At 41.0% G+C, this 288,358-nt stretch overlaps 4 protein-coding genes, 1 non-coding gene and 1 pseudogene across 10 annotated transcripts; 3 read left to right on the top strand and 3 right to left on the bottom strand.

Moving 5' to 3' along the window:
* Window positions 1-1,082: 1,082 nt before the first annotated feature.
* OGDHL (oxoglutarate dehydrogenase L) lies at window positions 1,083-27,400 on the bottom strand. 3 transcript variants are annotated; one of them, XM_069459817.1, is made up of 23 exons: window positions 27,281-27,400; window positions 23,347-23,551; window positions 21,743-21,913; window positions 18,108-18,210; window positions 17,620-17,735; window positions 17,320-17,474; window positions 16,411-16,557; window positions 14,672-14,762; window positions 12,612-12,791; window positions 12,323-12,451; window positions 11,448-11,627; window positions 10,991-11,143; window positions 10,367-10,469; window positions 9,708-9,836; window positions 8,528-8,678; window positions 7,283-7,410; window positions 6,216-6,394; window positions 4,665-4,736; window positions 4,430-4,555; window positions 4,272-4,344; window positions 2,889-3,052; window positions 2,546-2,700; window positions 1,083-1,789 (listed from the first exon to the last, which is right to left on the bottom strand). In XM_069459817.1, the coding sequence occupies exons 2-23, from the start codon at window positions 23,548-23,550 to the stop codon at window positions 1,666-1,668; spliced, it is 3,033 nt and encodes a 1,010-aa protein (XP_069315918.1). In that variant the 5' UTR covers window position 23,551; window positions 27,281-27,400; the 3' UTR covers window positions 1,083-1,665. The 3 variants fall into 3 exon arrangements, 1 of the variants encoding a protein (XP_069315918.1); XR_011231634.1 differs by lacking the exons at window positions 1,083-1,789; window positions 4,272-4,344 and having other exon boundaries at window positions 2,543-2,700; XR_011231635.1 differs by lacking the exons at window positions 1,083-1,789; window positions 4,272-4,344; window positions 21,743-21,913 and having other exon boundaries at window positions 2,543-2,700.
* A 35,655-nt stretch (window positions 27,401-63,055) lies between these two features.
* On the bottom strand, window positions 63,056-187,312 carry PARG (poly(ADP-ribose) glycohydrolase). The gene is made up of 18 exons (XM_069461174.1): window positions 186,857-187,312; window positions 181,032-181,098; window positions 179,460-180,446; window positions 178,016-178,199; window positions 172,719-172,841; window positions 172,513-172,596; window positions 168,519-168,593; window positions 135,060-135,152; window positions 127,473-127,630; window positions 116,337-116,416; window positions 112,552-112,612; window positions 108,899-108,974; window positions 104,473-104,620; window positions 91,212-91,290; window positions 89,033-89,141; window positions 76,155-76,260; window positions 64,726-64,854; window positions 63,056-64,055 (listed from the first exon to the last, which is right to left on the bottom strand). The coding sequence occupies exons 1-18, from the start codon at window positions 187,074-187,076 to the stop codon at window positions 63,901-63,903; spliced, it is 2,934 nt and encodes a 977-aa protein (XP_069317275.1). The 5' UTR covers window positions 187,077-187,312; the 3' UTR covers window positions 63,056-63,900.
* On the top strand, window positions 150,953-151,860 carry LOC138376335 (small ribosomal subunit protein uS5 pseudogene; annotated as a pseudogene).
* A 98-nt stretch (window positions 187,313-187,410) lies between the features above and the next one.
* On the top strand, window positions 187,411-213,271 carry LOC138375963 (mitochondrial import inner membrane translocase subunit Tim23). The gene is made up of 7 exons (XM_069459820.1): window positions 187,411-187,647; window positions 190,414-190,472; window positions 195,823-195,916; window positions 196,134-196,218; window positions 198,729-198,787; window positions 201,791-201,901; window positions 212,711-213,271. Exons 1-7 carry the CDS (start codon window positions 187,542-187,544, stop codon window positions 212,824-212,826), a joined length of 630 nt encoding a protein of 209 aa, XP_069315921.1. The 5' UTR covers window positions 187,411-187,541; the 3' UTR covers window positions 212,827-213,271.
* On the top strand, window positions 197,562-197,765 carry LOC138376739 (small nucleolar RNA SNORA74). Its single transcript, XR_011231715.1, has one exon. It is a non-coding gene; the product is annotated as a small nucleolar RNA SNORA74 (small nucleolar RNA).
* Window positions 213,272-215,136: 1,865 nt separating the features above from the next.
* On the bottom strand, window positions 215,137-237,053 carry NCOA4 (nuclear receptor coactivator 4). Of its 4 annotated transcripts, none has more exons than XM_069459975.1 (10): window positions 236,972-237,053; window positions 224,631-224,785; window positions 223,260-223,400; window positions 222,988-223,076; window positions 222,575-222,683; window positions 221,940-222,029; window positions 221,216-221,359; window positions 219,128-220,132; window positions 218,508-218,648; window positions 215,137-215,492 (listed from the first exon to the last, which is right to left on the bottom strand). In XM_069459975.1, the coding sequence occupies exons 2-10, from the start codon at window positions 224,778-224,780 to the stop codon at window positions 215,487-215,489; spliced, it is 1,875 nt and encodes a 624-aa protein (XP_069316076.1). In that variant the 5' UTR covers window positions 224,781-224,785; window positions 236,972-237,053; the 3' UTR covers window positions 215,137-215,486. The 4 variants fall into 4 exon arrangements, with proteins under 4 accessions (XP_069316076.1, XP_069316080.1, XP_069316078.1 ...); XM_069459979.1 differs by having other exon boundaries at window positions 219,128-219,967; XM_069459977.1 differs by lacking the exon at window positions 236,972-237,053 and adding an exon at window positions 231,059-231,134.
* Window positions 237,054-288,358: the final 51,305 nt, after the last annotated feature.

Raw genomic sequence — 288,358 nt, 5'->3', positions numbered from 1 at the left:
TCCATGAGCTCATTTTATTTCCCAGTGTCGGTGCTAACAAGTGTAGGGTTTGGAGCCCCTTTTGATGTGGTTGGCTTCCCTCAGTTTGGTGATGGGGGGCTGCTCCCCTCCCTGCAGGTCCCTCACGGCCTGTCTGCAGCCTTCCTGCGCCAACAGTGAGGCTGCACTGGATCTCCACGGGGCCAGGAATGCACGACACGGGAAGAGCTCTTTCCCAAGGGAGGCCATGTGGTCTTGTGGACAGAGGCCAAGGCCAAAACCACCACTTCCTCAGCAAGCGACCTTGGGCAAATAACTTTACATGAAGCTCGATTTCTTCATCTGTCAAATGGGCACATTCCCGACATGCAAAGCCATGGTGAAGGTTATATATGCATAATGTCCAGCAGAAGGCCCAGGGTGGAGCAGACTCACTGGGAATAGGGCATGTAAATATCTTTTCTTTCTGCCACTTAGAATGCTCCTGAGGCAGGATTTGATGTCTATGCCAACAAATTGTTTTGGAGGCCGATGAGACTTAACATTCCCCTGTTCAAACTCAAGCCAACTGTTCCTTTAGGTTGCCCCCGAGCCAACCCCATGGTCAGTATTTCTGCATCTGCTCCACCAAGGCTCATCTCTGTTTCGTTCCTCCTTCCTTCAAGTCAGCCTTCCCTGACGCCCACAGCACTCTGCAGCCCCACTCCCAACTCCAGAACTGCCAACACAACTCCTGACCCGGCGAACAAACCGTGTGCACGTCGCCCCAGCTTGACTCCTGCACGTAGACACATGCCTTTCACCCTGGCCCCGACATCTAGCATGGAGGAAGTGCTCCAAGAAGGGCATAAATGAACAAATGATGCACTGAAAGCCAGACGCCCTCCTCTGCTGCAGCTTTCCCAGCATCTTCCCAGGGCACAAAACCAACGAAAGGCTCAAGAGTGGAGAAGCCAGGAGATCTGCAAACACTCCCTGGTGCTCAAAGGCAAACTCTCCCAACGGGGGTGGTTACTTTATCCCCGCCATGACTTCCCTCCCCTCTCTCAAGCATCTGCCTCTCCCAGGATTTTACAATATGAAATGAAAACAGCAAATTTCTCTTAAGCACTTTTTTTTATTTCTGTTATTTGGTTTCCTACTTTGGTACACATGAGCTGTTGGCTGCATTTCACACAGAAGCTGACATATCTCATAGGACACGCCCCATAAAACAGAGCACATGTAAATCACCCAGCGTGGTTCTGCTTCATCTGGTTGCTAGCGCTGCAACGCCTATTTCTAAGAGCACAGAAGACAACATCCTTTTGCATCTTCAGAGCAACAAGGATGGGGGGTGTGGTGGCCAGACCTGCCAGGAGGGGAGAGACCGAGGACGCAGGGCTCCCGGGCGTGTGTCCTGAGACACAAACACAGATGGAGACGCCACACAAGAAATTCCAGAAAGATCAGGGCAGCTGGGGGAACAGTCCAGAACTGCATCCTCTCTATCAGACCCCTCGGCTTCTTCAGCCCTGACAGGTTCTGAGGCAAATGCGACGGCCGAGGTTGGCACAACACCCAAGCCAGCAGGGCCTGCTCTTTGGCCTCACCGGTTGCGAGAGCCTGTTTCATCCCTGGGCCCCACAGCCCCTGTCCCTCCCCACCTGGGTCCCCAGCTGACCCCACAGCTGGCCTTGCCCAGCTCTAAAATGTCTTGCCCTCAAAGGCCTGGAGGTTGAAGGCAGTATCCAGAAACTTCTTCAGTGACACCAGGTGAGTGTTCCGGTTTCCTGTGGCCGGTGCCGCTGCTGGGTCGCGGCCGACATACCTGGAGGAGGAGAGACGGCTAAGGGCAGGGCCGGGCCGGGCCGGGTCCACACCCACCCAGGGCTGCAGGGGCAGCATCTGAGGAAGGTCGACGGCAAAGCCGAGGCCGGCACCACTCCCAGAGAGCTGCAGGGCCTGGGCCAGGCTGTTACCCAGCCACAGAACGGGAGGAGAAACTGTCACCACCGTGTCAATGGACTTGTCCACGAGGACAACAAATGAGGCCACAACTCTAAGGCTTTGGGGGCAAATGCTCCTCAGAGCTCCTCATGAGTTTCTCATGCCCCTCCCTGCCTTCCCAGGGACAACCCATGCCAACACTGAGCACCCACTCTGTGCCAAGCACCTCCCGGGACTATACCCGCACTGGGTCTAAGCTCAGCATCACCCTGTCGTAGAGCTGAAGAGCCTAAGGCTCCCGGGGCCACAGAGCTGTCCTAAGGGCCACGGCAGGAGGTCTGGGCCGTGCAGCAGGTTCTCTGATTCAGTTCTGGCTACAGAACAGGCACAAAGGCTTGCTCTCTGTAAAGTGGTATTGGCGATGCTCTGTCCCCGATGGGGAAGTCGTCCCGCCAAGGACAGAACACACACAGTTGGCAGGGACTATGGGCTCCAACTCCTCAGTTTTCAAATGCGGCTCAGAGAAGGACAGTGGCCAGTTCTGGGCGGCACAGCCCATGGGGCGGGCAGAGCCAAGACAGGGCCTCTGGGCCTGAGAGCCCCGGGCAGGCCCAGCAGAGGCGCCCCAGGCTGGTACCAGATGGGCCGGGCGCGGCTCAGGATGGTCATGAAGCGCGGGCTGATGTAGTCATAGTAGCCCATGTTCTTATGCTCCTCCTGACACCATGCCAGCTCCGCGCCTGGGTACTTCTCTGCCTCCTGCTTGATCAGGTCGAAGGGGAAGGGAGAGATCTGGGGAGGCAGGAACAAAGCAGAACATAGCCAGGGAGGGCGGTGTGCCCAGGGCCCCAGGACGGGAGCCACAGGGCCTGCCCACCCCTCACCGGCCCCCACCCTGGCCTGCCTGGCACGCTGCCCGGGCTGGGGCTGGCGATGGGACCTTGCCCACCACGCTGACTGTGCGAGGGGCTCGGGCACACCTGCTCCAGGCGCGTGATGGCCACCTGCTCCTCCAGGCCCTGGCTGCTCCGCTCCCTCACCAGGTCGTAGTACACCTTGCCCGTGCAGAAGATGAGCCGCCGCACCTGCTCGGGAGCCTGCGCCGCGGCCCCATCTTCAGGAATCACCCGCTGGAAGTTGGTCCCTGGAGGGGCAATGGGGCATCAGTACCCAGAGGGGCTTAGCAGCTCAGGAAACAGGCCCGACTGCCCAGGCTCTCCCTGGCCACTCAGACTAACCCCAGGTCTGAACCTGTGGCTGCAGTGGGCATCTCTGGATCAAAAGGTGGAGCGGGGCAGAAGACACCCTGAGATGTCACAGCGAGCGGGCTGGAGACAGGGAAGTAGCCACGGGCAGAGCCCTGGGAGCAGCACCGTTTAAGGGGGATGGGTAGTGGGGTGCCAGGGGGACGGCCCCAAAGGAAACAGAGAAGGTGACATGATGGACCCATCTGATAACATCACCCTTTGCCCCAAACCTGCAGGGCACTCTGTCCCCATCACCAAGCAGCTGTCACAGGAGGCCACTGCACAGTCCTCCTCCCTCAACTCTGCAGCCGAGCCTCCATCCCCAAGCCTGTCCACTTGTCCTTCCTAAGTTCGCACCACGTGCCAGGCACCGGGTCAAGCATGCTGCAAAACCTCTTAGGAGGCCACTGTAGAGTCCCCACATCCCTGTGTCCCCACGCTGAGGCAGAGAGGGCAAACAGCAGCCAGGGCCCAGGAGGAAAGCCAGGTCCAGTCCTGGGGCCAGAGCTCTGAATTGCCACTTCAGCTGCCCGCCCATGCCAGAGGGGACAGCCAAACACACACAGACGCAAAACCAATGCCTGTCCATGCCGAGGCCCTCCCTGGCCAGCTGCTGGCCCTCCCCTACAGCCCAGGACCATTTTCCAAGACGTTCTGCTCTGCCAGGCTCACACCTGTCCCTCTCTGGTTCTCCTCTGAGTCACATCTCAATTTCAGCACCTTCAGGTGTTTTATCTGACCCCTGACTCCCAAGCAAATGAGGCTGAGGGCTACTGGAGGGGACACCAGGTCCCCGGGGCCAATAATGTCTGAATGAATGACACTGGGCAAGCTTGGCAGATCTCCGCCAGCCCTCAGCCAGCCCTGCTCAGGTCTAACGGGGCCCCAGTGCTCTCCTCTGGCCCTGGAGCTCAGCCCAAGTGACCCGAACTGGCCTGCCTCAGCTGGCCACCACGCCAACCTCCCAACCCCTGGCTGGTGGGGACTGTGCCAGGAGCAGCTATGGGGCCAGCAGAGCCACAGGCAGAGGGGAGGACGGAGCCCCAGGAGCACAAGCCACTCCATGGGCCACCACCCCAAGGCGGGCTGCCCCACACGCCCAGGCCAGGCACGTACCGGATACCATTTGGTCAAAGCTGGACTTGGCCTCTGGGTGCCTCAGCAGAGACTTGGGTGTGAAGATGATCAGCTGGAAGGGAAACACACGCCCAGCTGCCAGCTGCCCCCAGCCGGCCAAGGTCCCGCATCTGTGCCACACGGGGACGGAGACTCACCGGCTTGCGAAAGGGCAGCAGGATCTGCCGGCGCAGCACGTGGAAGTAGTTGGCCGGCGTGGAGCAGTTGACCACAATCCAGTTGCAGTCATAGAGCTGCCTCACCTCGAAGTCCTCGGTGAACGCCTGTGGGGACGGGATGGGGGTGGCTGCCTGCTGCACCATGCCCGGGACCCCTGCCCCTGTGGGCACAGCAGGGCGCACCCCTGTCCTGGGCACGGAGGGCAGCACTCACAGGGTAGGCGTCTGAGTCGTCATTGCTCATCTGTAGGAACCTCTCAGGCCGCGCTGAGGAGTGCTCTGGCCCCTGGAAGCACATGCCATGGCCCCAGCTGGTCCCCATGGGACAGACACAGGGGCCCCAGGCTCAGGGCACAGTCTGGAGGGCTTCTCGGGGGAGGTGCCCTCACTCTGGAGTCTGAACCACAGGAAAGTACCAAGACCGCGGGGGAAGAGCAGGGTGGGCACCCTCGCAGCGAGGTCTGCCAGGCCCAGCGAGTGGCGTGTGAATGTGCAGAGCAGGAGGAAAAGCAAAAGGCCCACGCTGAGACACTCTTTCCCTGGAACATTCTGGAACAGCGGCTGCCATGATTGAACACGTGCTGCGCACAGGCACAGTTCTAGGGACCCCACTTGCATCACTCACTAATCTTGACAGCAGCCCCGTCGGGAGACACCCTTTCCCTCCCTTCACGGATGAGACGGGGAGGGCACAGGGAGACAAGGAACGACCCCGCAGCCGGGGCCGGCAGACCTGGCCCGCCTGGGCCTCACCACGGGGCCTCTCTGCTGTGAGGGCAGGACGAGCCCACGCGGGTTTGCAGGCTGGCTTCCCGAGGGACGGAGTGGCCTGTCCCACGGCCACCACCCACCCCCTTGGTGGGGGCAGCCCGAGGACCCAGCACCACAGGCACCGGCCGGCCCCGCCCTCGGCACCCAGCCTGGCCCGCGCGCCACCTCCTGAGAAGCCGCCTTCACAGCAGGGCAACCTCGGGCAGGTGGCTTCTCTCCCCTCGGAGCTCCCAGTCTCCTCAGGACTCCACAGCACGAGGGGCACAGAGTGCATAGAACTGAACGTGCCACTTGGGGACACGGTGCTGCTGAGTCCCAGCCAGACGACCAGTCCCTGCTGAGTGGGACCTTTGGGACAGGCACTGCAGCCTGACCATCCAGGGGCACAGAAGGCCTTGCCCTGGGTCACAGACCAGGCATAGCCGAGCCCACGCTGCTCCCTGCTGCCCTGCACCAGCACAGCCAGCTCCTCCTGTCCCCTGCCTGTCTCCCACCCCGTTCAGGCCACATGCCTAGGAGGTGGCATCACATGACACTCTGCTCCTTCCTCCCTACCCCAGGGTACACCCAGCCTGCACACCTTCCCTTTACCCCGAGTGTGGCTGTACAGGCAGGTCACAGAGGACGGGGGCCAGAGGACAGGCAGCATGTACAGCACAGGTTCAAATCCCAGCTACTGGCTGTGTGACCCTGGCAAGCTACTCCACCTTTCTGTGGCGGTTTTCCTCCTCTGGAAAGTGGGAACAGGACCTACTTCGTTAAGTTGTACCGACTGCAAGAGTTAACGCTCAGAGAAGGTGTTCACAGTGCCTGGCGCACAATAAGCTCTCTCACGTGGCAGCTAATTCTGCTGCCAGTATCGTCGTCATCTCAGCGGCTGCCACACACAGGTGTGCAGGCCCAGGTGCTCCAGGGCTCTGGACGGCACCTACCACCCAACCTAGCAAGGGGCCAGTGTCCATCCCACCAATCCCAGGCCTGCCGCGGCCCTCACCATGCCCTCCATGCCGTGGGGCAGCAGGAGCACGATGCCGTTGTGCCGCACCCACTTGGCCTGGCCGGTGCTGATAAACTGGTCGATGATGCACTGGGCTGTGTTGTGGAAGTCGCCGAACTGCGCCTCCCAGAGGACCAGGGCGTTGGGGCTGGCCATGGCGTAGCCCAGCTCAAAGCCTAATCAGAAGACAACAAGACAGAGCTCGCTGTACACTGTCACCAAGTGGCAGTGGCTCCAGTCAAACCCAGCCCCGTCTCAGCACACCCTCCCTGCCCCCACCCATCCTTCCCAACAGGCCAGGAAGAGCCCAGGCATTCCCCGGGACTCAAAGAGCAGTGTGTCCCTTCCCAGGAGCTAGCAACATGCTAGAGATGCCACCCTCAGCCCTGACATCACACGTGGCCAGGTCCAGCCTTATCTAAATCAGGGTATCTAAAGATATCCTGGGGAGCAGCAGGGACCACCTGCCAAGAGGAACCCCCCAAAACACGTGCAAAGCTGCTGAGGAGACGGGGCAGGGACAGCCCAGCTGCGTCTCCCGGAGGGGCTGGCTGTCCTCCGGGGGAGGCAGCGAGGGAGGAAGCGAGCCCGCTAATGAGCCGCAGGAGAGGGTGTACAGGGAACACCGTCAGGACAGCCGAGCCAGGACGGGCCCGCAGTGCAGGGCTGCTGGGATGCAGGGCAGAGGCGGCGAGATGGGGCTCAGGAGTGTGGGGACGGCCAGGCCAGGATCGGGGACAGTTGGCAGCTGTGGCCGTGGTGGACTCTGCTGCTCCCCATCTGCGCTCAGTGTGGCTGGTGTCAGAGAAGGGGCTCTGGTACACACAGAGTCCCCCTCAAGGCAAGCAGGGCCCCCCAGCAGGGATCCCTGCGAGGTCCAGATCTCATCATCCACATGGCCTCAGGTGGGGGCAGCCCAGCCACAAGCCTCAGGGCCATCCCTGGACCTGGCCCCCCAGGGGACTCTGAGCCTCTCCAGCCCCTCCCGGGCCCTGACCTTGGCCCATCTCTGGTCCCCAGGTGTCCCAGGGCCCACCTGACCCACAGGCAGAGCTCTGACCCACCCAGGACTCCGTACTCTGAGAGGGAGCTGTTGCACACGGTATAGGGGGCCTGGTCAGGCCAGAGATGGTTCATAGGGACGCACGTCCTCCGGTCAACCTCCTGGTCGTGGAGAACATGGTGCCGGTGACTGGAGAGAGACAGACCGGGCAGGTGGGCTGGCACCTGCTCACCCGCAGCAGGCAGCTGGCAGCAGGAGGCAGGCAAGCCTTCGTCACTGTCCCAGGAAACCTGCAGGGTCCCACAGGACGGCACCCAAGAAGGCCGTGGAAAGCCTCCAGGCTGCCCGGCTGAGCATCCCCAGCCCTGCCCCTGCCTGCTGAGCCCACATGCAGTGCACCGGCGGGTCTTGGGGCAGGACTTATGAGCTGCGGCACCTCCCTGAGTCTCAGCTTCTTACTCACAGAGGGGACACGATGAGACCTCCCGGGTGCTGGGTGGAGCCTGAGACCCTAGGAGGTCACACCCCGGGGCACTGTCCCCCTGTGCATCCTGCTGGCCCCTTCACCATCTCACTTGCCCCGTCCCAGCTCAGGAGGCAGGAGCGCTGTGCAGCACCGGAGGCTGGCGCAGTGAGGAGGCCGCCTAGCTGAAACCCACGCCTGGCAAGGATGACGTGCAGCTCAGCCTGCGTCAGCGCAGCCACCTGGGCCCCCGGCTGGAGCAAGGCCCGCGGGGTTGAGCAACCAGGACATGAGAAAGCCGGCTTGTTGCGTCCTGGAAGCCACACCACCCTGGCTCAGCAACATACGTGGATCTGACCGAGTCAGGATCCAAAACACTTAGGGTCCCACACCAAAGGAGATGTGACGTGGACAACTGGCAAGTATAAGTCCCCATCTGGATTCAAAAACTCAACTGCAAACAAACAAAACAGGGAAGGCTGGCTTGATAGCAGTTCACACACATGCATAAAAAGAGATCTTGAGGACCAGAGATGACCACAAGCTTGATACCAGTTGACAGCTTGGACCTAGCAGTCAGCTCTGCATACTTGCCCCCGTGGAGGTCAGAGAGGTGGCCCGGTGGCCCTCTGTGACTTGGCCTGAGGGCAGAGGCTGGGGCTGCTGCTGGCATTACCAGTGAAGACCTCAGCCAGACAAGGGCCTTTTTTGCGGGCCCCCAGGTCCAGGAATAGGAGGAAGGGCCGGCTCCCACTTCAGATCCCCCATGCTGACTCCGAACTCCTGAATGGGCTCGATGCAGACAGGGCCAATGCCCTGGGCCAGGAGACCCCCTGCCCTCACCTGAACGTGCCCCTCTCCACGTCCTGCCCGCTGAGCCGCACGTGGGTGCCCTCCTTAAGCAGGGAGCCGAAGGCCATGTACTCTGCCAAGGCCCAGTCGACCGCCCGATTCCTGGTCATGTCTGCGCGGCCCCGCAGGATGCGAGAGAGGCCTGTGGGAGGGGAGGGCTGGCCTGAGGACTACAGGGGCCTGGCAACACACCTGGGACAGTCGTGGGACCCGGGGAGGGTACGTATGTGCCCAGCGCACACCTCCCACAGAGCAGGGCCCCAGCCCAGCACCAGGCACCCCCCACAGCCAGTACGAGGGGCCGGCCTCCCTGCGCCACACACGGCCTGACACAAAGCCACCCCACGGAGGAGGCAGACTCCCCGCTCTCCAGCAGAGGAGACTGAGGCTCGGAAGAGGGAAGTCATTTATTCGAGACCACACGACTGCCATGGTGCTCGGGTCTGAACCGGGTCCACCGGCCGATGCTGTCAGGCCGTGTTCCTGTCGGCCCCACACCTGCACAGAACCAGCTGTGACACAGGCACAGAGCAGGTGCTCAGCCCAGACGCCATCGGCGGGTGCCTCAGGACACCTGGGCTTCCATGCACGTTGTGAAGGAACCCCCTTGGGAACTGTGATGTGCTGGTCAGAGGGTACACGGGTGCCCCAGCACAGCCATGGGGGCCTCCAGACTTCCCAAGCAAAGGCCACAGTGGCCACAGCCTATGGGGACGAGGGGGGGACAGTCAATGAGCACCCAGAGCCCAGGAGCGCCAGGGTGGTGGGATTGCCCCCGTCACCCAGGCAGCAGCAAGCCTGTGTCCTTCCTGCCTGCAGAGTCCTGCCCACAGCCTAGACCCACCGCCCCCTACGGGAAGCTCTTGCCTTCCTGCTCTACGCCTGCACAAGCCATGCCCTGGCAGAGGCATCTGGAAAATCCCAGGTGATGACCTAAGACCAGTCGCTGGCACCCAGCTGCGCGTGGCACCCGTACCTGCCCGTCCTGAGAGGAGCTCTTGCCACAGGCACCTCACTGGGGCACAGACGAGGCTCCAAGAGCTGCGCTGACCTGCTGAGAGGCCGGGCAGGGACACGCCACGCCCCTCCCCTGGCATCCCAACTGCCCTCCCTGCCGGGCACAGTGTTGGCACTGGGACAGTGGCCCATGCTGGAGCCTGCACAGCCTCACCTGTGTGGATCTTAAAGTCCTCCAGGGGCACAGAGCTGGCCACGTTGCCAATGTGGGTCAGCACATCCTCAGGGATGCCTGTGGCCGGGCACGTCATGCTCTTGGGCTCCCCGTCCACGTTGAAGAAGCCTGAGAGGGAGAGAAGCTCCATCCAAGTCCCTGCAGCGGTGGCTCTGGTCCCCAGGTCAGCCTGTCCCCCGGGCCTAAGGGGCCCTCGGCTTCACAGCACCACTGGCACCTGTACTCACCCTGAGCCCACCTTGGGACCCACGGCAGCTGGACAGCCACACCTGCAGCTCCCACCCGGGCCCCTGGGCCCTGGGGTCACAGCTGACCTAGCCTGCCCCACAGGGAGGCCCTCTGAGCGTGGCACGGAGCACAGAGATGTAGCTGCACGTCTGGCCTGAGCATCTGCTTCCACGGCTTCCTCCCCAACCCTGCCCGGCCTCCCTTTCCAGGAGGCACTGGCCACACGTGCTCCGAGGCAATGCCATCCTCGACCTGCAGAATTCGTCCCCACGCAGCCTGGGAGCCTCAGGGACACAGGTCTTAGCCCCTGCCCTGGGCAGTGGCTGCTCTCACCAGGGCCATTCCAGTCCTGGTCCCAGCGCCAGACCCTGAGGCCCAGGGGCGCCCCAGAGGCACACGCGCCAGCTCACCGGGCCAGGGGGAGTCCAGCCAGTGCTTTATGTGCAGGATCTTCTTGTCCTTGGACCTCCCGTAGGCCTCCTCGCAGATGCGGTCATACTTGGCAATTTCTTCCTGCAATCAGGATGAAGAAGGTCTGAACAGAGGCAGGGACCCTGGAACTCTCTGTCTGCTGCCTTGGGGGCTGTCCTTGGCTAGAGACCAAAGTCTCAGAGTTCAGGGGGATCTCGGACAGGTACCCCAAGCCAGGTGGGCCTGCTGTATGCTCAGCAAGGGGTTGGGGGAGACCCAGGGAGGACATGCAGTCCTTGCTCTCAGAGCTCCCTGAAGGCAGGAGGACCAACACGTCACAGATAATTGTGGGGACAATCCCAGCTCAGGGCCACCTCCTATAGGAAGCCTTCCTGGATTCCTGCCCGGGGCTGGGCTTCCCCCACATCGCAGTGCTCACTGTGTTTCACCCGGCTATAATCACGTCCTTAGTTTTCTGTCCCCTTTGGTAACCGGGGGCTCTTGGGGACAAAGACCATATTCACTACACCTTTAAATCCTGAGTCCCCAGCCCTGGGCTGGCAACATCTGCAACTCCCCCACACGCAGCTTGTCCTGGGTGGCCACGCAGCCTGCCTGCCCACCTCGAACTCCTGCAGGGTGACCGTGCCCTCGGCGATGAGCTTGTCTGCGTACTTCTTCAGCACAGGCACCTGTCTGTGGATCTGCTTGTACATGAGCGGCTGCGTGAACATGGGCTCGTCCATCTCGTTGTGGCCACGCCGGCGGTAACAGACCTGCAGGGGCAGCCAGAGGGGCTCGGTTCCCGCCCCCACGCCAGGTGGTCAATGCTGTCCCTGCAAAACTGGGGCACATCGGGCAGGGCACACCCTTTGAGGCCCCTGAGAGCTCCACTATCACCTGTCACTGAATGAAGGTCCCACCCCCAGGGCTTTGCACAGATTGCTCTTGGTGGCACTAAATCTCCCACCCAAGCAGGGCTCCCAGCCCTGAATGCCGACGATGCTGGAGACCTGGCCAGTCAGCACAGCAGGGACGCGCCACCTACCCCTGCCCTGGCCTCAGCACCCCCAGACCCACCAGGTCCACAACGACGTCTTTGTTGAAGGTGTTCCTCCACTCGGCTGCCACGCTGCACACGTAGATCACAGCCTCTGGGTCATCTGCGTTCACATGGAAAATGGGCGCGTTGACCACCCGGGCCACGTCGGTGGGGTATGGTGACGAGCGGGCCATCCGGGGGTCCGTGGTGAAGCCAATCTGCGGAGGCAGGAAGAACCGGCGGCACCGCTCTGTTTATCAGAGACTGGGAGGGTCATGGAGCTGGGGAGGGTCGTGGGACATTATGGGGTGTCGGGGAAGAGCCCTGCAGTCAGACATGGCAGCAGCTCCCAGGCACAGCAGCCACACCGGGGGAGTCACGCCTGCCCCCTTTGCCAGTCACCTTACACACCGGTAGTGAGGGACATGGGCCTGGGGAATCCCAGTCCCACCAGTTACTAAGCGCACGACCTTGGGCGAGGTACTTACATTCCCAAAGCCGCAGTTTCCTCATCTATAGAAAGGGCTCATTAAATTCCTGCCTCACGGGATTATTCAAGGAAGATTAAATAACTTAATGCAAGTAAGACAGTTAACACGGGATTTTCTAGGATCAAAAGATAAGCTGCTGTGACCACAGCTGCCTTAGAGCAAGGGCGCCGCGATCCCTGTGTCCTGAGACCAACTGGCCCGTGCAGAGCTAAAGGGAACACCTTGTCCCACAGCACCTGTTAGCACCTGCCACCCGCGGACTCCTTTCGCCCTCACAACCTCCTCCAGTGTGCACGGGTACCCGCGCGTGTGCCGGTGTACGTGGGCACGGTGCATCACCGAGGCGGCAATTCAGCTCCCTGAATGGATTTCCTGGGATGGGGGCGATGCTCTCAAAGCCCCGGTGTGGCCCATACCCTCACCTGGTTGTTGACGACGACGTGCACGGTGCCATTGGTGGTGTAGGACGGCAGGTCGCTCAGGTGGAAGGTCTCATACACCACACCCTGGCCAGCGAAGGCAGCGTCCCCGTGCACCAGGATGGACATGACCTGCAGGGCAGGGTGTGAGCCAGGAGGGACCCTGCCCCAGCCTGTGTGCCCAGACCTGCCACCTGCACTGTGAAGACCTGGGACCCAGCCCTCAGAGCTCCTCCCCCCAACGCCCAGGTCCCCAGGGCCGACGCCGCCACCAGAGCCCAGGCAAGCTCGCCTTCTTGCCCTGGGTGTCCCCACGGTAGAACTGCTCTGCCTTCGTCTTGCCCTGCACCACAGGGTCCACGGCTTCCAGGTGGGAGGGGTTGGCCACAAGTGACAGGGTGATGTTCCTGTTGGTGACGCGGTTGATCCTCTCGTGGTACATGCCCAGGTGGTATTTGACGTCCCCGGAGCCCTGAAGGGGGCGGTGGGCATGTGACAATCCCACCCCCTCCCACACCAGACAGGCAGATGCTCAAGCCCACAGGCCGGCACACTCCTCGTCACATGCCCCTTCCTGCCGGCCTGCGGGAGGAAGGCAGCTTGCCCCGGGCCTGGCTCAGAGGCCACGACGAGCCACCCCTCATCAGAGCCCCCTCTGCACCTTCAACTTGCGTCCTCCCGGCACACTGCTCACAGTGCAGGACAGGAGTAAAGCGCCCGGAAGACGGGCCACCCAGCATGCAGCAGCAGTGACAGCAGGGGATGCAGGACAACTCCTAAGTGCCAGGGCCGAGGCCACCGGCCAGGCCTCCGGGGAAATGCTGGAGTGGAATCCCTGCCCCACTCCTCACAGCACGCAACACGCACACGCAGACGGAGCCAGCGCAGCACTGGGAGAAAGCATCACATGTTTTACGATCTTGGAGTAGGGAAGGCTGACTTTCTAAACAATAACCAAAGCCTAGAAAACATAAAAGATAAAACAGCTAAAATCTAATAAATTTGTCTCGGGGGAGCAAATCCATGCATGGTGTTAGGGAAAAAAACTCAAGCTGAGAAAAATGTTAATAAGACACATGCAGGCAAGAACCTAATTCCCTCAATATGCAAAACACTTTCCAAATCAGCTAAGACAAAGCCCCAAAACCCTAGAGAAAAATGAGCAGAAGCCATGAATGAAAACTACAGAAAAAGACATGCAAATGGCTCAAAAACATGTGAAAAGACACTTCATCGAATTCATAACAAAGAAATACATGACAACAAAATCCTTTTTTGCGCCGGCCACACTGGCAAAGGGGAAAGGCTTGGCCAGAGTAAGGGAGGACGTGGGAGGCCCTGTGGCCCCTGCACACGCCGCGGGGCCTCACCGGCGTCTGCAAGCTCTTGGAGGGCCATTTAGCCCCATCTCAGCTCCAGCCACTGCGTTTCTCAGACAAATCTAACAGATGTCCTCGCCCACGCGTGAGCAAGGACCTCCTCACACCCTAACGCCCAGAAGACTCTGCGGCTGTGAGAAGCCCAGGGCAGCTGCACAAGCGCTGGTGGGAACAGTGACAACGTGTTAAGTGAAAACAGTAAGGTGCCACACAGCGTCACAGCTGCTCCTGCGGCCTCTTACACGTAAGGATGTACTAGACAAATTCGTGTCTGCGCCTGTGTGGGATGTTTCTGGATGCACACGCCTGCACACAACACACAACACACACCGGGCGAGCCAGAGCCAGCCGGAGGAGAGACAGTCCTGAGAGCAAAGGGACACAGAGGAGGGAGTGACGGGCTCACTGCCCAGAGGACCAGGAAAATCACCAGAAGGGGAGGCAGGTCGGACCTGGAAAGAGGCCGCGAGTGAAGGAGAGGGGACAGCAGTGTGGGCTCAGGGCCTGGCCTGGCCAAGGCCCGGGTGTGCGGCGCACGTGTGTGCCAGGAAAGGGGTGGGAGCAGGAGCAGCGTCTCCTCGGCTGATTGACGGGCGCAGGGAGCCCTCGCGCCCCCCCCCAAGGCTCTCCTGGGTTAACAAATGAGTGAGGGGGCCCTCCCGGGGCCCACAAGCTGAAGTGAATAACTTCTGGCAACCCCCTGCCCCTCTCTGGGCCTCAGTTTCCCTAGCTAGAACCTGAGAAGTTGGCCCAGATCATCCGAAGGCCCTCCCAGCTATCACAAACTGCAGCCCTTGCTCCAAAGAGCCCTAAGGGTCTCACGCAAGCATCCAGCCCCTCTCCCACGCTCTTCCCCACGGCCGTGCATCGCAAGGCCTGTCTCAGCCTCGAAACTCCTGGCCCAGCCCCTCCTCAGTCCACCTCCCAAATACCAGGTTCCCCAGGGGCGCCGGGACCTGGGCGTGGCACCCACCTCGTCTGCTGCCTCTAGCTTGGGGTCAAACTGGCAGAAGATCTGCTCCAGGTCCTTGCGGATCACGTTGGCCAGCACGTTCAATCTGCCCCTGGAGCCAAGGGGGCCGGGCTCTCATCTGGCACAAAGGCCGCCTCCCCCCCCAGCCCAGCATCACCACGCCGCCTGCCCACCTGGGACCCACCCGAGTCAGCATGTGGGGGCAGGGCCCCCCCGGTGGAGCCCAGGTGAGGCCCAGCCCTCCCATCCTGCCTCAGTCTACAAGGCTGGTGAGTGGGCCCGGCCAGCCAGCTCCCTCCAGGCAGATAGCCCAGCAGGTCCCAGTCAGAAGGCCCTCAGGAGCAGGGGCCACCCGGCCACACGGCAGCCACGCATTCACCCCCCACCCAAAAGCTGAGCCCAACCCAGTGCCTTGGTACCTCCCTGCCCCCAACTTAATCTGCTGATGTGTCAGAGTCGCTGACACGCAGCCCTCCGTGATGCCAGTGGCAGGACGGGGGGAGGGGACTTGACTGACCCTCAGATCAGGAGTCACCAAGGGACCTGCCCAGGGTAGCTGAGGTGGGGTGTGAGGGTAGGAGGGCAGCCAGGGGATTCTTCAACCCAGCCTGAACTTCCCATGGGGGGCTGTTAATTGGGGGTGGGCACCAGCCTGATGGGGACGCAAGAGGTGGCTCAGAACTCACCCACACAGCCCACCAGCCCCAGGCCCAACCTCCAGCCCTGGGTGGCCCCGCGATGCGAGGACAGCCCTCTTCCAGGTCAGCCTCTCCCCTGTTCCGTGGGGCCACAAGAGTCCCCTCCCCCACTATGGGGGCCTGGTCTGGCTTACAACAGCCCCCTGTTCCCACAGCCCTCCTCAGGCCACCCCTGGCCACCAAGCACCATCCTCTCCTGTTGTTCTACCAGCCCAAGACCTGAAGCCCCGAGTATCCCAGCCAGCCCAGGCCGCGGGGCCAGCTCTGCCTGCCCCTCTGACCAGACCTGGGCATTTCCAGACCCCTCAGAGCACAGAGCCTGTGACAGACAAACCCTGCCCCTGGCAGCCCAACCACCATGGCAGCACCATGCACCTCAATGTCCCCACCTCGTGCTGATGCAGCCCGGGGCTGGCCTGACCACGAGTAGCTCCCTGGGTCACAAGGGAGGCTGAGGACATTGTCCTAAGACCGCTCAGCACATCCCCACGTGCCCCATTCAGCAGAACCCCTGGCCACCATGGTCCCCATCCCCCAGGCTGCATTCCCCAGTAGCCCTCGGGCTTGGGCTCAGAGGTAAACCCAGCTGCTGGGCAAACCATCCAAGTCTTCGTCAGGGTCAAGGGAAACAGGCAGGCAGCCTGCAGATAGGGCAGAGACCCTCGGCTCACCTCCAGAGACCTCTGTCCAGGGGGGCCAGCCCGGGCCACCTGCCCAGGTCCTGCCCTCACTTCCCTGGGAGAAGCCTCCCCACAACTCCTTGTCCATAGGAGGCTCAGGAAGCACAGTGCACCTCTTTCTGAAATCCCAGCCTTCCAAGGAACAGTGGCGACACAGCCAGAGGGGAAGGGAGCCTCAGAGAACCAGTTAGTCCCTGGCCCAGCGTGGCTCTGGGAGGAGCAGGCCAGGCCCAGGGACTCTGGGCACTTTCCAGGCCAGCCCCACTGCTGGCAGCTCCCACCAAGCCCCTGCTCGGATTGCCGTCCCCTCCCTCCCTCCCCGGGCTGGAGGAGAGTGGGCAGGCTGGGGGCGGAGGCCCACCTGTGTGGCATCCCCAGGATGACATTCTCAATGCCCATCTCGCTGGATTTGTCGATGATGGTCTTGAGGGCCGGAATCATCACCTCACAGCCCTCCAGGCCAAACCGCTTCTCCGAGGACCACTTCCGGGCCAGGAAGTCTTCAAACCTGCTTGCGGGGAAGCTCATGAATGCTTAGAGCCCAACACCCAGGACAGAGGAAACTTTGAGGCCACCGCCGCCACCGTCTGCGTGGTGCAGGACCCACTGCACACACTATGGCTGTCCCACCAACAAGGAGCACAGGGTCAGGGGAGGCTGGGCCCTCCCAGGTGAACCAGAGGCCTCTGCCTGAACCCGGAACCCCTTCCGGCTGCCACCCTCCTCCTCTTCACAGCCAGACCACTGTCCTCCAGCCACACTGCTAAGGGCTCCCTTGCCAGGCCCCAAAGACCTCCACTGGCTGAATATAGGCTCCGGCCCACACCCCACTGCTCAGGAATCCACTTTGCACACGGCAGCTGGGCCAGGTGTTACTCCAAGCGCCTCAACCCTGGGCAGACCCAGCTTGAGGGAGCCCAGCAGGCCGGTGCTGCTACACTCACTCCACCTTTCGCCCAACTCCCACAGCCACTTCCTGTGACTTCTGCCCTTGCTCAGAGCGCCCTGCTGTCATGTTCTGGAGCCCCATCCCTGCCCACCTGACCAGCTCTTGGCCAAACTGCCTGAGCACCTGGTCCCAACACTCCTCCTAAGGGCCTTTCCACAGCGAGGGGTGGGGGGGTTGGGGGGGCGGGGAGGGAGGGAGGCCAATCCAGTCCTGCCTTCCCTGGCCAGGTACCCGCCTAGTTTCTTAGCCAGGGCCTGGGACATCTGGTAGAGCCCTGGAGCAGGCCCTGCAGCCACTCGGGTGGTCCGGGGCGGTGCCGACCTCATGGAGCGCACCAGGCGGGCCAGCAGGGTCCGCTTCTCCTCACTGGAGAACCGCATCACACCAGGGGTCTCGAACTTCTGCCGGATCCACTGGCACTGCTCCACGTCGTTGATGAACATGAACTCCAGGCCAATGTGCTGGCAGTAGGTGCTCTGGGGGGACAGGTGGGGACTCCACCAGGAGCCGGGAAGAGGGACGACAGCCCTGGCGTCTGGGGCTCTCCGGAGTGCACCCACGCTCCCTCTAGCTCACCCCAGAGAACTCCATCAGCTGTGGCTGACACCTGCCTGTGCTCACCTCCAGGCGCCGAATGATCTCCCGCAGAGAGAGGGTGCTTTCAGAGCCCCCGATGAAGGTGGTCGTGGGCAGCTGGAACTCCTTATCCAGGTCAGCCTCCTGCAGGTCGTAGAAGGCTGCAGGCGGCGGCGCAGCAGAGCCCAGGCAGCAGAGAGTGGGGAGGGAGGTCAGGCCCAGGTGGGGTCCCTCAGTCTCCCCAGTGCCCTCCCTCCAGGTCCAGCTTGGGGAGCGGGGCCGAGAGCTAGAGCATGGCTCTGCTGCCACAAAGGTGGGCTCAGACGAGGCTCCCAAGCTTGCTGAGCACAGGGCTCTGGCTGGGAAAGAGTGGGCGTCCCTCTTGGAGACACGTACATAGGCAAGGTCAGAGGGAAGCCTTGTGGCTGCTGTCTGGGCTACATGGACCCCGAGGCACCGCAGGGCCCAAGAGCCCCTTACTGAGCCACCTGATCAGCATTGCCATGACAACAGGAAAGCGTCCCGACTCTCACCCAATTTATCGATGGTTGTGATCAAGTCTGAAGGCACAAAGGAGTCCAGGTCTGCATCCAGAATGCCCAGGGGGTCCAGCTGGGCCACATGGTGGCCCCGGATCTGGGGGAAGGGAAAAGGGCAGGCAGAGCTGGGGCCGGCTGGACAGACCTTCGCCAAGGCCAAGGTTCTGGGCCCCTCACTTCCCACTTCGATTTTCAAGTTTCCACGCCTCCACCCCACAGCCACTGAGCTGTTGCCTACAAGACCCCAGCCACAGCCACTAAGGTGGCAGGAGCTCAACCCAGTTTAAAAGTACAATGTGCATCCGGTGAAAACCAGACCAGACCCATACCCACTGCAGTACTAGTAGTAATAGTCAAATTCTAGAAATGTCCCCATTGTCCATCAACAGGAGACTGGTTTGTGGACACGGGCAATCCACAACGGGGGACGACAGAGCTGTTAAAAGGAAGCAGGAAAATCTCCATCTGATACTGCAAGGTCATCTCCACAAAATACTGTTAAGCAGAAAAGTAAATTCCAGAAAAGTGCATGTGGTGAACTACCCATTATCTAAGAAAGGGGATATGCAAGAAAATACATGCATTTGCACATATTTGTACACATAGAAGTAAATATATGCACTAGAAGAATAAATCATAAAATAAGAAAACCATAAAATAAGAAAAATTATCATCTATGGGGATGGGGCACAACAGGTTAGAGAGGCAAGACTAGAAGTCAGACTTTTAAGAATAAATCTTACTTTGAAGATTTGACTTTGGAACCTTATAAATACTTTATATTATTGTAAAAAATAAGTTTTAAAAATTTAAAGTAAAATGAAACAAATGAGTAAGTATGTCTATTTAGTGGTATAACTACACAGAGAGGAACTATTCCAGCTGACTAATAGAATATTCCCTAAAGAGAAACAGAACTTCAAGAAAAAAATTCATAAACTCTTTTCTGTTACCGGTCAGTAGTGACAGTGCTACAATTGTTATTCTAACACTGTTACATGGAGCGTGTGGGAAAATCAAATAAGCCCTTGTACTGACATCTTTGAGAACCTCTATTTTTGACATCTCTAAAAAGAGATGGTACCATAAGACTGATGAGGTCAAGAGCAAACCCTGAGTCCTGCATTTGAAGTATGCAGAAGCAGCAGTAGGAATACATAATGTAGGCTAGCTTTTTAAAAAATACACAAGTCCTGGCTCTGATGACTAAGAGGGCTCAGAAGTAATGACCAAAACAAAAGCAGTGAACATCGCCATCTGGAGACCTGGATGGTTCTGGGGCTGGGCAGAAATGTACGAGCTGAACTTGGCACATCTTGTTATGCCAGACATCAAGGGAGTGCTCAAACGCCACTAGGGCTGGGAATAAGGATGCATTTTGAGCAAAAACAAGGACAGTATATTTACAACAGACTGAAACCGATCAAGTATGTTTAAATTCATGCATTCAAACGAATCTGAAAAAGGAAGGAAAAACTTCACTGGTCACCTTTAGAGGATGCTAGGGGACCACCTCATAATTGTGAAAATCAGTCAATAAAAGGAAAACTCAAGCAGTGATCCTGTCTTTCCGATAAAATGTGTGATAAGCAGAGCTGACAAAGAGAAGTTTCTCCTGCTAGCAGGACTTCAGGTAATAAACAAAGAAGGAAAAGTGGAGTTGGAATATCACCATTCTTGCAAGCCCCAATGAGTTAACGGAGCTAGGAAATGACTGTCCGCGGCTGCTAACTGCCGAAGCGCCATCACCATCACCACCAGGAAGCTGATTTTGAAAAAAAAAACAACCAAATTCATTGGTGATCAAGCCTCTCCATCTACTTGCCAATGAACAGAAATTACACAGGACAATGGGACAGGTGAAATGACACCATGGGGGTGCAATCAGCAGAATCCAGACTCAGGAAAACTCCACAGGACAAACAACCTGGTTTTTCCATAAAAAATGGCAAGGCACACAGAAAGAGAGAGAAACGGGCAGAGTACGAGAGACTTACGAGCCATATCATCGACCTATGGCAACCTGTGGATTTATTTCAATCCTGCTTCAAACAAGCAATTAAAAAATCCTAAGACAAAAGGCCAACATCAATATCAACTGCATATTTAGTATTATTACTACCATTATTTTTAGATATGAGAATATCATGGCATATTTGTTAAGGAGCCCTTACCTCTAGAAATACATACTGAAATGTCCGATAAATGAAATGGTGACATCTGGGATTTGCCCTCAAAATGATCCAGCAGGGGGTGGGGATCGAGGGGGAAGGGAAAACAGATGACCCAAGACTGGCAGTGTGTTGACTGGGGGTGGGGGGGGTCACCACCCTATTCTTCTACCTTTAAATGGTTGAAAATGCCCGGAACAATACAGTGGTGTTTTCCAGCACAGTGTGCAGGTGAGTCAAACCAGAACTCTGTGCCTCGCCTGGCCTGTGAGGGACCGCAGCCCTCCTGGTGGGAGCTCGCCCACACCAGGCACAAGACAGCAACACGCCTGCATCCAGGGACCACCCTGCTGGGAGGACTCTCTAGTGCCTGGTCTTGTCTAATTAAAGAAGGAAGAGCTGCTGAAGAGCTGAGGACTGTGCCTAGAATACAAGGCCCTCAGGCAGCACCCCGAGTGCTACTCTGGATTTAGTATACAGCTTCCATGCCGCGTTCTTCACTATCAAAGTCAGTGGTTAGATAACTTTCTGCGTCTTTAAGCCAGCCAAGAAAAACACAATGCAACTAGCTGCCGTTTGCTCCGGGGTTGCCTGCATCAACAGGTGTAAGGCCAGCGAGGGAGCCCAGGCCTGCTCACCTTCCCTCCTCCATGCCGGGACCACTGCTGCGCAGGGAGCTCCTTCCACCCCACGCAGAGGGCGCCTCGCTCAGAGGCCAGGCGTCCTTTCCATTTGCTAATGCCCCTGCACCCTGGGCCCCCGCAGCGTGCTGCTCCCTCCCATGGAGCCTCTGCCAAGGGCCCCAGGATCCCCTGGCATTCCCTCTGCACATCGGCTTTGCCGTTCCCAGAGATCCCACACGACTGTGCTTGTTATGGAGTGCACACCTGGAGCAGGCCTCCAATTAGTCCTGTTCAGTCAAGACCAAGAACACAGAACGTCAGCGGGGCTCTTTGACAGGGCAGGGGCCCAGCCTGGGAGAGCCTAAGTCTCCAAAAGGAGCTGCTTTTTACAGAACTATTCATTCATTCCATAAATACTAAGTAAGCACCTGCTGTATACCAGTCCCTGTTGTCTTGGAATGCCCAGTCTAAAGGAGAAAACAGACACTGATGAGGGTCAATCTACTCACCCTTCATTCGACATGTCTGGAATTGGTTATTTGCCAAGTAATCCTCCAGGTACTTGGGGCGCGGTATGTACAAGACAGACAACATTCCAGGAGACAGACCCCAAGCAAACAAATCAATACGCACAAAAAATACCCGGGGTTGGTAAGTGCTCTAAAAGACAATGTGACAAAGACCAGCCAGAGAGGTGGGCGCCACTGGTAGGAGCCTGGAAGAAGAGCTCTCTGGAGAGATGCCGCTGGAGCTGAGCGAGACCCCTCTCCCCCAGCGCCTGGCCATGACCCAGGAGCCAGTGCAGCCTCCCAGCCTGGCCTCAGCTGCCTCTCACCTGGTAGGCCCGGATCAGGGACTGCACTGCCAGGTGGTCCTCCACCAGCTTGCTGGTCTTGGTCCGGCTCGACACCACAGGCCTGCTCTCATGGACAACGGACAGTGGCTGTGGCTGAGCAGACCCAGAAGAGGCTTCCTCACTGGCTTTCTGGAAGAAGCTGTCCCAGGACTAGGCAGGGCAGAAGCAAGAATGCAGCCAGGTCAGGGCCTGGGAGGAGTCAGGGGTGGCCCAGGCTGGGCGTTGGGTATTTCCTAGAGACCACAGCTCCCAGGGCCTTCCCAAGGTGCCTAGATGTACACACGTGGAAGGTCCCTGCAGGACTGTTTATAAAAATGACAATGTAAAAACAACCTAAGTGACTATCAGTAGGGAAACTGGTTAAGTAATGATTGTACATTTAGAATCTGGAAGATTACACAGTCTTAAAAAAAAGGTGTAAAAAAGTTTGTAACTCCTTAATATGCTGAAATTTAAAAAAAGTAAGGTGCATTCAGTATTGTGGCTATGGAATATCACCAAGATATGCTGTAAAGTGAACAAAGAAGAGGCTGTGTGGCTTGCTACTCTGTGCAGACACAAAAAGCAGATGTGCACTGCACAGTAGGAGCTTCGTGTGCTGGCCTCCACGCGCGCCCATGCCGCACTGGTAGAAGCAGCAGTTGGTACAATCCCTGTGGAAAGCAATTTGGCAACACCCATCAAAATTACACACACACAGATCCTCTTGGACGCAGGCATCGCTGATGGGGAATTTACCCCACAGACAGCTGTGCACGTGCAAGATGACAAATGTACAAGGTTATCCACTGCAGCACCGTCCGTGACAGCCACACTGGGAATAAACCGGTACTCGGGGTGACCACACAGCTGGACAAAGAGAACAAGGCTCCATATGTGCCGACACGGAAAGATCCTGGAGATGTGCCACCAAGTGAAAAAAGCAAGGGGCAAAACGGTGCCTGGTACATGTTATTCTGTGTGAAAGGGGTAAGTCCAGATCTATGTCTGCAATAAGTTTACCTAAACACAGTCTTGGAAGGGACACAGAAGAAACTAAGAACAAATTGGGGATGGTGGGACTGAACAGATGGGATGGGCTGGGAGGGAGCCTTCTGACTGTAACCTGTCATACTTTCTGGTTGGGGTCACGTGACTGTGGCGTGTGAGTGAAGGGGAGACAAAGCCACTCCACTTTGCACATTTCACTCTCTCATCTGATTTAATTTTTTATTACCATCAGCAAATATTTATTTTCTCAGATCACTGCATACATAAATATGTATGCCCCTAATCACATAGAAGGGGCCATCTGGAGACAGCACAGCGAAAGCAGCAGGGCAGGTCCCAGGTGTGGCTGAGCAGGGCACTGCCAGGGCCTCTCAAGAGAGACCACCACCCCCCGGCTGGTTCAGCAACAGGAAAGCAACGGGCTTCCCTCACCCAACATGAGGACAGGCTCTTTCACAAACAGGGACAGCTGAGGACTGAGAGGCAAAGAAACCTGCCCTGGGTCACACAGCAGGCAAGCTGCTCTGCCCCACCACCCCAGCGCAGCCTGGCCCCAGGGGCTTCCCTCCCATGCAGTGGTGGGGGGTGCTGACCTTGTGGACACTCTGGGGGTTTTCCAACCAGGCGAAGTACATCTCCTCCATGTAACTGGCACCACCTCCACCTCTGCTGCTTGGGAAGGTGGCTGGTGGTCCAGAGGACCTGTTGCGCCAGCTGAGCCCCAGGACGTCATGTGCAGACAGGAGCCTGGTGGCCTGTGCCCCAAGCCGGGATGGCAGCAGCCTCAGCTGACTCATCCTGGACACAGGCAAGGAGGGACAGGCATAAAGGACAGGACCAGGGCAGAAGGAGGCTCTGACGGCCATTCATTCACTCAATCTGCAATTGTCGGTCCTACCGATGGCCCTGGGCTGGGCAGTGACGAGACAGGTGAATGAGACACTCTCCCAGCTCTCCTGGGCTTACTGCCTAGTGGGAGATCCAGGCCCGATGACCTCCATCAGTGGATTCTGAGCAGCCCTGAGCCCCGGCCCTGCGAAGCCCCACTCAGCCCAGCCTGCACCCTCTCCCTGCAGGTGCCCAGAGGCTGATGCAGAGGCATGCCACCCAGGCTCTGCCTCGGGGAACATCCAGCCTATGTCCTAGAGCCCACTCAGAGGGTCATAGGGCATCTACAGGCAGTGGCCCCAAGAAGGAGTGGGCCACATGGCCCACCACCCTGGAGCCCAGGCAGGGAGTCTTACAGGGGCTGTGCCGTGCATGGTCAAGAAACAGCAGGGAGAAAGGTTTGGCAACCAAAGGTGCGGGGGGGGGGGGGGGGGGATGAGGGATGACAGGAACACACTCTCAGGAGGCCCACGGCCCTGCTGGGTCTCCAGTCATCATGACCAAAAGTGACCAGTGATTCCCTCTAACTGCAATACTGGTCCAAACTGTGTCCCCTCTCCCAGGCACAGCCCAGAGGCCCGTGACACAGACCTCAACAATGGCCCTACTTCCCAGCAGGGAGGACTAAGGTGCAGAGGAGTGGAAGAGGGCAGAAGGGAAGGCAGCCCCATGTCCGGCCCGGTTCTCGGGCCAGAGCCACCCTCCCTGCTCCCACACCCTCCCCAGAGCTCACACTCAGGACCAGTGCCACTCAGGACCGATAACAGGCACGTACGTACAGGCCGAAGCCCACCCAGGCTGGGAGGAACCAGAACCTGGAGCTCATCTCATCCCATCATGTCACCTGCCTTTCCCAAGGAAACTTCCTAAGTGATGAACTTTCAGTCGGGGGGACTTTCTCTTCCCCCCCACAGGAAAGGAGTTCTAAGACCCTCCTCCAATCCTGGAGATCCCCCGGGACTCCCTATGCAGGCAGGCTGGGGGTTGACAGTGATGCCCTGTCCTACACAGGATGTGTAAAGTAGGACCTCTGTTCCCCCACCCCTACGACTGTGAGCAGAACCCCCTCCTCTGCCCCAGCCCAGCCAATGCCTGGACACAGGACAGCTCCCGTTGAATGCTAACTAATGCCCTCCTGCCCAGACACCCAGTCTGTGAGTGGACGCAGGGGCAGAACCCCCCTACCAGGGTCGAGCATGCAGAAGCAGCCTCTGCCCCCTGTACAGCTCAGTCCCCAGAAAATGTGCATCCTGGGGCACAGCTAGCTCCCAGGTCCTGCCTGGGCCAATGTTCCCAGCCAGGTGTGCTCAGCCAACAGGTCACCTCCCCCAACCCCCGCCCCCAACCTCTGCCCTCAGCTCAGCCAAGGCCCCAGGAACCCACTGGCTGGACTTTCCACAAAAGGTCAAGCCCCGTGGGAGGGCAGAACACAGCCCTCCCAGCCTGCCTCCCTCCTCCCGGCCTCCCTCTCTCCCTCCAAACTGATGAGAGCCAGGGCAGTGGGAAGAGGGGCAGCCCTCAGGGCAACCAGCACTAAGTCTGAACAGGGAGGAAAGAGGCGGGTTTAGCAGGACTCTGAGCCCCAAGAGCCCCAAGCTTCCCTCCCACCTGCTCAGCCTCTGAAGCTTCGGGCTGTGTGTCCAGCCCCACTGCCAGCGATGCAGGCCCTATAGTGAGGACCGCTCGGGCCCCCCAGAGCACACCTCCGAGAGCCAGGCACGGGTTCTGCAGGCAGACAGCCAGAGCCCCAACCCCTGCTCTGCCTGACCCCGGAAGCCCAGCTGGCCACCAGGCCCAGGAGCTCCTGAAGGACAGCAGGAGTCTTCTGGGACATGAAAAGAACCCAAACGAGCACTCATCCCCATTCCACCACCAAGGAAACTAGGCCCCGAGACCATCACGGTGGGAACAGAAGCAAGCATGCAGCCAGGGAGGACTGATTCTGGAGCAGCCACTGTGCTCGTTTAATCTTCTCAACAGTCCATGAGTGGGGCACCTGTATAAGCCCATCCTTATAAGCAGGGAAACTGAGGTACAGGAAACTAAGCTGGCGAGTGAGAGGGCTCTGTGTGGTCCCAGGGCCTGTCCCCTCCTCACGGGTCATCAAGACGCAAGCCTAGATTCCTCCCAGGAGCAATTACTTCCCATCAGCTGCAGCCAGAGCTGCTCCATTTGCCACCCCCACCCCCACCGGGGAAGGGGGCAGTTCAGGCCAGGCAGGGACGAAGTCCGGCTGAGTCCAGCCTAGCCCAGTGTGGGAACACTGTGTTTTACAAACACTGAACTGTCTAGGGCAGCCACAGGACACTGCTGTGGCCTTCAACTGGCCTTGCAGGAGGGCAGCCAGCCAGCCTCCCCCGGCCCTACCCCAGCAGGCCCTGAGGACCCAGGAGCCCTGGAGGGCTCAGCATTGTCAAGGGCAGCAGCAAGGAGCCAGAGTCAGGAGCCCTGTGCAACCCCCTGCCCAGCACAGCAGAGTTGCCCTGGGTAGTTCTTGAGGGGGTCTTTCTGGGGACACACAGCTTGCCCAGCCCAGCCTAACCCCAGAACGAAAACAACCGCAGAAACTCATGGCCAGTGAGACTCCCACACACAGGGCCCTGTCGGTGGTGCCCTGGTGAGGACTGCTCCCTAATGTGCCCACTGTAGAGGTCTGCTAACAGAGGGCAGGGGAGGGGCTAGGGAGGGGGCTCTCCCCAAGACCTCTAAGCTGGGCAGCAGCAGAGCCTGGATTCTCACTGCCTCAGGCCTACCCTGGCCCCACGTTCTGAGAACTGGATGAGGTTCGCTCAGGAATAAACCCCAACTCCAGTTTGCTGAACCCAAAAGAAGGCAGGCCTCGGTCAAGGCAGAGGGCAGGGCAGGGAGGAGGTATGTGTATTTCCCGGGCAGAGGAGAAGGGCCCGGGCCCAGAAGTGGGGAAAGTACAGAAGGAGATGGGGCCTGATGGGGCCTGTTCCAAAGCAGCGTGGGGAGGGGCTGCGAGAGCGGCAGAGGAGGCCCTCGGTCGCTTAATGCCTACGGCAACCTGAGGGGCCTCAGAGTTACCCCGTCCCTCTCCCTGGGGGTGGGAGGGGCACTTCCCACTCTAGCTGCGACCTCAGGCCAGGCCAGCCTGTCTCAGGGCCTCAGTCTCCTCATCTGTGAGTGGAGATCGCGGCTAAGACCGTCCATAAGGAGCCTTCGAAGACCCCAGACGTGGAAGATGCTTGCAGTCCCGCCAGGTGCACACCACAGGAACCTCCCCATCCCCCGTGCGGTCCCGTGACCCCTCCCGAGAGAGGGCGACGAGCAGCAGGCCCCTGCCCAGGCCACGGAAGGCAGTGGGGGCAGTCTCAGTCTCCCGGGGGAAAGCCGCGGGGAAGCCGGGCCCCCACCGTTAGCGCCTCGCTCCAGCGCGCAAAACACTGCACTCGTGGGGACGGACGCGCGCCGGGGGCTGGGGGTCCTGGGACAGGCCGGCCAGCCAAGGGCGGGGCCAAGGTCAAGTTCTCTTCCCCCTCCTCCCACCCAGGCCCGGCCAGGCTCAGGACTGCGGGCAGCGGCGCCCCAGAACCCGGGAGCGAGGAGCCGAGGGGCCGCCCCAAGACGGCAGGAGAGGCAGAGCGGGGACGGGAGGGGACGGGCCGCCGCGCTCACCGGGAGGGCGGGGGTCGGCGCGGCGGCGAGGTCCGGAGGCCGCAGGTCAGGGGGCTGCGCAGAGGGGTGCGCGGCGCGCCGTGCCAATTATCGGGGTCACGTGACGCGGCCGCCCGCGAGCGCGCGCCCCCGAGACTGCGCGCGGTGACGTCCCCGCGGTCGCCCCGCCCAGCGGCCGGCGCTGTCCGCGGTGCCGACGGCCCTGGCCCGCCGCGGCCCGAGCCTTGCAGATCTCTGAGGCTGCAGGCGGGGCTGAGCCCCTGAACCCCGGGGTCCTCGTCCTGAAACTAAAGAGAATGTACCAGAAAATAAGCAGCCGTTTGTGTGTAGGGGAGGAGAGTTTTTGTTTTATCATCTGTAAATAGGGATGCTATTAAAAGTTTTACTGTCTTAGGGACCTTTTGAAGAAAAGATGATGAAATAATGCATGAAAGTCCTTATCACAATGCACATTTTACCCATCCATTCTCCCAGTGATCTAGGCTGCCCTGGCCGCCCTGTTGCCACACTGCTGCAATGAACACCTTTGTACACATTCCCTTAGGATCCTGTGTGAAAATTTCTCTGGGAGAAAAAAAAATTATACACACGCACACATATATATATCACTAGGAGATGAATTGCTGTGTCGTGGGTATATGTACACTTAACGCAGCAGAGTCAGATTGCTGCTGGATTCTATACTCCCATTAACAAGGCAAGAGGATTCTTAAGTCCTCACATCTCAGCCAACACTTGGCAATATTGGCTTTCTAATTATTGCCAGAATAACAGATACAATGTCCTGTCATTGTTTTAACATGCATTTCTCTGATTATCAGCGACTTGCATCTCACGTTCTTTGTTAGATTGGGGGTTTCCTGTTGTATTTTTTGCCAGTTTTCTATTGGGTTTGTTCTCATTTATATGCAGAAGTTTCTTGCATAGCATAGCACATCTGTACTTCAGATCACCTTCAATTCTCCCCTGGATTATTGCAACACCCCCTGACTGGCCTCCCTACTTTCACATTTGTGCCTCTGAATCTGAGTATCAACACAGCAGCCAGAGTTTTCTTGTAAAATACCAATTCAAATCATTCACCCCTCTGCTCAAAACCCTCAAATGGCTTCCAGTTTCACTCAGACTAAAACCCAAAATTCTGGTTTTTTTTTGTTTTTTTTTTTTTGTTTTTTGAGACAGAGTCTCACTGTTGCTCAGGCTGGTCTCGAACTCCTGAGCTCAAGTGATCCTCCTGCCTTGGCCTCCCAGAAAAACCCAAAATTCTTACATTTATTTTGAAGGCCCATGACCTCATTTCAAATACGTCGGGCATGCTGTTAATACCATGCTGCTACAGTTTGAATGACGGTGTCCACTCCAAAATTCATGTTAAAATGTAACCCCCAATGCAACACTATTAAGAAGTGTAGCCTTTGAGTGGTAATTAAATCGTGAGGGTTCTATCATGAATGGCATTAGCACCATTATAAAAGGGCTCAAGCTTGAAGGGAGCATGCCCTTGCCCTTCTGCTCCTTCTGCCATGTGAGGGCACAGTTTCTCCCCTCCAGAGAGCAGCCCTCACCAGACACCAATTCTGTCAGCACCTTGATCTTGGACTTGCCAGCTTCCAGAATTCTGAGAAATAAATTTCTGTTATTTATAAATTACCCAATTTTGTTATAGTAGCACAAATAGGCTAAGACAAAGGCTTAATGAAGAAAAATAGGAAACCAAAAGAAATATGTAATGTAATACTATTTGTAAAAGGCAAAAGATTTATTTGATCTAAAGATAAACCAGAGTATGTAATATTATTTGTGTTAATTAAAAGCACATGGCCACAAAACTAAAGTATGAATTTCACAAGAATACATTCAGATATCTATCAAACGTATTAATATGGTTACCTGTGGGGGAGGAAGGAGGACGGGGAATATGGACATGAAGTAATTAATCAATTACCCAGACCAATGCTGATAGGGTACCATGAAGAAAGGAATATAATTAACTCTACCTCTGCACCTGAGGCCCCCCAAAAGTTGTTTACTTGGAAATATTTCAAGGTTCAATATGGCCAGGACCATACCTGTTTCATTTATCATCAACATGTAGCACAGTGCCCAGGTCATAGAATTTTTTCCATAAATATTTGTTGAGTGAATGAGTAAATGGACACTTGGCTTAGATTCTGAAGTATGAGTATGAATTTCTCTGGTGTAGAAAGGCAGGGTTCATTGGGAATTCTTTGGTTACAAGCATTAGAAATGACCCATTGGCTTAAGCCAAAAAAAGAGTTAGTATGAAGGTTTTATACAAGGCAACTCACCGAATCAGAAGAAAGCTAAAACATTGGTCTCAGGAAGCAAGGCTGGGCCAGAGAGGAACTGTCTCTTTGAGGCTCTTCCAATGTTCAAAATTCAAATTCTAGGAAGAGAGAAGCTAAATGATTGGGTTTGGGCTGAAGTGGGGGAAAGGAAGCCTGGAGTCACTCATCTGAACCATGCATGGATTGGGAGGCAAGGCCAATGGTTCCTTGGGTGCTGGTACCACAAGAAATAGGAGTGGAAGGAAAAATCAACAGAGATACTGAGGACCTGCAGCAGGAGAGAACACCATAGGCAAAGGCAAAGGTGTGTGAATGTCCAGGGGAGTGGGAACGACCGGGATGCCTGCAGTGGGCTGATGGGCTGGCCCCTGGAGCTGGACTTTGTGTACCATGTTAAGGGGTTTGGGCTCTATCCAATAGGCCATGGGGCACCAGCAATGTTTTAAGCTATAAATGACATGGTCAGATTTGCTTTATAAAAAGCTTTCTCTGGAAGCTGTAAGGAGGATGGAGTGATAAAAGGTGAGAACGGAAATCTATCTGGATGGGAGGCAATAATGTACTTGCAGTAGAGACGGAATAAGGGGCCTGAGTTTAAGAGTCAGCTCTATGGGGTTTAGTGGTTGGCAGGGTTTGAGGGTGGGGCGATGATGACACACAGATTTCTGGCTTTCGTGACTGGGGACACAGTGGTACTTCTCACTGGGAAACACGACAAGATGCAGTTTGGGAGAACAGCAGAAAAGTTTGCAAGTCAGAACCACCAATGAACCACTTAAGGAAGATAAGGAGTGTGACAAAGAGCAGCAAAGGGGAACAGAGCCCTAGCAAATCAAAAGATTTCAGAGCCTTCAGCCTTCTAGCCTGATTGACGCTTTGCTAATTACACTGATTAAAGCAAACATTTGTGGCAATCAAGGCTCCCATGAGGGTGGCTGCCTGAGAGGACCTGAGGCTCTGGACAGGTCGGCAGAAACAGACGCCTTTCTTTTCTTCCTTGCCTCTGTGTGTGTTTGGGGTGGGGAGAGGGTGAAACAGAACGTCCCAGTTTTTATTTATTCAGGTTGCACAGAAATTAAATCATACAGAAGGATACAGAGCAAAATGTGAAAAGTCCCCTTGCATCTGCCCCAAACACACCTTCGTTCACCTCCAGAGATAACTACTGGGCTGTTTGGCAAATATCTTTACAAAACTGTTTACATACTTACAAATATACATATATATATTTGTACAAATATACATTTATAAAAACATACAATGGACCACACCAGAACATAGTTCTGCAAACTGGCTTCTTTTTTCCCTTGAAAATTTTTATTTTAATCTCAGCACATGAAGGCCCATCTCATTCTTTTTAATGGGTATGTTGCATTCATTGTAGAGGTGTATAATAACCATATTTCATTTCTCTCCCATTGAATGGACATTACATGCTTTTTGACATTTACAGCAAAATAAAAATAGAGAGGGAAAGAGAGAGAGAAAAGTCCTGTATATATACTCTTTAGCACAAGTGCAGCTATTCTGATAACATTGATTGCTAAAAGATTTTAACACTGGGTCAAAAGACGTACATGTTTTAGAATTTAATATATGTGGTCTTCAGGAAAGATATTCCAATTTATGTTTCTTGTTAGTGTTTTTGAGTTCCCACTTCCTTACATCCTTGCTGAGACTTATTGCTACCAGGTTTTTTTAGTTTGTGCTAATCTGATAGGTGAAAAAAGATCTCATTTTGCTTTAGTTTGCATAAAACTGATAAATGAAGGTGAAAATCCTTTTACATGTTTATTATTTTGTATTCTTTTTCTGTGAATTGCCTATTGATAGTCTTTGCCCAATTTTCTATTGGGTTACGTTTTTCTTATGAATTTATATAAACTCGGTATGTATTCTGGATAAGAAGACTTTGTATGTTACACATGTTGCAAACATTTCTCCCAGTCTGTCCCTTGTCTTTAACTTTGTTTATGGACACTTTGGCCATATAGTATTTATGCTTGTGATGGGCTGAATTGTGCCCCTCCAAATTTCATATGTTGAAGTCCTAACACCCAGTACTTCAGAATGTAACTGTACTTGGAGATAAGGTCTTTAAAGAAGAACTTAAGTTAAAATGAGGTCTTTCGGGTGACTCTAACCTATTATGACTGGTGTCTTTATAAGAAGAGGAAGTTTGAACAGAGACATGCACAAGGGAATGAGCCTGTGTAGACACAGCAGGGAAGATGGTTATCTGGGTAACCAAGGAGAGAAGCCTCCGAAGAAACAACCCTACAGACACTTTGATCTCAAACTTCTAGACTGTGAGAAAATAAACCTTTGTTGTTTAAGCAACTCGGACTGTGGTACTTTGTTATGGCAATCTGAGCAAACTAGTACAGTGCTCTCATTCGAGGTTCCATTCCTTGATTTGAGAACCACTTAGAACTCCCACTTTCCCCTCAATTCTGGCTTCTCTTTTCTCCTGGGTTAAGGCTTCTACATGGCTTGTCCTCGGGGGCGGGGGGTAGGGGTGGTCCAATTTTACCTTCTTGGAAAGCTTCCCACAAAAGTCTGCTTAGCAGTCTACGTGTGCATTTCTTTTGTTCTTTTCCTCCACTATCTCACTATATTATTATTTTGAAGGGAGATATCAAAGGACAGGTCACCAACCAGAGACAAATACTGTTAACTCTGGGACAGATTTCATCCTCACTTTTTAAAAAATATATCTTTTACATGCAGAATTGAGATAATTATTTATTTACTTTAATAATAATAATAAATGCAGATGATAATAAATACTTTATTTATTATCTCAATATCCTGTTACTTTCCATAACAGGATAACTTAAGCCATTTTCCAAGTTATTAAATATTTCTAAGCCTGATTTAATGACTGCAAGTATATCACTGTATGTGTTTCCTCCAGTACATTTTTCTTCAGTCCCAACACGAGCCATTCTGTCTGTGGCGTCCAGCCAGCCCTCACGCTGTGTCTGCCTTGCTACCACCACGACTCCCCTCCCACCCGCGTGCCAGGTCATGTGACACGCATGTTACGGGTGTCATCTCATTTTATCTTTACCACATGTAAGAGATGAAGAAACTGCCACTTGCAGAGGTCACTTATATACAACTAGAGGCAGAGCGATGTTCTACGAATCAATGAAGAAATACCAGAGTTGAACCCTGAGACTTCCGGCTCTGGTCCCAACAGCCGTTAATGGAGCTGCAAGCAGAACACCCATCAATGCTCTGATGTTTGCGCAGGGTCACAGAACATAGCCAGGTGCAGATGCAGTAGTTCCCCCATCTGTGGTTTCACTTTCCTCAGTTTCAGTTACCCGTGTCAACCAGAAACTGAAGCAGAACCAACAATGTAGACTTTACTGAAATTTCCCAAAATGTCTCAAATTGCACACTCATTAAAGGGCAAAATTATGCAATACAATCCTCAAATGGAATGCAGTATTAAGGCACTCGTATGATCACCAAAGGATTACAACCTCTGCAGCAACACTTTGACAAGTTAAAAAGAGACAACTACTTCTGAATACAGTGTTCAAAAAAAAAAAAAAACCTCCAACTATTGAAGATCGTCTGCTCCTGATATCCAGCCATCAACATTATCATGGCTCAACCACCCAGGATCACCCGAAGTAGATGATCCTCCTTCTGATGGGTCGTCAGAAGGTCAGTGGCAGCCTAACACTGTGTCCTGGTGGCCTGCATCATTCACCTCGCTTCATTCATATCATCACGTGGGCATTGTATCTTTCCACATCATCACAAGAAGAAAAGAGAGTACAGTTTGATATTTTGAGAGAGAGACCACATTCATATAACTTCTATTACAGCACATTCTTGTAATTATTCCATTTTATTATTGCCATTTTTAATCTCTTACTGTGCTTAATTTGTAAATTAAACTTTATCATAGGTAATTATGCATAAGAAAAAACGTGGCTGGGTGTGGTGGCTCATGCATGTAATCCTAGCACTTTGGGAGGCCTAGGTGGGAGGATTGCTTGAGGCCAGGAGTTCCAGACCAGCCTGGACAACATGGTAGGACTCTGTCTCTACAAAAAATTATTTAAAAATTAGCTGGGCTTGGTGGTGCATACCTGTAGTCCTAGGTATTTAGGAGGCTGATGCAGGAGGATTCCTTGAGCCCAGGAATTTGAGGTTGCAGTGAGCTATGATGATGTCACTGCACTCCAGCCTGGGTGACAGAGTGAGATCCTGTCTCAAAAAAAAAAAAAAAAAAAAAGAGAGAGAGAGAGAGAGAAAGAAAAGAAAAAGCATAGTGTATCTAGGATTTGTTATTAATACTATGCACAGTTTCAGGTGTTCACTGGGGGTCTTGGAACATACCCCTCAAGGATAATGGGGGACTGCCACATAAAACAGTTCCGTCACCACCATAGTCCCTCATGCTGCCCTTTTATTGCCAAACCTTCTTCCCTCCCACCTCACCTCCTCCTTAACCCCTGCAAACCGTTAGTCAGTTCTCCAGTTCTACCATTTAGTCATGCAAGAATGTTATATATAAATGGCACCACACAGTAGGCAACCTTTCAGGGCTGGCTTTTGTTTCCACTCAGCATACTTCTCTGGAGGTCCATGCAGGTTAGTGTGTCTCGAGTGCCCATCCCTGTTTATTGCTGAGTAGTATTCCATGGTATACATGGAACATGTGATAAACATGGAACACCACAGTTCCTTTAACATTCACTCAGCAAAGGACATCTGGATCGTGTTCAGTTTTTGGCTATCATAGATAAATTGCTATGAACATTTATGTACAGATTTTTGTGTGAACACAAGTCTTCATTTCTCTGGAATAAATGCCTAGGAGTGCAACTGCTGGGTCGTATGGTAGTTGCATGTTTAGTTTTTTTTTAAAAAACTGCCAAATTGTTTTCCAGAGTGGCTGTATCATTTTACATTCCCACCAACAATGATGATCAAGTTTCTCTGCGTCCTCACCAGCATTTGGTGTTGTCACCATTTGGCAGGGGTATCTGTTACCTGTCCTGATAGGTGTGTAGTGGTATCCCCTTGAGGTTTTAATTTGCATTTACCTGATAGCTAATCAGCATCTTTTCATGTGCTTTTTGTAATCTGAATATCCTCTTTGGAGAAATGTCTCTTCGTGTCTTTCAGCCCTTTCCTAATTGGCTCGCTTTTTTTACCATTGAATCTGAGAGTTCTTTACATAGTCTAGATGCTAGTCCTTGGCAGATATATGGTTTGCAAATATTTTCTCACTCTGTGGCCTGTTCATCCTCCTAACAAGGTCTCTCACTGAGCAGAAGTTTGTAATTCTGATGGAGTCCAGCTTCCCAATTCTCATCTCATGGCTCCTGTTCTGGGCGTGCAGTCTCAGTGATTTCATGTTGCCCTAGGCCCTGAGGATTTAGGTTCATTCTTTCACCTACAGATGGTCAGTTGCTCCTGCACCAGTCGCTGAAAAGGCTCTTCCTCCTCCGTCGAATTGCTTTTGAACCTTTAAGACATCAGTTGGGCATATTTGTGTGCGTCTGTTTCTAGGTTGAGCTTTATTGAGGTATCATTCACATACCGTACAAGTCACCCGTTTAAATGTATTGTTCAGTGGTTTTTAGTATATTCACAGAGTTGTGCAACCATCAGCACATTCGGTTTTAAAACATTTCATCCCTGAAAAGGAAACTGAAAGGGGAATTTTTACCACCTTAAGAAAAACAAGTTGTTCCAAGCCCCATGGAGTGTTAAGGATCATCTGTGGGTGCCCCAGAGTGAAGAAGGGGCCTCGTGGATAGGCCCGATGTAACACGGAGTCCCCCACCGGCCCAGAGCGGCCCGCTGCCCCGCCGCGCTCTCCACAGGTGGACCGCCCCCCACCAGCTGCTCCGCCCAGCCTTGGACTTTGCCCGCGACCTCCAGGGCAGCCAGGGCCGCGGCCAGCCCTCTGCATCCTCCACCTCCGGTGCAGACAGCCGACTTTCCACGAGCCCACGGCCAGGCGCAGCGTGGAGACTTGGGCCAGGGACTTGGGTTGCCTTTTGCAAGCAGCAGGATGCAGATGCGAATTCAGCCCCTAGACCCCTGAGGCAACTGAGGCCTCCCAGCTCCCAGAGCAAAGAGGCCCCCAGGAAGATCACAGCCAGGTTTGGGGACTGAAGGAAACGAGGCCGGCATCTCTCTCTCAGGCCCCGGCATCCCTCCTGTCCCCGCCGCCCCAGCCCTACCGGCCCGGCCGCCTTCAAAGGAAGTGTCCGTCTGAGGCGGCCCCGTGCGGGTCGGGGCAGCCCCTCCTGGGGAGTCCCGGGACCGGGGTGCCGGGGGCCGGCCGGGCTCTTAGCGGGCTCTCCCGTCACCACCACGGTCGGCGTTTCCCTTGCTGCCACGCCGCGGTTGGACTCCGCGTGGCCAGGCATCCGGGGGTGACCTCTGTGGTCCCCGGACGCGCTCACGGTCGCCGTCTGCTTGCGGGCCCGGGGCCGGGGGCGGAGGGAGCCGACTTCAGCTGGAAAGGCGGCGCTCCGGAGCTGGCGGCGGGGCGGCCGCCGAGGGACACAGGACACGTCCAGACGGTGTGTGGCCCAGCGCAGGTAGAGGCCGCGCGAGGGCAGCCACCTTGCTCCGGGCTCGGGACGCGGGGTCGTGTCCTGAGAGCGGGTTCTGGAGGAGGCACCCCCGGCCTCCCCTCCCAGCTCCCCCTGCCCCGCCGGCCCGGGCGAGAGCACCGCACTGGGGGGCTCCCAACCCCACGCCGAGACCGCCAGCTGGAGACGGGGGCGGGGGCGCCTACGGTTGGTCTCCGTGGCGCCCGGGAGGCACGAACAGCCTCGGGGAGTGTCCCGGGAAGATCTGATCCAGACCCGGGAGGCAGGGAGACGAGGCCCGCACCGGCCCCCCGGAGTGCCCCGTACAATGGAGACAGCAGCCTCGATCCCGCACACCGTGGGAGCACGTGGGGATGGGCCCGCCCCCGGGCAAGGCCAGGCAGCCCGACCCGCACCTGCCCTTCTGAGGCGGCTGTCTGGGGAGGGCTTCCTGGACTGGAGGCTGTTGGAGGGAGGAGGCGTGTTGCGGGCAAAGGCCTGCGGGCAAGCAAGGGTCTGGGGCGTCTGGGACATTTCCGGGAGGGGAGGGAGTTCTCGGTGGTGGCATCGTACACTCCGGGGCAGAGCTTGGCGTCAGCCAGGCCAGCCAAGGGCCTCAAACGTTCTACGTGACATTTCAGTCCTCAAAACTCTGTAGAGCCTCTTCGGGGTTGAAGTAGGGGACGCGGTAAGATTTCGTGTTAGAAAAGACATTCTGGAAGCTGATGGAAGACTAGTAAGAAACAAGACAAAGCAAGGGGGGAGAGGGTACCGGCGTTACGGAGGTGAGGTGGGCAGGGGCTGGGGCAGGCCGGCCATGGATAGTAAAGGAGGGAGAGCCCAGGGTGCCTTGTGGGCCGGAGGAGTGCCACAGACCCTTCCTGACTCGGGGGGGGGGGGGGGGGCAGCTGCCACCCCCAGCAGGCCCTGCCTCCATGGTGCTTTCAGAACACAGATCACCTCCAGCAGGTTCGGGGAGAGCCCTCAGCCCGGACTGGCAGAGAGGACAGAGACCAAAAGAATAGAACAAAAGCAAAGAACACCGAAGTGGCTAACAAATCAGACAGAAGGTGGGGACTCTTAATTGAGTCTTTTTTTTTTTTTAAGTCAAGATTTTCTTTTTAATTGCCATGTCAATACATGCTCATTACTTAAAAAGTTAAAAGACACAAAACAATTATAAAGGGAAAAATATTCATATCCTCCACTCACACTTAACCAGTTAGTTGAGTTTATCATTCAGTGTTTCCTTCCAGTCTTTCTTCCTTACGTGGTGTTCGAGCATTTAGCAACGTTGCGGTTGTATTGTCTTCACAATTTGCAGACCCTTTTCACTTCAGATTATCTCAGAAGAATTTTTCCATCATGTAATAAACCCCCGGGTCAACTTAAACATTGTGGTGTTGAACAGGTCACCCCAATCCTGCCCTGCCAGGCTCAGCATAATTCCTGAACTCCAAATTCCAGGGAACCTACAAATTTTGAATGCAAATGCCACTTGGTTTACTTGCCTTTTGCATTATAACAGAAGTTCAGAAAGCTGGCTTCCTGACACTTATTACTCCTATACTTTTCTTTCTTTTTTTTTTTTTTTTGAGACAGAGTGTCGCTTTGTTGCCCTGGCTAGAATGAGTGCCGTGGCGTCAGCCTAGCTCACAGCAACCTCAAACTCCTGGGTTTAAGCAATCCTACTGCCTCAGCCTTCCGAGTAGCTGGGACTACAGGCATGCGCCACCATGCCAGGCTAATTTTTTCTATATATATTTTTAGTTGGCCATATAATTTCTTTCTATTTTTAGTAGAGACGGGGTCTCGCTCTTGCTCAGGCTGGTCTTGAACTCCTGACCTCAAGCGATCCACCCGCCTCAGCCTCCCAGAGTGCTAGGATTACAGGCGTGAGCCACTGCGCCCGGCCTCCTATACTTTTCTGAAAAACCTTTAGGCAACTATAAGCACAGTGAAGCACCAGCAGTATAATTAACTTCCAGTGGAAGCAAAGAGGCAGTGTGGGCTGAGGTTAGTTAATAAGATTGAGACAGTCTCTTGTAGTATATGAAGCATGTGGACTAGAGATGATGGCCTTAGGGAATAATCAATGCCATCGTTGATTGGATTCAGATTGATTTCATAAGGAAGAACTGAGCTATTGAAACATTGGCAGACATTGCGTCATTATTTAAACTCCACCAAAAAAGAGTTTGCAACATATTCTGAGTGGTTGATGTAGGAGAAGGAAGGAGATATTTGCCACTATTCACATGGTGAATCACAGCTAGAAAGAGGGTCTCTGTTGACCCCTCAGGAAACTTCAGGAACAACAAGCCTTACGTTTTGAGCTCAGAGACCCAATAGCAGAATGCTCAACATCTTCCAGAAATTGGGCTCCATCATCTGCTGTGTCCTCACTGCTCACATTGCAGTCCACAAACCAGAAGCACTGGCATCCCCTGGGAGCTTGTTAGCAACACAGAATCTCAGGCCCCATCCCAGACCTACTGCATCAAAATCCATATCTAAACAATATCCCCACATGAGTTGCACATTAAATTTAAAAGACACTGCTCTTGGTAACATAAAAAATCCTTTAGCCCTTTGGAGAAAAATTATGCCCTAGGTAAGGCTTAATGGTAACCGGACTTTGTGGCTTAACTTTTAGTGAGTTCATCTTTAAATATGCTAAATAAAAACTCCATCATGTCTATTTATATGTTAAAGAATTTCAATCTTTGGAAATATCTTTTCTTTTTTCCCTTCCCAGGAGGCAACTATTTCTCTTCCATGTGCCACTAGTTTTCTACTTGGAAGTAGAAAACACTCCTTAGTGTTTTCTAGGGAGAGTCTATGACTTCTATGGAAGACCACAGAAATATGAAATATGAGGGCTTTGCCTGTGTGTGATTCGCAAACAAACATTTCTTCTTAGGAAGGTTTGCATTGCATTAATATATACATGTTTTAAGTTTTTATTTTTGTTAATCATATATGCCTATCTCCACTTCTCCTTGGCTTCTCATCCTTCCAAGGTCATGTCATGGACCAGACCTCAACTCGAAGAACAGGGCCAGGTCAGGATTGGAGATGTACAATCCCCTCTTTGAGGACATAGCCAAAGAAATGAATGTCTGCGGAGGTTGATTTATTGTGCTTTTAGTTCTTAAAGCTAGCAATTTCAGCATCATCACTAAAGGAAATGGAATCTGGATGCACCATGGAAGGAAGGTTTATGGTCTTATCCCACCAAAAACTGTGGGCAGGCCGGGCGCGGTGGCTCACGCCTGTAATCCTAGCACTCTGGGAGGCCGAGGTGGGCAGATCGTTTGAGCTCAGGAGTTCGAGACCAGCCTGAGCAAGAGCGAGACCCCACCTCTACTAAAAATAGAAAGAAATTATATGGACAGCTAAAAATATATATAGAAAAAATTAGCCGGGCATGGTGGCGCATGCCTGTAGTCCCAGCTACTCGGGAGGCTGAGACAGGAAGATCACTTGAGCTCAGGAGTTTGAGGTTGCTGTGAGCTAGGCTGATGCCACGGCACTCACTCTAGCCTGGGCAACAGAGTGAGACTCTGTCTCAAAAAAAAAAAAAAAAAAAAAAAAAAACTGTGGGCAGCCAGAAAACATCCAAACTGTCAAGACCAGGACAGCACCCGGACCTCCGCTCTGTAGCCAGCTGGTGACTCGGAGCCCAGACAGGGCAGTTTCTTCCACTGTGGGCACAATTCCCAGCTTGGATTTACAGCACCTCAGGGTGCCACAGAATTCTCAGAAGCTGCTCGACATCAGGATTAATTCATTAAAAAGAAATTTACCAATGTGTAACAGTTTATAGTCAGGGGAGTAGAATGTTGTAAAAGCCAAATAAACATTACACTACAAAGCCCAAAATTCTGAAAGTGACAAGACTGTATTTAACCATGGTGGCCCAGCCAAGACCAGTGTGGCAATACCCTCCTTTGCCAAACCTTCCACACTCCTATACACCTCCTCTGCCAGCATCTCTTTCTTCCTCTTCTGCCCAGAGTTGTGGGCTCTGAGGGGATCAATTACTGAGTGGCCTGGCGGGGACTGGAGGTCCCTCTTTGTGGCATTTGCATCATAGCAGCGTCCATAAGAGACAGTTGTAAACACATGTGAGAAGCCTCAGCATTTCCATTGTGATCCAGAATACTCTGTTGGGAAATCTATCACAAAGAAACAAGTTGAAAAGGAGCAAAGTTTTACACACAGGGATGTTTATTGCACCATTGTTTAGAATAGCCCTAAGTCGGAAACAACCTAAAAGTCTAATTGTAGGAAAATGGCTAAATAAATTAAGATATGGCCATATGGCCATATGGCAGCTTATGTTTTAGCCTTTAAGAAATATGTTCATGGCCGGGCACGGTGGCTCACGCCTGTAATCTCAGCACTCTGGGAGGCAGAGGTGGGAGGATGGCTCGAGGTCAGGAGTTTGAGACCATCCTGAGCAAGAGTGAGACCCTCTCTCTACTAAAAAATAGAAAGAAATTAACCAGACAACTAAAAATATATAGAAAAAGTTAGCCAGGCATGGTGGCGCATGCCTGTAGTCCCAGCTACTCAGGAGGCTGAGGCAGTAGGATTGCTTGAGCCCAGGAGTTTGAGGTTGCTGTGAGCTAGGCTGACACCATGGCACTCTAGTCCGGGCAACAGAGTGAGACTGTCTCAAAAAAAAAAAAAAAAGAAAAGAAAAGAATTATGTTCATGAAGAGTAAACATTTAGAAAGCACTTACTGTGTGCCAGGCACTGTATTAAGTGCTTTACAATTCTTAATTTAACTTATTTAATTCTCACAGCAACTCTACAAGGGAAGTATTATTATTATTATCCTCTTTTTTTTGAGGAAATTAAGGCATGGAGAGATTAGACCAGCCCAACGTCTAATGCCAATAAGGGGTAGGAAAAAATCCAGGCTTATGTGTACAATATAAACTCACCTAAATATATATACAAAGAAACACATGATTTAAGAAGTCCTTTCCTCTTTTTAAACTTTTTATTGAGCTATAACTTAAGTACAGTTAAGTACATAAATCTTATATGCACTGCTTAATTTCTACATGGTCTACACCCATGTAACTACCATCCAGATAAGCACAAAGATAATTTCCAGCATCCCAGAAGGCTCCCAGGTGCTGCTTCCCAATCAACCCCCAGAGGTAGCCACCATTCTGACCTCTGTCACCATAGATTAATTTTGGCTGCTTTTGAACTTTATATAAATGGAATAACACAGTGTACACTCTCTGTGTCTGTCTTCTTTCACTCAACATTACGTCTGTAAGATTCATCCCTGTTGCTGGGCCCAGAAGTCCTTTTTCCCTGCTGAATAGTATTCCACTGTGTGAATATACAAGAGTTTACTTACCTATTCTACTCTTCTTGGACTTTTGGAGATTTTTTTCCTATTATAAATAATGGTTCTATGAATATTCTAGCACATGTCTTTTGGTAGGACTAAGCCCTCATTTCTATTAGGTACATACCCAAGAGTAGAATTGCTGGATCTCAGGGTAGGGTAGACACTGCCAAACGGCTTTTCCAAAGTGATTGTACCAATTTACACTCCCATCTTCTTTATTTTTATTTCATTACATAAATTTCCTTTTTATTTCTTTGTGTAAATTTTTTTTGTGTGCAAAGGCCGTGTGGGGGACAAAAACTACTACAGCAACAAAATGGCAGTTGCATCACAGAGGGTGTCCCGAGCGTTCTCCAGGGGACAGTTCCTCAGGGTTTCCTTGCCCAGTTGTCTCACAAAAGGGGGATGGTGGCAGAAAGACAGAGAAGCACCTTGGGAGAAGGAAGACTGGAAACATGATACTCTACCACCTAGAGATGCCACCATGGGTAGTGAAGGGCACACTGAACTCCTCGCCTCCAAACTGCTAGGAGCCCACTCTCTTGCCACAGTGAATCAAGGCCTTAGTACTTTACCAGAGGAGAAAAGCCACTGCAAGGAGGTGATGGAGGACTTAACTCCAAACCCTAGATCCATCACTGAGCCTCCCTGGTGAAGTCACAGTCTCTAGTGTGAAAATTGCGTGGTGAAAGGACCTCGTGTGAAGTATTTGATGTGCCTAGGGAGTGGTATAAAGGGGTATAAGCCTTGTGAGATACTGTTTTTAGGCACTAAGCTTTGGTCACTTCTGCTACACATGGGTGGCAGATGCCTGATGGCTTTTGCTTTAATGAACTATAGTTTTCTTTGCCATTTCTGAGAATATCAAAGCTTAGCTGTATATATGAACACTGACACCAATTTACAAGATGCATGAGTCATCGTGGAAGAGAACCAAAGAGGAAAAGCCGAGGCCCATAAACTAGCCTCTGGGTCAGCCTAGCAGCATCCTTCTCCAAAGGGATGAGCTAAGCCTGCCGCCAGGCATTCGGCAGCGGCTATTAAAGAGGTCTGGATGAAAAAAGTGAACGCCACCTGAATGCACAAGACTCTCTTTTTTCTGACAAGTAGATTCTTAATTTACTGAGACTCTACTACATGCCAGCCACTGTGCCAGGAACATGATTCCTGCCCTCAAGACCCTCACAGCCTGCACATGGAGACAGAGAAGGAAATGGGCACTTAGGCCCCAGCACGATAAGTCATGTCTGATGGAAAGTGCAGGGCCCAGGGCCTGAGAAGAGAGAATTCGAACGTCTGGAATTCAGCTGGCATAATATGAGTCAAGAGGAAGAAGAGCAATAGAATTCTGAGTAAATAGATATGCACCTGGAATAAAAAAAAAAATAACTTGCAGAGGCCAAAAGGGTCCCCAGAGTCCCCCAGACACAGGAAGTATACTGTGGGGGACTGGTCCTAATGATCAGTTTCAACAGCAAGGGCTTCCACGTGCAAGGGAGGAGTTACTGGGGGCCCTGGTTTCTGATCCTAGCTCAGATGCACTCTCTACTTGCAGGGTCCTAGCAGTCCAGGTGATTTCTCTGGGCCCAGTTTCCCTACCCGAAAATAAGTGTAGACCAGAGGATCTCTGCTAGCTTCTTTCCAGGCAGGACATCCTACGGCTGCTTAACCTTTCAAAGTGGTGCAGCGCTGCATCATGGCAAACGCCCTCTGAAGTCATCTCCTCTCTATGTGTTTTATCACTTTATGATATAATTCAGTTTTGCTCATGAACCCACTGCACATACCAACCTACAGAGGTCTGCATGCAAAAAGGAAGAAGAAGAAGAAGGAAGAAGAAGAAGAAGAAGAAGAAGAAGAAGAAGAAGAAGAAGAAGAAACAAAAACGCCAAGCCAGAGAGAAAAGGAAAAAAACAATGGCTTGAGGATGTGATCTGGGGTGAAGAAATGAGACCCTTCTAACTCTCTAGTTTTCATGATGCAAAGAGAACACAAGACCATCCTAGGACAGAGGGACAGATGAGAGCCACCCACTCATCACAAACGTTACCTTTCTTCCACCATCTTCAAAGTCCAGGATCTGAAACTAGGCTATACATGGGCTACGGGACTCTGATGAGAGCGGAGTCCGAGTCCCACCTCCACTGGGTTCTACCCACGCTGGCTGAGCAGGGGCCACAGACAGAAAGCGCGCAGCGCCAGACGGCAGGCTGGAAGGCACTCAGCATCGGAAGCCGGCTTCGGGGCCTTAACAAAGCCTGCCCTACCAGATGGTTTGCATCTTTTCTCTAAGTATCTGTTTCCTGAGTTAAAAAAAAAACAAACAAACAACAGCCTGTGCCTGTCTTAAAAATAAAGTGAACACCGAAAATAAAAGACCAGCCATAAAGTGGCCCAGTGGGGGTGGGGGGGGTGGGGAGGAGGCAGTAGCACAAAAAATCTGTGAACTGTGTGCCAGGATGGAGGATGGAGGGAAGCCGGGGCTAGTGTGACGGGGCAGGGTCCCCGCACGCTCGCTCCGTGCTCGGTGCTGAGAACTAGAGATGAGACAGCCAGTCACCGGCCTGCTACAGCAGAAAGATGAGACAGACACACACACACAAATGAGAGCAAAACCCTGTGCCGAGAACTCTATATTCTCACTGCTGAAAGCAGCGCCGCGGACCAGCGACAGCTGCATCACCTGAGAGCTGGCTGGAAAGCAGACTTAGGCTCTGGAATCAGAGTCCACCTTGTGGCAGGAACCCCAGGGTTTGGGAAGCGCCGCTGCATGTGGCAAGGGGCTCCGGGTAGCTTGGGGGGGGGAGAAGGGCCGACTGTGTCGGGGAGGACCAGGGAAGGCTTCCCCAAGGAAGGCACATTTGGGCTGGATCCTCAGAGACAAGCAGGAACTTACTGGTTTGGGCAGAGCCGGGAGGAAGTTCCAAGCAGAGGAAGGGGTAGGATGAGGAGGTGGAGGGCTGCAGAGAGGTGAAGCTGAACTGGAAACGTGGGCGAGAATCTGATTTTGAAGATACCGGGACTCAGACCCCATGGTATGGGATTTATGTTTTGTTTGTTTGCTGAGGATGAGAATCAAGTAAGAAGGGAAAAGCCTCTCCCAGCACCGCGCTGACGTTTCGTCAGCTGCAGGGTGTGAGACGCACGTTGGAGACGCAGGTGGCCTTGTTCCCCGTGCAAACGTGTTGTCAGGGGAAGAACTCAGTAAAGACGAGCGCCCTCCAGGTTTGCTCACGGAGGGCGGGAGGGTCCATGAATTTGAAGGGAAACAGAAAAAATATTTCCATCTAAGGACATTTTTTCTGAAGGTGATAAAGGCAAGGGAATTATCAATTCCCCTAAATGGTATTAAGCCAAAACATGGTGGCAGGGACGGGAAAGTAATGTTTCTGGAAGGCAAAGTAGCAACTGCTTAACTTTTAAACAGTCTCATGAAAAGCCAACGCAGACAGAGAATGTTTCCCTCACTTTAGCCGAAACTGACGTGTAACTCAGGTCTCAGAGGCCCAGTGCCTGGGGAGGATGGTCCATGGACGGCCAGATGGATGGGGTGTTGGACGCTGGCCCAGGGCCCTGGCTCTGGGTGTGAGTGCGCCCCTGTGCAGAGCCAGGCCTCCCCTCAGCTCCCAACTGGCAGGATCCTCTCAACGACAAGCCAGAAGAAGCCATAGGGCTTTTAAAAATGGCAGAGGACATTTGTCATACTCTATTACAATGACTATTGATTTCTTAAGTGGTCCTATGTGTGTGGAACCACACACCACATCCAGTCTCACGTGGGTAATTCATGGCTCCCGCTTTCGGAGATGATGCTGTCCTGGCATCTGAAGGTGTCTTATTATGGCAAAAGTCCTTGGGCCACTGGGACTGCTGACTGAGGGCAAAGTACGTGAGAACTAAAAGCAGAGCTGAATTATGCAGCAATGTGTAGAAGTGGCACACAAAAAAAGTAGAGGCTTCCAGTGTAGAACAGGACTGAAACAATATTTTGGTTAATTCTGTGATGACTTGTTTTGCTTATAGCTAACAGCCAAATTCCGCTTTTGTATACAAGGCTTGCTTGCTTAATGCTTGGTTGTGACAGAGAGCTAAAAACATGCTCCAATGCAGTTAGAAAAAAACAACCACAAGTTGCTTCCTGATAAGGGGACCAAGGCCTGATCAACACGTGAACAAGCTTGTGAAGGGCGTATGTCCCCTTATCGGAAGTAACTGGCTGTAACGAATTCCAGCAAAGAGTATAAAAGACATGTACTCCCGCTGCGTGGGGTTCCTGCCCATGGAAAGAGACCACTGCGTTGGTGCTCGGGGCTTGGACCCTAGCTAGCTAGTCAATAAACTCCTTTGCCTTTTGCAGCCTCAGTGACTCTGTCATTCTGTTCCCGGGGCCGAGGGAATCCGGCTCTAACACCAGGATTAGCAGCCACTGGGTGCTGGCCCTGTGATGAATGCTTTCCAGTGCTCACACCTAATTCATTCCACAGCCTCACAAGACAGCTGTCATTGGCCCCCCTTCCTGATGAAGAACCTGGGGCTCAGTGTGGGTGGTTGTTAGGGCCCCACGCCAGGCTGTGCAGAGCTGGGGGCCACGTCCAGGGCAGCCTTGCTGCCGACCACCCTGCCACTCAGAAGTCTCTAAGAGACTGCAAGTTTGCTGAAAGTTTGGCTAGCCTTCAGAAAAGTCACCAAAAAAGGCAGAAAAACACAAAATCTACATAGGGAAAACAGATTAATTAAATAGAGATTGTTAAATTACGTAAAGTTTGTAAATTATATATAATCATATGTTAATCATTTTTTACCTAAAAAGCTTCACTTTACAAAAGGCTTCACCACAGGTTTTACATACCCAGCTTCTAAGTGCATTTAAAGTGAGCTGTTCACAGATACATCATTTGTAGTTTTTTTGGAATAGTTTTCATGTCTGTGCTTTACAGATGAAGAAGATTTCTAATACACCTGAATCTATGGGTCCATTTGATTCCTTGAGATGTCAGTAAGAGCAAATCAACAAGTATATGCCTATCCCAACACCGTTAAAGATGCTGCATTAAAGCCTGCAAGAGAAACAATGATGAGGAAGACACAGATCCTGCTCTAAAGAGGTCTCTCTCCAGCAGGAGAAATAAAGCAAAACAAGTAGACAATTAAGTAAAGAAGGTATATTGCTGCTGTTGACGTTTTTAATGTTAGTGACAACAGAGCCAGGCACAGTGGCTCATACTTGTAGTCCTAGCACTCTGGGAGGCTGAGGTGGGAGGATCACTTGAGCCCAGGAGTTCAAGTCCAGCCTGAGCAAGAGCAAGACCCCATCTCTACAAAAAAATAGAAAAATTAGCCAGGTGTGGTGGTGTGTGCCTGCAGCCCCAGCTACTCGGGAGGCTGAGGCAGGAGGATCGCTTGAGCCCAGGAGTTTGAGGTTGCAGTCAGCTATGCTGATGCCTCTGCACTCTAGCTGGGATGACAAAATAGAGACCCTGTCTCAAAACAAACAAACAAAAAACAAAACCCCAAGACAATAGAACAAAAATTAGAGAGAGACCGGGCACAGTGGCTCACACCTGTAATACTAGCACTCTGGGAGGCTGAGGCGGGAGGATCGCTTGAGGTTAGGAGTTCAAAACCAGCCTGAGCAAGAGCTAGACCCCCATCTCTACTGAAAAATAGAAAGAAATTAGCTGGACAACTAAAAATATATAGAAAAAATTAGCCATTGTGGTGCATACCTGTCGTCCCAGCTACTCAGAAGGCTGAGGCAGAAGGATTGCTTGAGCCAAGGAGTTTGAGGTTGCTATGAGCTAGGCTGATGCCATGGCACTCTAGTCTGGGCAACAGAGTGAGACTCTGTCTCAAAAAAAAAAAAAATTAGAGAGAAAGAAAGACAAAAGTTTATCAGACTAAACACTATTCAGATGATACTCAGTATAGGCACTCAGAAAGGAGCCTTTGGATTGGGTTCAGGACAGTTAGGGAAGGCTTTACAAAACCAAGATTTGTCACTGGACTTAGAAGGGAGACAAGATGTTGAAAGGCAAAAAGAAAATGTGTTTATAAGCCCCAAACAAAGGTACAGAAGCAGACATATTTAGGCCAGAGTAAGCAGAATAACTTGCATTTGAAGAAATATTTGCAAATGGATTAAAGAGAGTTAAACCAGAAAAGGCAAATTGGAGGCATACTATAAAAAAGTCTTGAGAGTCCCAAGCAACAATTGGGACAGCTCTCTTCAGGTCTGGCAGCCACTGCAGGTTTTTGATCTGCTTCAAATTCTTCCTTCCTTTCCCACAAATGGTGCTGGGACAACTGTGTAACCACATGCAAAAAAAAAAAAAAAAAAAAAGTTGCATGTCATTAGCAAAGAGTGAGAGTTTGACCTCTTCTGCCCCCATTCAGACACCCTTAATTTCCCTCTCTTGTCTGATTGCTCTGGCAAGGACCTCCAGCCCTATGTTGAATAGTAGTGGAGATAGTGGGCAACCTTGTCTGGTTCCAGTTCTAAGTGGGAATGCTTTCAATTTTTCCCCATTCATTATGATATTGGCTGTGGGTTTACCATATATGGCCTTAATAATTTTAAGAAATGTCCCATCTACGCCTATTTTGTTAAGGGTTTTTATCATAAAAGTGTGCTGGATTTTATCAAATGCTTTTTCTGCATCTATTGAGAGAATCATATGGTCTTTGTTCTTGAAAATCCCAAGGATTCAACCAAGAGACTCCTGGAATTGATAAATGAATTCAGTAAAGTGTCAGGATACAAAATTAATGCTCACAAATCAGTGGTATTCCTATACACCAATAACAGTCAAGCTGAAAATCAAATCAAAGGCACAACACCTTTCACAATAGCATCAAACAAAATTAAATATTTAGAAATATATTTAATGCAGGAGGTGAGAGATATTTATAGGGAGAACTACGAAACACTGAGAAAAGAAATTGTAGAAGATATACACAGATGGAAATCCCTACCATGCTCATGGATTGGTAGAATTGATATTGTTAAAATGCCCATTCTACCTAAAGTGATCTACAGAATCAATGCAATCCCTATTAAAATTCCACCATCATTCTTTACAGATTTAGAAAAAATAATTCTACGCTTCATCTGGAACCAGAGAAGACCTCGTATGGCCAAAGCCATCTTAGGCAAAAAGAACAAATTGGGAGGCATCAGTCTGCCAGACTTCAAAATTTACTACAAGGCTATAGTAACCCAAACAGCATGGTACTGGCACAACAACAGAGATATAGACCTTTGGAATAGGACAGAGATCCCAGATATAAAACTATCCTCATATTGTCATCTAATCTTTGACAAAGCAGACTAAAGTATACATTGGGGAAAAGAATCTCTATTCAATAAGTGGTGCTGGGAAAACTGGATATCCACATGCAGAAGGTTGAAACTGGATCCCCACCTCTCACCTCTCACAAAAATCAACTCACAATGGATAACAGACTTAAACCTAAGACGCAAAACCTTAAGAATTCTGGAAGAAAGTGTTAGGAAGACTCTTTTAGACATTGACCTAGGTAAAGAATTTATGAAGAAGACCCCCAAAGCAATCACAGCAGCAACAAAAATAAACAAATGGGACCTGATCAAATTAAAAAGATTCTGCACAGTCAAGGAAACTGTGATTAGAGTGAATAGACAACCTACAGAATGGAAGAAAATATTTGCTTTCTACACATCCGATAAAGGGCTGCTAACAAGAATCTATATAGAACTTAAGAAAATCAACAAGAAAAAATCAAACAACTCCATCAATAAATGGTCAAAGGACATGAACAGAAACTTTTCAAAGAAGACAAACTAATGGCCAGAAAACATATAAAAAAGTTCTCAACATCTCTAATCATTAATTAGGTAAATGCAAATCAAAACTACAGTGAGATATGACCTAACTCCCGCGAGAATGGCCACTATCAAAAAGTCCCAAAATAACAAACACTGGCATGGATGTGGAGAGATAGGAACACTCTTACACTGCTGGTGGAATTGCAAATTAGTACAACCACTGTGGAAAGTAATTTGGAGATATCTCAAAGAGCTAAAAATAGAAATACCATTTGATCCAACAATCCCATTACTGGACACCTATCCAAAGGGAAAAAAAAATTCTATAAAAAAGTCATCTGCACTCGAATGTTTATAGGAGCACAATTCGCCATTGCAAAGATGTGGAAACAACCCAAGTGCCCATCAATACATGAGTGGATTAATAAAATGTGGTATATGTACACCAAGGAATACTACTAAACTACAAAAAACAATGGTGAACTAGCACCTCTTATATTATCCTGGATAGAGATTGAGCCCATCCTTTGAAGTGAGGTATCACAAGGATGGAAAAACATGCACCACATGTACTCGTCATAAAATTGGTACTAACTGATCAACACTAAGCTGAACACATGGTAGTAATACTCATTGGATGCTGGTCAGGTTGGTGGGGTGGAGGAGGTGAGGGGGTAAACCCACAGCTAATGGAAATGGAGTGCACTGTATGGGGGAAGGACACACTTGTAGCCTTGACTTGGGTGGGGCAAATGCATTTCGTGTAACCAAAATGTTTGTACCCCCATAGTATCTTGAATTTTAAAAAGACAAAAAAAAAAAACAAAAAAAAAACAAACCAAAGTTGGATCCCCTACCTCACACCATATGCAAAAATTAACTCAAAATAGATCACAAATGTATATATAAGAGCTAAACTATTAGAAAACATAGGAGTAAATCTTTGTGATCTTGGGTTATTTCTTAGGCACAACACTAAAAGCACAAATGATAAAAGAAAAATTGATAAATTGAATTTAATCAAAGATTTAAAACTTTGCACATCAAACATCAAAAAGAAATAGAAAGAACAACCAGCAGAATGGAAAAAAATATCTGCAAATCATGTATTCAATAAGGGACTTACATGTAGAATATTTTTTGAAAAAAAAAGTTACAACTCAATGATAAAAAGACAAAAAAATTAAAAATAGAAAGATTTAAACAGACATTTATCCAAATAAAATATAGAATACTTAGTAAGCACATGAAAAGATAACATCATTAGTCATTAGAAAATTGCAAATCAAAACCAAGCGAGATACCACTTCAAACCCACTTGATGGTTATAAGACAGACAACACAAGTGTTGGCAAGGATGTGGAGTAATGGGAACCTTCATACACCACCGACAAGAATACAAAATGGTGCGACCACTTTGGAAAACAACATGGCTGTTCCTCAACAATGTTCAACATAGAGTTACCATACGACCCAGCAATTCCTCTCTTAGAGGAATTCTCTAAGAGAAATAAAAATATATGTTCACACTAAGACTTGAAAAATGTTCATAGCAGCAATGTTACAATAGCCATTTGGTTGCAGAAACAACTCAAATGTCCATCAACTGATGAATGGATAAACAAAATGTGGTATAGCCATCCAAAGGAATACTATTCAGCCATGAACTTATTAAGTACTTATTAACTTACTGTGAACTTATTAAGAACTTACTCTGCATTAAGTACTTACACATGCTACAGCATGGATGAAATTCAAAAACATTTTGCATAGTGAAAGAAGCCAGACACAAAATACCACATATTGTGTGATTCCGTTTACATGACATGTCCAGACAAGGCACGTATGCCAAGACAGAGGGCTGGGCTAAGAATGGGGAGTGAGCGAGTATAAAGTTGCCTTTTAGGGTGATAGACATGTTCTAAAATTAGATTAGATGGTGGCAGAACTCTGTAAATATACTAAAAATCATTGACGTATACACTTAAAACAGGTGAGTTTTATGGTATATAAATTATACCACAATAAAGCTATTTTTTAAACTCTTCCTCCCTTCCTCTTTTCCTGCCTTTCTTTTCTTACCTTCTCCCTTCATTTTTTTCCCTTACTCATTTGCCCAACTTTTAAGCACAGGTGAGCATGTAAAGCGTAAATGGTGAGCGAGCATCCATGCGGCCACTACCCAGGTCAGTAAATTGAACATCCCCCAGGGCTCCCCCAAGGCCTCTCCCACACATGGGGTGCCTCTTCTCCAGAGCAGCTTCCTCCCCCTCTGAACACCAGCTATCCTAGCTTTTATGGCAACCACTTTATTGCTTTTCTTTGTAGTTTTGCCAGTTTTCCTACTCAGTATGCATCCCTAGACTTAATATTAGTTTTGCTTGTTTTTGAAATGGATATGTAGATACAGATATTCATACATTATGCATATTTTTTCTGCCTGGTTTCTTTTATTCAACTCAAAGTAATGTGTGTAAGAACAGAGTCCAGAAATAGATTCCCACACCTTCCATTATTTTTTTTACAAAGTTGCCAAAGTAATTCAATGAGGAAAGAAAATCTTTTCAACCAGTGATGCTGAAATAAATGAACATCTACATGCAAAAAAAGAAACTTAACCCTTACTTTACCCCATGTACAAAAATTAACTTGAAATTGATCCTAGACCAAAGTTTAAAACCTTTAATCTGATAAAACCTTCCAAAACTTTCAGAAGAAAAATCTTTCTGAACTTTGATGGGGCAAAAATTTACTAGATAGGGCAGAAACAGAACAAACCATTAAGTTTTACTCCATTTTACTTTAAAAATGCTCCTCAAAAGGCACAGTTTAGAAAATGAAGAAAACAAGCCACAGATGGGAATAAAATATTAGCAAAACGTATCTCATAAAAGGCTTATATCCAGAATACATACAGAATACTTAAAATTTAATAATAATTTCAATTAGAGTGGCTAAAATTAAGAAACCCAAGGACACTGAGTGTCAAAGAATATGCAGGGCAAATGTCATTCTCACGTATCGCTGGTGGGAGAACAAAACAGTACAGCACTTCGGGAAACAGTATGGTAGTTTCTTAGTTAAACATACACTTACCATACAACCCAGCAAGCCCACCTCTGGGGATTTACCAGAGTGAAAACTTTATCAGAAGTGAAAACACATATCCACACAAAGTCCAATTGTTTATAGGAGCTTTATTCATAATCACCAAAAACTGGAAACAACCCAATGTCCATCAACTGGCAAACAAACAGATCACGGCACCTCCCTATAGTGGAATACTACTCAGCAATAAAAAGGAATGAGCTACTGATACATACGCTACCACGTGGATGAATCTCAAAAACATACGCTAAATTGGAAAAAAAAACATATGATAAATGAAAGAAATCAAATAAAAATGATTCATTCAAGATGAATGAATGATTCCATCACACTGTGGAAAAGGCAAAACTATAGGAACAGAAATCAGATCAGTGTTTGCCTGGGGCTAGACTGGGGGAAGGCGATTGACCTCAAGGGGCAAGGGAGAATTTTGAGGATCCTTAAGATAGTCTGCATCTTGATTATTGATGCAGGTACACAACTTTACATTTGGCAATACATCCAACTGCACACCTAAAAAGGGTGAATTTTATACCTCAATAAACTCGACTTTAAAAAATATTTTTCCATGTTGTTTTGTATAGCTATAATTCCTGAATTCCTGTTCTGGATTATGCCATTGTATAAATATACCATAATGTATTTACTTATTATATGCTTGATGGCATTAAAGTGCTCTTCATTTTGAGCTATTATAAATAATCTGGCTATGAACTTTCTTTTACATATCTCCTGGTGCATGTTCATACAATTCTGTGCAGTAAAATTAGGAGAATTGCTACTTGCAGGTAGGGATAGAATTGCTGGGTCATGTATGCACACCTTCAACTTCAAGACATAATGCCAAACTTGTATTACAAAGTGACTGTAACAATGTACACTCTCACCAGCAGTGAATCAGAATATCCCTTGCTCCACATCGTTGTCAACAGGTGGTATTGTGAGTAGTTTTTTTTTTTAAATTATAAGCAATATAATGGATGTGGAATGGCATCTCACTGTGGTTTTAATTTGCATTTTTCTGATAACTGATGATATTCACCAACTGTCCTTAAGTTTATTGGCCATTTTGATTTTCCCTTTTGCAAATTGCCTGTTGCAATTTCTTGCTCAATTTTCTACCTGAGTTTGTAGGTCTTTTTCTTACCAATTTGTAGTAGTTATTTTCTTTTTTCATTTGTATGCATTTCTCTTTTCATTATTATTATTCCTTAATTTTATTCTTTGTGGAGGTGAGGTCTCACTATAGTGCCCAGGCTGGTCTCAAACTCCGGACTGCAAGCAATCCTCCCACCTTGACCTCCCCAAGTGGTGGGATTATAGGTGTGAGCCACCATGCCAGCCTGTAAAAGTTGTTTATATTAACCACCAGTTTATTTTTTTTCTTTCTTTTTTCTGAGACAGAATCTTGCTCTGTTACCTGGGCTAGAGTACCATGGCGTCAGCCTAGCTCACAGCAACCTCGAACTCCTGGGCTCAAACAATCCTTCTGCCTCAGCCTCCCATGTAGCTGGGACTACAGGAATGTGCCACCATGCCCGGCTAATTTTTTTTCTATATATTTTTAGTTGTCCAGCTAATTTATTTCTATTTTCAGTAGAGACGGGGTCTCACTCTTGCTCAGGCTGGTCTTGAACTCCTGACTTTGAGAGATTCTCCCGCCTCGGCCTCCCAGAGTGCTAGGATTACAGGTGTGAGCCACCGTGCCCAGCCCACCAATTTCTTTTGTTGGTTATATGTGTTGCAAACATCTTCTCCTACTCGGGGGCTTGCTTTTCATCTGTAGTTGGTGTATTTTTATGAAGATACAACTATAAATTTAATGTAGTCTAATTTATCATTTTTTTAATGTTTGGTACCTTGGGGTCTTGTTTAAGAAATTTTCTTATAATTTGAGGTAAAAAAAAGATATTCTTCTTTATGAAATTCTAAAGGCTTCATTATTTTCACTTTAACATTTACAGTTACAATCCACCTTTTCTGTATAATGTGAGGTAAGGGTTAAGATTAGTTTTTATCCATATTAATAGTCAATTTTCCAAGCACTATTGATTGGAAAAACTATCTTTCCCCCTCTGCTCATAAACCAAGTGTCCAAGGGCATATGAGCCTGAGTTATAATGTATTTAAGACTGTTTTTCTGTAGCATTAATCCTTAGGGAACACAGACGGCTAGAATAAAGTTGTTTCTGTTTAGTTACTTTCACTTAGGCTGCCTTGCCTTTCTGTGTCCTAGGTAAACTCTGAGTTTTTTTGTTTTTGCCTTAAATCCTGCTCCACTGGCACCTTGCTTTGTATGTTTCTTTGGGAGGTTTGATGCCAATCTAATACTCTTGCTCTTGTAAATTATTTGGTTTTTGGTCTGGAGGCTCTGAAGATATTTTATCTTTAAAGTCTGACACTTTTACCAAGAGTTGTCTTGGAGTCAATTTTACCTGATACTCAATGGGTCTTTTGAACATGTAGATTCAAATCGTCATTTTATCTCCAGAACATTTTCTTAGGTTATAGTTTTAAACATTAGTTCTGCTCCACTGTCTTGTTTTTCTTCTTCAGAAATTTCTAATATATGTATGTTGACTCTCCTTTGTTTGTCTTCTATTTCAACCATTTTCTCTCTGATCCTTTTTTTACTTTCTTAAACTCATTTTTAAAATTTATTGGATATGCTTCTGCTTTTCTTTGATACTCTTCATAAAATCTTCATTTGACTGTATTTCCCTTTGGGCACTTTGAAATTTAGTTTTCATTTATCTTTTTCTTCCGTTTCTTTCCTGAGTTCAACCAACTGTTGTTTCATTTCTTATTTTCTTTGCTCATATCTTTTCCTAAGTTTTGAATTTCTTTAGTTTTTTCTTTTTCTTTTTCTTTCTTTCTTTCTTTTTTTTTTAGGGACTGTCACTGGGCTCGAGTGCAGTAGCATCATCATAGCTCACTGCAACCTCAAAATCCTGGGCTCAAGGGATCCTCCTCCTGCCTCAGCCTCCCGAGGAGCTGGGACTACAGGCACCTGCCACCAAACATGTCCTAAATTTTGAATTTCTGATCCAAGACGTTTTTCAGATCGTTATGTGATTGTTTTAGGCTAATACAGATTAGAATGTTGTGTTACAGTTTTCTTCTGCCTCACAGTTTTAGGGAGATTTTCATCTGCTGAGATATTCTGATTCTTCTTTGTTTTCTTCTCATCACAGCTTGTATGTGTCTTAATCTATTCTTTTCTCTGTCTATCTTGGTTCTAGTAAATTTTGAAATTGGGAAATGTGAGTCCTCCTACTTATTCTTCATTTTGAGATTGTTTGGCTCTTCTGGCTCCCTTGTGATTTCATGTGAATTTTGGAATCAGTTCATTAATTTGTATAAAGAAGTCAGCTGGGATTCTGACAGGGATTACACTGACCACCCTCTATTCTCCTGCCCAGCCTTAGCCTCCAGATTACCTCTCAGCCAGCCCGCTGCCTCCCAGACCAGCTAACACTGTATTTTGTGGTCAGTGCCTTGTCTTCGACAAAAGCTCCCAGATTCTTCAGAAGTTTTTTGCTGTGGCCAATACCTCTACCCACCACCTGGCCAACCTGCATGTGTGGACTCCAACACCTACTTCTCCCTGGGCTACTATTTTGACTGCAACAATGTGGCCCTAAAGGGCATGTGCCACTTCTGTGAGTTGTTAAGGCAAAAACCAGAAGGCACCAAAACCAGTGTGAGCTCAGTCCTTCTTTGAGGATAAGCAGAAGCTGTCTTTGTAAGGGTGGAGAGCTAGTGCCTGCAGGATTTAAGAAAGATTTCTCCAAAAATGAGGATAGAAAGTTTATTTTACATTTCCCAGGCAGAAAAGAGCCAACACAGAAGTGGACGAGGTAGACAATGTTGGCAGAGAGAACCAGATATTCAGGCTTTTTGTTTAGGGGGAGATTGTAAATTAGCGGGGTACAGTTGAGAAACTGCTGTATTCATCCATTTCTTTCTTCCTGGCAGAGAGGATGTCAAAGTCCAAGAGTTGGCTCCCCTGCCTTTCTTTGGAGATGGGATTGTCACAGGAGATGTGACTCTGCCCTCCAGAAGCAAAGCTGTACCTGCTGTTCCGTTCAGGAACTCCAAGGCTGTAAAACAAATTCTAAAAAAAGTAGTTCCTAGCAAATTGTAAAGAGAAAGATTTACATTTCCTTTCTGTCTGTTAGGCTCCTTTCAGATGTTGTGAAAACCCTGGTGGGTGCCTGGCAGCTAGTCAGCTGTGGGGGGAGGGGGGAGCAGGGAGAGAGCTCATGACTGATCTTTAGCCGTTATTGGGAAAATAGTGGGATTAGGTATTTTCCGCAAGGCTGCCCTTGCAGTCTCAAGATGAGTCAGGTCTAGATGTCTAGGTTTATTTATTTATTTATTTAGGCATGTGGATGTCTAGTTTGGACTTTGGCTAAAAAGATATCATTTCTACATAAAATTGCCGTTGCTCCTTTGACAAGGATTAGTGAGTACATTTGTGTGGATCTTTCTCTGGGCTCTGGGTTCTGGTCTGGTGATCTATTTGTATTCTTCCACCAGTCCCACACTGTCTTGATTCCTGTGGCTTTACAGTAAGACTTGAAGTCAGATAATGTCAGTCTGCTGATGTTCTTCAGTATTGTGTTGGCTGTTCTGGGTCTTTTGCTGTCCCATATAAACTTTAGAATCGCTTTCTCAATATCAAAAAATAACTTGGTGGATTTCAATTGGGATTATGTTGAATCTATAGCTCAAGTTGGGCCATCATTACAATACTGAGTCATCTGATTCATGAACATGGAATCTCTCTCTATTTATTTAGATATTTTTGATTTATTTCACCAGAGTTTTGTAGTGTTCATATAAATATTGTACATATTTTGTGAGCTTTATACATAAATATTTCAGTATTTTGGTGCTAATGCGAATGGTATTGTTTTCAATTTCAAATTCCAATTGTTCATTGCCAGCATATAGCAAGGCAATTGACTTTTGTACTAACCTTGTAATCTGCAACCTTACTATAATAGCTTATTATTAATTGTTTTGTCATTTCTTTGGATTTCTATATAATCAAGTCATTGAGAACAAAACCAGTTTTATTGCTTCCTTCCCAATATGTATAACTTTTATTTCCTTTTATTGTCTTACTGCCTTAGCTAGGATTTCTGGTATGATGTGGAATAGTAGTGGTAAGAGGGGACATCCTTGCTTTGTCCTTGATCTTAAATGTAAGAAATCTAGTTCTTCAACATTAAGTATGATGTTAACTGCAGATTTTTAAAATAGCTTTTTGTGAAAAATCAATTTTAGGGACTTCCCCCTTATTTCTAGATTGTTGAGAGTTTTTATCATGAATAGATCTTGAATTTTGTCAAATTTGTTTTGCATCTATCAATTGAGCATATGACTTTTCTTTTTTAGCCTGTTGGTGTGATAGGTTATATTAATTGATTTTCAAATATTGAACCAACCTTGCACACCTGAAAAAAAATCCCACTCTATTGCTGAATTCTATTTGCTAATATATTTTTAAGGATTTTTGCAACCATATTCATAAATGATATTGGTCCATAGTTTTTACTTTGTCTGGTTTTGGGATCAAGGTAATAAAACAAATGGGGAAGATTTCCCTCCTCTTCTATTTTCTGAAAGAGATTATGTAGATGTGTCATTCTTTAATATTTGGTAAAATTCTGTGAAACAAATTGGGCCTAAAGATTGCTTATTGTATGCTGAAAAATGACAAATTCAATTTCCTTAATAACTATATGACTATTCAAATTATAAATTTCATATTGAATCAGTTACAGTAGTTTGCAGTTTTTGAGTTTTTGGTCCATTTCATCTAAGTTGTAAAATGTATATGTAGAGTTGTTTGGAGTATTCCATCATTATCCTTTCGATATCTGGAGAGTCTGTAAATCCCTTGTTTTATTCCTGTTATTAATTTGAGTCTTCTCTATTTTTTTCCTTTTAGTCTGTGAGAGGTTTTAGATTTTACTGATCTTTTCAAAGAACCAGCTTTTTGTTTCATTGAGTCTCTCTATTGATTTTGTTTATCATTTCATTGATTCTTGCTATTTATTTATTTAGCATTCTGATTACTTTCAGTTTATTTTGCTTTTTTTCCTAGTTTCTTGAGGTGGGAGCTTAGATTATTGATATTTTACTTCTTTTTTAATGTATGCATTTATTGCTATAAATTTCCCTTTCAGCACTGCTTTAACAGCATTCCACAAATTTTGATATTACACAAAAGTTTTGTCTTGCTAGGTTGCCCCTTTCCTGGTCCTTTGCGATAGAGAGCAGGCTTTTCTGGAGCCTTTCTTTGCCTGTATGCAGCATTTCCAGGCTGTTGGCTTCTCCACTAACCAGTTCTCCAATATGGGATATATGAGGCAATAAGGAAATCCAGGGCACTCACCATGTCATTCCTTGAATTCCCATGTCACTGCCTTCTTTTTTCCACCTTTGAGAGTCTTTCTATGTTTGTTTTGTATATAATGCCCAGGGTTTTTAGCTGAACTTAGCAGGAAGAATAGGGAAAAGCATGTCTACTGCACCTTTGGAATCATAAGTCCTTTCCCTATTATTTTGACGAGTGTAATGATATTTTAGTCATTTTGAGACATACTGATTTACAGATGAAATGTAACGTCTGGGATGAACTCCATAATAGTTTGGGGTGGATAATGGGTAGGGATATAACAGAAGTGAGATTAGCCATGAACTGATAATTGAAGATTATATGGAGCTTCATCACCCTATCTTATTTTTGTGTATGTCTGAAATTCTCCTTAAAAAGAAAACAAACAAAAAAATCCTGACTACCGCGTCTATTACAGGATCTTACAATAATCATGACTTTATCCACATTGTCTGTGTTCCTTGCTAGAGTATAAATTTGATAACAGGGACCCAGTCTACCTTGGTCACAATTACAGCTCTAGAGCTCAAAAGTAACAGCATATCGTCACTCAAATTACCATGTTTCCTCAACTATAAGATGCCATAGATTGTAAAATATACCTTAATTTTATATACCATTAAGAAAAATTGCTGAAAATTGTGACAATTTAGAGAAGCATTTTGACATTAGAGATGCTATACAAGGTGAAAAAATGTCCATTGCTATCTGTGGAATAAATGAATACTCTGAAATAATGTGAGGTCTAGATTATGGTGAAGATGTCTTCATACATGCTCAAGGGCAGATCGGGGTATATTTTGAAGCTATTATCAATTCTACAGTTAATATGCTTCTTCTCCAATACTGAAACTTTATGTCCAAGTTTGTAGGTTACTATTATAAAGCTTAATAGAAAACCCAACATTCCAACACCATGGTCTCCACCTTTTTACCACCAAGGATCCCCCTTGTACTATTTTATTCCCAAGGTCTTCATATCTTGAAATACTTTCATACCAAGAAAATTCATTTAAACTTATTTTGTCTTTGAACAATTAAATGCGTACTGTTCGGACCGAGGTGATATAATTCCAGCTACAATAAAAGAAACTTGATCTTTTACCCTGCTTATATGGACTCACTACAGGGAAATGTAACATTTCCACTAGGAAATAATTTTTTAATCTCCAGTGCCACTTTCCTGGACTCCAGGCCTGAGTGGAATTGGAGTTGCAGGCACAGGTTCTAAGCTCCTATACGAATCAAGACAGGGCACTGAGCCAGCCCATCTTACATCATGTTATGAGCTAGGACATTTGTTTACAAAACTCTCCACAGGGGAATTTGTGTAAGGGAGTTCAACACCGTGGTGAAGTGACACAGCACAGGATTCTATTCAAATTTCCAAACTGATAGCATAGAAACTCAATTGGTTTCTCTAAGTGGAACTGGAACAGAACAGGGTTTTAGACCACTTAACTTTGTTCTGTGTTTCAGTTTAGAGCCGAGTCCAGGGTCACATTATTCATCTTTGCATCCCCTGAGGGAGTTCAGTGACTGACCCAGAGAAGGCACTCATAGTGTCTATGAGTATGTGACTAGTGGAAGGACGTCGTCCTCAGAACCTTCAGGACACCTTCCCTGGGATGTGTGGGATTTGAGCTCTCTTGAGGGAAGATGGAAATTTGGAAAAGGGAGCAAACGCCAGGAAAGAACATGACCTCAGGAACCTGGCAAGGAAGAAAACCCCACATAGCCAGAATGCTCTTTACCTTTGGAAAGTTCCTCATGCCAATGACCATTTCTGCACGTCTAACATTACCATGGTTTGACAAATCTATGTGCAAAAACTTTCACCAAGTCTCTAATACACCCTCTAAATGTTTTATATGAAAGCACGTATACGAAATCTCAAATGAAAAGTGGCATAATTATTTGAGAGAAAAGAAGTGGTGACAAGGGGATAAGAATTTTATTTTCTTCCTACAAAAATCACATAAACATGAGCACAGACCTTTCCTTATCCTCAAGTTCAAAAATCATCATGACAAGTCAACCCTCCATTTAAAATAAAGTCAGGAGAAATAAAATCAGTTATTAGACATACATAATTTTGGTTGTCTTGTTTGGGAAATCTTCCATCTGAGGGCTCAGTAGATTCATGTGGGATCTGGGAAGCAGGGACTAAGGGCACCTGCTACTGGACAGAGAACAGCAGTACACCAGTGGATGTTAGCAGTTTGTTCCAGTAAGTAGCACACTGAGACTCCCTTCCCCTCAAAAAGGACAGCATTCCTACTCTGAGCTCACATTCCAGGAATGGCTGGACTTGCCCTTCCTTCCAGACAAAGGGTTGGCGTGGTATCTGCAGGCTTGAGGGAAGGAAATACAGACCCTCTAAATCTTTACTTATCTCTGAAGCAGATACACCAGATTCAGGTCTCCCTTGCATCAACAAAACAAAAACAAAAAAACCCCAAAGCCATGAACATGTAGCCACCTGGGTTGGAAAAGAAAACAGGTGAAAACCTATGTAGCTGCCTCTCTTCCTGTTGAGGAGGTTTTCAAGAATGTAATCCAATTAATTTTTTGCTCCAATATATTTTTGAAGTAGGGCAGTTTAGTAAATATTTGGTTTCCAAAGCAATATATATTAGAGAGAAGTACCTTGCCTAGCAATCACGGAGCTTGGTTACATCTCTTTTTCAATCTCCCTTTTAAATACTGGTTTGGGTATGCCTGCCCTACAAGTCATTGGAACCAGCAGAGTGGAGAAAATTCTCTCAAAGAGAACTGAATGTACCCCACTGATGACTAGTCACTTGTGATGAAGAGTAAACTATACCAGCAACTTGGTAGAGAAGGACATCAGGGCCTTTGCTCTGTCAGGTGCCCTGAAAGGCCCCCTTTCGTAATGACCTCCGGGAGGCTGCGATGGCACTAGAGCAGGCCCCCTTTATCTGTGGCAGATAGGCTCCAAGACCCCTCAGATAGTTCCAAACCCAACTCCTGCCAATCAGGACACGTTTTTGGTTCTTGTCTTCCATCCACAAATTTAATGTCTTTTCCATCTTAACGAAGCACTTACCATGTGGTGTGGCTATAACTTTTGCGCTTTGAGGTACAACAGCAAAACTAGCATGAATTTCCTTTTTCCTTCTTCACAATTTCATGGATAAAAGACTCATTCTTACTGCAGGTCTCAGCAATTTCAGCATGTGTTTTTTTTTCTTTACTTATTAAGTGAAGAACTTTTACCTTTTCCCTGAAAGGAAGTACTTTAAGGCTTCTCTTCGGCATATCCAAACTGCCAGCATCACTACTCTTGCACTTTGGGGCCAGTATTAAGTCAAATAAGGATTACTTGAATACAAGCAGTATGATACCAGTCAATCTGATTACCCAGAAGGCTACTAAGTGACCAAAGGGTGGGGAGTGTATACAGTGCCCACGCTGGACAAAGGGATGAGTCACATCCTGGGCGAATGGTGTGAGATTTCATCATGCTGCTCAGAATGCGATGCAATTTAAAACTTTTTTTCCTGCCAATACCGATAACAGGAGTTGAGACCATCCACTCTTCATTAATGGGATTCGACCTCCATTAGCTATTCCTGACAGCTGACTGAAAACCAAAATGGTAATAGTGTGGATTAGGATGATTTTGGAAATCTGAATATGTGCTTTTGTGATGATAGTCTACTCTCAATTAACACAGGATTGGCCCTGGCTTTCACTTTAACCTCTGAAAGACATTTATTACTTTTGTTTGTTGCCAGTTTTAAAAATGGACATAACTGTGAATAAAGGACTTTAAATAGAACCCTGATAATGCCTAAACCTAATCATTTTCTACCAGTACAATTTTATTTAGATTGTATGTGCTAGCACATAGACACATTTAAAGAGCGTATGTTAGATATACATATATAAAATATAGATGATATGGGAGTTTCTGGCAAATGATTTATTAATGAAAATTTATTAACTATATAACCTTTGGATACCAGAGAAACTTCAATATGTACACATTAGCAGGAAGTCCCCAGTTCCCAAACTTTGGTTATATGAATATGCCTCAAGCACCACAGAACAAACATTAATCCTAATTTAAAAAGAAAAAAAAATCTTAAGAAACAAAAAAATCCTCCAACTCTCTTGAGTCTGTTTTCGTTATACCATATTGGGAAAACCCTCTTTTATTCTACATTTCCTCTCATCTTGGTCAGTTTCCAAAAACACTATCAATAAAAATTGATCAGAGGAAAAACGACAAACCATGACAGATATAGGTGATATTGCAAGAGAATAATTTCTGGCTGGGTGCCACAGCTCATGTCTGTAATCCCAGCTACTTGGGAGGCCGAGGTGGGAGGATCGCTTGAGGCCAGGAGTTCAAGACCAGCCTGGACAATATAGCAAGACCTTGACTCTTGGGGGGGAAAAAAAAAAAAAAAAAACTATTTCCGGAAATTATTGTTTTAAATAAAAATTTTTAACTTGGAGGTTTGCATTATACAACAAATATGAAAAAAGTCCAATTCTTAATTTTCAAAATCCAAAAACTCAAACAATGCAAGCATAACAAGAATTGAAGTGAAAGGCTCACAGGCAGACTTTTAGCAAACCCAGTTATAGGGATCCCTGGATTTCTACTTCTCTGGCATCACTGACATCTGCTAGCTGCAGAAGTAATTTGTACAATATACAGGCAGGAAGAAAGAGACCAAGACCTGACAGATTGAGCACAGTCTTTCATGGGATTTCATAAGAAATCTATGGGCAAAAGAAAGAAATATCAAAGAATGAAGACTGAAATAGAAGAAAATGGAAACAAAACATATCTAAGCCCGTGTAAATCAAGATAGAAAAGGCTTAGAGGTAAAAACTGACAATCACATATGTGTGGAGGGGATTGCATCTTTGACTACAAATGTGGATTATATACACATTTATATTAACTTAAGTCAGTTCATATATACACCTGACAATTCAAACAGAATGTCTCTGGTGAGAGGTGGGAGGAGGGTCTCTTCACTTGGCTCCTCAGGTCCCTGTCCTTTGCCCTGGCTGGTCAGTGGTTTCTGCACAGGACTCAACAGCATGGTATATGAATGGATAAAGCTTGACGTCTGGTCCAGGGGTGGAACAGTTTTTGCATTCTTCATTGTAGTATCGCAGCAACAGCTTATACACTTCTCCTGGAAAGGAAAAGATGAGACCAGTTTGCACATTAAGGTATGTAAATGGAAAAACCTTCAAAAGAACATTCCAGTTTGTCTTAATCTAAATAGCATATGCTTAGAAAAATATTCATATGATTTTGAAAATATAGCATGAATTTCGTATACCTGAAAGTCTTTCCCAACATAAACCTAAAAATGTTAAAAATTCTTTAAAGAAACTACATATTAGGTCATGATTACAACAGGCTACATATGGTCCATTATCCATGTATCGTCTTGGGAGTTCATGGCAACCCCAGTTATACACCTCAGCTCCCAAGGTGGCAAACACACTGGCATGTCTGATAGATACGACAGAGGCTTCTTAGGTCTAAACTTACCCTCCCTCCTTCATCTTTCTCGTTTTTGTTTTTTATATACACAAAAGTAAAAATGGACACTAACTCCAGATTCCTGGCCTTATTTTAATAAGTTGATTCAAGATCATCATTCAAGATCACAGGTGAAACTGCCAGAAAAAAAAAAGGCTGCAAATGCTGCCCTTCTAAGAGCTTTGCCTTCCCCCTTCACAGTCACCCTTTCGGTTTTTCTTACCCACTGTGATTCATCCAGATTTAGCAGATGTTCCCACTGGATAGTGTACAATCCATCTAGATACTAAGTGTCAAGACTACCTCCTACTTACCAACAGTAAGTTTCCTTTCAGTAAGGAAAGTGTGCATGCTGTAAATGTCTCTCATCAATTCTGAGTCCCCAAAGGTGAAATAAACCACATCTCGCTCAGCTGCAGCAGCTGCCAGTATCTGTATTAAGGCTGTAGCAAAGAGAAAAGACACAGCTATATTACGACACTTCCCATCAAGATTCCTTTAGCTCCTTCAACCAGCTAAGTTACGGCTGGTATGCCATGGCTTCATCCGAGATTTATGATTTATAAACTCAATGTACATGTTATTAGAAATGGTGAATACAAAATGGGCATAAGTCATCTAGTTGTATGATTTTTCAGATAGGCTGCTGAGAATATCATTAAACTACAGAATTCCCATACAGGTACCTTTTCTGGACCACAAAGAAAGGAAGGTGCATTTGGAGCAGCAAACCAAGGCACCCAGATGGTATTTATATTTGCTTAATCTGAAAATAAAATTTTTGTGTTTGCTTGCTTGATTTAATCATTTTGTGTTATTACGTGGTCACTCATCTTTTGTATCGCAGGCACATTTGGGAGGTTCTACTGCTCTCCTTGACCCCACAGTAAGCAACCCCACCTGCATCCCCATCTCTACCTGGTCACTGAAGCATGGAGCTGATGTTACTGAAGACGCTGGAAGACTCTTTGGTGTGTTGGAATGGGAAAACAATTGAGAGCCACTATGTCTGGGAATCAAAGTTACAAATCACTGAGCCTAAAATATATTTCTAAAAATTAAGTTCTTTTACAATCTCAATAGACATATTTTAAATAACAACAAAACTGAACATTAAAGTTATAATAAATGCCCTTTTGCTAGTTATATATCTTTTACTTCATAAAAGAGAAGGTAGGGTTCAAATAAAAACATTATAGAGGATATCTTTTTATAGTTTTGATTTTTGGAAGCATGTTAATATTTTACATATTTAAAAAATAAAATTAAGACAATAAAAATGGGAATGGGCGGGAACCTATGATTGAAAGCAAACTAAAATGAATGAGCCTAAATTTAGTTCAAATGAATAACATAATTACACTGAAGGCAAAGGAAAAAGAAAAAGAAGAAATAACCCAAGTAACTTACGAACATGGTATTTGACTGCTCTTAGGCCAGAAGGAAAAAACTGCAAACAAATTCCCAACTCTTTTTATTAGGTTTGCTTACCATAGTAGTACAGATGAAGCAATTCTGAAACTATTTTTAAATATATTAGAGACTGAACGAATGAATAAATGTGTTGATGTTGCTGGGCGCTGGAGTTCTCACTATGGAAGGAGAGACACACAAACATGGAACAGAGGAAGACATAAAAGAACTCTGTGGGTATGGACTGAAATGGAAGGCACTGGGGTATACTAGAATACATATATCTGTATGTGAATGTGTGTTTATTTATGTGTTTCCTAGGTCTGTCTGCTAAAATGGTGAAGAAGCAGACACCACCACAGTAGCAATGAGCACACTTAGCATCTAGATCTTGGTCCCTAATGCCATTCCCCCTAAAAGGAAGTGGAATCCTTGGGGAAATTCCTGATTCCATGGTTTGGACAAGAAAGGTACAAGATGAGCCCAGGACATTTTGTTACACCAGAAAATAAAGAAGTGTTCAAATACATAAACAGAGGAGAGGAGGGAGGGCTCTTGCCCAAAGGCTAACTGGTAAGTGTGCAGGGAGTGCTAGAACACGAACTTCCTTTCTTTGCAACCATCGTGATAAACACTGGATCAGGCAAGAATCATTAACAGATGCTAAATCCAGAAGAAATTTTGTCTCAAAGTGTCTCCCCACAGATTGCTTATCAGTTACACGGGAGAAAAAAAACCTCAGTAACTATGCAGTGCAGAAATTGGGCAGCACCTTGACTGGGTGATCTACTTAAGATCACCAACAGTGTCATATGGCCATCAAGTGCCTCTAGACAGTGTTCTGACCAAGAATATATAACCTCAACCTCATCAAGAGGAAACAGCAGACAAACTCAAAGAAGGTTGTACTCTTCAAACATGTCAATGTCATAAAAGACAAAGAAAGGCTGTGGAAATACTCTAGATTCAAAAGGAGACTAAAAAACATGACAACTAAATGCAACACCTGACTCTACCCTGGACCCTATGCTGGAGGGGAAAAAGCTAGAAAGGGCTTTATTAGGTCAGCTGACAAAATGAGAATATAGTTGAAAGAGTAGATTAAAAATATCAATGTACATGTATGAATTTAGTAACTGCAATGTGTTTATATAAGAGATTTTTTTCTTAGAAAATACACATTGAAGTATTTTGTATAATGTACCTAACTTAAATGATTCAGAAAAATTTGTATGCATCTACACATACATACATATACATACACAGAAGTATATCATTTTTATTTTTATAAATTTGAAGTTAATTTTAAATAGAAAGTTAAAAAAAATTATGTAAGGAGAAAAAACTTTTAAGTTGAACTAGTAAAATTTGATATAGTTGAGTACTCCCAAGATTTGAGAAAAAAAATCTATGACACAATACACACAAGATTCTAAAATACCATCAAAGTATGTTCTAATTTCCAAACAAATACTTATCGAGTATCCACAACATGGGAGGTGCCATGACTATGCCTCATTAATCTTAAATTGTTGAAAGTAATTAACTTCAAAATAGAGATAAGTTTTAATTAAAACTGCTCAACCAACTTATGCATACATTAAAGCTTCAGTACACCCAATTTTAAAAGGTTCCTAATTAACCTAAACAACATATAAAAATGGAAACTAATGAATCATCATCTTTCTCTACCAAGAAGTATCATTTCTTACCTTTTAGTGAGAATGAATACTTTGGCTTTAAGTATTTCCTACTAAAAAAAGACAGAGACCCAAAGAACCAAAGATGAGTCTTTTTAGTCCTATTTCCTACTAGATAACTGGTCATTTGCCATTTGTGAAAATGAAATATTAATAAAAACAGTTAAAATTTATCTCCTTATAGAATTTATTGAAAAACTGCTCCACAGGCCATTTTGCCACTGGACTAGGCTCTTGAAGCAAAGCTTGTCAGAACTACCAAAAAGAGGCTGGATCCTAATAACAGAAAAATAAAATTCATATCACTTTCTTGATTTTCCACCCATTTCTGTTTGCGTGCACACTGTACCGTAAGTGCAAGTTAGACTAGTCAGGACTGGGAGGCAGCCAAGTTCAGTCCTCTGCCTTCTGCTAGCAATCCAGTTCTGTACTTTAGCCAGTCACTTAACTCTCTTGGCCTCATTTTTCTCAGCTATATCATGAAGGAGTTGAATCAGATGATCCCTAAACACTCTTTCAGAATTTAGAATTGCACAATCACTGTTATGTTTTCCTTGCATTGGCCGCTAGACTGTAACTACATAAATGAAATTTCCAGAAAGATAATCTTGACCCTAGATACATCAGTAATCACTGACAAAAGATCATTTTAAATAGCACTGTCTTCAGACCTCACTGTCTACAATATCCTCAAGCTCTTTGCAAATCTAGAGAATTATACTTGATGAATTAAGTGAACTCTTTTGAATCAAGAGTTAGATGAGAATAAATCACAACTTTATTATGGTGTGTGGACTGATTCCAAGTATGATACAAAAGCATCAAATTCTAACTTCAAGCACAACTAGGTGCCAAAGTAATCACTAAAATTAACCTGCAGGGAGCTTGGTTTTAATTTTCTTTTTGGCATCAATGTTAAGCTATGAAGAAAATAAAATAAATATGATAACATAAAAAAAATTCACAGTGTCCTGTTGCAACAAATGGACCAAGCAAAAAATGGGTAAAATGATGGATACTCGTAGCACAGGTGTGGTGTGAAGCCATCGGCATGTAATACTGGTAACGACTGCTAACACTGAGCTCTTATAGCACGCTGGACATTGCTCTAGGAGCTTTACAAGCATTAAGTTATGATTTTATACAACAATTGCACGAGGTAATTATTAGTAGTATCTCTATTTTGAAAATAAAGGAATTTAGGCACCAGAAGGTTAAGTAATGTGTCTCAGATCACAGCGCCAGAAAGTGGGAGAGCTGAGACTGGAACCCCGACTCAAGGACTCATGCCCTCGCCCGCTCTGCTTCCAGGCTGCCATGCCAAGTCACTCTGCTCGACTCCCAGCAGACCTTACTACATGGCAACCAGAAGACTGTCCTTAAATCACTTATTTACCTCATTTAAATGCATGCTGGCAAAGTGGCTAAAATAGTACAGATTCAAAAATACTACTCATATCCTTCTAGTGAAACCCAAGGTCTGTTGTGAGCTCCCATGTCCCTGGTATCCTGAAAAGCTCAAGCACAGTTCACCAGCCCCAAAAGCAATTAGCTCCTTGTTTCCACCATACGGCACTCTTTTAGGCCATCATTTATCCTGTAATTCTGCAATTCCCAATCCCGGGGCCACGGACTAGCACCCATCTGCAGCCCCTAGGGACCAGGCCACACAGCAGGAGGCAAGTGGCAGGTGAGCAAGCAAAACTCTACCTGCACCCACAGCCGGTCCCCATCATTCACATCACTGCTGAGCCCCATCCTCCATCAGATTAGCGGTGGCATTAGACCCTCATAGGAGCGTGAACCCCACTGCCAACTACACATGCAATGGATCCAGGTTGTGTGCTCCCCATGAGAATCCAATCTGACAATCTGAGGTGGAGTTGAGGTGGCCAGTCCCTCCCCCGCTCCGTGGAAACTGTCTTCCACAAAACTGGTCCCTGGTGTCAAAAAGGTTGGGGACCACTGCTCTAACTGGTCTCGTCCTCTGGCTACTGTTCTGAATCTTGACAACCCCATCCCTACACCCACTATGGATGTTACTAAAGGTTCAATCTTTGTCCTGTCACCTGCTTTAAATACACTCTCCTTAAGAATTTAACCACTGTCTCTAGAATGGCAACTTCCAAATCTAGATCCAGATCCAGAGCTTGCAGCCAATATAGATTAGATATCAAAACCACAGACAATGTCTTCAATCCTGGTTTGAATCCTGGCACTGCCACTTGCAATCTGTGTGACTTTAGACTAATTACTCACCTCTCTATGCCTCAGTCAATGCACCTATAAAGACAAAAAAAAAAAAACCTACCTATTAATAATAGGTTGTTGTGTGCTAACACAGGTAAAGAATGTATTTAGTACAATTCCTGGAACACAGAATGTACTCAATATGTTCTCAACTGGTAATAATAACAATAATACTAATGAACATGTATTGGTCTTTGAGGAAGATGGGGCCAAGTTTGAATGTTGGTTCTGGTACTTGCTATTAATAGCTTTCTCTCCTTAGGTTTATTAGCCTATCTATGAACCTTGGTTTCTGATTCTTTAAAATGGGGCTACAAATGGAAGGATAACTGTGTAAATTATAGGAGAAAATACACTGATTCTTAAAACTGGATGATCACCAGCAACTCCCAGACAGTTAAAAAATTCCCAAAGCTATTTTTTCCAGACCTTAATTAACTCAGCAGCATCTCTGAGATGCTGATATAGGCTACGTATCCCTTATCTGAAATGCCTGGAACCAGAAGTGTTTCTGATTGTGAATTTTTGGGAGGTTTTGGAATATATGCAGTACTGGTTAAGCATCCCAAATTCAAAAATCTGAAATCCTCCAATGAGCATTTCTTTTGAATGTCATGTTGGTGCTCAAAAAGTTTTGAATTTTGGAGCATTTCAGAATTTAGATTTGGAATGCTCAACCTGTAAGAAATAGTCAATTGCTCCAGACACCTTTGAATAGAATGCACATTATCATACAAGACCCCATTTTAAGCACTGGGGCCACAAAAGAAGACAATACAGAAATGTCAAGGAAGGAATATTCTTACTCAAGCAAGGCTGGGAGAGCATGTGATCTACTCTGGCAGAAGAAAGCAAAGTGCCAAAGAACCTGTGGTAGATAAATTGAAGTGGTCTGGCCCATAGTTCTATTCTTCTACCTTCCATTTTCTGTTGATAGTCACCCATTTCCCCCTTCCGTAACCACACCTCCCATAGAACTCAGAGGGCTAGGCCAGGCCAACCACAGCATGGTAGAAAATGACTTACCAGCATTGTCCAGATTCCAGCCTTCCCTAGATTAATGGTTTTTCTGGAGTTTAGCTATTTTGATTTGAAAATATAATTAGTAATGACATTATTTAGGTTTGATATAAATGAACAGAAGGTCTGAAAGACGATAAATTTATAAAAACCTTCTGTATCTCAAACATTTCACTCAATATAAATATGTCATGGAAAACAGCTGGGAATCCTCTTAATCTCATTAAGGGGATGTGTCTAGTATTTACTGACTCCCTGGCTATGATAATTTCGTCCAAGGATGAGAAAGTGATCCAGGTTGGTCTAATTAGAGTATTTCCATGGGATTTTTAAACTAAGGAGTCCTCCTTTGCTCTTGGGTCACTCAATTACAGTGTTTTTTTTGTTTTGTTTTTGAAACAGGGTCTCACTCTATTGCCCAGGCTAGAATACAGTAGCACACTCATAGCTCACTGGAGCCTCAAACTCCTGGGCTCAAGTGATCCTCCTGCCTCAGCCTCTTGAGTAGCTAGGATTATAGGCATATGGCCACCATGTCCAGCTAATCTTTTTATTTTTTGTGGAGATGGGGGTCTCATTTCTTGCCCAGGCTGGTCTCAAACTCCTGGCCTCAAGCTATCCTCCCACCTTGGCTTCCCAAAGTTCTAGGATTATAGGCTGAACCACCACACCTGGCAACTATAGTACTTTAAGCCTGGTCCTGATTCCTGCCATCAAGAGATAACCTGATAGAAACAAGAGAACGAGGTGATCATATTGAGAGAAACAGGCAGGAGAGGAACCAACACACACACTGAACAGAGGGAACACCTGATCCTATGATCTGCTTATCCCCAAGGCCAACTCTACCCTGCCTTCCTCAGCCACATCAAGAAACAACCCCCTTGTACCCCTTGGAGATGTAAGGGATAAGCTACATTAGTGCCTCTTTCAACTGAAAGAACCCTAATGCAGAACTTTCATGGAGGGTGAAGGAGATCTTTCTGGAGTAGTTACCACTGGAGTGGAGTCTTATAGGAACAGAAAGAGAATTAGCCAGGTACAGATAGGCAGGTTATAGAAGAATGAGCAAAGTCCAAGATTAATGAAAAGCTGTTGAATAAATTTGTTAAACAGAAATTCATTGATCACATTTTATTTGCAAGTCACTCCTGGGTACTGAAGGTATGGAATGGAGATAAAAAAGAGAATATAAGAAAATGCACATGATAGCTTTTTAAACTAACAATTGCAGAATCTTTCACAAGTGAGGTAACATACTCTGGAAATGCTAAAAAATAAACACTTAAGGAAATGAAAGGAGAAATTGACAAAAACACAATAGAATAAAGAACTTTAAAGTATGGCTTAGTCCCCTCAAAAAGTAAGCGGATCAAATCAGAAAAATAGAGTGTGATCTACTAGGTAAAGAATCTTATAGGCAAAGAGTAAGCTCCATACCCAGAAACACCTTTTCAAGTGCCAACCTGTGTGTAATAACTGACTATTCTAGGTCACAAAGAGAAGTTCAAAAAACTCCAAAGTATAAATATTGATTACAATGTAATCAAATAAGAAATAACAGATAAAAGAAGCAATTTAAAAAAAAAATCAGCCTTTTAAAATTATGCCCTAAAAATCTCACAGGTGCTTGGGGCCTGGTGGTACACTTGAGGCAGGAGCCCACCCAACAACCTCTGCTGAGATATGGGATGTAGAAAGCTACAAAAAAAGTTGCTTCCACCCCAACAATGACAAAAGGCCAAATACTGTAATCTTATTGTATTTACAACTTTTCCTGGGTCTACCAGAGAGCTGAGTTTGCAAGACAACTAAAGTGTGACAAAGCACCTCCAAGGAGATGACACACACGAACTGTTTGACCTTTGACTAGGACAAAGAGGTGGCCACCATACAAATGGGTAAGAATAAGTCAGCTAAACCTTTAATAAAATGTTAAAAGCTAAGTGTGGATTGGGGGCACATTAGAATAATTAGGGGCACCAAAATAAGTTGAGTTCACATTCACTCCAAAGTGCTTTCCCACAGGCCTCCACAGGGTGCTCAAAAAGATGGGAGCTAGGAAGGAGGACAGAGAAAGCCCCATTGGTGGCATGGGCTGTGTAGGAGGCCACTGGTTGCTCTTGGAGCCAGACACCAAACCCCTCTATCTCACAGGAGTGGAGAACCTGTGGCCTTGGGGCCACATGTGGCCTTCTGGATCCTTGAGTGTGGCCCTTTGACTGAATCCAAATTTTACAGGTTTTGTTACAAAAACAATATATGATCACAACAGGAAAATACACATTAAAAAGAAAATAAAGAAAATCTGTATCACCCACTTAGAGACAGCCATAGTTAATCTTAACACATGAACAGATAACCATAGAGAACCTGAAATTTGTGTGGTATTTTATATTCATAATTTAACTTTTAAAACAGGTCACATGCAATATACCATGCATTTCTCCATATCTGGCAATATTCCAAAAACATCTTTCCATGTCAGCAGATATATTTCTGTAATGGTTTTTAGTAGCTGCATAATATTTCATTACACAGATGCAGCATAACTTCTTTTTTTTTTTTTCCAAAAATCACAGTTTTAGTAACCAATTTTCCACTGAAGGACATTATAGCCACTTTTAATTTTTTAACAATTATTCAAGCTAATAAAGGGAAGGGAGATGTCAAAGAGTTACTCCAAAGTTTAAATCTCAATAATTGAGAGAATGAATTACATTTGGAAATCTTTGAATACTACACTTGATAGTCACGGCAGCAAGCAAAGCTGCAGTCTGAGAGAAAGGCTTTTAAGCTGGGGATGGGGGGAAGGAAGTGAAAGTGAACACATTTATAAAGCGTTCCAAGTTGTCCATCACACATGACTGTGGCTCATGGCAGACCTGGTTTCTGGATTGATGACACGAATCTAGTCATTCATTTTACTTAAGTGAAAAACAAAAAACATGTCTGTCATAAGATCAATAAGCCCAGAGTGAAAAACAGGTTTTCTCAAACAAATTCAGGAAGATAAAGAATTTCATAAAATAAAAACCAAAAATTCTTTCTTTTATAAACTTTCAACACTGAAAAAAAGTACCATGCAGTTTTTGTTTTTCAATTTGTAGAAAATGTGGGTTTAGAATAAGGTGACAGGACCGGAAAGATTTTTCTAAGTACACCACAAAAGTCTGAACACATAAGAATAACTCACTATGGCAACAGCCAAATAGGCTGAAATAAATGAAAAAAATTGAAAAAAAGTCTGCACTGTTTTTGTTTAACAGTTAAGTAATCATTATTTCTTAATATACAAAGTTACTCTTAGCCAGTGAAAAATTAAAACTACTCCCAAAGAGATAAAAAAATGGGCAGGAAGCATAAAAAAGCAACTCACAAAACAAACAAATGGCCAATAAACATATGAAAATTGCTGAAATTCAGAGAAATTAAAAAGATAGACAACATCCCATCTTGGTGAGGTTGCTCATACAAGGAAGACCGTGTAAATTCATACAGCCTTTTAGAGGGCAATTTGCAACAAGTATGGAAATATGAAATACACATATCCTTCAAGTCAATAATCTTACTTCTAGGAATTTACCCTAAGAAGATAATTATACATAACATATAATTATACATGGTAGTATTGCTTATAAGATAATGAAAACAAATACCTATCTGTGAATGGGGAATCTGTGAAACAAATTATGGTATATATGTATATACAACATGTTGAGAGTAGACCTATATTTGTTAGTGTTGAAAACCATGCATGAGACTGTAGTATTTTCAAATAGAGGTTAGAGAATAAAATAGATCGTGTGATCTCATTAATAGCTACATATCATTACACAGAAATGTCTAAAAGGATGCCACCAAATGTTAACAGTGAATTATGATAATTTTTACACACTTCATGGTATTTTTTGGATTTTCAAAAAGAAAAAAGTGTCATTTTTTATAAAAATAACAACAGGCTTTTTACTGTTGGGGAGGAATGCAATCTGACATTATGACAGATTCAATTGTTCTATTCCAAGGAGATAGATTTTATCTAGATCTAGTTTGCCTATCAAGGCCAGTTGGCTGTTTTATGTTTGCTTTATTGTTACTTTGATATCAGTGATATAACAAAAAATCTGTCTTAAGCTCTCAGCAAGAGCTTCAAAAACGGGTGGAATTTGTTATGTTAATGAGACAATCCAGATAGCCTGATCTCCTGGAGTGAGGAAGGACTGAGGGTTGGGTTTAACCACCCAGCCAATCATTAATCAGGAGAGTGAGGTGCCGGAGGACACACCACCAGAGAGGTCGTGGAAGCTCTGCATTCCCTCCCAGGCCTCACCCTATGTGTATCCTTTGCAATAAAACTGCAGTTGTATGTACAGGACTTTTCTGAGTTCTGTGAGTATTTCTAGTGAATTATTGAACCTCAGATGGGGTCATGGGAACTCCTGGATTGGTAGCCAGTTGGTCAAAAATGTGAGTGGCCTGGGGACCTCTTGAAACTTTTGGCAGGAGTTAGAAGTGGGGGCAGTCTTGTGGACTCTGTCCTTATCTGTGAAATCTGCATTAATCTGAGGTAGTCAGTGTCAAAATTGTATTGTGGTATACCCAGTTGGTGTCAGACCAGTGGGATGAAACGGAACAGCAATCATCTTAAGTAATAATATAACGTTATTTTCTATAACTGATACTTTAAAAAGTAAAGTAAATGTCAATCTGGTAAACGGCCAACAGCTTTGCTGATTGGGTTTTGTAATTTTTTTGTCATAAACAAGAAAACACAAGAAATGTTCATCTTTCTTGGGTACCCAAATGCCTCCTTCTCTGTGCCACTCACACAGATCTCCCAAGCTTTTCTCGCACCGCACCATGGACCTTTACTAAAGCACTCGTCACTGTGTGCTGCATGTGTCTACGTCTCTCTCATAGGCTGGACTGTGAATCCCAAAGCAGGGACCACATCTTACTCATCTTTGTATTCTACAACAGTGCCCAAAACATGGGAGATGCCCAGTTCCATAAAATCTGTCCATCAAAGTCACTCCAGTGAAGGAAAGTGCTTGAGTGGATGCTTTGGTTTGAAACTTCATAGTCATTATAGATTCTTCTTTTCCCCTGACCTCTCTATATTCAAATAAATAGTGTGTCTGGTAGATCATAGAGGTAAGCGACCTCTGTAGGGAAATAGTAAATGAAAATAAGAATTACTTTAAACATAAAAGGAAAAAAGAGGATGGTGTCAAATATTCTTTTTCCTTTTCTCTTAGATTTTTGTGGTCTCTTGTTATGACAGAACATTAGAAATATGGCTTGAAGGACTTTTTCCCTGGTCAGGATGCTATTATCCTTTTCTACAACACCTTACTCACCTTTTAACCTAGCATCACCCCCAAAGGCACCACAGCCCCAATTTCCAGTGGCCACTGCAGAAAGATTCTCTGAAGAAACTCCTGGACGGAGAAATCCACAGTAAGCCTGCAGGATAAAAGAGTTATCAAAGCACATGAGTAACCAGACACTAACAGTATTTCTGACTGACGTACTAGGATCAGTATCCATTATCAAGCTTATGTTCTTTCTCTCTCATTTTCCTGTTTTTCTTAGGGGCTAAAGTAGAGGGGAAAACAGAGAGAAAAGCCTGGGATTATACAAGGGAAGAGAGAAAGAAATGGCAGATTCTAATATTTATTTGTTTTGAAGCTAGGCAAATCAAATCCCTTAAACCAATATAAGTCTCAGTTTCTTTTCCTGATTCAAACAGATAGAAATGGAAATATCAGAGATATTTCAAGAATTGATGGGTTCCCAATTACAGACTACCAAGAAAGGCACTTGTTAAAACACTGTTTTCTCTGAAGGCTTTTGATTACTATCTTTTCATCAGGCAAAAGGGTCACTGTTATGCTTCCTCAGCACTCTCTCTAATTTATTGGGACTAGATTAATAACTGTGATTAGCTTTTAAATCTGCTTCCTGCCACAGAAATGCTTTTTTTTTTTTTTTGAGACAGAGTCTCACTCTGTTGCCTGGGCTAGAGTGAGTGCCGTGGCTTCAGCCTAGCTCACAGCAACCTCAAACTCCTGGGCTCAAGCGATCCTCCTGCCTCAGCCTCCCGAGTAGCTGGGACTACAGGCATGCACCACCATGCCCGGCTAATTTTTTGTATATATATATATATATATATTTTAGTTGTCCATATAATTTCTTTCTATTTTTAGTAGAGACGGGGGTCTCACTCTTGCTCAGGCTGGTCTCGAACTCCTGACCTCGAGCGATCCACCCGCCTCGGCCTCCCAGAGTGCTAGGATTACAGGCGTGAGCCACCGCGCCCGGCCTAGAAATGCTTAACAAAGAGCAAGCAACTGTCTATAAAAGGAATTCCTATGTCTGGTTATAAAATAACCTTTAAGATACTTTTCAGCTCTAAGATCCTCTGGTTTCATAGCCCAGTTTTAAGCTACAATATGTAGAAATTTGCTGATAGCCTGAATAAAGTACAATACACCCCAAGAATGCTGGCTAAATATTAATTAAATGAACAGCTCATTTTGTATATGAGAAGACTTTAGTTTAACATCCCAGAGTTCCTGATTTCCATTTCTTTGTTGACTTAGTTTGTCTTTCTGCCTCCTTTCTGTAGTTTTCTGAAACTATCAGACTATATTAGGAGGTCTAACATTATATAATAGCAAAGCAAATCTCCCCTGGGTTCTCTTAAAATATTGCTTTATATAATAGTAAATAAAATTAAAAGAATGATCTGTGACAAATGTTCCCACAGAAAAACCAAGGATACAAAGAAAGACACTTCTATGAAACCCACACATAGAAATATAGTAAATTGCTCTCTGAAGTTTCCACAAAGGTATAAAAATTTATTTTACACACTGACTGGATGGATTAACAAGGCTATTCCTTCCACACTCTCCTACGCTGTAAATCCTGACAGATATTAATTATAAGTTGGTACCAGATCATTATTCAACACTGTGGTACAGAGCTTACACAAGAGCTCACAAATTACCTGTATAATCAGATGCATGGAGCTTCTGAAAATCTCTTTCAGGTCAAAAAATCAGAGCGTTCCATTTTTTTGAGCAGGCTTTTGAAAGATTGTGCCATTATATGAACAAGGGGGAGAACGAACCCCCAGTCAGAATAAACATAACTTTGACATTTTCTTTCAATTTTTTCTAACATGTCTAGACAAAGAGGAGGCTTTCTCAGCCTCCTGGCTCATGTCTCTGTTCTACACTGTCAGGATGGTTTTCATCTCTTCCTTACCACTATCTCTAAATAACTGGGTTAACTTTAATGAGTAAAAAATAGCTTAGTGAAGCTAAGACTTAATAATGGAGAATATGAAACACTTAAATCATTAGAAGAAAAATCTAATACAAAATATCAACCAATTTTCCTGAAAAAATTATCCATCTTGGAAAATGGCCATAACAAAAATAAACGATGAAATTGAAATTAAACTACATTCACTGTTTTGATCAAATAATATAAAATAGAACTTTAAAAGTTGATCAGATAAAAATTAAATGATCTAAAACTACACAGTAACTAGGTATAAAGAATAACTGGTTATAATGGTTACATACAAAATTATTTTATTCTGTTAAAACCAAGCATTTCTAAGAGAATGCTTCTAATAAGAGAAGTAGTAAGTTGCCCTGAGTCCCCTTTGGAGGGTCTGCCCAGGCTTCTCCCTTCTCCCAGAAGGAGAAGGACCCCTCCATTGAAATGCTGGAGACTAGGGCAGGGCCTTGAATCAGAGAGCCTTTCCTTTCACAGTAGGAATTGCGCTCCTTTGATAAGAAACAAAGATAAGATAAAGATAGAGACATCAAAAGAGTTGCCAAGTTCTCATAACCACAGGGAAAGGCACTAGGAGTTCTCAAGAGCTCTGTATTGGCAAATCCTTTTCTTTTGCCCCACCCAGAGCCACAGTACTTGAGGACATTGATCAGAGCTGTGAGAGTAAAAAAAGTCAGCTTGAACTCTGGCCATACCCTGACCTGATATTCAGCAATGACAAAGGAATTTATTTGTACCAATAAACAACTTAGCAGCCGAAAAAAAGGAAGCATTCATATCTCAGGATAGCAAGGAGAAGATAGCAATGAGCACTCCTATCTCAGAGTGAGTTTTGATGGGAAGCAAGAAAGGGGGGAGTCTTGAAGGTTGCAAAGGAGTGCTGAGAAGCAAAAAAAAGGAAAATATTAGTATCTAAAGTTAAAAACTAGAGACTGACCAGGAAGTAGTGCAGATAGAGATGTAGAACAGAAGCAAAGAAAGTGGAAAACGGACCAATGCAAATTGGTGTAAAAGTCTACAGGCCCAGAACTGGGCTCAGGAAAGTGACAGTACCCAGGGGAATAGTTTAGCACAAATATGCGCACATACACTTAAAGAACTCTGGCTTCAATATAAATTTCAGCAGGCCCAAGTAGATATACAGTCTTGTGCTGCATAAGGACCTTTCCGTTAATGATGGATCACATATACAACTGTGGTCCTATGAGATTGTAATATTAACAACATGTTTACAGTACCTTTTCTATGTTTAGATACACAAATAACTTAACATTATGTCAAAACTGCCTATAGCATTCAGTACTGTGGCATGCTGTACAGGTTTGTAGCCTAGGAACAATAGGTTTTACCATATAGCCTAGGTGTGCAGTAGGCTGTACCACCTAGGTTTGTGTAACTACACTCTATGATGTGTGCACAATGACCATTTCTCAGAACACACCCCCATCAAGTTATGCTTGACTTTAAAGGACGTCTTTTATTATCATGTAAATATATTATACTACTTGCTAGATTAATAATTTAATAAGATTGTTCCTAAAGATTTGCTTATTTATATGAAGTCAATTTATACTTGTTTAATTTAAATTAATACATACTTGATACTGATGCTGATTTCCTGAGGTTTTTAGTATTTTGTGATTTCTTAAAAACAACCATGATAAGAAACCCTTAAGGATCTTTTGGAAGAGAATAAAGTAATATTAATCAAGAGCTTTACAACTATCCTTAGACTCAATAACATTTTTGTAAATTTAAAGAAACATCAAACTGTACAAAGATGTTTATTCCTACCTTAAGTATAACAGAGAAAAACTTGGGACCACCTAACTGTTCAAAAGTAAGGATAGTAGTTGAATTATAGTACTGTATTTGAATCCATCCAATTTTATTAAACTTTTTATTCTGATTATTATAAAGTATGAAAAATAATTGCAATATATGGTTAAATGAAATAGGTAAAAGTTATAGGCAACTTCTGAGCACATTTATATGAAACTAAATTTCATTTTCACAAAAATGAAAGTAACTGTTTGAAAGGTAGGATTATGGATGACTTTTTTGTCTTTAAAATAGTTGTAACATTAGTACATTGTTTTTACTATTTCCAAATGCAATATAAAATGACAGAAGTATGCAGACCTTAGTTTTCTCATGTGTAAAATCCAGGATTAGGTTAGGTATCTCATGGTCATTCTGATTCTACATATTGAGAAACTTACAGGAAAACTCATTAGAAATGACACACTTTGCACTAACATTCTTAAAGAGTAAAGTGATACATACTTTAAGAAAAGATTATAAATCATCAGATGTTTCACTTCTTAGAAATATCAGTAGCAAGTATTGATTGCTTTTGTTATCAAGCTTTGGTTTAATAACAAACCCATTCCAAATTTAGTGGTGGATAGTAACAAAAAAAAAATCAATAAACAAATCAAGTTTTTAACAAAGTAAATGATGGCAATTTGCTGCTGGGAGTATCTCTCCACTTAGTCCAATTTCTGATTCAGAAGGTGCCACAAAATATATCCATTACTTAATCTTACCTAAACGAGTCTAACATAACTAAATACAACTTTTCCAGGTGATTTCCTTCTTCTCTTGCAGAGCTATTTGCCACTTTTACAAGCTGGAGTCATAAATCTTTCCAACCTCAAAGATAATTCTCCTCCAGAATGTCAACCAACTGATCTTTCACAGTATTAAACACTGCTTCACAGTATCAGTTAGATAAAAGGAGACTGATTCCTTCCTTTTAAAAACCAACTAACTCTACTTGTGGGTCATGATGCAGGTCCAATAGGATAGGTGGAGCCTGGATGGAACAGATCTTTGCCAGAGGTAATAAAGCACTTTGTGGGATTGCCCTTTCAATTATTATCTGATGAGTGATGCCTAAAAGTAGCAAATAGGCCCCCAGAGCTCAGAGATCCACACTGAATTCTGATAGTGAAAACTGGTCTTATGCTTTGTTGCTTCATTAGAAAAATATAGTTTTCCTATTCCTCCCTACTTCCTCTCTGGCATAAAAAAAAAAAAAAGTGGACTTGTGCAAGTCATCTCTAAAGTAATTCAATAAAGACTTCTGCTTTAAACCAAAGCTTACAAAACATAAGATACAAAACAGTAAATTAAATATTCTAAGTTATGCTGTCAGTTTACGTGAAATTCCTATTGCTTGTACTAACGTTTGTAAATCTATTTTAATAGATAAATGTAACTAATAAGGGATGGAATACTTTGATTTAGAAGACCCAAAGTTACTTGGATTCATTTTCTAATTAAGTTGTCAATGGCATTTAACAAAATCATTCGCTGCTTTTTCCTTTTTCAGTGGAAGAATTAAAAAACTAATCCTTTGCTAAAAGAACAAATTTTTTGGAATATAGTAGTGAATGAAAGAATACACATTTATTGAATGACTTCTCCTGTGCCAGGACGTGAGCTGCCTGCTTTCTCAATGTTAGCCCATGTGTTAGGCTATATTACTCGTGTGGTATTTTCTTGTCTTGGGGGAATTTAATAAATAGGCTGGGGAAAAACCCTCAGATTTCCTTGAAAAAGTATATCAAACAGAAAAGGATCTTGAGAAAAGCACTCAGCAGATAACTTGCTCACAATATAAGTTTATGATCACAAGAGGTGACCCAGGCATATGCTTGTAGAAGATCATGTGTTCACCAAAAGCAGGGAATATTCTCAAAGATGTAAGATTGAATCACAGAAAGTCTGAAAGTCAGTAATCTCTATGTTGGAGAATTTACATTTTAAAAAATGTGATCTGAAGTTGGGGAGCCTGGATTTAGGGTTTGGTCACTGCCCAGCTATGTGATCTGGGACAAGTTACTCAACTCTTTCTAAGGATCAGTTCACTGTCTTCAAATTGGAGATAACAGTATCTATGCCTTCTTAGGTGGTTAAGATTAAATCAGACAATGCATTTAAAGCACTAAGTAGAGTGCCTTGCAATCATTCAATGACAATTACTTTTACTATTGTTACTTGTATGATTAAAAAAATAAATTCTACCTGCATTTGACTGAAAAGAATTTTTTATGATATATAAATTAGATGTAATTGCATACTGATATAAATAATGGCAGGCTGAAAATGAATACAGAACTACATTACTATACATAAAAAAATCAGCCCATCTGCTTCATATGGCTTCATCTGTCCCACACTTGATTTGATACTGGACTATTTATTTAGTACTTGAAGAATATTAAGGAAATATGTAACAATCTGTAATATTTTGAGTGATTTCAGACAACGTACTTACAAACTTTCTGAAGTGTTTATCTCAAAAAATGGTACTAGCATGTCTAAAAAGTTATTTTATCATCAACCAAGTCATTTAACAAATCATTTTTAAATTTATAAATAATTTTATTTTTATTTACTTATTTATTTTTATTTCAAAATATTAAGGGGGTACAAATGTTTTTGGTTACATGGATCGCTTTTGTAATGCTTGAGTCATAGCTATGGGTGTGCCCATCACCCAAATAGTGTTCATTGTACCCATTAGGGAGGCTTTTGCCCCTCCCCACCTCCCATCTGTTTGATTTCCAGAGTTTTACTTCCCTCTGTCCACATGTGTACTCATCAGTTAATTCCAATTTAATAATGAGTACATGCGGTGGTTGTTTTTCCAGTCTTGAGATACGTCACTTAGAATGGTCTCCAGTTCCATCCAAATTGTTGCAAAAGGCATACTTTTTAAGGTTGAGTAGCACTCCATGGTATACATATATCACATTTTATTGATCCACTCTTGAATTGATGGGCACTTAGGTTGATTCTACATCTTTGCAATTGTGAATTGTGCTGCAATAAACATTTGAGTGAAGGTGCCTTTTCTATAGAAAGATTTCTTTTCCTTTGGGAAAAGTAGTGGGATTGCTGAATCAAATGGCACATCTACATTTAGTTCTTTGAGGAATCTCCATGCCATTTTCCACAGAGGTTATACTAATTTGCAGTCCCACCAACATTGTATAAGCATTTCCTTCTCTCTGCATCCACGCCAGCATTTATTGTTTTGGGACTTTTTAATAAAAGCCATTCTGACAAGGGTAAGGTGATATCTAATTGTAGTTTTAATTTGCATTTTCCTAATGATTAGCGATGCTGAGCATTTTTTCATGTTTATTTGCCATTTGTCTATCTTCTTTTGAAAAGCTTCTGTTCATGTCTTTTTTTTTTTTTTTTTCTTGAGACAGGGTCTTGCTCCGTTGCCTGGGCTAGAGTGCCATGGCATCACCCTAGCTCACAGCAACCTCAAACTCCTGGCCTCAGGTGATCTGCCTCAGACTCCTGAGTAGCTGGGACTACAGGTGTGCAACACTATGCCTGGCTAATTTTTTCTATTTTTAGTTGCCCAGTTAATTTTTTTTCTATTTTTAGTAGAGACAGCTGGTCTCGAACTCCTGAGCTAAAGCAATCCTCCCGCCTCAGCCTCCCGGAGTGTTAGGATTAGCAGCGTGAGCCACCGCACCCAGCCTGTTCATGTCTTCTGCCCGTTTTTTAATGGGGTTGTTTTTTTCTTGCTGATTTGCTTGAATTCTTTGTAGATTCTGGTTATTAGTCCTTTATTGGCTGTATAGCTTATGAATACTTTTCTCCCATTATGTAGGTTGTCTATTTGCTCTGCTGATTGTTTCCTTAGCAGTGCAGAAGCTTTTTAGTTTAATCAAATCCCATTTATTTATTTCTGTTGTTTCAGTGATTGCCATTGGGGTCTTCGTCATAAATTCTTTGCCTAGGCTGATATCTAGAAGAGATTTTCCTATGTTTCCCTCTAGAATTCTTATGGTTTCGTGCCTTACATTTAAGTCTTTTATATATCTTGAATTAATTTTTGTGATGGGTGAGAGATAGGGGTCCTGTTCCATTCTTCTGCATGTGGCTATTCAATTTTCCCAGCACCATTTATTGAATAGGGCTTCTTTTCCCCAGTGTATGTTGTTGTCTGCTTTGTCGAAGATCAGCTGGCTGTAGGTAGATGGTTTTATATCTGGGTTCTCTATTCTGTTCCATTGGTTTATTTCTCTATTTTTGTACCAATACCATGCTGTTTGGGTTACTATAGCCTTGTAGTATAGTTTGAAGTCTGGTAATGTGATGCCTCCAGATTTGTTCTTTTTGCTTAAGATTGCTTTGGCTATTTGGGCGTTTTTCTGGTTCCAAATGAAGCGTAGAATTGTTTTTTCTAGGTCTGTGAAGGATGACATTGGTATTTTGATGGGGACTGCATTGAATCTGTAAATCACTTTTGGAAGTATGGACATTTTTAATAATGTTGATTCTGCCAATCCATGAGCATAATATGTTTTTCCATTTATTTGTGTCCTCTGTGATTTCTTTCCTCAGTGTTTCAGTTTTCCTTGTAGAGATCTTTCATCTCCTTGGTTAAGTATATTCCTAGGTATTCTATTTTCTCTGTAGCTATTGCAAATGGTACTGAGTCTTTGATTCTCAGCTTGATTATTATTGGTGTATAGAAATGCTACTGATTTATGTACACTGATTTTGTATCCTGAGACTTTGTTGAATTTATTTATCAATTCCAGGAGTCTCTTGGTGGAGTCTTTGAGGTTTTCTAGGTATAAGATCATGTTGTCAATGAAGAGCAATAGTTTGACCTCCTCTTTCCTGATTTGGATACCCTTTCTTTCTTTCTCTTGCCTGATTGTTCTGGCTGGACGTCCAGCACTACGTTGAACAGAAGTGGTGGCAGTGGGCACCCTTCTCTTGTTTCAGTTCTTAGGGGTAATGTTTTCAAATTTTCCCCCTTCAGCAGGACATTGGTTGTGGGTTTGTCATATAGCAGTTTTATAATTTTGAGATATGTTCCTTCTGTGCCTAGCTGTTGAGGGTTTTATCATGAAAGGGTGCTAAATTTTGTTTAATGTTTTCTCTGCATCTACTGAGATAATCAAATGGTCTTTGTTTTTGCTTCTGTTTATGTGGTGAATCACATTTATTGATTTGTGTATGCTGAACCATTCTTGCATCCTGGGATGAAGCCCACTTGGTTGTGGTAGACTCCTTTTTTGATGTGCTGCTAAATTCAGTTTGCTAGTATTTTATTGAGGATTTCTGCATCTATATTCACAAGGGATATTGGTCTATAGTTTTCTTTTTTCTTTGCTGGCTTTGGTATCAAAGTGATACTGGCTACATAGAATGAGTTGGGAAGAATTCTCTTCTTCTCTATGTTATGGAATAATTTCTGTAGTGTGGTAACAAATCATTTTTGAGACGCTTCCATAATACAGTGTGCCAGGCATTGGCTGACCTGAATGAAACAAAAGTCTTCCTTCTGCTGCCATGTTCTTTAAAGACTCATTCTTTTTGTATAAAGTGTGTCTCATAAGGACATTATATTCTACAAATAAATGTTGTTCAATGTTGTCAATACTTACAACTTAACCTATCCATATATAACAAGGATCAACATTGTTAAAATTTCCAGTGTCTTTGAGGCTGGCAAACTGAAGGTTAGTGTTAGACAAGTAAATGTAGAGAATGTCAACTGGCTACAGGGAATTTAAAAAAAGATGTATTTATGCCCAAAGATGACCTTTTCAAAGATCATAATTTAGGATAATTTCTTTCTTTTTTTTTTTTTTGAGACAGAGTCTTGCTTTGTTGCCCAGGCTAGAGTGAGTGCCGTGGCATCAGCCTAGCTCACAGCAACCTCAAACTCCTGGGCTTAAGTGATCCTACTGCCTCAGCCTCCCTAGTAGCTGGGACTACAGGCATGCGCCACCATGCCCGCCTAATTTTTTTCTATATATATTTTAGTTGGCCAGATAATTTCTTTCTATTTTTAGTAGAGACGGGGTCTCGCTCTTGCTCAGGCTGGTCTCGAACTCCTGACCTCGAGCGATCCACCCGCCTCAGCCTCCCAGAGTGCTAGGATTACAGGCATGAGCCACCGTGCCCAGCCCAGGATAATTTCTAAAAGTGAATGATCTAGCTCCCACAGGAAGGTGTATGTGGAAGTATAGATTTTATCCATAAAAAAAGGAACTTTTCAATTTGTGTTAATGTATAACTATGTGTTAATGTATAACATTTTGGTTCTACTACCCTTTTCATATATTTCTCTCCAAACAACCTACTGCCTTTTACTATCAATGACCATGTGACAAATTCACATATACATGATTGAATAAGTAATATCTGATGAAAATTTAATGATAAATCTTATTCTACTTGATATGCTCTATCATAAAAACATCATGGGCTTAGAGACAACCTACTTTAAGGCAGGAGTGTAGAACAATGAAAGCAGGCTTACATTTAAAATGTACCCAATGACTAGTAAAAGATACTCTTCGGCACAGGCAAATATCTTTTAGTCAGGTAAGAGAGAAATTTAGAACTGTTGATACACCAAAGATCAGTCTTTCTGGATGGATTTTCTGAGGAATTCTTTCTTTCTTTCTTTTTTTTTTTTTAAATAAATGATGTCTGTTGTGTAAGTTCAACTTTGGAAAACAGTGTATTATTCTTCAAACATTTTATGAAATTCATTCGAGAGCTCTTAACATTAAAATAATCTAATAAATTATATATAAGAAGCCAGGCATGGTGGCTCACACCTGTAATCCCCAGCAACTTGGAAGGCTGAGGTGGGAGGATTACTTGAGGCCAGGAGTTTGAGACCAGCCTGGGCAACATAACAAGAACTTGTTTCTAAAAAAAATAAGAAAAATTAGCCAGGTGTGGTGGCACACACCTATAGGCCCAGCTACTTGGGAGGCTGAGGCAGGAGGACCACTTGAGCCCAGAAGTTTGAGGCTGCAATAAGCTATGATCGCACTACTGCACTCCAGCCTGGGTGACAGAGCGAGATCCTATCTATTACAAAAATATATATACATATATTTGCACACATGCACATAAAAATATATACATATACATATATAAGTAAGTATTCAAAAATAAATTCAGCAGGACGCAGTGGCTCATGCCTGTAATCCTAGCACTCTGGGAGGCCGAAGCAGAAGGATCGCTCGAGGTCAGGAGTTTGAGACCAGCCTGGGCAAGAGTGAGACCCCATCTCTACTAAAAATAGAAAGAAATGATTCGGACAGCTAAAAATCTGTACAGAAAAAATTAGCCAGGCATGGTGGCGCATGCCTGTAGTCCCAGCTACTCGGGAGGCTGAGGCAGAAGGATTCCTTGAGCCCAGGAGTTTGAGGTTGCTGTGAGCTGGGCTGACGCCATGGCACTCTAGCCTGGGCTACAGAGCGAGACTCTGTCTTAAATAAATAAATAAATAAATAAGATTCTCAAGCCCTGACTCAAGCATTACAAAAGCAATCCATGTAACCAAAACATTTGTACCCCCGTAATATTCTGGAAAAAAAAATTAGATTCTCACTCAAATGGATCAGGGTATAAAATAATATATCTAATTTTATTCAAAATATCTATTCCATTATGTGTAAGTATAGTAAAAGCCTGTCTGGATTATTTGGTTGGTTACACCCAGTCTGCTGTTATTAGACATCTTTGTATAGGAATTGGAACATGTATAGCCATGCAAAACCATAAACTTGTTGTCTTAATAAATAATCTCACAACCAAATTCCACTTGTGGGCCTTCCAGCTGGAAGTGCCATCTTCTAGTAATTTGTCAAAATGAAAACACAAAGGGAAAGAGGAGAGGCACCTGACAAGTGTCCTCTAGGCCTTTTAGAGAATATGGCATTGTTCCTTTGGCCACATACATTCAAATCTCCAAGAAAGATGATACTGCAGACATCAAAGGAATGGGTGCTGTTCAAAAAGGCATGCCCCACAGATGTCACCATGGCAAAACTGGAAGAGTCTACAGTGTTATCCAGCATGCTGTTGGTATTGTGATAAAACAAGGGCAAGATTCTTGCCAAGAAAATTAATGTGCACATTGAGCATATTATACACTGTAAGAATCGAGATAGCCTCCTGAAATTCGTGAAGAAAAATGATTAGAAAAAGAAGGAAGCCAAAGAGAAAGGTACCTGGATTTAACTGAAGTGTCAGCCTGCTCCACCCAGAGAAGCACACTGAGAACCAGTGGAAAGGAGCCTGGGCTGCTGGAACCTATTCCCTACAAATTCATGGCATAATAGGTGTGGAAAAAAAAAAAAAGACCTCTGTACTATTTTTAAAAAACCAAACCCTACTCACGGGAGTCAAACAATGGTTTCCAGAATTGGGTCAGTCTTCTTGTGAGAATAATTTGAGGAACTAAAGAAAATCTCAGCCATTTTGGTAAGGCACAAAATCTAGAAAACAAAATCAGTACTCTATTGTACAATAGAGTTTATTTATTGTGATTATCAGTAGTGAAAATTTGAATAAGTATGGTTCGTTTTTGTATTTCTGTACTACAATAAAAAAAGATAATAGTAGACAGCACTAGGTATCACAGAAAAGCACAGATTTCATCATAAATGTGTTAAATTACATCAAATCAGTAAACAATTAACATGAATCTTACCTAAAATAGGACAATAATTAGCTTGACTTTTTTGGTTTATCTGTTTAAATCTTGACAGCATACCTTGTAGAGAAAATGTCACTGGGCAGGTCTGAAAAAAAATTTTCCGGGCTCATTCATTTCTATATGGTTTTATAATGATAATGTTCCAAAGCAGCTAAAAGTACTTGATGAGATAAATGCATGTGTGGGGTTTAATATCAAGCAACAGTCTATTTGGCAACCTCGGCTGCTAATCAAACAATTACGAAATGGAAAGTACATCTTGTACAAGCTGACAGAGCCATTAAATCAGGACAGCTGTGGGCAGACATACTGACACTGCAAGAATTACCAGAAAGCATTAATTTCAGCATTAATAAAATGGCAGTAAATAGATGACAGCTGCCAGATGAACTAGGAAATAAGGTTACTGGCCTTGTTAAGCTCCCGTCTCATTTTCTCAGGCACAAACTGATCAAGGTGGCGTCTGAAGTGAAGTGCATCAATGGCAACAATTTCAGTGCAGCGCCGCTGCCAGTCGTCCCTGAGACAGGATCGAAAGGGGAGAATGATGAGGAACAGGTAAAGTCACTCAAAACCCTCACAGGGGTCAGGATGCCAAGACTTTGGCAGTGATAAAATATCAAAAACAAAGAAAACAGTGTCTGTAGGTCTAAGCAAAATAGGAAGAGAGAAAATATTCTTCTATTTTCAGATTCTGAGGCAGACATATTGTGCTCTGTCAGGCATTAAACAGTAAAATGAAAACTTATCAAGAGAGAACAGGATGACATATTTTAAGCAGATATATCATTTACAGTGAATCTCAGAGGTTAAAGGATATTGAAGCAAACAAAAGAAATTGAATTCTTTGTTTTCCTCTAATACTAAAGATATGGCATTTGTACCTTGACAAGAGCTCATTCCTACTTTGCTTTGAGAGATTTGCTTTAAATCACTGGGGTTGTAACGTCACCATATATTGTCTAGGAAATAATCCCAATAAGTCAAGTGTTACAAAAAATGTGAAATAATTCAATATAGCATTTGGCCTCCTATGCTCAACTGTCTATGAGACACTATTTTTAAAAAGAAAGACAGCAAAGTAGACAATAACGTGTTGCCTGTGGAAACAGAAGAACTAGTTGGGATGATAATTTTGAAAATGGGTAAAATTCCAAATATTTCATCTCTTTCTAAACTTGCATATGTTGCTATGCCAAGCAACTTTTCGCACTGCAGAATAACAATAGAAACCTTCATGCTAGTTTGCAAATAATTATCAGGAATAATATCCACATAGATAATTGTTTGTTGCAACCACATATTTTATTTATTTATTTATTTATTTATTTTTTTTTTGAGACAGAGTCTCACTCTATTGCCCAGGCTAGAGTGAGTGCCGTGGCGTCAGTCTAGCTCACAGCAACCTCAAACTCCTGGGCTCAAGCGATCCTACTGCCTCAGCCTCCCGAGTAGCTGGGACTACAGGCATGCACCACCATGCCCGGCTCATTTTTTCTATATATATTTTTAGCTGTCCATATAATTTCTTTCTATTTTTAGTAGAGATGGGGTCTCGCTCTTGCTCAGGCTGGTCTCGAACTCCTGAGCTCAAACGATCCGCCCACCTCGGCCTCCCAGAGTGCTAGGATTACAGGCGTGAGCCACCGCGCCCGGCCGCAACCACATATTTTAAACAAAATAAGGAGAAAGAAACCAGAGGCTGGACTTGAGACATTACAAAGAATAAGTTTGTGGCACACATATGGCTATGTGGGCAAGCTGATTCTTTTTGCCACAATGGCTTTCTCGTTAAAACACAAACAAAACAAAACAGAACAAAACAAAACACCCCACACGCTTTCAGGTACCATTTCTGCAAAAATTTACCTCTGGTGAACTACACAATTTAGTGGGGAAGCAAGAATGTCAAAGTATAAAAACATAATTTCAAGAAGAAATAGGAGACAGCAGTAGCAAAGTTCACAGCAAGGCCTGTCACTGACTGGTTTGCCACATTAGGCCTACTGTCCCACATAGGTTTCCCTCATCTAACTCATTTCATAGAAAAATTAAGGAAAACTAAATAAGCTGGTCCAGCACTTTAAGCTCCATCTAGTAACAGAACCTATTCTAAATAAGATCCCTCCCCCCCCCCCCATTTAAAATGTACTGGTTAATGGTTTAGGTATATTACATTATTAATTATTTTAAGTTGTGGTAAAAAATATACAACATAAAATTAGCCATTTTTTAAGCCATTTTTACATGTACAATTCAGTGGCTCTGACTACATTCACAATGCTGTTATTCTAAATAAGTTAGAACTTGGAAGTTAACTTCCACCGCTTTGCTTTAAGCTGGCAGCTTATGTAGGTAAAGAACCGCAGAGAAGTCTGCCCTTCTTGTCTTTGCTTTAGATTTTTGGTTTTTATCTTCTCTGTTCCTTTTGGTATATGGAGATGGTAATACTGTTTTAACTGTCAATGAACCTATAATACTGAACTGAAAAGAGAGCTGAATTGCTGAAATAAGAGTAGAAGGGATACAGAGTATATTAGGATCAAGTTCACATTCCTTTGCTTTTAGCCATGCGATTTTAAAGACTCACCTTTCACTCCCATCTTCATGGCTCCGGGCCCAGCGATATGTCTCAGCGTAGCCTGTGTATTCACTGTACTGTTCAGTACCTGAAACATATAATCTGTTACTATTAACTTCATACTCAATGGTAAAAACATTCCACCTGAGATCAACAATAAGGCAAGGATTACCACCCTCATCACTTCTATTCAGCACTGTACTAAAGGTCCCCCCAGCCACTTCAATAAGAAAAGAAATAAAGGTATACAGAGTGTAAAAAAAAAATAAGTAAAATTGTCCCTGTTTGCAAATGTTAGGATTGTTTATATAGCAAATCCTAACAAATCAACGAAAGATAGGAAGAGAGAAGAAAAAAAGGAATAGCTCATAAATTTAGGAAGATCAAAGACATATCAGTATATTAGCAAACAATGGGAAAATAAAACTTTTAAAAAATCCATTAACCATAATGTCAAAAAATATAAAATACCTAGGAGTAAAAACAGACATAGAAGACATCACTGAGAAAAAGTAAAAACTTAAATAAATGGAGAGATACTACGTTCTTGGAATAGAAGACTCAATATTGTCACAATGTTAATTTTTGAAGTACAGATTCACATCAATTTTAATGATAACCCCAGCAGACTTTTTAAAATTAATAATTAAGGTGATTTTAAAATTTATATGCAAATGCAAAAAACCTAGAATAGACAAAAAATTTCTAAGAAAAGAAGAAAACTGAAGGACTCAACTACCCAAGTTAAACGCTTACTTAGTCTTAACCTAAGGAAAAACCAAGAATTCAATGGAACTAGAATCCATAAGTAAATCCACACTTCTACAGTCAACTGATTTTCAGCAATGGTGCTACTACAATCCATCAGGGAAAGAATAGTCTTTCCAACAAATATTGCTGGAATAAGTAGATATTCATAGGAAAAAAAAACCATAAACCTCAAGTGCTACCTCACACTACAAATAAAAATAATTTTGAAAGGAACACAGACATAAACCTAAAACTATAAGATTTCTAGAAAAAATATAGAATAGTTTTATGACATTGATGGTAGGTAAAAATTTCTTAGATGAGATAAAGAAGCAGTAACCATAAAATTTAGAAAACAAAAACAAAAACTAGAATGAATCAAAATCAAATACTTCTGATCATTAAAACACTTTTAGGGAAATGCTTAGACACGACTGGAAGAAAAATATTAGCAGAACAAGTATCTAACAAAGGACATGTATTCAGAATATTTGGAAGAACTCCTATAAGTCAATAATAAAAACAAAAACAACCCAATTTAGAAAAATGAGAAGATTTGAACATAAACTTCACATGGGAAGATACATGATTGCCTAACAACTATGTGAAATACTTACTGCTCAACTTGATTAGTCACTAGAGACATGCAATGAAAACAACAGTGAGATACCACTCTATACCCAAAAGAATGGCTAAATCAAAAAGACTGACAACACTAAATGTTCGTGAGGATATAGAGTAAGTAGAAATCTCATATATTGCTGGTAGAACATAAAATGGTACAAAAATTTTTGAAAAGAGTTTGGCAATTTCTTATAAAATTAAACATATATCCCACCTTTTGACCTAGAAATTCTACTCCTAGGTCTTTACCCAAAAGAAACTGAAAATGCCCACCAAAACTGTACAGAAGAATGTTCATAGCAGATTTATTCATAATAGCCATAATAGAGTTCAACCAGAGAAACAGAACCAGTAGGAAATACATATGAAGAGGTTCATGGCAAGGAACTGGCATACACAATAATGGGAACTGACTAGGCAGGTCCAAAGGGCAGGCTAGAACTCTCAGGCATTGGCTGAAGCTGCTGTCCACAGAATTTCTTCTGCAGGGATGTCTCAGCTCTGCTCTTAAGGCCTTTCAACCAACCGAATCAGACCCACCCAGAAAACTGCTTATTTAATGCAATTAAATGAACATAGCTTAATGTGATTAAATTAACCCCCTTATTTAAAGTTAGCTGATTGTGGACCTTGATCATATCTACAAAACACTTTCACAGCAACACCTAGATTAGTGCTTGAAGAGTAACTGGTGGCCACAGCCTAGCCAAGCCGACATATAAAAAAGACCATCACAAACCTAAAAGTGGAAATGATCCAAATGTCTCTCAATAAGAAATTGGCCAGCCTGACCAAGAGTGAGACCCTGTATCTATTAAAAATAGAAAAATTAGCTGGGTGTGGTGGCGCGTGCCTGTAGTCCCAGCTACTTGGGAGGCCGAGGCAGGAAAATTTCTTGAATCCAGGAGTTTGAGGCTGCTGTGAGCTACGCTGACGCCACGGCACTCTGGCTCAGGTGACAGAGCGAGACTGTCTCAAAAAAAAAAAAAAGAAATTGGCAAAATATGTGGCATGATCATACAAAGGAATACTACTTAGTAATAAAAAGGACAGAACCACTGATATGCTTAAAAACATAGATGAACCTCCTATTATGCTGAGCACAAGAAGCAAGATACAGAAGACTACATATCATATATATTCACATGAAATTCTAAGAAAAGACAAAACCAATTTATAAAAAAATAAAAATTATGGTTGTTTCTGGGGCTGGGGTGGAGAGTGACCAAAAAAGGGCTCAAGGAAATGTTCTGAGGTATGGACACGTTATTTTATGATTTGATAGAGGTGTAGGATACAAAAGCGTATCTATTTGCCAGAACTGACCACATTATACACTCAATATTGTATACGTCAACATGTACAAATTTTATTTCAGAAAAAGAAAACAGCTGTAAACAAACAGTGAACCCCACTTAACAGGTTTGCTTTTTGCAATGACATGGTTTAGCAGTTCTGAAACCACCTTTTGTATGTTCTAGGCTTAAGCAAATGAGAAAATAAATTAAGAAGATATCGGGAGCCCCATTTTTCACTGTTGGGAAAGAGATTTCCAAATACAGAAAGCGGGAAGACTGCAATATACACTGTGATATTGGATGAGAATGGGAAGTATCAGTACGAAGTCATAACTGTGTGTGTGAAATATATATATATATATATATACACGTCCTAGTTCAAATCTTGGTTTCTAAAAACTACTCTAACTAAAATCCAGGACGCCTTGGACAAATGGTTGATTTCAGAGCTGGGGCAGGGAATATACAAGATGAGCCTAGAACATCTTTCTGTGCTACAAAAGAAGGAAACGCTCAAAGAAGGAAGTGCATTAAAGAATGATGGGCACATGTCAAAGGCACACAATAGCTAACTTGAAGGAGCCCCACTAATCAAATCTGGGACAATTTAGCATCCAACAGATGACAGTAATGGATTATAACCCATTGAATAAAATAAGAATCCATGTATCTATACAAATATTTATAAATAAGTACACACAAATGAGGAAAAAGGGAAAATCTTTCCTTACAGTAGAATGTCAACTACTAAATGTAGAAGGTATGATGGGAGTTAAAAAAAAATTATCAATAGCTGCTAAAATTAGTAAGTGAAAGTTTGATGAGGACAGGATATTCACAGTTTCAAAGTATATAAAACACATAACTATAGGCTAATTACAAAGTGAAAAAAGAATAACCTGACAGTGGGGAGACCTGGTGGATGCCACCTTAACCAAGTCATTACACCTATATCATAAATATTGGGAGAAATCATTATCACTTGTCTCCTCAAAAGATGTTCTAAGAAAAACACAATATCCTAGCACTCTGGGAGGCTGAGGCAGGAGGATCGCTCGAGGTCAGGAGTTCGAGACCAGCCTCAGCAAGAACGAGACCCCATCTCTACTAAAAATAAATAAATAAATAAATAAATAAATAAATTAGCTGGACAACTAAAAATACATAGAAAAAAATCAGCCAGGCATGGTGGCGCATGCCTGTAGTCCCAGCTGCTCAGGAGGGTGAGGCAGGAGGATTGCTTGAGCCCAGGAGTTTGAGATTGCTATAAGCTAGGCTGATGCCACAACACTCACTGTAGCCCGGGCAACAGAGCAAGACTGTCTCAAGAAAAAAAAAAGAAAAGAAAAACACAGTATCACTTCAGTGGACTTCCTACCAAAATGAATAAACTGAATCTAATTAGGGAGAAACATTAGGCAAACCCAAAATGAGGGAGATTCTATTAATACAAAATAAGTGGCTTATATACTTTAGAAATATCAAGGTGAAAAAATACAAGGAAAGACTGAAAAAGTGTTCCAATTTAAAAAACACATGACAACTAAATGCAAGGTATGAACCTAGATTGGTTGAAGACTGGGGAAAAAAACAGCTACAAAGGACATAATTGAGATAATTGACAAAATTAGAATATAGACTAGGGCTTAGCTAACAATACTGTATCAATGTTAAATTTCCTGATTTTGATAACTGTGCTGTGCTCATGTAAGAGAATATCCTAATTCTTAGGAAATATACATTGAAATATTTAGGGGTATGAGGGCACAATGTCTCTAACACACTCACACAGTTCAGAAAAATAAAATTGAGAAAGAGTGATGAAGCAAATGGGACAAAAATGTAAACAGGTGAATCTGGGTAAAGAGTATATGGAAATTTTAGTTATTATTCTGGTCACTTTTTCTGTAAGTCTAAAATTGCATATATACACACACACATTACATATAAAAACATACATAAATATAAAGCTATGCTATACCCTATTTTTACATGTTAAAAATTTCCATAATAAAAAGTTAAAAGATTTAAACTCAATACTAGAGTTTACAGTCTATTCTTCAGCACACTGCTTCTTAAAAATAACTTTTTAAAAAATTTGAATACTAACTGTATATGAGATATTATTTTTAATTTTTTAATTTTTTTAAATTTTTTTTTTTTTTTTTACTTCAGCATATAACGGTGGTACAAATGTTTAGGTTACATATATTGCCTTGCCCTACCCAAATCAGAGCTTCAAGTGTGTCCATCCTCCAGTAGATGACATTATTGAATTATTAATTTTCCTAGGTAGATAATTGTTTTATGGTTTTATAAGAGATTGTCCTATTCTTTTTTCTTTTCTTTTTAATTTAATTTTTAATTATTATGGGTACATAATAGTTATATATCTTTATAGGGTACTTAAAATAATTTAAATTTATACTTCAATTCCTATAAATTTATCTAGAACTTTGGGCAAGATCTCTGGTTACAAATCAGGAAAATCAATTGAATTTCTACACAGTAGCAAGGAATGATCAGAAACTGAAATTTTTTAAAGAAACCATTTACAATAGCAACAAAAATTATGAAATACTTAGACATAAATCTGACAAAAATGTGGAAGAGGCATACAGTGAAAACTATAAAATATTACCAAAAAAATTAAAGACCTAAATAAACAGAGAGATACATCTTACTTATGTGTCAAAGACTAAATATTAAGATGTTAATTCACCCCAATAGATGTATAAATTCACAACAGTCTATATTAAAATTCCAGAAAGCTTTTGTATAAATATTGAAACACTAATTCTAAAATTCACCAAAACAATTCTGAAAAACAAAGTTAGAGCACTCACACTACCTGATATTAAGGAGTATTAAAAGACTACAGTAATCAAAACAGAAAGAATAAAAACAAAATAGACTTTAAAAGTTTAAAACTTCTGTTCTTCAAAAGTCGCTGTAAAAGAATGAAAATATATGGTAAAATGTCTGATAAAGGACTTATTATATCCAAAATATATAAAGCACTTTTAAAACTCAATAATAAGAAAACCAAACCAAATTAAAACATGGACAAAATATGGGTTCATGGGTATGGCCATATGTTAGAACTTAACCTAACTGTATACTTTATATAAACAGTTTAACATATATTAATTGTACCTCAATAAAGCTATTTTTAAAAATGTAATCTAACTCCCTTACTAGATTGTCAGCTCCTCAAGGGCAGGACTATAAATTATTAATATTTATTTCTCCATTAGCATCTTGTAATGCAACAATATAAGCTGAGTAAGCACTTGCTGAATAAACATAATAATGAGCAAAACACATTTAATTGAGATTACAATAATGAGTCCAGAAATAATCTGAAGGCACTACATAATGGACACATGCAAAAAATTCACACCTATAGAGACAACATGGCATGGTAAAAAGAGCATCACATTGCGATCAGGAGACATGAGCAACCCAAAATGAATCTTTACCAGCCAGGTGACCTTAGATAACCAAACCTTACTACACTTCATTTCATCATTAACAAATTCAGGGTTGTTAATAACTCTTATCTTGTTTACCTCACAGAATTTCTTGGAAAACTAAGTAAGACAAATAAAAAAAAATTTCAAAACCATGAAGCAGTCAGTATTGGTGCTTAACTTAGTAAGGGGGTACAGAAACCAAAGATACGACTACTTATACGAGGGTTAAAAGTGACCTGGTCTACTAGCCTGATTGGAACCAAGACAGCCCAGAACATTCTTGTTTTCTGTTTCTGGCCTAACAGTAGAAAGCCTTGTTTTTCCTGTTCACGAGAGACAAACAAACTGCCTACTCTAATCTCTTAACTAAAAAAACAAACACCTGTTCTGTCTTTTGCAAAGAAAGTGGCTGAAAATATAAAATGTCATATTTTTTATTTCAAGTTAGGATCGTTTCCATCTTCTTTCTTGAGATGACTAAGGGTAGATTTAGTTCGTTCAGGTATGGGAAATCAACAATGCAAATACAAATGCTTTTGTCCTAAACAAATTAAATCCTGGATTTTCTAATAGACACTTTTTAAAATTATGCCATTGTCTCCTTTGAAAAGTGAATAGCTTTAACTTATTTAAAACAGAAATTTATCAATCAACTCTGATGAAAATGCAAAGGTAAATAGTGATATAAGACTGACCTTTGTGATAGCTCTCTCTAGGGATGGTCTATAAGACTTCCTGGTCAAAGATAGACCTTTACTTAAGGAAAAAACTAGAAGGAACTCATTAAAATCTTATCAAGAGTTCATGACAACTTTATGAGTTTTTAGATGTAGTAGAGTAAGAAACATTCTTAGTTACTCTTACTAGGAATGAAAGTTTGTAATGAACACTGGAAAAACTATTTGGAGATTAAAAAATTTCTACTTACCAAGGGACCCTTGGAAAGAGGTTTATATGAAAGCCATCTAACATCAGTCATACAGTGCTGATTATGCAGTAGTTAGAACACTCTTGCTTTTAATTCTCATGATTAATACAAATTTAGAAAAGATAAGCACAAACAAGAAAATGTTTGATTTCCAAACATTTTAGGAAAATTCCAACTGAATTTGGATCTTTCCTAGTAAGCTGGTGTCATTTAGCAACTGGGCTGTTTTTGTAGTGAAAAGCACCTCTGGCATCGTAACTCTGTAAGTTGACCCCAGTACTATAAGCAATGTTGTCTACTTATAGTCATTTCTATTAATATCAGCTCTGCTGATACTCAGAAAAGATGTAAGGACTTGTAATGTCTGGGATGATCTGATTCACTAGAGGGCAGGTTTTATGTTAAATATACTAATACTGTGCTCCATGTCTAGGCATCTGCTTTATGTGGTCACCAAACAGAAACAACAAAACAACACCCACCCACTGCCCCCTCCCTCGCCCTCCCCAGCCACTTAACTCCCTTTGGTATTGAAGTTATTTTTGCTGGATGTTGCAGAGCAGCAGTCCTCAACCTTTTTGGCACCAGTGACTGGTTTCACGGAAGACAATTTTTCCACAGGTGGGTGGGGGCGCAGAGCTCAGATGGTGATGCCAGCAGTGGCGTGGCTGCAGAGCTCTGTGGCCCGGTCCCTAATAGACCACAGACACCAGTCTGTGGCCAGGGGGTTGGGGACTGAAATCGTAGAGGAACAAATGAAAGAAGGGAAAAAAGAGGCCGGGCGCGGTGGCTCACGCCTGTAATTCTAGCACTCTGGGAGGCCGAGGTGGGCGGATCGTTTGAGCTCAGGAGTTCGAGACCAGCCTGAGCAAGAGCGAGACCCCATCTCTACTAAAAATATAAAAGAAATTATATGGACAGCTAAAATATATATATAGAAAAAATTAGCCGGGCATGGTGGTGCATGCCTGTAGTCCCAGCTACTCGGGAGGCTGAGACAGGAGGATCACTTGAGCCCAGGAGTTTGAGGTTGCTGTGAGCTAGGCTGACGCCACGGCACTCACTCTAGCCCAGGCAACAGAGTGAGACTCTGTCTCAAAAAAAAAAAAAAAAGAAGGGGAAAAAAGAAACGAAGATCGGAGTTTTAATTCTTTTCCTCTATTCATACTTACTGAAAGGTTTTAACTCATGGCTGCCTCAGGAAGGATCACTGTAAATAGAGGGATAACATTGCCTGGATAAAAGTATTTGCCTGTTTGCATGACCTGTTTCATATTCATTTAAAAGTCTGATACCAACCAGATGTTCCACGATGATGATAAATTTAATTTATTTCCAATTTCTCAAACTCTTCTACAGATTCAGGCAGCACAGTCACAGCCATTAGCTTACCGAGCCTGGGTGCATCATTGAAGGAATGGAATTGATCAGGCAGATAGATTGCAGTGTATGGCTAAGAGTCTCCTAAGAAAGGAGATGGCAGAAATCCAGACATCAAATAGATGATGAAATGGCCATTTCCATTAAGGGAACAGCACATCACAGATATTAATTAGGAGGCACTGTAATAAAGTTAAGTGGATGTGAGAAAAAATGCTGAGTTAAAAGTCACCCCAAATGTCCTTAGCCTGAGGTAATTATAGATCTAAAAGTGAGTCAGGGATCTGCAATTTTCCATTCATTTTACAATGGCTGCAGGTAAGCTACAGAACTGATGTAACTCCAGAGTAATCCTTTTTTAGATCGGGAACACACTATCTTTAAAAAAGAAAATGTCCTAATGTTTTCCTTTTAACATTCCTACTTTATTCCCAAGGGAAATGACATCCTTTATTTACAGCAACATTAATGACAGATGACAAGGTACTTACTACTTTCAAGAGAAATGAAGCAAATGAAATAAATTATCTTTAAGTTTTAATGCCAGTATTTTGCCAAGTTTTTTATTCCAAGGATGTATATTCATCTTAAAAATTGATGGGATATTTTGTTATGAGTCTTCAGTTCAAATCTAGCATAACTGCTAAATATTAAACATCTTTTAAAGTATTATTCAATATACCCAAATGATGGGGACAGTCACATTCAAAACCTTCAGAGCTCCCAAATACAGTAGGAGATCAATATTCAAAGCATTTAGTTGCCTAACAATAGATTTATGCCAGGTTATTTTAATTTTTTGTTCTATAATTCCTTGCACTCTCACCCTCCACCACCTGCATCCTTCCTATACATCAGCAGTCCCCAACCTTTTGGCACAGGGAACTGCTTTCATGGAAGACAATTATTGTGCAGACGAGGGATGGGTGAGATGGTTTTGGGATGATCCAAGCGCATTACATTTATTGTGCAGTCAGACCTCTCTGCTAATGATAATCTGTATTTGCAACCACTGCCCAAGCTCTAGCATCACTGCCTCAGCTCCACCTCAGATCATCAGGCATTAGATCCACATAAGGAGCACACAACCTAGATCCCTCGCATATGCAGTGTACAGCAGGGTTCACACTTCTATGAGAATCTAGTGCCACCGCCACTGATCTGACAGGAGGCGGAGCTTATTCGGTGAAGCGAGCAATGGGGAGCAGCCGTAAATACAGATAAAGCTTTGCTTGCTCACCCTCCACTCACCTCCTGCTGTGCAGGCCTCTTCCTGACAGGCCACCAGCTGGTACCACATCAGTACCAGTTCACAGCCCAGGGGCTGGTGACTGCAGCTATATATGCTAACCAACAAACGCAGATTGATGACCAATATGTGAATTGACGAAATTTTGAGAACTAAAGAGGTTTATCTTTCCATTTTAGTATAATTTGGATCATAATCTCAGAATTCTGGGTGAAATACTCAGTCACTTCGAATAGCTGACTGAGGCTGTATCTAAGAAAAAAATCATTTGCTGAGGTTCCAATCTTAATTTCTTACATAAACTCAGACAATTAACAATTTTTAGTTTTTCTTTTGCCTTATCAAAACAGCAGAATCACAGGGATAAGAATTAATATAGGATGTCTAAATGATACGGAATAACTCATTGAAAGCCCCTTTACCAATGGGTGCTTAAAAGATAAGGAGACATCGGCAAAAATGGTGGAGTAAAACCACTAAAAATTCTCTTTTCCATAAAAGCTGTGAGAACAATGTGAGAATCACAGTAAGAATCAATTATGGAAACTAACCAAAGGCTTGCAGCAATCCAGGCAGTATTTATTCAAGGAAAACCGGCTGAATCTTTGTAAAAACCAAAAAACTTTGTGCTATTTTCATTTACCCTATTCCCATCCCAGTCTCCCAAGTTCCACCGTAACCTTAAAAACCAGTCTTCCATGATCACGGTGAAAATCAGCAGCCTGGCAGCCACCAGAAAGGCAGAAGCAGGTTGAAGCTCTTTCAAAGCCCCTTAGAGAACTGTCAATATTTGACCTGTCTGGTAGTCCCCAGGAAAACCTCACTCAGAAGGCTGTCTTTACTTTACTGGACTTGGAGCCTGCCCAATCTGAAAAGACTAATCCACGAGTGTTTGATGAAAACAATTACAGGAAATTATTTAAAACTGAGGCTGCCTGAAGTGGTGGCTAACAGCTGGGGCAAACAATAGGCTAATCAAAAAACTTCAAAGGAAAAGCTAAGGAATGAGATGTACATAAACGGGTTTGAAAAGTTCTAATATATTCTTAGGAATCTAGAAGACCACATGCATGCCCACAGCTATGCAAATGAGCGGGACAAATCTGAGAAGGCCCTCAGCTCTCCCCTTTGTCTGACCTTGAGGCTCTGTGTAAGCAGGAAGTGAAGGCTAAGGCCGAGTCATCAAGTGCCTGGTAGTGTGTTGAAGGTGAGCCCCAACATGCATATAGAGCCCTTCAGCAAAGACTGAGAGACTTAGTTCAAGGCATTAAAGGAAATCTCTTCAAACATTAGCAGACCACTAACCTAACTGAGCAGAAACTTCACCAGCCACACATGAGAAAGAACATTGACTTTACAAAACTAGTTTAGAAAAGTCATTAAATAAGAAACAGCAACAACAATGAGCTCTGATGAAAACGGAAAATCTGATTTCTAGGGTAACCACATTATAGTATTTAAAATGTCCAGTTTTTAACAAAAAATTATGAGACAGAGAAAAACTGAAAAAGTATGACCTATGCCCAGCCAAAAAAGGAGCCAATAGTAACTGCCCCTGAGGAGCCCAGACATTGGACTTGTTAGACAAAGACTTTACATCAGCTATTTTAAATATGTTCAAAGAACTACAGAAAACTATGTCTAAAGAACTAAAGGAAAATATGAGAATGATACTTCTCAAATAGAGACCATTAAGAAAGAGACAGAAATTATAAAAAAGCAACAAATAGAAATTTTGGAATTGAAAAGTACAAAACTAAAATAAAAAATTCATTAGAGGAATTCAAAGCAGATTAGAGCAGGTAGAAGAAATAAATAATCAATGAACTTGAAGATAGGTTAATTGAGATTATCCAGTCTGAAGAACAGAAAGAATAAAGAATGAAGAAAAACAGAGATTCAGAGAACAACATCAAATACATCAAAATATACATAATTTGGGAGTCCCAGAAAAAGAGAGAAAGGGGCATAAAAAATATTTGAAGAAATAATGGTAAAAAATTTACCAAATTTGATGCCAACCATTAATCTAAATACTCAAGTTCAATGAACTCCAAGTAGGATAAACTGAAAGAGATTCGCTTCTAGAGACATTATAATCAAACTGCTGAAAGACAAAGACAAAAGAGAGAATCTTTAAAGCAAAACTTAAGGAACAAGATACTCTCCTGAAGGTTGCCTACAAATGTATTGGAGGCAAAGAATGCGGCTTCAAGATTAGATAGATCTTGGAGTCAGTTTTTTCAGATACCTCTTTGGAGGTAATTCAGTTGAGTACACATTTGATACAACTCATAGGGGATGGTTTTTCTCCTACTGTGATCTTTGGGAATAACAATAACCAAATTCTCCTACACCCATCTCAAAGCAGCAATAGATTCCAAGATGAAATAAGAATTCCAGTTTTGCAGGGGAAAAAAAAACCACCAGCAATTGATGGTGCATTATGGCTTTTAGGTAGGAATGTTCTTTTAGGTATTTGAATAAAAGGCTCGACTTATATATGGTGGCTTATTAAGGGTCTTTTAAGAGCTATGAGGCAATCATTAATTTTTTATATCTCATTCACAAGAAAATAGTATGACAGTCTGAAGAAACTTACATAAAAAATTTTTTTAAATCTCTATATCAGACCTACAGTATAAATTTGACTAAATTTCCCCCCTTCCCATATTAACTTAAAGAAATCCAGGAGAAGCATTAAGATAATAACACTTTTCCCTTTAAGATTAGAAATTAGGGTGAACATAAAATTACTGATTTTTCTCCTGTAAAGCTCACTACTGTATTGGCTCTCTCTAACTGCTGTAAATCTGCTTTTTATATTTATATACTGTCTCCATACTGACGTGTAACAAATAACTTTAAAAAATTATCTATTTTTAATTGAAACAAATCATTTTCAATATATAATGGAAGAATGACAATAGAATACATACTCAAAGGTCTATCACTATGTTCTTTTTCATAGCATTGTATTTTATCGTACAATTTCAAACTGGAGGATAACTGAATAGTTTTTACCTCTGTTCCTCAGATAAAGATGCCAAGAAAGAAAAGGTAGGGATAAAATGTTTTACTCAAGATTAGGAAAATGAGACTGTAACAATTTCAAAAGGCAAGTATAAATTAATGAATAAAAATATTGGGACTAGGCCGGGCGACGTGGCTCATGTCTATAATCCTAGCACCTCTGGGAGGCCGAGGCGGGATAGCTTGAGATCAGGAGTTCGATAACAGTCTGAGCAAGAGTGAGACCCCATCTCTACTAAAAATAGAAAAAATTAGCTGGGCATGGTGGTATGTGCCTGTAGTCCCAGCTCCTCAGGAGGCTGAGGCACAAGGATCACTTGAGCCCAGGAGTTTAAGGTTGCTGTGAGCTAGGCTGACCCCTCGGCACTCTAGCCTGGGCAACAGAGCGAGACTGTTTCAAAAAATATATATATATATTGGGACTAATGCCAGCAGAAGAGAAAAGTTATACCTAGGTGGTCTCTAGTCTTCATGACAGACATTCATAGATGGGGGGAAAACTATCCTGTTATCCAGACTTCCCAAAACTAACCTGTGATAATAAGACATTCATTGTGATCCAGCACCTCAGTGAAGAGTCGTGAAACAATCAACTCCGGATTGATTAAAAAGCGGATTTCTTCTTGCACAAGTCCTGCACTGGTTACACCACCGCCAACGAAGCGATTTGCAAAATCCACCTATTTGGGAAAATGTGACATGTTAAATAACGGTCTAAAATACCTACATATACGATAAAGAAGCAAACAGTCTCTAAACTCCAATCTTCTTTTCCTCTGCCATGAAAATCAATCCCAAAATTAGCAACCGTCCCAAGAAGGACAGATAACAGTTGCTTGTATTCTTTCATCTCATTGCAGTTAACATCTCCGCATATTTCTTTGGATCCCAAAACTGTAGAAGGAACCTAGAAAATGAAGCTCTTAGGCAAAATAGTATGGATTCTTGTTTATAAACCTTATTTGTACTCCAAGGGCCACAAATCAAGGGAAGGTTTCAAGGTCAATTCCCCACAGTCACTACTTAAATTCCCTTTATGTATTTCATATGACTTTAATATATCATACCTTTCTTATATAATATGGCTATCAAACACTTGCCCTAAAGAACAAATAACTTTAAAAAATTATCTATTTTTAATTGAAACAAATCATTTTCAAAATATAATGGAAGAATGACAATAGAATACATACTCAAAGGTATATTAATAGTAATTGACTGTTTGGGGGTAACCTTTTTCAATCTTATTGGAAGAATAAAGGAATGGAATGTTTGTCTTTCTAAATTCAACTCCAAACCCCAAAACACGTGTGAAAATTGCTATTTTTTAAAAATATAGTAAAGGAAAGAAGGAAGAAAGAAAACCCAGTATGATGACAAAAATTCAACTAAATCAATATTTCCAACTTTGCTTGAAACTATATATGCGCTTTATGTGGAGTACTTAATGGAATCACCAAGCTCTTACTAATACATAGGAGTTACATACTCCTCAAGAGAAGGCAAACCCAACCTGCCAGCATTATTTCACTTTGTCTTAACCTCACTAAGCACTACAATCTGTCCAACACTATGCCAGGCCCTATAGGGCAGTATGTAAGAAATGATGTCCATCTTTACCTTATTCTGTCTGGGGAGTTGGATTACACACACAGCCCCACAAAACCTGTGTACATACGCAGTCATACACATAAGTAAAACAGAATTTACTAAGTACTGTAAGAGAGGGTTATACGCTTTCAAACTATTGTAAAATATAAGATTTCTTAAAGCTTGTTCATGTTCTCTAAAGCAACTGATATTAAATGATAATATGAAGCCCATTTTACAAAATAGTGAAATAGAATATCAATCTTTTGATATGTAAAAGTATATGAAAAGACAGAACTTAGTAGAAGGCAAAGTAGTCTTCTTTCATCATAGAAGAACTACCAGAAAATGCAGAAATATACTACTGACAAGTTCTTGAAATGAGTTACCACAGAGAATCATATATTTGGGTTTGTATTCTGGAGTACTAAAATCAATGCTAAAAACACAGATTGACTCTTTAGCTTATATAGAAAACTAATTTCGGTGAAACTAGGCTGTTGATTAGAATTAGTTACCTACTACATATGAGGTCTTTGGGCAAAGGGGATTCATGGCTTGAACTGTTCAAATCAACAAATATTTATTCAACAAATACTGTGCTGGGAATCATGGATACAAAGATGAATAAGACGTGTGTGGTTCCTGGCCTCACAGCATTTGCAATCAAGATGGGAGGCAGGCACATAAGCAGAATGATAAGTTGATTATTAAAGAACCTATAAATATGTACCCGATATTTCCCAAACAATACAATTAACTAAAACTGGAACATCGGAGGAGGTAGGGGAGCTTTACAAGAGGACATGGCATTCAATCCAGACTTAGCTGGCATGCAGGCTGAGGGAATAGCTACACAAGGACATAGGGAAAAAATCAAAAGTAAATTGCTGCATGAGGGGAATGGTAAACAGATTGCTCATGCCTACCTGCAACATAGAGTACGTATACGGTGATGAGGTGGTCTGAGCTCTAGAGAATTTTTATTTACTTCTGAAGGTTCTGGGAAAGACTCAAGTTAACAACTGAATCTGTGTTTTAGGAAGATAATTCAGGCTAGAGTTTAAAGAAAAAACTGGAAAAGTGTAAAATTAAAAGCAAAGAGGTTGGTTAGGTGACTATTGAATAGTTTAGACAAGCACTACTAGGGCTTCAAATAGGGCAGGGTTAAAGTAAAGGAAAGAGAGGAGACTCAGCAAAGAAATAAAATACCCTGCACTTGAGAACTGAGAGATTGGCTGAGTGCCTGTTAGGATAATGGCATTGTGAATACAAATGAGAAACAGACAAGGTTTGAGATCGGCCTAACTTAATTTTTACTGGAATAAGGTACATAACTAAAATAAAAGGATAAGCTCTATCCAACTTATGTAATGATCATGGAATACATTCAATGTACATGCTATTGTTCACTCTTAGAACAAAATTCCAACGTTTATTACTTGAAAGGTATGCGCAGAAATAAATATACTAAACTAAGTAAGTCTTTAAAAACAGAGGTCTTTTAGAAAACCAAAGTTTCCACTACTTAAGAAAGTTCTTAATAAGAGGCTCTCTATAACAGGTGAGAAACCTGTTTTTTTTCCAGTACGAGAAAACAAGCAGTAAGTGCTTCTTTATTTTTAGCCAGTCATTTTCCAAGTCTCTTTACTTTAAAGTTACTTATTCAGATTACTCAGCTTCTGAATTATAACTTGATGGAAAGAGAGAAATGATAACATTCCTTAGAGAGGGTTTGTTGTTGTTGCCATTCCGCATAATGTAATTTATATTCTACACAAGGAGCTTTTTGTATTGCAATACAATATTCGTTGATCTCCTGGGGAGACCTGGCATGAGTATGGAGAACAATTAATAGTGTTAGAAGCCACTATGGTATGCTTTTAATCTACCGAGGTCTCACATTTCATCTATAATATATTCAAGGCAAGTGGGGGAGAATCCCAACCTTGACTGTTGTTAAAAAATTCCTTATTGAATTGTATTGTAATAAAGGTCAGCATTCCTGTGGTGCTAACTAGCAGTAGCTTTGTTTAGTTTATGTGTATTAAGAATCCCTCAGTTTGTCCAAGTCTTTAATGTAGGAAAGAACTTCATCAAGAAAAGAATGTGGGGAAAAAAATAATAGTTGTTTGAAACAATATTTAAGTATATTTTAAAATTATATTTTAAAATAGAAGTATATGATTAAATCAAATTAAAGTATGTTTTACTTTGTTTTTTGCCAAAGCTAAGTACAAATATTAATTCAGTTATTCTAAGTATTTTTTGTTTATACACTCAAATAACCACTGGGAGAAAGTGACTTAAAGCTAAACATGGTTTGCCCCTTTCAAGATTTTAATTACAAATATTTTCAAATAAAAACACCATTCTAAAAACAATTTCAGTTTCATCGGTCATCATTTGCAACACAAAATAAGTAGCCACACTCAGTCTAGTCATTTTATAATACACATTAAATTATTCAAAGAAATCAGTCCATTTTCAAGCAACTGCTTTCTTTAGCTTCTGACCCAATATAAGCATCAAAGAAGGAGCTAAGAAGAAAAATCAGCTATTAGTATAAGTGAGATGGTGTACAAGCTTCCGTCAAAGAAAACTAAGTTTACAATGCTCCTATAAATGGGATAAAGAACACAAAACACTAACATTTTGTCCTTGATTAGTGAATTTTAAAAAACTACTATAAATCAAAAGATTAGGTTAGGTGTTACTACATTTTCAAGCTAAATACATGGGGTGTTTTGTTGACCCCTTTCTCCAAAAATACTTTTTAGAAGTAAGGGCAGTAATGAGGATTGGGGGATGGACAGAATTATCTACTCTTTAACAGGGAAAAGGACACTGGCAATCACAGCTAGCTCACGTGCCTAAAATTGTTACATATGGGAGAGAGGTCTTTCTAATCAATCAGTTTTAGATGTCTGCCTCCTAGACCTAAATAAGGCTGTAGGTGGCAGAAAAACATCTCAAGCTGATCATCATTTGGGGCACAGCAAGTGTCTTTAAAGAAAAAGAACAAAACTGCCTGGTGACAGCTTGTCAAGACCATACCCTGGGAACTTCCTCCACTGTCAACCTACAATCAATGTCTGAACCAAGAGGACTGATGTCCAGACTCTGGGATTTTCTGTCAAAGTGTTTTCAAAGAAGCACATGTAAGAAACAGAGAGCATACACTGGCAAATAACATTACCAAGGCTGTCAAAGTAATCTGTTTGGTGTTTTCCTCCATTCTGCTATCATGCTTCTTTGCATTAAATCAGTTTAAGAGGCAAATAAACAGTTTTTTCAAATTTCTTTTGCTGCCAGAAGCTTGACAAGAGAAGCTCCTAAACACACAGACACTACTGAGATTCACCTACCTGTAGCATGCCTCGGCCATTTCCTTCTATGGTACCTTCATAAGTGACATGCAATCGCGTCAAGGGTTTTTCACATCTATAATATAACAAGATATTCTCTTATTCATTTTTTAATATATGTTTTTCAATTTTTAAAAATTCTCTTAATTCTGAAACTCAAGATATAATCATGTCAGATCCCTTATTCTTTTTTAATGGCAAGTAATTCACTACAGACAAATCTGAAAAATATAACTATAAAAAAATCGAAACCACCCCAAATCTCAAAAGCCATAAACAGATATCCATTGTTAATATTTTTGATATTGATCCTCCCAAACTTTTTCTTACTCAAATATATAAATATACATATTTAAATTAAAATGGGATAACATACTATTTGAAACCTGCTCTTCCTGTAAATAATATCAAAGTTTCTCTTCTTTAAAACAGTTGAAAAACTTCTCAAAATATAAAAAAATTAAATCCATGAAATTTTATTATGCTATAGTTGCAACCTGAGGAAAAATATAGAAAAACTGGCAATAAATCATATCTGACTGTCAGATGCGCTCTATTTTCACTAGTTTGATGACTGTGTGTATGTGTCGGGAGAGTGCGTCTTAATGACATACATGTCATAGAAATTTTGAACTATGGTATTTTTATATGAATATGGTTGACAAATGAACCTAATACCTATAAGTCATTCTGAAGGTATAATTAATTTCTTTCCCATTCAACCCTGGTCACTGAGGGTTTGAATTATATTAAAAACCATTACATTATATTAATAGCATTTTATAGCATTTTTTTCTCACTAAATTTTTCCCCTGATCACTTACTGAATAAAAAAATATAAATTCTAATAAATGTAACAGATGAAATTCAAACTCCTAATTTACATAAGGGTGGCAATAACTTTATTTTTGGGGGGCAGGCCGTTATATTTTTAAAAAATCATTTAGGAGGCTACCTGATAAAGCACTATTTACTTAGGTTCGCTTGCTTCCTTCTTTCCTGGTTTCAATGACTCAAATACATTTCTGGTAAAATGCTAGCCCAAGAGGCTGATAACCTTAAACTCAGATGGTAATTCTATACAGGTTCTGTTCCAAGAGCTTTATTTGTATTAATTCATTTAATACTCATAACAACCAGCTATCTCCTTTTATAGATGGGAAAACAGAGCACAGAACATTTAAGTAACCTGCCCATGGCTAGTAAATAAAGTAGCAAAAATTTATTTGAACCTAGGTAGTCTAATTCAATGGCTCAAGCTCTTAACCAATATGCTATACTTCTAGAAAAATTACTTTCCCAATCTCTTGCAGAAAGCAGTATCATAAGTTTGATTTTTTTTTTTAACATTCTTTTTTTGGGTCCTACTTTCCCAGTCATTTTATTCAGAGGGAGACCACCTGTGAGGATACTACTGAAAAGCTAAAGAAGCATAATCCAAAAATCTCTGGGCTGTCAGTCAGAACTTCAAAACAGAAATTCCATCTGTTGTCATCTATTCTCCATGACTGAAGTTAGCAACTTTATAGTACAGTTCTCAATAAAATTATGAAATTGCTAGAAACTGTTTTTTGTTTTGAAGCATCCTCCAACTTCCCAATAGGTCTCCCTTTCCAGTCCCAGCAAATCCTCTACACCCCTGCCTCAGAAATCAAAGACACAGACAATTCTGGCTCTGTGATTAACTAAGCCTGGCTAAGATATTCACTGATAATCAAAATGTTAACCACAACATGACAGAGACTTGGAATTTCAGAAAAGCCTCTAAGTTCCTGGCACCCACTTAGACCCTTACTCTTGGGAACACCAATAATCCTCATCTCTTCTTCATCCTCCCTCTTTAAGTGAATGCATGTCTCTGGTTCTATGGAGTCTGGGAAATTGATTTTAATTACATTCTCCAACTCACTTATGAAGCAGCTAAAACAAAAATGAGATCAATGAAATAAAAACAAGTTAGACAAGGTATCCAGTTAAATTCTGCCTATCAAAGTTAAGAGAACAATCTTGGTCTTACTTAGGGGCAAAGTTGCTATATCTCATTGACACAGCAGCCTTGGCAGTCTCTCCCACATGGTGATATACAAATGGGTGTTCTTTCACATTAGTGCCAAATGAATGTCAAATGCAGAGTAGAGATCCTGGCTCAATTAAAAATAAGCTCTTAGAATGATCCATAAAATCTACACCAAAATGACATGAACAAAACATATGCATTCCTGTTAGAAACGAATAGAAGAGGACAAAAACAATCCACTGCACTCTGGTTGGGCCAGATAATGTAGTAGAATGTTACTTTTGGTTCTAGGCACCATATTTTAAGAAGGACCAATGAACAAGGACAAAGAACAAGGACTTTGTTAAGAGCAGAGATAAAGGAAGAACGAGGGAGACAGAAGGGAGGCAGAAGACAGACATTTTCAGTGAATGAAACTGTGTGATGATAACACAAGCAACTAATGATGAAACAGACTACGGTGAAACAGTGAATTTCCCATCCCTGAAGCTGTCCAGTCTCCATCTGTTACAGGTATTACGGAGCCAACCAATATTTTTAGTAGGCAGCTGGGCGAGATGACTTCCTGGAGCCCCTTTCATCTCTAATATGCCATGACTTCAAAATGCTGTACATGTTCTCTTCCTTTTCTGATCAATTTTTTTTCTCTCTGTCTTCAGGTTGCTTAATGTTCTATCTACTTCCCTCTATTAATAATCATCTCAACCATGCAATCAGCCTCCTGAAGTAAGTTTCCTTTTCTTTCACCTCACAAACATCTTTGATGGATGAAAACACCACAGGAAAGCCACCTAAGCAGATATGCCTTCAAGTTAGCTTCCCTTAAGAGTGATTTCCCTTCGTCACTAATTCCAAACAAAACAATTACAAACTATTATTAAAATTATTAGAAAGTGAAAATGGGAGGCATTGGTAACATGAACATACGCCCAAAATATGTATTTAATATGCCTGATCATGTCCTCATGTATATATAAGAAATTGATGCACATTTCTTTAATTGCATTGGGGATTTACTCTAGGTTTGGAAATGTATTAACTATGTCAAGGCACTAAGGATCTTAAAAATCTGAATGAACTAAGATTTGTTATTATTCTCCTTGGTATTTTCTGATAAATAAGAAAAAAAACAGTAAATTAGCAATTTACCCATAATCTACACATAGTATATGTGGACTGCCAAACTTCAAAATTCTTGTCACTCAAATTCTAGACAATTACTGTTTACATTTTAGCCTAATAAAAAGATTTTTCTCAATCCTGTTCTCCAGAAAAAAAAGCTATACAATAAAAACACTAACAAAAAAAGAGGGTAAGGAGAAACATTTAAATACTGGTGTTCCATTTAATATTAGTGTCTCTTCACGCACAGAACTCCTTAATTCTAAATGGGACTTCATTTCAGAAGACAAAACTAAGACAAAATGGTAGAAGTTAAGAGTTGTAGACTTTGATTTAAAAAGCATGACCTTTCTAACAATGAGAGCTATCAATGGATCATTTATGAGAAGAAACTCCCTCGCACTAGAGCAATTAGAGGTTGGGAAACCATCTGTGCAGGGGCTGTAAAACAGAATCTTCTCATGGTGAAAGAGTCCTAATTTTAAGGGTCTGAGATTATTTTTATTATTATTACCTTTCCCATTCTGGAAAATCTTCAAGACTCTGTCTTGTAAATGTCACCAACCCAGTAGGTTCTACAAAAGCAATAAAAGAAAAACGCACCCAAAATAAGTTTCAATTTTGAAAAGATTATATACACATTCAGTAAAAGAATGGGTCTAACAATGGCTATAAAATGAATTATGTTATATTATAAAATTGGGAAATACCAACCCTAATGCTGGAATATAACAAAATATTGATTTAAAATAATACTATCCTTTCATTAGGAACTCCTATAAAAGAAGAAGACCTCACTAAACTATACAAATAACAGCAGAACAGTAGGATCTGAGTGCTAATACTTCCTGAAGTTTTTAAAACTGCATATATAATACTTTTTATTAAAAAGGATGCATACTTGGTACAGCTTATGCAATAAAGACAAAACCGAATTCCAATTTGTAGGTCCTTTACAAAGAAAAGCCTTACCCCTACACTTAAAGACTGGTGAACAGATACACATTTACATGCTCTGCGGTAAAGTAAAATGTCTAAGATTAAAAAAGGAAATCAATGGCATGTCCTTTGGAGTTAGCACAGCTTAGATGATCACTCCCCTTATTAGTAGGCGGAGTGGCTAGAGGAGGAATTACTGTGTTTTAGAGTTTAGAAAAGAAAGACGACACATTTTTCAAGGAGCAAGCGATTTGAGAGGATCAAAATGAAACACTATTAATGCAGTCAATAATTTTAGAGGGTAAGTTTTTTTTTTTATTTACTTTTTTTAAGCTAGTGGCAAAAGCTTTAAACAATAAATCAGCTGGCCAGAAGTAATTTGTCTGATTCAAATCAAAGAACTAAAAAGGCCATGCCATTTCTGTTTTCTTCTGTTAAAAAAATCAAAATGAAAGAGGGTTTTAAGCAAAGAGAGAGATGTCAGGAATTATTAGTGATGATGGTGTAAAGCCCAATGAAAGCCTGGCAATCATTTCATTCCAATGGACAATTCCACATTTCTTTTTTGTCAGCCACAGGCAGTAACAACTCAAAAATCATCTGGAGCAGTTGTAGAAACAAATTTTTTTGTTAACATGAGCCTTAAAATGTTCTTTAGATATCTAACCTTAAGACAAATAAATAGCATATTTAAAACCACAAGTAAAAGGTCAAACAATTCAAATACTAGAGAAGCAACTCTATTAATAGGAAACTAAAGTCTATCTCATCATTCAGTAACTGAGCAGAGAAGTAAGAACACTAACTGTCCTTCATATATATTAACAGAGACCAGGAGAAATTCATAAACACTATTGTCAAAGCAAGAGAAAAGGTAGAATAAGATGGTTTTTTAGATATAATTATTAACAAAAATGCCTTGAGAACATGTCTGTTAGCTCTCTTCCAAAAGAAGGCACCTCTCACCTCAGAACAGGGTACTCTGGTTAATCAAATACTTCCCGTAATAAAATCATAATATATACTACATATGGATCATCAATTTTTAAATATTTGATCTATGAGATACTTTACCTTAAACTATATCAAAAATAATTTAATTCAGAAGACTGTATAAAATATTTACTCTCAAGATCCTCATCACAAATATAAAATACAGATGTTTAACAACACTGAAAAGTTGGTCCTAAAATTATATTTTACCAATTCTAAAAAGTATGTTTTTTTCACATATTAAATTTCTGAAACTAGAATACAACTTTTGTAATGGAAGTATTTTGTCATGAGTTCTAGATTAAAGTTGGATTTTCCCAGAGAAGATGTGACTCTGCCTCTGCTGTCATCTGGGAGCACAACTGACCTAAGGCCATCTGAATTAAATCCTCTGCTGCAGGTCTTTGTGGACCATGCTGGTGGTATGACTCCAGATCTGAAACTTGGGGTTTGTAGTCCAAATTCTCAGAGATTTTTTCCCCCTTGCTCTATTCAGTGTCAAGGTTAAGACTTTATTGTTATTGTCCCTTTTCTTCCTAGCCGGGTTAATTTGTCATTTATCCTTAGACTAAGGACACAGACCTTTGTGGACCAGCTTTGTACAAGAGGTCTCCTATCAGACTTCCCGTCCCGAGTGTTTTTTCTTTCTTACAGGTATATAATGTAATAGCACATTTTACCATCTAGGACATCTCAGATTTGCTGAAATATGGCACTTAAAATAAGTTTTTGAAGTCTCTAGTTAATAGGCTCCAGAACTTCCACACAACTAATCATTAAACTGCAAACCTCTTTCATTCCTTTTGGTATTCCTCCTTAAGTTGTTAGCTCTACATCATGAAAACCTAGAGCAATGTTGTACTATATTTCTACAAAGAACTAAACTACCACATATAGTGAAAAAGCCAGAAAATAAAATGTCTAATTACAATTTATTTCTTCAATCTAATTCCCAATATTTATGATGGCTTATGCATTTATGGTTGAAAAAACAAACTTTTAGCTTTTTCTTCAAAGTATTTGAAATCCTAAAAACTTAGAAAGCCAAGTTAGCTTTCAAAGAAGATATACATGATCAGACTCCCAAGACAAAAAAGTAAACTCTGAATTGCTTAGTTATAATAATTCTATTTAGATCTAGAATAGCCAAAAAGAAAAAAGTAGTCATCTCTTTAACAAATCATAAATTCTAATTTGATTTTATGCCTCATAAGCCTGAATGATTCTGCATTTTCTTTTTAACATTTCATTCAGTACAGGACACAAAACTGAAATTCAATAAGCTAAGAGATAAATAATCCCCTATCAAAAAAGCATATAATTTTCCCCTTAAATACCAAACTCCTGATAATTGATTTCTTTCCAAAAATTTAACAGCGTCCAACAGCAGTGTATTCAAGGGGGAAGATACCAAGTACATTGCAACACAAAGATTAAAAGAAAAATACGACAAAAATGACCTTAAAATGATTCAAGGACATGTTTTAAGACAATCCCACAGCTGGATGACCAGAACTGAAAAGAATTCATTTCACTTGACCAGGCTGACCTGACCTACTTAGCACAAGGAAATTTTTAAGGTGGTTTCCTTTAAAATCAGTGGGTAGCCTTTGCTGATAATAGCAAACATTTATTATGTATGTATCTTCTTGTTTAATATCTATACCTATCACATGAGGTAATTATCATTATCATTTTATTTCACAGATGATAAAACTGAAGCTTAGAGATGTTAAGAAACTTGACCATTCAGCTCCTGAGACATGGGTAGTAATACCAACCAGTCTGTTATCAGCTGGTCACGACTAGCATTTCTTAGACATTTACTACTATTGCCTCAGGCACTGCTATTAGGTCTGGGGAAGAAAGATGGTTAAGGTCCAACAAAGGAAGACAGACAGGTAAACAGTCAGTACAACACAGTTTCATAGGAACTTTACAAAGGGCTTAGGGGGATACAAAAGAGAGGAATGGGTAGGAAAACAATGCATTAGTTGACCTGTGCAAATTAGTAAATGCTTCTTTAAATAGAGAACATTCAAAATGTATTTCCTGGTCAATATACTTTCATTTCAAAGTATTAATTTACCATTTTCATTCATGAAGACCCTTTGATATACATTGCAGCTTTAAGAGAATATGGGTCTGATTTCAGAGTATATAAAACCCACACACACATTCATAGCACACATTTATGTATATATACAACATATGCATAAAATATAGGTTATAATATCAAATTATTACTGTTTCAATGTGATTTAGGCAGGAAGGTTTACTTTAAACTCAAAATGTTCCTCACATATCACTTGATTTGAACTATTCCCATCAGCAAGAAAAATTACAGTAAGAATGAAAGGAATTTACTTTTCTCTGTGACTCTTCTAAAGTAGCAGAAGAGAGTTTTAAGTTTCTCTGGTTTCCTTGATGAACGTCCTTCAAACAACCTGAAAGAGACCAAAAACAAAAGAGGGAAAAGGATGATTTTTAAATGCCTTAATGGCTCACAAAACAGTAAATCTATATTGCTACCAAGTAATAAAAAGAAATAATTTTTCTCCAAGGCAATTCTGTAATGATAGAGAACTGGAAAACTGGTTTGGATTCAAATGGCATGTGGTGAGGACTGAAACCAACTAGAACCAGGCTTCCTCAAAGCTGTTCAAGTCGGACGGCACTTGCTACCTCCCATATTTCTCCAATCCATCTTCCTCCAGGGAGAAGGCACCACCTAGTCCCCCAAAGTCAATTAGGGTCAGTCAGTTAATGCATAGCTACTTTCCCAAAGGCAAATATGATTTATAATTCATAATGTTATTAGGTAATTAAATAACTGAACAAAAACGGCATCTGAAAAAAATCCACACCTGAGTGTTTGTGGTGGGGAAGATTGGGGAAGAGACACAGGCAGGTATGACAGGGGATACTGGAGACTGAGCAGTCCTTGGTAATCAGACAAATAGAGTCTATTATGGACTGAATGTTTGTGTCTTCCCAAAATTTGGGAAGCCCTAATCCCCAGCGCAGCTGAAATTAGAGATAGGGCCTGTGAGGAGGTGGTAAAGGTTAAATAAGGTCACAAGGGTGGGGCCCTAATCTGATAGGACTGATGTCCTTATAAGAAGAGGAAGAGACACCAGAACTCGCTCTATCTCTCTGACATGTGAGAACACAGGGAGAAGGCAGCTGTCTACAAACCAGGAAGAGAGCCCTCACCAGGAACCCAATTGGTAGCACCTTGATCTGGGATTTCTAGTCTCCAGAACTGTGAGAAAATAAATTTCTGTTGTTTAAGCCACCTGGACTCCATAGTATTTTGTTATGGCAACTTGAGCTGACTAATACAGACCTTTTGCATGGTAACCAAAGCAGTGCTTACCCTTTGTCATCTAGTTTCCAGCAACCTGGACTTGCATTATTTAATTCAATTTTCTCTGAAACGATGTGGCATTGTAATTGTAACATATAATTCAATTTATCCTGAGGAAAGAAAAGCGGGGCTTTGGAAGCATATGACCTGAGCAAGTAGTTCACTAAAAGATTTCTAACACAAAAGCATGCTTTTGGGCTCAAGATCTAGCTTTCCAAAGGCATTTAAAAACTATAGAGATTCAGTGGCTATAAATGATGAGGTACTATTCATCTGCCTCTAGTCATGTACTCTGACTTTAAAACCAGAAATCCTTCAAGTAAAAGTCCACTTTAATAAGTGCTGGAATCGGTAACATTTTTCATGATTAGAAGAGCAAGCTTATGTAACTTTGCAGAGAGGGAACAGTTAATTCCATGAGAAAATCCTACTGAGCGACTGAAATAAATTAGGAAAAGGGAAGGAAATGCAGGTTTCAAGTGATTCTGTTTTCAATGATCTGAAATCTGTATTCAGGGTTAATGTCTGGAAAAACAATTTATGTATTTATTTCTTAAAATTTTTCAATACTTATTTCGTAAAAAGAACACTAATGTAGGATAGTATTTTAACCAAATCTAAAATCTAATCTTTTTTCAAAAATAATTTAAGAGTACCTGTGATAATTTTTACTCATTCAAAAGAACTTATCTTTTTAAATTATTTAACACATATACTCTTATAATCCAGCTGCCAAATGAAAGAAAGGCTCTTTGAGAGTGCAGGTTTCAGCTTGATTTCTTCTGCAATATGTCAACCCGAATAGAGTTTATTTAAATCAAAATGATAGTCAAAATGAAGAAGCTACTTGGCAGTTTAATTAAACATCCTGTATCAATAAATATGATTTACTAAATGAATACCTTGGGTACCACAGCAAAATCCCTTTCTAGGCTCAGTACTTAGCAGAGGGAAGCAATATGAAAACAGCCACCACCTTTTTCTAGAGATGAATTGATATACTATACAATTCAATTACGGGGGAAAAGTTCTTCTTCAATAGAACTATTGCATAGTGAGGAGAAAACGCTATTGCCCTTGAGAAATAACTCCCCAAAACAGAAAAAAAAAGTATCCCTAGCTTCTATATGTGGTCATCTGTTTGTAAAATCACATAGAAGTTCACATATTTCATAACCACAGTGACAAATTATTACTTTTGGGAGCCTCTTGGGACTACAAATTTATTATCCTGGCAATACAGACTTTCCTGGAAGATTAAATGGCTGTTATGATCACCCACTACAAATGAGCACCATTGCTTATTTTGCAGGTCCAAACCTTAAAGGTACAAATAAGCAGAATCTCGATGCTGTTCATTTGTTGCTGCAAGCCTAATTTCAGATCACTGTGTAACCAAATATGCTTTCCCATCTTCTGAAAGAGAAAGGAAGTGAGGGGAGTGTTGTGGGGGAGGTGGCAGAAGTGGAGATAAAGTTAGGGAGATAAAGCAAGTTTAAAACCCTTGTGACAATTCTCAGACTTGGCTGTTGTAAAATTTTAAAGTAATATGTATAGCCACCCAAATAAAGTAAATTATCCTGGCATGGAAGCCAGTAAGAATAACAGAAATACACAGGCAAAGAGCATGAATGAAAGTTATCACAAGAGTGATGGTCAATCTGTGGGACAGTGTTGGGGGATGAGGGGGTAGACAAAGGGACTAAGGATAGAGCCCAAGAAAAGGGTGGGAGCACAGAAAGGTGGGGCAGGGAAGATAGGAGAGGCTGACAGAAATGCAGCTGGAAACAGAAGGAGGGTATGAGAGACAAGCACACAGAAAGACTAAGAAAGACACAGAGACAGAGGCTCAGAGAGTGAGACCTCATAGTAATTAAGCATCATCTCATTTTTTTTTAACTTCCCAATACCTTTCTTTTTTAATTTAGATTTTTCAGGTCCTGAGTCTGTATATTTGAAGACATATTTTGAGACAGCAGTGTGCATGTCAATATGCACATAAACCAGGCCATAATAACCCCTCTGCATGAAGGGAAGACATTTTGGCATTTAATTGAATTATAATTACAGATTAAAGAAAGCAAACAGAAAAAGCCAGTCAGGCAACCTCTCTTTGTTCTAAGCAAAACTATTTGTATTTTCAAGGGAAGAAGTCAATCAAGGGTCAGATACTTATTAACTGATGTTTTTCTTTCCATACTTATAAAGAGAAACATAGTTTAATAAAATCTTTCCCTGAATGGAATATTGATAACATTACTGGAATTCGATTCTAGATACACACACAACCCCCCATGCCATTTCAAGTAAGAATTAATCTCATTAGTATACAGTAAATCAAGCACAAAGCACTATAACCTCCACTTTAAAATAAAAGCAAGTGATAATCCGGAACTCAGCCAGAATGTCGTTCCTGGCTCTTGTATGAGGCACTCTGCCATATGGCCTCAGCAGCATTTTCAATCCAGGGAAAAGGCAGATGCAAAAGCCTTCTGGGCTGACCAATGCAAAGGACTCACAATTTATCTCTGACCATCTAGTTTCCATGCAATCTCAGAGGCATCAATGCTAATCACATTGGAAGCCTTTATATGAATGTTTAGGCCCTGAAAGGCAAGCAGGGGAAAAGGTCAGGGGTATTTAACATAACTAAGCAGGACTGGAAGAATACAGCAATAAATAAAAAAGAGAAGACTGATTCAATTTATTGACGTCAGCCTCCCACTACATACTCTTACCATTTTTCTTATTCAACTAGCTAGCCAAACCTCTTTTGAGACTAAATTACTCACTCACACACACAAAACTCCCCACTGCCAGAAACTATAATCATAAATAGAAACTATGCAAAAAAAGGAAACATGACAACAAAATGCTACATAATCAGCTTACAAAATGGCTTATCCAAGTTAAGTACTTGATGATTCAGAAGCCATATGAAAGATGGGAACTTGCAGTTGTTTTCCACTTCTGGAGCACTCTAGAGCATTTTACCCACATGAGACACAATGGAAGAGCACCGAGTTTGAGTAGAAGACAGTGTTCCAGTTCCAGTTCTGCCAACAGTCATTTACTCTTCCTGAACCTTATTGGTAAAGCAGCTTTCCTGCCCAGAAGCTTACATAGATAAAATCAAAGTGGGCAGTCAAGAGACAGCATCAGTGATCACGTACATTCATCGTCCCCACTGTTTGCTGGCTTATGCTCATTGAAACACACACCACCTCACAGTGAGTGGCTGTGCAGACATCCTGGGTGCTGAGGATCCCGTACAACAGCTGCAGAGACGATCACAGGCTGACCTGCCTTAATTCATTCTCAATGTTCTGTATCCAAAAGAACATCCATCAGCCAGGAAGACAAGAATATACCTGGTTTCAAATCTTCAACAGACCTACTTAATCCCTTACTTGGTGAGAATGCTATTTACTTCAGGCTTAAATCCTTCCTTCATAGTCACTCTGGACTCAGACTTAAAAATGGCTTTAATTCATTTAATGGATCAAGATTTATGTCTAAGAATCATTCTAATTTCTGACTAGCTATGAGGTAAAAAGTATTAACTCAGTTCATTCAAAGGAAGACTGGGTAGCCGACTGGTTAAGGGACAAAGCTTCTAGAAGGAGTTTGAATCCCAAGTCTACCAGTTACTAACTGTGTTAACTTGGTGAAGTAACCTACCCTCTCTAAACCTCTCCTCATCTGACATATGAGAACAATACCTAATCAATATGTAATTCATAATGCGGATGTGAAGATTAAGTAAAAAAATTTTAGATAATGAAATTTTGGCCAAGGTACCCAATGGGCTAAAATAAAACATTACATAATACTCAGCAAAAAAAATCAATATTCATTTACATAAAGCACTTGCATTGTTCTAATTCATATTCCTTTCATTAAGAAAAATGGCCCAGCCTTGTTTCTCATCAAGCCTAACACACTGACACTCAAGAGTCAACCAGCTGGGTCCTCAGGATAAATGACTATGTACAATGAAAAAGATAAACTCACCATTACCAAGAAGCCCAGAGTTCCCTAGTCAGAAGTTTAGCTGAAAAACAAAAATCTTTTAAAAATAAAACATATATAAAAATTAATATAAATTTGGGTAACTGGCAACAAGAAATTGCAAGTCACCAAAGGCAAGCCTTCCCAAGACTTCTTGACGACTGGCACCTGTGGGTCTTTACTGTTGAAGAAAGAAGGCTGGCAGCATGGTGAGCTCCCTCGCCACCCTGAGGATTCTGGATTTCATTTCTTCTACATGCCGAATAGATAAGTTAGGGTGAAGTAGAGACGACAATGTGTCTATGTAGGTGTAACTGGGAAGAAGTTATCCACACTAGTTTTTTGGAAAAGCCTCAAAAAAATCTGTGGGATTCCACCCTCAAAAACAAGTTACAAAAGTCATCCACTCTTTTTATTCACTTTGCCTTCTGCTCAATTTCTGATGGCAACTTGTTCCTCCTCTTAAGAAACTTTTTTCTTGTAAATATAAAGGTAATATATGCTCATTTGTAAATAATTTGAAAAATATAGAAAAAGTAAAAGTGACAAATGTGTTGTGTATATCTTACCACCCAATGATTATCATATTTGGACTCATTTTCTATACACATATTCATCATATGTGTGGATATCAACATAAAAGTATAGTAATACATACAGTTATTTTAACATAATTGAGATTGAATTTTATGTACAATTTTTTATTTCTTGTTAAAACCTACCTAATTCTAATCACGCTTAGCCTTCTCCCTTTCTTGCGGTTTTCCTTGGTTTACTGATGGAGAAGATATTTTATATACAGTTATCCACAGAGAGCCTCAAGCTTTTCGGACAAAAAGCCTATATATATTTAACCAAGAATTAGGAATACGGTATCTGTGAATAGTTTAAATACTGAATTCTTAAAGAAATGCAGGCCGGGCGCGGTGGCTCACGCCTGTAATCCTAGCACTCTGGGAGGCCGAGGTGGGCGGATCGTTTGAGCTCAGGAGTTCGAGACCAGCCTGAGCAAGAGCGAGACCCCATCTCTACTAAAAATAGAAAGAAATTATATGGACAGCTAAAAATATATATAGAAAAAATTAGCCGGGCATGGTGGCGCATGCCTGTAGTCCCAGCTACTCGGGAGGCTGAGACAGGAGGATCGCTTGAGCTCAGGAGTTTGAGGTTGCTGTGAGCTAGGCTGACGCCACGGCACTCACTCTAGCCTGGGCAACAGAGTGAGACTCTGTCTCAAAAAAAAAAAAAAAGAAAAAAAAAAAGAAATGCAATGTCTGGAATTAGCTTTAACATTTTCTAGTAAAAAAAAATGGGGTGGACAGGTAAAAAAAAAAAAGAACAAATAAAATACTGGTAAATATTGAGGTTGGGTGATGAAAACATGGGTTCAGGATACTGTTTTCCTTATTTTCCAGTATGCCTGAAAATGCCCATAATAAAGTTTTCCAAAATAACTTTTAGAGAAGAGGCTTTCTGATATAAATTTAACTTAGTAAGAGGATGCACAGCCCTTACTAAAATTAAGAAAACAAAAACCAATCTTCTGAGAAAGCCTTGAACTAAGACATTATAGGTTATCACAGATAAACACACTAGCTGCTTACTTACTACACAGAAACAGTGAATGGCCACTAAGACACCAACTCTAAAGCATTATCAATTAGAGCTACTTTGTATGAAAAGCAAAAAAGCAAAAAAACAACGCCAGAACCACTAGAATTGTTTTCAGAATTTTGGTTAGAAATTTTATAATTTATAGCATTCAACAGATCCTAGACCAAACCAATCATTTATTCAAAATACACAGAAAAGCTACTTACTCTTGGGAGAATCCTTATTAGTTGTATAACTAATAGTCTTCATGCAAACAGACAATTATATTTCTACAAAATTAAATTTCCATTTCTCTACTTACATACAAAATTTGACCATTTCCTTTTTTATATTACAAAAGAAAACCTGTAAGAGATGCACAGCCCTTAACTACTGGTGATTCTATTTTTATAATAATGTAAGCAAAAAAATTATAACTAATAGTTTCTTTTTTTTTTTAATAAATAGTTTCTTTACATCACTGCAATTACAAATACCAATGCTCTTTGTTTTCTCTCAATCCGATCTCAATTACTAAGGAAATCAAAGGTAAAAACTATGTTTATTATTATATGTGGCTTATAAATAACATCTCATAATTCTTAAGCATAAGATATAATTTGAAAAGTAAAAAAGAGACTGAGAACAAACGGTCTACATTACAATCTTAGCACTCTGCACCAAACCAGCTCCATAACTCAAAACAAGTCACTTAATTTCTCAAATGTTTTGTCTGTAAAACTTATTTTCATTCATTTAACAAGGATTTATTGAAGACCTGCAACGCATAAGATTTTGTGAAAACAACAAAGAACAGGACAGATAAGCAATTTTAACAAATTAGAGAACGTGGTACAGTAGGAAAAGTAGAGGGCACTAAAGGCACACATCTGGTTGGACAAACCTAAGAAGTACCCTGGATGCCTCTTTGTGCCCATCAGCCAATCCAGTCTGCCATCCTCACACTAACTACCCCTTCAAATGTCTCCACACCTCTGTCCCCACCACTACACTATCCCAGCTACCATCCTCTCTTTCCTGGTACATTGCAATAGCCTCTCCAACTTGGTAAACTCATGTGCTCTGGCTTCTCTCCACTTGATTCCCACGTCACAGTGAAAATAAACTTGAAAATGTAAATCTGAGCATGTGTGCCAGTATCCTCCTACCCCCAAATCACATCCTTCAATGGCTTTCCATTGCTTTCAGATGGCTAGGTGGGCATGGCATGATCGGCCCCCACCTACTTCTGCAGCCTCTCCCCTCTCCTTCTCATTCTGTGCTGAAGCCACACTGATCTTCTCACGGTCCCTGGGCATGTCAGTTCCTTCTTACCACAGTACTTTTGCACATGCTCTCCCCACAATTAGAATGCAATCACCTCTCCTTTTCTCCTTGGTAAAAATTCCTATTCACTCTTTGGTACTTAACTCAAAAGTTATGTTGGGCACAGTGGCACATGCCTGTAGTCCCAGCTACTCAGGAGGCTGAGGCAGGAGGGCTGCTTGAGCCCAGGAATTTGAGACCAGCCTAGGCAACACAGCAAGACCCCATCTCAAAAAAAAAAAAAAAAAAAAAAAAAAAAAAAAAAAAAAAAAACCAAAAACCAAAACAAAACAAGTTATCTTTCTTTATTAAATTATATCTTCTCTAACAGAGTGTCATAACAGTATGCCCCTCTACTTTACATAGAGGTATATACAGGCTGCCATAGGAACCCAGAGGAGTAGCAAACCTATTCTAGCAGAATCAGAGATACTAGAAAAAGTGATAAGTGAACTGAGTTGTAAAGGAGGAATAAAAGCCATGTGGGGCCGGGCGCGGTGGCTCACGCCTGTAATCCTAGCACTCTGGGAGGCCGAGGTGGGCGGATCGTTTGAGCTCAGGAGTTCGAGACCAGCCTGAGCAAGAGCGAGACCCCGTCTCTACTAAAAATAGAAAGAAATTATATGGACAGCTAAAAATATATACAGAAAAAATTAGCCGGGCATGGTGGTGCATGCCTGTAGTCCCAGCTACTCGGGAGGCTGAGACAGGAGGATCACTTGAGCCCAGGAGTTTGAGGTTGCTGTGAGCTAGGCTGACGCCACGGCACTCACTCTAGCCTGGGCAACAGAGTGAGACTCTGTCTCAAAAAAAAAAAAAAAAGCCATGTGGAAGAGAGAACGGCACCCAGGCAGTTGTAAAGTTTAAAAACGAGATAATACTACATGAAAGTAAGAATTCAGAAACTGGCTCATCCCTTCTCTGTAACCCCAGGGCATTTAACACAGTGGAGAATATTATAGTTGCTCACTGTAGATCTGAACTAAACTGAATGACTAAATACTATTCTCTTAAAATAAACTTAGTTACTGTACAGATTTGGAAAAACAGGTCAAAAACATGTCCCTTACAACTGGTATTTATGCAACCAAAGAGGATATAATATAAAACAAATACCATCCTGTTTGCCAACACTGAGGTTTTAAAGAAATTCTCTCAGATGACTTTATTTTACATTGTTTCCTGCTCTCCTCCAATCCCCAGTGTTGATTATGAAGAGTAACTATATATAACAACAAAGATTTTCATAGATATTTTCAAGTTTGAGAACTTTAAAAATATAACCCTAGAATTATGAGTCTGAGATTCTATATTAAAATCATCTGCTACACTTTCATCTGCTAAAAAAAAACTGAACCAAAATGTCTTACTTTTAAATTAAAATTTTTTATTAGGTACTAACAGCTGAATTCTAGAATTTTTCTCATCTTAAGAGGGAGAAGTATTCTATAACTTCACAAGGCTAAAAATGCGGCCTTTGGGACTGATACTCTAAAGACACTGGAGAGAAATGTGAATCCATATCTCCACTGTCAAGTAAAGTTAGAAGAAATGCTGCCCACATAAAGTAAGTTGTGTTAGAAAAAATGACACATGGTCAGGCAAGGAGGCTTACGCCTGTAACCCTAGCACTTTGGGAGACAGAGGCTGGAGGATTGATTGAGGACAGGAGTTCGAGACCAGTCTGGGCAACATAGCAAGACCCTGTCTCTAAAAAAAAAATTTTTTTTTTTAATTAGTCAAGCATGGTGGCATGCACCTGTAGTTCTAGCTACTCTGGAGGCTAAGGTGGGAGGATTGCTTGAGCCTAGGAGGTCACGGTTATAATGACCTATAATTAGGTCACTATACTCCAGCCTGGATGACAGAGCAAGACCCTGTTTCTAAATATTTAAAAAAAAAAAAAGAAAGAAAGAAAGAACAAAAGAAAAGAGTAGAAAAACTGGTAGAATTAAAATAAGGACTATAGTTAATAGTATTATAGCAATGTTAACTTACTGGTTTTGATCATTTTACGATGGTTACATAAGATGCTAACATAAAGTGAAGCTAGGTTAAGTTTTATATAGGAATTCTTGGTACTATTTTTGCAACTTTTCCGTAAGTCTAAAATTAGTTCACAATAAACAGTTTTTAAAGAAACTACATAAAGAATACAAATTAAAGTAAGTGGTATTAACTGCACTATTCCACTATGAAGACCAAAACAGTATGACAAACAATAGTGGTTTTTGTTTGTTTGCTCTGTGACTGTATCTCCTACTCCGCACATTGCCCACACTGATCCAGTGTCAGAGGCAAGACAGGGGTGATTAGAGGTGGTGGGAAGGGCATTACTCACAACCTACTGGGAAAGAGGAGCACATATTACAGTAATTTTCTGAAGTCTTGCCCCTGACATTAGGGAAGAAAACTCATATTCTATTTACGGATCTCATAAAGATAATTCTCAACTGGAGAAAGAAATAGAGGTGGGGATAAGGCTCTGGGGAATGGGGAAGGAGGATTATATTCATTTGCCACAAAGATCCCTTTATAATGTTTTTGTAGATGATAGGGCAGTCATTTAGGAAAATGGAATTTAAAGCTTTATCAATACCTTCACAAGATATTAATTTAGTCAAATAATTTGAATATCCCTTTGTCTTCCCCTTAAAAATATTACGCTGATAAATTAATCATGTCGATAAAAAGTCCAAGTCACCTTTCACTTTTCATCTTAACAAGTATATTTTTCAAGTCTCATAAGATAAACTCATGAATTTATACTCTCATTTTATAATACCTTTATGAAAGGAGGACTTTTACCCCATCTTTAACATTATTTCAGCATATAAGGAATATAAACACAACAAATGTTGCCGTGAATAATCAAACTGAAGAGGCACATGGTACCTATAGCGCTCAGAGAAAGAGGACAATCTGAGAGGATGGGAAGAGCATGGGCCTTGGAGTAAGACAGGCCTAAGATGAAACCTCAATTCTGTGACATACGGGCTCTGGGACCCCAATCAAGTCCTTTAATCTCTGTGAACTTTAATCACCCTGCCTGCAAAATGGTAGAAATGTCACTTTATTGCAAAGATTAAATTAGATAATTATATATAAAATAGTTGGCCCATAGCAAATCACTTAAAAAATATTATTGGTTCCTTCCACCTTTCTCTATTTCATTGTTAAAGAGGTATTCTCTGAAAACATACCGATTGAAGTTAATGTCTGGGTAACTAGAATACTCTGATTTCATCTTAGCATTTCGTCGTGGAAACGTGCAGAAGAAAGCATTGGCTAAAAGACTGGCAATCTGTTCCTGTGACATTGTAATGGAATGATTCATCTTCTGTTTCAGGAGCGGTATTGGCTGATAGAGGAAACAAAAAATATAGACGAGAAGAGCAATAATTAGTTTAGCAATTTCGAAAGCAGAGGCACCAAATTGCATTTGCTAAATCAAGGCAGGAATAATTTCAGGCCACTCTTGAATCCTTAAATCAGCAATACTGTTAGTCAAGGGCTGTTTATCAAGCATGATTAGGAAAATGTACTTATTTGACAAACTGCAGATTTCTAATCAATAACAATGATAGTGAAGAGAACACAAAACATCACTTATTAGTGAAAAAGAAGATTGCTTTAGCAAGTAAATAAAAACACATTGCCCATGTAATGAAAAATTAAAACAAAGGTGAAACAGAAATATGCAATACTGTTTATACTGAATTTTGTCCTTATTTACATTAAAAATTGTTGGACAGAACAATTTTTCTTAATTCTAAATAAATGATCTAAGGAAAATAATTTAATAAATAAGGCTTTTCCTTCTCATTCTGAATCATACCTCACACCAACGATTTCTTTATGTGATGAAATCTAACTTTATTAAAGCAACTAATGGAACATGTAAAAACCATTACATAGAGTTATGTATATATAACTTGTAACAAGATAGGCATTTCTTACATAATCAAACATTCCAAGTCAAAGAAATGGAGGACATTTTTCCTTCAAATCTTTTATGTCTAAAATGTCTTCTAGTTGTACCAAACCCAAATTCACTGACCTTTTATTGTCAGTATAATCCACAGGACCTGAGTACTGTGTCCAGTGGGTTTTATTCTACTTTAAACGTTAAACTATCTTTTTAAAGACATGCTGATAAAACCAAAGACCAACTACCAGTTTACTCATCAGCTTACCATTAAGTTTCAAAATGCTCCCACGTAATGTTCAGAGATGCTTTTCCTTCTCTCTTTCAGTAAGACCCAGAACTAAGAGTGCTGAGTATCTGCACTGATCTCAAACCAGCATGCCTAGAAGAACACTGTCCTGATCATACCTCAGGAATCAGCACCCAAAATGAACCCGTGGAAAGGCAGGCACCACAAATCAAAACTGCAATGCTGTAACAACCAATTTTTCTCTAATTATCAGGAAATACACATCATTGCTAGAATAAGAATTTACTAGGAAAAAGAACAGGTTAAACTTGCAAATCAACTATTTCTCTTGGAAAAATTCAAAGGTAAACAAACAAGAGAGAGAGAAAGATAAAGAATTCATTTTCACTATGGTATCCAAAATTCTCCCTCCTTTCAGGCCTTAGCAATCACCCTTTCTCAGAAAGAGGAAATAAAGAGCTCATACTGATCTCCATTTTCCATCTTATATATTTATTCACACTCCGCAATGAGTTTAGAAAAGGTGACAGTGTGTCAATGGCTGAAAGCAAACTATTACTTTGTTTTAGTGAGAAATGAATTTTTAACTACCATTTACCAAATTATTCAGAAAAATGATTTTAAAAATTAATGATAAATATTTTAGGCTTAATGGACTTTAAACACAAATATTTCTTGTCCCTCATATAAACAAATACTATAATTTTAAATACAGTAAATAATTTCTGCTCTCTTGGTGAGGAGAAATGCTCATATTTGGGGAAATGAGAAGATGTAAATCTTGTTGTCAAGCACTCAGCTAGACAAAATAAGAGGCTGGTTGGTCACTATGAATCAAGATATTTCAAAAAGTTCCTATCCAAAATTTGTTTCAATTTTCTTTTTATAAAACTAAAACTTACCTCTTAGATTTGGCCTCAAGTACGTTCATGTGATACATATTAAATACCAACATACATAATTTAATTTGCCAAAAGACATATTTTGATCTAAACTTGAAATCCTAACTTTCATAATAGAGGCTGACTTTTCAGTAGAGGGCAGAGCACAGAATTAGGATGCTGTCCATTAATATGCTAATGAAAGAAGAAAGTTGTTCTATGCCAAGACTAAAGGCTGGGGAGCCAGGAGTTTAATTTGGGTTTGACCAAATGACTTCTTGTAGCCCACAAATTTAAATGCTTTTGAATAAAATTTTCTCATTAAATAAAATATGGAAGCTTTCTCTCCTATGCATAAGGGGAAGAGAAGATGATTGATATACACCCAAAAGCCAAATACTGTTGACTATAAACTACACATTGAATTCAAAAAGCATTTATTAATAATTAAGCATCATGCAAAACCCAGGGACATAAAGAGGATCTCCCTTGAAAGAGACTATAATGTGGTGGTAGGAGATATATAGTGACAAGAATTACAAAATAGTATGTTAATTATGATTTGAGTGCTACAAGAGGGATAAATCTTGGCTAGGAGAAGCAGAGAAGGCTACACAGAAGTAAAAGTCAGGCAGAACTAGGAGGCAGTGAGAGATTTTACTAAGTAAGAAAATGAGAGAGAGAAAAAAGAATGAACATGGAATACAACTGAGCAAGTAACTTCCAACAGAAACAAGAAGACATGTTTTAAAAAATATTTCACCTACCCAAGACTAAAACATTTCAGACACAATGCATTACTGCAGCAAAAGCAAAGTTATATAAAATTGGAAATATCACAGAAAATGTTAACAAATGTGGCGTGTTGAAAAACATTCAGTGGTTCTCAATGGAAGGTGGCATGGCCCCACATAGGCATTTGGACATGCCTGGGTGTTTTTTTGGTTGCCCCAATGACTGTGTTTGTGATTTTTGGGATGTCCCAATGACATATTGCAAGGAGTGGGACCATCCCACACATTCAGAAATTGTTTCACCCAAATGTCTGTAGGGACCCTGTAGAGCAATAATGTTAGAACTCTGGCTAGCATCCATGCAGCAAGAGGGGCTGGCCCTAGAAATAAAAGACAAAAGCCAATTCAAGCCACTATTGTGAGAAACATAGGAAGAAAATTATGAAGAACAAAACAACCTCTACGGAGGCTGGAAAATATGCTTACAAATTCTTTTGATACTCCTCCCTTTAAGAGATGGAGTCTTTGGTATTAATGTTATATTGGCTTGGTAGAATGTGTCGGGGAGAACTCCATCCTTCTCAATATTGGAAAATAGTTTATGTAGGATGGGCACCAGTTCTTCTTTGTATGTATGGTAAAATTCAGGTGTGAACCCATCTGGACCAGGGCTTTTCTTTTTGGGAAGGTTTTTTATTGCTGTTTCGATTTCAGTTCTTGATATTGGTCTGTTCAGGTACTCTATTTCTTCCTGGTTGAGCCTGGGAAGACTATGTGTCTCTAAAAATTTGTCCATTTCCTCCACGTTCTCCAGTTTGTGTGCATAAAGATTTTTGTAGAATTCATAGATGATATCTTGTATCTCTGTAGCATCGGTTGTGATTTCTCCTTTCATGTTCCTAATGGAGGTTATTAGAGATTTTACTTTTGTGCTCTTGGTTAGTCTAGCCAGAGGTGTGTCTATTTTGTTTATCTTTTCAAAGAACCAACTTTTTGTTTTATTAATTTCCCTTATAGTTTCTTTGTTGTCCTTTTCATTTAGTTCTGATTTGATCTTAGTAATTTCTCGCCTTCTGCTGGGTTTGGGATCGTTCTGTTCTTCTTTCTCCAGCTCTTTGAGTCTATTCGTTAGGTTGTCTATTTGCATGTTTTCTGTCTTTTTGATATAGGCATTTATGGATATGAATTTTCCTCTCAGGACTGCTTTAGCTGCATCCCATAGATTTTGATAAGTTGTATCTCCATTGTCATTTAATTCAAAGAAATTTTTGATTTCCATCTTGATTTCTTCTTTTATAGAATAATTATTCAGGAGAAGGTTATTTAGTTTCCATGACTTTGAGTAAGAGTGAGGGTTTCTGTTTGTGATCATTGTTACTTTTATTCCGCTGTGATTAATACCAAAGCCTGGAAAGGACTCAACAAAAATAGAGAACTACAGACCAATTTCCCTCATGAATATAGATGCAAAAATTTTCAATAAAATACTAGCAAATCGAATCCAAGTACTTATCAAAAAAGTAATCCACCACGACCAAGTGGGCTTCATCCCTGAGATGCAGGGGTGGTTCAACATACGTAAATCTATAAATGTAATTCACCACATAAATAGAAGCAAAAACAAAAATCATATGATACTCTCATTAGATGCAGAAAAAGCATTTGACAAAATTCAACACCCTTTTATGATAAAAACGCTTAACAAAATAGGCATTGATGGAACCTACCTAAAAATGATACAAGCCATATATGACAAACCCACAGCCAACATCATACTGAATGGGGAAAAACTGAAAGCACTCCCACTTAGAACTGGAACCAGACAGGGCTGCCCATTGTCTCCATTACTTTTCAACATAGTATTGGAAGTCCTTGCGAGAGCTATCAGGCAAGAGAGCAGAATCAAGGGAGTCCAAATAGGGAAGGAAGAGATCAAACTCTCACTTTTTGCTGATGATATGATGTTATATCTGGAAAACCCCCAGGATTCAACCAAGAGACTCCTGGAATTGATTAACGAATACAGCAAAGTCTCAGGCTACAAAATTAATATACACAAATCAGAGGCATTTATATATGCCAATAACAGTCAATCGGAAAACCAAATTAAAGACTCAATACCCTTCAAAATAGCAACAAAGAAAATAAAATATCTAGGTATATATCTAACTAAAGAGGTAAAGGACCTCTATAAGGAAAACTATGAAACACTGAGAAAAGAAATAGCAGAACTTGCAAATAGATGGAAAAATATACCATGCTCGTGGATCGAAAGAATCAACATTGTTAAAATGTCTATACTACCCAAAGTGATCTACAAATTCAATGCAATCCCTATTAAATTACCAACATCATTCTTTACAGACATAGAGAAAATAATTATACAATTTGTATGGAATCAAAGAAGACCCCGTATAGCAAAAGCAATTTTAAGCAATAAAAACAAAATGGGAGGTATTAATTTGTCAGACCTCAAACTATACTACAAGGCCGTGGTTCTTAAAACAGCCTGGTATTGGCACAAGTGCAGGGACACAGACCAGTGGAACACAACAGAAAATCCAAATATAGAACCATCCTCATATAGTCACCTAATTTTTGACAAAGCGGGAAAGAATATACTCTGGGGACAAGAATCCCTATTCAACAAATGGTGCTGGGAGAATTGGTTAGCCACTTGCAGAAGACTGAAACAGGACCCACAGCTTTCACCTCTCACAAAAATCAAATCACGGTGGATAACAGACTTAAACCTTAGGCGTGATACAATCAGAATTCTAGAAGAAAATGTAGGAAAGACTCTTACAGACATTGGCCTAGGCAGAGAATTTATGAAGAAGACCCCCAAGGCAATCACAGCAGCCAACAAAAATAAATGAATGGGACATGATTAAACTAAAAAGCTTCTGCACAGCCAAAGAAACAGTCCAGAGAATAAACAGATCACCTACAGAATGGGAAAAAATTTTTGCATACTACACATCAGATAAAGGACTGATAACAAGAATCTATTTAGAACTCAGGAAAATCAGCAAGAAAAAATCAAGCAACCCTATCAAAAAGTGGGCAAAGGACATGAATAGAAATTTTTCAAAAGAAGATATAAAAATGGCTAACAAACATATGAAAAAGTGTTCAACATCTCTAATCATCAGGGAAATGCAAATCAAAACCACAATGAGATATCACTTAACCCCAGTGAGAATGGCCTTTATCAAAAAAACCCAAAACAACACATGTTGGCGTGGGTGTGGAGAGACAGGAACACTAATACACTGCTGGTGGGACTGCAAACTAGTGCAACCCCTGTGGAAAGCATTATGGAGGTATCTTAAACAGATTCAAGTAGACCTGCCATTTGACCCAGCAATCCCATTACTGGGCATATACCCAAAGGAAAAAAGGTCATTCTGTAACAAAGGCACGTGTACCCAAATGTTTATAGCAGCACAATTCACAATAGCAAAGATGTGGAAACAACCCAAATGCCCATCAATACATGATTGGATTAGTAAACTGTGGTATATGTATACCATGGAATATTACTCAGCTATAAGGAATGATGAAGATACGACATCTCTATGGTTCTCCTGGAGAGAGTTGGAACCCATTATATTAAGTGAAGTATCCCAAGAATGGAAAAACAAGCATCACATGTACTCACCAGAAAATTGGTTTCCCTGATCATCACCTAAACACAAATCTGGGAATGACACCAATTGGACATCAGACTGAGGTGGGGGGTGGGGGAGGGGATGGGGGTATGCCTACACAATGAGTGCATTGCACACCGTTTGGGGAGTGGTAACACTTGAAGGTGCTGACTCGGGAAAGGGGGGGTGGGGAAAAAAATATGAAACTATTGTTTTTAACTTGCACTGTTCACTTAATAATTTATCATGAATATTTCCCATATTATTTCATATCATTGTACAAGAAATAATGTATACATTATGAGGACATACTGTATCTAACAAGATATACTGTTAGACTCTTTGATTCTGTAAAACTAAATTGAAAAAAAAAAAAAATAAAAAAAAAAAATAAAAAAAAGAGATGGAGTCTAATGCCCCTCCCCTCGGGTAAGGCTGGACCTAATGACTAGCTTCTAAATGAACAGAAACGTCAGAAGCGATGCTGGTGCCTTCGGAAACCAGGTCATAAAAGACACTGCAGCTTCTCTACTCTCTCCCTTGGATTGCTTGCTCTGGGGAAGTTAGCTACTGTGTCATGAGGACATCCAATCAGCCTACGGAGAGGCCCATGGTGAGGCTTCTTGTCAACAACTACATGAGAGAGCCAACTTAGAGGTGGGTCCTCCGGCCCTAGTCTAGCCTTCAGATGACTGCAGGCCTGGCTGACAACCTGGCTGCAAGCAAGAGAGACCTTAGGCCACAACCACTCAGTTAGCTAAGCTGCTTCTGAATTCATGACCAACCAAAACTGTGAGATAATAAATGTTTAATTGTGTTAAGCCATTAAATTTTGAGGTAATTTGTTATATAGCAATATATAGGTAATGTACTCCAAACAAAATGAAATAATACAGATTCCTCCTTTTATTTTTAAAAGTTAAAGTGCCATGAACTCATATGTTATAAAATACATTACTTTGAAGAAGGTGAGGAAGGAGTGGGTAGTATTAAGCTATTCTGAGAATAAAATATTCCAAACCCATTAGTATGTTTTGAATAATGTCTATATTTTTTTTAAGTTAGAGATTGTTTAAACAATCTTGTAAAAAGAAAAGTCTGAGTAAACAAACTTCAACAGTGTAAACTGAAGCTCAGAAATTGAACACTGCATTTTTAATGTCCTTTTGCAGAATTCGCTCCAGCCTCTAACCTTTTCCTTAATATAGGAAAATTACCATACTCTTTGGCAAAAACTATTTCCCATCTCTCTCTCTCTCTCTCTCTGACCTGGGCCATTAGAGTTTAAAGGAAATTCAATTTAGAGTCTCAGGAAAGCTAGAGACAAAGTTACATTCCACTAACCTGGGTGCAAATATTTGGCAGACAGAGTGCAATTTTCACCATATCAGGCAAAATGGACTGATATAAATGTTGAGCTTCTGCTTCTTCAAGTACCTGAAAACCAATATAATATATAAATAATATTAACCAGTGAATAATAACCAATGAATAAGTGTTTTTTATTAAATTAAATTACATATCTGCTTTTCACAGAATCCCATAAGGAGGCACATTATCATCATCACCAAACACATGTAAAAAAGGATACCAACAGGAATACCAACAAACTTATAAAATTCACTTCCAAATGCATATAATTACCCTTAATGCCCTCTGAAAACAAATTAAGTATCCCAAATATCAAATATCTCTCACATCAACATTCACAATTAAATAAAACATGTGCAAATAACAAATAGTACATTCTGTCCTGGTTACAACTAAAAACTGCTAGACGACCAAGGACTCTTTCCGAAGTCCCCAAGGACCCATCTAGCTTCAACAGTCTGTAATTTTAAAAAATCACCACAAAAGCCACACTAATTATTTCAGAGCATACTGTATGGGTCAAATCTAACATACTGGGTAGTAAACAGTAAGATTTCCTACAGCTTTAGAATTTTCCTTTTCTAGGAACCCTTGGGAAGTTAAAGCCACAATTCTCATATCATAATTTGAAGTACAACAAAGATGGCAGCCACAGTCCATTTTTGTCTTTTATAATTACCTATCACTATAAGGCTTTAGATATTACTTTAGGCCTTTTAATCCAATTTCTCTGCAAACATCAGGATATTTCTTTAAAGGTACTGAAAATGACAATACTCAATTTAGAGATATTACATATACAGTCATAACTAAAGTACATCATTTATCTACTTGAAATCATATTTTAACTAGAAAAGGTCTCAGTTATAATCCAGTCTGATCTTGTCATTATTACAGAGAAAAGAAAGCTGAGCCAAGAGGTTAGATGATCATCCGAGATTGAGGTAAATTAGCAACTAGACCAGAACCCAAGTGTTCTGGTCTCTACTCCACAGCTCTCCCCACTTCCCTATATGACCAATGTTTAGAATTAATGAGGAGATAGACTCTTCATAAATACCTCCAGATTTTCTTGACTATCAGGAGCTAACTGAAATAAAGGTAAAACCATTAGTGTATCTGCAGCTGGACAAGGTATGTGTGTAAATAGAAAAAGTAACAAAGACAATTTACATTCAGTCTGGTTTCGCAGGTAAATTCTAACAGTACGAATTTTCCTTACACCAGAGCTCTAAAACCCAACCTATATTTACTTCTCTCTTTAAATTAAGGTAGTGAGTAAACCGATATTCAGAATGAACAGAAAGATATCTGCAATTCAGGGAGTTTGGGATTCAATTAATCATTAGTATATAGGAAAGTAAGCAAGCAAACAAAGATAATTATTAATTCTGGGGAAAACAAAAAGTTGTTCTTCTTGTACAAAAGTTGTACAAGAGAGGAAAAGCAATGATAGCCCAGATATGAATGGCGTTTATACTATCCAACTGAAAAAACCTGAATATTGATATAACTGAAATGACTATGACAACTACAGTGAAAAAATGGGGGTGTAGAAATAAGGCCTGTTATCAGTGGTAGTGGGGGAAGTGAAAACAGCTAAATCCTAATCTTCTGAAGTAGGAAGTCAACACATTTAAACAACAAAAAAAGAAAGGTAAACAGTTCAGAGTGGTTAAATGGCTGCCTCTTCATGTTAGGCCTCTTTAAGTCTGTTAAAAATGAAAACTAAATTTTTTTTAAATCATAAATTCTTAGAAGACATTCTACTATTTAAGAGGTACACACTAAAGATACTTGTTTTCCTATATCTGAAAATGTATAAAATATATTAATGAATTTGTTTAAAATATTCAAATTCTTCCTGCTTATAATCTATCTTTTTGCTTTTTAAAACTTTTTATTTTGAAATAATTACATAGTCACAGGATGTTGCAAAAATAGTATAGAGAGGTCCAATATACCTTCATCCAGTTTGCCTCAATGGTTATATTTTACGTAACTATAGCACACTATCAAAACCAGGAAATTAATGATATAATGCATATCATTCTATGCCATTTTATGACATGTACATTTGTGTAACCACCACCATAACCAAGTTACACAACTGTTCCACTACAACAAAGATCTTGTGCTACCCATTTATAGTCACATTTAACTTCCTTCCTCTCACTATCCCTAACGCCTAGCAACCACTAATCTGTTTTCCATCTCTATAATTTTGTCATGTTACATACATAGAATCATATAGTATGTGTCCTTTCAAATTGACTGTTTTCACACAGTGTAATGCCCTTAAGATCCACTCAAGTTGTTGGAAGTATCAGTAGTTCGTTCCTTTTCATTACTGAGTAGTATTCCATACTATGACTATACCAGTCTGTTTAGCTGCTCATCTACTGATAAACACTTTGGTTGTTTCCCTTTTGTGGCTATTACAAATAAAGCTATCTTTTACTCTCAGCCTGCCTATATTGTTCTCTGCAATGACTTGCTATAAATAGCACAGTATGTCATTTTGTTAATCTCCATAAATCTGACTTTTCATAGGTGAATTTAGGCCATTTATATTTAAATGCTTATTTATTATTTTACTTCTTTCATCTGTTTTCTTTTCCCTTCCTCCTTGTGGGTTACTTGAACATGGTTTAGAATTTTGTTTATCTAACGTGTTTTTCATTGCATCTCTTTGAATAGATTTTTTTAAATGGCTGCTCTAGCATTACTTTATATTTGACTTTCACCATTTACTACTGGTGTCAACATTTTACCAGTTCCAGTAAAGTGCAGAGACTTTACCTTCCTTTAAATCCTTTTACTCTTCCCATTTATAAGATAAATGTCTTCAGTATTTCCTCTACAAATATTAACAACTATATTAGTCAGTGTTTCATAATTTTTAAAAACAGTGAAAAAGAAAATGTCAAACACAAGTTATAACATTCAAGAAGAGAGAAAAAAGTCTACTATATTTAATATATTTTTACTATCTCTGTTGTTCTTTCTTCCTTCCTGGTGTTCCAAGATTCCTACTTTTGTCATTTCCTTTCTGTTTCAAGAAATTGCTTTAGACATTCTTTTAGGATAGGTCTGCTCATAACAATTTTCTCACTTTTCTTTCATCTGAGAATGTCTTGGTTTCTCCTTCCTTCCTAAAGGATATTTTCACTGGATCTAGAATTCTGGGCTCACAATTCTTTTCTTTCAGTCCAAAAATGTTGTGCACTCACTTCTTTCTGGCCTGCATGTTTTCACTGTCATTCCAATTGTTTCCCCCTAATGTGTTATCTCTCTCTTGCTGCTTTCAAGACTTTTTCTTTGCCTTCGGTTTTAAGAAGTGTGAATATAACATATCTTGGCATGAATTTCTTTGGGTTTATCCTATTTGAGGTTCGTTCACTCAGCTTCTTGAATCTGCAAGCTATGCCTTTTGCCAAATTTTGGAAATTTTCAGCCATTATTTCTTTCAGCATTTTTTTCAGTTGTACCCTCTTCTCCTCTCTTTCTGGCAATCCAATGACACAAATAGCAGATCTTTTATTATAATTCCACGGGTTTGTAAACTCTGGGTTTTTTGTTTGCTTGCTTTTAGTCTATTTTCTCATTGTTGTTCAGATTATGTAATTTCTCTTAATGTTTTGCAAGTTCACTGATTCTTTCCTCTGTCATTCCCAGTCTCCATTAAACCCATCCAATCAATTTTTAAAAATAATTCCGTTCTTATATTTTTCAGTTCTAAAATTTCCATTTGGTTCTTCTTTATAGCTTCAATTAATATTTCTTTACTGGTACTCTCTATTTTTTCATTTGTTTCAAGCATGTTTGTAATTGCTCACTGAAGCTTTTTTGTGACAGTTGGTTTAAAATCCTTGTCAGATAATTCTAACATCTGTGTTATCTCGGGATTGGTGTCCATTGATGTTCTTTTTTCATTTCAGTTGAGGTTGTCCTGGTTCTTGGTGATGAGTTGATTTTTTTTATTGAAATCTGGATATTCTGATTATTTTAAAACTTTAGATCTTATTTAAATCTTCTGTTTTTGCAGGCTTTCTGTGACACTGTGTCAACAGGGAAAGGGAATAACTGCCTCATTACTGCCAGCTATGAAAAATATGCCAGAGGTGAAAATTCAGGTTCACCACTCAGCCTCTGGTGCCCACAGTGGAAAGAGGGAGACATACCTTGATGCTACTGGGTTGGGAGGAGAGTTCAGGTTCCCCCTTAGGCCTCTATTGATATCACTCTGGTACCATGTCTTTCCTAGGGTCCCACAGTCCCTAGCTGGCCAGCCTTCTTCCCTCCATCTTTCAGAGTCTTATGTTTGTTTTACATACAGTGTCCATTGTTCTTAGCCATATTTAAGGGGAAGGATAAGGAGAAGTGCCTATTCAAACATTTTAAACCTAAAGATTTTTAACCTCAAGTGTCTTAATAGGCTGACAGTTCTCCTTTGGGTACCTGTTCTTGCCTTTTAAAACTGACACATGAATGGCTGCCACTATGCTCTGTGGACAAGTTTTATAATATCACTTATTTAGCTGATGAAGCATTATTGTATTGCACTTCTTCACAACTGTCAACACTTTAGACCTATGTCTAATACTGCTTTGGAAACACAAATGAGAACCTAAAAAATGCCCTTTAAGAACATAATCAACTCAACTACTATTTGAGATGGATGTACAATCTAAAAAACCAACATGATCTTATGCCTTCTCAATATTAGTATCTTTATGCAAATCTTACTTCTTACTAAAGTATTTATTAATCTGTACAATACAAACTGAGATGCAAGCAGGAAAAGTTTTTTTTTTTTGAGACAGAGTCTCACTCTGTTGCCTGGGCTAGAGTGCCATGGTGTCAGCCTAGCTCACAGCAACCTGAAACTCCTAGGCTCAAGCAATCCTACAGCCTCAGCCTCCCAAGTAGCTGGGACTACAGGCATGCACCACCATGCCTGGCTAATTTTTTCTATATATTTTTAGTTGTCTGGTTAATTTCTTTCTATTTTTTCGTAGAGACGGGGGTCTCGCTCTTGCTCAGGCTGGTCTCGAACTCCTGACCTTGAGGGATCCTCCCGCCTCGGCCTCCCAGAGTGCTAGGATTACAGGTGTGAGCCACCGCGCCCAGCCAAGGAAAAGTTTTTTTTAATGGAAATTATTTCTTAACTTTAAAAAGGCCAAGAGCTGTTTGTCAAATATTCTGTAACAATTAAAGAAAAATAAACACTTCTTACTTATGATGATGATAATTATAATTATAAAGAAGATAAGATGGCAAAAAAGAAAGCTGTATTAAATTCCCCCACAAGTAAAACCCTGCCCTCTACTGGATAGTCTGCATGGATAATTATATGCAGCAAGTATTTCCCTGCATGTGTGTACCAACTTTTATTCTAGTCCCATAAATTGATTATGTATATGTTTCAATCAAAATTGATACAATCAATTTCAAAATTATAATCCTATTTTTACCATTTTCTCTCTTTAGATTACAGATTCATTCAATTGGCTGGTAAACAAACATTCGAGTATCTATTTTGTGTCAGACACCTATGCCAGAAGATGACAGAACAGTAAAAAATAACAGACATGGTCACTGACCTCATGAATCTCATGGCAGAAAGCTCTGCGCTCTCTCTGTGACCCTCATACGTCAGCCCTAACCTTGAAGAATTGTAATAACTGCAACCTCATCATGGTGATTGTGGAGAGGCTATCTTCCTACCTTCCTTCAGCATGTAGAAACACAGAAAAGCTACTAAAATAGGGGAATTGAATTTGCCAAAAGTCAAAACATTATAAATTATTTAAATATCTACAAACATCAAAACAGAAAAGAGATATTTACTTATGTCTTTTTTCTTCAAATATCTGACCAACTAAATCTGTTAACTGTGCCCTAATATTTATTAAAGACATGACTAAAGTACCATGTCTGATATACAAAAAGCACTAAATAAATATTGACTACTGAACTTTGAATGAGTAAGTGGAATCTGTACCTGGTAAAAGCAAAAACCAATGTCATTTCAATAAAGGAGAAATTTCCATAGATCTTTCAACAGTTCATAGCAAACAGCTTTTAAAAAGTAACCAATCACAAATCAACAATATAAGAAATATCACAAGTCACTCCATTTTCTCCATTGGTCTAAACCTATTTAGATCCTAGAAACATTTTGTAAAATTACTAATAATCTTCTTTAATGAAAAATAGCAAATAAAATTTATATAAAAGGTCTAGGACATCAAATTTTATTAGGTGATCTTTCATTATAAAAGTATATCACTCCAAAATCCAAATAAAGAGAAAAAACTTTCATAATCCTATGATCCTAATATTAACATAACCACTACTTACAACTAAGTATTTTTTTTCTCACATAGGTGCATTTTTGAGTTGAAATTATGTTGCTTAACAATTTAGTGTATTTTTTAACCTAATAGGAAAACAAAAGTATTTCCCACTTTGCTATCTAGTCCTTATAACATCACTAAAAGCAAAATTTTTCTTAAAAGTTGTGCATTTTCACTGTAGAAATTAACATTAACAAAAAGGAAAGAAATATCAACCATAAGCCCACTGCCAAGGTATCTACTGTTAACATATTAGGATACGTCCTTCCATGCTACTATCTACTGAAGTCTGTATTTTTTCTTAATGAATCCAAGGGACACCCACCCCCCAAAAACTTTGTATTTTGTTTTCACTTAACACAGTGGGTATTTTCCCACATAAGTAAATATAACCTTACATCACCATTTTTAATAGTTGGGTATTTGGACATACTATAATTTATTTCTCTAATTCTTTTATGATGAGCTTATAGGTAGTGGTCAATTTTCCATTATTATATTTATCACTGCAATGAATTTCCTTGCACATACACCTTTATGCATCTGTTGACTATCTCTGTAAGTGAAAATGCTATATCAAAAAGCATGGGCTTTTTTTTTTTTTTTTTTTTTTTAAGGCTGTTGAGGTATGTTGTCAAACTGCCTTTCAGAAAGGCTCTATAAATTTATATTACCACCACTGCTATGTAAGAAAGTACTCAACTCCATACCTCTAATAATACATATTTTCACATTCTTTTTTTTTTTTTTTTTTTTTTGAGATACTGCCTTGCTCTGTCATCTGGGCTAGAGTGTAGTGGCTTCATGATAGCTCCCTGCAACCTCCAACTGCTGGGCTCAAGCAATCTCCTTGCCTCAGCCTATCGAGTATCTGGGACTACAGACCATGTATCACCATGCCTGGCTAATTTTGTCTATTTTTTGTAGACACCAGGGCCTCACTCTTGCTCAGGCTAGTCTCAAACTCCTGACCTCAAGCAATCCTCCTGGCTCAGCCTTCCACAGTGCTAGGATTATAGCCATGAGCCACCACTCCCAGCCCTTCATATTCTTATTATCTTTGCAATTTGATGGGCTAATATGACACTTCACTATTTTTTTTACATTTCTTTGACTACTAATAATGTTAAACTTTTCATCCCCATGTATACAAGCCCCTCTGTGATCCCTTAGCCCTTTTCTATTAATTTTTAATATTTGAATACATTCTTGCTTTAAAAGTGCCAAGAATTCATACGAAGCCAAAGCTCTCCTTGATCACAAATCCTCAATTCCAAACTACTTCTCAGATATAAACAGATGCTTCTCTCCTCCCCAAGAATTTATGTGTGTTTATAAACACTTAGCTTTGTGTTATGTTAATTTTTTAAATACCCCGCAACTAGTTTTTGCCTTAAAAGGAAGGCTTAGAAATCTTTCCATGTAACAGAATGATAAATGCTACACAATATTCCACAGCATAGATGTACAATAATTTTTGTAATCATTCTCCATTAGTGCTAACCATTTTTCTGAACAATTTCCAATTTTATGAAAAATTTCAAAAGTACTGAAAAATCAAAATAACAATACAACGAACACCTAAATATTAGTTTCTACAATTAACATTTTATATTAGCTTTTGTCATGTTATCATGCATCTATCCACCCTTCTGCACACCCATCAGTCCCTTTTGTAATGCATTTTGAGGTAAGTGTGGGCGTCAGTGCATTTCACCCCAGATCACTTCAGTTTGCATATCAATAAGTATGGTCCAACATTTGTTTAGAGCTCTTTTTCTTTTGAGGTAAAATTTAATGAAATAAACAAATCTTACGTGTACCGTTCAATGAGTTTTTACAACTACACACACCTGTGTAACCCAAACCCCTATTATCAAGATATAGGACACTGACATCAAAGCATCACAAATTGAGTGGCTTAAAACAACAAAAATTTATTCTTTCACAGTTCTGGAGGCTAGAAGTCCAAAATCAAGGTATCAGCAAGGTCATGCTCCCTCTGAAGACTCCACGGAAAAATCCTTCCTTGTCCTCTTCCTAGATTCCGGGAGCTCCTAGCAATCCTTGGGGCTCCTTGGCTTTCAGACGTATCGCTCCAATCTCTACCTCCACCATCACATGAGCTTCTTTACTCTGTGTCTTTGTCTCTGTCTCATCATCTTATAAGGACACCAGGCATTTGATTTAAGGTACACTCTAATCCAGTATGACCTCATCTTACCCAGTTACACCTGCAAAAACCATATTTCCAAATAAAGTCACATCCTGAGATTCCAGGTGGACGTGAATTTTGGAGGAACACTATTCCACATACTGTCTTGGCTACTGTAGTTTTATTTTAAGTATCTGAAGTAGTTAAAGTAAGTCTGGGCTGGGCGTGGTGGCTCATGCCTGTAATCCTAGCATTCTGGGAGGCCGAGGCGGGAGGATTGCTTGAGCTCAGGAGTTTGAGACCAGCCTGAGAAAGAGCGAGCCCCCTTCTCTACTAAAAATAGAAAGAAATTAGCCAGACAACTACAAATAGAAAAAATTAGCCAGGCATGGTGGTGCATGCCTGTAGTCCCAGCTACCCGGGAGGCTGAGGCAGGAGGATCCCTTGAGCCCAGGAGTTTGAGGTTGCTGTGAGCTAGGCTGACGCCATGGCACTCTAGCCTAGGCAAGAGAGTGAGACTCTGTCTCAAAATAAATAAATAAATAAATAATCAAGTAAGTCTCCCAACTTTGCCCTTTTTGTTTATAATTTCTTTGTATATCCTGGGTCTTTGATGTTTCCATATAAATTTTAGAATCAGCTTTGCATTTTCTACAAAAAGCCTGCTTGGTATTACGATTGGAACTGCATATAGGGAGAACTGACAGCCACAGAGTCATCCAGTTTATGTGCATGGAATATCTTCTTTTGTTTAGGTTTTCTATAATTTCTCTCAGCATTGTCTTATAGTCTTTAAGGTACAGGTCTTACACATTTCTTGTTACCTTTATTTCTAAGTATTTTATGTTTCTTAATGCTATTTTTAATGGAATTTTTAAAATTTAAATTTTTTATTTACTGCTAAATACAATGATTTTTGTATACTGACCTTATGTCCTAAATAAATACCCTTATTAGTTCTAGTAATTGTTTTATAGGTTCCTTCTGGTTTTCTGTGTAAACAAACATGTCAACTACAAATATAAACAGTTTTACTTCCTCCTATCTGATTTCATACATTGTTTCTTTTTCCTGCCTACAGCATTGGCTAGAATTTCCAGTACAATGTTAAAAAGAATGAAGAGAGTGGGATCCTTGCTTTTCCCCTATCTTTGGGAAGAGAACCTGCTATTTCACCATTAAGTATGATTTAAGCTGTGGGTTTTTCATAGATACCCTTTATCAGATTGAGGATATTCCCTTCTAGTCTTAATTTGCTAATAGTTCTTTACTCTGAATGGGTACTAAGTTTTGTCAAGTGCTTATTCTGCATCTATCAAAATAATCATATGGCTTTTAAAATATGAATCTAACCTTGCATTTCTGAAATAAACCCTACTTGATAATGATGTATTATCCTTTTTAACATATTAGTAGGCTCCATTTGCTAATATTTTGTAAAATCTGTCACACAGTAGTATCAGAGGCACGCTGGCTTTATAAATGTGTTAGAAAGTGCTCCCTCCTCCTATTTTCTCAGAGTTTTTATAAAATTAGTTTTATAAAAACTCTATAAAAACTCTTCCTTAAATGTTTGAGAGAACTGATCAGTGAAAAAATCTAGGCCTACAAAGTAACCAGTTTTTAATTGGGCATATTTTACTGACGATTAATCCTTTGTCTCTCATATAGATTAAAATATTCTCTCCTGTCTGTCATGAAACTACCATTCAGTTTTATTATCTTTATTTTTAGTATCTAGAATAAACAGTACACTTGTACCTCCAAAGCACTGAGACTTTTCCAGTTTTATCTTTATCCATTCTGTCACTCGTGTACTACACTCTAGTGATACTGATCTGCACCTCCCTAACGAACCATACTGACTTTATTATGGACTGTGATCAAATCACAACATTTTGAACCTATTTTTTCACTCATAAAATGAAAATAGTTACCTTGCAGGGATGTAGTCAGAATTATAAGCTTTTCAACAAATAATAGCTAGTATATTGATGATGATACATTATTTTGCCCTCTGCTTTAATATTTTACTACTCTTAAACCACTAATTATGCTTCAAGACTTAGTTCACAGCTCTCTCTGAAGCCTTTCCTGACCTGTTGTCCTCTGTGGCTCTATATTAGAGCACGTATTATAGTTTATTATAATTATTTATTTATATGTTTTATGTCATCCTCTAATCTGTGGAACGCTGCAAAAGCAGGGACTGTGTTTTTAACATCTTGTATTCCCAGTACCAAGCACAGTATTTAGTGCTCATTATTATTTGCTGAATAAAGAGGTGATGAAAATAAAAACATTGTATTTTACCCTCAAAGTATTCCTGCAAGATAGAAAGAATAAGGGCATCTAAAGAAACCAAAGCTCAAAGAAAGTAAAGCAATTTGCCCACATTCAAAACTTACTGGCATACAATGGGACTAGATGCTAGGCTTTTTCTTCCCAGGTTCACAAAGAAGGGTATTTTAGAGAAAGCAGCACTGGCCAAGAAACTGGAAGACTACAGGTATAGGCCTAGATCTGCATTTACCCTCCGTATCAACCACAGAAAAATCCCTAAGTTCTTTATTTCCTCATCCATAACAAGGAGAATTGTAATGCAACTAACTTACAAAGTTATAAAGTCTCAGATATAAGTGTTTTATGAATTCTAAAGCTCCATATACAAAGTATTATTATCTAATGGGCTAGTAATTCTCAACCTTTTTAGAGCCGCCTCCTCTTTTTATCACCCCCACATCAAAGAATTGCCAAGTCCTATTGACTGATCCAGTGGGACCTCACATGGTCATTACCTCCTGTTAATCACTACTAAGCTGCCCTGACTCAGCCCCTCACCCAGTCTCACCAAGATTACTGTAATAATCTAACTGCTGCCCTGCTGCTAGCCCACCTTCAGTTTCGGTGTGTCCCTCCTCCACTTGAAAGTTTTCAATGGCTTTTCACTGCCTTTTCAATACAGAACAAATTCCTTGAACTTGGGCCAAGCTATCTTGCTCTAGATGCCTGTCTAGTCTTATTTAGCATATACATAATACACACACAAACACACACCTCCCCTTCTGTGCATTTTACAGAAGTAACTAGCAATTACTAGGCAACTCAGCAATTCACTCTTCTATAGCACCTACTTGTGCTTCCACAGATACCATTTTCCTCTACTCCTGGAATACATTAACTCCTTCCTTAACTCTCAAACTTACCTAACCCTTTGATATCTTGATCAACAACACTTTATTTCAAGTCTATACAAATTTCTTCTCCAGCTAGAGGGTAACTCTCCCTCTTGTAATTTATTTGTACTTTTTTTCACAAGAAACTTAAGACTTTCTGCTTTATGTTGTAGTTATTTATGAACATGTCTTCCAGCCCTTACTAGCAAGCCCTTCTAGCCTTTAAAACGAGATTTATGGTTGATTCACCATGCCTAGAACAATGATGTTCACATGTGACAGTCTCAATAAAAACACATTAACTGGCACTTTTTATCTGGCTTAGCTGATTTTACAAAGCTTATCCTCCTACTTTCCATTGCCTTTTAGAATCTCTATTGCTTAGCAAAAATGTTATAGGTTTTTTTCTTTTTAAATTAATAAACTATATATAGATTTCTATATATAGCTTTCTATAATATACCTTAAGCTTATTGGAACTACCTCTAGGGTTTTGTGCGTCTGAAAGATTCATATTTCAAAAATTAAAAGAAATAATATATGTCAATTAAGATCTTTCAGATCCACTTATTCTTCAGGCATGTTTTTAGTGTACAAAAAAGATTAAATGTTAGAGGAAAAAGAAAAATTATAGCACTAAATTAAGTTAGGCTAAAAAAATCACCTGGAAAAGGTGAAAGTTTCTAATACTTATCTGTGCACGATGCAGGCTGACACTTTGAAGAGAAGAATGTGACAGCTTACAAGAAAACAAACTCACTCATTCCCCTTAATTTCTGAAGGCTCATGAAAGTCTGACAGGCTAGCTACAGGGTGATCTCTCATGTGTATTGCCCATGACAATTATGGCTTCAATAAAAATGTTCTCCAAATTTTAATAAAGCCCAATTGGCTTTCAGGAAATAGCTAGTCTAATATTTTCATATTTAAGAAGGCATATTTCACAAATTATTAATAGTAGCTAACTAATGGACATAAATTAAGACTATACAAAAATTTTATCTCATGGCATTATGTGAAAGGCCAAGTGCTCCCAGAGGTCAGCAGCAGTGACACATAGAAAGGACTGTGCTGAGGAGTCATACTACCTCTCTGCTTTCTTCCGGTTTGGTTTGGTTTTCCTCTTCAAACAACTATGAAGAGCTTCCCTGTGAATTTTCAAAGTGCTATGACTCAAACCTGGGAAATGCTGATAAAAATCATAGTACATTATAAGCATTTGAAATTATTTGCTGTATGGATAGATAAACAAGATACAAAGAGTCCTTAAGGTATTTGTTCTGTAATTTACATTGGAAATAATCTACATCTGTCCTTATACCATTAAATAATTTGACAGTCGTCTAATATGGGGTAAATCAGGATGCTATAGGTACTTGTTTCCTCCCCATCAATGGTTGCCAGCAGAAGGGAAAGAAAAGGAAAAAGAGTGCTAAATGATGCAATCGCCTTTCATTCTTAATTTCCACTCCTACTGCCCAGCTCACATCAGCTAGGACAAGGAAGAGGAAGAAGGAAGGAAGGGAGAAAGAGTCTTCCTGCAAATCCTCACCATAACCCTGTTTCCAGTCTCTCCTAATCACTGCTGTTTCTAATGACAGAACTCTGCATTAGCTTCTCACTTCAGAAAACAAACCCTCAGAGGCTTAGAATTCACAGCCTTTCATGTATGGGGTAGAAATTTTATCATCATGACTCCTAATTCCAAGTAATTAACAACTAATCTGGGAACACAATCAGTTTAGGAAGAATACCTTCATCTAATTCATGAAACAAAATATGCCTCTAATCAAAAACAGTCACACTATTTCTTACACAAATTTCATTAGATTAAACAAAAAGAATAGAATTGTGTAGGTTTATGAAACATGGAGGAAGCGTTCTCTAAACAGTATTTACCATACAATCGCTATCTTTTTCATGCTAATAATAAAATACACAGAGTATTCATACTTTAGAAAGATAAAGCCTAATGATACACCCTCATTACGTTCTGTCTCCAAAGAAGAATTTACTTCTCAATATTGTTATGGTAAATGACTATTCCTAGGAAATAAACCCACACTGGCACAAGATGCTCTGATAGGTCTTTCCCATCTCTCACTTCTGCTACTGTATAACTGAACGGCCATATCCATCAATCACTTTTGCAAACACCACTAAACCATGGTGCTATTATATACAAGCCGACGGATACTTTCAATACCATACAGTCACACTATTATCCATCTTTTATAGACAGACAATCAAACTTAATATGACAAGATTTCAGAGAAACAGCTAATGGTAATATAAGTTTTCTAGCCCTGAAAGCAAAATGGATTTAATTTGTGCAAGAAATATAGGTGAGCAATAACTTCAATCTTTTACTACAGTATACACTTTTAAATAATAGGAAGGAGGGTTTTGAACTATAAGAAAGTACTTGCCGAGGCAGGAGGATCACTTGAGGTCAGGAGTTCGAGACTAGCCTGAGCAAGAGGGAGACTCCGTCTCTACTAAAAATAGAAAAATAAGCCGGGCATCATGGCACACACCTATAGTCCCAGCTACTTGGGAGGCTGAGGCAAGAGGATCACTTGAGCCCAGGAGTTTAAGGCTGCAGTGAGCTATGATGCCACTGCACTTGAGCTGGGGCGACAGAGCAAGACCCTGTCTCACAAAGAAAAGGAAAGTACTTGTTTTTACTGTTAAGTAATTTTCCAGATTGTTTAATGATAGTTTATCCCACTTACCACTAATAAAAAAATTTGTCATACAAATCAAGTAATGTGCATATATACATATTATAGTGATTAATTCTAAATTTCATTCTTATATTATGCAGTATAAATTACAATTAATATTATAGTCCAAAGTTCACACTTACTAAGGCTGAAACAAAACTAATTTTCCTAAAACGTCCGAGAACACCCCCTAGTGGCAGATTCTTTGGAGAAAAAATAAAAATACAAATGCATTAGTAGTTAAAACAAATGCTATTACAATCAATGAAAGTATCTTTTTAAAAAACTGACCAAGTTCTACTAAGCAACTCAATTATTTCAAGTAATATCCAAAAAGAAAAAATTCAAAATGTGATCAAAGAATGTTGAGAAATCTCAGAAGTTCTCTGTGAGGGTATCTGACCTGCCAGCGGCCTTTCTGTAAAAAGATGATGTCTGACACAGAAGAAACCTTCAGGATGACCTAGTACAGTGATATCCAACTGAACTTTCTACAGTGACGAAAATTATATATCTGCACCGTTCAAGACAGTAGTCATCAGCCACATGTGCCTACTGATCACTTGAAATGTGGCTAGTGTGACTAACGAAGTGAATTTTAAATTTTATTTCACTTTAATTAATTTCAATTTAAATGGCCATACATGGCCAGTGGCTACTGTGGCTGTACAGATCTAGTCCTTCTTGTTACCCCACTCCAGTGAAAGTCACCAAACCAATGCAAGGAAAATTCAGAGGTTCTCAGATATATGCAGATATAACTACAGAAGACTAAATCTGTAGCTTTTTGTTTAGGAGGTTTTTAATGTACCTAAGTTTATTTAACTGCGTCAGGCTACTTTTGGTAACTGCAATCGTTTTAAAATAAGGAATGTGGCCAGGCATGGTGGTCATTCCTATAATCCCAGCACTTTGGGAGGCCGAGGCAGGAAGATCTCTAGAGGCCAGGAGTTTAAGACTAGCCTGAGCAACATAGGGAGACCCTATCTCTATAAAAAATTTAAAAATAAGCCAGGTATAATGGCATGCTTGTAGTCCCAGCTACTAGGGAGGATGAGGCAGGAGGATCACTTGAGCCTAGGAGTTCAAGACTGCAGTGAGCACTCCAGCCTGGGCGACAGAGTGAAACCTTGTCTCTAAAATAAAATAAGGATGAGGGTGAAAATGGTCAAATATTCCTCTTGACATGATTGTGGTTTTATAGCCTATATAAGACTGCTGACATGTGAAGAATACTGTAGCGTTTAGCTACATCAAATAAAACAGATTAAGAGTGAGAACAGTCCAACAGGTCCAGCCTCCCCCTTCTATTTAACTCTAGTCATATGTTGCTACTTAGTCCAAACACACGTTGAGCACCCACTCTGTCTGGGAAATCAGATTGAGTATTATGTGGAATAAACACAAAGATAAACAACGCAACGTTTCGTCTCTGAGAAAACACCAAATGGCAGATAACCCAGGTGCAGCGGAAGGGCCCAGAGACCCCAGGAGCCCTGGAATGGGAAGCCACAGTGGCTTCCGTGAAGTCTTTGGCAGCGGCATTTGTAGCCGTGGTCTGGGCCAGGGCCAAGGCCGTGCAGCTCATGGAGGCAAGGCCGAGGACAAGGCGTGGATACCTGTCACCAAGCTGGGCTGCCTGTTGAAAGACATGAAGATCAAATCCCTAGAGGAGATCTACATCTTCTCCCTGCCCATCAAGGAGTACAAGATCATTGACTTTTTCTGTGGACATCTCTCAAGGATGAGGTTTTGAGGAGTATGCCAGTGGAAAAGCAGACCCACGCTGGCCATTGGACCAGGTTCAAGGCGTTTGTTACCACTGGGGACTACAATGGTCACAGGGGTCTGTGTGTTAAGTGCTTAAGAGGTAGCCACTGCCATCTGAGGGGCCATGATCTGGCCAAGCTCTCCACTGTCCCCATGCGGAGAAGCTACTGGGAGAACAAGATCAGCAAGCCCAACATCGTTCCTTGCAAGGTAACAGGCCGCTGCAGCTCTGCACTGGTATGTCTCATCCCTGCCCCTAGAGGAACTGGCATCATCTCAGCTCCTGTGCCCAAGAAGCTGCTGCTGATGGCTGGAACTGATGACTGCTACACCTCAGCCAGGGACTGCACTGTCACCCTGGGCAATTTTGCCAAAGCTACTTTTTATGCCATCTCCAAGAGCTATAGCTATCTGACCCCTAACCTCCAAAAAGAGACTGTATTCACCAAGTTTCCCTACCAGGAATTCACTGAACATCTTGTCAAGACCCACACCAGAGTCCCTGTGCTGAGGACCCAGGCTCCAGCTGTGGCTACACCACAGCATTTTTATACAAGAAAAATAAAGTCAATTAAGCCTGTTTAAAAAAAAAAATGCACCGTCTCTATCCTCTAGAAGCTAACTCACTACTTTTTGAGGTAAAATGCTATATAACAACCATATAGGTTATGTATACTGGCCTCGCCTTTTCCCTCTACCAATTGCCAATCTCAAATAGTCAACTATTACCTTACACAAATAATTCCTAAATCTCTCAGAGTAAGAGACTGTGGCATAAGACCCACATTTCTGTGTGCTAGACTATTCCCCTTGAATATCTTGAACTAGATCAAGAAATACTTACTGAGCATCAGCGATGAACTAGAAAACAGGGCTAGATGCCCTGGAGAAGTTTAGCCTCACAAGAATGCGACATTTTGTAGACAGATCATGTCTTATGTGACAAGTACATGGAGTTGTGCACAGGCACCACTGCAAGCACAGAGAGGAATGTTTACCGGAGGTTGAGAGGACAAAAAAGGGTACCCGGAGGAGATAAAGATTGAGCTGAGTCTTGAAGGATGGATTAAGGGCAAGCAAACAGCATAATGAAGAACCACAAATAAATTTAGTCATTAGACTATCAAGCTTGGAGCAGGAAAGTGGCATGAAATGATGCTGGAGAGGTGGGCAGAGGCAAGGTCATGGCTGCCATAAATATCGCCCAATAGAGCTGAAAATAGATGAAGTGCCACAGAAGGTTTTAAGATATATGCTTCAGATAGCTCACTGTGTGTGAGCAGCATGAAAGATGGATTCAAAGGGACCAACACTGTATGCAGGGTCAGCTAGATGACTGTTGCAATCTACCAGCTAAGTCACAATGACGGTATAGATGAGACATGTGTGACAGAAACAGAAGCAACACTCAAGAAGTGCTTAGAAAGTAAAATTGTGGCATCTTACCATAAGATGAGGGAATGGCAGATCAGCAGGAGAGGTGGCTGAGACACAGTAGGACAACTAAGATGATTAACAAATTCTGGCTTGAGTGAATGAATAGATAAACGGCAGAACCATTCACAGAGAATCTGGAGTAGGAGTGGTAATACAGCTAGTTTGAGGTACTCATGGAATATCCAGGTGTATAAATCCAATGGGCAATTAAATTAGAAGCTGACAGAGAGAAAGATTTTAAGATAAAAGATTAAAATGTCACCTGCATTAAGTGGCATTTGAAGTTCTTAGCCCAAGCTTCCAGACAGCTGAACATGTGGATGCTCCTGCAGGGTGGGGCATCAGAGGAGGGCATGGAAGATCCACACCTCTTCCCACATGACTTGCCCTATGCATCTCTTTGTAATATCCTTTATAATAAACAGGTAAATGTAAAACCAAACAAACAAAAAAATAAAGTTCTTAGCACTATGCTAAGTGTTTGGGACATAAGAAAGAACAAATCACAGCCTCCTACAAGGAAGAGTATGGAAGATGGGTAAGTAAAAAGTCGACTACGGGACGTTGGGTAATAATGATGTGTCAACATAGGTTCACCAATTTTAACAAACATACCACTCTGGTAGGGAATATTGATAATGGGGATGCTATGCATGTATGCATAGGGGCAGGGAGTACATGGGAAATCTCTGTATCTTTGCTCAATTTTGCTGTGAATCCAAAACTTCTCTAAAGAAGAAAGTCTAAAAAACAATGTTTTAAAGTGAATTACAGAAGTGACAGCCACGCACAATACTAAAAGTCAAGCAGACATTAACTAGGCATCGGGGAAAGAGGGAGGAGGCCAGAAAAGGTACGGTGATATATATGTACCCTAAAGTATGATTCTGTTTTGGACATGCTGAACTTAAGGAATGGAATAAGACTAGCTTTCCCTTTGCAATAACAAGAAAGAGATGAATGAAGAATACTAAAACCCTTGATGTGAAGAAACTGAATTTCCCTTTTAGATGGCCTCAAATCTCTCAGTGAGGTGTGAAGTAGGAGCACGTGGACAGTGTAGTGTGGATAAAGATTAGAAAATGACAAAAAGGTTTGGCATCATAGAGTAATGAGAAAATATAAAAAAGACAACAAGAACCAAAGACCAAGTTAAGATTCAATAACATAAACTCTTAGTAAGGCCTATCAGTAAGATTTATTATCTTCCCCCTCCCTCCTTCCCTTTCTTTCTCCTTTTCTTCCTCCCTTCCTCATTACAACTGTGCTTTGCAAGTGTGTTCCATGGAATACTAGATACAAGGGAAATAATCGGTTACACAGAAACTGTTTATAAAATAAGTCTGGAAAAAATGTTTAATAAAACAAAACTAAACATATTTCTTTACTGTAAGACTACACAGAATCATTCCCAGTTGGAGGACATAATGTGCAGTACTTTCCACCATGTTAACCCTGTATTTACAAAGTATTTGAGTGATACAACCTGGGACACAGTGGGCCAGCAGCAAAGGGGTAGAAGCAGAGGACATCTTAAAAAACAGAGGACAGAGTAGGAATAATGGAGTAGAAAACTAAGAGGCTGTGGTAGGAGAGGAATTCAGAACTTATGACCCCAGAGAAGGAGCTGGCCCAGGGGATAATCAGGCCCAAACTCTGGTCCTCTGTGATCATGTGGGTTAATGAAGTAGAGGGTCTCACACACAGACTTGGGTCTGACTAGTAAATGGGTCATCAATACAAGTATCAATCAAGTTGCCCAAGTTGATGTCAGGTAACAGGTGAGAGGAAAGGTGGTGTCAAAGATGGGCAGATAATAAGAATGGGAAGAGGGAATATGACCAGATGGCAAAGGATTCAAAGGAACAAAGACTGGAATGTGGTAGGTAGGCGTCCTCCCTAAGTCAGTGCTTTTAAATGATGCCAGATCTAAGGCCATAGGCCACGAAGGCCAACTTTTTCTAAGCTCCTCTTCTTTTTACCTTTAATTCAAGTCTTTGAACTTATAGGGCCTCTCAAACTTTATTCAGTTGGTTTTTATAATGAATCTTCCCCTTTTCCTAACCATTTCCAATTGACCTAATGTTTGGGCAGTATGTTCAAACTGATTCAGTTTCTTTCCTAGGTGCTATGTCAAAGACCGACTGACAGCATGCACCACAGTCCACAGATAAAGATGAGACCTCACTTAGATACATATTCTCTAAGCGTTGGTTTTTAGTTCTTCATTTGTCAAACAGAAATATTAATAGTGTCTACCTACCGTGGTGATTAGAATTGAAAGAGACAAAGCATACAACTTACGCTAGGTACATAGTATAGCTCTCAATAATAAGCACTACCACTGTCTCCACCAGATAATCAAAAAGGATGCTCCAGCAAACACAGAGGAGACATCTACAAGGAGGATCTCATAGACAGGGTAAATGTGGGAGGAGATAGGGTTATGCCTACAATAGATAAAAGTTTCCAAGAGAAGGGAAGCTGGAATGGTCTGCAACTTAAGCAGCAGGATTGGAATAAGTGTCTAAGAGTATAAAGGGAGACAGGAGTCAACTATCAGTGCATATGGCCACTTTATCCAGTGAGCAGTGGCAATAAGCAGTTTCAACATTTCACTCCCAGTGGAAAATGCCCCTTGTTTATCTTGAAGCTAGGTTTCCCAGGGCTGATGTAGATTAGACCAATAGCAAGGATTATCTCAATATACATCACTGTGCAGTTCATGTGAAAATATTCCGTATTACACTATGCTGGAAGTGGTTCTCACTGTAGAAAATGTCTTTTTGTAGTGTTTTTCACATAATCAAAGAGCATTTGTGGCAACAAGGCACTATGTCACTCAGCTTACTAAAAACTTCTTTAACACACTATAAAGAATAATTGTTTAGTCTGCTTAGAATCTGACAGCCTCATGTAGTTAATCATTACCTGTCATTACCATTAAAATCAATCACGGATGAGTACTTTTCTCCAGCAGTACTGATACTAAAATATTCGGTAGACCACAGCACTAATGGCATCTCCCCACATAAGAGGACAACAGGCCTATTTAGTCTTTGTGACCAAGTTTACTGTTCATTTATATAGGCTACACATTGAAATAGTATATAAATTTAAAAACAGATGTAATGTTCTGTTTTTATTTACTCTTATTATTATTATCAGAGACAGGTCTCACTTTGTTGCCCAGGCTTAAGGGCAGTGGCATGATCATAGCTCACTGCAACCTCAAACCCCTGGGCTCAAGCAATCCTTCTGCCTCAGATTCCCAAGTAGCTGGGACTAGAGGCACACGCCCCCATGCCTGGCCAATTTTTCTATTTTTTGTAGAGATGGGGTCTCACTGTTGCACAGGCTGGTCTCGAAGTCCTGACTTCAAGCAATCTTCCCATCATGGCCTCCCAAAAGAGCTAGGATTATAGGCATGAGCCACCATGCCCGGCCTACTCTTGCTATTTTTATCTTCGGACAATATATACTACAATGGTCCTCCCAAGGTTAAATATGAGATGTTACATGTAGATAAAAGTATTTAGAACTTACCCGAAAGGCCTATACCATTTATTTCTAATGAATAGCAACATAAGAAGAGTAAACATAAATTTTAACAGGAATTATAAATAAAGGCATCATGTCAAACTGTATAAATTTTAAAAAAAATGCAAAAAATAAAAACAAAAAACCATCTCAGAGCTAGCTGATAAAGACAGATATAAATCATGGGAGAGATTAAAACATGCAATTATTTTCACCCCTCTAAGAGAATAGATTTTTGGATAATGAAATCAATGCCACTGCAACATATAAAAAGAATACCTTCTATTGCTATTTGAACCAAATGAATAAATGAAAGGTTGGAGTTACAGGACACTAATGTGCTGGCTTAATTTCATTCTTAGCATACAGGAGGAATTCTGAATGGATTTTCACTTGTGATGAGCTATAACTTCCAACCTTCTAGTCCACTACATACATAAATATGACTCAGACAGTGTTTCACAAACACAAAATAACAACTCTAATTTCCTCAGTGATCTAATGCATGAAGGGCTCAACTAAGACTGATCTTCCATGATATCTCAGCAAGTTTATAAAAGCAGAGTGCCTAGTTCCAATTGGAGCAATTCATCCTAAGGGATACGCACTATTTAAAAGAAATCATGAATATGAGACCTTTAACATATGTCCCAATCCAAAAGCACACATTAACCAAACAAGGGGGGATAGTCCACATATTTCATGTAAATCTAAAAGTCACAATTCATCTTTTTTAATATTTTAGTGACTCTGATTAGCTCCCTTTTGGTTCCTACAGTTCTCATGAATTAAATTGAGCTGTAAAGTAATGCAGACCTTATTGATTCCAGAGACTGTGAGTCACCAAGGGAAGAAGTCCAAAAAGGTTAAATTTCCACTGAACTCCAAATCAGAGGTTCGAAAGCTAGAGAGATAAAGACATTAGCTGTAGTCTTATGAAACATTCAAGGCTGCTTTCATTTGATTAGGAGTTTGCCACAGGCTCTTTATGACAAATATTACAAGGACACTTTAAATTTTTTAGGCTGTGAAGAAAGACCCAGGAAAAATAGATTATCTATGAAGAATTCTAAATCAGAAGCTAAGGAACAATTTGTTTATATACACTCAGAAACTTACTTGTGCATTATCAAGAAAACCAAAAAGCTATCATGGAACAAAGGCCACATTCCTTACTAGTTATTGGATAACAAAACCTGTTCTTATTTGTAACAGTGGTTACAACAATCTATTGCCTAAGGCCAGCATTCCCCAAACTATTCTAAAAAACCTGACAGTCTATGAAATGTTTATAGAATTGGGAGAGTGAGGGAAGGAGAAAAGAAATCCTCTAACAATATTTTTGTTCCAAAATTTTTAATTTTGGAGTACTAAGTACCAAAGTACTAAGTAAATTTGATACAGTTATAATAATGAGATAAGCTACCCATAATAGTATGCCACACTTCAAAAGGCCAGGAAATGTATAACATACCACTTATGCATAAATGCATTGATGCTCAAAAGATGCATAAGCATACAACTATTGCTTTATGCTATTGAAAGATAGCTGATCTATGCTATGATTTTTGCCTAATAATCTAAGTATATATTTTAACTTTTTATTACATAATAAAGACATGAATCAAAACATAAATTTCTTCTAGACATTACTCTATATATGTGAGATACCTTTCTGGCAATCTATTTTTTAAAAAGCTAATTTTTTTTTCCTGAGTTTCTACTGATGTTCTGCCAATACATTACCATTTTTTAAAAAGTTCTTCATGGTCACATGAGCTCAAAAAATGTTATTTTAGTTAAACACAAGTATGACAATAAATGCCTCAATTTGGGGGGTAATAAATTATGTTGTACCTGTTTTTTAAATTTAAAATGGCACATAAATAACTGACAAAAAAGATGACAGGCATAATAATTTGATCCACTTAATCTGCATCTCCCTCAAAATTCAATATGACCCCCATTAACCTTTTATTTATTTTATTTTACTTCTTTACTTTTTTGAGACAGAGTCTCCCTCTGTTGCCCAGGCTAGAATGCAATAGTGTTATCATAGCTCACTGCAACTTCAAATTCCTGGGCTCAAGCAACCTTCCTGCCTCAGCCTCCCGAGTAGCTGGGACTACAGGTGCATTCAACCATTTTCAGCTAATTTTTTTTATTTTTTGTAGAGATGGGATCTCACTATGTTGTTCAGGCTAGTCTTGAACTCCTAGCCTCAAGTCATCCTCCTGCCTCAGCCTCCCAAAGTGCTGGGATTTACAGGTGTGACCCACTGCACCTGGCCCCCACTTACCTTTTAAAATTAAGTAGCACATAAACAAGAATGCAAGTCCATTACTGAGAAATTTATACATTCTTATTTATAGCGAAAGAGGCTTAAAGTCTTCCTCTGACAAGACATAGGGCAACAGCTGATAGGACAATACATATTCAATATTTTAATAACTATAGCAAAGATACACAATTTCTAAGTTGCAAAAAAGAATCTATTTTGTATGTATGATTTGAAGTATAGACCTAATGCTATATATATATAAAATACTTTCTTTTTAAATTATGGCTTCCAAAGAGAATATGTGATTAGCTTTGTCACAGCAACAAAACCTTTCTAAAGTCTAAACTTTTCATTTTTTATTTTTAAATGTCCTCTCATTCCTATACTCCTATCTCTCACTCTCCACTTATAGCAGCCACAGATGCACAAAAACAAAAGCAAAACCAAAACTAACTCATTTACTCACTCATGGCATCCTTCATGGATAAACCAATGGAAGGAAGAAATGAGAGGTATATATATCCTTATACATCCTTATCTATACATGGAAAGGAAGATGGAATACTCATTAAAATCCTTAGGTTTCCTTTCAACGACTAATTCATTTGCCAAAAAAGTCTGCTATCTAAATCAACTGTAGAATTTAAAGCTCTTTATAATAAATAATTAACATTTTGTACTTATTGTGAAACATTTATTCAAAAAGTACATAAAATATATATGTATAGTCTAATGAATAATTATCAAGTAAGCATCCATTTTTCAATTACCATCCAAGTACAGAAATAGAAACCAGCATCACAGAAACAGAAGAAGCCCCTCTTAAACATACTCCTATGCCCCTCTTCAGTCACTATGGCTTTAATGTAAATTTCACAAGGTAACACACTAATGTGAAATGAAATAATGTCGCAGGTGTTTTAAGACAGAAGGATTTAAAATTTCTCTAAAATGCATTAAAAAAGACCATTTCTAACATACAGGACATTTTGTTAAACTTTCCTGTGAAAAATCCCAGGAGTAAGTATATTGATTCATTTAGAATATAAATTACAGAAGTGTTTGAATTTAATTTTCTGGAACACCACATAGGAGGGCCATAAAACAGATTGTTACTAGCACTTCCAACAGCTGGTATTGAGGAAGACCAATATTAGCACTCACGATGCAAAAAACACTAAATAATGGCCATTTCTAATCAGTAGCACCTAAATATATAACTATAAATTACAAATTAACAGATGGAGCTCTGTGATCTTTGCTGGCTTCTGACAAAACAATAAAAGCTTAGGCAATACTCCTCACTTCCATACCAATAGAGAATCCTCACATAGCAGGATGGGATTCTGGGTCCCTTACTTCTTGTGTTGGATACTAGTATGTAGGTAATTACAGTAACACGTAATCACATTAAGCGACTGTTGATACTAACTCTGCTTTTTTTTTTTTTTTTATTATTTTTTTTGAGACAGAGTCTCACTCTGTTGCCCAGGCTAGAGTGAGTGCCGTGGCATCAGCCTAGCTCACAGCAACCTCAAACTCCTGAGCTCAAGCGATCCTCCTGTCTCAGCCTCCCGAGTAGCTGGGACTACAGGCATGCGCCACCATGCCCGGCTCATTTTTTCTATATATATTTTTAGCTGTCCATATAATTTCTTTCTATTTTTAGTAGAGATGGGGTCTCGCTCTTGCTCAGGCTGGTCTCGAACTCCTGAGCTCAAACGATCCGCCCACCTCGGCCTCCCAGAGTGCTAGGATTACAGGCGTGAGCCACCGCACCCGGCCTAACTTTGCTTTTTGCAAGGTAGTTTGGGTTACAAAACCCATTACTCACAGAATTGAGCAAAAAAAGGTTTTAAGGATTAATATCAACAGCCCCAAGGTAAACTTAACTGCAAAATATTAATTTTGATATGATGTCAAATTTGACTTGATTTTTTCCTTAGCAAAAAAAGGTACTCAGAGTTCAATGTGGCATTAAGTAAAGAATTTCCAAATTCTGTTAATAAACAATATTTAAGAACCCTTTTTATAAAGAAGCACTTATTGTCCGGAATGTAGACAGATAATGCAAAGAAAATATAATTCATTTATAATTTAAAACCTAGCCAAACAATTGTTTCCCTTGCACTAAAAAATCTCCTTTTCTTCCACCAATCCCACCAATATATATATATATTTGACACTTGCTTCCTCTCACTAACCACTGCAAGCTTAGGCAATGTTGTCCCCATGGGCCATGACTTGATAAAGTTCTATATTAATATCTTCGGAGATTTGATGGATAGAAAAACACACAACTGTATTAAACATCCAAGGGCTTCTGTTAAGTATACTGACAATGACAGAATAGCAAACAGTCACAGGGAAAAACACCTTTGAATGTCTAGATATGCTTTATACAAATAGATTTTCTCAAATCTCTTAACCCTGGAATGGCTGAGCAAATGATTCATCAATTTGATGGAATATTATGCAACCATTAAAGTTAAACACCATAAAGCTATATAATAGAAGATTTCATAATATAGCATAAAATACTTTGAACATACATTTATATCTAACTGTAAGACATCATATACATGGGCAAATACTTGGAGAATACAATAAAAAATGAATATTTGGTATAGTTGTGGGGACTCCTCTAATTCTCCATGTTTACAAAATAAATAAAAATAAGAAGGTCAAAAATGCAAGGACTTCTGTAAAACTATCATCAGCACCTTGGTAATCACCTCATATTTATGATCACCATTAAACACACCAAAACTTGCTATATATTACCCTTTCAGGCATGCTTCTGGACAAGGTCACCAGATAAAGGGGAAACAAGGTCCTGTCTGAGTATTCTGATTAAAAAGAGGGAAAAAAAATGATTACTTTAGCTCATAACAAGGTGACAGAGGTATTGTAACCAATGGCATGTTTACTGCCACCTCAAGGTGGCATCAAATTTAACATGACTTCTTACCATAATTAACCACTGTATCCAATTTAAGCCCCCCAAATTACAAAATACAAATGTTATATTCCAATAAGGGACAAGGGAAAAGATTGCATCAGTTTGATCAACTTTTCATTGCATAAGAAATTACATTTCTGTAAAAGTGAAAGACCTTTAGATTCAAGGATACCCTGAGATATCCAATTTCCTGACATAGCGATAAGACATCCATTATTTACTTTATGTCTTCCTTTAAACACCATATGGGTCCAAAGCTCGATAAGGTAATACTGAAATTACTGGCACTACTTCAAAATGCAGAATTATTGTTCTTTGTGTTACAAGAGAAGAAAATAAAAAAGAAAAAACAAAAAAAAAATGCAGAATTAGTTTGGATTCTATGCTAACATGATTATAAAAATTGCCCTTGGCATTTGGGTTTTTTGCAAAATTAATCCTAAAATTCACAGTGAAATGAAAAGGATCCAAAATAGCCCAAACAAACTAAAAAAAAAAAAAACAAAGTTACAGGGTGCACACTTCCTGATTTTAAAACTTACTACAAAGTTACAGTAATCAAGACTGTATGGTACTGGCATAAGGACAGAAAAATAGATCAATGGAATAGAATTGAGAAGCCAGAAACAAACCTCATATTTATGGTCAATTAGTTTTGAAGGTACCGAGACAATTCAACAGGGATAGAACAGTCTTTTTAACAAATGGTGATAGGATGACTGGATATCCAAATGGAAAATAATGAAATTGGACCCTTAACTTATGCCATATATGAAAATTAAATCCAAATGGATATTCACATGGAAAATAATAAAATTGGACCTCTAAAATTAATGCAAAATGGGTAATGTACATAAGTATAAGAGCTAAAGCTGTAACATTCTTAGAAGAAACATAGGAGTAAATCTTCATGACCTTGAGTCAGCTTCTTAGATATGACTCCCCAAACAGAAGCAACAAAAGAAAAACATTGATAAATTATACTTCATCAAAGTTAAAAAAAAAAAAAATTTTTTTTTTAAACAGGATCTTGCTCTGTTGCCCAGGCTAGAGTGCAGTGGCACGATCACAGCTCACTGTAACCTCAAACTCCAGGGCTCAAGCAATACCCTACCTCAGCCTCCTGAACAACTGGGACTATAGGTTCGCACCTCCACACTCAGCTATTTTTTTTTTTTTTTTTTTGCAGAGAGAGGGTCTTGCCAAGTCGCCCAGGCTGCTGTGTTGGCCTCCCAAAGTGCTCGGATTACAGACATGAGCCATTGTACTTAATCAAGACAATGGATTTGAATGGATATTTCTCCATAGAAAACATACAAATGCAAATGGCCAACAGGCACATGAAAAGATAATCAATATTAGTCATTACAAAAATGCAAGTATGAACCACAATAAGATGCTATTACATACTGACTAAAATGGCTAAAATAAAAAAGACACACATCATAAGTGTTGGGGAAGATGTAAGGAAATTAGAACCTCGTATGTTACTGATGGGATTATAAAATGATATAGCCACTTCAAAAAACAATTGCGCAGTTCCTCAAAACATTAAAGAGTTATTATATAACCCAGCATTTCCATTCCTAGGTATATACTTAAGAGAAATAAAAACATATGGCCACGCAAAAAACCTGCCCATTAATGTTCACGGTAGCATTATGGATAATAGCCCAAAGTGGAAACAGCCCAAATGTCCATCAGCTGATGAATGGATAAACAATATGTGGTATATTCACACAATGGAATATTATTCAACAATAAAAAAGTATAAAGTATTGATACATGGTACAATATGAATCATGAAAACATCTTACCAAGTGAAAGAAGCTAGTACATTTAACATGCTATTTAAATAATATATTTCGGCCGGGCGCGGTGGCTCACGCCTGTAATCCTAGCTCTCTGGGAGGCCGAGGTGGGCGGATTGTTTGAGCTCAGGAGTTCGAGACCAGCCTGAGCAAGAGCGAGACCCCATCTCTACTAAAAATAGAAAGAAATTATATGGACAGCTAAAAAAATATATATATAGAAAAAATTAGCCGGGCATGGTGGTGCATGCCTGTAGTCCCAGCTACTCGGGAGGCTGAGACAGGAGGATCGCTTGAGCCCAGGAGTTTGAGGTTGCTGTGAGCTGGGCTGATGCCACGGCACTCACTCTAGCCTGGGCAACAGAGTGAGACTCTGTCTCAAAAAAAAAAAAAAAAAAAAAAATTTAAATAATATATTTCCTTTAACTATTTTTCCTTTACACACTTTATACTCTCAACCACCCAAGGATTATGTTCTCTATAATATTTGCCCAATGACCCAAAATGAAACTCTTTTGCCCTTCCATGATCCACTAGGCTCTACTAGGGCATTTTTTCTACTCTGCCTAATGATTACAGTCACCTGTGGACATGTCCAGTGCCCCTGCTTTCTGAGGATAAGGCTGTCAATCAATTGTGTATCTTTCATAGTGCAGTGCTTTATATATAGGGGTATTCAGTGTTCTTTAAGGGATAAATATCATTACAATGAAAAGGACACATGTTTTAGGGTCTACTAGTCCCTTCATGTATCCAGTGAATCATTACTGGTCACCTATTTTGTGCAGGAATTGAACTGAGCTCGAATCTAAATTTACTCCTTACATTTTTTTTTTTTTATATATAACGTTGAAGAAGTTACTTAGCCTCTCTAAACCTAATTATATTTTCCTTCCTAAACTGGAATATGCTATCCACACTTCACAAAGATGTTTGAGGATTAAATGCAGCAACATATTCCTTTTAGTATACATATATCCTCAAGAAATATTATTTCCTTTTTTTCTTCTTTTCTCAAAAACAGCTAAACAATTTTCTTTAGGTATGTAAAAAAATGTTATAGAGAGAGAATATACTCAAGAGAAAAGTGATCTCAAACTTTCCAGGCAAGTTAAATTTCAAATTTATAATTTATTTTATAAACCCTGTATTTTATTAAAATTATTCAAAGTCTGAGAAGCAATTTAAATCAGGGAACTCTCATATCTCACACTGATATCACTATAGTTGCTAGAAAATTACTTTATCCTAACCAAAATTTGCTTTTCCAAAAGGATTATCTATCTTATAGGTACACTTTCTTAGGTGACAAAGTTAACATATTAAGCCTGTAAGCTACAGAAAATATTGTACAGGGTGCTTTTATATACTATCTAACTTTGAAAGTAAATATACTGAGGAGGGCACAGTGATATAGGATTCTTACATAACTGCTAGTTAGAACTGAAAACTCAAAGAATCTTCTAGAAAGATAAATTGGCAGTATGTACCAAAGGCCTCAAAATCAACATACCCTTTGATCTGATAAGTATATTCTTAAAACTCTATCCTCAGGAAACAGTCTATGATATAAAAGATTTAGGTACAAAGACATTCATTTTAAATTATAACATTAAAAAATCCACATTTAATATGCAGAAGTGAATAGAATTACATTTTTTAAAATATTAAGAGTGATTATTTATGGGCCGGGCGCAGTGGCTCACGCCTGCAATCCTAGCACTCTGGGAGGCCAAGGCAGGCGGATCGTTTGAGCTCACGAGTTCAAGAGCAAGAGCGAGACCCCGTCTCTACTAAAAAAAGTAGACAGAAATTAGCTGGACAACTAAAAATATATAGGAAAAAAAAATTAGCCAGGCATGGTGGTGCATGCCTGTAGACCCAGCTACTAGGGAGGCTAAAGCAGGAGGATTGCTTGAGCCCAGGAGTGTGAGGTTGCTGTGAGCTAGGCAGACGTCACAGCACTCTAGCCTGGGCAACAGAGTGAGAGAGACTCTGTCTCCAAAAAAAAAAAAATGATTATTTATGGGTAGCAAAATCATAGGTAATTTTTATGGTCTTACTTCTTTATGTTTTCTTATTGGCCTTACTATATGGTCTTACTATATTTTATATTTAAGTTTCTTGTAATTCAGATATGTTAATAAAGAACTTTTTTTGTGAAGAGGCAAAATAAATTTTTCAGAGGTAAGACAGTAACAATGTATTTGATTATCATGCTAGAACTTTAAAAGTGATGTCAGATACATTAGTTAGTCAGATCCTTAAAACCTGCTGGTAAGGTGGCTAAAGTGGTGATTTTGTCCATTTAAGTGAGGATAATAAGGTGCACAGGTCATGTGACTTGCCCAAGGTTACAGAGTTGAGACTAAGAAACAGTGATTCCCACTTCTAATTCTAAACTCTTTTTTCCATCAGTGGTTCTCAAAGTGTGGTCCCTGAACCAGCAGCAGCAGCAGCACCTGGGAACTTGTTAGAATGCAAAGTCTCAGGTCTCAACCCAGAGCTACTGAATCTGAAACTTGGAGAGGGTGGTGGGCAGCGATCTTTGTTTTAACAAGCCCTCTAGGATTCAGATACACAATAAATCTGAGAACACTGCTGTGTATTATACTGCCTCACAAATACTTTGTTAGTTAATTTAACATTTCTGGGGGGAAAAAGAGGTGGTGGTGTTATTTCTACTACTTTCAATTGCATTTGTATATTTTCAGGCTCTTCCAAATTAACAGGAGGTATTAATCACAAGGATTCACAATAATCTTAATGTTTGATATCTGACAATTTAATTATAACCAACCACTTTCTTTTGGATTACCACCAGCAGTCCTAAGGTATAGACAGATCTTTAGCACAGTAATGTCACAGGAAATGAACTGATGAGAATACTGAATATCACTAGCTAAACATCCTCAGAAAAAAAGTTTGTTATATTTGGATATGTTGTGTGTATGGGCAGGGAGTGGGGGCAGAAATCAGAAACATATCAATTTTTACTACCTTGAACTGTTACTTCTCAATAATAATCTCCTCACCTTGGTAACCCTGAAAATCATATGACTACCTGATCTATTGAAATCAAGTTCATAAATATTTATGGAGCACTTGCTATATATAAGGCAGTGTATCAGGGCTACAGGAGCTATAAAGCTGAGTAAGATCCAGTTTCTGGCCAATAAAACTTTTAACCTACTAGATGATGTCAACATTTCACAAATAAACAATGCAAAGAGAGGGAGTACTACAAAATAAATTTAAAAAAAAATTGTCATGGAAATTCAAAGAAAGGTGACATCTCATTTTGGAGAAGGCAAACAGGACAATATGAGTCTGGGAAGACAGAATTTCAAAAGAAAAGTGAATAAGGGGGCATATCAGTCTCTGATTGCAGAGAAAATGAGACAACAGGTAACAGGGCAAGGTGTGTGCAGAGAGACAGCGTATCATGACCATGACTGCAAACTATGTCACTTCAGCCAAGCAAGTTCATCTCCAAATTGCAACTACTCACTTGTGAAATAATAATAATAATAATTATCTTATTTACCTCATGGATTATTTAACTGAAAAAAAGCCAGAGAGAGAAAGGCTCAAACATAAAGAAACAACATAGGCCATGTGCAAAGTTCAGTAATTATTTTCTATTAGATAATCATAAATTGTGCAGTATTTAAGAATGTTTCCAATTCAAAAATTACTTTCAGTTTGTATTATTAATAAATGAAGCATACATAATTTGGATGACTAAAAACATTAGAAGAGCAGAAAAATCAAATTATAAACAATTTTTTGAATAGATTATATGTAAAAGAATCTTTTTGGGGGGAGAGTTTAATTAGTAAGCAAAAGAATATTGCCATTGTTTCCTCTGGTAAGTAGCCTGGCAGTTTCTCTGAAAACTAAAAATACATTTGCCAAACAACTCAGCAATTGCACTCTTCGGCATTTTTATCCCAGAGAAATAAAAACCTATATTCATGCCAAAACCTGTACATGAAAGTTCATAGTACGTTTTGTTGTAACAGCCAAAAATTAGAAACAACCCAAACGTCCTTAAATAGGTCTATTATAAACAAATTATGATTCATCTGTACTACTACTAGAATACTACTCAGCAATAAAAAGGAAAAAAATTATTGATACATTTGAATGGATCTCAAGGGAATTACATTGAGTGAGAAAAGGCAATTTGAAAAGGTTATATACTGTGACTCCACTGAAATAAAAAAAAAATTATACAGAGATGTAGAACAGATTAGTGGCTGCCAGGAGTTAGGAAGGAGTCAAGTGTGTTTATTAAAGGGCAACACCAGCGAGCCATGTGGTGATGAAACAGTTCCCTATCTAGACTGTAGTGGTAGTTTACATGAAGCTTCAGTAACATAGGATATAATTATTAATAACTACACACATATACAAATGACTACCTGTATAACTGGTGAAATCTAAATAAGCTCTCATGTCTATTTCCTGGTTTTGATATTATATTATAGTTACGCAAGTGATCAACATCAGAAAAGGTAGGATGAAAGGTGCCTAGAATCTCCCTGTACACTTCTTTGCAATTTCTTGTGATTCTATAATTTTTTCAAAATAATATGTTAAAAAAAAAAAAGTATATTGCCATTTGTTTCAAAATGGAGGATACCCACTCTGCTAATGGTACTGTGAAAGTGGTATTGTTATCCATTGCTAGCAGCATAGTAAATTACTATAACCCCCTTGTGGAAAATGATTTTACAGCATATATACAGAGCCACTTTTGTGCCCTTTGACCCAGCCATTTAATTTATGGAAATCACCTAAAGAGACAATATCAAATATGGGGGGGGAATATATATATATATATATATGCATATACATATATAACAATGTTACTACAGCGTAACTGAGAACAGGGTAAAATTGGATGTAACCTAGATGTTTGAGAATATAGGAATCATTAAATTAAATTCTCAAAATCTAGTCATGGACTAATATGTATTCATTGATAATGTTAGTAATGGTCTGACAATATAACAGAAAATGCATATCATAAGAGGATAAAACAAAATTCAATATTAACTCCTATCTACCTAAGATAAGCATATAAATTAACAGGAGATCCATTTTTTTAAAAAGATAATGTTAGTGTGGCAGAATTGTGGGTATTTTTCTCAAACCTTCTTACAGAGTTGACATTATTTTCATAAAGAAATAAAAATACTTTTACCTTATCCCAGAAATCAATCAAAGCTGTAAAGTCCCATTTCTTAGAATACGCCACATTGTATTTCAGAATAGCATCCTATGAAAAAAGCAGAAACAAAAACTCATGATATAGCCAAGTGAATTATCTATGAACAACCTCTTTTATGAACTACTTCCAGTAAATTTCTCAATGTTGGACAAGCTTCCTCCTACCATTAGCTACTCCACATCAGTAGCTATAGACAAATAGAATACATATTATTAAAATAATTTATTATTCACTTGAGAAAAGTGAGATTAGAAAGGTCAAGTAATAGGGGAAGAACACAATTACCGTAAAGCATTCATTCTAAATAAGATGATATAGTACAAATGGATAAAAACTGGACCTTGGGGGATAAAAAAAACCCAAACTTAGATACCACAATGATTTGTGGCCCTGAAGAGGGTCACACTATATACACACAGACATATAATACACTAGTAGTATTAAAATTTCATGGGAAGGGAGATATTAAGAAAAAAATGTCTAAGAGGATCCTGAGGTAGTGGGCATAATGAAAAAAAGACTGAGAAACACTAATCTAAAGCAAAAAATGGTCTTTTTCCTTTACTGTCCGCTATTTTTAGAAGATACATATAAATGGTTATCTTCCCCCAGCAGTTCACATAAATTACACATTCATGGAAAACAAAAAGTCAAAATATTATGCCATCTACTGGTGTAACTTTAAGCTATCTGAACAGGCAATACGATACACCTAGTTTCCAGGGCTAGATGTTCATAAAACAATCAATTAGTTGTGCAGAAAGAACTCTTATTTGTAATTATATTTTATCTCATCCTTTTAACTATCTATTTTGACTACATATATACTAATAAAGTAATAAATATGTACAATTTATAAACAATTATTTATATTGGTAATACACAATTTTTTTTTTTTTACCAAAGAAGTACACAAGTCTAATAACCACTGTGTTAGATTACAATAAACCTTCCAAATCTCCTTATCATTGAAAAAGTTTTAAAAAATCTAATACTCTGCCAAAGAGTTTCCTGAAACATACTTCATGCCATACAAATAATTACCAAGCATCTGGGTGAAAATATGAGCCAACAAAATATCTTTTATTTACTTGGAATCAGGGGATATCTAAGTTCCATCACAAGAGAAAAGAAAAAAAAAACATGAAATAACATGGCAAGAAAGAGATTTCATTTTTCTCTCACAAGCCATAAAATAAAATTTTCCATTAAGAATTAAAAGATTTTAAGTATGTCTTTCTAATCACTGGTATCTGATTTCAGAACCTCACACAAAGTATGAAATAGGAATGCCTGCCAACAGGTGAATGGATAAACAATGCAGACCCTGGAGCAAACTACTGATCCACTCAACAACATGCATAAATCTTACAAATCTTCATTCTGAGTGAAAGAAGCCAGATACTACGCCATACACACTATGTGATCCCCTTCATGTAGAATGCAAGCTATAGTGAAAAAGAACAGATCAGTAGTTGCCTGGAGCCAAGGCAAAAAGGGGAATGGACCTCAAAAGAGAAAGAAGAGTCTTTGGGGATGACAGAAATGTTCTGTATATTGAATGTAGTGGGGGTTTCATAGATACATGCAAATGTCAAAATTCATCAAATGATGACACTTTGAAAGGCTATACATTCTTATCCATAAATTATTCCTCAAAGTTGGTAAGGAAAGCATGTTAAGTAGCATTTGCATCCTATTTTAATTCTTTAATGTTTTATAATTAGCATTAAATTCTAACTCATACCTACTTTTACTTTAGTTTTCAAGTCTCAGAAGTAGTCTACTACAAGGTTGCCTGTAATTAGAAAAACTCTGTATTCTGAGCTATCAACTATTGAGTGAGTTCTTTTTAGTTCATAATTCATAATAAGCACAAGCACAAAGAAGTCCTTTCTGTGCAACTTATCAGACACACTATAGAAATACTACTGTGTAAATAAATTTTTGAGGACACTTCTTCTTTAAACTCTGAACATCTCTAATCCTTATAAACCCAACATCAAATGGTATATAAACAGCAAAAAGATCATTATGTTCAATTGGAGGTATTTAATGTTTCCCTCTACCTCTCTCAAAGCATTCTTTCAGCAAAGGAAACAATTAACATAAGCAAATAGAAAAATCTCGATGGATTATTCTGTTCTGTTGAATCTACTGTAAGATAAACAAGAAAGGGAAATTCAAATGAAAGCAATTACCCCTTCCTAAAGTAATCATGGCACATTAAGGAACTGCTACACAGGTGAACAGACTGTGTAATTTAGAACACTATGATTATTCTGTGTTTAAGTATGAAGAAAAATATGAAAATTCTTAAAAAGAGCCCCTGTTTAGAAGGCCATAAAAGAATCTCTAAGATAGTGTTTTTCAAATAGTCTAGGGGTAGTATTCTTGAATGGCCTGCTTCTATGTGAGTTTACAATTTTGGTTTTCAGAAACAAAGGCCAAATGATGACACACTATAGGAAGGAAGGTTGGTACTTTAAATAGATAAAAATGGTGGCAAGATTGAGCCACCTTTCAACATATCACAGTATGGGTATGTTAAATGCTAAAGAACCTGGATCAAAGTGGTCACTATCATATTTATTTGCAAGCTTAAGTTCTGCATTAAGATCCTATCTTTGCATCCATCAACATCCATCAGTTCTTTGTGATTAGTAAGAAAAGGAATAAATACAAAATAAAGAATTTTTTCTTTATACAGTATTTTAAAAAATTTCTCAGCATACAATTTTGGGTTTTAGATCAGTGATTAAAAAAATTTCTGTGCAAAAAAGGGGTAATGTACACACTGATAATCAGTATTTAAAAAAGGAGGATATTGACTACAAATTGCTTTCACTATGATAATGAACACAAATCAAATGATGGTTCGTTATTCTGGAAAAAAATCAAATTGATATAGCTGTAAAAGCACTATAAGAAGTTTACATTTAGTTTTATGTTTGTACATATGTAATCAACAGTACACTCTAAAAAGAAGTAAACCTTGGCAGACCTTGAGAATTTTTTCCATTTAAAAGGAATCTATTTTTTTTAAAAGGAATCCATTAAAAGATTGAGAAACACTATCCTCAAGGAATGAATTTTTCAAATGCATTATGGTAAAACATATCAATGTTTTTCAGGTAAAGAAAGAAAACAGGAGCTATAGAAAGGTATAAAAGTTTAAGAATAAGTTGTAAGAATAGGTGGAAAACATTATGAAATCCAAGAAACTGTACATAACAAATTAAGTCTCTGAAAGAAAATGAAACCCATTTTCATGGAAGTATAAAAAATTCTGTCACTGTTTATACTTATAAAAACATTAGACATTTCCAGGGGTATAGTGTCCCCCAAAATATATATACTCTCCTATATTTTAGATATTAGAAAAGCAATCTAATGGTTACCCTTACGGTCTTAAACGAAATATTAAAAAATCAAAAAATAAATTATTGCCAAAATATAAGATTAATAAATAAATTAGTAAACTACTAGAAGCTATATTGAGAGCAATAAAAAACAATGCTTAATGTATACTTTAATCATTAAGAAACTCAGCTTCCCTTTGGGCAAATACTGCTGAAGTCATAATTCTTTCCTGATTTACTTTTAAAGACATTTCAGCAACATTAAGCAACAATTTTAAAACAAAAAATAAAGAGAAGCCTAGACTGAAGGAAACTGGATGGGGAATCAAGAAACAAAGGTCTTATTCCTGGTTCTCCAAATTATTGTGTGTGGCTCCAGGCAAGTCATTTACAACTCTCAATTCTTCTACTCATTTCTTAGTGACAGAGTGGGAAGCAAGAATGTCTTTAAGGAATGTTCCTTAGTGCCAGGAAGCAAGCACTCTGCAAATGAAGAATGCTGTTACCTGATTCTATTAAGATTTATAAATGTCTTAGAGGGAGAAGACACAGGCCTCATCTCTAAGAGCTACATGTAAGAGACAAGAATAGCAAAAAGAACATACCTTCAGGTTTTGGGGTCGTGTAAATTTGTTGAGAAGAGCAGTTTGAATAAGCTCCCACCGGCTCCCTGCAGTTCGCTCACCATTCTTTTAGGAAAAAGAAAAACACAGGAGGAAGCCATTCTAAGTTCTTTTGCATCATGGAATTAGAAACAATCAAGTACCAAACTATCTGTCAAAGACTAAAAGAACCTCAGTTTTGTTCTTACCTCATCTTCCACAGGGTACAAATTTTGTTCTGAACAAGGCATCTTAACATGCTTGTTATCCCACAAATCTTTATAATGTGTTGGAAAAGGTTTAGGAACTTCTCCTGCTCGCAAAAGATCTACCTGAAATAGAGGGTAAACAAGAAATTGTAAGTGCATAAAAACTAAGTGTACCCTCTATAAAATAATCCAAAGAAAGTATCCAAAGCAAATGCTCTAAAATAGAGACCAGTTCCTAGGCAAGAAATCTCAACAGATCTCATCAGCTGTTCCCACCCTCACCTCCATTCAATCAGTTTACAAGTCACCATGTTCTGTGCATTCCATCTTCACCCCATCTAGGCCTCAGGGCCTCATCATTCCTTGCCTGAACTTCTGCCAATAGCCTCCTGTCCTTCTCTCTAACTACAACTGCTCCCAGACACATTCGGCCCCCCATAAAACCCTTATTCTCACTTAGGAATAACATTATCTTCCTAAAATATTCCCAGGCTTCTAATCCTATAATGCCCATACTCTGATTCCAAATGTTATTCTCTTTTTTATATACTTTCTTACCCCAATACTGTATATACTAAATAAGCCAACAGATTTAAAATTCCTTAAACATAGCAAATTCACTTTTGTATCTATATGCCTGTGTACATACTACTGTCTCTTTTTAATATCAGTGCTACCAATACCACCTCTGACTTTCCCTTTATCTGGTTAAACTTCTATTCTCACTTTCACAGCACAGCTCCATTTTTATTTCCTCTATGAAGTCTTTAGAAACTTTTAAATAGGCAGTGAGTTTATTTTCTCATGTTTTATTAGATTATCATATTACAGCACACTTGTTTTTCCTTCCCTCATTAGACTCTAACTTTTTTGAGAATAATAACCATATTAATTAACCTTGTATTCCCGATATTTAAGACAGAATATTTAAGACACATATATGTATATATGCATATGCTACTATAGTAAGCATTAAATGTCTGAGGAAGGAGATATTTTAAACTATAAAAGTTTTAATTTTTGCCTATTTTGGATATTTCATATAAACAAAATCATACACTATGTGGCCTTTTATGTCTGGCTTCTTTCAATTAGCATAATGTTTTCAAGGTTCATCCATGTGGTAGCATGTATCAGTACTTCACTGCAGAGAATTAAGTAATCACATAAATAAATATAAGATCTCAATTGTATTATGCTATGAATCAAAGGTTCATGATGTTATTAGAACCTATTCTAGACAGATTTAATTTAACTGGTGAACATAGGGAAGGCTTCCTTGAGGAAGTGGCAATTGAGTTTAACTCAGGAAAAGGGAGGAAAGAAAAGAAGACTGTTCCTCAAAAAGGGAACAGATGGTCAGGTGCAATGGCTCGTGCCTATAATCCTAGTACGTTAGGAGGCAGAGGTGGGAAGACTGCTTGAGGCCAGGAGTTCAAAACCGGCCTAAGCAACGGCGAGATCCCATTTCTACAAGTAGAAAAATTAGCCAGGTAATTTCTACTCAACTTTTAGAGCACAGCTCACACTCCACAATCCTGCCCAATATCACTCCCACCTCTAAACATGGTAAAGCATTCTGAATTTCAAAATATTTAATCGTATTTAGACTAAGTTGTACGATAAAAGGGATAATGTCAATTTTTTTAAGCAGTACCTGTGAAATCTATATAAAGACAGACTAATAAATGAGATGAATATTTAAAGCCACCCAGTGAGTGATGGAAATCTTCTAAAACTGGATTATGATGATGGTTGCTCAATAAATTCACTAAATATCACCGAATTGAGTACTTAAAATGGGTGAATTTTATATACCTCAATAAAGTTGTTTTTTAAAAACAAGAACCCATAGAAAGTATAAAAGAGGTTACCAGGAACTGGGGGAAGCAGGAAACAAAGTGTTACTGTTTAATAGGGACAGGGTTTCTGTTTGCAAAGATGAAAAAGTTCTAGAAATGTATAGTACAACATTGTGAATGTACTTAATGTCACTGAATTATACACAAAAATTAAAAGGGTAAATTCTGTGTTATGTATATTTTACCACAATAAAAGAAAATTAGGTTGGTTTTAGACATGTTGAGTTTGAGATACCTGCGAGGCAGTGATGAAGACGTCTAGAAGAATCTAAAGCTCATAAAACAGGGCAAAACTGGAGGAGGATTTAAGGGCACTGAACCACACATAAATCTGAACTTCAGGGACCAACTCGGTATCTAACATGCAGTGGGCACTCAAGAAATACTCTCAGCTGAATTAAAAAAAAAATAAAGAATCCAATGAGGCTTCTTAAAAATATTGAAAAATTCAATTTCATCAGACGATGCTTCATCTTGCTAATTTGTTAAATACTGTATTGAGTAAGCTATCATGTAATTCTTCATTCTGTAGACTTCTCGGTATTTAATAAATGCAGAAGACAGAAGAACTTTTTATGCCTTGGTCCAAGGCTAGGGAACCTGTGGCCTTCTAGGTCCTTAAGTGCAGCCTTTTGTCTGAATCCAAATTTTACACAATAATTCCTTTTATTTTTATCAATACATTTTTGTTTGCCTTTTATGCTTTTATTTTATTTTTAAAATGAACATATTTAAAACACCAAAGAATAAAATAAGTTTCAACAAAATAATTCTCCCAGACTGACCAGCACAATTTTAATAGTAGTAAGACATATGGGCTAAATTTACGGCTTTTATGCTCATGATTTAGTTCTAACTTCCCCCGCCTGACTAGCACCGCTACCACAAAAGACTGGTTGGCGAGAGTTTACACCAGTCTGTTATCAGCTTTTGACAAAAGTGCACTGTGTTTGTGTTTGAAGTGGAATTTGTGAATACTTGCACAGCTCAACAGTATTTTTTTAATTCTGTCTGCTTAACAGCCCATCATGTCAAAGACTAAGAGAACACGGAAGGAAGAAAACAGATCTTTTAATGAGGATTGGGGGTTGCATTATCTTGTTTCTGCTAAAGATAACATGATTTACTTGCTTTGTGATACTGCAATATCAACATCAAAGAAATTGAATGCTTTTCCTCTTAAATGAGGATGATGATGAGGACTCACCAAAGAACAGATTGACAACTTGGCAAGAAAAAGTTTTGGTGAAAACAATGCATTAAAAACATATAGTGCTGGATTACAGAATATACAGAAGGAGGAAAGGAAAGGAAAGGAAAGGAGAGGGGAGCGGAGGGGGAGGGGAGGGGAGGGGAGGGGAAGGGGAGGGGAGGGGAGGGGAAAAGGAAAAGAAAGGGGAAAGGAAAGGAAAGGGGAAAGGGGATAGGGGAAAGGAAAGGAAAGGAAAGGAGAAAGGAAAGCGGAAAGGAAAGGGGAAAGGAAAGGAAAGGAAGAAAAGAAAAGAAAAGAAAGAAACAAAGAAAAGAAACAGAAAGAAAGAAATTAATTAACTCAGTGTTAATCAACATTATAACACCCAGAAGGACCACAAATATTTTAAATTACAGGGAGAAGTGCAAAAGGTTGTATTGCAGAAATTAAAAGATGAAAAGCAAAAGCAAAGAATTCTTTTAAGCAGCAGTAAGGCATGGAAATAATGCCACTGAAGCAACTTACAAAGTAGCTTATATACTCAGGAAAAAAGGGAAGCCCTTCAGTGGTATAGAAATTGTGAAAGAATGCATTGTCCAAGTTGTAGGATGCTTAGACCCCGATAACATTTCAAAGTACAAACAACTGCCTCTTTCAAGGAGAACCATAACTGATTGGCAACATGAATTAGCCTTCAACTTAAGAACAACTTCATTCAATACTTCAAAAGGAAAATATGTTTTATTCAATCACTTTGGATGAATCAACTGATACTACTGACTCAGCATAGATTTTATACTTCATTTGGGTCATAACAGAAGATTTTCTTTGCTAGGAAAAGTTACTCGCTTTGGACACTCTTGAGAACAGAACATGGGGAATAGATATCTTCAACAACATTCAAGATAAATGTCATGAAATTGGACTGAATTTGGTAAATTTAGTAAGTGTACGTACAGATGGTGCACCTTCCGTTACAGGAAAACATGAAGGGTCTATTGCACAGATAAAAAAAATATTAACAGATCCAGATGCTCTCATTTCTTTTCATTGTGTCTTGCAGCAGCGAAATCTCTGTGCTAAAGCTACTATTTTAAGTGACACTTTGCAACAAGTTGTAAGTATTGTTAACTATATTTGTGCAACATGGCATCAGGTTGAAGGGTAAAGTATTCAGTGTGGATTTGTCACTTCATGATAAAGTGCACTGGTTATCACAGGGACAGATGTTAGCCAAAATTTTATCTCTGTGAGAACAGATAGTTAAATTTTATGAAGAACTGAATCAGCAATATGAATTACTGAAAGAATATTTCTATAGGAATGCAGCATTTCTGTGTGGTATGTCAAATCAAAATGACTTCAATATTTCTTTGCAAGGTAAAACTAAGTCTATATATGGTATGTGGCAAAAAATCCAAGCATTTTGAAAAAGGCTATTTTTTCTCAAAACACTTCTTCAAAAGGAAATCTCAGATGAACATTTTTCCCAGTTAGCAAAGGTCATTGAAGAGCAGGATGATATGTGTGAATCATTTGAAGAATATGCAGCCATTATAGACCCATTAATTGGAGAATACAATGAAACGTTCACTGACTTTGAGAATCATGACATTACACTCAAATAGGCATATCAGCCTCATCTTGTTGGTATCACCAAGGCACCTATAGCACAGATGGAACTGATTGAGCTCTCAGTAGATGACATTTTGGTGCTAAGAAAGATCCAATTGAAATATGGAAAAAATGTAGAATACCCACGCCTTTGGCAACATGTCTGAAAAATGCTTTCTTGCTTTTCAACCACTTCTTGCTGCACATCTACATTCTCCTACCTAACCCAAATCAAGATTCCCTTAAGGTTACAAATGACTGATACCCATCTAGAGGATCAACTGAAACTGTGGACCTCCGGGCTACAACCACATATTCAACGCTTTGCAACAAAAAGCAGACAAAACAAAGTCATTAAAAGGTTAGTTAACTTTAAAACTAACAAATAGCTTTCATTTTTGAAATTATTAAGTATACAGTAGTCAGATTTTTACAAAATAATGTACATTTTTAAGTATATCTAATTGGAGTTTTTTGAGTGTAGCCTTATTTGATTACAGCTAAATTAATGTGGCCTTCCAACATGAAAAGGTTCCCCCACCCCTGCCTTGGTATATTTTTCACATCAATCATATCACAGTAAACCTGGACTTCCAGTTTTCTCTTTATAGGTAAGAAGTGATACCTACCCGAATAGCTACGGTGTGATTTACAGATGGTCTTAACAGAGGCAGCCGGATCCCACACCGAGGCATTCTTCTCATCTCTTCAATAGGCGTTCCAAGCCACTTCTTATCTGGAGAAAGGTGAGGTGGAACGTATTTAGGGATCTTCCTTTCTGTTCTTTGATGTCTGATTTCACATTGTTCTTTTCTAAGGTCAAGACAAATATATTCAGTCACAAATTATTTACTGTTTTAATGCCCTTGGATACACAAGTACGAAACTTACCCAGAATGTTATTGTTTAAAGCATGTCACGCTTGTTCTCTTATTTCAATTTGTTTTATTTTTATAATCAAAAGAAAAAACTTATAAAGCATATATTAAAACTCAAGAGCTTATTCTCAATAGTCTATGGAAGAAATTTCCAAGCACATGTAAATCACCTTCTGAAAACAGAAATGTGTAATGGTTCATGGTACCTGCTACTTCTCAGGTTTCAACACAGTAACATTCAATGAAGTAAATTCACTATCGCATGCTAGAAAACTGAAATCACAGAAATTACTGAGTGGGGCTTAAGATTCCACATGGGGTAATGGCAAAAATGTAAGCTTTATAATAAGACATGTGGCCCAGTACTACCACCCAGAATGGCAAAAATGTAAGCTTTATAATAAGACACGTGGCCCAGTACTACCACCCAGAAGTTAAATGATTTCAGCGAATCCAAATCTTGGTTTTCTCATTTATAAAGTGAGTACAATACCACCTGCCTGTAAGCCAGAGCATCAGAAAAAGTGTAACATACAATGGCCTAGAAAAATGTCTGGCGAAATAAACAATAGTTATTATCAGTCTAATGTTTTCGTGTTCTTATAATTCCCATAAATTCCAGAAGGAAGTTCGTGAAACTAAAAATCTGATTTCCCATATTTATTTTAGTTTTTGTTTTCTGTTTCTGGCCTTTTTTTTTTTTTTTTGAGACAGAGTTTCACTGTGTTGCCCAGGCTAGAGTGCTGTGGCGTCAGCCTAGCTCACAGCAACCTCAAACTCCTGGGCTCAAGCCATCCTCCTGCCTCAGCCTCCCCAGTAGTTGGGACTACAGGCATGCGCCACCATGCCTGGCTAATTTTTCTATATATATTTTTAGCTGTCCATATAATTTCGTTCTATTTTTAGTAGGGACGGGGTCTCACTCTTGCTCAGGCTGGTCTTGAATTCCTGAGCTCAAACAATCCACCCTCCTCGGCCTCCCAGAGTGCTAGAATTACAGGCGTGAGCCACCGTGCCTGGCTTGTTTCTGGCCTTTTTAGAGTTTAAACTTTGGGGTCTAATTTAAATATAGCACAGTTAACAAGAAACACAACCATTTCTTTGCTTTACTATAAATTATAAATCATAACTTTGTTAAACTCCCTTATAAAGCATATTACACTACTGGAGAGAGACTCTTGATGAAAAAAATTACCTTTTGTCCTCTGCTTTGGTCAGTCTCATGAAATGATCTGTGATTTTGGAATCCTTTTTTCCATGTTGCTTAGAATTTCTGCACTCTACATTCAGGCTAGAAGTATTTCCAGGTAGTTTAGTATTTAAATCATTCATTCCAGTACAACTCTCTCCTCCTTCAAATTGGAAATGTAATCTAATTTCACCTCCCTTAGTAGAGTATCGTTTCCTAAATTCAGTTTCAGCTTCTCTTGCTTGGAACCTTGAAGGTTTATTTGCTGTTTGGGGGGAACTACCGTCTTCTTGTTCATCAAAACCCGGACTTGTCTCCTCATCTGCTTCTGAGTCTTGACAACTATTTTTGGAATTATCTACATCCATTGGTGACTCAGGTTCACTCTCCTTCTCAAATGGAGGAGAATTTCCTAGGCTACTTTCTTGTCTACTCAATTTGCTGTCATTTTTCAATCCAGCACCAACACCTTCAGAGCCAACATCTGACAACGGACTCTCTGGCACCACATCTATCTCGTCCTGCTGACAATTCACACAGTCTTCCACAGGATGGCAAGACTTACTGCACTTCTGGTGGCTTCTGGCTTCTCTGGCCTGTTCATCTTCTGCAGTCTGCTTTGCATTTGCAAGCTTTACAGGTGTCAGAAATTGTTGATTATCTCTGTTTTCTTCACTATCTGTGTCACTGTTATCATCGTTTTGGGGTGACTGATCAATGTTAGCATTACTGAACTGCTCTGGTACTAGAGTTACCGTTGGAGGTTCACTTTCCAAAAGCTGCTCCATATGTTTCCCTTCATTTTGCCACTTACACATAGTTGCAGTCTGATGCTGGTTCAAATACTGTGTACTTTTGTCAATGGGTGATTTATCAAGACTTAGCTGAGAAACATTTTCTAATTTTTCTACGTTATGTTGGTAAAAGTGATCTTTTTGTACAGAACTCATCATGGATTCTATTCTTGTATTGTTGTTTTCTTTACTATGCAAACTACAAGAGAACAGAAAGAACTAAAAACAACTTTAAGGTTACTTATCCAACCACACCCCCACAATGCACAGCAATACTTAAACTCCTTGTGGTTACCTAAGCACACAGCATTTTCTTCCACGACTCCATGTCTTTGGACATGTGCCTATAATGCCCTTTCCCCAGCTTGTGCCTCGCTAACACCTGCCTTTCCTTCAAGCCTTAAACATCACTCACCACCTTACGCAGTCTTCCTTCATGGCCCAAAGGTAAAGCTGAACATTTGTTTCTTCTATATGCTAACCACCACTGTACCTTGCTCATATCTGTACCGTTGCATTTATCACACTAGGCAGTAATCATATATGTGTTTTTGTGTCTGTGGCCACTGCTACACTATAAGTATCTTAAAGACAGTTCTGTATCTCAAGTACACAGGATAGTCCTTGGCATACAGGAGACTCTACAAAATTATTTATAAGTTGAAAAAAATGAATGAATGTAGATGAAGAAGAATAGAAAAGCAAGGAGAGAAAATACCATGAAGCAAGATAAAACATGCATATATTATGTTATCCATTTCTCTACAGAGGCATGTTTCTATACCTTTCTGATTCAGCTGTCTTGATTCCTTTGGTGTCCATCCAACTGGTAATAGTCTTTTGTCTGAAAACTGTAAAAAAATAAAAAATTAATCTATACGCATACATTCCTTCAAATAGAAAACATATACAGCACATTATACATGCAAGGCACTATGCTAGGTTCTGTGAGTTAAACAAAGATTAACAAGTAATTACCCTCAAGTAATAATAGACAGGATAGGAACATAAATATTAATACATGTGACATAAAGTAGAAAGTAACTGGAGCTGGTATGGTCTAATGAGTAAAAGCACAGGCTCTGGAATCAGAACATCTGGATTCAAATCCTGGTTCTCCCACTGGCTTCCTATTTGACTTCGTGAGGTGTCATTTCTCTATGTCTCAGATTCCTTATCTGTAAAACATGCAAATTAATAGTGTCTGTCATGAGGTTAATGTAAGATTTAAATTAAATAATAACAATACACGTAAAGTGTTTAGATCACTATCCAGCATATGCTTAGTAAACAATAGTTCTTCATCTTTATTATTAAAAGAGGTCTTGATAAGGAATTAAGGTATTTCTGAGGAAAGGTCTACCTCATGGAACAGAAGCAAGTGGGGATAATCAGCAAGATTTTCTGGAAAAAGTAGTGCTTGAATTATGCCTTGAAGAATAAGCACACAGTCACACAAAGGGAAAAGCATAAGCAAAGGCACCAATGGCAGTGAAATATAAAGAACTTAAAAACAAAATAACAGAAAATATGTTTGAAAAGTCAGTTAGGGCCACATCATGGAGAATCTTGAATGACCCACAAAGAGAGGAACAAAAAAGTGTTGAAAGTAATACTCAAGAGTTGTGATGTTAGAATTCAAATCTTGGAGGCCATAGCCATGCATGATACGTAGCCTGGAGGATAAATCTGAGGGGTAAGAAGAAAGAGCCCGTTGTCAGAAGCCAGAACAGAAGCTACTGATTTAGGTGAGTGGTTCCCAAACTATCTGGATCATCAGGATGTCAACAATAAATGCACTCTAGGGCCACATCCCTGACATAGAATCTATATTTGAGTATGATGAAGGCATGAAGGGAGCTGGAATCTGTATTTTTTTCAAAAAGTGATTTTGATAATCAACTACATTGAAGAATCATGGGCCAAGAAACAAATTAGTCCTTCCAAGAGTAGTAAAACTAGGGAGAGTCACTACAGACTTCACAATGATGGAGAAGTTAAAAGTGACATTAAGCTTTAAGGTTGAGAGACTTGAAAGATGATTAACAGCAGTAAGTAGAAATGTGAAACATAAGAGAATTGCATTTAGGGAAAAAACATGATTAGGTCAGTTCTGCATATATTAAGTTTGAGATGTCAAAGAGATAACTAGATAGAAATGACCAGAAGACAGTAGCAAAAGTATAACTGGCTCAAAGGAGAGAGAGATGCAATATAAATAAATGCAAGCCGCATTTTATAAAATCATTAGAAATAAGTGTGCTATTAATATTTAATATGTTGGACAGGGATTAAATGTCCCTCATATTTTAATACAAGAAAACATAAAATCTTAAACATTCTCAACTATTCTCTAAATTGCAATGTAAGAATTTAGGCACCTTAAGCCATAAACTCATTCTTATTTACCTGTCTCCTCAGACACCATGATATGAGCAAAACAGATGCAGGCTCAAATACATGAAAATCAACGGTTTATTTATCACTAAGATAATGGCAAAACTGAAATACAATTCAGACTTGGGGAGAATTTTATACCAGAAATGTATTCAATTGCCATACAATTTTTTTTTTTTTTTTTTTTTTTTGAAATAGGGACTCACTCTGTTGCCCTGGCTAAAGTGCAGTCTCAAATTCCTGGGATCTGACAATCCACCTGCCTCCTGAGTAGCCTGGTGGACTACAGGTGCATGCCACCATGCCCAGCTTGCCATATGTTAATAATTTTTACCTTCCACAAAATCCTAATGGTCCAACTAGTAAAAATCTTTGATTGGTATTTTTTAAATAGTTTCTTTCACAAAAAAAGTAATTATATATACTTGATATTTCTTCTTGTTAAGCACCACTACTTTAGTGATTTTATTTAGTATTTCTGCAGCAAATCAAGCTTCAGAGAAAACATTAGCTTCAGTCAGAAGGAAGACAATGAACCATTTGATTCTGAGACTTTTTCTATAATTCCATCTTCTCTATTTAATGTCTTTATATTATATCAAACATAGCTAGTTCAGAAAATCCTAAAATCACAAACTAGAAATGTGCCAAAAATTCCATTTTTTGAGTAGTTTAGAATTTAAAACACCCTTTTCCAAAAGCATAATGATTAAATGTAAGGATGCAATGGCTAGGTTTCTATGATACACATGAAGCACAGCAAGCACTACACTGATTAAGTCTACAGAAACTAAGGACTGCATATTATCATTTCGTGAAAAACCAGGAGTATTCCAGTGAAGCTGAAGGAGAAGAGGGCTCTCTCCTGCAGCCCTGACACTAAGAATATGTTCTCTCTGCAGCTTGAGAATTCTGATCATGATTCCTGAAGCCCAAGAAAGGGATAAAGGAAGAAAAGCAGAGGTGAGAAACCAATATTTCCTGCTAATAAAACATTCATTGGTCCTTCTGAGGGCTCCAAAGAAAGGACTGCTTACTGCTCTGTCCAATACCACTACTTCTGGCTTCCAAAGGTTTCTTTTCCAACACTTCACAGGTCTGTTTCAGAGCTTTATCCCTCTTACTCCTGAAGTATAAGATGATGCTTCCCAGGTTTTCTGGGAATTTCTTTAACTAGAAATACAGTACAAAAAGAGAGGCAGTAAGAAGTGACAAAAAAGATAAAGATCCAGAGTCAAGAAATCCTGGATTGAAGTGCTTGCTCAGTCACTTACTAGTACCATCTTGGTCAAGTTATTAATACTTCACTTCATTGAGCTTCTATTTCCTCATCTAGAAAATGGAGTTAACAACACTTACTTCCAAGGGTTATGTGAATCAATGACAATACAAAAATGAGACAAAATATTAAGTGCCTAGTCTCACACAGCAGATATTCAACAAATGTATTCTCTGCCAACACTTCCACCCAAACTCTTTTTTCACTGAAATCAGTAGTTCTCCAACTTATCCTGACTTCACACCATTTACACTTACAATCATTAGTAACATCACTGAGTAACCAGTGTTTTTCAATTAGCAGATCATTCAATTAACAGCAACAGACAAAGGCAAAAGGCACAAAATGTAGTAAATTCACCTGCATTTCAAAGGAATACCCAACTTCCACAAAAAGTTTCCCATAGCAACACAATTGGGTAAACCATTCCTCACTAGAATGTGAGTAGCATGCTGAGTTCTGCCTACACGCAGATTTAAAGATTTCAGTCAACATAAAAAATGTGTCCAAGAAGATAAATAATACAAAATTTAAAGATACTGAATAATATCCATTTCCCTACCCCATCTACTTCTCCTAGAGTAACTATATTTAAAAATTTTAAATGCCAAGTTCTTAAATGAATTCCACAATTTGAAACAATGGTTTTTTGACACAAATTTAGACTTCAAACATTCTGTTAATTGGCATCCTGTGTCAGGTATACAGAAAACATTTACACATGTGAAAAATAAAGCCCAAATTTTAATTTGGTACCTCTTCTGGCAGAAAACTTAAGATATAATCAGTGAAGACTGACTGCCCCCACCCAACCTGCAACTAACTCCTGCTTTACATGCAAATAAGGTTACCAGAACCACAAATTACCCAGTCACAGAAGTCAAATACAGTACTTGAAGTTCACCTTCAGTTTCCTTTCCCCATACCAAGTTCTCTGAAATCGACATCCTAAATTTTAAATCCATCCCTTCCTTATATCCTTTAAATACATTACTTACTGGAACTGTTGTTGCCTGCAACTGGTCTCCCTGTCCACATACAGTCTTGACTTTCTCTAATCCAGGGTTTTATGAACTACAAATGACCAGCACTTTTTCAATGAGTAATACAGACAACTTAAGAGAATGCAGCATACGTAGCAAAGATAAGCATTGTTTCATGAAAACATTTGTTTCAGTTGCACATATGGCGTATTTACCAGGTTACATATATATCCTGCTGTGTGTACCAGATAAAAGTTATACTGTTGGTTGTAGTCAGAAAAGTCCAAAGCCACTGCTTAAAGCCATAATTTCTACAATATTAACCATATGGTATTCCCTTGCTTAGAAGCTTTTTAGTGGCCCCCCATTAACCACAGAATAAAGTTCAAATCCTTGAAATAGAACTTGAGTTTGTCCATGAAGAGTTCTTGCCTGCCACCCAGCCTCATTTAACACTGTCATCCTATGCTCCAGTCCTACCAACTTTTGCATGTGCTATTCTCTCTGCCTAATTCTTTTTTCTCTTGATATATACAGCAAATCCTGCTCATCCTTCAAAACTTAGTGTAAGTCTGCTCCCCACTTCCTCTAAGTCCTAAGACATCTAAGTGCACATCATGCAATAGAGGACTAACTGACCTCTTCCCAGACTTACACTGTTGACCACTGCAACCTTTTTGAAATGCTTTCTTTTACGCATGACACAATACAAGCCAGGCTTTCCTCCTACCTCTAGGGCTGCTTCTCTTCCAGTCTACCTTTAAATGTTGGTGTTCCTAAAGATTCTGTCCTAGGTCACCTTTACTTTCTCTACATGCTTATACGATCTAATCTACGCCCACAGCATCCATCAATCATGTTTTTGCCAAAAACTCCCTAATCTATTTCTCCAGCACAGACATATTTCCTCTGAGGTACAAACCCAAGTTTCTTAAATCTATCCACTTCTCCCCTTCCCTACAGCCCTCATCTAAGTCTAAGTCATGTTTATCTCCCATCCAGACTAATTCACCTAGTCTTGGGCCTCCACTTGTGCTCCCTTTCAATCCATTCTTCATTTTCCACACACTAGCCACAGGGACTTTTCAACAAACAAAAAAATCTAATTGAGTCATTCCTGTACTAAAAACCTTTGAATGGCTTCTCATTGCCCTTTCGGATAAAGTTAAAAATCCTTAGCGCTGTCTACGTATCCAATTTGATCTTTTTCTAGCCTTCCGCAGCCCCATCTCTCACTACTCTCCTCTGTTCACTCTATGCATCATCTGCACTCTTGAAACACTTTCTTACTTTCTCTTCATCGAGCTAACTCCTACTCATTCTTCAGTCCTCAGAATAAGCATCTCATCTTCTGGATTCCATAAATTAGGTTAGGTGCACCTGACTCCTACCAGAACAGTCTGTCCCTCACCTATCCAAACATCCATTACCCTTTATTATATTGACTTCTGCTATTGTCTACCTCTCCACAGATTTTAGAGTATGAAGGCGGAAGCCAAGTTTCTCTTGTTTAACACCGTATGCCAAGGACAAGTACAATGCCAACTAAGACTAACAGTTCTGTCCTGGGATAGAATCTGAACGAGTGAAGTTGCAACACCTTTCTTTCCATCTACAGGCCGAAGCACCCTACTGCTTCACACACAAACTAGACCTCCTTGGCAACGAAAGCAACTTCTCCACTAAACCTGAGGAAAGCAAACAGGTGGAGTCTCCTGCCATTTTCCGCCCTGTGAGGGACTGCTCATCGAGGCTTCTCACCCCACCCAAAGCGCCAAGAAAAATGCAGCCCCATTCCCGCAGTAGTGGCCTTGGTGAGTAAACCAGGGGACCTCACAATGGTGCACACAAGACCAGAGAAGAGTGACTGGAACCCCTGGGTCCTCAAACTGGGACCAGGAAGAGATTCGGGCCGAGGCGAAGGACAAAGATTTTTATTTTCCCACGTACCAAGCGAGGTGGCGCTGCCTCTGTGCGGTACCGCCCGCCCCGGGACGCAGCCTGGCGAGGACGGTGGGACCCTTAACTGCACATGAGCGTCCTTGGGGTCGAGGACGCGCCTCTGCCTGCCGGGAAAGCTCCGGGCGTCTGAAGCAGCCGGCGGAGAAGTTGCAGCGGCGCCCCAGCGGGGTCGCTTGGTGCAGGGCTCACAGCCGGGGCCCGCACTCATGCTGGGACCCCGCAGCGCACAGTCCCCGGGCCGGCCCGGGCGGAGAGCCTCATTCACTAACCCTGAGAGGGACGGACTGCGCCTCCTCAGCGCCTTCCCACACCATTCCCTCTCTGCCGCTGCCTGCTTCTGCAGTTGCCGATCCGCTGGCCTCCCGAGTCTGGCCCTATGCAGTCGCCTGCATTCCCTCTTCCACAGGCACCCCACCTGCCTCAGGACGCGTCGCTTTGACTCGGGCTTCGTTCACTTTCCCACCACCGGAAAGCTGCCGTCAGGCGCTTCCGGCTTCTGGGGTGTACACTGCCGCAAAGCGGAAGTGTAGCGCTTAGCGGGTACCGGCGCCCGGAAGGTCAGCGTGTGAAGGAGGTGGTGGTAACACGGGGCGTCCCGCTGTTACCGAGGAGCAACTGCCCAACCCCGGCCTGAGGCACCGGCGGGAAGAGACAGGCAGTTTGCTGCGACACCATGGAAGGCGGCGGGGGCAGCGGCAACAAAACTACAGGGGGGTTGGCCGGCTTTTTCGGAGCCGGTGGAGCCGGTTACTCGCACGCGGATTTGGCTGGCGTCCCACGTAAGTATCGGGCCTAGCTTACTAACATTTCTGACTGGTTCCTGCGTCTACACCGAACACGAGGTGTCCCCTGTTTTTTTGTTTTTGTTTGTTTTTTTATCTTGCTGGCGTTCACAAGCCTCAGTACCAATGGTGGGGCTACAGCCGCTCTTTCAAGATCAAACGAGTTTTTAGGGCCATAGATGCCCATAATTGACTTGGACTTTCTTCAGTTTATATCTAAGTCTCGTGCCTTTTGTTCATCACACATGTTCGTGTGTGTTGGGCCGTGTGCTTGACTCTTGGGTTAAGAGCAGAGCTCACATCTGGAAGTAAATGTATTCCAAATAGCAAGCCTGTGGTTAATTTTTTAGCACAAAGTGACATATTCTAAATCCCAAAGTAGCCGTCAGGGCAAAACTCTCTAATAATGTGTGCAGGTGAGACATATATATGAATTGGGACAGGCCGGGAAACCATCTAGAGGAGCCGGGAAGTGACCTTGACTTTAAAGGTGATTTATAGACATGAAGAAAGAAGCCAGGTAAGAATTATAGGAAAGGAAATATGCACAAGATCAAGGATGCAGAGCATGTATTCCCTGCCTTTGCCTCTCCTCAGTCCATATGTATTCCAGGTCTTTGGGACTTTGTGAATATTCAACTGGATAAATAGAACTTGGATCTAAAGATAATAGGCACCTGATGGTGGATAAGGCATCTACAAAAGTATTTTCTATTTTGGGAATCCTTGTAATATTTCTCTAGGTCTTTTACACTCAACAACAACAACAAGTCCTTTCGTGTCACCTGTGTCAAAACTGAGTCTAGAACACAGTTTTTTATTGGTCTTAGAGTCTCTGAGTTTCAGAGCACAGAAGGCACTTGCTACCTTAATGTGACAAAGTATTGTTATGTTAATTTGATTAAGATTTGAAGGTAAGTTTAGAGACCAGAGGATGAACACCATTCATTGAGCCCCTACAATCTGTCACTACTTTATAGATGCAAGACTGAAGTGGTTTCAAAATAAAGTGATTTCTTGTTTTCATGGAGCTTACTTAATACTGAGGAGCCCATTAACATAAAAATGTCACAGTTAGTGGTAAGTGCTATAAAGAAAATTAAAACAGAATCATGGGGTGGTGATAAGAGCAGGAAGCCATTTTAGAACGGGTTGAGGAAAACAACTCAGGGGAGTTGATATTTGAGCTGTGACCTGAATATGATATAAATGCTTGGGAGGCAAGTGTCCAGGAGAATGGCTAGTGCAAATGCCCTGAAGCAAACTTGGCATGTTTGAGGAACAGCTGTTAGGCCAGTGTGTCTGCAGAGTTATAAGGGAGTTGGAGTGATAGAAGATGAGATCACAGAGGCAGGGAATGGCAGCTAATGTATGGTTTTATAAACCATGGTGAGGAGTTTATATTTGATTACAGGTTTAGAGGGAAGCCATTAGGACTGATTTGCTTTTCTGAAGAAAAAGCTAGGCATGGTGGCATGTACTTGTAATCCCACCAGCTCAGGAGACTGAGTGAGGCAGGAAGATTTCCTGAGCCCGGGAATTGGAGGCCAGCCTGGGCAACATAGCAAGACCTGGTCTCTTTAAAAAAAAAAAAAAAAAATCACTCTATTGGGTTTATAGAAAGTGAATTGAAGGGGTGAGAGGAAGCAAGGAGTAAGGTAGGAGTTTGTTGCCGTGAGATTTTTTTTATTTATTTTATTTTATTTTATTTATTTTGAGACAGGGTCTTGATCTGTTGCCTGAGCTAGAGTACAGTGGTGTCATTATATCTCACTGCAACCCCCAACTACTGGGCTCAAGCAATCCTCCTGCCTCTGCCTCTGTGCGTCACCACTCCTGGCTAATTTTTCTATTTTTTGTAGAGTTGGGTGTCTTGCTGTGTTGCTCAGGCTGGTCTCAAACTCCTAACCTCAAATGATCCTCCCACCTCAGCCTCCCAAAGCACTGGAATCACAGGCGTGAGCCACCTCGCCCTATTGCTGTGATATTTGATGGTTGGACTAGAATAGTAGTGATAGAGATGCCAATAAATAACACAATTCAAAATAAATACTGGAAATGGAACTAACAGGGCTTTCAAGTGATGAGAAGATAAGAGTCATGGGTAATGCATAGATTTGTAAACAATCAACTGAGACACAGAAGGATCCAAAGATTAAAATTTGAGAAAGTTGATTTTCCTTGATAAATTCTATGGTTTTCAAAATTATGGAACTCAGTTCTGGCCCTCTGAAAGTTCACATTTTCTTTTGCACTAACCCTGATCCCTGTGGTAATGACCCAAGAATTCTCAACTCTTCATGCTAAATCAACTGTTAGCACCAACATCTGAAGGAACTGTCTTGAAATATTTATACATAACACATACACAGAAACCAAAGCACTATATTTCCCATGGAATTGATTCATCTCTTACAAATCTTATTTTGCAATTTGCAAGGTTGTCAAGCATTCTTGTAGTAAAGAAATTAGCTTTATAATTGGCCTGGGCTATGCTTCCTTCTAGTTTGATCATTCAGTCTGTGTTATTGCCAGTATCTTATTGATGTTGGAGCCTGAGCCACCAGTGCAAGACCTGGTTTGGGATTGAGGACCCCAGGATGAGTCAGCCCCCAAACTGACAGATAGGCTAAAACAGGAAAAATTTGCACGTTCAGTGAGCCTGTAAAAATAGCAAAATTCATGTAACGATGACAAGGTAAGTTAACTCTAAATGAAATAACTTGAAGAATTTTGTAATATGACATTTTATTTTCTCTCTAGTGACTGGTATGAACCCTCTGTCTCCTTATTTAAATGTGGATCCACGATACCTTGTACAGGTAAGATTAAGATTTTATTAGTTTGTTCCTTTATCTTACCATTTTTTTAAAGAGCCAAGTACTTATACTGATGAAGTATGACATACTTCTGGAGGCACTAAGTCCCTGTCTCCATTCACCCTTTTTTTTCCTCACAAACCCTAGGGACTTGGCTTACATCTCTCTCAGTTAATTCCCTTCAAAGGTTTATTTTTTAAAACTAACAGAGAATTAATAAAAAGCACCACAATAAAAATTCTGGGGTAAGTAGTTAACAAAGTTTGTTTTTAAAGTTGTTTGCAATGTCACGGTACTGGACTAAAACCTCAAAAGCTTCAAAGAGTAAAATCTCTTTGAATTCAAGATACCTTGAATATCTCAGGAAAGCGAAGTTGATTTAACATGTGAAAATTAATATACTATGCTTTATCAATTTATAATAAAGCATTAAAGGAATGAATACAGGACAAAAACCACATGGTTATCTCAGTAGTTTCACAAAAAGCATTTTAAAAAATCCACCACCCCCTTTATGATTTAAAAAAAACACTCAAACTAGAAATAGAAGGGACTAGAAATAAAAATAGAAGGGACTTATTCAACCTGATAAATGACATCTACAGAATATCCAAAGCTAACTTTATACTTAATGGTGAAAGACTGAATATATTTCCCTAGATCAGGAACAAAACAAGCATGTCAACTCTCTTCACTTCTGTTCAACATTGTCTAGCCAGGGCAATTAGGCAAGAGAATGAACTGGCATCCAGATTGTAAAGGAAGAAGTTAAACTGTCCATTTGCAAATGACATGATCTTATCTGTAGAAAATTGTAAGTAAACCACAAAAAACTTTTGGAAGTAATAAACGCGTTTAGTAAAGTCACAAAATACAAGGTCAATATACATGAATCAATTACATTCTTATATAGTAGCAGTGAACACTCCAAAAATGAATTGCAAAACCAATTCCTGGCCCTCACGGTGGCTCACGCCTGTAATCCTAGCACTCTGGGAGGCTGAGGCAGGAGGATTGCTTGAGCTCAGGAGGCAGAGACCAGCCTGAACAAGGGTGAGACCCAGTCTCTACTAAAAATAGAAAAAGTAGCTGGGCATCTTGGCCCACGGCTCTAGTCCCAGCTACTTAGGAGGCTGAGGCAGGAGGATCACTTGAGCCCAGGAGTTTGAGGTTGCAGTGAATCCACTGCATTTTACTCGGGGTGACAGAGCAAGACTCCAAAAAAAAATGATGTCAAAAAGAATAAAATACTTAGGAATAAATATAACTGAGGTGCAAAACTTATATTCTGAAAACTTCAAATTAAAGACCTATGATGGTCTTTAAGAAAAATGGAAAGACATTGTTAAAATTACGTTACTCCCCAAATTAAATTAACCAACGGATTCAGTGCAGTGCCTATCAAAATCACAGCTGGCCTTTTTGCAGAAATTGACAAGCTGATCCTAAAATTCATATGGAAATTCAAAGGATACAGAATAGCCAACAACCTCGATAAAGAACAAATTAGAGGACTTATACTTCCCAATTTTAAAACTTACTACAAAGGCATAATAATTAAGACATTGTGATATTAACATAAGAATAAATCTATAAATGGAAACAAATTCAGAGTGCAGAAATAAACCCTCACGTTATTTACAGTGTATTTGTTTCCAACAAGGGTGCCAAGACAGTTAGGTGGGGAAAAAATAGTCTTTTCAACAAATGATGCTGGGGACAACTAGAATCCATACACCAAAGAATGAAGTTGGACCCTGACCTCACCATATACAAACATCAACTCAGAATGGATTAAAGACTTAAATGTAAGAGCTAAAACTATAAAACTCTTAGAAGAAATCATAGGTGCAAATAGTTGTGACATTGGGTTAGACAATGATTCTTAAATGTGACACCAAAAATAAGTGATCAAAGGAAAAGTTGATGAATTGAATCAGAATTTTAAAATTTTGTGCTTCAGACAACACCATCAAGAAAGGAAAAAGTGAACCCACAGACTAGGAGAAAATATTTAGAAATTGTATATCTCGTAAGGGACTTAAATCTTTAATTTTCTGAAAACTCTTAAAACATTAATAAAAACACAACCCAATTATAAAATGGACAAAGGGTTTGAATGACATCTCCATGAAAGTGGAGATATCTATTTGAATAGCTATGTCCGTGAAAATACACAGATATCCAATAATCACGTGAAAAGTGTTAAGTGTCATTAATTAGAGAAATGTAAATCACGGAAACCCAATAATATACCAGTTCACACCTACCAGAATGACTGTAATCAAAAAGACAGACAATAACAAGTATTGGTGAGGATGTAGAGAATTTCAGCCTTTATACATTGGTTGGTGAGAATGTAAAATGATACAGCTGTTTTGGAAACTAGCTCTCAAAATGTGAAAAATAGGGTTACCTTATGACCTGACAATTCTACTCTTAGGTATACCCAAGAAACCTGACAATTCTACTCTTAGGTATACCCAAGAAACCTGACAATTCTACTCTTAGGTATACCCAAGAAACCTGACAATTCTACTCTTAGATATACCCAACAAAATTGAAAACATATACACTCAAGTTGTGAATGAATGTTTGTAGTAGCATTCATTATTCACAATAGCCAAAAAGTGGAAACAAACCAAATGTTCATCAACTGATGAATGGATGCACAAAATATGGCATACCCATATAATGGAATATTATTTGGCAATAAAAAGAATAAATTATTGATATATGCTGTGATGTGAATGAACCTAGAAAACTTGCTAAATTAAAGAAGCCAGACCATATACTGTATGATTCCATTTTTATGAAATGTCCAGAATAGGCAAATACATAGACATGGAAAATAGATTAGTAGTACCTAGGGTTGAGGGTAAATGGGCAATGATTGCTAATAGGTTAGAGGTTCTTTCTGGGGTGATGAAAATGCTTTGAAATTCATTGTGGTCTCAGTTGCACAACTGAACATACTAAAAACCATTGAATTATACATTTATGTGTGAATTATATGGCATATGAGTTATATATCAGTAACTGTTACATAAATTTTTTTAGGAGTAATGACTGGATCTTTTTGTTTCAAAGCTGAATCACTAACAGCATTTTACAGCTGCTCATTTCTTCTTTGGGAAATGTGTTCAGATTGAAGCTAGTTGATGATTAGGACCTTACTGGTTTCAAGCTTTTATTGCTTTTGCAGGAAATGTTCTTTAAATATTATCTTTTAACACTGGGTGTTTATTGATTTTTATTTTAAAAGTACCCTTCCATGAATTGTTTACTCAGAATTTCAAAACTAATCACATGTAATTTGCTTAAATGTTGAATCCAAACTTGAAAGATTGTACTCTAGTTCTAGTTAAAAATACAATACCATTGTGACCCTATACTGGCATCTTCTATTGGAATACTCGAGGGACTTCAGAATTGAAAAAGTGTTTTCTAAATTTCATTGTCTCTGTTATTACAAATAATCATGGAAACCCTAAATTTAAAGATGATACCTTGATAAAAATTACATTTTGTGAAACATTTTTCCATACTTTTGAAGGTTAAAGACATCTTAAATAGTACCTGTGAACTCACCATATAGTGATTTTTGGCAACAGCTATTATCTGAGGCACTGTATGTAGTTTCTCTTGATAGTGCTTTTGTATTGTCACTACCCTTGCATCCTTACTGAAATGTTTTAAAAATTAGATTAAGTAATAAATCTTCCTCTTGTTAGCCCAGATGAACATCTGGTATAAAAGCAAGGAGAGTTTAAATATTTCTAATGTTCATAGTGTCATCCTCTTGAAATTATATGAAAATTTTACATAATCTTAGCCTTCTATTTCAGTGGGTACATTGATGCCCATTCTTGGATTCATTTCTCTTCTGTGTTAGCAAACACTGGTACTTAGGGTATTTTAGTGACACTTATGTCCTAGAGTGTTAGCAGTACAAGTTTAATGAGAACTTTTCAACATATCTTCCTTATGTTCAGTGTATTAACATACTTTGATATTGACCTTGTTTGTATGTGAATTGATATGCATTTGCTTGAAACCCTTGTAGTGTTTTTATTATGGTTGATGCTAGTTGAAGAGTGACTTGGTGCTGACATGCACTTGTACTAGCTTGATAGTGTTCATCACAGCCATTTTCTTTTTAATTTCCTATTTCTGGATTGAAGGATAATTATGTGCCTTATCTGATCAACTATAACATTTCTAAAAACCTCAAACAAGAAGCACAATTTAAAACTAAGTCATTAATTTAAAAGTCAAGAAGCACCCAACATTTACAAAACTGTATATAGTGTACATGACATGGGATCTATTCAGAGTTTGCTCGTATTTGCCCAACAGACTATTTTTGTGTGATGAGAGCAGATGTTCTTGTTTACTTGTGCAATTTTTGGTGAGAATGTGTGCACAAGCTAGAAATCAAAAACCAATGCAGAGCTACAGTTTCCCTGATAAGGAATGCATTTACTGACATTCAGTATTTGCCACAGGGCTGTGGGAGAAATGTTACTTGTTAGTGGCCTCTACTGTGTTAACTGTAGCATGCTGTGTGGTTTTTTTTGCCATGGGTGTGTACTATCCATCAGAGGCTTGCATTAACTATTTTTGCATGGAAAGCTTGACAAAAATGAATTTGTTTTTCATAAAGGTGTATTGACTATTAAAAATTGATCATATTTTGCTCTTAGAATACCATTTCTCAACCTAAGATTTTTGAGTGACGTTCTAGGGGTTCATGCCAAATTTTGTGTATGTGCTTACTAGAAAGAGGGTCTATCTAGTTTTTGAAGATTATCAAAGGAATATATGCCCCTCGAACAGTTAAGAATTATTAAGGGGATAATTTGCTCTTGCATGACTGATCCAAACTGTTGTGCTTAAATAGTTTTTGCTCATTTTTCATGATCATTTGGTTTTACATATAGTAAAATGATGCTCAGTAAATAATTGACACAGAATGAAAATTTCTTTTCTGATTGATACACCCTGTCAGCTGTTACTTCTCACAGTTTTCAGTACGCCTCTCTAGAGCTGTCCTTTCTAAAACTCTCTTGCACTGTTGCTTCAGATTTACACATTACATACAATCTATCAGATTTATGTTATGAAGGAAACACAGTTCTGAATGAGAATCCCTCTAAGGACTAAATCTGTGTTTTGTATTTCATTTCACTTTGACTTAGGTGTTGCTATTATTGCAGAAAGTTTTATTTTTGTTTGAGTAAGTATAACTGAGTTTGAATTAATTTAAGGTTTTGCCTTCTGTAAAAAAAAAAAACTACTTAAAAAATGTAAATACAAGCACTCAGCTTGGCTTTTGTCATTACTGCTTTAGGATACAGATGAGTTTATTTTACCGACTGGAGCTAATAAAACCCGGGGCAGGTTTGAACTGGCCTTCTTTACCATAGGAGGATGTTGCATGACAGGTGGGTGTAATAATTTTTTTCTTAAGTGTCCTCAGTCCAAGTAGTTGATCTCTAAAGCAATTAGAATATTGGTTTCAGGATTTTTTTAAAAACATCATTATTTACATTTGTCATCTTTTTCTATTAAACATGAAAAAGAATCAGAAGAGCAGTTTTGTTTCTTTGTTTCTTTTACGACAAAGCTGTATTATTTGGATCAATTGTTATGATTTACCAGGGGCTGCATTTGGGGCAGTGAATGGTCTTCGGCTAGGATTGAAGGAAACTCAGAACATGGCCTGGTCCAAACCAAGAAATGTACAGTAAGTCTCATATAATCTGATTTAATGATGTTCGAATACTAACCTCTGCTTTGTTGGTTTGATGAGTATAACCATGAGATTATGTCTTTTTTTCTGTTTTTAATCTTACTCAAAAGGAATCAAGGAATCAGATAACTGAATCGATCCCTTTTTAAAGAAACGATTTTTTGAATCAGTGTCCCTCACTTAGCTAGTGCTACCCTAACCTAACTTCTCAGGTATACCTGTTCTGTTCTCCAAACCTATATGACATCCTTTCCAAATTGCTCAATTACCAATATGAATTTTTGGATTGTTTAGGGGCACACAGAACCATAGGACATGGTAATGAAGATTCAGGCAGCCTGTAAGGGTGACAGCTAGAACTGCGGTCATTTAACTTGAACTTTTACTGATTTCACTATTTCTGAAATGGAGAGCCATGGAAATTTTAAATAAAATTCCTAGAACTTAAAAGTATTTTTAAGAGGATAAGACAGTCTTGTCTCAGGATCTTGAAGTTTGCAGAGAAGGGAAAAATACAATTAAAAGAGTTGGAAAGTATACATAATGGATATCTTCACCTTGCTTAAGAAATAAACACAGCCAGTCCCTGTTGATATTCCCTGAACAATATGTTGTTCAGTTTTGCACATTTTTATACTTAATATAACTGAAGTTGTGAGTATGTGTTCCTCCATGGGTCAAAAGTTTGTTTTAAGACCCTTTAACCTTCACCTTCCTCATGTAGTGTTCAGCCAGCAGATGGCAGCAACTGTGCTAGAATTAGACCTTAGGAAACCTGAAGGCTTGTCAGGTTTTCTATATCCCTGTTACTGTGTGGATTGTTGTCCTTGCTTTGCCAGCCAAGATCCTTCAATGTTTTTATTATTTGTTCCTTGCTTCAATAATTTCTTTTTTAATTTTTGTATAATGGGGAATTTTGAATTATACAACAGTAGACAAAATACATAGTGTAGTGAATATCTGTGAACCATAATCCATCCTCAACAACTGATAACCATGGCCATTTGTGTCCTGTCTTTTCCTCCTCTCCCATCTTTTTGAGCCAAATCCCCAACATCATATTAAATATGAATTTGGAAGTAGAAAGTCCTTAGAAAAGATAACCTGCTTTCTTTCTTAAAATAATGTTATTAAAAGCTTGTTACAAATGAAAAAAAGTGCCAAATTTAAAATATATTAGTAAATACGTAACATAATTTAAAACAATATACTTCTCTTTGTAAACATTATTGCTTTTTTAAAACAACCTTTTAGAGGTGATACAAATTTTTGTTACTATAGAGCATTAATTAAATTGAATGAATTATTTTAGTCTTTGTTCTTGTACTTCTATAATTTCCAGCAGTAGTCAGCTGTCCGGACAGAACCATTCCTGTGATGGTGTTACACTGCTGGGAGAGTAATGTGTTGTCTTCTTCATCCAGTTGTCTCCGTCACTGTTCTGGTGGCGTCTGGCACTGGTGCAAGGCAGAACTGTGCTTCCTTGAGAGTGTGCTAAGCATTCACTTTGACTGCTTAGTTCTAGGCTGGGAGCAGACACTGAATGCTTTCTCTGTGTGTTCTAGTTTAAATGGCTGAGTTCTTCTCTGTAATTCTACTTTATATTCTGTATTTTCACATTCTTTACTTGATTCTCTTTAATTGTTCGGGGTTTTTTTTTTTTTTTTTGGTTTGTTTGTTTTTTTTCCTTTGTCCTGGCACAGGACTCACTCCTATAATCCCAGGACTTTGGGAGGCCAACGTGAGAGGATCACTTGAGGCTAGGAGTTTGAGACATGCCTGGGCAACATAGTAAGACCCCATCTCTACAAAAAATTTAAAAACTACCTGGGCATGGTGGCACATGCCTGTAGACCTAACTACTTGGGAGGATCACTTGAACCCAGGAGTTTGAGACTGCAGTGAGCTATCATCACACCATTGCACTTCAGCCTGGGAAGCATAGTGAGACCCTGTCCTCAAAAATTTTTTTTTTTTTTTTTTTTTTTTGCTCAGGCCAGTCTCAAACTCCTAGTCTTAAGTGATCACCCTACCTAAGCCTCCAAGTAGCTGGAATTACAGACATGCACCACCATGCCCAGCTATCTTTAATATTCTAAGTATATACTCTCCTCCCAAAAAGAAAATCAAGCGAGCATGTCATAGTTAAACAGTGGCATTTTTTACATAGATCAATATGGAAACCTCTTTATAAAATACATTCCAGGCTGTCATTCAAAGCCTTATATATTTGATAAGTATTTAATAATTTTACAACATCAATAATAATAAGAATTTTCCTCAGTCATTGCCTAAAGTCTTGATTTATGTAGCATAAAAGCCATCCTTACTGAAATCCAAGGAGGTATATATAAGATATATCTTAAAATTAAAACTTTGGAGCTTGGATCTAGGCATTTTAAATAGCTACTATTATGGGGGTTTTTTGTTTTTGTTTTTTTAAGATTGCTAGAATTAAGTAATGTTCCTAAATGCAAATTCTTTCTCTCTTTTTGCCCTGATAGGATTTTGAATATGGTGACGAGGCAAGGGGCACTTTGGGCTAATACTCTAGGTTCTCTGGGTAAGTAGAGATCTCATTTGATAATTAACTGTTAACACAAAGAATGAATGTGCAAACGTATCATGAACAGTTTGATCAACCAAAATTCTGGTCATAGGATATGAAACTATTATGTTTACATTCATTCTGGTGACGTAATGTATTAATAGGTACTGCTTAGGGAAAGATCATGAACTATATAATGAAATAATTGAGGTACTAATACTATTTTTTAATGTTTTCAATCTTTTTAAACACTGCACACTTTGCTTTGCAAGCAGGACACAAAATAAAATCATGCTTTAACTAAATGAAATTCAAATAATTTAGGTCCAGAGCAAAGAGTTTTGTGTGTTAGGCAAGGTTCAAGGTCCTGCAGTGAGACGTGTTAGATTAAGCCATCCCTCTTGTTATGTTTTCCTAATAGCTGTTCAATAGTCTGTTTACCTGAGTAGATTTCGAAGACCTAATTGCCAGAGTTGCAGTAGGTCCTTTGTAGATAATGAAAACGTGCAGTTCTAGGAAAGCGGTAATTTAGTAGTGCTTAGTCGGAACGAAATGCTTTCATACGTCATATCGTTTATGAATGATTGGCTCTTTTGATTACTGATGACTTATAATAGCCCTCTTATGGCACTTATGCCCTATCATCCAAAGTTTTCATAATTTATGAACTTAAAGTCTGGAAATCTTAATCTTAAATTGTGGCAGATTAAACAAGGGAAAATATAGACAACTCATTGAAAAGATAGAAGAGGCTTCTATTGTGACACAGTAAGATCCTAGCCTTATCATGGAGCTTGGAAGCAGTACATTTTCATACCACGAAGCCAGTTTCACATTTTGGATCCTAATAGATGGCTGCTTCCATATATTGCTCCTGCCTGCATTCCTTCTACACTACGTAGTCACCCTCCTCTGTTCCTTTTTGATTGCTTATATACCTAATCAGCTGTCTTTGCCCAAGACTTTCTGGGTTTTGGCACTGCAAGTTCCATGATCCAGGAAACCCCTCGGTCCTGGGCAAACTGGGATGGCTGGTCATCGTTTGTGTTCCCATTGTAATATGACCAATCACAATGTTCTGCTCATGATCAGTTTCAGTTAAATAAATTGAATGGGAAGATGAGCTTTCATAGAAGTATAAAATACCACAGCAGAGGAGTTGTAAGGCTGAGCTTGGTTTGCAGGGAGTGGTTAAGTGTAGCTATAATTTTAAGAAAGGATAAGAAAAAGGTTTAACATACTCATTCCTGATAGGAATCTGTAAAGGTATAGAAAGGTGGTTTGAGGGAAGAGCGTTTAAAACTAAATGATGCTAGTGTTAAAGTTCCTAATGTTATGAGAATCAAATGTCACATTTTTTAAAATTATATTTTTTTCTTATAATAGAAATACATGTGTGTGTTTAATCCAAAGTACAGCTATTATGGGTAACATATAAGTGAAATTTTAAAATATTCTTCCTGGGAATTCCCTATGGTACTTTCCAGAAATAGCTACTATTGATGTTTCTTCTGGATCTTTCCATACATTTCTTTCCATAGCCAGTTAGTCATATACTCATGCACACATGTACCTGCTTTACATATTAGTGAATATAGCTCTTCATGGTATTTGCTTTAAGGACCATGTAGTATTCCATTCTATGGAAACTCCATTCCGCGTGGTACAAAATGCTCTTGATGCATGGGCATTTTATTTGTTGCCAGGGTTTTGCTTATTAGAAACAGTGTTCTAATGATCACTCCATATATCTTTGAATAAATTTATCTGAATATTGCCATAGTGACTTTGTGTGTTGAAAAAACAAACTTTTTTCTCTCTGCTCTCACACTACAATAATCAACACAGAAGGCTTCTATGACCAGATATGTGGGACTATTTATCCACTTACCAAGTAATCAGTTTTGTAAGTGGATACCAGCTGAGTTTCTTCTAATTCAGTTCAATTCTGACACCATCTATCTGGAGATAGCATCAGACCACACAGGTTAAGGACTCAGTTCCACAAGACTGAGCCCCACTTCCGATGCTGATTGCACACCCCAAGTTATTTTGCCTGTGCTTCTGACTAATCACCTATAAACCGGGGTTCCCACAGCCCTTTCCTTGGGTTTGATTAATATACTAGATCGGCGCACAAAACTCAGAGAAACACATACTTATGTTTGCCAATTTATTGTAAAGGATATTTTAAAGGATACAAATAAGCAGCCAGATGAAGAGTTGCATAGGGTGAGGTCTTTAAGGGTCCCTGAGAACAGTAGCTTTCATTCCCTTGGAGTGGGAGTGTGCCGCCCATCCAGCACATGGATGAGTTCTCATTTACCTTCCTGCAAAGCCTCCATGAGTTCAGCTATCCAGAAGCTCCCCATACTCCATCTTCTTGGGGCTCTATTAGAGAATTCATTGGGTAGGCATGACTGAAGCATGGTCAACCATGTAGAAATGTGATTGGACAAAAAGGGTGTGATCTAATACTAGTAGACTGAGGGGGGAAACCCAGCAAGGATTGTCTGTTCAGATTCGTGGCCTTTCTGTGTAACATTCATTCCTCCTGGGTATGAGGCAAGACCCCTCCTGAAATGGGGGTCTTATGACCCACAGTCAGACAAGATAGGTCAAAGAATTTCTTTATGGGCAGCTCCAAGACAGAAAGGTGGGAGGAAATTATATTTTTAGTTTCTATGGCCTGCTTTGGGGAGAAAAAGGATTGGGTGAAATTAGGGCAGAAGGAATTCAGAGAGAGACTCTGTTTCCTGAGGCCTAAAGCAGCCTAACTATTATAACAAGACTTTCACCTTTATTGCTCTAAAGCTGTTCCGAAGCTGCTTCAGGAACAAAGGACAGAAGAACAAATACTTTAACAAGTGATATGCTTACGTTTTAGTCACTTTAGAAATAGCAAGGGCCATGGGAGTTATAAGCCAGGAACTATGGGTGAAAACCGATATATTCACTTTTTTGTGAATGATATTATAATCACTTTTTTGTCACTGAGCACATCCGTGTCCCCTTTAGCTTTGCTCTATAGTGCATTTGGTGTTATCATTGAGAAAACACGAGGTGCAGAAGATGACCTCAACACAATAGCAGCCGGAACCATGACAGGCATGTTGTATAAATGTACAGGTAAGTACTATTGAATTGAGAGCTTTCTCGTAATACATTTGAAGTATGCGTTTTGTACCGTGGTTTTCAAGGAAACTATACTTTTTTTGTAGTATTATCTCATGTTCTAACTTTGTCCTTATTATGGTTTGTTTTTGTTTACACATAATATAAAATTTACCATCTTAACCATTTTTAAGTGTACAGTTTAATAGTGTTTAAGTGTATTCACATTGTTGTACACCTGATCTCCAGAACTTTTTCATCTTGTAAAACTGATACTGTTTCCCATTAAACATCTCCTCCTTATTTTCCCCTCCCCCCAGCTCCTGCCATTCTTGTACTTTCTCTCTCTGAATTTGACTTCTTTAGGTGTCTCATATAGTGGAATCAAACAGTATTTTTCCTTTTGTGAGTGACTTATTTTACTTAGCATAATGTCCTTAGGGTTCATCCATGTTTTAGCGTGTGTTAGAATTTCCTTCCTTTTTAAAACTAAATAATATTCCATTATATGTACGTATACCACATTTTGCAGTTGTGTCTGCCAAGGGATGCTTGGGTTTCTTCTACTTTACTGGCCATTGTGAATAATAATGCTATGAATATGGTTATGTAAATATCTCTTCATGATCCTGCTTTTAATTCTTTTGGATATATACCCTGAAATGGGATTGTTGGATCATATGGTTTGTTGTTGATGTTATTTTTTTTATTTATTTATTTATTTATTTTTTTGAGACAAAGTCTTGCTCTGTCACCCTGGGTAGAGCACAGTGGTATCGTCATAGCTCACTACAAGCTCAAACTCCTAGGCCCAAGGGATCCTCCTGCCCCAGCCTCCCAAGTAGCTAGGACTGTAGACATGCACCACAACGGCCGGCTAATTTTTTCTATTTTTTTTTTTTTTTTTTAGTAGAGACGGGGTCTTCCTCTTGCTCAGGCTGGTCTCGAACTCTTGAGCTCAAGCAATCTTCCTGCCTTGGCCTCCCAGTGTGCTAGGATTATAGACATGAGCCACCATGCCCAGCCTTGTGGTTGATTTTTGACATTAAAAAAATGAGATTCAGGCCGGGTGCGGTGGCTCACGCCTGTAATCCTAGCACTCTGGGAGGCCGAGGCGGGTGGATCGCTCAAGGTCAGGAGTTCGAGACCAGCCTGAGCAAGAGCGAGACCCCTTCTCTACTAAAAATAGAAAGAAATTATATAGACAACTAAAAATATATATATAGAAAAATTAGCCGGGCATAGTGGCGCATGCCTGTAGTCCCAGCTACTCGGGAGGCTGAGGCAGGAGGATCGCTTGAGCCCAGGAGTTTGAGGTTGCTGTGAGCTAGGCTGACGCCACAGCACTCACTCTAGCCTGGGCAACAAAGTGAGACTCTGTCTCAAAAAAAAAAAAAAAAAAAAGATGAGATTCTTTTCTGTATTTTTCATTCATTTTGTTGTTGTTATTGTTTTATCTTGGACAGACTAAGCAATGGAATATTCAGAATTACTGATTTTGTTTTAAACAATAATCTGACTTAGGAGGTCAGCGTGTTAAACTATCACAAGACACACACAAGGCCAAAGCCTAAGAATGACTTCCCCTTAAGTCAGTTTAGACCATGTTATTACTGTGAGAATCATACTCTATTGGGAGATCAACATTATGTTGCTATCAAGCGTCAGATAGTTTTCTTTTGTGTTAAGTTTGTATTAGTTTAGAAGCAAACGTCCAAATAATGCCTAATTTAATTTTTTGTTAAGTTGATTCATCTTTGGTCGCTTTTCTTAACTTTTATTTTTATCAAAATAACCTATATAATTTTTAAAGTCAAGGTTATTACCTTTTAAAATCTAAAAGATTTTAATGATGCACAACAGTCTGCTATACTTACCATCCTCACTGTAATTCTCCATTCCCAAAGGCAGCTACTTTAATTCTTTGCTTTACCTGCATGTTGCTAAATAACATGATTATCTTGCTATCTCTTGATTTTTCCATCTTGGCTATTGTCTGTTGACTTCCTTCTAGAAAAACTGTTACGTCCTATAAGAATTATATAGAATGTGCTTATGGAAGAAAGAAAGTCACATGCTTTGTATAGGTCATCTCATTTACCGGTCTCTAAAGGGAGTAAACTGGTACTCCCTTGCTTTATAGCCAAAGAAACTGAAATTCAGATAAATTAAGTTACTTTCACTTGCTCACACACCTCTTTCGTGGCCTAGTGCTAATCAAACCCTAGTCTGACTCCAAAGTCCATTGCCTTTTTCACCTTACCAAATTGCCTCCAGGATAGAGAAATTGGGGAAATTTCTAGAAATTGGAAAAGGGGTAATAGCAATTGAGCTGGGCCTTAAGGATGGACTGAATTTCAAATGATGTTTGGGCATATGGTATGCATAAGGAAGGCATGGGAGAAAGTCTAGAGAGAGAGTTTAGGCTTAGAGTGTGGACGGCTAGGGTGAGAAGTTTAAAATCAGGTTGGAAGGCAGCATGTCGTCAGCGGTTTTGGGACAGGGAGTATTAGAATCATCCTTGGGGAAGATTAACCTAGTAGATAAGATACAAATAGAAGCCTAGAGTCAAAATGGTCAAGAAAAAAATATTACAGACGTTCAGGGTTTATGATAAGGGCTTCAACTCAGGTGATAGGTGGTAAACTTCACAACTGATGAAATGAGGGGATGATGAGACACTACAAGGCTGTTGCCTGCTTTATTGTTTTCTCTCTGTTTTGTTACATTTTTGAATTAATATATGTGACTTTGAATAGCACAGCAGCTAGCTGTCTTGGGCTTCCTCATCACTGCCCAATCCATTCCTTACTTGCAGTCTCTTCCAGGCAAGACTAAACTCACTGAAATATCTCAGTTGATTTTTAACTCCCCATAGTACTGTGTCCTTTGCAGACTGTTATTGCCAGTGATTTAGTTGTTGGGGTGATTGCTTTTCTGTGGGTGGTAGGAATTGTCCCAGATCTCTTTGAAGATCTTAGGAAAGTTTTAGAGGGGTTTATAAACCCTGAATTGTTAATAACATCTTCCGGTATAGACTGTACTCAGGAAAAGAGTGTAAAAGTTTTAACTCTTTGGAAGTTACAATAAACATTTCCAGGCTTATGATTAAATGACAGTGCTGATATTTAGAAGTTCACAATAATCAAAGTCCAGTGAAGCCAGGTTCTTTACAGTGGCCTGTGAGGCTCTCTACCTTCTCTATGATGTATTGTTCTCTGGCCACTTTGATGACTCCAGATTCTACTACTCTTCCCACTGCCTTTTTAACTCCCACTTCAGGGCCTTTGTTCTTGCTGTTTCCATTTCCTAGAATGCTCCTTCCAAACACCTACCTCACATGCTGCATCATCTGTCTGTCTTCGTTCAGATATCTCCTCCTCGAGGCTTAAGCACTGTAGTACACTTTTGCACATACGCTTTAGTTAGTTGCAGGATAAGTTGCTGAAAGTTGGATTACCTGAGCAAAGGATCTACATGTTTAAAATGTTAGTAACTGATGCAGATTGCCCTTCCAGGGACTTGCTTACATTTGCCAGTATTAAGTGTCATCTACCATTGCACTTTTTAAACCAGTTGGTGAAAAATATTAATGTTTTACTTTGCTTTTCCCTGGTTGCTTGTGAGATTGAGAAACTTCTATTGTTTAATGGTTGTTTATATTTCTTCCCTGAAGTACTTTGTCATACCCTTTCTCCATTTTTTATTGGGTTATTGGTTTAACTGATTTGTTGAAACATTTTATATATCATGGCAGTTATCCCTGCCTATTAGATATTTTACATGAATTTTTACTAACTGGAAAAATGTGGATGCTTGTAATAGAAATAAAGAAGTCATCAAGAGGTTCTTTCTGGCATGTGAAGTGTAATCCCAAAGGCCTGGCATTTGGTTTGAAGAACTGGATTTTTATTTACTTCGCTTTTGTAAACTGACTTTCTTATGGAGGGCATAGGAGATTAACATGTCCCAGGGTTTTGGGGAGGGAGGGATCGCCCATATCTTTTGGTTTCTGAGGCTTTATATCCTGAAAATATGTGGCTAGGCCAATCTAAGATTCCCAAGCTTATTGATGATAATAAAACTTGAGCTGTTCCTGTTCTGGTAGAATACTGGTCATTACTGAATGCATTTTCATGTGCCACGAGATGATTTTCATATTAGGGAATCTATTAATGACATTTCATACCTTCTGGAAAATATTTGCATAGTTCATTAAAGAATCGTTAAACCAGAACCCAAATCATATTATCAGAATTCTTCCTTTAAATTACCCTCTCATTGGTCTGACAACTACTCATTTTCTTATGTATTCTTATGATCTTTCTTTCTGTTAAAATATTTCCATACCTACTATATTGAAGCTTTTTCATTCTGTGCTTCTTCCTTTTTTTTTTTTTTTAATTTCTATTTTTGAAGAGTACAGTGGGAATTGGAAATATTTTAGGTCAGCAGGAATTAGCCATTCCCTAAATGTGAACCTCTTTCCTTAATGGTTTGTGCTGGTGCTATACTAAAAGAGTGCCTAAGGTCTTTTCCAAATCCATGAATCTGGCGGTTAAATTTGTATTCCTGCCACACAAAATTCATTTCTGTGCTCTGTCTTCTTGGGTTTATTTTAAACCAGAAATTAATAAAAGATACTGATTTGCTTTTGCTAGAGTATTGTCAGTGTGTTGAACTAAATTATTAAGCAAGCAAGTGTAAACTGATGTTGGAATTCTGGGTCAGCAGATTACTTACCTCCTGTGTTCCACAGTTGCAGTGGAAATTCAGATCTACTTGTCTCTTGTCATAGAATTAATGAGTATTTTTTGCTTTTTCTCCTCTGAACCAAGAAACTTCCTCTTCCATAATTTACGTTGAAGGTGTCTCGGGCTGTGTTATGTTTATTACTGCAAGAAAGTCCTTGACATAAAGATTTAGACTCCCATTTCTTTTCGTCATATCAAATATTCAGCCTTTTCATCTCTATCTTATAAATATACTTTGGTGTGTCTTAAATTACATGCTAGTTCAGTACATTCTTACATTCAGGGCTGCCCTTAAGGAGATAGCATAGTGGCTTACCTTGTGTAAGAAAATGGGGATTGGGGCCCAGAGTGAGGACGGAAGGGCCAGGCCTCCTCTGGCCCTGTCCCCTTCCCACTCCTCCAAAAAGAAAAGAAAAAAGAATATAGGCGGGTGGGAGGGCTCAGCTGGAGCTTCCATGCTCGACCTTTGGTCTAGAAACACCTCCCACTCAGCTCCAGCCATTTGCCAACATATGTAATTAGTGTCTTCCATTTATTCAAAAGAAATTGGAATCCCATATTTTTGTGTGAAGTCTTAGCTTTTTGAATATTGATTAGATCTTTTTAAGCAGTTTGGGCCAACAAAACTTGCTGTCTGAGTGCCACTCTTGTGCTGCCAATTAAAAGTTTAAATTTGTCTGACCCTATAGACTTCCAATGTGAAAGAATTTTTAGGTTTTTAACAAGGTGGTTCTATGCCAAGGTTAAATTTTGTTTACTGTCTTGCTGTATGTACTGGGAGCTGTTTTTGTGAGTACGTGTGCATGTGTGTGTTAGAAGAAATACGAGCTCTTGAGTAAAATTTGAAATGCAATCCATTTTCAACAGAAGAAGCCTCTTACCCTTAGATATCTCAAGAAAACTTGGATTTTATAATCCTTTTGAGACTTCCTCTTATGTCTGTGGAGTAAAAGTGCTGCCTGATATTTGTGATGGGTAGATTACTAAAAAACAGAATTACTCAGCTAATCAGGTGACTAATGCACAATAAAGCAGTCCAACAAATGAAGGTATCTTTCAGAGGTATGAATATAGAACATATATAGTTAATTAAGCCATTTAAAGCAGAAGTGTTGTGAAAAATTTGGAAATATTTCACTACCTATTTAACCTTTTGAAAAAGGTCCTCTTAATACTGTGCTCATAGCCAGGTGTGGTGGTGTGTGCATGTAATCCCAGCTACTGGGGAGGCTGAGGCAGGAGGATCACTTGTAGCTCAGGAGGTATAGACCAGCCTAGGCAACAAACATACTGAGACCCCATCTCTTTAAAAGTTTTAGTTAAAGTATTGTGCTCATCTTGTGTATGGTGGTTATCACTTTATAGGGTTGTGATGCATTTTAAATGAAACAAGTCGCATTAAATACAGCTGAAAGTATAACTATAATTCAGTGAATGTTAATTCCTTTTCTTAGAACAGAATTTGATATTCGATCTTCACCCAGGCCATTTCAGTCCAACTCTTAAGGCCATTGATTATTCTTTAAAATTGAATGGTGTTTAGTACATTCATGTTTATAATAGCATTATTGACAATAGCCAAAAGGTAGAAACAAACCAAGTGTCCTTTGTTTTGTTTTGTGTTTTTTTCTTTTGTTTTGTTTTTTGAATCAAAGTCTTGCTCTGTCACCCAGGCTGGAGTGCAGTAGCATCATCACAGCTCACTTCGGCCTCCAACTTGCCAGCTGAAGCCATTCTCCGGGGTCAGCCTCATGAATAGCTGGGTCTACACACGCACCCGCCCAGTTAATTTTTTTTTTTTTTTTCCACTTTTTGTAGTCACAGGGGTCTCACCATGTTACTACCCAGGTTGGTCTCAAACTCCTGGGCTCCAGCTATCCTCCTACCTTGGCCTCCCAAAGTACTGGGATTACAGACATGAGCCACTGCACCTGGCCCCAAGTGCCCATTGATGGATGAATGGATACAAAATGTGGTCTATCCATACAACAGAATATTATCCAGCCTTTTAAAGGAAGGGAATTCTGACACATGCTACAATATGGATGAACAAGGACAAATGCATGATTCTACTTATATGAGGTACTTAGAAAAGTCAGATTCAGTGGCTCACGCCTGTAATCCTAGCCCTCTGGGAGGCCAAGAGGAGGATCACTTGAGCTCAGGAGTTCGAGACCAGCCTGAGCAAGAGTGAGACCCTGTCTCTACTAAAAATTGAAAAATTAGCTGGGCGTGTGGCACATGCCTATAGTCCCAGCTATTTGGGAGGCTGAGGTAGGAAGATCACTTGAGCCCAGGAGTTTGAGGCTGCAGTGAGCTATGATGACGCCACTGCACTCTGCCCAGGGTGACAGAGTGAGACTTTGTCTCAAAAAAGGGGCGAAGGGAACTGAACTCCCCTCCTCACAGCCCCCCCTTTACATAAAAATAAGGAAAACTATAAATAAATGTAGGTATGTCAAATTCATAGAGACTGAAAATACAATGGTAGTTGCCAGGATGGGACGAGTGAGGAGTTACTGTTTAATGGGTCCAGAGTTTCAGTTTTGCAAGATAAAAGAGTTCTCTGAAGGTGGATGTTGGTGATTATAGCACAACAGTTTGAATGTACTTATTGCTGCTGAAATGTACACTTCAAAATGGTTAAGGTGGCAAATTTTACATGTATTGTACCACAATTTTGACAGTTAAACAGCCCCCTCAAAATGGTATTTAGTAGCCATCTCAGAAGTAGGTAAGGCTGTTCCTTTAAACCAGGGGTCACCAACTCATGCTGGGCAGCTGCCTTATCTGTTCACTGCCTGAATGCTAAGAATGTGTTTTATATTTTTTAAATAGTTACATTTTAAACATTATGTAAGTACCTATATAATGTCCTTTGATTCTCAAAGCTTAAAATATTCCCTGTCTTGCCCTTTTAAGGAAGATTTGCTAATCTTGGCTCTAAAGTAATTGTCATTTAAATGTGTTAGCTCTGCCACTAACCAGCTCTATATCCCACTTAAATATTCTCGGCTCTGCCGGGCGCGGTGGCTCACGCCCGTAATCCTAGCACTCTGGGAGGCCGAAGTGGGCGGATCGTTTGAGCTTAGGAGTTCGAGACCAGCCTGAGCAAGAGCGAGACCCCTTCTCTACTAAAAATAGAAAGAAATTATATGGACAGCTAAAAATATATATAGAAAAAAAAAAAATTAGCCGGGCATGGTGGCGCATGCCTGTAGTCCCAGCTACTCGGGAGGCTGAGGCAGGAGGATCCCTTGAGCTCAGGAGTTTGAGGTTGCTGTGAGCTAGGCTGACGCCACGGCACTCACTCTAGCCTGGGCAACAGAGTGAGACTCTGTCTCAGAAAAAAAAAAAAAAAAAATATTCTCGGCTCATTTTCCTGTGTTTAGGTAATATTTGCCCTATCTCTCTGGAAGAGTTGTGTAAAGATCCAAAAGATAGAATACAAGTCTTTTTTTTTTTTTTTTTGAACACAAGTCTTATGTGTGCTTTGCTTTGTAGAGATTGACCGTTGGCTTTATTTGGTTACTCTCTGTTCAAAGCAAGTATATTTGCTGATTCCTGTGCTTAGTTGATCAGATTTGTTTAATTACAGAAATCCTAAATTAGGCCCTTAAACTTTTTATCAAATCAACCAGTTGGGAAACCCTGGAATTAATGGAAACAGTTAAAATTAAAACATGGCTGGTATGTGATAAAAGGCTCCCCTTGAGTTAGGATTAGCTATATGTGGTAAGTAAATCACTGATGTTTGGTGTCTTGCTGGAGACAAGACAACTTTTTTTCTATCTGACCTTTAAAGAAGTAACTTCATTGATTTAAACTAATTTTTTGTTGCATTTTGGTTAGAAAATAGAAAGCTTTCTGGGAAATAAATTATTCTTAAGAGATACTTAATATGTTACTAGTGTCCCAAAGAGCTTTAAAGCCTTGTAGATCCCAATGTCTTTATGTTACCGCTAGTGTCTATGCCAAAGAGGATTCCCCAGAAAGCTTGTTACTTGATAGCTGAGAACTGGTGTGAAAATCCTTCCACAAAGGCCACAGAGAAACCATGTTCTTAAGACATGCAAAGCAAAGGGCCAACTAGAAGCAATAATTTGCAGCTCTTTTCAAAGTAGTGAGCAGACTTCACACTCCTGTGGATCTGTTAATAAGTAGAGGTCCAGAGGAGTTAGTCTGAAGTTGAATGTTTGGTAGGAAATAGTGTCTGCAAAATTATTGTGCTTTCAGTTACCTAACCCTTGTCATTTCTCTACTAAGGAACAGTGTGGTAAGGGCATGTTGGCTATTGCTTTATGTTGATTCAGAATGGAGCTTACTACATTTTGGCTACCTGTTTGAAAGAACCCTCATTACACTCAAAGTTTAGGTCTAATAACTGAGCCTTTGCCATGTGGTTGCAGATTCCTTTTAGGGTTTATTCTCCTGTGCCTCATAGTTTATTTTTTCCACTTTAGGAATTTGGTGTTATAGTTTACTTTCAGCCCTACAGCTTTTTATTGACTTACTAGTCAAAAACAGTGGTTGATCCTAATTATACTGAGCAGATTGTTTTAAGTTAGCAAGCGGAGTATACATTGAGTATACATTTTCCAATTTTATTTTTCAACTACATTGAATACAGTTGCAAATTCAACTGCCATGCCTACAGTCTAAAGTAACAGCAAGATGACATAAAGAGATGATATGAACTTCAAGGACATACCTCCCATTTACTTTGATTAGTGTTTTTTTGTTTTCTTTTCTTTTTTAATGTTTTGGTCCCTCTACCACACACTTGACAGCTGTTTATAGATGATGTCTGCAGCTTCTGTTTGGATCTGTTTAAGAGAGATAATTGTGGCACTTCGTGAAAACCTAAGAAAAACGTAAGCAGGTCAGCTATCAGAAGTGTTCAGACTGGAGAGATTCCTGGAGGGAGTAGTCCTTTAATCTATCAGCTGAAGCCATCTGGGAGGACACTCATGGCAGAAATGGTTAGTCCTGAAGTGTTTGAACTCAGCAACATCACTGAATTTCACGGACTTGACTAACACAGAGCTAAAGGACCTCTAGTAAGGCAACCCCTCCTCCACAGCTCCCCCTTTGTCTCCCCGACACACAGTGTGGAACAGATACACCTTAGGTACAATGTTGGCTACCTGAAGTTATGGTCCCTACTTGTTTGTGGAGCTCCAAGAGAACATCACGTTTTAAAAGCTTCTTTGGACACCCCCATTCCTGGGGAGTGTCTTAGCTTGTTTTTTTGTTCACTTTATAATGTTTACAAGACTGGCATTTTCTTTCGTGAGAAATTTATTTGTAGCTTCCTCTTATTTAGACTTGGGAGAGTATTTTTAAATAACTAATTGAAACTTTTGTTTCAGAATTTCAAATGAAATTCCTATTGCTGATCTTTTCCCACATGAAAAATTGTTCGATTGTTGTCAAGCAGAAATAGTTCAATGTCTAGTTCCTGAATTTCTTTCAGCTAGTGTGATGACGCTAGGTCCCTCACTGCTCATCCCTTGTGGGAGGTTGATGCATCAGTGCAGGAGTCGGGGCAGGTAGGGATCATCAGCGCCTCGCTCTGAGCTTCATTATAGCCGGTCTTCTCACTACTGCTTCTTGAGTTTTCAAAGTCCACATTTGAAGGACCTGTCCGGAGTCTTAAAGGTTCGTAATACTGTTTCCAAATATAGAGTGTCACCTTGCTTTCATTACAGCCTTAAACCCATTGACAGTGCTAGTGAAGTGGTAAATTATGTGACTAGCAGGAAATGATTGAGGTTGGAACTTCAATAATAAATTGCTATTAGGAACAAGTTAGAAAGTGAAACAAAGATTGTGAATATGAAAATATAAAATTGTATATGGATTAGGCAAGTGGTTTGGGGAATTTATTTCTTGGAGTTAAGTCTTGGTTTCCTTATGTGACCTTTAAAATTGATTCATTCTCCTGTTTGAGATGGAATATTTATCTTAAAATGGTGTCTCTCCATTTTACAGTACTTATTTAACCCTTTGATGCTAGGGTACTATGCAGTGTAAGTCTATTTCAGTTTCTTTTTCTCTTCTCTCTCAGGTGGTCTCCGAGGGGTAGCACGAGGTGGTCTGGCAGGACTAACACTCACCAGCCTCTATGCACTATATAATAACTGGGAGCATATGAAAGGCTCCTTGCTCCAGCAGTCACTCTGAAGATTTTGCCAGCTCAAGAATGAAGGACACTTCAGTAGTCACCCAGATCAATTTATCAGTCAGTCTGGAGTTATTCTCTTCTACCTACCATTAATTTGAAAAATTCTAGATTCTGGTTTGCTGTGATGAAGATCATGAATGGTTGACCAGGATTGGCACTCTTTCCAGCCATTAGTGGGTTGAAGCCAAAACCCTTTGGTGGCTCACTGAGTAACGTGGTTCTCTTCTCCTTCAGAGAAGACCTCGCACCTACCTGTTCTCTCTCCTCCCCACTGAACTGGAAAACCACTTACTCTCAGAATTTGGGTCATGCCTGTTGTCAATACTGTATCAGCAAGTCTACTCATTGAATGACCAGAAACTGTAATGTTGCACTGTATTCTGAATAAAGGGTAAAAATAGAACCAAAGTTATAACTGCAAAATAAGCATAATGTCTCCATTTAAAAGCATCTACCTGGGTATAAAGTAAAAGAAGTACTCTTGGCATTTTCTTCTGTCCCAACTAGGCCCAAAACACAATGTGTTTTCATATTTGGGTTGAAATGAAGGGCTACTGGTGGCATTCAAGATTTTTCTCCAGTAGAGCTGACACTAAACATCAAGGTATTTCACGTTAACCATTACTCTTTTAGTGTGCTAGAACAATCTGTCCAGCATCATGCTTAATTCTGTACATAGGAATTCACTCCTTACTGGGAATAATTTAGAGCTGGATGTTTTTCAAGAAGCCTTGGGAAGACTAAAGGAAATTAGGATAAGTTGTTTAATTTCTGAGTTTATTTCCACAGAATGAAGTTAGTCATATATAACTGTACTGTAGGCTACACACATATATAATACTCTACTAAAAACCTGGTAGTTACATGTATGAAAGAAAACAAGGGCCTTTTTGGGTGCATCTAGTAAGAGGGAACCCCAGCATAAAGGCACTGAAATTTAGCTGAAGTTAAAAAACTAAAAAAAAGACTGAAAATGGAAGAATATACCTGTTCTTTGCTAATTTGATTCATAAAATACATTGCTATTAGTGAACAGAATATACAATTTATATGTTCCAATTGTTTCCCAGCTGTACTCTTAACCAAAGGTTATCACATTTATACAACATGACAGCACTTTTGACAAAATCATTTTACAAATAACACACAACTATGGCCATTATGCTTTTAATGGAGACAGATACAAAATGCATCAATGCAAAAGAATGTTTTACGTACTCATTAACATAGTGATAATGTAAATTACATTGTGATCATGTAAAATATAGTGTGTTAGACCTCAAAAAAGAAACTACAAAGTTTGCTGCAACCTAAGATACTGGAAAGGTTCCATAAGCTGTTTTTGCCACCACCTTTATTACAATCATCCTAAATGGTATCTGCAGAGAGATTAAAAAGTAATACAAAGCTCTTTTCAGCTGTGGTTCAAAGAAATCCAGTGAAACTGAGTTGAATGACATCGTGGGACCGTGAAATTTCCCCAAAAAATATTTCCAGTAACACAGGTAGTTAAGAGGCTTAATAGTTTTCAAAGCCTGGAAAGCAGCAAAGATATCTCATCTTAGAGAATTGAATTTAAAAACATTATAAATCCCACTTCTCTCCTACAGAGACTTTTTAAAGCATGGACATGACTTTAAAGATTTTGAGAAAACATCGTTTTCATAAAGCTTCAATGAACACTCCAAGGCACAAGTGTTGAAAACGGCCCATTCACTAAAATGTCACTGCATCATACTGTTGGAGGTACAGGTATGCTGTGCTTGCAGTGAGAGGACAACTTTATCCCTCATTTAAAAGCACCAGGTGTCAAACTCAGCGTCCACTTACACAGGATGCACCAGTGATCCCCAGGACGGTGAATGGTTCGAGGACTCCATGACATTTCCAACATGTATTGGCTATTTGCTCTCAGCGGGCACTGGAAGAGGCAACATCTAACCTGAAAATGGTCTTGAACTAATAGTCCCTCTAAAGAGCTCACTGGATTCTCTAATATTTAGAAAAAGGAATAAAGACAAAATTTAGCTGAATTTCTTTCAAATGAAAAACAATGTAGAACTGACATAAGCTAAGAGGTTTGGTAATTAATGTCAAAAATTGCCAAGATTATCAGTATACATTTTGGTAATCACTATATATTGGCAAGGTTAATTATTTGTGCAAAATATAAAATAGAAAAATCATATTTCAGACCACTAATAGAAGAAAACCAACAGCAAGAGAAGCATCTGAAGGGCAAACAAAAGGTTAGGGAAGTGTACTAGCTTCAGAGTATGTCAGTACACTTTGATTACAGAAATAGTTCATTTTTTAAACTACAGTGTTTTAATGTACTTCTAGCAACAACCCAATCTAAGGAACCTTGGAGGCTTGTGAAAAAGATCTGTCCACCAAGACGCTGCATCTCTAGTGTGGGGGTAAATTAATACTTCTGTGAGAAGGAAGGAACGGAATTGCCTCAGCATCAACAACAGCCTTTTTCTTTTACACAATAACTCAATCTGATAACTTATTTCACTTCACTAGTTCAAAATTAAGCAGGAAAGGAACTAAGCTGGTCAGACCCAGAAACAATGATTTGGCAAGCTGTGGTCACTCAGCTCATGGATACGTGATAATCTGCAGAAAAGCTGTTCAGCTCTAGTCGTCCATTCCTTTACATCTGTAAAGAGAGGTCCATAGATAAGAAGTTACTTCACTAGAGAATCAAAGTCTCCCCACCTTAAAGTCCAGACTCATTTCTCAATCCAGGCATAGTTCATTTTATTGCACTTCACAGATACTGCGCATTTGTGGAGAGAAACATGAAGAGAAAATTTTTTTAATAAAAGTTTTAAAAAGGGTTTGTGGCAACCCTGCATCCAGCAAGTCTATGAGGACCATTTTTCCAGCAGCATGTGCTCACTTTGTGTCTATGTGTCACACACCAGTAATTCTCGCATTATTTCAAATTTTTCATTATTTTATCTGTTATAGTGATCTGTGATCTTTGATGTTACTACTGGAATTGTTTCTGGGTGCCAAAAACTGCACCCAAAGAAGATGGTAAATGTAATGGATAAACGTGTGTTCTGATTGCTCCACCAACCAGCCATTTCCGTGTCTCTCTCTCCTCTCCTTGGGCCTTCCCTATTCCATGAGACATAATACTGAAATTAGGCCAATTAATAACACTACAGTGGCTTCTAAGTGTTCAGGTGAAAGGGACTCTCACTTTAAATCAAAAGCTAGAAATGATTAAGCTTAGTGAGGAAGGCATGTTGAAAGCCAAGACAGGCTGAAAGCTAGGCCTCTTGCACCAAGCATGAATACAAAGGAAACATTCTTGAAGGAAACAAAAAGGGCTACTCCAGCGAACACATGAATGATAAGAAAGCAAAACAGCTTTATTGGTGGTGATATGGAGAAAGTTTTAGTGGTCTGGGTAGAATATCAAACCAGCCACAACATCCGCTTAAGCCAAAGCCTAATCCAATCCAGAGCAAGGCTCTAACTCTCTTCAATTCTATGAAAGCTATGAGAGGTGAGGAAGCTACCAAAAGTTTGAAGTTAGCAGAGGTTCATGAGGTTTAAGGAAAGAAGCCATCTCCATAATATAAAATGCAAGCTGAAGCAGCAAGTTATCCAGAAGATCTAGCTAAGATCATTGATGAAGGTGGCTACACTAAACAACGGATTGTCATGGTAGATGAAACAGCCTTCTATTGGAAGAAGATGCCATCTGGGTCCTTCATAACTAGAGAAGTCAATGCCTGTCCTCAAAGCTTCAAAGGACACACTGACTCTCTTGTCAGAGGCTAATGCAGTTGGTGACTAAATTGAAGTCAATGCTCATTTACTATTCTGAAAATCCAAGGGCCATTGAGAATTATGCCAAAATCTACTCTGTGCTCTAGAAATGGAAAAAGCCTGGATGACAGTACATCTGTTTATAGCATGGTTTACTGAGTATCTCAGGCCCACTGTTGAGCCCTACTGCTCAAAAGATTCCCTTCAAAATATTGCTGCTGAATGACAATGCACCCGTGGTCGCCTAAGAGCCATACAGAGGTAGATTATCGTGTTCATGCCTGGTAACAACATCCACTCTGCAGCCCAAGGATCAAGGAGTAATTTTGACTTGCAAGCCTTATTATTTAAGAAACATTTCATACCGCTATAGCTGCTACAGATAGTGATTCCTCTGGTGGATCTTAACAAATTAAATTGAAAACCTTCTGGAAAGGATTCACCATTCTAGATGCCGTTGCAAACATTCATTATCCAGGCACGGGGCCTCATGCCTATAATCCCAGCAACTGGAGAGGATAAGGTGGGAGGATCACTTGAGGCCAGGAGTTTGAGACTAGCCTGCACAACATAGCAAGATCCTGTCTCTACAAAAATTTTTAAAAATTAGTGGGGCATGGAGGCAGGGCATAGAGGCATATGCCTGTAGTCCCAGCTACTCGGGAGGCTGAGGCAAGAGGACTGCTTGAGACCAAGGTTCCAGGCTGCAGTGAGCTATGATTGTGCCACTACACTCCAGCCTGAGTAACAGAGTAAGACCCAGTCTCTAAAAGATGTTTTAATTTAAAAAAAATTCAGAAGAGGAGGTCAAAATATCAACATTAAGAGGAGTTTAGAAGAAGCAGATTCCAACCCTCATGGATGACTTAGAGGGATTTAAGACTTCAGTGGAGGAAGTAACTGCAGATGTGGCAGAAATGGCAAGATAACTAGAATTAGAAGTAGAGCCTGAAGATGTGACTGAATTGCTACAATCTCATGATAAAACTTGAAAGGATGAGTTGTCTCTAATGGATGAGCAAAGAAAGCAGGTTGTTTGGTTTTTTTTTTTTACTTAGGGTGGCTGTATAAGAAAGTGGTTTCTTGAGATGGAATCTGTGAACATTGTTGAAATGACAACAAAAGATTTCGAATGTTCTATTAACTTAGTTGATAAAGTACCAGGGTTACAGAGGATTGACTCCAATTTTGAAAGTAGTTCTACTGTGGGTAAAATGCCATCAAACATGCTACAAGAAATTTTTGTGAAAGGAATGGTCAATCAATGTAGCAAACTTCACTGCTGTCTTAGTTTAAGAAATTGCCACAGCCACTCCAACCCTCAGCCACCACCACCCTGACCAGTCAGCACCCATCAACACTGAGACAAGAACCTCCACCCCCCAAAATTTTATGACTCTCAGATGACTGTTGGCATTTTTTAGCAATAAAGTATTTTTTAATTAAGGTATGTGTATTTTTTAAGACATAATGATATTTTTTAAGACAGATGATACTTAGTAGACTAAAGTATAGTGTAAACACAACTTTCATATGTATTGGGGAACAAAAAAGATTCCTGTGACTTGCTCTTTTGGGATATTTGCTTTATGATAGTGGCCTGGAACCAAACCGGAAATATCTCCAAGGTATCCCTGGTAAACTACTGGAATCCACATGGCATCTCAAAATTCCTGACAGCTACATCTTTAAAGGTCACCAAGCAAGTTCAAGTGAAATACATGAACTTTTGATGAGCTTCCTCTCTCCCACCCCCATCTGCTTAATATTTATGCCATTAACAGGAATATGGTTCAAAGAGCAAAGTATGACTTCATATGTAAGACAATAACATTTATTTTATAAACAGCTATAATCTGTAATATTCACACTGGTGGAATGTACTCACCTGTAGAGGAGTTCGATACAACCACTTCTCTTTATCAACTTTAAGCTGCATACAGGCAAAGAGATCACAAACTGCAGGGAGGCCATAATGGTCTGGGGGGAAGTTATGTTCCTCCTGTAGGGGTGGATTAAGTAATACTCCCTGCAATAAAACCAAAAGGATGGGTTGCTTCATGACAACTAGGAGGCATGAGACCAACTTAACTCATTTTCCAAATAATGTCTATAAAGAATAATGTTAATGTTTGGCCACTCTCTCTAGTAACCAAGAAAAAAGGTGACAATTGTTATTTCTACCCTAAATCTTTGCCATAAAAAGCAGTAAAACAGGCTGGGGTTCTTTCTTTCCTACAGGATGGGACTTGGGACCTGGAAAATACACAAAAAATTCAGGTTGAACCATCATAAATCCTCCATTCTGTGGCTAACATGGCCTCAGAATTAATACCTCAGCCAAATGTAGCATTTAACATATTTAAAGATCTGATCCATTTGCAAGGTTTGGGAATTAATACCTCAGCCAAATGTAGCATTTAACATATTTAAAGATCTGATCCATTTGCAAGGTTTGGGACTGTGAAAGCAAAATTCCAACAATGCTATTATGATGTCTGTGCTCACCTGGGCCTTCTTTCGAAGCAGCCATTTGTCTTCTCCAGACAACAAATGACTGAGATTTCCAATCTTCCTTCCTGGCAAGACCCAGTCAGCTGTGTTAAAGGGGCACCAGGAAGTGGTCACAGGGCTTTTAAGCTTTTGCTTGCCAGCTCTGTCCTCGGTACGAGGCACTTCCTTGGGACTTCCTTCTTTGCGTGGAGGCCTGATGAGCCACTCTGACAAGGGACTGTTCCTTATGACTTGGAAGGAATCAGCAATTCTACAAGGATCCATTGCCTTTGGTGCCTTAGCTTGTTCCGTTACCTCTTTTCTGGAAGGACAGAGCCACATGTTCAGGGAATCTTTACGCTTCTCAGGCTCAGGTTGGGATTCCACAGGTACCCCATTTTTATCCTTTCCCTCTTTCTTCAGAAGCCATTTACACAGAGCTTCCTTCTCACAATTCTCATCACACACACAGTCTGCAAAGCTCGTGCAGGGCTCATTGGCTTTGCATACCTCCTCGACTTTACATGGTTCCTGACGGTTCTGGACAAGCCAATCCTCAGTAATCATGCTGGGAGGGGACAACGACTTCTTAGCTTCCAAGTGGTCATTCAGGCACTTCAGATTGCCCAGGTTTTCAATCTCCACACCTTTGGGCTGGTTGCCATGACAGTTGGTACAGGAGTCAGGCTTGACAAGCCAATCACTCACATTGTAGGACTGAAACAAGAGCTTAAACTTCTCGCTAGTCTCACAGCTGCCATTCTCGGGCTTCTCCACCTTATGAGACTCCTGGGGAGTCACCAGCCAATCAGACAGGTCCATCTCATCTTGATCAGGAAGCTCTACATCTTCGACCTTTTCAATTTCAAGGGAGAAAGAACTGGTAGTAGAATGGCTATTACACTTTTGATAATTTGTTTTTTCAGGAACTTCTTGTTGCTGACTCTTGAGGAGCCAGTTTTCCAAGCCCTTTAGGTTGCCCCAGACATTACTGAAGAAACTGCAGGATCTAGCAGACGTCTACACAAGAAGCATACAATATTAGTTTGCCAGAACAATTATGACTGCTTTGGGGATTCTGTCTACATATTTACTGTCTTGCCCAGTGTTTCTGAAGTTGAATATACAAAACCAAGAGGCAAAGGATTTGTGTTTAGATATAAAAATATATATTATGACTGTATAAATAATTTTATTTTCTGTAGTTTTAAAAATGCTTAAAAATATTAAAGGCAAACTAAGAGAAAGTATTTCTAGCATACTTGATAGAAAAAAGCTTAGTATCTCTATATAATATGCCTTTATGAAAAAGAATACAAAAATGGGCAAAAGATATGATTAAGTAAATCATCAAAAAAGCCTAACAAACATGAAAATAACATCCTTAGTAATCAAAGGCACTCAAAACAAAAGCAAAATTGATATTCTGTGTCAAATTCAGAGAGAAAAATTTGTAAATGACTACCACTATTAGGTTTCAAGGAAGCAGACACCCTAAATACTCTAATGGTGGGAACATAAACTGTTACCAACTTCCTGGAAAGCCAAATTGGCAATACATATCAAAAGTCTTAAAGAGTATGCAGAACTATAATCTAGTAATGCAATTTCTAGAAGTTTACTCCTAAGGAACTAATCAAGAATGCACACAAATAATTAGCTCCTGGATGTTTAGGGGAACTTTTGTTTATATCCAGAAAAACTGGAATTTAAGTTATAGCCAATCAATGAAATATCATATAGTATTAAAGATTTTACAGAAGAAATTAACAGAGAAATATATTCATGCCATTTTGGTGAAAAAATCTACTTACCAAAACAAGACTTATAGAATGATTTTTTTAAAAGTATACGTATGCATAGAAAAATGAAGTATATAAACAAAAAATGTTAGTATTTGTCTCTTTGTGTTGGAATTAGGGTATTTTATAAATATATATTTATTTCCTAAACTTTCTGTCTATGGTGAAGAGATGTCACTATTGTAATTAAAAAATGATGTTTCCACACTGCAACTAAAACCTAAACACACACACATACTACTGGCTAATAACCCGATCTACTACTACATCTACCTCAGAAACAATAAAGGCAGTAACACACCTGAGTATTCTCCAAGGTCTGCTTTTGGGTAAGCCAGTCCTGGGGGTTGGTGCTGGGTAGGTAAGGAGCTTGACGACCACTTGAAGGTTTACTTCCAAGGAGCCACTTATTGAGAGGGACAGCTGTGATGCTGGGTGCTGACTTCTGTTAATCACACAATACTTTGCTGTTTAACAAGGCAATGTCAAATGCAGTAGAAAGTTCACCAGAAAAAAGAAGACCCAGGCTCTTAAATCTTGTCTCGCCACTCACTCTGGGCAAGGCACATACTTTCCCAGAGCCTCAATTATCACAGTTATAAAACAAGGGGGATAGCTAATCTCTCGGATTCTTCTCAACTAAAGCATCTAGGAACCTTTATTCACATTGCCTGTAGAAATAAATCACCTCTATGGTGTCAACATCATTATAGGGGAAAAACAAGGAAGAAAGAAATCACCTCTACAAATTATAAAAAGAATCCCCAAGAAAGAACCAATACCAGTAAGATAGCTGACGATAATTTCCTATGAACTGATTGATAACAATTACTTTCTCTCTTATTCAACACCTATAAAACATCTAAATTTCTATTTGACATTCAAACTCAAAGGAAGCATTCAACTGCATAAACCAACTCATTACCACTGGTGGCTTTTTACAAATAAATACTAGCCAAAAAAAAAGTGATTTAGTCAAAACCTAAAGGAAATAACAGTTACCAGAAACAAAATTGACATTTTACCTGCTCTGGCATTGGAATGCAGCCTCTTTTCTCCAAAAAGGGCCCAATATTTGATGAACTAGCATGAGCCATCAGGTGCTCAGGAATTTGCTATAAAATGAACACAATTTTATCTTATTTATGCTATGCTTCCATACCGAAAAAATTAAATTATAATTCCTAAATTTCAAAAGTATTAATCAAAGCATCACCATTTCACTAGAATAAATATTGCTCACACTAAATTCAATGACCTACAAAGTTGTTATCAAATTTGAGTACTTTATCTACTACATAGCCGTCATCATATTAGAAATCTTTACCGGAATTGGCAGTAGTATTTTTAATAAGACTCAAATGAGACCATGTTTGGTTCTTTATTAAAGACCATTCAAGCCATAAATTTTACAAGAAATGTTAAAAGCATTTAGGTAGCATACAAGATAAATGCCAAAGACTATCATTGAGTCAACGCTATATTCCAAGAACCAGCAGCCTAATGTTCTATTGACTTGTTCTATTAGAACATGAAATTTATGAAGCTAACCAAAAAGTCACTAAATTCACAGTAAAAATGTAATTCCTTTTTAAAAGACTATCTGTGAGGCCAGACTTGAGAAATGTCCTATGAAGTATCTGAGATCAAGATTACTCACAATGGTCTTGAGGGACCCAAACGTGGTGATGGTCTGGCGCAAGGCAGTTGTATCTGCCTCAAAGAGCAGGACAGTTGAATCTTCTGGCTTAAGGGTCAAACTGCCCAGTCTGGGGAAAAAAGCAAAATTTGGCTATTTTTAAGCAGTATCTGTTTCAACTTCATCCAAAACAAAAGCCAAATTGTAAGTAATTTTAAACAACTGCACTTTTCTAAGCAACTCAACCAAAGATAGAGGGTTTAATCATGTATCAGCTAGTAATAATATTAAATATATAAAGCAGAATGATCTTGCCACAGCAACAGAGAAGTCAAGTTAAATACAACACATGCAATGTGCTACAAAACTGACTTTCTTTTATTATACTAAACTCAAAGAGCCAAAAGTCAAAACAAGCAAAAAAGGGTCTTTACCTCTCCAGGCATACAGAGACTTGATTGGCTAGATCTTTGTTTTGGGTACATTCCAGTTGATGAATAAGACAATTGAACTGGCCCAGCAACTAAAAGAAAAATGAAACCATCTAGCCACAATGATACCAAATGCACCAGGTATATCCAAGTTAACAAACAGCACCTGAGATTAAACTTTTATCTGATCGACATTAACACTGTATTACACGGAAGACATTTTCTGGCAACCAGAAACCATGCTCAAACCAATTCCAGCCAGGCAGCCACCTTACCCAGTAGAGTTGCTGGGCCTGCTGCTGAAGTGTCTCTTCCTTAAGCTGATAGATGAGGTCTACCTGTTCATACAGCCACACCTCACGGCTTCGAAGGCATTCCAGGTGACGGCTTATGCAACTGTGAATCTGCGCTTTGACCTAGGAAGCACATATATGTTATAAGCCTAAAGAATGACGTTTCCCACAGAATAGTAAGGTTCTTAAACTTTTGGGGATCACAAATTCTTCTAATAATCCAATTACGTCTATAGAGTATCTCCCCAGAAAAATATATATACTCAAAATTTTGTCTATAATTTCAGGGCTTAGTGTCCCAAAGACCATCCATGAACCTACTAAAGCCCTATGGACCCCGGTTTAAGAATCCCAGCCATAAAGGCAAACCTAAGCTCTAAAATCTTCCTTCAATTCCCCTCCTTCTAAGAGGATTAGGTTCAATCTGGGTGTCCTAAAGTAATCAAGAGAAAATACAATGATGTACCAGGAGATACTGATCCCCCTCAGTTTTCCATACAATATTCAAACCTGTGGCTTTACAAGTTTATCAGCAGAATCAGACAGAGTGTTAACTTAATAACTAGCTAGCCCTTATCTCTATTCCTGCTCCACAGAATGAGCAGTCCATTGATAGGAGGCCAATTTAGTAAAGAGATGTGCTACCACAGGTCAACAGCTAGAAGACCATTAGGGTAGATGATGTAAGTAAAATTATAAACTACATGTTTCTGGAAGCATAAACCATAATGCAAATGGTGGCTAAATATAAAAATCCCAAGGAAAAAAGTTAAAACAGGCTATAAATTATTCGTGAGAATCCACATAACAAACTATTTTTTCTGTGTAGTCATTGTGTTTCAAAGTCATGTAATACTTGGTCAGTCTATGCGCTCACCAACAACATGCTATTGGAACTAACTACAGATTTCGTCCTGGCTCATCCTAACAGATAGTCAGATACAGTCATTTCGCAGAACCATGCCACTAACAGGTGAAAAGATGACGGGAGCATGCTCATGCGCCACACTTTATGCTTCGAGGGACGCAGCTGAGCAGTACACCACTCACTCACTGCATCATTTTCACCGATGACAGTGCCTGGCACCACAACCACACAGAGTTGCAATCAAACGTCCATGCTGAACAAAATTTTCTAGAATGGTACAGGATTTTCCAGATTCTTCCAGCATCTGCCTTATTTCCCAATGGGATCAAAGGCACCAACATATCAGGAAACTGACTGGGACTAAGTAGACTATGGAGGCATAGGGTGAAACTTGCAGTTCGCACTGAGAGGCCAAGTCTTGGCCATGCTCAAACCAGCCCTGTGCTAAGAGTCCTGCCAAGGGAAGAGAAAAGCACATGTCACACCTCTCGCAAGTTATCTTTGATTTGCTGTTCAGCCCGTAGAACTCCACCAATAGCAAGCTCCAAGTCCCTCCGTGCATCACTACACCTCAAAAGGGGTCCTCTATTACTGGAGCAGCCAGTCTGGTCTTGTGAGGCATTCATTCTGCTCATTGTTCCTTTAAAAGAAAATATATATATATAAATAGCACCATAATTACAACCAAACCACCTTTCAATCATCCCTCAAATGATCATTCCAACCAGCTCCCATTACAAACTACTTAGATTACTTCTAACACAGGACCTGGCACATAGGATATTCTTAATGAATATTGCCGCCTTCCTTCCCCTGCCCCCACTGTTCCTGCCATAAAATTCTATGAGTCTATTTTAATGACAGTTTACTTGTGAACAAGTATTTCTCAATAAATATACTAATTGTCCCGAACCAATAGGGCATATAATCTCCAAAAAAGTTAGAAGAATGTTAGAATGTCAGTTTCTATTTATAACACACATAAAGCATTACGAGTTATACGTTCCTCTTTGTAGATTTAGAGGTGAAGACTAAAAGGTATGGAAGGACCCATAATCACTTTGAAAATAAGCTGCAAACCAGTAATTTGATACAGAATTTAGAACCCTATTTGTTTAGAACTGGAATTTGCCTAAATTTATTAGAAAGATGGAATTTTAAATTTCCCATTTTTAGGTGAATTTTTTTTTTAATTTAGGAAGAACGTAAGAATGACTTCACAGCTAGGAAGCTCCCAAAAATATAAATCTGACGAAATAATTTCATATGATTCTGATATAAAGGAGATATAGAAATTGGTGTGGGTAAATACAGATTCAGGAGAGAGAAGATATAGAAGTGGAAAGAACAGGCCGGGCGCGGTGGCTCACACCTGTAATCCTAGCACTCTGGGAGGCCGAGGCGGGTGGATCGCTCGAGGTCAGGAGTTCGAGACCAGCCTGAGCAAGAGCGAGACCCCGTCTCTACTAAAAATAGAAAGAAATTATATGGACAACTAAAATATATATATACAAAAAATTAGCCGGGCATGGTGGCGCATGCCTGTAGTCCCAGCTACTCGGGAGGCTGAGGCAGTAGGATCGCTTAAGCCCAGGAGTTTGAGGTTGCTGTGAGCTAGACTGACGCCACGGCACTCACTCTAGCCTGGGCAACAGAGTGAGACTCTGCCTCAAAAAAAAAAAAAAAAAAAAAAAAAAAGTGGAAAGAACAGTACATAATGGCATAATGAGACTGGAACAGAAGACTATCAGCAAAGCAACAAAGTAAAGCTTGACTAAAGCCACTGGAAAAACAATTTGATGTCTATCCTGATAGGATAGATCTAGAATCAAGAGATGGTTTCTGAACATTTAGAAATAGATAGCAGCATGGGTTCACTAACCCCTGTGATACCAAAGTTATTTTCTTTTGGATAGTTTCACTAAACTGGCCCGTCAAGATAATGGCAGAGACAATGTATCTGGACAACAGGAAGACTTGTGGCAAGGTTGTATGCTACCTTTGTGGACAAAGTAAGTATGAGCTAAATAGAAGTACAACTAAATTGAATAATAAGATTCATTTTTACAAAGTACTCAAAGGATAATGGACTAACAATAGGCTGTAAAGTTTTTAGAGGCATGTCCCTGTTTTCCCTAATTATTTGGATGAAAACACAGAAGGCAGACACTAAAGTTGGAGATAATGTGGGGCAGTGACAGAAACAGATTCCAAAACAACACACTACTGTGGTTAAATCTTATAAAACAAAATGTCAATTTTGTCCACTGGAATGGGGGAGGGCAAGGAAGAGAATAAATTTGTTTTAAAGCATGGAGACCTTGAACTGAAAGAAAACTTTATATGGATTAGCAGTTTGCTGGATCTGAGGGAAAAGAAACTTGCATATCATTTGACTACATTTATTAAAAGTATAGTGTTTATCACAGGACTAGCCTGTTCCATGTTTATTAGACTAAATTTAAAATTTATTTCTGAGTAACACACTTTAGAGGAGGGCATTCAGAATAGGGAAAGAGGCCCCAAAACCTCGAAAAAAAGTTCTGCAGGAAGGAAGTCTGTTTAGCCTAGATAAGAGACATCTCTGGGAGAACATGGTTACTAGTCTCAAATATTTGAAGACTTGTCAACTAAAATAATTAGATTTGTTCAGAATAGCCCCAACGGGGGAAAAGATTAATAGGAGACATTTTAGTCAATATATGAAAGCAATTCCTAACAGTCCTGGAAGCAATGACCTTCTCAGAGAAGCCAGCTTTAGGCTGAATAGTAGCCTACCCAGTGTAGGTTTCAGACAAAGGGAACTTTGACAGGCCTTGACTGCATCTTTAAGACTAATTTTAGGGCCAGGTGCCTAGAAGAAAGCTGGATAGGGCAAAAGTAGTGTGAGTCCCACCCTCGGAAACAAAACAATGGGAGGAGAAGCAGGCCAAACAGGCTTTCTTTCCACTGTCTCGGCAAGATTCAGATTCAGGAACTACAAAGTTCCTACAAGAAACTGAAGGATTCAGGAAATTTTCTAACTTCCCTTTGTTAATTTTGTTACCAGTCTGTTTCCCCGTAACGATCCATAAAAAGGAAGGGCTGCCTTAATTGGATTTGACAGAAATCACTGTGGAATTTTTTTCTAACCCTGTAAACACCAGCTGTAGTTACCCTGCTGACCCTGCATAACATGGGTGAAATAGTGGCTCAGATTTGTAGGGCTAGGGTATCACCTTATTACCACAAGTTGCTTCACTTTGCACTTCAGTCAGTCATGCAAGGCATGTTTAACTGTCTTTCAAATGTACTAACCAACCTCCTTTGCCTGTGCCAAATTTCCCATTCTTAGGCCCTCACCATTTGTGTGGAATGCCCCAATGCCTGGTACAGTGTAAAATTACATCAATAAAATAAAATTAAAATGTTGCTTCAAAATGTCAAAAACCTAGAACCCCGGAACAGATGGGAGAACAAACGCAAATGCATACAGTGCTAACTGTATTACTAGATCCCTAAAGCAAGTCTTCCCAATTCAATCACAAATACTGCACAACTACCTAATAAGAGCAGAATATGGCAAAAGAAGTATACACAATGGAGTTTCCCCTTATCAGCCATACACAGAATGTAGGATGATACTAAAAAGTTACAAAACTGATTTTTCTACATCCTGTTATCACATTTTTTTCAAATTAAAACAAGCGTTATCCTTCCAACATCATCTTTAGAACCAAATGGATGAATTCAAATCACAATGAGTTGAAGCCTGAGCCAGCTTTATGAAATGTCACATCTGAAGAGATTTTATGAGGTAACTAGTTCACATGGCCACTTCCAAAAATAACTCACCATTTGTTTCCGGTTCAAGAGCCAGTATAACAACTGCAATAGTTAAGAGACTCTAGAGTCTGACAAACTTGAGCTCTGGCTGTGTCTATAATAAGCTGGAGACCCTTGAGCTAGTAACTTAACCTCTCTGGGCCTCAACTTCCTCTGGAAAAAGGGAGTCAACAGTAGTAGCTACAGGAGGCTGCAGTGAGGTTACAGTGAGACATTATCTGCCTAGAAGCACTTAACCCAGCCCCTGCAAACTGTGAGCATGTTACTTTTTAACATTGCAGTTATTGTTAGTGGGTTTCGTTGATGAAACCTCCACCTCCTTTGAAGTATAGAAAGCAGGCTAAAGCTGGAAGACTTTGAAGTGAGCAGGCCCCGACTTAAAATCCTTTAGCCAGGGATCAGTGATATGACCTTGGACCATGTGACCTTTTGGAACCTAACTTTCTAATTCAGAAATGAAGATAACAATGCAGACTTGCAGACTTAGGGGTAAGGAGGTGGTGCTTCTTTAATAAATACTAACTCCCCGTCCAGTCTTTCATTATACAGCATAGCAAACGCAAATATTTTTTACTCCAAAACTCAATAGTCTAAATCCTCTAATATATACCAAGTACACATACCTTTGATTGTTTTTTTTTTAACCCATAAAAAGACTGGACCAGAGCCCAGAATTTGAGGTTGCAGTGAGCTATGATCATGCCACTGTACTCCAGCTTGGGTGACAGAGATTTGTAGAATTTGTCTCTTAAAAAAAAAAGAAAAAAAGACTAGACCAAATTAGCTCTAATACTAAAATTGAAATCAATAAAAGATTACTAAAAATGTCTTTTTATCTTTACCATCATAATCCAAACTACTGCCCTACCACCTTCAAAAGAAGATCACCTTAGATGTTTATTTTTTTGAGACAAAGTTAAAAGTTTAAGGCTGGACAGTGGTGTAATGTAATCCTAGCACTCTGTGAGGCCGACGCGGGAGAACTACTTGAGCTCAGGAGTTCTAGACCAGCCTGATCAAGAGTGAGACTCCGTCTCTACTAAAAATAGAAAAATTAGCCAGTCATCATGGCTTGTGCCAGTAATCCCAGCTACTCAGGAGGCTGAGGTAGGAGGATCCCTTGAGCCCAGGAGTTGGAGGTTGCAGTGAGCTATGGATGACACCACTGCACTCTACTCAGGGTGACAGAGTGAGACTCTGCCTCAGAAAAAATAAAATAAAAAAGGAAAAGTTTAAGTGCTTTCTAAAACTTCCCTGCCTCTAGGATCCCTGTCCTAAATTGGGGGTTAGGGGGTGGTGATAGGAGGGGAAGAGAAACACACACTCCTCAAATAACAGAACTTGGAGTTTCCTTAAAGATGAATTCTACAAACCATATATGCCGTCCTCACACAATGCTTTGCACAAATCTAGTTATTAAGTCCAAAGATCATGAGACAAGAATTGAGCAACTAACCACAAATGAAGCCAGGTCATTATCTTACAGTTTAACCAGAAAATTTCCAAAGAGCTATAACTCTCTTGTGACCCACACAAACCACAATTTTAAGTTCAAAAAACCTTAGGCATCTCTTTAGTATAACACTCTCATTTTACAGATGAAGCCACAAAGGCCCAGATAGTTTAAATGACCCATTAAAGGGCCACAGCCATAAAGGGTAAGATTTGGGTTTAGAACTATGGTTCCAAAGTTCTAGTCCTGAGTTCTCTCCCCTAAACAGGCTTGTTCTTCCTTTAGTGTGCATTATCACCCAAAAATTATTTTTTTTATTTGTGAACACAAGAGAGTAAAATTAACATTCCAATGGGTTACTACCAAAATAACTTCCATTAAGATTTTCAGTCCATTTTTGGTCTGCCACTGCATTCCAGCTTGGGCAAGAAAATGAGGTATCTCTTTAAAAAAATGTTTTTCAGTCCGTTTTCATAGTCTTTAATAAATTTTAACCACAATTGTTCAGAACCTTCTGCGTTAGATAACACTAACAAAAATAAACAGTACCCCTGCATGTCAATGATAGGCTCAGAAAAATCAGAACACTGCCAAGTACTGGTGCAAATGGTTCTGATCCAACATCTGTATCACAGCTGCTCCAAGCTTCACCTGTCTGAAAGTTCAGACTAGACCACCTGTAACCTCACCTTCCAGCTCTCACATTCTTTGCCACCTGCCCTTTCTCCCCCAAAAGACCTCCACTTTTTACCTATTTTCTGGCATGTAAGTCACTGCTAAAAGGCCACGCCCAGACTCTATCCACAGGATGCATACGTGTTCTATGGGTTACTAAAATCGAAATATACTGCCAATTTGGTTATCTTTAAGGAGACAACTTACGTTAGGTCATTTGTACAAACTTGCAGTAAAAAAAAAAAATTATATATTAAAAAATAATATTTTACAATTTTACCTTGAGACATTTCTTCTTTACTTCACACTTTCTTCTAATGTCTAGATTTTCTTTTAATCAAAAAAAAAGGCTGTTCGGGATACCATAATTAACTCAACAAGTATATAGATCTTACCCTAGCCCCAGCCCACTTTAAATTGTGTATCAAGTAGTTTCTTTAATCCAGAACCTGGTTCTCTGCAATCTTTTAAAAACCACGCAAATAAACGTTAGTATCTCAAGAGAATTAAAATAAGGTCATTATAAATTGACTACGGATATTTTAAGAGTTCTTAACACTTCAGAGCTCCCTACGCTCCGATTTGTCTACCTTTACACACGTAACTGCGAACAATCAATCCCAGCACATCAACTTTCTGAAGCAGTGACTGAAAACCGACCGCAAAATTCTACCGTCTAATGGTAGCATTAAGCAAGGGGTTTCTAGTTTGAAAGCAACAGAGACTCACGCGACCCCCCAGGCTTCCCAAACGCCCTCTCAGAGCACAGACGCCGGCAGCACCACGGCCGCAGGCGCTCCGGAAGCCGCATGCGCGTTCCGAACCCGCCGCAGGCGCACGGCCGCCGCGCGGCACGCATGCGCGCATCGCGGCCGCAGCGCCCCCGCCCTCCCGGCGTCGGCCCGCAAGGCGAACCAGCCCCAACCGCTCCCGCTGCGGCCGCCGGGCTGCCGGACATACCTCGCACGCCCGGTCCCTGCCGCACCGGCTGCCCGCGAGCGAGCGGCCGCTTTACCCCTGGCCTAGGTGCCGAAGGTGCCCGAGCCCGCGGCCACGCCCCGCCCGCGCGTCACGCGGCGGCCACGGCGAGCCGGAGCGCGCGCCAGGGGCGGGGCGGGAGGCTCCGCCCACAGGTGCCGCCCCCTGGGCGCCCTGGGTCGCAGCAGGGCCTCTGGGCTGGGCTGCTCAGGCCTTCTAGCGCCTGCGGGGCCGCTCAGGGTGAAGCCCGCTGAAGGCCAGCTAGAAGGGTGCCAGAAGCTCCTCTCCTCTCCCCACCTGTTCCACCCCCTCCAGTCCCAAATCGTCGAGACGTCTTTGCTTTAAGGGTTGTGCTGCTAATCACTACAGAGAAATAACAAACTGTGGCACAAACTGTCAGAAAGCCTACCGAGTTATTGGAATGTCCTTGCCAATAGCTCGTGACTCCTGAGATAGATTACCACTGTCGGGCCAGCTGAGATTCAGCCCTATTCTTCAGGCTCTCAGACAATTCTTCCCATCTGGGACATATCTCTACCTGTACCCTCGCGTCTGTGTCTGTTTCTCTTTCACCCAGGTCCTCAGTCCAGTGCTGCCTTTAATACCTCACGGATGCTGTTCATCCAACAGATGTTGACCGAGCACCTACCAGATGCCACGCACAACTCTAGGTGCTGGGAATACAGTGAACACGACAGCCCTACCTGGAGAAGCAGCAGTTAAGAGCATGTACTCTGGAACTTGACCATTTGGGTACAAAACCTGGCTCCACTACTTAGATGCTATATAATGTTAGGCAAGCCAATTAACCAATCTGTGCCTTGGTTTCCCCACCTGTAAAAGGGGGATGATAATGGACCCAACTCAATGAAATTATATGAACTAATATATGTAAAATGTTTAGGACAGTACCTGGCACATAGTATAATACTACCTTTCTGATGACTGTCATGTGCAAGGTACTTCTAGTTTTCCCTTTCCTCCAAGATAATCCTTATAGCCTGCATATCCATCAGGCCAGAAGATGAAATCTAGACATTGTCATTCCATTCCCTTTTAGTCAATTCCTTGAAAGTAAAATACATGCTCTTGTCTACATATATAAAGCTATGTTTGTAAACAGTAAGAGTAAAGCAAAACCACATGAGAAAAATTAAAGGTAACACTAAGAGCCATCACCCTCTAACATCCCTCAGATTTCAGATGAACAGAGTTTGTAGAGGTGCCTGCTTTGTCTGTGATGCACACAGTTTCTGGGATCCCAATTCAGACACACATTATCAACAATAATAAAATTTCTAATTCCAAATATCCTCCTTGGATAACACATTTTGTGAAGATACAAAGAAAACTAGATATACCTCTGAATGACAAAAGCTAAAATTGTATGGTCCTTTGTACTTTATGTCAATGGCTAAAAAGGAACTCTTAGTCTATTAAAATATAACTGATGTTAAGAACTCTCATCTTGGCCAAGTGCAGTAGCTCACACCTGTAATCCTAGCACTTTCGGAGGCTGAGGTGGGAGAATCACTTGAGGCTGGAAGTTTTGAGACCTGCCTGAGCAAGAGTGAGACTCTGTCTCTACAGAAAATGGAAAAATTAGCAGAGTGTGATAGTGTGCACCTGTAGTCCCAGCTACTTGGGAAGTTGAAGCAGGAGGATTGCTTGAGCCCAGGAGTTGGAGGTTCCACTGAGCTATGATGACACTACTACACTCCAGCCCAGGTGACAGAGTGTGAGACACTGCCTCAAAAAAAAAAAAAAAAAAAAAAAAAGCTCAAAATATACCTGAGATTATGTTATTTTGAAAAGCTGTAATTGTCTAAGTATTAAAATACTTAACTTCTTCCCTGTAACCAAACTGGCAAACAAACACAACCTTTTAACCTATTTTGGCCAGCTATTCACTCCTTCATTGAACCGAATTGCCAGTGTTTTATAGAGTACTCAGGTAATGCTGGATAAGAGAAACATTAAGCCACAAAAGTGTCCCCAAACACACTCCTAGCACCAAAGAGGAAAATCTTGAATCCATGGCATAATCAAGCCAAGCAAAATTAGGGATGACAACTTGGGATAAGAATGGCTGAGAGTATAGGCCGGGCGTGGTGGCTCATGCCTGTAATCCTAGCACTCTGGGAGGCCGAGGCAGGTGGATTGTTTGAGCTCAGGAGTTTGAGACCAGCCTGAGCAAGAGCAAGACCCTGTCTCTACTAAAAATAGAAAGAAATTATATGGACAGCTAAAAATATATATAGAAAAATTAGCTGGGCATGGTGGCGCATGCCTGTAGTCCCAGCTACTCGGGAGGCTGAGGCAGGAGGATTGCTTGAGCCCAGGAGTTTGAGGTTGCTGTGAGCTAGGTGACACCATGGCACTCTAGTCCAGGCAACAGAGTGAGACTCTGTTTCAAAAAAAAAAAAAAAAAAAAGAATGGCTGAGAGTATAGAATGAATCATTCATATCAGAAGTTAAGTAAAAAGTGCACCCTCAAAATAATTATTTTATTCACTTGCCAGTGAGACTTTCTAATTCAAAGAGTGTATCTGACAGGAGAGGGTTTGAGGTATTGTAGGCTTGACCATAAACTTATGAATGATGACTGCAATGTTATGATTTTACAACCAAAGAAGACAAGCTGAGAAAGATGATATAGCAGCTCCTCTGACAAACAGATAGTATTAACACTACTGGCCAGAGCAAAAGTGGCCAACTTGGCCCCCACTCCAGCCTAGGCCTCCACACTGCTCACATGGGCTCTGTGTTGAAGCAATGTATCCAGACATGTCTATAATGAAAACAAAGCCAAAATGAAACCCTTGGACACAAATTTTAAAAGCTACAAAGTAGCAGGAAGAGTAATAAATATTTGATGGGCATCTATAGTTCTCTCATAAAACTGAACCTAATGCATACATATTGGTTGGTCCGTTATTAGTCACTTTATTTAGGCTTGCCTTTTGCAACCTAACCAGCATGTGAACGGAGGCACTGAATTCAGTGATTTCAGTAATGCTTCAGAAAGTGCTCTCCAAGCCACCAGCAATTCCATTGTGTATCCTGAATAGTGACAAGTCTTCATTCTCTGACACTGGGTATACTTTTTTGGCAAGAACCAATGATTACTATATGTAAAGCACTTAGAATAGTGCCTGACACATAGTAAGAGGTATATACATATTCACTATTTTTATTACTTTTAGTCAGAGAATGGGATATGATAATAGAGAAAGACATTCTATTATGTAGTTCATCAATTTCATATGTCACCATCATCTCCAGGATTCCTGCAGAAACCTCATGACTGCTGCCCTTTCATCCCGTCTCGTCCCCTCCTCCCTACTTTTCTCCTGGCTGCTCCTCCAGCACCCCAAGCATGCTTCTGCCTCAGGGCTCTCGCACTTTCCTCCAGATATTCTCATGCCCATGACTTCACTTCCTCCAAGTGTCTGCTCAAAGGTCATCTGCTCAGTGAGGCCATTCCTCACCATGCTATATTTTAAGAATTCTTCCTTCTGCTTCCCCTTAAATATGCTTTACTATTCTCCATAGTACTGATCACAGTCTGACATGTAGAAACCCTTTATTTTCTGACTACCCTCAGAATACATACTAGAAGGTAAGTTCCACATGGGCAGGAACTTTGTCTTTTTGTTCACTGTTGTACAGTAGGTGTTCAATAATTATTGGTTGAATAAATGAATTCAGAAAATATTTACATCTATTCTACCATGTGCCAAGATTTTTTTTTTACACATTATCTTTTTTAGTCCTCAGAAACCTTTAAGGTAGGTATCACCATCGCCATTTTAAAAAAAAACAAACAGGCTGGGCGAGGTGGCTCATAACTGTAATGCTAGCACTTTGGGAGGCCAAGGTGGGAGGACTGCTTGCGCACAGGAGTTTGAAATTGTAGTGAGCTGTGATGATGACATTGTACTCTAGCCTGGTCAACAGAGCGAGACTCTGTCCCAACAACAAGAAAAAACTCAGGCTTAACAAAGTTATATTACCTACAGTCACAAACTTCCAAGTAGATGAGTCAAGATTTAACCCCAGATCTGGGTCTAAAGTCTCTAGCCACACCTTGTAGGTTGAAAAGATTATTGAAGTATTAAGGTTTTATGTATTCATCCAACAAATACTTATTGAGTACCTAAACTGACACGTACTGTGATAGTCCCTGAGGATACAATGTTATACTTGCCATCTAGAGAATTCATGTCATTGATTCATCAACAACTAAGCAGCAGAAAATACTAATTCCGTAGAATAAGAAACTAAAAGTCCACAGCAGCAGCAATGACTGGCTCTGAATGTCTTTCTGTACACTAAAACTTACTATATGAGGGAAAATATTATAAAATACTAACTAAGAGGCTCTCAAATTGGGCGGATATGTGTCAGGGTAGCCTGCGGAGTTTCATGAAAGCTTTACACAGGTTCCTGAGTTTCTGACACAGAAAATGGGGGTGGGGAATGCTGTGTAATTCTAAAATATCTTTTCTCCCTTAAAGAAGCACATCTTTTCTTTATATAGCTCAACTTGTTTTTCCACTTTGGCAATACTTGTTTGCCCAAAGGTGGTAATATAATTGTAGAGACTTATTTAGATATAAACTATCATAAAACTTTAAACACATAGGATTTTTCCCCAGAGACCAAGGACAACGGCACCACTGGAGAAAGGAGAAAATGTAAGGAATGTTACTGTGCTAGACTTTACAAATATTATCTCATTTACTTATCTGAAAAAATCTGCAAGCTAACAAATCTTAAAAAGAGCAAACCCCACTACATTTCCTATGCCAAGGTAATAAATGAATCTCCCTCCACAGCATCATCAGGGTAAGTCTTCCTCAAAGGGTCTGATGTATTAATACTTTAAAATTCAGAAGTGTCACACTAGGATCCCAGTTCAGAAATGAGCCCCTTATGACTACCTGTCCCATTCTTACCCCAATAAGTAACTCTAGAGTCCCTACAACCACATTTCCAAATTGCCAAGTGAGAGGTGGAAGGCTAAGTCTATCCAAAAAGCAGTTACTATGGTAAACCTGACCCTGATGAGAAAACAACACAAAAAGGCCTGGTAAAAAAAAAAAAAAAAAAAACCTCTCCCCTGGGGATCAAACTCCAGCACTTTGACTTGTCATTGTATTTCTGTCATTCTTGATCACATCACTCCTGTGTTATATCCCATGGCACCTAAGTCTATATGTTTACTGTTTTCTGACCACAAGAATTTAGTTCCATGAGAATAAGGTGTCCGTTTTTTAAATTCCTATCTCCTGAACTCCCTGAACATATGGGCACTGAATAAATGATTGTTGGTGGAATGAGTCGATGAATGAGCGAGCCTCGCTCTTCTCATCTGTAAAAACGGAGATAATCTAGGTACGGGACCATTGGGAGAATTAAACGAGACTGCATGTGTTCGGCACATATAGGGCCAAACAAGGCATTATCTTCTCTGCATTTCCACCTGACAGGCTAGAAAGGGATATGGTCTAGGCCTGTTACGAAGAACAGGCCCCGCCTCACCACAGGGACCCAGGCAAGAGGCGAGAGCGATTGGAAACTCGGAGTTGTCACACCTGAAGCTGGCGGAAGGCGGGCACGCAGGAGGAGGTGGCCCCGGGGCGGGCGTGATGAGAGCCGAGGAGGAGGAAAGCAGAGGCCCGAGCCCGCCGGCAGGCAGGAGGAGGTGGCCCCGGGGCCTGTGTGTGGAGGGACGGGGAGGAGAGAATAGGCCTGGGCCCAGCACATGGAGGGTCGGGAAGAGGAGGACAGCCCGGGCCCAGAGAGCCAGCGACCGTCGCGCTTCCACCCGGCCTGCGGCGTGAGGGCGGGACGTGATGAGCCCACCCTGGCCGTCACTCGCGTCCTTACCAGTTCCGAGCGCCTCTCCTGGCGATCCGAGAGGACCTTGGGTGGACAGAGACAGGGCCCAACACAAGCCTTGGGCACAAGGGCAGAGTTCTCGCGAGAACACAACCTTCCTCCCACGCCTCTCGCCACAACTCTGACAGTCTCGCGAGATCCCTGCTCGAGACCGCCCAAAGCCCTTGACTGCCCTCCAGAGGGCACACACTCCCTCCCCGTCAGTATCCTTTCCGCCCTTCGTGAATAAATCAAATTAAAAGATGAAGCAAACATTTTTTGAAGGCAAATTCTGTGCCGAAGACTATCCTAAGTGATTCTCTCGCATCAAATGTCCTCACAAGTTAGATATTATTCAGCTGGTACGTTCAGATGGAAAAATAAATGTTAGAAGACACAAAAGGCCATATATTGATTGTATGCTTCCACTTACATGCAGTACCCAGAGTTGTAAAATTCATAGGGACAGAAAGAATGGTGGATTCCAGGGGCTGGGGGACGGGAATTATTGTTTAGTAGGTATAGAGTTTCAGTTTGGGATGATGGAAAATTCTGGAGTTGGATGGTAGTAATAGAATGTACGACAATGAATGTGCTTCATGCCACAGAACTGTACACTTACAAAATGGTACATTATGTTACGTAATTTTGCCAGAATTTTTTTTTAAAAGGTTGAGTAAATAAATGAATGTGAGAGCCCAGATTCTAACCCACATTACTGGACTCCAAAGAATAGGCTCGTTTGGACCCATAATGTTCCGCACCTTGTATCCCACCACATCGTACCTCCCTTTATTTTCTTCCCAGTATGGCATTAGCCACGTTAGAATTTTTTTTTTTTTTTTTTAGACAGAGTCTTACTCTGTTGCCTGGGCTAGAGTGTCGTGGCATCAGCCTAGCTCACAGCAACCTCAGACTCCTGGGCTCAAGCAATCCTCCTTCCTCAGCCTCCCAAGTAGGTAGGACTATAGGCATGTGCCACCATGCCCGGCTAATTTTTTCTATATATTTTTCGTTGTCCACCTAATTTCTTTCTGTTTTTAGTAGAGACGGGGTCTCGCTGTAGCTCAGGCTGGTCTCCAACTCCTGAGCTCAAACGATCCACCCGCCTTGGCCTCCCAGAGTGCTAGGATTATAGGCGTGAGCCACCACGCCCAGCCCACGTTGGAATATTTTTATTTGTTTGTGACCAGATGACAAAAGGGGACTCTTTCTGCCTGGGTTTGACAGAGGTCCCCATTCTCTGTGCCAACTGTTTCTCCACATTTCCCAGCAAAGGAAATGATCAGCGTAGGGTTTTATGGATCCCACTCAAGAGTGACTCCTACAAGAGGCAAGGCAACCTCAGCAGAAAACAACAGGAGACACAGAAGCTAAGAGAACAGCTGTAGCCTGTGAGTGTGAGGGGAGCTGTTGTGGGGAGTGGGGCCCACAAAAGCCCCATGAGAAAGGCAGCCTTGGACACCACCTCCAGCAGAAGGAGCCGAGACTGCACCATGCCCTTAACTCTTCTGTCCCCCATTCCCTCTTCAATTCAGATGTAGACCCTGGAATGAGACTTTATGTAACTGAAAGTGACCAAAGCACTTTTTTATTATCTGATGGTGACCACAAAAACTAAGGGACCTGCCTAGATTGCTCAACTGTCCCACATAGCATGTTTGAACAGATAAGGTTAGGGCACAGGGGAAAATAAAGCTCTTCATCGGTTGCCCACTGACTGTCCAACAGATGACTGTTTGCTTGTTTGTGGGCTGTCACGTACACACAGCTGACTCCAAGCCCTGGGACATCAGGGATCTAATCTCTCTGGTTCACTGCTGTCTCTCCAGGCCCAGAGCACTGCCTAGCCCAGGTATTCAGTATATAGTGCTGACTGAACAAGTGTTCTCTAACACAGACACTGTGAAAAGAGAATGGATGTTGTCACTGTTTTTTTTTTTTTTTTTTTTGAGACAGAGTCTCACTCTGTTGCCCAGGCTAGAGTGAGTGCCGTGGCGTCAGCCTAGCTCACAGCAACCTCAAACTCCTGAGCTCAAGCGATCCTCCTGTCTCAGCCTCCCGAGTAGCTGGGACTACAGGCATGCGCCACCATGCCCGGCTAATTTTTTCTATATATATTTTTAGCTGTCCATATAATTTCTTTCTATTTTTAGTAGAGGTGGGGTCTCGCTCTTGCTCAGGCTGGTCTCGAACTCCTGAGCTCAAACGATCCGCCCACCTCGGCCTCCCAGAGTGCTAGGATTACAGGCGTGAGCCACCGCGCCCGGCCTTGTCACTGTTTAAAGTCACTAAGTTTTGGGTGGTCTGTGTGCAGCAGTAGATAACTGATACTGAGGCCTCCACCAGGCCATTCCCCAACAAGGCAGAGACCTGGGCTTTTAATTCCTTGTGGGGCTGCCTGTGGCCTCAGGGGCCCTTCTTCAGGCTGTTCTGCTCTAACTTGCTCTGACCTCAGGCAAACACAGAGGAATGTGGGGAACAGGGTATAGAGGACATCTGTGAAGAAGAGGAGGAAAGGGTAAACATGAACACCTCAAAGAAGGAATCTTATTTCATCTTGAAGGCACACTTAACTTTTTTCATTGTGCACCAGAGAGCAGGACACAGGCAGCAGAGCACAGATATATCAGAAAAGGCAGAAGTGGCAGTGATCCCCTGAGTAGGGGGACCTATTAGAGTGTAGGAAAAATAGTATAACTTTTATTCATATTTATTTTTTGTCTCCATTTTTAAACATTTGTACACTTTATAATGTACCTTAAGTCAATGCATACATAATTTATAAATTAAAAGTATACATATATTCAAGTGTTTGCTCAAAAGTTTTTTTACTGATAAGTAGGGCTACACAATTATAGACTATTTGAAGCCATGGGAGAATAAGCCCGGGCCTGGGAGCCCTGGGCCCACTAGAAGCACATTACATTATCCATCCATTGACATCACAGGTCTTTGCTGGATTATCCTTCTCCACCACAGTAAAGCTGCAGGTCTCCTGGTGGAAGATTTTCTCACACTTGCTTTCATCATATTTTACAGGTTTAGAAACACTGTCATTGAAACAAAATCAGGCTTGTTAGAAGGAACTCCTCCCCAAGGTTCGCTTTGTGCAGGGAGCAGCCCACACTCCATCTGGCTAGGATGCCCCTCACCAACTTAAGGGCACCCCTTGGTTAGAAGCCCCAAAGTGCTGTCTATACCCTACAGTCATGTAGACCACCCCTAACATTGGACCTACATTCCATCCTGCACACAGAGAAGGACAACCGTAAGCTCTGGCAGGCCCAGGGGCAGGCCTAAGCTACTTTGTGGCCGGGCATCTTGTTCCAGCCTGGCTCTTCTCATCCTCCCTATTCAGGAAATGGCCGGCAGTATTGTTGCTAGAATGTGGGAGGGAACAGTTGTCCCAGGCCTGGAGTGAAGGCCTGTAGGAAGAGGAGCTGTCTCAACTAACAAGAGCGAAGGGTCATCCAGGCCAGGGGTCATGTAGCCCAGGGAGAAGCTGATAAAAACCAGGGACAACCTCCCCAGGAAAATCCACCTGCATGTTCAGTGGTGCAATTTTAGGGTTCATTGTCCCCTATTACCAGATGCTAATTTCAATTCAAACTAGACCTAGCTCTGTAGGCGGAGCAGTTAAAAGAGAGTAAGATGGGAAACTACAAATCTCTGGCATCCAGGTGCCTGGAGCCAGTGGCTGGGTAACCTTGGCCCCTGGCCCCAGTCAGGGAGCCAGCTTCAGGTTGGGCAGTGCAGAGGCCAGGATGTCCCCATGCCACTGCCCAGGAGCCAAGAGCCTCTTCACTGCCAGTGAGCACCTTGAGATTTGGGCAATGTCCCATGGAGGATGCAATGGGTCAAAAAAATTCTCTGAGAGAAAGTTTAATCAAAATCTCTACTTTGCTATGGCAAAAGAAAAAAAAATTCATGGGAAAAACAAACTTGGTAGGAGATGAGGCAGTTCCAGGAAAGAAGGAGTTGGTTCATTCCCCCATGGGGAGCAGTGTGCCAAATGGGATAGGCAACATGGAAGGGAAGAGGGAGAGGACACCTTGAGCCCTGATCAGGTGACAGGGTCTGCCCCAGGCTCCAGGGACACAGAACTGGCACAAAGAAGGCATCAAGTACTTGTTGGGTTGATGGATTTATATGCAGAATTTCATTTAATTCTCATAGCCACCTGATTATCCCTATTACACAACAAGGAAACAGAGGTTCTGAGAGATTCAGAAACTTACTCAGGGTCACACAGCTACTCTACAAGGGAATGGATATTTAGACTCAAGTTACTCTGACTCCAGTATTGAGGCTCTTCCCACGTCACTGCAGGGAGCAGCCCTGGCTCTCTTTTCTACACTGGGTCCACGGGAATCTTAGAAGAGGGTCATATGGATGCAGCTGCACCAACACGGTGAAGACGCCTAGCCCGGATGACACGGATGTGTTGGCCAGCACGGAGGCACACTCCAATGCGAGGGAGGAAAGCTTCACCAGCCCTCAACCTGGCTGGGATACAATCACACTCCAGAGTGACATTGACATTTGATAACAAAGACAGTGTCCAATTTCTAGAGCCACAAAATCAAGATGCAGCTATAATAGCCTGTGCTCTGGCCAGAGCAATACCCAGGAGCCTGCCAGACAGCCAGCAAATCTCCCTGTCCTATATGCCTCTTGTTTCATTAAGCATTTAGCATGGGCCTGCTCAAAAAGTGTGGTTGAACTTTCCAGACACTTAAACTTCAGCAGGACTCGGGTGTTTTCATTTAAGTCAAGAGCTCTCTCCTCTGCTCACTGGTGCCCTCTACTCATTAGCATTGTCATAAGGCTCTCCGAGGCACTTGTTAAAATTCAGAGTCCTTGGATCCTCTGCCACAGATTCTGATAGGTAGGTTGTAGGGTGGAGCCCAGGAATCTGTATTCCAGCAAGCTTTCTGGATGCATTTGGACCAGACAAGTTTGGGAAATGCTACATTACAGAAATGCTCCTGTCATCAAAGCCACTCTTGTTCTTGCCAAACACTACAAGCCAAGGCTGACATGAAGAAGTCAGGATTTGGGGCCCTGGGGGTGGGGTGGCTGCTACACAGATATAGCTGTGGAAGAAACAGTTAAATTAGGACCACACTGCAGGTACTCCATGTTCTATCCACCACAGTACTAGACCTCTGGTGTCCAGAGCAACCCAGCAGAAAATATCTGCACAACCTTTGGGCTGACTTGAACTAAACTGAGCAGTGAAGCAACATAAGATTTACAGTACAAGGCACACTACAAAGAATCCCTTACATGTCACATCTATTCCCTCTGCCTGTGCTCAACGCCAGCCCAGTTCTTGCAAATCTCCAAGGCCAAGGCTGAAGTGATGACCAGGCCTCTAGAATAGCATCAGACCACTGGATACACTTTCCTGTCTTCAGGAGCCCATATGGATGGCTATAGGTATTTAAGAATAAAGGGACTTATCAAGTTTCAGAACAAACTTCAAAGAAATAAGACTGAGGTGAAAGCAACCCACCTGTTCATCAGCAAATGAATGGAGAAGCAAAATGTGGTCTATCCATACGGTGCAAGGAAATTCTGGCACATGCTACAACATGGATGAACCTTGAGGACATCATGCTAAGTGAAATAAGCCAGTCACAAAAGGACAAATACTAAATGATTCCACTTATATGAAAGACCTAGAGTCATCTCATCAAATTCACAGAGACACAAAGCAGAATGGTTTTGGGAGGCCAAGGCCAGAGGATCACTTGAGCCCAGGAGTTAAGGGTAACAGTGCGCTGTGATCCTCATACCACCGCACTCCAGCCTGGGTGACAGAGCAAGACCCTATCTCTAAAAAAAAAAAAAAGAAAGAAAAGAAAAGAAAAGGAAATAGAATGGTAGTTGCCAGGGACTGGGGGCAGAGGGGGAGAGGAAATGATTATTTAATGGGTACAGAGTTTCAGTTTTGCAAGATGAAAAAGTTCTAGAGATGGATGGTGGCGATGGTTGTACAACAATGTGAATGCCACCTAAAGTGAACACTCAAAAATGGTTAACGTGACAAATTTTATGTTATGTATATTTACCACAATAAAAAAAAGGAAAGAAATAGGACTGAAAACTAACCCCCATCACCACAACACCAAGAGTGAACCCTAACATAAACTGTGCACTCTGGGTGACAATGAGGTGTCAGTGCAGGCTCACCCACTGTAACAAACGCACTACTCTGCCGGGGAGGCTGGTGCTGGGGGAGGCTGTGCGTGTGTTGGGGCAGGGTGTTTATGGGAAAATCTCTTTACCTTTGCTCAGTTTTGCTGTGAATCTAAAACTGCTCTAAGAAACAAAGTCTATTAAAAAAAAATAAACTAACCCCCCTGAAGGATGGGAGTTTAAAAGAGGGAGTAGCTGTTCCTCAGAGAGCAGCTACACCCCCTGTTGGCCACCATTGGCTTGAGACTCACATGCTGCAACAGTGAATTCCATCTTCTTCGCAAGAGCACTTCTCACAGTTGCTAGTACTCCACTCTGCCTTCAACGGGTGTGTGACTCCATCACTGTCCTTGCAATCTAAAACAACACAGCATCACCGGTGTGGGCCACGCGGTGGGAACAAGCCCTGCCAGGACAGCCCCTACGGTCAGCCCCCCTCCCACAGAGGGAGAAGCTCAACAAGTTTGAAGATGTCTTGTGGGGGCGGGGCCTAGAAGAAGGATGGATGATGGAAAGAACGTGAGCAGATGAAAGAAGGGTCAGGTGAAAATGCCTGCTTGAAGCTGCCTGTTTGCTGTGTGCAAAGGTCAGCTGAAAACAGCTGACCTGTAGGGAAATTGTTAAAGAAATTAGCAAACGGCCCTGACCTTTTGCACGTGTCTTTGGAAATAAATACAGGGAGGAATTTAGCGGAGGAGGCCATTTTCTCCTTTAGACTTTGGCCTTCCCCCTCTCTGTAAACATTATGTGTTTCAGGTAATTATTCCTGTGCTACCTGTAAGCCTGGTGGCGGGCACCCCCTCCCCTCCCTAATGGAAAAAGAAGAAGCCCACAAGACCTGCCGAGAACAACACATGCAAGGCCCAGCTGAGTTAAAAAATAGCCACACCTGGATGGTTACCCTGATAAGGGTCTCAGTTCCTGGAGTTCACACACACCACCAGCCCCTCCTATTTCTCAATACCCGCCCTAAAACTGCAACAAAGAAATTCCTCACTCTTCCCTCCGAAATCTTCCCTCTGAAGAGACCCTCATCCCCCAACCCTAAAAACATATATAAACCCACTCAGACTTCTGGGCGATGCAACTTCTTGGGTCTCTCTCTCTCCCCCGCCCCCAGGACCCAAAAACCTCACCTAGGCCCCTCTCTTGGGACCTGTTACCCTCACCCAAGAGTGCTCCAATAAAGCGTCTTTACTTATCCCTTTCAAATCTGCTCGTCTTTGTTTCTCTGGCACCAAAAAACCTTACATTTGGTGCCAAAATCCGGGAGGGTGCTTTGACTTTTGGCTGCTCCGAGCCTCCCGTAGACTCCGGTCTTAAACCTTACACTACCAAGCGCCGGAGCGAAAAGCTGCCACTACAGAGTCTAAGAAGGTGCTTCTGTATTCAACAATGGCTAAATTCTGGTACTGTCCAGTTGGTGCCACTGATAATGTTTTCTTACAGTAAACTTATATTCTTCCAGATCTTATTTTACAACAGACATTTCAAGAAAAAAAAATAGGGCCCTCCTTTTTAACCTGGTAGTTATTATGAGCCTAGAGGTACCTAGGGCTAAGTTTTTCCCCCGCTGGATTATCTCTAGATTCTAGAATTGTCACTTCTACATTTTCCTTTGCTTTGCATTGGTGGTTCTCAACATCTTTGGTACTTAAAAAACATCTACGTCTGGGTCCCACCCCAGAACAATGAAATCAGATGTCTGGGTGTGGGGCCCAGGCCACCAAATTTTCAGAAAGCTCCCCAAGTGATTCAAATGTTCCACAAAGGGTGGGAACGTCTGCTTTAAATCCTTGGTGGTCTGAGTATGCTTGGAGGACCAGCAGCATCAGCATACCCGGGGCAGACTCCCACACCTGCCTCCAGGTATGCTGATGCTGCTGGTTTAAACCTGCATTTAAACACGATTCCCAGGGGATTGGCATGCATATTAAAGTTTGAGAAGTACTGCTTTTGAATAAGCAATCATTCTCAACCCTGTCTGCGCCTGAGAGTCAACCAAAGAGCTTGTAAATGTGCAGCTCTGACCCCAGAGACTGTGATTCACTTGGTCTTACATGGGGCCTGAGCATTGGTAAGTTTCAAAAGCCCTCTAGGCATCCTCACATGGCGAGGGTTGAGAACGACGGGCTTACATAAAAGACAGATTGAAGAACCTCAGTTTACTAGCCATCCTTCTCATATAGATTCAAAGGCTTTCATCTGCCAACAGGTTACATCTACCAGGCTGCAACAACATAGTAAACATTGCAAAACCAGGACTTACCACTGGGTGAAGCACCTACAGTTCCCTCAGGCGGTATAACATAGCACTGAGCATCGCACAAAGTCAGGAAGGTGGCAAAGACCAGGAGGCTGCCCAGGAGAGCGTTCTGCAATGGAAAGAAGGGTCCAGCATGGAGAATGAATGAAGTCAGGGTAATCCTTGACTGACTGTTGTGCACAAGGATCCCTGCTGGGCTCTGGCAAGTGGTTATATAGGTGGAGCTTCTACCCTCAGGCAATCTAGCAAGGGAACAAGACCTGCGCAAGTCACTAACATAAACTCTAAAAAGAGCTAAAGTCAAAAGTCACAGAGCGGCCGGGCGTGGTGGCTCACGCCTGTAATCCTAGCACTCTGGGAGGCCGAGGTGGGCGGATCGTTTGAGCTCAGGAGTTCGAGACCAGCCTGAGCAAGAGCGAGACCCCATCTCTACTAAAAAAAAAAATAGAAAGAAATTATATGGACAGCTAAAAATATATATAGAAAAAATTAGCCGGGCATGGTGGTGCATGCCTGTAGTCCCAGCTACTCGGGAGGCTGAGACAGGAGGATTGCTTGAGCCCAGGAGTTTGAGGTTGCTGTGAGCTAGGCTGATGCCACGGCACTCACTCTAGCCTGGGCAACAGAGTGAGACTCTGTCTCAAAAAAAAAGAAAAGAAAAGAAAAGTCACAGAGCAATAATGATACTGTGCTATTTCATTATAGAGGAAGCTCAGGAAACCTTTGCAGATAAGGTGATTTTAGCTGCTTTGCAGAATATATAGAATTTAAAGGACAGAAGTGACGGCATGAAAGGGAGTTTCATGAAGAGAATAAAACATTGACAAAGATACAAAAGCAAGAAAAATAGAGTTGGAAGCCTGATGAAGCTAACGAGGGTAGCTGGAGATATGACTGGAAAGAGAGGTTAGGACCAGGTTATAAACACAGACTGTGAGGCTAAGAGCTTCATTTTCCAGATAATAAAAGCATCTTTGGTGGCTGCCTGAACAAACCAATTAATCTAGCTGGAATCGGTAGGACGAGGAAAAGTATCAGTTGCTCTTGTCATCTTTTTGAGATGACCTAAATAAATAAACAAACCTGAACATGGTAATTTCCAGGAACCTTTCTAAATGGAAGATGATATTAAATAAAATTTATAGGCGGCCACTGGTTTACACCAAGCTCCTGCACCAGGCCCAGCAGATGAAACCAAATGAAGTCACTCGTGCTCTAGTTCCCTGCCACCGAGCTGGAGTGACTCATGCTCAAGTCCCCTGCCTCCAGCCACGACTGGATAGCTCATCTGACCTTCCCAGAAGTCAGGAAAGAGAGAGAAAACAGCCATATCCCTAAACAAGCCAGCTTTAGCCAGCATGATAAGGAAGTCCCCTCTGCTTTAACCTTTATAGGGAAAGTCGCTTTGAAAAGACCAATTTACTTTTTGTTCTCTGTGCCTGCTTTCTTCAACCCTTTTCTGTCTATGAAGCCACGCCTCTGCTCAGCTCATTAGCACACTCAATCTATTTTCTAGTATGAGGTGTTGCCAATGCTAGAATTGCAAGTAAAGGCCAATTATAATCTTTAAACTAAATGTGTTGTAATTTTGTCTTTTGACAATGAAGGTGAGGATACTTATTCTGTAAGATGGCTAAAATTAATTATGAAGTGATGCTACTGGAAGTAGTACATTACTGTTAATAAGAATAGAAAGACAAATATCAAGATCACAATAGAAAAACCCAGGAAGTATTTGTATACATAAATATATATTTATAATGTCTATGTGTGTGTATATACACACACACGCACACACACATACACACACACACACACAGAGATCATGGTCTGAGATCTGTGGAGAATGATTATTCAATAAATGGTATTAGAACATGTGGACTACTTGAGGAAAAAGCAAAGTTAATTGCCTACTTTACTCCCCTCATGAAATAAATTCTAACAGGATTCGAGAGTTAAAATTTTACAATAATCGGGATTGAGAATTTGCCAATAAATAAAATTAAAAAAATTTTACAATAAGATCATAAGATAATCACAGAAAATATAGGTAAATATTTATCTTATTCCAAGCATAAAAGAAAAATACATTTGAGTATATAAATTTTTATGAACATAAAGGAAATTAAAAGGATATCAAATTTGTAGAACAATATCATTATGTGAAGAGTTTCTAGGTACCAACAGAAAAACATCTTAGTAGAAAAATGGAAGGAAAATAAAGTGGCATTTCACACACACATACTCAATAGAAATGATGATTAAACACATGAAAAAGTTCAAGTTACTGGTAACAAAAGAAATGTAAATATATAGGCCAAGACATTGACTTCTCTACCATCTTCAGTCCTGTATAACTAAACGGATCAGAGTCCCTCTGCCAACCCACGATGTACATAAAGCATAAGCAGGAAATATATCTGGGTTATTTTATCCCTTTGAGATCTCGGGGGTTATTTGTTACTCCAGCATAACTTAGCCAAACCTAAGTGATACAACCAATAATGGGCAGTCTGAAAATAAAATTATGGTTATTATTATTACCCTAATATTACTACTGTAACTACTATGTATAATAATCTTTTTATAACAAAAAAAGAAATGGAAATATATAGATAAAATAGAACCATAATGGGATGACAAGAATAATGATTTAATTTGAAATACCCAGAGGGAAATAGAGGCATATATGGGAAGTGATATGCACAAGGATCACTTATGTCGGAACAATTGTTATGATGAGCAATTTGATAGTATTTATCAAAATTCTTAAAACCATTTACAATATCTGATTTCACCTTTTCACCTCTAAGATTTGATCCTAAGAATGGCACACAGACCGGGATAAACTCCTCCACAAAGATGATCACTGCGGGGGAAAAATGGAAAGAAACAAAATGCCTAAGAACAGAGCTGGTTGAGAACATGGTGACTCAGAAAAACATCTGAGAAGCCAGTAGGAGAAGGTGAAATGACACGGGCTAATGATCACTATGTATCATTCTGTGAAATGAAGCAAGTTACAAAATTGTTTGTGTGACATGATTCCTGTGATGTGGAGAAAGATGCTCAGAAACACCCTGAAGGTTATTTACCAAATTTTAACCATTTTTGGGTGGCGGGATTATGACAACGTTCTTCTTTGGGCTTTTCCTCTTATTTTCTAATTTTTTTTTTACAGTGAAATGTATTAGTTTTATAATCAGAAATAAATGAATTTATGTTTGAGACAGGACCTCACTCTGTTGCCCAGGCTGGATGCAGTGGAGTCATCGTAGCTCACTGCAGCCTCAAACCCTTGGGCTCAAGCAATCCTGATACCTCAGCTTCCCTAGTAGCTGGGACTACAGGCATGCGCCACCACACCCAGTTAATTTTTAAAATTTTTGTAAAGATGGGGTCTCACTATATTGCCCAGGCTGGTCTCAAACTCCTGGGCTCAGGCGATCCTCCCACCTTGGCCTCCCAAAGTGCTGGGATTACAGGAGTGAGCCACCACATCTGTCCAAATAAATTTCTTTTTAAATTGCAGGATAACCTGTAAGAAAAATGAAATACATAATTAATTAATTAAAAACAAAAACACCTAGATACATTTAGCTCACGCCAGGACTTGTAGTTGCACTTGCTGTTTCATTCTTCTTTTGCATCATCTTCAGCTCAAAATCATTGTGAAAACCTAAATTTTTTCCCCCAAAAAATCCAGCCTCATTGACAGAATTTCTGCTCTCTTCACGCAGAAAGAGGATTTCTGGGGAACTGTAGTGATCCCTGGAGTCTTAGGGGTCTCCTTTCACTGAGTCAGGAAATGGGGGAGTTTGCTGGTGACCGCGGCTGCAGCCCAGGGCTAGAGAAGTGGGCAGAATGCCCAACTCTCTCGCAGCTCGGGGGCAGAGACACTAGATTTAACGTACTGGGGATGGAGTCCAAACATGGTGACAGTGGAGAGCAAATTATTTCTTTTTGAGATTACCCACTTGAAAATACCTCAGAAATAGTCTGCCAGCGTCCCTGCCCCCCACCCTCTACCTCCTGCCTTTGTCCCTCGCTCTCTCTCCGTTTCCTCCCCTGTAAAAATAGGGGTTCTCCCATTTGGGTGGGCAGTGGAATACCCAGGAAGCCAATAACACGCAGCCTTAGGCTCATTGAAGAAAGTCAGGGCGAGTGGCTCGGTATGTTTACCCGCAGTCTCCCAGGTGAGAACCACAGGAAAAGTGATCCACACCAGAGCTGCTTTAATGTGCAGAGGAATTCCTGGGAGATTTTGTTAAATAAAATGTAGATTCTGCTTCAGGAGGTCATCGGACTTCAGACCAAAGCTCCGAGGTGATGCTGCCGCTGCTGGTCTGAGCAGAGGTCCCAGGGTCCCTTCGCATTCCCGCAGCGTTCCGTTCTGCTGCCCACCCTGCCTTCCTTCCCTCCTGGCCACGAGCCCCTGCTGTGTGCAGGCATGGCAGGTTTCCCAGCTGGTGTAGCTTCGTGGCCAGCCTTGGGGTGAAGCAGATTGGCAGTGCCCCTAGAAATTGTGTCTCTTTAGTAAGTTGCTTCTCCTGGAAGGGCCTTACTCCCTGATCAAGAGTCAGGGGTCGGCCGGGCACGGTGGCTCATGCCTGTAATCCTAGCACTATGGGAGGCCGAGGCGGGAGGATCGCTTGAGCTCAGGAGTTCGAGACCAGCCTGAGCTACAGTGAGACACTCCCCCCGTCTCTACTAAAAATAGAAAAATTAGCCAGGTGTGGTGGCATGTGCACCTGTAGTCCCAGCTCCTTGGGAGGCTGAGGCAGGAGGATCACTTGAGCCCAGGAGTTTGAGGTTGGTGCTGTGAGGTAGGCTGAGGCGACAGAGCGAGCGAGATTCTATCTCAAAAAAAAAAAAAAAAAAAAAAGCGTTGGGAGTCTTCAGGGTCTGAAGCAGGGCAGGGGTATCTCCAGCTCTGCCACTTACTGAGTTCATTCTGAGGGTCTGAATGGAGACCGGGAGGCCCCTGCCCACTGTTATTCTACCATTCCCAGCTCTGTGTCAGGACCGCCCAGAGGAGGCCCGGGTCCACTTCTGAGGACCCCTCCAACCTGACTTGGCTCCTCCTGGCTGGCTGCTTCCTTTCCTCCACCTCTGTACCCCTGAGAGCAGCGCAGCTCATTCCCTGCTACTGGCTCTAGCAAAGAATATTTTAAGTAGATCAAGTTTTAATTAAAGACAGAAAGGAGGCCTACATGGGTTTTTATAGATTTTGGAGCAAAATTCTTTCACAATACAACATGGTAGGAGTAAAAAGGACCTTGGAAAATGGTTCCCCAATTTTGCTAAATATTGAAACCACCCAGGCAGCTTTTAAAACTCCTGGTGCCCATTCTCACTGCAGACCAATTAAATCTCAGAGTCTGAGGTGGGAGCCAGGTGTCAGCATTTTTCAAAGATCCCTGGGTGGTTCCGCTGCACAGCCGAGTTTGGGAGCCCCTGGCCTAGAGAGGAGGGGGCCTGGGTTCCCGTCTCAGCCCCCACAGGCTGGCAGGGAGACCTCAGGGTAGCGTCTTCTCTTTCCCAGGCTCAGCTTCCTCACCTGTGAAATGACGCAGTAATTGTAGCTCTGAAATTATATTTAAATTTCACACAGAAGGCCCCCAAATTAGAGACATATATGAAACTTCACTGAATTCCAGAATTACTGGAAGGAATAACAACTTAGATCTTAGAGAACAGAAATAGTGCTAAATTCATCAAGGTTTTCCCAAGCTCCAAGATTCTTACTATACTCTACACTTCGAATCAAGTAACACACACAGGATTCATAACTGGGTCATATTTACCATGAAGTGCTCTCCAGTGGAAACACACAACACAGCGTACTAAAATAGGGAATATCTATTCTTCTTTTCTTTTCTGGTCTTTATGTATGAAACCGGTCACCTACCATGCTGATGAGCAGGACTCCTTCCAGGCAAGTACATCCAGGAGTCGCACCAAACTTTTATACTGGAGAGGGCAGCCACACATCCAACGTTGTTAGGAAAGAGAACACGTTGGATGTTTACAGAGGGTTGACTATCAACAGGAAACTATGGCTTCAGATGATTTATGGTTATTCATAAATCAGGTCTCCACCCCAATTATGTATTTATCCTGTCCCCACCCCTGATCTGCATTTGCCCTTGACCTGGAAGAGCAGAAGAGAACTCCTCTTTACAGAGCTTTTACCCCAGCTGGGTAGATTGCTAGGCACATGACATGTTTTTATTTTATTTCACACGCAAAGAAATGGAGGCTCAGGATGCCAGTCACCGCAGCTAAGTGGGGAAGCTAGGTTTCCTGAAGGCATAAGAACAGCCCAGTGGGTCAGCGCAGCAGGCCCTCCAGGCCTGGGGCTGTGGCCCAGGCAGCATTACCCTCAAGGTCCGGCATGAGACAGCAGAAATGGGCCAGCCGTCCTCCGGGGCACCGGAGAGCAGCATCTTGGCACCCCAGGTTTCCCTAACAAGCCACGTGGGCTCCAACTTGGTGACCTTTCTCATCTTGGAAATTCAGTCTTTACTCCCCATTGCCTCAAGCAAGCCTTCCTTCTCTTTGTTCAACAATGATCTCCTTCATTAACCCTGCTTGCCCTCCTCACGACCAAGATGGCCTTTGGAGAACAACAATGAGCAAAACCTCCTGGTGTATCAGAGGGACTCACTATTTATATCAGTTTGCTCTGGCTGCCATGATAGAACACCACAAACTAGATGGTTCAGGCAAAAGAAATGTATTTGCTCACAGTTTTAGAGACTAGAAATCTAAGATCAAGATGTTGGGGGAGGGTGGGTTTCTTCTGAGGCCTCTCTTCTCGGTTCACAGATAGCCTCCCTCTTGCTGCCTCTTCACATGGCACCCTCCTCCCAGCCAGATTCTCTCTTCTTATACAGACACTAGTCCTGTTGGGGTAGAGTCCACCCTACCTATCTCTTTTTACCTTAATTACCTCTTTAAAGGCCTTATCTCCAATACAATCACTTTCTGGGGTGGTGGAGACTAGGGCTTCAACCTATGAATTACGGGGGGTGGGGGGGGGCAAAATTCAGCCCATAATACCATTTTATCCCAAAATGTAGCCCCGCCGACTCAATACAATGTCCAAAATTCCACTGTGGGTGCCCCTCTGCCTACAGATGAGAGCTCAGGTTCTTACCCAGGGGGTCCTCAAAGCTCTTTTGACCTGGCCACAGTGACTCTTTCTAGTACCATCCTCTGCCACCCCTAAAACCAACCTCACCACCCCCAACACAGTTTAGGGTCTCTCTCCTACTGCCTTGAAGGGCTGTAGCTCTGGCTGCCTTCCCAGTCCCCAGGGACACCACACACACTCCTACACACTTCTGCCTTCACCCACATATGTTTAAAGTGTTCATTGACTCTAAATTCCAGGAAGTCGGGAGCCCATTCATCATGCCTTGTGACCCCCTCGGTTTCTTCTGAAACACCAAGTTTAAAGAACTTCCGTCAGTGTGAGTCCCACCTCATGTTGGCAGCCGCTAGGACTTGCTGCTCTCACTTCGCATCTTTGCCTCTGGGGCACAGGCACGTCACCTTGCGCTGCACCAACGCGCTGAGCAGAACCCCTTCAAAGAGGATGCATGGAAACCGGCATCCTGCAGAACCTTCCTAGGAATGATGGTTCCTTGGAAGGGTTTCTGGAGTCCAGGGTGCAATGTGATCTTACTGAGGCCACGCGGCAGTGCAGTTTGAGTTATTGTGGCAACCAAACCTGTGTCTCTGGCCTTTATTGGAGGCTTGACATTCTCTAATAAATTCCTGCTCAAAAAACTATTAGAGCAGGTTCTACTGTTTGCAGTTAAGAACTCTGTGACCAAGAGAGTGACCATAACTTATTCCTGTCAATGTCCCTCCCAGTGACTGGCTCAGTGCCTGGCACAGAGCAGCTGTGCAGAATAGAATTACATCTGCTTTTAATGCAGGAATTCCCAAGCAGGAAAAATACTGTGACATAGACAAAAGAACAAAGTGAAGAAAGCGTCCTGGGAAGCTGGCTGGCTCTGCAGCCGTGTCTCCACAGGGAGTCGTGTCTTGGTGGGGTTCGGCTTTGTAGACTGTGAAGCCTGGCACGGAAAACCTGGGTACATGGACAAAACCACGGCTTGTCCTGCTCTGTGAACCCGCAGGGTTGCACCACACTCCAAGAAGCCAATATGTGAACGTCGACCTAAGAGGGTCCCTTTATCACCCTGAGGAGTGGGAAAGGGAAAAGGAGCAACAGGCACAGACAGGCTGCGCCACAAGGTCTTTGCCTGTGGTGTCTCGAGCACCCCTACTCACAGACGAGCACCCCGAGGACCTGCCCGCTCTCCAGCAGCTCCCGAATGACGGTGCCTGAATTGGACCCCAGATCTGCTGGTGCCCAGCGCTCCCTCTCTCCTGTATCTCGCTTTCCTGTTGGCCACCGTCAATGCGGCCTGCTGTCATAAAGCACCATCTTATAAACAACAGAAATGTATTTCTCACAGCTCTGGAGGCTGGAAGTCCGAGATCAGAGGTGCCGGCACGGTCAGTTCTGGTGAGGGCTCTCTTCAGGGTTGCGGTCTGCAGTCTTCTCATTGTATCCTCACGTGGCAGAAGAGCAGAGAGAACTCTCTGGGCTCCTTTTTATAAGGGCACTACTTTTTGTTCACAGGGCTCCACTCTCATGACTGAATTACCTCCCAAAGGCTAATCCCATCGCATGAGGAGTTTGGATTTCAACACATGAGTTTTGCAGGGACACAAAGTTTGTCGATTGTACCCACAGTCTCTTCCTAAAGGCCACCTAAGGAGTTGGGTGAGTCCAGAATCAGAGCAAGGAGATTTCATGTAAGGCTAAGACAGATGTAGGTTCTAACCCGAGTTCTTCCCCCAATGAGTGTGTGACCTTCGGCAAGTTTCTTAACATCTCTGGCCCTTACTTTACTCATTTGGCATAAAAAGATAAAATAAATAAATATAAGAAAAAAAATAAAAATTTAAAAAGGATTGGCATGAAGAATGAAGGGGAAAATGTGTCTACAGCATTCATTCCAGTGCCTGGTAAAGGGCAGTGTCACTAGAGGGAAGGCAAAAATGTCACCTCTACCCTCTTGGGGTTTTCAGTTGGGCCTGAGAATTTAATTGACATAAAACAGATGAGCAGGAGAAAAGCATACCAATTTACAAGTTTTATATGACACGGGAGCCATCATAAGGAGAAGAGGACACAGAAGCAACTGGAGTTGAACCCTTACATACTGAGTTGGAGAAAGTCGTAAATTGTGGCCGGGCACAGTGGCTCATGCCTGTAATCCTAGCACCCTGGGAGGCCCAGGAGGGAGGATCACTTGAGGTCAGGAGTTCAAGACCAGCCTGAGCAAGAGCAAGGCCCCCTTCTCTACAAAAATACAAAAATTAGCAGGGCATGGTGGCATGCACCTGTAGTCCCAGCTACATGGGGGGCTGAGGCAGGAGGATAATTTGAGCCCAGGAGTTTGAAGTTGGAGTGAGCTACGATGACACAACTGCACTCTAGCCAGGGAGATAAAGACCCTGTCTCAAAAAAGAGTAGTAAATTATGAAAACACGATAAGACAAAAGGGCTTGGGCTAGGGTAGTTCATTGGGTTGAGACATGACTAGGAAGATAAAGATAAACTTAACAATGTTTGTTTGTGCAGATTTCTCTTGGCTTCAACTTCCCACTCTTGATGGTGACAATGTTATTTTCCTTCTGGTGCAGGAAGGGCATCTTTCATGTGGGTTTTTATCTTCCACTTTCAAGAAGAAAAACGGGAGGGTCAGAGCACCTTTCTTGCACATGAATTTTTTTTTTAAGTCTTTAGCTCAAAATAATCCTTATGCCAAAGTGACTTAAAATAAGTGGGTAGCATGTTTTAAATTCCATAATCATCATTTTTGATAATGGCTGGTACCACCAAGCAAGAGCAGCTTGCTGCCTCCATCTCCCTGGGGTCTGATGGCCAAAGCCTTCTCTATGCTGGGAAGCACTAGCAATGCCCTGCTCAGTTCTGACTCTGTGATGTGCCGTCTGCCTTCCCACTGGTTACAGTTCCACAAGCCACAAACACGAGGCCACACATCCCTGGAGACACACTCTTGCCATCATGTGTTCCGAAGCTAGTGATGATTCTGGGGAAAAGGGAATGTGGAAGGAGCTACCTTCTATAGGTGGTTGATCTTATTCCACGGAGGTTTTTACTCGCTAAGTCCATTTCAGTGGTAGGTTCAACTTCACATCTTAGGAGATTCCTTGTGACACCCCATCATGTCTAAGCACTTTTCTCCTGATGATCCCTAAACGTCACTTACCTGTAGTTTTGGTCTTCTTGTCATTTCACAGATGGGCCTTTGAGAAAAGAGGGGCCAAGCAAATATTGGCGCACACAGGAGTTCTAATACATCTGTTTGACAAATACTCATTAAGTGCCTGTTCAATGTGTCCTGATTGCATAGCAAATCCTTCCTTTTAGTTCCAACCTGGGCTTATCTCATTTTCAAAAAATACAACTTTTTATAACTTAACCCACAGGGATTCATATTTGCTAAATTAATAAATAGTTGGTTTCTTAATCAAACAAACATAGATTCCTACCTTCCGTGGGACACAGATGCTACCGACAAAACATTATGTGTATCTATCTATTTTATGGCCTTTATAAAGGCCAACTCGATTTTACAAGTGAGCCTTTAAAAGTTTCATTGTAACAAGCCATATTATACCTGTTAAATAGGAACTGTTGTAATCATAGCATCTCAGAGCTGGAGAGGTCCTAAAAGGATTGTGACTCTGATTTTAACAGACAAAAACTGAACTTGAGGGCTATGTTATGATTTAATATTTGCTAGTAAGTTGTGGAGTCCTCAACACTGTCAGAGGGAAGTGCCATAGTCTCCAGAGTGTGGCAAAGGAAAGACGAAGAGTGGGAGCGGTGAACGTCAGGCCATCGTCTGCAGTATGGAACAGAACCAGGCTGCGTATCGCCCGCGGCTATTGCAAAGACTTAGGGAATTGACAGGTGGGAAAGAGTGAATATAAAACACCCCGTAAGCCAGGCTTTCCTTGCTATGATTATAACAAAGGATGTTCAGGAGTGTCTTGTCGACAGCTATAGGTCTAATTTTTAATCTCTTGCGATGAGCCATGCTTGAAAGAGGAAATACTGTTTCGTCAGCAGTAGCTTTGTCCTGCGGACACTTGACTGATCAGGTGGCAACGGGAGAGAACACGCTGTCCTCCATCACAGCCATAACCCAAGGCGCTGTTTTAAGATGGCCTTTGGAAGCCAGGCCTCACAAAGAAGTTTTCCTAATGGACATGGCTGCTGTTGACCATTTCTCATGGAGCCTCTGCAGCCAGCTGAGAATAGTCATGGCACAGTTCCCTCCTGTGCCTTGGGCGGCCCCTTACATCTGCTAAGTTGCAGTTTCTGGCTGCTGAAGTAGGAGGGCTTATCTCGCCTGCCTGCGGGACAGTGGACTCCAGTGGATGTCAGCCACCGTGTGAGCTCCTCAGCACCCCACCTTTGACTGCAGTCTCGCTATCCTCACCTGTGGGTCCACCCCCCAGGCCCCTTCCCCAGTCCTGCCCCACAGAGCAGCTGAGCGTCTGTGGAGTCACACAGCCCTTGGGCTGACGCCGCGGCAGAGGTGCCCTTCCGAGGATCAGTGGGGCCCCCACTCACTGGTCTGCAAGCTGATGACCGGTCTCCCATCTACTCCCATTCCCATCCTTCTCCAGAGCTTCTCCAAATCATTCTCTCTCCTCTTAAACCTACCACCAACTGTACCTCCCCCACACTCAGAAGATAATCTCATTTCTTGTCTCACAGAGAGACTAGAGGTGAGGACTGCCCCTACCCACCCCTACACATTGACCTCCATGTTCCTCTATTCTTTTGCCTTTCCTTCTGGGCCCCTTTCTTGTCCCAACATGCAATATGGATCCTGTTCCCCCCCACACACCTTCCCAGGGACTCCCTCCATAAAGGCCAGCCTCCCAGTGACAAGCAGGCATGAAGGGACAGATAGAAACCTATCCAGTATGTGAGGACTGCCAGGTTCCCAGCCAGATGAGAGTCAGCCTCCCTGCAGATGCACACACCTCGGGCAGTTTTACTTTGTAGGGCCTTACGTCTGCAATACCCTATGGCCCGACAACTTCTGCATTTATCAGAATTAGGTTGACAGTGTTAGAAACTGAACTCAAATGAGCATAGGCAAAAGGAAGCGTTTTGGGTTCAAGTGTGAAATCCAGAGGTGAATCGGCTTCTGGATTGAGGGGTTCAGACTATGGCAGGCATTATGATAGAGTTTCTACTCTCTAGAAACCAGAAGGACAGAAACCTCCCCACCCATGTATTAATTTCGGCATAATGAATATTCCCATTCACTTCTAAAATACAATAAAACTAACACACTTCTGGATGCCAAAAGATGTAGCAGAGGGTCTTTCTTACAGCAGTAGGAATGCTATAGGGCAATCCCCTCCACGGGGCGAGGCCGGCGGTGGGATGGGGATCTTGCAGTTCCAGGGAAAGAACTGAAGCAGGAGAGGCAGCCACTAACAGAGTGGCAGGAACTGTCACGGGTGCAGGTTCCTGGGCCCTCTGGGAGCACTGTAAATGTGGTGAGCCACGTCTACTCTGAGTAGGGTGTCAAAAGAATGCACTAGAAGCTGACAAGCCAAGGACCAGGAAGACTGCTAGTGAATAATCTTTATTTTCTGTAAGGCAATTGGAAAGCTTATCCAGATTAGTGTGAAAACAACAAATAAAGCACCAGGAACAAAGAGATGGAGCTAAAGCAAACATCCAGGATTAGCTGCTGAGAAACCTGAGAAATAAAACCAGGTTTTGTCCCAGAGATCAGGGAGACCCAGGCATCCCCCTGTAGCCCAGGAAGTTTCTTGCTTGTCAAGTGGATTAAAGACTGTTTGGTCAAGGATCATGTGTTTGCAGCTTAGAGCAACCATACAAAGTACCTGGGAACCACCCACCTCCCCACCTTTGATGCGGGTTGTCCCAGAGACTTCTCCCTTTGTGGAACTGATGCCTGCCTTCTTCTGAACAAAAAGCGTTGACAATAGGCTTTAGTGACAGTTTGTTCCTTCTTCCTGGAGATGACGTTCAAAATGCTGAGCAACTAGTATGGCTCAGCCACTGACCTCCCATCCAGCTGCCAGCAGTCAGGCTGGGGGACCCTGCTGTGCCAGATTCCGCCCCTTCTGCTCTGGTTTACGGTGAGGTCCGGTGAGGTCCGGAGGGGCCGGGAGATTGAGCGTGGTGAGTGCGGGCACTCAGGGGTGCGGGGCAGCAGCCCCGTATGCACCAGTGCATCTGAACTGGTACACGCCAGCACCACCGGCCCCGACCCTCTCCCTCACGGAGCACACACCCAGCAAATGTGGCCGCCTGAGCCAGAGAGCAAGGCGTCACCAGCAACCTTCACGGTCTCACGATGAGCAGTGCCTTCCAGAAGCACTCCGGATTGAGGGCTGGGAGGCAGCAGGTGCCCCAACATCAGGCCTCTAACACTGCCTGTGTGTGTGACCTCATGGGGTTTCCACCACAGCACTACCCGCCAGCATGCTCACCCCCGCTCTACTCGTGGGGTAATTGAAGTTTAGAAGGACAGCAAAATCTGATCAGGGTTTTCACGTGGTGACAAAGAGCCGGAATTTAAACCCGGGACTGCCGACTCAAAGCCTGTGCGCCTGTGCGGCCGGTGCTGCCTTTCTCTCGCACCTGCTGGAAGGGCCTGCAGCCTCTGACTCCAAGTGAGGAGGACTCGGCATCCTCCAGCTGCTGCCCAATGGGGCTGTGGGGGCGGGGCAGTCCACCACCTTTCTCCTTTCCTTTCCTCCCCGCCCCCCCCCTTTTTTTTTTTTTTTGAGACAGAATCTCACTCTGTGGCCTGGAGTAGAGTGCAGTGGCGTCACCATAGCTCACAGCAACCTCAAACTCTCAGGCTCAGGGCATCCTCCTGCCCCAGCCTCCTGAGAGGCTGGGACTACAGGTGTGCACTACTACACCCAGCTAATTTTTCTATTTTTAGTAGAAATGGGTCTTTCTCAGGCTGGTCTCGAACTCCTGACTTCAAGGGATACCTCCCACCTTGGACGCCCAGAGTGCTAGGATCACAGGCGTGAGCCCCTGTGCCCGGCCCTTCCTCCTCCCTTGACAACGTATTTGAGCCTCCCACGAGCTTTGGCATCAAGAAATTCCGATAGACATTAACCAGCCTAGTTAGCAGAGTTAACAGCCCACATGGTTTTGTTTGTTTCTTTCTTTGTTTCTTTGTTTATTTCCAAACCACTCTCTTTTATAGGTGTTCACTGGGAGAAAAATACTCGCCTGTGAGACACGCGTACTAATCTTTGCCATGTGGGTGGGATGAAAAGGAGCTTCCTGCTATTTGGCTGTGAGACCTCAGGCCAGGTGCACATCCTCCCCAGGTCCCAGATTCCTCTTTGGCCAGTGAGGGACTCAATTCTCTGTCAGCGGTGGCAAGTTCCAATGCATGGAGGGGCACATCAGACAACACAACTTAACACAACTGAGTGAAGTGTGCATGAAGTTTATATATTAATAGTAAGCACGTGTAGAAGAGCCTCACTTCCTAATATGCTTTCTCCCCTTTCTCTTGAAATGCATATCACTCCCAGTCTTTTTCTCTTTATGTCAATTTTGACAGAGACATATGTAAAAGAAATACACTTTTACCCAGAAAAGGAACTGGTTGTGTGTGATGACGAATGCCTACTGATACTTAGCCCGGTTTTGGAAGACAGTAGGGGTGGTGGGTATTGTGCCAGCCACAGCCCACTCCAGACAGTTGTTTTAAGAGTTAAATTATACTAGACAAGTGGGAAATGCAGATTTTATGTGAATTCCCAATTGTTAAGTAATCACAAATAATTCAATTGTTTAAAAAATCTCTTTCAGGATAAATAAAATGTCTGTAGGCTAAATTCTGCTCGAGGGATTGCAAGTTTGCAGCCTCACTCCTAGATAATCTCTAAGGCCTCGTCTTCCTAAATTCTTTAGAAAGCAGAGTAAAAAACTTTCCTGTGCACATTTTTCGGGGGTGCAACCCCAGGGAAATGAGAGAAGGATAATGAAAGTGAGGCAGGAAAGGAAGAAGTAAGGTAGTGAGTGGGCCACAGCTTGGCAAGGAATGAAGCTGTTTTCTCTGGTGGGATGTCTTCCAAGAGTCTGATGAAACTACTGTGTTTTGCAAGTGTTTAGAGGCGAAGCCTGCAGGAAGAGTGAGTAATGTACTTGCCGGTCTCCTCCCATCTCTTCTCTCCCAGTGGTGAAAATCCACCCAATATTGGAGTTAATTCTGGAGTTACCTTCTGGGCAGCATCAAGCAACCTGTCCAGGCAGCCACTGGGGCCTCCATGGGTAAACTCCTGCCCACACATGACTATCTCTCCTTTTGGTAGTTGATGTGCATGGAGCTCTGGTATGTAGTGGTGGCAGCAGCAACGTCCTGAGCTTTATGAGCACAGAAATGGCAGAAATGGCATAGCTCCATCCAGGATGCAAGGCATGTGGCCCAGGCCAAAGTGCAGGGAGACTGGTGGGGACGTGCAGGTCAGGCATAGTGTGAATACTCAGTCCAATTCAGGCCCCTGGCAGTTATGGTATCAAATAATTCAAGATGAAGTTGGTTATCAGCCAGCATTTAAACTGAAACTCTGCTCTTTCAATGAAAGCCACTTTCTTCCTCCTCACTATTTGCATTCCTTCACAGCTTCATTTATATAGCCACAGGATCTTTCAGATATAATTTTTGTGTGTGTATATACTAGGATGTATGAGGAGATTCATTACAATATTATATCTAACAGCTAATACTGGAAAATCTAATCTTCCAATAATAGGAGATTGATTATGAAGTTACGACCATGATCTCACAAAAATTAAAAGATTATTAAAATCTAAAAAAATTTTTTAAATTAAATTAAAGGATTATAAGGAAATATTATGAATAATGCAATACCATCAAAATAGATACCTTAGATGAAATAGACAAATTCCTATAGAGACACAAATTATTGAAACTGACTCAAGAAGAAATAAAAAATCTGAATAGACTTAAATAAATAAAGAAAAAAAGATCTTGGCCAAGAAGCCTTCACTAGTGAATTCTATCAAGCACTTAAGAAAGAAATAATATTAATCCTTCACAAAATCTTTCAGAAAATAGAAGAAGATAGATTATGTTCCAACTCACTCAATGAAACCAATGTTACCCTGACATCAAAGCTAGACAAACACACCGCCAAAGAACAATATCCCTCATAAGTATAGTTACAAACATACTCAATGAAATATTAGCAGACAGACTCTATCAACATATACAAAAGATTGTAAACCACGACCAAATGTGATTTATCCCGGAAATGCAAGGTTGATGTGACATCCAAAAATCAAGTAATGTAATACACCATATAATAGAATAAAACACAAAACCACATGATCATCTCATTAGATATAAAAGAAGCATTTGACAACATCCAGCGTTCATTCATGGTAAAAATTCTCAACAAACTAGGAATAAAACTAAATTTCTTCAACCTGATAGAGGGCAGCTATGAGCAACCTACAATTAAGATCATCCTTAATGATGAAAGACTGAATGTTTTCCTCTCAAGATTAGGAAATAGGCAAGGATGTCCACTTTCACCACTTTTTTTTTTTTAACAGAGCAAGATTTCTTTGTTATTCCCATTTATTTTATTTATCTATTTTTATTTTAATAGATTTAGGGGGTACAAATGGTTTTTTGTTACATAGTTGAATTGCATAGCAGAGAAGTCTAAGCTCATATCTGTCACCTGAATAGTGCATATTGTACCCAACAGGTAATTTTTCATACTGCACCCCTGTCCCACCCTCCGCCTTCTGAGTCTCCAGTGTCAATCATGTCGCTCTGTATGACCACGCACATCCATTGCTGAGCCCCCACTTATAAGTGAGAACATGTGGTATTTGGGTTTTTGTTCCTGGGTTATTTCACTTAGTATAGTAGCCTCCGGTTCCATCCAAGTTGCTCCAAAAGACATTATTTCTTTTTTTTTTTTAAATGGTTGAGTAGTATCCCAGTGTGTGTGTGTGTGTGTGTGTGTCTGTAAATTTCTTCAACCTGATAGAAAGCAGCTATGAGCAACCTACAATTAACGTCATACTTAATGATGAAAGACTGAATGTTTTCTTATGAGGGACATTGTTCTTTGGTGGTGTGTTTGTCTAGCTTTGATGTCAGGGTAACACTGGCCTCATTGAGTGAGTTGGAACATAATCTACCTTCTTCTATTTTCTGAAAGATTTTGTGAAGGATTAATATTATTTCTTTCTTAAATGCTTGATAGAATTCACTAGTGAAGCCTTCTTGGCCTAGATCTTCTTTTCTTTATTTATTTAAGTCTATTCAGATTTTCTATTTCTTCTTGAGTCAGTTTCAATAATTTGTGTTTCTATGTGTCTCTACAGGAATTTGTCTATTTCATCTAAGGTGTCTACTTTGATGGCATTACATTGTTCACAATATTTCCTTATAATCTTTTAATTTAATTTTATACACACCCCCCCCACATTTTCTTTATCAATTTATACCATCAGTTGGTGGGCACACTTTCACCATTTCTATTCACCATTGTACTAGTGGTTCTAGCCAGGGCAATTTAAAAAGGTGCTGGGGAAAGGGAGAGAAAGTGTGTGTGTGTGTGTGTGTGTATGAGAGAGAGAGAGAAAGAAATTAAAGACATCTAGAATGAAAAGGAAGAAGTAAAATTGTATTTATTTGCAGACCACATGATCTCTATGCAGAAAATCCCAAGGAATCTACCAAAAAACTTTACTAGAATTAATATTAAGGCCGGGCGCGGTGGCTCACGCCTGTAATCCTAGCACTCTGGGAGGCAGAGGTGGGTGGATCGCTCAAGGTCAGGAGTTCGAGACCAGCCTGAGCAACAGCGAGACCCCATCTCTACTAAAAATAGAAAGAAATTATATGGACAACTAAAAATATATATAGAGAGAAAAATTAGCCGGGCATAGTGGCGAATGCCCGTAGTCCCAGCTACTCGGGAGGCTGAGGCAGGAGGATCGCTTGAGCCCAGGAGTTTGAGGTTGCTGTGAGCTAGGCTGACGCCACGGCACTCACTCTAGCCTGGGCAACAAAGTGAGACTCTGTTTCAAAAAAAAAAAAAAAAGGAATTAATATTAACATAAATGAGTTTAGCAAGGTTCAGGATACAAGACCAATATGTAAAAATCAATTGTATTTCTACATGCTAGTAATGAACAATCTGAAAACGATATTAAAGAAACAGTTTCATTCACAATAGCATCAAAAAGAATAAAATACTTATTGTAGAAATGAGTTTCACAAAAGAAGTAGAGGACTTTCAAAATAAAACCTACAAAACCTTGCCAAGATAAATTAAACAAAATCTAAATTAGGGGCAGAAAACTATAGCCCATGGGCATGATCTGGCCCCCTGCTTGTTCCGTAAATGAAATTTTATTAAAACACAACCACATTAGCTGGTTACATATTGTTTACAACTGCTTTTGCAGTAAAATGGCAGAGTTAAATATAGCCCACAAAGCCAAAAATATTTACTATCTTGCCCTTTACAGGAAGTTTGCCAATCCCTGATTTAAACAATCTCACGTTCATAGATTCAAAGCCTCTATTTTGTTAAGAAGACAATTCTCACCAAATTTATCTATAAATTCATGCCATTCCTTAAAAAATAAATAAATTCACTGTCATTTCTAAACTAATCGGTCCAGCAGACTTTTTTGTAGACAATGATCAACTTTTGCTAAAATTTATACGGAAATGCAAACGACCTAGAATAGCCAAAATATTTTGAAAAAGAACAAAGTTAAAAGACTTACACTCTACAATTTCAAAAGAAAAATTTTGCACCAGACACTTGTTAAAAATGTCAAAACAGATTGTATTCAGACTACTGCAGTTAGGGAGAGACACTCCAGTATAAACTGAGCTCAATTCTGCCAACCCAAAAGATAGGGGGCTTTTTTTTAGACAGTCTCGCTCTGTTGCCCGGGCTACAGTGAGTGCCGTGGCATCAGCCTAGCTCACAGCAACCTCAAACTCTTGGGCTCAAGCAATCCTTCTGCCTCAGCCTTCTGAGTAGTTGAGACTACAGGCATGTGCCACCATGCCCGGCTAATTTTTTTCTATATATATTTTTAGTTGGCCAGATAAGTTTTTTCTGATTTTTTTTTTTTTTTTTTTTTTTAGTAGAGACAGGGTCTCACTCTTGCTCAGGCTGGTGTCGAACTCCTGACCTCGAGCGATCCACCCTCCTCGGCCTCCCAGAGTGCTAGGATTACAGGCGTGAGCCACTACGCCTGGCCCTGGCAGATAGGGGGCTTTTTAAATGCTGGGGTACGCTAAGGGGAAAAGTGCTGGAGGATATTAACTAGGAGGTTGATCAATGCGATTAGGTCATCTGCATTTGTGAACTAGTGTTTATCAGTGTTAGGGTCCTATTTGCCCTCAAAGATTGGGAGACAAGGGTCCTATCCTACTAGATGATTACATTTCACAGGTATGGCTCCCAGGTCCTCAGGAAAGACATTCTGTGTTGTAGAAGATACATTTCAAAGAGACAGAGAAAGGATTTATAATTGCAAGTTTTCTAAAGTAAATGATCTAAGAAAGGGGAGGTCAGAGGCCTGTAGTCAGGTTTTGACTAGAACAAACAGTAAATTCTTTGGGCAGCATTGAGTTTTCTTACACAGGTGCTTAAGGGGCCTGGGGTTGTCATCCTAAGGATGTGTCCCTGAGCTGTTAGAAACTCTGTCAGACTTTGTTGATGTCCCTTAGTAGGAGGGTGGACGAAATCACTTGTGCTGAGAGTCTGTAGTTCCCCCAGGCCAAGACTGAGGCTTAGTTGAGAAGAGGGCTCAGAGGAGCCAGACTAAAGTTTGGTCAGAGAGGATCCTTGTCCCTGGAAAGCCATGGTAATCAAGACAGCCAGGATCAAGGTCAAAGCAATAGACAAAGGGCGCACAGGCCTTGCGTTCCTCGGGGCCTCCTCTGGCCAGCTCCACTGTGGATGTCCCCCTCATGTGCCCCCGGGTTGGTGGCTCTCTCAAGCCCCGCTTCGTTGTGTGGGTAATTGTAGCCCTCCCAGGTCGGGGGAGGAGGGAGCTGCGAAGGGAACTAGAGAGCAGCCTGCGGACTTAAGACAGGCCTCCTGCCCAGGAGCCAGGGCTGGCACCAGAGGGTCAGGGAGGGGCTTTCTGTTGCTAACCTCTGCTCATGAGAACAAGTATTTTCTCAGGCTTATATAAAGTAACATAAAAGCTAAATTAAAAAAAAACACAATGTACTGGCATAAGGACAGACCTGGAGGTAAATAAAATAGAGAAACTGAGAGTCCAGAAATAAACCTTACATATGCGGTCAGTTGACTTTGAGCTCCAGCAAGTATTTACCAAGCACTCTCACAAAACAAACATGGTGCAGAGGACTGGAACTGTTGAGACAGCTAATGCACGGCCTCTGTCCTGAATAAATCTCAGTTCTGTGGAGAGAATGTTTTATGTTAATGGGAACATAGCAAAATGTCAGGCAGTCATCAGTCTGCCTTCAGCTTTCCTACTTATTTTTTATTTTTTATTTATTTTATTTTATTTTTTGAGACAGAGTCTCACTCTGGTGCCCAGGCTAGAGTGCCGTGGCGTCAGCCTAGCTCACAGCAACCTCAGACTCCAGGGCTCAAGCGATCCTCCTGACTCAGCCTCCTGAGTAGCTGGGACTACAGGCGTGCGCCACCATGCCCGGCTAATTTTTTCTATATATATTTTAGCTGTCCAGATAATTTCCTTCTATTTTTAGTAGAGATGGGGTCTCGCTCTTGCTCAAGCTGGTCTTGAACTCCTGACCTCGAGCGATCCACCTGCCTCGGCCTCCCAGAGTGCTAGGATTACAGGCGTGAGCCACCGCGCCCGGCCAGCTTTCCTACTTATAATGTGACAGAGTTGGACCAATCATTATTGTCAAACTTTAGAATGCATAAGAATTACCTGGGGGACCTCTGAAAATACATATTCCTAGGACTCCACCCTGGAGAGTCTAATCTGTAGGTCTGTAGCCCAGGAAGCTGCATTTGTAGCAAAGTACCTCACTTGATTCTGAAAAAAATCCAGTTTTCCTTTTTTTTCAAAATCAGGTTTCTCTCAAATCCCATTCTGCCTCTCATCCATTCTATTTAAGTGCCTGGAGATCTCTTTTCCCCACACTGTTTATAGAAGATGTCCCCGCTCTCACCACACGGAAGTGAAGACATCACGATCGCCAGGACCAAGTCCACACTCCGGAGCCTGGGGGTGGACCCTGAGAAACCACCCATACAATTCTGAGAGGAGTGAAAGTGGTGTTAGAGAGGGAGAAAGCTTCCCCCGGCCAGAGAACCGCTCCTGCATATTGTATTTGTGGTGCCGTAAGCACACCTCGGTGGAGATGGTGGTTGAGGACACGGCCTCCCTTTCTCCCCCATTAACCTCCCAGGGTTCAGTCAGCACACACACCATTTCCCACGCTGCTTGGAAAGTTCCTTCCTTTCCCCTTGGGCCAGCTCAGGGTGTCTTTCTGCCTCAGCTTTCCAAGTAGCTGTGACTACAGGTGCAAGCCACCACGCCTGGCTAATTTTTGTATTTGTTGTAGAGATGGGGTCTCACTCTTGCTCAGGCTGCTCTTGAACTCCCAGCCTCAAAGGACCCTCCCACCTTGACCTCCCAAGGTGCTGGGATTATAGGCGTGAGCTACTGTGCCCGGCCAATGTGGTTTGTCTTAAAGTCAAAAAAAGGAGGGGCTAAGGCAGATAAATATTTAATTTGTCCCACAAACAAAAGGAGAAGGGATTAAGGTAGATAAATATTTAGCAAATATTTGATTTGTCCTACAGTCAAAGGAGGAGTGATTATAGTAGATAAATAATGGTAATATTTAAGGTAGATAAACGTAAGTCCTGTGTTTATTTCCCCCAAATTAACTGCACAGTAGTGGGGAAGTACTGACAAGGATTAAGCAATGAGGTCTTTCCCTTCCTCCCACCCTACTCTTCTTCCTGGTACCTCTGGCTCAGGGAAGGGTGCTTTCTGCAGTGATTCAGAAAGAAATGACTCAATGCTCAGCTTTTAATTTCAAACTAGACTTTCATAGCCCATGGCAGAGAAAAAAGCTTTAGGGAGAAAAGGCTTCTGGGGCAGCAACTCATCTAATTCTTAGCCTGAACACCAGGCAAATCCAAGAACAACGAGCACCCACGCAGACTAGAGGAGGACCCCACAGGCTAGGGGAAAAGAGAGTTGGAGGAGTGAGCAAAAGAGTGAGTCACGGATGTGTGTCCCTGAAAGGGAGCCACTACCCAGCCAGGGGTGGCTCCGGAGGAAAGGTGCTGGCAATAGAACCCCCGAGAAAGTGGGAGGGTCTTGGAACAGGGGAAGGGAAGCTGCACTCTCTTCCTGGGAGGTCGTGGGGAAAGCAAGGAGGTCTTCTCCCTTTCCCCCACACCAGGGCACATGGTGACAGCAGCTGTCTGCAGCAGCCCCCACCAGCGCTGTCCCCTGGGATCCCAGGGTGGAGAGGACATCTAACAGCACCCCTGTGCCTGAAAGAGGAACTCGGCAGTGAGAGCCCTGCAGTGAGGACAGGAGGAACTCGAAGCACGTGGAGGGATACTTTCAGAAACATGTCCAGATGTGTTTTCATGCTAAGACTCCTTGGCCCTCTACCTCCTACCTATGGAGTCAGGCAGGAGGCACAGGCCACCTTAAACAAAGGCGGGGGCGGGGGTCGTTGCTATGCTTAGGGCTTCACTCTATCTTCTGTTCTGAGTTCCTATCAAGACAGTGATCTTTTTTTTTTTTTTTTTTTTTTTGAGACAGAGTCTCACTCTGTTGCCCAGGCTAGAGTGAGTGCTGTGGCGTCAGCCTAGCTCAAAGCAACCTCAAACTCCTGGGCTCAAGCGATCCTCCTGCCTCAGCCTCCCGAGTAGCTGGGACTACAGGCATGCACCACCATGCCCGGCTAATTTTTTCTATATATATTTTTAGCTGTCCATATAATTTCTTTCTATTTTTTTTTTTAGTAGAGATGGGGTCTCGCTCTTGCTCAGGCTGGTCTCGAACTCCTGAGCTCAAACGATCCGCCCACCTCGGCCTCCCAGAGTGCTAGGATTACAGGCGTGAGCCACCGCGCCTGGCCAAGACAGTGATCTTGAATGTCAGGTCTGATTCAGAACGAGAAAGGAGTCAAAGTTCCTTAAGATTAGGGTGACACATACCTAGGTATGTCTGTTGCCTCACATTGTTATTTAAAAGTACTCCCTTTCGACCTTTTCAGGATGATAGAAACGTTGTAAATTTTTATTGTGGTGGTGGTTACATCACTCTATACATTTGTCAAAACTCGTCAAACTTAAAATGGGTGCAGTTTGTTGTGTGAATGAAATGACACGATATCTGTGTCAAATTGTTTCTGAAAAAATATAAACAGAGACACAAAGCAAATATGGTAAGATGTTAACAATGGATAAGTCTAGGTAATATATACTTGATATATTTTGAAGTTAAGAGGAAAACTTGAGAGGAAAAAGAATATCAGCATACATTTTGTCATCTGGATTCTGTTGCTCTGTCAGACTGGGGACACTTGCCAAAAACAGGGATAGTTAGGTACATGATCACTGGCGAACACACTTTGAAAAGTAGATGCTAAAATGGACCAACAAAGCAATACTGGCCTGCTATCTGTCAGAAGTCTGCAGTCACCTGCCAGGGCCTGTATCTGTCCTTGTTCTCCAGTTCTCTGAGGGCTCGTAACGTTTAGGGTGGGGAACATTTATAAGCCACCTGTTTGGTTGACACTCAGGCCCTTTGTTCTCCCAAAGGTTTGTTCTCATAAAGTTCCTTTATGACCTCACCTGTGGGCAACATCCTCCTGTCCTTGTCTCCAGTCCCTTACGCCTTGGGGTGCTGAGACTTGTTCTGGAGTTTACAGCCCAGTGCAGCTGTGGTTCCTCACCTTGCCTGTGCAGGGTGTGTATGCAGTGGATACTTGTCTCAGCTGGACTCGATGTCAGGGACAGGCATGAGGATTTAAGCAAGATTTTTTAAAGCTCACATACAGTCTCAGACACCTGGAGCCACTGAGAAACTGTCAGACAGCTAAGTGACAAGTGTGCAAACCACGGCATGACAGTTACAGGATGAAGGGAAGAGCTGAGAGGAAAACATCAAATATGCCACTTTTCTTCCTCTTTTCATAATAGTCCCAACGGCTTCTATATGAGATGTGGTTTGTCAAGGTGAGAAAAGGAGCTGAGCTAAGAGAAGATTGGGAAAGATGTTAAAATGTGGGTGGACGTATTCATATGTGAACCTTCGAGAACATTTATTCCTATGAGCTGCTACTGCTTCACCATGAAGCCGGCTGTGAGGCCAGTGCAATTTCCCAAGATTTTGTGAATCCAATGTTCTTTTTCTTTTCTTAGTTATCGAAGATGCTAATGAGGTGATGGCTACCAAGAAGGTTTCCTGCAAGCAGTAGCTATCTGGGTTATAACAGCTGGCTTCGTGGAGGGCTTAGTATGTGTGAGGGTCTGTACTGGGCATTGAAACATGTTATGTCCTGTCACCCTCAGACCTCTAAGCCAAGCATGGCTCTCCCCACGTTGTAGATGGAGAGGCAAATTCTCAGTGAGACTAAGTAACTGGCTCAGGAGCATATAATTAGTGAGGGCCAGACTGGGGTCTTAACTGCAAGTTCTACTGACCAGACCTAAGAAGTGTGGTTGGCCCTGTTATGTATATTCATTCAGTCAGAATCGTATCTCAATTACACCCAGCATATAGTCGCAGAACGTAAGAAGAGTTGCCTGCCAAACATTCTGGGAACTCCTCTTCTGTGCAATGAATTCAGAGTGAGCAGGACCAGAAAGCTTGGCTTTGTCTATGTTCCATGCCTTGTGCTCCCAGCGAATACCAGGAACTTTCCTGAGTTGAAGCTAAGTTTCCATCGATAGTCAGAGGACAGCCTGGTTCTAACGGAGGTGCCAGGGATGCCCTGCCCTGGAGAGCATGGGGTTTCACCAAGAGAGTACCTTCTGGGGTATTTCTAGGAAAGATAACTTCTCAACATTTGTGCAGATAACGCATCGAGGGGCCTGGTCCATGACCACTGACGAACATGGTCTGTGATTGAAACAATGAGAAGGTCAGCAGTACCTGCTAACTTAGACTGTGATTCAGCCACGGGCCTGGTCTTGGAGAAAAGAGCCTGTCAGCAGGTAGATCATTCTGGGAAAAAGGGACCCTTTCTTGTGCTCTCTATAAATACAAGGGGACATAGCTGGTGGGCCTTGCTGAGGGTTGAGCTCTCCAAAAACAACTACTAAAATGGAGTTTGAGCTGCATATTTACTAGAGATCAATACCTATGAAGGGAAGAGGAAAAAAGCAGACGGGGCAGGGGAAGACACTGAACTGTGATGCCGGCCCCTGCAAAGCTTCAGTCTGCGTGGTGGGCACCGTGCAGCAAGGGCCCAGCAAACTGTGCACTTCAGACTGGAACGGTCGGGCCTTGGGGCCCTGCTTCACCCAGTCGCTGGATGAGGCTTCCCCAGACAGGCAGCAACCCTCGGTGGCCCAAGGTCACCCTAAAAGACCAAGGACCCTGAAAGAGCTGACCACACTCCTAGCAGCTAGGCAGCACACCCTTCCTCCACAGGGGGTACGGGCAGCGCAACTGCACGTCTACCACGGCCCTCTGCCCAGGTTCTTCCAAGTTCCCAGGAGCATTATTCCTTTTGCCAGAAAGTTTTCCTAAACGCTGTTGTAGCAGGTGCTACTGATGCCTGTCCCATATACCGTCAGACCACGCCTCAGTTCATCTGTAGCTGTGGTTGACAGTTTCTGTGCAGGCTAACAGCTTCTACTTTTTGCCATTAGGGTCAGTTAACTTTAAATGACAATCTCCTTAATACACACACACACACACCCTATTTAAAAGAAAACAAAAGTGTTGCCTTTTCAGATCTCAGATTCTAAGCAGTCTTAGAATCAGAAATTGACAAACAGTGCCAGGAATTCAAGGGATGAACTGGCCCTAGGCATTATTGAAAGAAATTCTGACTCATTAGAAAGAGTAATTTGTACTTGCATTGCCCACGAACAAAATCCCATGGCCCTGTAATTATAACACGATCGGATGATGATATGCAGCTGCTGGTATCGCCCCAACCAGGTCAGCCCTCAATGTTAGCTTTTGGGTTTGTTGGGATTTCTTATCTGAGTGGCAAGATAAGCATGAAATACATCACTGGGCAAACAGGATTCAGTGAAAGGAGGAGGAAATTCTTTATATGCATTGGATGTTTATATTTTAGATCTAAATTATGTCATGTACATATTGGTTATTTCCTTAATCATTGGCTCATTGTAGTTGAAGTTCACATTATGATGGAATGTATCTTCTGTGCAAAGACAGCTCTGCTGACTTCCTGTTACTGGGCCTGCTACCCTGGAACATGTGCAGGCCAAGCAGTCATCTGCACCTAACTCTGACCCTCCTAATGCCACCCTGGAGATGCTAGGCCAGGCTGCTCAACTGCAAATTAGGCAAAGCTAAGTGACATAGGTGAGTAATTTCTTATATTAGTTTCATATATTCATATATTAATTTCCAAAGGGATTTTAAACAAAGATGATACAATGAAGCTAATCAAATAGAAATGGCAAATCAAGATAAGGAAAGAAGATAGAAGAATTCATGGAGCGAAAGGACCATTGTAAGTGCACCAGACTTAGGCAGGGGGTTCCTGGTTTCCAGGGCAGTAAAAAAAAAACAAAGCAAATTACACAGTTCTCATCAGAAAGAAAGAAGCATTCCAGATTCTTAAAAAAGGTGTACCCTCCATTTCTAAAATCTAAAAATAACGCAATTTAAAAATATTTTTAATTAAAAAAAACAAAATCTAAAATTTCTAAAATGAACTTCTCACGTGGACCTTTGCATTGTAGGTACCGATCGATGCAAAGTGTAGCAATTTGGTAGCACAGACAGAAGAGGATTTTCCACAACTCCTTCAGCACTTACGAGGAAAAGAACGTGGGTTTTGTTTTCGAGAAGACCTGAGTTTAAACCCCAAGCCCACTGTTCACTATTTGAAGGATCTTCAGAAACGGTTGAATCTCTCTCAGGTTCAGTCTCCCCCTCAGGAGAGTAAAGATGATAAAATCTTCCTTGCAAGCTTGCTGTGAGGATTACGTGAGATAACATTTGTAAAGCTCTAAAGGCATCTGGCATGTGATTGTTGAACATTTTCTCATGTGCTTACTGTCCATCTCTGTATCTTCTTTGGAGAAATACCTATTCAAGTCCTCTGCCCATTTTTAATTCGGTTGTTTCTTTGAGTTGTAGGAATTCTTCATATATTCTGGATATTAACTCCTTATCAGATATATGATTTGCAAATACTCTTTCCCATTCTGTGGGATGCCTTTTCACTCTGTTGATAGTGTCCTTTGAGGTGCAAATGTTTTTAATTTTTAAAGAAGTCCAACTTAACTAAATGTTTCTTTTATTGTCTGTGCTTTTGTGGTGTCATATCTAAGAAATTATTGCCAAATCCAGTATCATCACCCTTTGCCCCTATGTTTTCTTCCAAGAGTTTTATAGTTTTGGGTCTTACATCTAGGTATTTGATCCATTTTCAGTTAATTTTTTATAATTAACTGAAATTATATGATGTAAAAGGGGGTCCAATTTCATCTTTTATGTGAATATTCAGTTTTCCTAACACCATTTGTTGAAAAGACTATCCTTTCCCCATTGAATGATTTTGACACCCTTGTCATTTGACCATATATGTGAGGGATCATTTTTGGACTTTCTATTCCATTCCATTGGTCTATATGGCTTGTCCTTATGCCAGCACCACACTAATTTGATTACTGTAGCTTTGTCGTAAGGTTTGAAATCAGCAAGTGTGAGTCCTCCAACATTACTCTTTTTTTTCAAGATTGGTTTAGCTATTTTCTGTCCCTTGAGATTCCATATGAATTTTAGGATAGGTTTTTATATTTCTGCAAAAAAAAGGTCATTGGAATTTTTGGTAGGGATAAAAGTCCTTGGAATTTTGGTAGGGATGGCACTGAATCTGTAGAAAGTTCTGGGTAGTATCAAGTCTTCCAATCCATGAACATGGATATCTTTTCATTTCTTTGTGTCTTCTTTAATTTCTTTCATCAGTGTTTTATATGTTTTAGTGTGGAAGTAGTTCACCTCCTTGGTTAATTCCTTAGTGGTCTATTCTTTTTGATGCTATTTTAAATGGAACTGTTTTCTTAATTTCCTTTTCAGACTATTCCATCGTTAGTCTACAGAAACTTGATTGATTTTTGTGTGTTGATTTGGTAGCCTGCAACTTTGCTGAATTTATTTATTATCTCTGACAGTTATCCTGTGGAATCTTTAGGGTTTTCTACATATAAGATCATGTCACCTGTGAACAGAGGAACAGAGATAATTTTACTTCTTCCTTTCCGGTTTGGATGCCATTTGTTTCTTATTCTTGCCTAATTACTCTGGCTAAAACTTCTCATACTATGTTAAATAGAAGTGGTGAAAGTGGACATCCTTGTCTTATTCCTGATCTTAGAGGGATAGCTTTCAATCTCTCTCCATTGAGAATAATGTTCTCTGTGGGTTTTTCCTATATGACCTTTATTATGCTGAGGATGCACACAGTTCTTTAAAAAAAAAAAAAAAAAACTTTTTTTGAGACAGTGTCTCACTCTGTTGCCCAAGTTAAAGTGCAGTGGTGTCATGATAGTTCACTGCAGCCTTGAACCCCTGACCTTAAGTGGTCCTTCTGCCTCAGCTTCATGAGTAGCTAGGACTATAGGTGTGCATCACTGCACCAAGCTCACACACACACTTTTTGAGTGCTTTCTATGTGTGAAGCATTTCTAAATGCCCTGCATGTATTATCTCATTAGTTTACATAACCCTGTGAAACAGGCACTATTATCCCTCTTTTTTCAGATGAGAAGACTGAGGCACAGATAGGTATAGTCTCCCACGGTGAAATTTTCGTACAGAGTTTTTATTTTTACACATAGCATGTTGGTTTTGCTATCATTATGATTTACTAAGTTACACTAAGTATTAATCTGAATCATTACGAATCACACCACATTGTGCATTCAGGTCACTCAGTCTCTCGTTAGACGGTAGAGACTGCAGCACAGAGCTCACTTCCACATGCCCCACCCACTGTTCCCTGTGCCTCTCAAATAAAGCAACTGCACCAAAATCCTTGTCTCAGGGTCAGCTCCTAGGGGAACCCAAACTAGGACATTTCATTCCATTTCTATAAAGCACAAAAATAGATAGAATTAATCTATGCTATTAGAAGTCTGGGTGATGGTTACCCTTGGATAAGAGGAAGGTAGAGACTGGATTGGGACAGAAGGGGGCTCCTGGGGTGTTGGTAAGTTTCTTTTTCTTTTGAAGGGGTGGGGTGTTGTGAGGAGGGGTGTTCAATGGCCTTGGTTTTCTTTGTTGAGACAGAGACTCACTCTGTCACCCTGGGTAGAGTGTAGTGGTGTCATTGTAGCTCACTGCAACCTCTAACTCCTGGGTTCTAAAAGATTCTTCTGCCTCAGCCTCCCAGGTAACTGGGACTACAGGCACGCCACAATGCCTGGCTGGTTTTTTTTTCTCCTTTCTTTTTAGTAGAGACGGGGTCTCACTCTTGCTCAGGCTGGTCTCGAACTCCTGAGCTCAAGCGATCCTCCTGCCTTGGCCTCCCAGAGTGCTATGATTATAGGCATGAGCCACCACTTTCTTTTTTCTTTTTGGAGACAATGTCTCACTCTGTTGCCTGGGCTGGAGTGCTGTGGTGTCATCATATCTCACTGTAACCTCAAACTCCCAGGCTCAAGTGATCTTCCTGCCTCAGCCTCCTGAGTAGCTGGGACTACAGGTGTGGCCACCACTCCCAGCTAATTTTTCTTTTTTAATTTTTTGTAAAGAAGAGGTCTTGCTATGTTGTTAAAGCTAGTCTTGAACTCCTGGCCTCAAGCAATCCTCTTGCCTCAGCCTCCCAAAGTGCTAGGATTACAGGTGTGAGCCACTGGGACAAACCAGGGTTCTGTTGCTTGATCTGAGTACTGGTTACATGGCCATTTTCCATATGTGAAAATTCATTGAAATGTACAGTTACAATAGGTGCACTTTTCTGTTGGAATATTATTGTTCAATAAAATGTTTTGTTTTGTTTTTTTAAGAGATGGGGGTCTCATTATGTTGCCCAGGCTGTCTTTGAACTCCTGGGCTCAAGTGATCCTCCTACCTCAGCCTTCCCAGTAGCTGGGACTACAGGTGCATGCCACTAGGATTGACTAAAATGGTTTCTAAAAAGAATTTTGTTAGTTTTGGCAGAGTATGGGAGTTTTTTTTTTGTTTTGTTTTTCATAGTGAAGGAATGGTAAAAGTTCTTACTCATTGGCTTTTGCAATGAACACAGGGATAATACATTTATATTAAGTAAAACAACAAATCATTTTTTATAATTATTTTTCTAGTCCACATATGGCCAGAATATGGGAAGAGACAAAGTTGAAAGAGATGAAAAGTTGGGCCCAGGTAGCAAGGGAGAGGACAAGAAAGGAAGACAGTATAGTGTATACAAAACAAGAAAGACCTAAAAGGAAGCAAGTGACAACAAAAAAGATTAATACGGAAGCACATGTTTTTTAAAATTTCCATACTGTCAGAATGGGACGTAAAGATTTTTCTCTAGAGCTTAGTAGCATAGGCATTCATGCAATGACCTCTTTTTTCTACATTCAACAAAGAAAAATTCCTAAAACCCTGTCTCACATTCGATAAAGAAAACTTCTTTTATGAAAGCAGCAAGGCTGATCCCAGTTGCAAAGGGAAGTGCATCTCTTCACAGTGTCACGTTTCCACCTTGTGGCCTTTTAGGATGTCACTGACAAAGGGCAAGGCAGAGAGGATATTTCCTGATGGCATCTGTTGTGATGTTTGAGGGTTAAGCCCAGGCCCCCGATGGGAGGGTCTGCATTCCTGTGTAGGACTGTAAGGAGAGACATGGAGGAGGACATCTGAACAGACTCTGTGAATTTCCTTTTAGGCTGGACAGAGCAACGACATTCACATCAAAAACAAGCATATTATCATGAGATTTATAACCCTCTGTCAGCTACACCTATTAGATCTTCCCTATAGATACTAATGCTCCTTTAAAAAAAAAAAAACCAAACTAACACCCAAAGTATATTTAACAGAGAAACTCCAGAATGACCTATTATTAAATTGAATTGTTTACTGCATTGACACTAAAACATTTATTGCATAAATTATAAAACAGGCTTAAATGGCATATGTACACATACATGCAAGCACCTACTCTGAGCTCATGTCTGATATTCTCTCCTCTCCTAAATAAAGAACAAAAGCTTTGCTGAGATTTTTTTGAAGTGTCATTTAGGGATTTAATTTTTTTTTTTTTTTTTTTGAGACAGAGTCTCACTCTGTTGCCCGGGCTAGAGTGAGTGCTGTGGCGTCAGCCTAGCTCACAGCAACCTCAAACTCCTGGGCTTAAGAGATCCTACTGCCTCAGCCTCCCGAGTAGCTGGGACTACAGGCATGTGCCACCATGCCCGGCTAATTTTTTCTGTATATATTTTTAGTTGGCCAGATAATTTCTTTCTATTTTTAGTAGAGACGAGGTCTCGCTTTTGCTCAGGCTGGTCTCGAACTCCTGACCTCGAGCGATCCACCCGCCTCGGCCTCCCAGAGTGCTAGGATTACAGGTGTGAGCCACAGTGCCCGGCCTCATTTAGGGATTTAAGATGATGAAAGAAAAATGTCTGAAAGTCCCTCCCCTTCATGCTGTGCCCTTATAAATGATATTAATAGAACAGACATAGGAATTAAATTACTGACTATATAGTCAGGCTTGAGATCATGAACGGGAGTGCTCGGGAGCACAGAAGTAAACATGAGCATCCTAAAAGGCAGAAGTTGATAGGAAGTCGCGGGAGAAGCCAGGGCCCCAGGTGACCTAAGTCTGTACCCTCATGGGACTGTGGCTCAATCCCAAGACTCAGGTGGGAGAATTCCAAACCAGGAAATTAATGATTAGCGATTTAATGAATTAATTACTAATGATTTAAAAATTAATAAATTTCTAAACCAGAAATGTGCTTATCGGTGAAGAAGTGCCAGATGTCTGAAGAAGCCGACTGCTGCGAAAGAAATAACAAACTGAGCAACTGGAAGATCACAGGCATGAGCCACCGCGCCCGGCCATGTATGAGTGTTCTATGGCTGCTGTAACACAGCCATCGATTCAGTGGTAAAGCGACACAAATATACATTAAAACAAGTACATTCAACATCTTCAGCAACATAAAGCAAGATAAAACCAGAAATTATGAAAAATAATCCATTAGAGATCTTAACAATTGAAGCCCAAATTGTTGAAGGAAAAAACTCAAAGGATGGACTGAATAACAGCACGGACACACTGAAGTGTGAATTAGCAAGATGAGGCATTAAGTAAACGGAATCCTGCAGAATAAAGCACAAAGAATAAAAAGATGCAAAAGTTAAGAGATATAAAGGATGGATGAAGACATTCAATTTTTCCTCCAGTAGGAATTTCCCAGGCAGACAGCAGGAGGAATCAGAGAAAGTAATATTTAACCATTGGCCAAAAATTCCCCAGAAGTGGCCGGGCGCGGTGGCTCACGCCTGTAATCCTAGCACTCTGGGAGGCCGAGGCGGGTGGATCGCTCAAGGTCAGGAGTTCGAGACCAGCCTGAGCAAGAGCGAGACCCCGCCGTCTCTACTAAAAATAGAAAAAAATTATATGGACAACTAAAAATATATATATAGAAAAATTAGCCGGGCATAGTGGTGCATGCCTGTAGTCCCAGCTACTCGGGAGGCTGAGGCAGGAGGATCCCTTGAGCCCAGGAGTTTGAGGTTGCTGTGAGCTAGGCTGACGCCACGGCACTCACTCTAGCCTGGGCAACAAAGTGAGACTCTGTCTCAAAAATAAAAAAAAAAATAAAAAATAAATAAAATAAAAAAATAAAATAAAAATTCCCCAGAAGTGAAGAAGAAAGCTATAAAATTTCAGGACATCTAAATAAAGAGAAAAATGTTAAAGGCTATCAAAGCAGAAAAATAGTTTAAATTCAAAGAAATAACAATCAGAGTTTTATTGTAAATCTCATTCGCAGCACTAGGCACAAGAAAACAACGAGGCAATGCCTTCAATGAGGTGTTAAAAATAATTGTCATTTTAGAGTTCTAAACCCAGCTACGGAATCATTTCAGAGTATGGTGAAACAAAGACATTTCTGAACATTCAGGATTTAAGAAAGTTTACTACCAATAGATTATCTGGGAAGAACTACTTAAGATGTACTCACACAAGGAAAACAATGAATCTGGAGGAATCAGCAGTGCGAAAAAAGCGATATTACCTAAGTAATCAGCCAATCCTATTGCTTATGATTAAATAGGTATTGATTGCCAAAAATGTTTAAAATAACAATTTGGGACTAAAATTCTGTATGATATCAACAGGGGACTTGGGGAGTGGGAAAACAGCAGAGAGTAGTGAACATTTCTTATTTTGTTTGGGAAGAGGCAATGCATACGGCTTACCATTAGATTTTGTTAGGCAAATATAACTTTATGTATGTATATAAAAATCTAAGAGTAACTATTAGAAAAATAGGGAAGTGTGTAACTTTCAAATCAACAGAGGAAAAAAGATGGAACAAAGAAAATTCAATCAACTCAACAGGAAGCAGGAATGAGAACAAAAAGAGAAACAGAGGGCAAAGTAAATAAAAACACAAAGTAAGATAACAGAGTTAAGTCCTAACAAAGGAGTCTTCACAATAAATGGGCAAGAAGAAAAAATAAAATGAATAGAAAATAGGCAATTCATAGGAAAACATCATTCAAGGAAAATTAAAATTGCTAATAAACATAAGAAAAATGCTCAATCTCAGCAGTTATCAAAGAAATACAAATAAAATAGTATTGAGATGCTATTTTTACTGATCAGATTGGCAAGTATTTTTTAATTTTGGTAATATCAAGTGTTAGCAAGAAGTTGGGTTAACAGGTACCCTCATGTCCCACCCGTGGGAGTTTATATTGGTGCAGTGAATTCGCAGGGCAATTTGACATAGCTATTAAAATCAAAACATTCGCATACGTGTACAAGGAAATATAGTCAAGATTATCCTAGAAGCATTGCTTGTAGCAGAGACATATTGACAATAATCTAAACGTCCATCAGTGGGAGAATGACTAAATGAATCACACAGTATGTTCCTACCTCAGAACACTCTGCAAAAGTTAAAAAGAGTAATTTAGATTCATTTTTGGAAATAGGGATAGACATAGTATAAATATTTAAAAATGTGCAGGATGAAAGGTACGGAATTATTTTATATGTGTAAAACCACATAAAACAATAGTGTATATACATATATTTAGATACATATACGTACATAAACACCTGGAAAAAGCTCTGAAAGGTTAAACATCAAACTCATAATTGAGATTGCCTCTGAGGAAGTGAGATGAGGTGAGGAGTGGGTGAGTGGTGTCTGTTGGCCTGGGGGTAGAATTTGGGGGCGGGATGCAAGGGATTTAGTCTTATTTGTAAAGTTTGATTTTATTTTCAAGGAAATTATTTATGTATTATTTGTTGAATGAGTCTGATTAAGGATCAGATTATTTTCCTCTGCATACGCTGGCCTTTGCACAGACGGCAGATTTGGTAATCTAGTCTAGACTGGCCAGGTATCCAGTCAATAGGCGGTGTAGACACGATCGCTCACCAAGAGTCTATGATCTCTCCCTCCCTTCCATCCCATAGTACTCACCAGATGCCAGAATCGTAGAGAATGAAAGGGGTCTGCCATATCTGGCTGTGGATTAATGCTAGTGGTACCCATTCTTGCAGGTTCCTAGCACCCTGCTGAGCAAAGCTGTGTGTGTCTGCTGGGAAGTCTTCCTTTTAGGTAACCAGAAAAATGATACTCTGGGTTAGGTTGCAGGGTTAGGTTTTAGCCTTCAGTCTGTTAAAGCTCTTCTGTGACCTCCCTTGAGCTATCCACTTTCTGAGCTCTTATGTGTAAGACCAAGAAAAGGGGAATGTGGCTAGAAAGATTCCATATGAAATAAATTTTTAAAAAAAAGGAAAGGAGAGGGGAATGAATTTCCTCTTCTCCAGTTTGGCAATGAAAAGTTGAAGACACAACCAGAACAATTCTTTATGTCAGTTCCTCCTAATTAGTCACAGATGTATGTATTTTGCTACTGATTTCATTTCCTTTGGATATATACCCAGCAGTGAGATTGATGGATCAAATGGTAGTGGGGTTTTTTGTTTGTTTGTTTGTTTGTTTTGACACAGAGCCTTGCTCTGTCGTCCCAGGTAGAGTGCAGTGGCATCATCATAGCTCACAGCAACCTCAAACTCCTTGGCTCAAGGGGTCCTCCTGCCTCAGCTTCCCGTGTAGCTGAGCCTACAGGCATGTACTACAATGCTGGCTAATTTTTCTATTTTTAGTAGAAGTGGTGTCTCACTCTTGGTCAGGCTGGTCTCAAACTCCTCAGCTCAAGCGATCCTCCTGCCTCGTCCTCCCAGAGTGCCAGGATTATAGGTGTGAGCCACTGCGCCCGGCCTCTATTTTTAATTTTTTGAGGAACTTTCATACTGCTTTCCATAATGGCTATACTAATTCACATTCCCACCAATAGTGTGTAAGGGTTCCCTTTTTTCGACATTCTTGCCAACACTTACCATATTTTGTCTTCTTGATATTAGCAATTGTAACTGGAGTGCAGGGACATCTCGTTGTGGTTTCGATTTGCATTTGCCTGTATTGTTGGTTATTTGCATGTCTTCTTTTGAGAGACAGCTATTCAGGTCTTTTGCCCATTTTAATTGGCTGATGTATTTTTTGCTATTGAGTTGAATTTCTTATATATGCTGAATATTAACCCCTTGTCGGATATATAGTTTGCAAATATTTTCTCTTGTTCTGTAGGTTGCCTCTTCACTCTGTTGATTATTTCCTTTATGCCTGTGCAGAAGCTTTCTAGTTTGTTGCAATTCCATTTCTCTATTTTTGTTTTTTTTTGTTGAGACAGAGTCTCACTTTGTTGCCCAGGCTAGAGTGAGTGCCGTGGCGTCAGCTTAGCTCGCAGCAACCTCAGACTCCTCGGCTTAAGCGATCCTACTGCCTCAGCCTCCCGAGTAGCTGGGATTACAGGCATGCGCCACTATGCCCGGCTAATTTTTTCTATATAGATTTTTAGTTGTCCATATAATGTCGTTCTATTTTTAGTAGAGACGGGGTCTCGCTCAGGCTGGTCTCGAACTCCCGACCTTGAGCAATCCACCCGCCTCGGCCTCCCAGAGTGCTAGGATTACAGGCGTGAGCCACCGCGCCCGGCCTCTATTTTTGTTTTTGATGCCTGTGTTTTTGAGGTCTTATCCAAAAAATTCTTGCCCAAACCAATATCATGAAGTGTTTCCCTATGTTTTCTTCCAGTAGTTTCATAGTTTCAGGAGAAACTTACAGTTAAGTCTTTAATTTATTTTAAGTTGATTTTTGTAGGGGTGAGAGATAGGAGTCTAATTTCATTCTTCTGCATTTGGATATCCAATTTTCCCGGCACCATTTATTGAAGAGACTGTCCTTTCCCCAGTGTATGTTCTTGGCAACTTTGTCAAAACTCAGTTGGCTGTTGTTTTAGATCATTTTCTGTTGCTATAACTGAATACCTGGGATAGGTATATTTATAAAGAATGGGATAGGGTAATTTATAAAGAAATTTATTTCTTACATTTCTGGAGGCTGGGAAGTCCAAGGTCAAGGGGCCACATACATCTAGGTAGGGCCTTCTTGCTGAGGGGACTCTGCAGAGGCCTTGAGGTGGCTCAAGGCATCATATGGTGAGGGACTAATGAAAGAGAACCAAATTGGCTTTTATAACAGGCCCACTGTCATGATAGCTAACCCACTCCTGTGATAACCCATTAATCCATTAACGCATTAACTCACTAATCCGTTTACTCCAGCAGTGGATTAATCTATTGATCTAATCGTCTCCCAAAGGCCCCACCTCCCAATACTATTACATTGGGGATTAATTCTCAACACGAGTTTCAGAGGGAACAAACATTCAAACCATAGCAGCTGTGTGGATGTATGGATTTATTTATGAGCTCTATATTCTGTTCTATTGGTCTGTGCCCCTGTTTTTAATCACAGCATCATGCTGTTTTGGTTACTATTGTTTGTTGGAAATGTATCTTTAGAGTAAATTTCTAGAATTGGGATTGCTGGGTCAAAAATAAACATACAAATAAATATAGTCTTGTTAGTATTGCTAAGTATTGCCAAATTCTCCTCCAAAAGGGTTGTACTGATTTGCATTCCCACCAGTAATTTTGGGTATCCCTTTTTCTCTACTGTCTTGTTAACAGAACGTGCCCCCCCAACCCCCGGGGTAGAGTACAGTGTTGTCATCATAAGTCACTGTAACCTCAAACTCCTGAGCTCAAGTGATCCTTCTGCCTCAGCCTCCTGAGTAGCTGGGATGGCAGGCTTGAGCCACCATGCCCAGCTAATTGCTCTATTTGTTGTGTAGATGAGGTCTCAATATGTTGTCTAGGCTGTTCTCAAACTTTTGGTCTCAAGTGAGCCTCCTGCCTTGGCCTCCCAAAGTGCTAGGATTACAGGCATGAGCCAATACGCCCAGCCTCATTTTCTTTGATTTTGTACATTGAATAATTTCTCATATATTTAGGACCATTTTTCTCTTTTTTTGGTGAATTTTTTTCCATTTTTATTGTTGAGTTTTTGATTGTTTGCCCTTTACTTTTTTTTTTTTAAGGGATGGGATCTTGCTATGTTGTCCAGACTGTTCTCGAACTCCTGGGCTCAAGCCATCCTCTCATCTTAGCCTCCCAAGCAGCTGGAACTACAGGCATGTGCTGCCATACCTGGCTTGCCCCTTACATTGTTGAGTTCTTTATAAATAGGTGATTTAGGCATTTGTGTGTGATATAGGTTGCAAATCTTTTCTTCCAGTTTGTCAACTGTCTTTTTTTTTTTTTGAGACACGGTCTTGCCCTGTCATGCGGACTAAAGTGTAGTGGTGTCATCAGAGCTCACTGCAACCTCAAACTCCTGGGCTCAACCAATCCAGCTTCAGCCTTTGAGTAGCTGGAACCACAGGCATGGGCCACCATGCATAGCTAAATTAAAAAAAAAATTTCTTGTAGAGGTCTTGTTATGTTGCCCAGGCTGGTCTTGAACTTCTGGCCTTAAGGGATCCTCCTGTGTCAGCCTCCCAAAGTTCTGGGATTATAGGCATGAGCTACCATGCCCGGCTTGTCAAGTCTCTTCTGACTTTGTTTATGGTAGAGTTTTGTTTACCATAAAATGTTTTATTTTCATGCATTCAAATTTATTAGTTGTTTCTTTTTTTTGGTCTCTGGATTTTAAGTCATAGTTAGACTTTCCCTACACTGAGGTTAAGGAGGAAGTCATTCATGGTTTTTGCTAATATTTGTATGGCTTCAGTTTTTACTAATCTAATCCAGTTTTCACTGCTAATGAAGTTGGAGTTTATTTTTATGTAAAGTGTTAATATGTATCTACTTTTATCTTTTTCCAAATGGCTTTCCAGTTGTTCGGGCATCATTTTTAAAGTCTGTTTGTGCCTCAGTGGCTTGAGATGCCACCTTTATCAATATACTAAATTTCCAAATATATGTGGGCCTATTTGGGGGCTTTTTATTCTATTATAAACTAGCCTGTTTGTCTATTTATGTACCAGTACTACTCTGTTTTAATTATAGAGGCTTTATTGTATGTTTTCATGTCTGGTAAAGCTAGTCCCCTCAAGTTTTCCTTTTGGGTGTTTTCCTAACTATTCTTGCATATTAATTTTTTGCACGTTGTATTCTTGCCAAAAATGCATAACATGAATGTAAACATGACGAAACAGACAAACCCAAACTGAGTGACATTCTATAACAGAATTGATTAATATTCTTCAAAACAGTTAAGGTCATGAATGAAAAAGAAAGATAAAGGAATTGCCTCAGATTAAAGGAGACTAAAGAGACGTGACAAATGAACTGTTTTCTGGTCCATAAAAGGGCATGTGGGCCGGGCGCGGTGGCTCACGCCTGTAATCCTAGCACTCTGGGAGGCTGAGGCGGGTGGATCGCTCGAGGTCAGGAGTTCCAGACCAGCCTGAGCAAGAGTGAGACCCCGTCTCTACTAAAAATAGAAAGAAATTATATGGACAACTAAAATCTATATATATATATATATATATACAAAAAATTAGCCGGGCATGGTGGCGCATGCCTGTAGTCCCAGCTACTTGGGAGGCTGAGGCAGTAGGATCGCTTAAGTCCAGGAGTTTGAGGTTGCTGTGAGCTAGGCTGACGCCACGGCACTCACTCTAGCCCAGGCAACAAAGCGAGACTCTGTCTCAAAAAAAAATAAATAAATAAAAAAATAAAAGGGCATGTGGTAAGTGATAAAACTTTAATGAGGTCTTCAGATTAGATAATAATGTATCATTGTTAACTTTCTGGTTTCAATTGTACTGTGTTTATGTAAGATATAATCGTTTGAGGAAATCAGGTAAAGGTTCTATGGGAATTCTTTGCACTATTTTTTTTTAATTTCATCTTATTGTTATGGGGGATACAGAATTGCAGGTTACATACGTTGCCCATGTACCGCCTTTCCCCCCAAATCAGAGCTCCAGGCGTGTCTGTTCCCCAGGTAGTGCGTGTTGCACCCATCATGTAGGTATATATCCCTCCCTTCCCCACTCCCCCTTTGCACTATTTTTGCAACTTTTTGTAAAACATAAAAGAGAAAAATTTAAATTACATATAGTAAATATTTTTTTGGTAAGTGTTTAAATATTGTATACTTATAATAAACCTTTTTGCCAAATGCGGTTGAAAACTTGCTACTGGATGGAGTGAAGCAAATGTGTAAAACAATCTTGATGTGAGAGAATTGTGGGAGCATTTCCTATAGTAGTTTAGTGTTGATTAAATTGTCACTGCAGGAATCAGACTCCTAGGAGGGTTGCAGTGTCTCCTACTAGGACCTACCAACCACTCTGGGCAATGTCATTGGTGTCATTTTAGATGGCAGGCAAGATGCCTGCTTTCTGATATATTTGGGTGAGTAGCTGAGCCAAGGGGAGGTTGGATACTTAGAATAAAAACAAAGGATTCTTGGCTAAACTGAAGATTTCATTGGAAAATCAAAAACCTTAACAAATAATCTCTTAGATGTTGAGCCATGTATTTTTCCCTGAAAAGTACATACCTTTTGTTGCCAAATCTCGTTCGAGATTGTATTACTGAAGAATAAACTGAGATTCAAATATGCAGAAGTGTTATTTAATGTCATTAAGTACCAAAAATTGAAAGACTTGCAGCAGGTTTAAAATTTCAACTCTTGTTATAACTATTTAAAAGGTTGTGAGCTCATCAAAATGTACATGAATCAACTTTTAATATATTGTATGATGGGTAGATTTATCTGAATTCTCAGGCATGGTTATGCCAGTGCAAGAACTCTCTAACATGAACAAATTCAATAAAAAAGTATGACTTTAAAACATTTGAAAAGGTCTGTGGGAGAAGTGCCAGTAAAGAGAGCAACGTTGAACACTCAGGAAGAGGAACTCAAGATGGAGCACCATCCCAGGGGAGGCGGGAATTGCTTGATCAAGCACATGGTAATCACTGGCCTTGGGCAAGAGTGGGGACTGCTTTTCCAAAGACTGGAAGAAAGGGCTTAAAGGAGCATATAAGCTGTTGTTTTGTTTGCCTACCATCCCTTTTCCCTGATTTTAGTTCTCCCTAATTTTGGGGGGAGGGGAACCCACCTCTCTTCCTTTTATGTGGTTCTGGTAACAACAGAAGAGTGGAAACATGACCTCAGAGAAGCCAATCAGATTATCTTTCTCTCAGGAATTTAAAACTACAGAGGAGAAACACCAGAAGGGAAATGATTGGAGCTGAGTCATTCTGAGGGCATTGGCTCAAAGGAGACTGTCCTAAGTTTCTCTGGTTTATGCCCTTCACAAGACCTGTTTGCTTAGCTTCTTTGCTTAAATTTTGTGAACTCTGTAGTATCTTTCCCCCAAATTCTATTTTGTTTGAGTTTGCCAAATTGTTTTGTGCAAATAAAGAACTGTATAGGATACAGAAAGTGTAGGCATAGAAACATTTTAACTATGTGGTGGGGGTGGGGTCTGTTCTCTCCAGCAGAGGCAAGTGGGTGGATAGTTTGAACAATGTGTTGAAATTATGGAAGGAAGCTGATCCAGGATAAGTACTAATATCAAGGATAAAAAAAGGTTTACTAATCAGTATTGAAGGTCCAGCTAAGTTTGAAGTACATCAATATATTGTGATGTCCTTCAGTAACCTAGGTGCAGGAAAGAAGAAGGGGCCAATGTTGGACAGATTCAAAGCAAAGAGCTAGCATAGTCTACCAGTCAAAAACATAAGCTGAGGATATTAAAGGGGCTGACAAGAGAAGTTGAAAGTTAATATCAATGGGCTCTAGGTATAACAGGCAAGCAGATACACTAAGGGGGTAGAATGGAGAGAAAGAGGGACACCAAGGGACTGAGGCTTGCGTTGATAAGACACAATGGACTAGGGAGTAGGAGACCTGAAAGTTTAAGAAGTTGCTCTATTGCAGTTTATTTAGATTTAGAAATCATATATCTAGAATAGACTTAGAAGTCTAAACTCTATTGCAGTTGATATTTAGAAAGTTTCAGGTGATGAGGTCTAGAGTGTTGCATGTAGATTAAGCTGGTTAAGCACATGGCCACTGAAGTTGCTCATGATGATGTTAGATGAGATGCGAGTTTGGTAATTGGTTCAACTCAGTTTTACCAACCAAGTTCTTAAGTGTTTTTTGTTTTAATGAATGTAGGGGAATGGCTAGGAGGTTGGTAGATGGCAACTTGAAAATCAAGTTCCCTTATGACACTAACTGAGACTCTGGCCTTAGTGTTAACATTTAGTGTAATATATTGGCTCACAGTGTGGGTTCCTGGTTTTGCTTCTGTACTGGTTGTCTAAACATAAGTAAATTACTTATACTTTCTGTACCTCAGTTTCCTTAACTGTAACTTGGGGATAACTGTCCCTCCCTCATAGGGTCATTGTGAGAATTAAATGAACTAATATGTATAAAAGTTTGGTAAATACTGAGCACTTCATAAACGTTAGCTGTTATTAAAGGAGAGACATACATAAACGATTAAAACACAATGTAATACTTAAGGATAAATACTGTACAAACATATAGAAAATAACTGACAAGTCACTTAAACTGTACTTGGAATACTCAAGGAAGTCTTCAGTGAGGAGACAACTGAGGTGATTACAAAACAAAGTCCAAAAGCTGGACAAACAAGCTGGCGCATAAGGGACGTGGTTAGATCTAGGCTGAAAGCTCGGCTAAGCCAGGCACTTTGCTAGCTGTTTTGTAAATATTATTTCATTTAATATCACATCCCTACAAGAGACGTATCTTCATTTTACTGAGGAGGAAAGCCAGGAAAAGTTAATTCGCCCTTGGGCACACAAGAACGAAAATAAATTGGGATTTTTACTTTAAAAGTAAGCTGGTCTGGCACAAGAGCGACTCAGTACAGGGAACTTAAAGGAAGCCGGAGAGAACAGCGGGATCACAGTGCTAGCGGGGAG

Source organism: Eulemur rufifrons, chromosome 28 (assembly GCF_041146395.1).
Source record: "Eulemur rufifrons isolate Redbay chromosome 28, OSU_ERuf_1, whole genome shotgun sequence".
In the NCBI taxonomy this organism is placed as follows: domain Eukaryota; kingdom Metazoa; phylum Chordata; class Mammalia; order Primates; family Lemuridae; genus Eulemur; species Eulemur rufifrons.
The sequence above is the reverse complement of the archived record's forward strand: the minus strand, read 5'-3'. Positions and strand labels throughout refer to the sequence as shown.

What these genes read in the sequence shown, in the direction of transcription:
- OGDHL (XM_069459817.1), bottom strand. Translation starts at nt 23,550, where the DNA reads ATGAGTCAGCTGAGGCTGCTGCCATCCCGGCTTGGGGCACAGGCCACC. An exon ending in ATCCTGGGGATGCCACACAG is followed by an intron (nt 14,763 to 16,410) that starts GTGGGCCTCCGC and finishes CCTTGGCTCCAG; the next exon opens with GGGCAGATTGAACGTGCTGG. An exon ending in TGCTGCCCTTTCGCAAGCCG is followed by an intron (nt 4,345 to 4,429) that starts GTGAGTCTCCGT and finishes TTTCCCTTCCAG; the next exon opens with CTGATCATCTTCACACCCAA.
- PARG (XM_069461174.1), bottom strand. Translation starts at nt 187,076, where the DNA reads ATGAGTGCGGGCCCCGGCTGTGAGCCCTGCACCAAGCGACCCCGCTGG. An exon ending in ACCAAAGCAGAGGACAAAAG is followed by an intron (nt 178,200 to 179,459) that starts GTAATTTTTTTC and finishes TCTTGACCTTAG; the next exon opens with AAAAGAACAATGTGAAATCA. An exon ending in CATGAAGATGGGAGTGAAAG is followed by an intron (nt 89,142 to 91,211) that starts GTGAGTCTTTAA and finishes ATCCTGTCTCAG; the next exon opens with GGACGACTGGCAGCGGCGCT.
- LOC138375963 (XM_069459820.1), top strand. Translation starts at nt 187,542, where the DNA reads ATGGAAGGCGGCGGGGGCAGCGGCAACAAAACTACAGGGGGGTTGGCC. An exon ending in TAATACTCTAGGTTCTCTGG is followed by an intron (nt 198,788 to 201,790) that starts GTAAGTAGAGAT and finishes TGTCCCCTTTAG; the next exon opens with CTTTGCTCTATAGTGCATTT. An exon ending in CATGTTGTATAAATGTACAG is followed by an intron (nt 201,902 to 212,710) that starts GTAAGTACTATT and finishes CTTCTCTCTCAG; the next exon opens with GTGGTCTCCGAGGGGTAGCA.
- NCOA4 (XM_069459975.1), bottom strand. Translation starts at nt 224,780, where the DNA reads ATGAGCAGAATGAATGCCTCACAAGACCAGACTGGCTGCTCCAGTAAT. An exon ending in TCAAAGATAACTTGCGAGAG is followed by an intron (nt 223,401 to 224,630) that starts GTGTGACATGTG and finishes TGTGCTTCCTAG; the next exon opens with GTCAAAGCGCAGATTCACAG. An exon ending in TGCTTCGAAAGAAGGCCCAG is followed by an intron (nt 218,649 to 219,127) that starts GTGAGCACAGAC and finishes GTTTTATTGCAG; the next exon opens with GGAGTATTACTTAATCCACC.